This window comes from Pinus tabuliformis, chromosome 6, assembly GCF_031772625.1.
Source record: "Pinus tabuliformis cultivar Carrire ecotype Pingquan chromosome 6, CPIR1, whole genome shotgun sequence".
Classification (NCBI taxonomy): Eukaryota; Viridiplantae; Streptophyta; class Pinopsida; order Pinales; family Pinaceae; genus Pinus; species Pinus tabuliformis.
In genome coordinates, this window is record NC_142292.1 from 1,585,873,636 (window position 1) to 1,586,161,993 (window position 288,358).

The window sequence follows — 288,358 nt, forward strand, 5'->3', positions numbered from 1 at the left end:
TTGCAATTTTTACTTTTACCAGTTAAATCAATCCTATTTAGAACACAAAATGAATAATAGGAATAAATTCTTTTATTAATATAATCTTTACAATAAATCAGGTACAATATATATAGGGCTCCAACCTGTTTCCAAGCACCAACTTGGTCTTTTGTGAGGCTTCAACCTCTAGGGCACCAACCCTGTCTTGTCAAGGCACCAACCCCAAGGGATCCGCCACTATCTTGTCAAGGCAAAAAACTTGGATTTAGAAGCACCAACTCCAAGGACACCAATCCTTCCAATTCTCAGGCACCAACCCCAAGGGCTCCAACCCTATCTTGTCAGGGAATGTTTTGATTGTATTACACTGATCTCAAAATCTTCTTCATTGTATTCTTTCAATCTATAGCTTCACTGCTACATCAATGACAACCTGTCTTCATATGAAGGAGTCTTCACAACTCTTCATATTGCCCAAACAGAGTCTGCGAAGTTACCTCATGATGATTTTAAATAGCCATCATGATCTCCAACAATGTCTCCAAGATCTGTTGATGCTTTTCAATAGGATATCTTTGATAAGTTGCGTTAAGCCCTCAATGTCTACACAAAGACAATTCTCTATTTTCAACCCTCTATTCTTACTGTTGTGGTAACTATTTCAGGAGTGACTGCTTCTCACTGTTCTTACTGTCGCGATATCTTACTTCCAAGAAACAAACTCACAAACGCTTCAATGTTGGTGATGTCTACTGCTCCCTCCAAATGATGACAAATGAAACTTTATTTTTCCCGTCATGGAACTGTTCTTCAGGTTCCATTCTCTACTTGATTAATTCATCACAGGTTTGAGCCTTTCAAAGATTAACCCAATCAACAGAATTGCTCGTCCTTCGGCTTCCTTCTTTCTTGTTGGACCTTCGGATTTCTTCCTTCCCACTCAATCTTCGGCTTCCTCTTGTTCCTTCAAGTTCATGAGTTGTGAATTGTTATTTATTCTTACTGTAATTGATGCACGATTAACGTCCCTCAAGTGAAGCGTTTCAACTTGTATATATATGAGTTTTTCCAATAAACGAAACAACACGTTCATTGGTGGAGGGGCCGACTTGTGCATGAGGTGGTATATTAAAATATATTGGAGGGCCTTTTTAATATTCAACCAATTACAACATAGACTTGTTATTCACGGAAATTACATAGCAACATAGAAAAAACCATATTATGCTGGATAATGGGTGGTCCCACCTGCCACGTCATCACCTTACCCCCGCAATCGCAACCTTCATGAAAATTAGAGGTCTTTCAAGTTATGCACATGCTCTGTCTTCCGATATAACATAACTGATATGATATTCAATAAAATGTTTTAATCACACTGTTGGGTCCACCACCTTATCACAATCGTAATTTCATAAGACTCCCGCAATCGCAACTTTATGAAAATCCACATTAATAGAGGTCCCCACATGCCACGTCATAGTTTTAATTGCAATCGCAACTTTCGGAGGTTTACACATAACATAGTTGATTCCCCGATGGAGTGGATGTGATATAGTATTAAACAGTCGTTAATAAATCTGTCGGGTCCATAGCTCCATTGCAATCAACGGTTCGTTGGGTTTATCGCAATCGGCAGTCTGAGGTCCACGCCCTTATCGCAATCGGCAGTGTGACATCCTTTAAGACTTTGCGATATGACAATTCCGATGGGCGGATGCGATGTTTCTTTAAGGTAAATTGTAATGATCTTGCGGGTCCGCAATACTATCGCAATCGGAGGATTTGACATGACATCCCCTTAAGACTTGTAATATGAACATTCTAATACATCGGATGCGACATTTCTTTAGGGTGTGTTGTAATTGAACAGTCGGGTCCGTAACTCATATCGCGATCAGAGTTTTTAATGTGACAAGCCTTCATTGAAACTTGCGATGTGGAGGATGTGGTGTTATACTAAAATTGTTTCGATAGTCCTGTCGGGTCCGCAACATATGTCGCAATCGGAATTTCAAGCGGTGACACATAATAAAACTTTATGGTTTGTGATTATGCGATGGATGCGATATCATATTGAGTCATATTATAGTGGTGTCGTCAGGTCCTCAGTAATATCGCAATCACAGGTTTTGGATGGTGACATTTATGACTTGCGATACGTAACTTCCAATAGTGGCAGACGCGGTATTACATTAGAGCTTGTTCTATTGGAACAGTCGGGTCCGTAGCTCAAATCGCAATCACAGATTTCAATGTAATAAAGTTGTCGATATAATATATTGTTGATATGTTAACTCCGATGCGCTTGTGGACTTTTGTTAAATGGTTTCCACAGTTTGTTTCTTAGATTGGGTTCTTAGCTCCTCCAATAACATTGTTTATGTTCCTCCACCGATGTGTTCCTCTTTGCTTCTCGATGGCTTCTAATGACCTCTTCCTCTTACTCTTTGGCTTCATGATGGCTTCCGATAAAATACTTCTTGGGTCTACTGCTTTTATTATGTTTGTATATATGTATTTAATCCACTTGGGTCCTCCATCTCATCATTTCATCATATATCAAACCTTCATCACTATGAGCATTATGATCAATGGGCATCAATAGGCAACATCATGTATCAAAGAATTTGTCATCACAAACATTGCTATATTGAGATCAATGACAACCTAGATTAACAATGAAGTCCCATTCTATGATTCTATGTTAAACGCTTGTTGATTTTATGTTTTTAAAGTCAAAATTCTACATTTCCAACCATAATTAAACCACATCTTAAATTTGGAAGTCAATTAAGCACTTTGCCTAAGAGGATTCATTTCCAATACTTAGAAAAATCAATTTCCAGCTTGTTACATATTGACTTGATATGTTGTTATATGTTGGCAAGTGGGCTTTGAGGACCCATTTAACATCATCCAACCTCCCCGCCCCTAAATCTATGATACGGATGTGCTTAGGCACTCATTAGGTCATTAATTTAGGCCTAATAGGTTGTTGTACTTGTGTTTTCGCAGACTTTTATAATCTGATTTTACAATATAGTAAATTGTTTTCACCTATAAATCCTAAACAAATAGTCCAAATAGAGATTTAATTGTATATTTTATTATGATAAAATTTGTACAGTAATATTGATTAGTCACACGCTATATTTTATGTCAATTGGTGTTTCTTAATACTTTACTTATTTTCCTATTGCATAGCTATATCATAAACCACTGATTTATTTTATGAAAGTTAACACTTCTAACTCAAGTTGACCTCATATAAGCCACTAGTTTTAATTGGGATTAGTTTAGATTGTATTTGGGGCTCCTTCCTTGACCATTTAGAAGGTTGTGGGTTTACATAGTGGGACTTGGGCTGAGGTGACAGTGGGTCCATGCCTTGTGTACCCATCCAACAGGCTTGCTAGGACCTTAGTGACCCTATTAATCAAATAGGTAACAAGTGTTCTCAATAACACCCTTTTCTAGAGTTAAAATTACACCATATTTGAAACTGTAGTCTTAATAATTGATACCCTTAAAAACGAAATCTTAAAATTACCTCCCCTAATCAAAAAATGGTCTTAGCAATAACCCTTTTTTTCAGGGTTAAAATTGTAACATTTTTCAAACCATGACAGAAAAACTAATATATTTACAAATAAACTCTAAATGAAAAAGAAAAATAGAGGGAATAAACAAAAAAAGATAAATAACCATAATATAAAAACATGTTTTTTCTCAAATTTAAAATAAATCAATCAAACAAATAAATTGTAAAAGAAATAAAATTAAAAAATAGAGACAGAAAACAACTCTTACCTCACCTTCCTTTAAGAAAAATATATACATAACAGGGAGTTTTAAAATATGTTTAAAAAAAAAAAACATACCACAAAAAAAGGGAAAACATGGTTGGGGACGTAGGATGGATATGGAGGGGGAGCCACAAGTGTTAACTAATTGTTCATTTAGGTCGTGCACAAAGGGTATTGAGGTGAGGGGCAATTCTGGGAATTGCTACCCCATCCCACCCATGCTTTCAACCAACCACCCCCACCCTGCTCCCAAAATCCTGCATTTTTGAGCTACCCATCCAACGCTCAGTATGGGTGATAACAACATGTGCCAATCTTTCTTGTCTATCCAATTCAATTTTTTTCATTGTGTTTAGCACCAAATAGAAAAATTAAATGATAAAAATGCAATCTTCCATCCAAAGTTTGTGTTATTATTTTTGTCGCAGGCAGTGGATAATGCATTGGGTTTTTTGGTCAAACCCATATTAATTTGGGTTTGACCAAAAAAATTGCAAACTTTCTATAGTATTACATTGCAAATTGAAATTTATTATTTTTTAACAAAAAATTAATTTATTTATCTTCAACCTAATTGGCTATTAATTTGCACATCTTATTTCTCACTGCCTCGAAATTCGTATTATGATAAATGATAGGATGACAGGTTGAGGTGGAAAACGGGATGACTCCTCTACTGGGATGATTGCAGGGTATAGGTGACCCGTTTCTGATTTGAAATGCTTTGTGTATAATTAAAACTCCACACAAACACTGTAGAAAACCCTCTCGTTCACTAACCCTAATTTGTGGTACCCTTCATGCGAGGCAACTCGTTGTTGCTCGTAGTTCACTGCCTACCATGTGAGGCAAACCGTTTTATTCACTCATATGAACACACTTTTAAAATTAAAAAAATAAAATATTCAACTTACATTAATCAAAAGTTATAAAATAGTACACATTTCTTTACAAATCAATACTCTTTGTACCTTTCACTTCCTGTCATTCAATAGAGGACCACATTTCAAAACAAAATAATATAACATATGGTTCTGGCCTCCCTGCCTCAGGAAGAGGCCAAATAAGATGGTGAAATAGATTTCACCATGAAAATTATATCGTGAGCCTAAAAACTTTAGTTGTGAGCCTAAAATATTTTGCTATTCAGAATGGTACGCAGCTCAAACTAATACAAGTCACAAAATTCCGATTACTATAGTCCCTGCCTTCACTGTGGCAACGACTAATAATGGTTATTCATTAATATGATCGTATTCATGTGGTTTGTACATATCCCAGATTTGTCTTGTTGACTAATGCAACATTTCATAACTTATGAATTAAGTCTTTTATGCTTAATATTTATTGGTTATATAGTTGTGTTAAAAAAAAATATAAGCTAGCATTATTTAGTAGAGCAAAATAAATTTATTTTGACTTTAACTAAAAAAAAAACAATAAAAAAATCTTTTAAAAACAACAAAATTTATATATTTATTTCTATTAAATTTAAAATAAGTTAAATTATATTAAATTTAATATCAAATGACTGGTTAATGATAGCATATTCTTACATAATTTATAAATATATGTTAACATAAAGTGGAAGAAACTTTCAATGGGTTGTCTAAGCTTGTACACTTTACAACTGCAATTATAAAGCATAGTAACTATTTTTTTAATATATAGCAATAATGATCAGACAGTTTCACCATTTCTTTTGCTAAACGGCAGGGACAAGCTACTATGTAGCACTTGTTGATAGAAGTATGTCATTCTAAAAGTTTGGTAAATACTATTTGTTAAACACACAAGAATAGTGGACAACCAAATAGGATAAACGTGAATACATTTTTATTAACAAAGATGTACATTTATATTACATTCTTGTGACCCTTGGTCTTCATATACCAAGTGGTCTCTTGGACTCCGGTGACTATTCACATTTCACGCCAACCCTTAGCAAATTAGGTGTCCAACAGTCCCCCCCTTAATCCGAAGGGGTATATACGAGTCCAAGAAGAGAGCACTAATACAAAAATACAACAATGTATGGCAACAATAAGCTGAATGTGCTCTTTGAGATGATGGCATAAGGTGGGAGAACTTGAGGTCTCAACCAACGGTGGTTTAAGGACGACCACCAACACTAGAACGCTTAGTGTAGTTCCTGGAACTCTTCCAAATCTGGCGAGAAGATAAAATATTATGCTAGAGGAAGTGTCCCTAATGCTATGGAGAGGAAGACCTTCAACCTGAAAAAAAGGAGGTCTACAACCTGCGGTGGTTTAAGGAATACCACCAGCCAAAGGAACACTTAGTGCGATTCTCAGACTTTTCCAAATCTAACAAGACGTTGAAGTCTTCTGCTAGAGGAAGTGTCCCTAATGCTTTGGAGAGGGATACCCTCAACCTGGAAAAGGGAGGTTTGCAACCTGTGGTGGTTTAAAGAAGGTCGCCAACCATAGGAACGCTTAGTGTGATTCTCGAAACTCTTCCAAATATGGCAAGAAGCTGAAGTCTTCTGCTAGAGGAAGTACTCCTTAATGTTTTGGAGAGGGAGACCTTCAACTTGGAAAAGGGAGCTCTGCAACTTGTGGTGGTTTAAGTAAGGCCACCAACCAAAGGAATTCTTAGGGGCTTCTATTCTATGGCTACAACTCTGAATCAGGGTATGGTTGTCTCTAGATGTAGGCTCAGGTAGCAGGTCCAGGTTGTGTCTTAGGCTCGCTTGATTTATCTTTGAAACTTGTAGATGACCATCAATTCCCCCCCTATCAGATACAAGGTGAGAAGATGAAGAGATATCAACTGCAATACTTTTCAATATTCAAGAAAAAATCATGTTGTATGAGAGAAATATCTTCTTGGTTGTTGAAGCCCATTGCCAAGAAGCGATCCTTCCAAGGTGAATCTTTGTTCTCACAGGGGCCTTGTTTTTGAAGCATATGTTTCAAGAATGAGTGTGTTGACCACAATGCTTGATCCAGGTGGATGTTGGTGGCCACCCACCTATCCCACTTGGACCCCCACAACTATCTCTTTCAGTTTTTCATTTTTTGTAATTGTAGCACAATTTACTATTTTTAGCAGTTTTTTTAGTCCTGAACTTCCGGAGCCGTTTTGAGGCCCTAAATGACGTTTTTTGAGAAATCTGGGAACAACATGGGTACATGGACCGATGTTTCTCTTCCCAAAGTTTTAGTGCTCGGATATATCTTTCTAACGAGCTATTGTACGCATCAAACAAAGATTGGGTGCCAAAGTTACGACCCCGGGAAGTTGATGTACAAACTTACCCAAAACGGGGCCCACAATTTGGCATTTCATCTTCTAGGGTTAGGTTTTGGGATGTTAAGGGTTTTCCATTGTTTCTCAACAATAAATAGGCCTTCGAGCCTCATTGTAACACAATTGAGAGACATGTATCCCTTCTCAGAGATAAGCTACCATCGCCCTAGCTGGTTTATTTCCATTTCTGTTTGTAAGCATATTTCAGTGTTTTACATTAATGAAATGAAGTATTATTTCCGCTGCATCTCTGTATTTCTGGTTATCTCTGTAATTTGTTGCATTCCTGTTTAAATCTGGATCAGTGGTATTAGAGCGATCTTCTTTTTCTCTGCTTTTCTTTGCATGTCCCCAACGAGGTCAGGATAAAAGGAGTTAGGGCTTGAACTAGTCGAACCTTTGCAAGACCAACCTCGCAAATCCCGACGGCCTCCCATGGCGGATGAAAAGATAGACGAGGGGGCAGGAGATCCTATCAAAATCTTGCTCGAAGAAGCCCTCGAGCGACAAAGAAACGCGATGATGGACAGCTTTGCGCAAATCCTTCAGCGGCGACCCAGAGGTGATGCATCGACTTTCAACAACTACTCTGGAAATGCCACACCCTTTAAGGTATAAGTTAATTTTGAAATCCCCATCTTCGAGGGTCAGATAGACCCAGATGTCGTAGATAAATGGTTAAATCTGCTAGAAGGGTATTTTTCTGTTCATGAATTTTCAAGTCAGGAAAAGATTGTTTTCGCTCTTCTCAAAGCAACCCCCCATGTCAAGGACTGGTGGGAAACCTACTGTGAGTAGAAGGATGAAAGCATGGGCTCACTATTTTCAGTCGCACCCACTTGGAATTCATTCCGGGATGCCATCAAGGAGTAGTACTACCCTGTCAAAAGCTATGAGGACAAATATATAAAGTGGACCACGCTGCAGCAGGGAAGGGACCAAGATGTGTCGGAGTTCACAAACATTTTTCATACCCTTCGCACACAGTTGGGTATCAAGGATTCTGATCTGCATTTGGTACTCAAATATCGCGGCTACCTACACAGGTACATCCATGAAGAAATGGAGTTCCTGAACATCTCCTCGCTCGGCACAGTGTACCGATATGCTGTCAAAATTGAGCAGAAGTTCAAACACAAGAAGCGAGACTTTGGATCTGCAAATCGGAAGACCAAAGGACAAAGCCAAGGCGGGGTGACCCAAGACAACCCGTCGAAGCCGCAAGAAAAGAAAAACACCACGAAGTCAAAGGAGGACACAGAAAAGTGGTGTGAGTTCCATAAGAGCCCCACTCACAGCACAAGTGACTGTTGGACCAAGTAGGCATTGGTGGGCGAGTTGAAGGCTTTGGAATGAGATGCATGTTCCAACCCTGAGTCAGAACCCAACAAGGGGAATGGCAAAGGGAAGCAGATCATTGATGTGGAGCCCAACGCCATTGTTGCCACCGCCAAGATCCAGAAAAATGAGCCCGAAGATCCAAAGGAGGGGGAGCGTCTTTTCCATGCACAGATGTGGGTGAAGGGTTCGCTGCTGCAATTCATTGTTGACAATCGGAGCCAAAAGAACCTCATTTCAACAGAGGTCGTGAAGCGGTTGGGCCTGCCGACTACACCACACCTGTAGCCATACAGTATCGGGTGGCTTCACCAAGGACGAGATCTTTGAGTTCGCCAGCAGTGCCACCTTCCTTACAGCATCAAACCCTTCACAGACGAGGTATTGTGTGATGTTACACCTCTGGATGTTTGTGATGTACTATTAGGCCAGCCATACTTGTGGAGGTGACATGCTGTGTATGAGTCAAGGCCTCGTGCTGTCATTATTTCTTTGTGTAATTCATTATACAGGATACCAGAGGTAGCCCCACCTACCGCCACCTCTTTGATCACTGCCAAAAAAGGCAGCAAGCTCATCTCCCAGACTAGGAAATTCATTTTGTCTGGTTTGCTCCCAAAGTAAGGGGAAGATCGTCACCACATCCATGACCCCCGCGAAGGGTTCCTTCACGCAGCAACAACAACAAAGGGATACAGTCATGATAGAAACCAGGAACAACTTCTCCTCACCCACAGGGGTACCACACAAGCTTCAAGCGGGCAACAAAGTCTAGTTGCATCTGCAGAAAGAACGCCTTACAAGAGCCCATTAGAAGCTCTGACCACGTCGACATGGTCCCTACACCATTACTATGGTTGTGGGAAATAATGCTTTGGAGCACAACACTCCTCCATTCCTTCACCTGCACCAAGTGTTCAATGTGTACCGCCCTCGACCATGCTTCCCACCATTACTGGACACATCCGAGATTGCAAAATAGCTCACCAAGGACCAAGTTTAGCAGATGGAGGAACTCAACGCAATGGGGACCATTGCTTCCTAAGGGGGGAGGAATGATCCAGGTGGATGTTGGTGGCCACCCACCTATCCCACTTGGACCCCCACAACTGTCTCTTTTAGTTTTTTAGTTTCCGTAACTGTAGCACAATTTACTATTTTTAGCAGTTTTTGGGGTCCTTAACTTCCGAAGCCGTTTTGAGGCCCTAAACGACGTTTTTTTGAAAGTATGTCAGCAACATGGGTCAAAGGATCGATGTTGCTCTTCCCAAAGTTGCAGTTCTCGAATAGATCTTTCTAACGAGCTATTGTACGTGTCAAACGAAGATCGGGTGCCAAAGTTACAACCCCGGGGAGTTGATGTACCAACTTACCCAAAACGGGGCCCACAATTTGGCGTTTCATCTTCTAGGGTCAGGTTTTGGGATGTTAAGGGTTTTTCTTTGTTTCTAAACAATAAATAGGCCTTCGAGCCTTATTATACCACAGTTCATAGGCATGTAGCCGCCACATCTCTTCTCAGAGATAAGCTACCATCGCCCTAGCTGGTTTATTTCCATTTATGTTTGTAAGCATATTTCAGTATTTTACATTAATGAAATGAAGTATTATTTCCGTTGCATCTTTGTGTCTATGGTTATCTATGTAATTTTTTGCATTCCTGTTTAAATCTAGATCAATGCTTGCATGGGTGAAGATCAAAACAATGATCTTTCACACTACCAACTCTGTCACAATGTTGGCATTTCACAATCGAATGTTGTGGAGGAGGAGTGGGAACGGGTGAATATGAATCGTCCTGAAGAAATATAGCACTCTGAAATTTGATGGGTTTTGAGTAGTCTGGAGTATGAAGGGACGCCTCCTAATCATATCCAAGACCTGTTTTATTTCTGTTGTTGACAATCTTTTCCCAAGGTCTGATGATAGGCTTGGGAAGTGCAAACTAAACATCTGCATCATCATGCAAATCTGCTCCTGAAATGGGTACTACATCTCCAATTCCTTGTTGTTGATGGGAGTTTGTCTCAATGTTCTGAACAAAAATAGATTCAGAATGATGTCTACGTTGTTGTAGTTCATCTTGTTGAAGTTGTGATTTGAGCTGCAAGAAACCCATTTTCTCTTGTGCATTTTGCAAACAAGTTCTAATATCAGACAAAGTACCTTTGTTGATTTTAACTATGTCTTCAACAGTAGATTGTATCAATTTTTTTAGAAACTCTAATACTCCATCAATTAGATCCATTTCACAACAAATGAAGCAAAAATGGTGTTGGCAAATGTACAGATAAAATGATAAATAACTGCAACTATACGATGACTGGATGCATCTTCATCGTATATACCAAAGTTTCAACACATGAGATTATTTTCACCAAAACTAACACACATTACTTAACACAAACTTGAATGGAGACCTTCAATTGTAGAGAATCATGCAAGGGAACCACTTTCATCGTAGGTAGCATCTGCACCATATGCGCCAACATGAGACAAACGCACAAAGAATAATATAATGGTTCATACAAACCATATGAGTCATAAGAACCAATCCACTTCTCCAAACTCACAGTATAGTGTTTAAAATTTAGCATTCAATACATGTAAACAACACTTAACTCACATTCCATTTGACACTGTATATGACCCCAACGTATATAATATATAAACAACAACACAAAGCATATAGAGAGCACAAACCGGTATGAACCATCGAACAGAGACCAATCCAACACATCAACAGTCAAATTGTTTAATGATGCATTCCACTATGCAACATTGTAGTCCATGTTATTATACTAAGAATGAATACCAGCCTTGGTGCAAGTTACTAGTCAGAAGGAGGAGTGTGAGAGACGAATTCAGTGCATGGTGCAATGACCAGCCTTTGTTGGCACATTAAGGTTATGAAATTCAGTTTCTTCGCTCTCGCCCAAACTCCCAACTCCTCAATCTGGAGGCAATCAATGATTGCAAAGAAGAGGATATTTTCCAATGTATGTCGTCAGAGGATGAGAGGGGGCTTGGATAGCACGTCGAAATCGTTGGACAACACGTCAAAACGTTGGACAACATGTCTTCTTGCACAAAGATTCTTCAGAAAATATTCAAAGCATAACATGAACATGTGAGTGGCTCTACCATTAAAACCATACAACATCAACATCTACCATACATACATCTGATAACAATAAATAGGTGCTTGGAAATAGGAGTCTAGTTTCGCTTGAAGAATACCAACAGTCTTCCCCTTCGTCATCTTGTATTAGACTGTGAATACGATAATGGAGGCAGAGGGTTCACACAGTGGGAAGGCCTCTCAAGTGATATCGAAAGGTAAGAATCACAAACAAGTATGTCAAACAACACAAACGAGTATTCTCAGTTTACTGTCATGCGAACTACGAGAGTTCTAAGAGGGTCCAGGTCAAAAATTTGGTCGAAACCACTGACATAACCTTTAAGCTTGGCTGGAAAAGGCATTTCAAAGTCTAGAAGCCATCAGGTTCAAGTTTATATCCTTTCAACAACCTCTCAATGATACGCCTTTCAAAATATATATTTGTCCTTTCCAAACAAAATGCAATGACTTTACTGAGCTCTATCCTACAGAGTCATCTAAATATGCTTCTCCCAGTGTTGGTAGCAGTTATGCAAACCCAAGTTATGCTTCTGCAAACAATGATTCGACTTACAACTTGTTGTTGGAGGATATGGTGGTCCTGGCCGTGGAGGAGCAGCGTCAAATTGTGCTTGCCACAAGCAAGCAATACTTTTTTGTCGCTATGTGGTGGGGTAGAATGCACCACCAAAGCACAATCATGATTTGTAAAGCTCAATGTACAACATATCAATCACCATTTCACTGCACCATACGTTGCTCCCTTCAATCACTCGCACAAACTTTTCAATGCAGAACAATTATACCTTCAGTCTTGATTCCAATGCTAAAAAATTTGCAGAGATTCCATGCACAGGAAATTAATTCAAGGAGGAGACACCAACATTCAATCAAGAGGCGTTTAGTCTGCCAGGGATGTAGAACAAGCAACCTAACATTCACTAAGTAGAGCAATCCAATAGTTTTGGTTGGGAAAATAATGTGACAGAGCCAACATCATAAACGTTCACTTTGATAGGGTAACGAATACCACAAAACCAGCGGTTGGACAAGGCCACAAAAATAGTGGCTCAAATTGGAGCAGGGTCAACAATCACCCACTCAGATACCATGTTAAACACATAAGAATAGTGGACAACCAAATAGGATAAACATGAATACATTTTTATAAATAAAGATGTACATTTATATTACATTAATGTGACCCTTGGTCTTCATATAACAAGTGTCTCTTGGACTCCGGTGATTGTTCACATTCCACACCAACCATTAGCAGATTAGGTGTCCAACACCATTAGCAACAAAGGGCATAGTTATTTCCATTAAATACTAGAACTCTAGACTTTGTGCACTCCATGATCTCCCTTCCAATAGTTAAATTGCTTGTGAAGGGCCCTGCACTGATACCAATTATTGGAAATAAAGAGAGGGGGGCAAATCAATATTTCACTTACATAGTTATGAGCTTCAAAATGGGGGATTCAACTTTGAACAAGAATATCTCTTAAACAGTGAAAGTCTTCTCCCAAATCCAAAGACTCCAGGAGAAGGTTTAGAAAATACAGACCTCAAGTTGAATGCTTCAACTGCCACAAGTTTGGTCACTATGCCTGAGACTGTCTGAGAAAGAAAGATGCTCCAAGATCCAACTGAAGAAACAACAACAACAAGTACAATGATAGTAGAAGTGGTGTTAGAAGAAGGCAAGATTATAGAATAAGATCTCCCCGATGATCAAGAAGAAGCCTAACATCCTCAAAAGAGAGGAAGAAATTCCAAGTATGAAAATAATATAGTTGCTAGCCAATCTGAATATATTCTTATTTCCGCTCTTTCTAGTTCTTCCCCTCTTGATTCATATGATAGTTGGTTGGTTGATAATGGGGCCTTTAGACACTCATCCGGGTATAAGGAAGTCCTCTCAAATATGGTTGAGAGGGAGACAAGTTTGAAGATCATTCTTGGGGATAACTCTACATATCCAATGAAGGGCTTTGGTTTCGTCAAATTTGATTTGGACTCTAGGGAATCCATTCTTCATGAATATGTTCTAGAACTAAAGAAGAACTTGGTATCTATTTCTGCCTTGGAAGACAAACAGACAAGAGTAGCCTTCATAAGAGGAAAAGTCCTCACCTGGTCGATGGAGTTTCGTGTGAGAGATGCTTTCACCTTAGGACCTAGAGTTGAAGGACTCTATAGAGTCAATGGGAAACCTCTGTTGGAAATGGTCCACGACACCAATCATCAAACTAAGTTATGGCACCACAGGTTGGCACATCTACACTACGAAGCCCTACCAAAATTGAAGAAGTTAGTTTTTGGAATGTTTGATGTACATGTTAGATATGATGGAGTATGTATGGGATGTGCTAGTGGGAAGAAGACAAGGGGACCATTCCCCTCCAACAAGAATAAGACCGATGGAACTATTCAACACATTCATTCTGACCTTTGTGGACCCATGCCAGTGCACTCTCTTGGTGGCCATCTCTATTATATCATATTCATTGATGACTTCTCTAGGAAAATATGGATGTACTATTTGAAACATAAAGATGAAGCTTTTGATATGTTCAAGGATTTCAAGGCACTGATATAAAATCAAACAGAGAAGAATAGTAAGGCCTTCAAGTCTGACAATGGTGGAGACCACACTTTGAATGAGTTCGTTGACTTTTGCAAGGAAGGTATCAAGAATGAGACTATTGTACCTTACAATCCCGAGAAAAATGGAGTGGCTGAAAGAAACAATAGGTCCATTGTGGGAGTTGCCTGAGCCTTGCTCCATGATCAAAAGTTTCCAAAGTTCCTTTGGGGAGAAGCAACAAACACAACAACCTATGTACAAAACAACGTTCTTCATCCAGCTCTAGATAACAAGATTCCCGAAGAAATATTCACAGGCATGAAGCCCGACAATGGACATCTCAGGATATTTGGTTTCCCTGTATACTTTCATGTGCCAAAGGATAAGAGGAACATGTTGGAAGCCACTGGAAAGAAAGGTACGTTTATTGGGTATTGTAAAAATTCTAAAGCATTTAGAATATATATATCTGGTCAAAAGAAGATCTAGTTTAGTAGGGATGTAACCTTCAATGAAGATGTTGCCCTTGGAAAAGCAAGGGGTCTTCCTCCACCTCCTTCTGCTAAGAAGAAGGACGATGATATGGAATTACTATAAGGAACTTCTGTGTCAAAATCTAAGAAGGACATTATTGATGATCCCATGGAGCCTATGGATCCTTTGGACTCTCCTCCAAGTGATCCCCTTGCCAGGAAGAGACCATTGTGGCTTTGTGATACATTACAAGATGCAGAGAGACATATCCCTGCCAAAGGGACCTTTAGAGAAAGCAAGAAGCCATGCAAGTACCAAGGATACATCATAGCTATGAGCAACATCATTCAAGTTGAAACTCCCACCTTTGAAGAAGTAGTGAAAGAACAAGTTTGGAAGGAAGTTATTTCCAAAGAGTATGAATCAATTATGAAGAATGATATATGGGATGTTGTTCCAAGACCTAATGGAAATTTTGTCATAACCTCAAAATGGTGTACAAGATTAAACAGGGAGATGATGGAGAGCATTGAAAAATACAAGGCAAGGTTCATGGCTAGAGGATTCTCCCAGAAAGAGGGAGAAGATTATGATGACATCTTTGCACCTATTTCCCACTACACCACCATTAGAATGATTGTTTCCCTTGCTACTAGTTAAAGACGGACCCTTCACCAAATGGACGTAAAGACGACATTTCTTCATGGCATACTACAGGGAGACGTATATGTTGAGTAGCCTCAGGGATTTAAAGTGAAGGATAGGAAGACTCATGTTTGCAAGTTGAAGAAGGTGTTATATGGTTTGAAGCAAACCCATAGAGTCCAATATGCCTGCATTGCAAGTTATATGGAGAAGCTTGGATTCACAAGCAGTGCTAACACTAACCTCTACTTCAAGTTGGTCCAAGGTGTGCCTTTGATTTTGGTTTTATATGTTGATGATTTATTCTTAACAGGCAATGAGCCTCTGATGCTTGAGTGTAAGAGGGAGTTGACCTCTGAATTTGAAATGAAGGACCTTGGTATGATGCATTACTTCCTGGGATTAAAAGTTTGGCAAATACCCAAATAATTTTTTCTTTCTTAAGGAAAATATGTCATGAAGTTATTAGAGAGATTTGGAATGACAAAATACAAATCCCTGGCCACCCCGATGGAGATGAACTTCAAAAAATTATGCGAAGATGTTGTTGGACCTAACTTGGCTAACCCTTTTGAGTATCTTCAATTGATTCGAGCAATGGTGTTTCTTGTGAACCCCCATCCAAACATACGTTTTGCAATAAACACCTTGAGTCAATTTATGACCGAGCCGCTCCATGCACACTAGTTTTCTTCCAAGCATGCGCTAAGATATTTGCATGGGACAATCAATCTTGGTCATAGATATACTGTCAGAGATGTGAAACTGCATGGATACACTGATGTTGACTGGGATGGAAACGTTATTGACAGGAAGAGCACATCTGAATGTTGCTTTAGCTTGGGATTTGCCATGATATCTTGTGTTGAAGTTTCTAAGTTTACTTAATTCAGAAACCCTTCATGCACTTTTTCTGATTTATTCCTACCTACTTGTTAATTTTTCTTTAACAAGTTATTTACAAAGTAAATACTAAAAATAAACACCAGTGCATGCTCAACATATTACAAATCAACAACTAAAAGAAACAATAACAAACACACCACATGACACCATTAATTTTGGACCAATGTCCCTAGAAAAACCCAATGCAGGAAAACCGGTGCAGCTATCTGAGGGTTTTCTTATTAAGCAATATCAGAGTACAATCTAGGTGTTGTCGTAACTGGCCTACCCAACAAATAATTTCCTTAGCAACTATACCTCACAATTTGAGAGAAATCTCCTGGATGAAACCCCGGAAAACCCTTCCGGCAGCTCCTAAGCACAAAATTGCTCTTGCAACCCCAACATCTGCCCAATCTGGACTGTGTCAGCCCCTCTCTATCTCACGCTAGCCCTGCATCAGCCTCTCTTGGCCTGTGTCAACTTTGGGAGCCTCTGCGTCAGCTACACTGGCCCCTCTGGTGCTCTACGCAGCACTTGGCTGCCTCTGCGTGAGCCCTTGCTGGCTCTGCATCACTATCTTTGGTTGTTGCGCTGCTCTCCTGACACAATCTCTGCCTTCTCTGTTTCTCTGTACTCAATGCCCTTAAGGTGCTCTCTTGATCACTGATTCTATCTCTCTTAGCAAACCCCACTCTAGAGAATAGAATGATTGATCACTCTAGTGTACTCTCCAAGTGACCCTCAAACCTTCTCTTATACTTTTCTTGTTGACATATCAACAGCCGAGATTAAGTCCCTAATCAATGGCTAAGATTAGATATGGCTTGATCCATGTCTTTTGGACCACTCTAACATAGATTCATATCAATACACATTAATATTTTATTTTCCCTAAGTTTAGACTTAGGGACTCCATTAAAAATATGAATTATTTTAATATCTCTTGATCTGTTTAGAATCTGCCCAAACCGTTTCTAGGTATTGGAGATCTCATGTGCCTCAACCTCTCCACCAAATTTCGTGGCTAGAGCACATCTGATGCTGCCCCAAATCAACACTCCCTCTTAGCGAGGACTCTGCTCTTGCAATACTCCTCACTGAGTATTACTCTGATCATCCGGCATCGGTACTTGTGTTGATGTTAGGCCTTCCTGCCCAACATCCTCTGCACTGCTGCCTCCTATACTGTTGCCCATGGTTCTACCACAGCCACTGCTGCATCTGCACGACAGCTCCCTCTGCATCCGTACTGCTGCCAGTCCTTTCTCCCAGCACTGCACCTCTCATCATGTTGCATCGTGCCACCCACTGCTACACTATAACTCAGTTACTGAGAAGTAAGTAACTAATCTCCCAACTGACCTCCCTGTTGGGCTAGAAGCACCCATTGATGTTGAAGCTCCCTCTACTGCTGACAAGTGCTCCCTATCTGACCTCTGCACTGCTGCAACAACTCCCTACATATCGCACCGTTGCACACCTTGTTGTGCCTTCCTACACTGGTGCAACACTCCCGTGCCTCTCACACTGCTGCAGTCTGCTAGCTCTGCACTATCTCGGGACTCCTGCACTGTAGCTCCCTCTGCCGCTCCATCCGCAACTATCTCTACCCACCCAGCCAGTCCTGCTACTCCTCATCGGGGCTCCCATAGCAAGGACTAATCCAAGAGGTTGGGTACCTCTAAGACCCTACCCCTCATCGCCTGTAGTCCGCCTGACTATAGCTCGATGTCTCCCCACTTCCGCTCAAGTGGTGTGTGTGCACTCATGGCACAATCATCGTGTGTCAAAACTTCCTTCTTTGCCCTTGCTGGAGCTGCCTTAGTCTCGGAAGACTCTCCCTTACTCTTCTTCCTAGGGCACTAGGTCACATAGTGACCCATCTCCCCACAATGGAAGCACTTGATCTTGGAGAGATCTTTCTTCTTCCGCTTCTCTTGCTTTCCCTCAGATGCTAGGGCCACATCCTCCTCCTCCTGCTTGACCTTGATCCCTTTGTTGCTGCTACCTTTTTTGACTGTCGTCTAATCCCTTCCTGGCGAAGAGCTGCCCACATCTCGTCCCAAGGTAGGACAGTCCCTCTGCCCAAGATGCTCTAGACAAACACTTCCCACTCTTATGAGACAGCATTCAGGGTTGTCCTCAACATAAGCTCTTGATCGGTGTCGCTCCTATAGCAGTCAACTGATCTCAGATCTCATTCAGTCCTCCGAGGAAGGAGTCAATCGTTTGACCCTTCTTCATCTGATATGACCTCATCTGGTTCTTGAGCAACATTCTTCTCTACACAGAAGTATGCTCGTACAGGTTCTTGAGAGCCTCCCACATCTCAACTGTCGTTTCTTTCTCGATTATATGTGGTACCACATGATCCTTAACCCCATCAAGGATAATGCACTTCGCCCTCGCCATCGCCTCCTCGTACTTGTCGTTATCATTGGGGTCGACTGGGATAGCTATAACCTTCAAGGCGAAGTTCTTGACACGATTCTTGTCAAGCACTGATAAGATTCTAGCCTTCCAGATTGCAAAGTTCGACGCTCCGTCCAGTCTATCCTGGTCTCTCACCCCATGAAGTGCCATGACACTCCTCTACTTCCCTCTTGTAAGTTCTTTGTTCGAATCCTCTGAGTCTCTACTTCCCGTCTAGAAGTTCTCTTCTGGACTTCCTCTGAGTCTTGATTTCCCTCTTGGAAATCCTTCTGCCGCTTGTCGAGATGCCCCCTACTCTGATCGTCTTATGCAACTGCACTGCTGATCCAGGGTCCTCGGCTAGAAACCCTCGGTAACAACTCCTCTGGCCCTGCTATCTCAAGTATTATTCTAACTACAGTACCTCACCAACTCCACTCTGTAATATTCATGTAGCCTTCTAGACCCTAGCAACTGCCTCTTTGTGAACTGCATCAACCCTTCTCTACCTCACGTTGGCTCTGCGTCACCCTGGATGGGTCTGCGTCAGCCCTGGGATGCCCTGCGTCAGTGCTCTGGCCCTCTGCGTCAACAACGCTGGCCTCTCTGAGGCTTTGTGCAATTCCCAGCTTATTCTGCGTGGCTCTGGCTGGCTTTGCGTCACACTTCCTTGGCTTCTGCGCTGCTAGAAACAACTACTGTCACCTCGAGACAACTGTTTTCTGCTGCTATTGCTCCGCTCGGTTGATGTTTGTTAGTCCTCCTATGATATGCAATCACGCTCTGATACCATGTTGAAGTTTCTAAGTTTACTTAATTTAGAAACCCTTCATGCACTTTTTCTGATTTATTCCTACCTACTTGTTAATTTTTCTTTAACAAGTTATTTACAAAGTAAATACTGAAAATAAACACCAACGCATGCTCAACATATTATAGATCAGCAACTAAAAGAAACAAGAACAAACAAAATACATGACACCATTATTTTTTGACCAATGTCCCCGGAAAAACCCAATGCGGGAAAACCAATGCAACTATCTGAGGGTTTTCTTATTAAGCAATATCATAGTACAATCTGGGTGCCATAACTGACCTACCTAACATAGAATTTCCTTAGCAGTTATACCTCACAGTTTGAGAGAAATCTCCTGGCTAAAACCCTGGAAAACCCTTCTGGTAGCTCCTCAGCACAAAACTGCTCCTACAACCCCAACGTCTGCCCAATCTAGACTGCGTCAGCCCCTCTCTGTCTCACGTGTTGGAAATAATGCTGAGATGGGGGGTGAATCCGTATTTACAAATCAATAACTTTTTCATTTCCATAATCAGATTTATATACGCTACTTCAGTGAAGGGAACTTGCATGTGCACGCAACTGTTCTTAAGGCAACCAACGTATATCCAGTGAACTTATGATTTAGTTAATTCATCATATGTTGATCTTTAATCAGTGCATCAGTACATTATTAAACATTAAACAGTAATCATGTGCAGTAATAACAGAATAAACCATCACACATAAGCAACACACATGAACACCAAGATTTAAGGTGGAAACCCAATGTGGGTGAAAACCACCTGCTGCTGTCGTCTCTGTCTTGTTTTAATAATAAGAAAATCTATTTACAATCTTGTGCTAGTGCAAACTCATACTAGTACGCAGACACCCACCTGCAGAAGGCTACAACCTTCTCTCGTTTTCCAACTTCTACTGGAAGGGAGCTGCGACCCCCTAGCTCTTGTACTAGCCAATATGTTTATCAATACGTAGGAGCTAGCCCATAGAAGGCTACTACCTTCTCTCTTCTTCCAGGGACCACATTTCATAAATTTTCACACTGGATACTCCTGGTACACAACAACACTATATGTAGGCCACGTTTCATCCAATTTTCATACTGGACCCATCAACAACATTGAAGCTTAGAATCAATCACCATAACCATCAAATACATCTGCATCAACCAATCACTAAAACTCAATCATCAATATCTGAATCAACCACAACTGAATCAATCATTGAAAACCCATCATCACTGAAGCAAATCACAATCAATCAATCTGAACATTCAGACCACTGTCACTAGAACACAGTCACCAGAACACAAAGCAGAACCCAGAACTCTGCATCAACAACCAGAACCAACTGCAACTTCAAACATCATATCTCATAATGTATACACTACTTTGATGTGCCGAACCGATGTGTATACGCGCTTTTATCAAATCCAACCAGCGTACAGATCTGCAAATATTAACTCATAACTTTGCAGCTTTTCCAGACTTCATCAATCTCTGATATAACTGAAACAATCAATCACTGACACCTCTGAACCTCTGACACAACTGAATCAACCATTCATTCAAACTTAATCAAATTCATCCAATCAACTAGAACAGACAGATCATTGTAACCAGTACACAGATATGAACCCAGAACACTGCATCAACAACCAGAACAAACTGTAACCTCAAAATGCATGTGTCAGAATGTATACGCTCCTTTAATGAAGCAAACCTGTGTGTATACGCTACTTCCTTTTGTCCAACCTGTGTATACCTCTAAAGATACTGAATCATAAAACCTTTGAACCACAAACTGTACCAATCAGTGACATTCTAAAGATCTATTGTCATATTACAGAGTTCTAAACAGATAGCAACAAGGATCACCCTTCCTTCTCAATCAATCAATCAATCAGACTCAATTTCCTTATACATTCAGTTCTTCTTTCAGATCTAAGAAGACATCATTGACAAACAGCAGTAATATAGTAATAAAATAGCAGTATTGATCTGATAGATCAGTCATCCCTGAACATCAAGCTTTTCTTTTGCATACGCTACTTGGAAGAGCTGAACCAGCGTGTATACGCACCTTCACCAAAGCAAACCAGCATATAGATCTGCAAATACTTACTTATAACTTCGCTGCAATTCCAGACTTCAGACATACCCAGATCATCATATATAAAGGATAAAATGTGTGTTAGTAATCAGATCTAGCCTATCCATTGTCATATCACATAATGATAAGTCATTATGATCTTGATCCATCATTAGATCTCATCCATCATCAACCACATAGGTGCATCCTTAGTTCAAATCAAGCAAAGCATCAGAAACTCATAACCTGCATATTTGATCTAACACTTCATCAGATATTCAATACTTGCACCCCTTGGCCTAATGATCTTCTCCTTATATAGTTTTAGGCTTTTCTCAATATCTTGGACCAGAACCACTTAAGACTAATACCTTGGACCAAATACGTAGGGTCAATACCTTAGACCAAATACCTTGGACTAAATACCTCTGACCAAAACCTTAGTTTTCCAACATGTATGCACTTTTTCTCCTTTGAAAGTGCATGTATACGTATACACTCCTTTTGTTCTGTTAACCCACATGCATACGCTGCTTGGACAAAGTGAACCAGCATATACTTCTTAAACTACTCTCTTTCTTCAATATCTGGAGTCTAATCTGTAATCCTTTGTTGTTAACCTACTGCACTGTGAACTGTCATCTGAGTGAGTTGCCATCAAGGACAACACCTGTATCATAATGCCATTGTACATTACTTCTGAACTGATTCCTTTGAACTGCCCTGCATTTTGTCACATCTGTAAACACAACTGCCATGCATTCTGTCACATCTGATATCTCTTCTGTAGATTCATCTAGTTACCATATACAAGTGAGTTGTTCTGCTACAAGTGGGTTGCCATCAAGTACAACACATGCATCATAATGTCAACATCACACTGGCCCTGCGTCAGCCTATCTTGGCCTACATCAGCCCCAGGAGGCCCTGCGTCAACTACGCTAGCCCCTCTTATGCTCTACGCATCACTTGGTTGCCTTTGCGTGAACCCTTGCTGGCTCTGTGTCACTCTCTTTGGCTGCTGCGCAGCTCTCCCGACACAATCTCTGCATTCTCTGTTTCTTTGTACTCAATGCCCCTCAATTGCTTTTTTGATCACTGATTCTATCTCTTTTAGCAAACCCCGCTCTAGAGAATAGAATGACTGATCACTCTGGTACAATCTCCAAGTGACCCTCAAGTCTCCTCTTATACTTTCCTGTTGACATATCAACGGCCGAGATTAAATCCCTAATCAACGGCTATAATTAGATCTGGCTTAATCCATGTCTTTTGGATCACTCTAACACAGATTCATATTAATACACATTAATATTTTATTTTCCCTAAGTTTAAACTTAGAGACTCCATTAAAAATATTAATTATTTTAATATCTCTTGATCTATTTAGAACCTGCCCAAACCCTTTATGGGTATTGGAGATCTCATGTGCCCCAACCTCTCCACCAAATTTCGTGGCTAGAACACATCCAATGCTACCCCAAATCAACATCTTGGATGACCAAGAAACAAAAGTATGTAGCATTACGTATGACCAAGGCAAAATATATTGTTGTTAGCATGGCTAACTGTGAAGTAGTTTGGTTGAGGAAGTTCTTTGGAGAGTTGTTTGAGCAAATCCTGGATATAATAGTAATATATTGCGACAACAAGAGTGGGATCTAATTGGCAGAGAATCCCATGTTTCATGACAAGTCCAAGCATATTGAGATCATATATCACTACATACGTGACATGGTAGGAGTTGTGAGATGCTGTCATATTTTCACTGATGAGTAGATTGCAAACATATTCACCAAGGCTTTGTCGAAAGGGAAGTTCTTGGTCTTCAGAGAGCAGCTTGGACTGATGGATGTGACCCTCCTGGGTAAGGGTCCCGGTTGATCGAGGACACTGAGCAATGCTCTTCCCCCTGTCTGAGCTCCCAGGGTGAGGAATTGAGTCGGAGAACTCTTGGGGTTGAGGGAACTCGTGGACAATAGGTGTGTATAATCCTTACCTCACAGTAAGTGTGTATCTCTCTTATTGCCATCTCATGGTTGTGTCTGATCCTTACCTCATGCTAAGTGTGTATCTCCCCCTACCGAGTATGCCCCTGTATGCATCCTACCCACAAGTTGGGCTTGTTGGGATTGTTCCTCCCCATTTGGCCAATGGGTTGAGAGGTGACTTGGGCGTGTCTGATCCTTACCTTGCAGGGTAAGTGTGTATCTCCCCCAAGTGCCTTGGGTTGTGTCTGATCCTTACCATTCATGGTAAGTGTGTATCTCCTCCCAAGGTAGTGGATGTAGGTGTTCTACCACTTGACTCTTTAGGGTCCTGATGGGAAGATCAGTAGACAATAAGATAGTTCTGATCCTTACCTTCCATGGTAAGTCGTATCATGCCTATTGTGCTTGGATAAAGGGTGGTAGCATGAGCTCCCCTATGATGTCAAATTCTTCTTCTATTAGGTTCGAGAGTGTTCAACAGATGAACAAAGATGATGGATGACTTGATGATGATGAGACATTTGAGATGAGATTCTTGATGTAGTCATAAATTTCTCCCTAACTGAGAGGGAGTGTTAATTTGGCAGCTTAGGGATAAATTCCCTCCATTAAATAGTCTTCCCCATCTAGAGAAGCCCCAAATTTCCCTTGGAAGAATTTAATTTGGTTAAGGAAAAAATCATTTTTAATGTAAAAACCCAAAATTCACAAAAGTTCAGATCAGCCTAAAGGACAAATTATGTCTCAAAGGAAGCATATAAATACAGGTCAAGTCACCCTCATTTGACATCACATCTCACACATTGATTCTTCTTCTCTTGGAGGTTCATTCTATCAGAAATTGCATGTTTCACAGGAAGTGTGAAGTTGTCACAATAAGTTTGAAGGTTTCATAGGAAGTGTGAAGTTGTCACAGGAAGTGTGAAGGTCTTGCAAGAAGTGTGAAGGTTTCACAAGACGTGTGAAGTTGTCATAAGAAGTGTGAAGGTTTCAAATGAAGTACACATCTCACAGGGAGTGTGCGGATATCTTTGACTGTTGTTGTCTTTGACCAAAATCACAGATTTGGTAGTTTGACCAAATTTGACTTTTGGGCTCATCTATTGGACTTTGGATACTGGTTTTGTTGGATGGTCAAAGATTTGACTTTGACATTGTTGTTGATGAATGGAATCATTAAATCTCTCTGTTGAACACTTTATGGCAATCTAATAAGAAAAAGAATTTGAAAGGGTTTCCATGTTGTAGGTTTTTCCCTAGTCTTTGGCCAACTTTGGTGTCTCTTGTTATCGCTCTTGATTGTCTCTAATTGATCATTGCATTTATTGTTCTATCTACAATTTCTATTGATCATTGGAAGTTTAGATTGTTGTGGAAAGATTGAAGAAAAGATCGGGGTAAAGTGATTGTAACAACATAGAACAGTGGAAATTTAACATGTATGTGCAAGGTTTGAATTTGACAGTGGATCTATAATTACAATCTTTTGGTAATAAACTAGCTAAGTGACCTTGTACATTAAGTTTTTATGATTCTGAGCAAGAGATCCTCAAAGGTTGATCACACTGGTATATGTCATGAATAATCAAGGGTTTTTAAGTTGAAGAAGACAAAAGCAAAAGTATGTACGCTACTGCAATAATTGTCTTGTACTATCTCAAAGAAGAAGTATAATCTACAACATCTTTTGATTCCAATCTAAAGTATGTTTGAATGATCCTTGAATTTCTGGTGATGTAGCCTAACCAGATTTGTGATTTGACAATTGAGGTGTTCATTTCCTTAGGGTTTGCAAAAATATTTAAGGCTAGTTTTGAAACAGCATTTGATACAGGAAAAGGCATCAGCGTTTGCAGCAAGAAGATACAGGCATAGGCATTAGCATACTCCAGACTTGTCTACAAGGCAACATTGGTTCAGGTACAAAGTTATTCAGTTAAAGAATTCTTGTTGGGATAGCAGTAAAGAGTTCATCATTTGTTCGGTTGTAAGGGTTTTGCATCTGAAGTACATTTGCAGTGAGGGTTTCATTGAAAAAATTGTAAGTGGGTCATTATCCCTGGTACGGCAACCCACAGTTGTTTGTCTATTTTATTATCATTTTCAGGGTGGTTGGGTGGTGCAAGGCAGGTGATTGAAATCACCTTCATGTTGTAGCTTGAAAACACTTCAAGGTGGCAGGGTGGCGCTAGGGTAAGTTGAAACTTGCAAGGGTGTTGGAGCATCCTATCAGTGGTCGCTGATAAAACCAAGGCGTTGGAGCGTCCTTCCAGTTGGAGCTGGAAAATTGAACGTTTTTCTAGAGTACTAGGGAGTTGGGGTTTACCTTTTCAATTGGAGCTGAAACATATAATGTACTCATAAAATTATTAGAGAAGTATTCAGCGGTTTTTCTCCCAGAAGGGTTTCCACCTAAAATCTGGTGTCTACTGTCTTTTGATAGTGTATTGTTGATTTATGTTTTGATCTGATGTTGAAGTTAATTAATGCTCTGTAAAAGAAAAAAATAAGTAATTGTAAGCGAAATAATAATTCACCCACCTCTTAGTATTTCCAACAAAAAGGACATTTTCAATCTTTAGTATTACAAGTGCAATCAACAGTAAAAAAATTTAAAATAGGACTCTAACATGTGCTTACTACACATGGAAGCTTCTCATAGAGAAAGAAACCTTACCAAAAAAAAATCTTCTATGTTTTCCCTTTGTACAGTTTCATGTCAATCTGTTACTGGAGTGCGGGAAATGCATACAGCTTTCAGCACAGAATTCAGAAACAACATTTACAGACTTCCAAAACGGGGAAAATGATATATCTGTGGATGTATATGAGAGACGGAAGATCTGTAAATGGATGGTGCTCATGAATGTACTGACAAAAACACTACAATTTATTTTTTTGAACTGCTCTTGCATTATGGTTTTACTATTTTTATTTTTTTTTTAGTTTCTATGTCATGGGCACTTTCTTACACCTAACATAAAAAAGAGCACAAGAACTGTTTTTACACTGTGGAATATATATTGCCCAACATGAATTTGCTAGGTCTAAGACATGTTTCCAAAAACAAATCCATACAGGAAATGTTTCACAAAAGTTTTGCATGAGTTTCCATGCATTTTCTGTATTGGAAATGTTTCTGATAAGAAAACAAGTCCGAATAGGAAACTAAAAGTTTCCATTACACAGATGGCATTCAATAATCTGCAGTGCTGGTATACGGGAAAAAAAAATCACTTTCCCCACACCACCATTCGAATAGCAGTGAGTGATAATATCCCTTGAGAATTCATCAGCATATTAAACTAAACTTTAGGCCTGTACTGTAATGCATGTTAAGACTATGAGATGACATTTTAAAAATGGTGAGAAAGGATTTCAAACTTATATGGTATTCAAGCAATAGAAGAGCACAAGACATGAACAATCACTCGAAATTCCTCCATTGCTTTCTTAGAGCTTTCTAACAAAACTTTTGCTGACATGACTCATACAACCATCAATTGAGCACATCATGCTGAAAATGAGGACCCCAATACTGAAGCTTCTATGTACCAAATATAGATAATACAAAAGAACACTTCATTTGTCAACTGATGTGACTCGTGTAAGTCGCATTTTTTTGGGACCTTTCCTAAACTTTTGACTTCTCTCCCTTTTCTTGGCTTGCTTGTTAAATGATTTCCCAACCAACGAAGGCTGGTCTTTTAGCCCAAAGCTCTTTGCAACATGCCCTAAGTGAAGCTGCTTAACCTGAAATATCTTTTTAAGATCACCTCGGTGGGCTGCATATGCACGTACAAAAGAACAGAATGCATCTTTTGCAAGCTGTTTCATACTTTCCTGCATCAAAAATATTGATCAGGATTCATAGTTATAACGAAATGCATACAACCCAAATTGTGTTCAATCATTCAATGATAACGATCTTTATGGTACCAGGTTTGTAAAGTGCCACTTCTTATGAGTCATATAGATGAATCTGCATACTAAAAATTTATATTAAACATTAGCATTATTAACTCTTAATATATGATTCATGGAAATCCCATATAGATACGTGAAAGCATGTGACTAAATGTGTATGGGCAAAGATTCATCAAGATTCAAAATGCTAGTAAGCAATGGATAAAAAGGACAACGAAAAAATATTCAGACTGTTGAATAACATAGGGAAACATGAGCTGTGTTGAAGTTATAGAAACTGCACTTACACATACAACATCAAATGCTCAAAGCACATACCTTGAAGAAATAGAAGTGCCAAGTGAGAACAAGACCACATTCATAGTTTGTTTGGAGGCCACAAATTCCATGGAAATAATGACTAATTCCTCGATAAAATAATATGGTTAATTGTTTCCTATGCAAATGTTTTGGGGGGCTAAATTGACAAATACCAAAAGGGGTAACTTAAGACACAATGTTGTGAGGCAATTGTGCGGTATCAGTGTTGGAACTAGGAAGATGAGTTTTCTCATATCGGAATAAACAATGCCTTCTTCAACTAGAGAAGCAACAATCTGAATTGTCATGAGCATTGATAAACTAAAACGGTGTTTCTAGGTAGCAACTTGAAGCTAGTTTGAGATGGTACCTTTCTCTAGAAGTGATGGAGATTCTCAACAACTTCCCCTTCCCCGACTTTCACAAATTCTTGAAGAATTTTCTCTAGATCAAAAACACATAGCATCACTTATTTGCTTTCCTCAGCAGAATGTGACATTTTCTCCAAACTGGATGACTTCTAAAAAGGCATGGTGTTTCTCTCTTTGATGGAGGTTTTTCACCTTGTTTTTTTCTTACTGGCACAACATGTTGTTCTAGTTTCCTAGTAACAAACACATATTTTGACAAAATTTGACAAAAAATTTGTCAAAATTGGTCTATATAACAAGTGGAACAAAACTCATATCTTGGTTTCTCTAAATTCCCAAGGGAATTAGAGATCCAACACAGTGTTGGTTGATGTAGCTCAAACAGGGGTTGTAACCTTAGGTGGTGTCAATGAGGCTAGGAAGTTGGAACACGAGCGAAAAATATCTCCAAGCCCAAGTTATTCTTTTGAATGGAAATGCCTTAATTAAATTAATTAATCAGTTTTTAATTATTTTCCTAAGTTTTAACTTAGGGAAATAGATTAATTAATTAGTAATAATTGAGACATGGTCGATTTTCCTTTAGAGACTTCTAGAAAAGTTTCTATGTGATCTTAGCCATCAATTATATCATTTTAGATCTAGATCTTAGCCATTGATTTTTCAACGAGAGATTATAAAGGAAATTGATGGGCAACCTTGGAGATCAATGATCATTGTGATTGGGGTTGACACCAGCAAAAGTTTCAGCAGTAGTTGAAGCAGTGAATATTTTCCGAGGGTTTTCATTCATCGGTATTCTTCCAGTTTTCCGAGATCCAAAGGAGGAATTCTCCCACAATTTTTTTGCAGACAGGGAGGCCAAGTTATTGAGGTCGTGAGGATTCCAGGAGGGTTGTGTTTTCTCTGAGAGAGGTCGAGATTCTTTGTGGAGAACGTATTTGCCAGGAGAAGGGCATACAAATTCCGAAGAGGGTCGTACAAGTTGTCAAAAGAGCCAAAGGGCTGATTCCATCCAGGCCGTGAGCACCAGAAGGTCCAGGAGTTGCATGTGTGAGGTCATGTCAAGTTGCAAAGGGAGGTCGTGAGCCTTCCAAGGGTTAGATCGATTTGTGGAGGTGAAGAAATATTTTGTTAGAGCTTTGCCAAAATTTGGCAAGTAGTATTGTAATATTCATCAATTGCAGAATTTGTTGAAGATTAATAAAACCCTCAAATCTGAAGAATTGGTTTCCCTTCAGGGTTTTTCCAAGGACGTTTTGTCCAAAAATATTTGTGTCCATTTTGTGATTGGTTTTTCTATCAGAGTTTCCAAAGTTTTTCTTTTTGGGTGAATATTGCAATCGTGTTTTTATTCAGTATTTGCAGTGAAATAATTTTCCTCAAAATTAAATACATTGGATAATTACCAGTTGATTGCAATAAGGGATATTTTTTATCAATTTTTCACACACAAGTCATCGTGACATCACAAATAATGATGATGTGGCAACATAAGGCATAATTTGGTCAAACAAAGTACGACACAAATGAAATTAGGCCTGATTATAGCAAACCCAATTAGTAGAATTTGTAAATTCATAAAGATGTTAGAGAACTAGAAAAAGGTGACCAAGTCAAGTCAAGCTAGTCGTTGGTGAAGTCAACTAGTCATTGTGTGGTCTGACTAGTCATTGGAGATTTCATGGACCAAGAAGTTATACTACAAACCAAGAAAGTAGCCATCACAACGTAAATTATTCTCGCCAAGGACTAAGTCAAATTCCTCCAAGAACAAATTAGTGGGCCGTTGAGATACTATTCTTCATGGTTAACCATACCAGGGCATGAGAAAAGGGATTTGTCCACTAAATTGGGAAATTGAAGCCAAGTCGACCACCTAGTGGGCAAATAAAAATTGTAATGAAATATTTTATGAAAAAATTACCAAGTCTCGAACTTGTGGATGACTAGTAGAAATAATTATTTGAGGAGTCCAACTAGTTGTTAGCTAGCCATAAAAAATGTCTTATAAAAGGATAGCCTCCCCCCTTGTAATAGTTGTTGTTGTCATATAAGATTTGTGCCATCAAATAATAAAGAGTTCACTTTTGCAAACCATTGTCTATAATTTCTATATACATTGTGTGGAGTGGTTTTTATCTTCATTTTTTTAATTGATCTCATGTTATTGGGTTTTAATCTAATAAACTTAATAATCATTAAAACTACATAGAAGTTAACAGTTTGTGCCATTGAGGGGCTACATAGTCACTTGGGGGGGACGAACTAAGGGGCAACCCCACTTGCCCTTTTTATTCTGTAAGTGGGTCAATCTAAACGACCAAAACATTTTGCAGGGGAGCTTTGTATCGTGCAAGATTTCATATTAATCTTCACATATGTTCGAGAAACCAGTGATGCCACACTGAAGGAGTCGCTCCTAGCTCGATTCAAACTTTATTAAGGGCATTAAGTCAATAGTGGGGGTGACTTCTCTTTGAGACCAAACCCACTCCCTTGATTTATCAAACTAGATCAATCTAAGAAGGCATTGATTTCACACTCCCGCAAGGATGATGTAAGTTGGGCACATGTATAAACTCAACAACCATTTTTTAACAAAATTTTCAAAATATTTTATTTTAAGCATTAGCTTAGGATTTAATTGCTTGCTGATTTATTCTTTTATTTATCTTATTAGCAAGCATTACCTTAGGGAAATTGAACAAAATTGCTAGATCTAAACAAGGATAGCAATCAGTGGATCACCATATTGGTTGGCTAGTTAACCCATGGGGAGAAAAATTTTCTCCTAAGTATGCCCACTTTTGGTGGGTAACAATGATCTATCTCTATGGGGAGTTTATGGTAACTGTTGATTTGTGGTAGCATCGGATGTGCTCTAGCCATGAAAATTGGGGGAGAGGGTAAGGCACATAAGATCTCCAAGACCCAGAAATGGTTTGGGGACATTCCACCCGGTTTGAGAGATATTAAAATAATTAATATTTTTAATGGGGTTCCTAACTAAACTTAGGAAAATTAAAATATTAATAGGTATTAATATAAAACTGGGTGAGAATGTTCTAAATGACATGGATCAAGCCAAATCTAATCTTAGCCGATGATTAGAGACTTAATCTCGGTCGTTGAAGACTCAACAGGAAAAGTATAAGAGGAGGCTTGAGGGTCATTTGCAGATACACTAAGTTGATCAGTCTGTTCGATTTTCTGGAGCGAGACTTGCTAAGAAAATTCGAGCTAGTTTTCTATTGCAGCAAGGGGTAGTGAGTACATAACAGAGAGGCAGGGATAGCGCCAGAGGGTCAGCGTAGTGACCGCAAAGGCAGCAGGAGCTACGTAGAGGCAGTTGAGGACTGCGCAGAGGCTGAGGGGCCTACATGGGTGATGCAAAGGGCCAGAGAACTGGCGCAGAGGCCCAGGAGGTTGACACAAAGGCTTCAGGAGCTTAGTTGAAGCTAGAAGGGTTGACGCATGGCCAAGAGGAAGTGCCAGAAGGATTTTCGTGGGGTAGACTAGAGCTGAGAGGCTAAATATCTGTCTTTGAGAAGAGGTATTACTGCCATGTAACAATCTCTGTTGGGTGAGCCATTTCAGCACCCTAGTTGTACTCAAGAATCTGCATAATAATAAAACCCTCCAAACCGCTGCACCAATTTTCCCGCATTGGGTTTTTCTGGGGACGATTGTCCAAAAATAACGGTGTCCCTTGTGTGTTTGTCTCAGTATTTTAGTTGTTGATCTGTATATGAGTTAAGGTTGCATTTGTGTTTATTTCAGTATTTATATTTATAAATAACTTGTTATGGAATGAACAAGCAGTAGAAATTAAACCAGATAATGCATTAGGGATTTTTGATGTGTTGGATTCAAAAAATTCAACATGGTATTAGAGCATTGCAGATCACAGGAGGACTGAAGGCACCAGCGATATCGGAAATTTGCAGCAGTAGCAATTGTCCCGAGAGATAGAGTTGCTCCTAAGCAGAAGGCAACAGAGAAGAAGTGACACAGAGGGCCTACGTCATCATTTCAAGCCAAGGAGAGGGCTAGTGCAAAGGCAGAGAGAGGCAGAAGAGGCTCACGAAGAGCCACGTCATCCTACTCAACCATGTAGGATTGACGCAGTTGGCTAGAGGAGCAATTCAGCCTTTGCTAGGATTGCGCAGAGCTGGAAGGCTCAGTTTCTTCAGTTGCCGGGGCCTAGGGAGCTGTGGCCAGATTGTGGTTGGGAAGTTGGTGGGGTGTTGTTTGTGTCGAAGCAGAACAATACCTAATGGGACAAAACCAAGGTAGAGGGAGTTTCTACCTTGATGGATTTCTAGCCAAGAAATCCAAATCTGAGTTACATTTGCAAGGAGGATTGGAGAGGAGCCGTTCGACGTTTGGCCAGAGGATTTCCAGGAGGGAAATCAGGACTTAGAGGGAGATTTCGAGGAGGGAAGTCGAAACTCAGAGGGAGTCCAGAAGAGGAGTGGAAATGGAAGTGAACGGGCTGAGGGATCAAGATAGGTTGGACGAGGCTTCCAACTTTGTCATCTAGAAGGCCAGGATCCTAACAGTCCTAGATCGACATCGCAACAATGACTTTGCCTTGAGACCCATGGCTATCCCAGTCGACCCAGCTGAGAATGAGAAGTATGAGGATGCAATGGCGAGGGCGAAGTGCATGATCCTTGATGGGGTCAAAGATCATGTCGTACCACATATTGTTGAAAAGAACACAACAAAGGAGATGTGGGATACTTTGAAGACATTGTATCAAGGCTCTTCCGTGCAGCGGAAGATGCTATTGGAAAATCAGTTGCAGTCGTATCAGATGCAGAAGGGAGAGCAGATAGATCCGTTCCTCCTCAGATTGCAAGAGATTCGTGACCAACTTACTTTTGTAGGGTCTACACCGGATCCAGAATTCATGGTGAGGATAGCCCTGAATGCAGTCTCCGAGGAGTGGGAGACATTTGTCCAAAGTATTTTGGGCAAGGCTACTCTTCCAGGTTGGGAGGAGATGTGGGCAAATCTTCGCCAAGAAGAGATCAAACGGTTGACCAAGGTGGGGAGTAGTGGCAAGGGAGGTCGAATGAAGAAAGAAGAGGGGATGCAGCTCTAGCATCTGCGGGACAACAGGGGAAGAGGAAGAAGAAGGATATATCCAAGGTGAAGTGCTTCCATTGTGGGGCGTTGGGACATTATACATCCCAGTATCCTAGGAAGAAAAACAAGGGAGTGGTTTTCGACTCCAAGGCAGCGCCAGCTAAGCCAAAGAAAGAAGTCGAGACTGATGACAACTGTGCCATGAGTGCTCATGAACCTCTAGAGAAGAGGCGGGGAGACATCGAGTTGTAGTCAGGAGGACTGCAAACTAGGGGTAGGATCCTTGAGGTGCCCAAACTCTTGGATCATATCCGGCTACAAGAGCCCTTAATTACAGTAGCAAGATGTCAAAGGTTGGGTGGAGCAAAGTGTAGTGGAGCAGCAAGGCGATGCTTGGGTGCAGAAATCTAAGGCAGCGCAGTGGAGGCTGCAGCAGTGCGAGAGGCATAGAGATGTATGCAGCAGCGCAGTGGCAGCAGAGGGAGCACAGGATAGTAGCAGAGGTAGCTTCAATTTCATGAGGCTTCCAAACTGATCGAGATGTCAATGTTTGGGTAGATCAATTACTTACTTCTTGGTAACTGAGTTGCAGTGCAGTAGTTAGCAGTGGCAGTGTTAGGGGCAGCATGGGAAACATATTGAGAGGGAGTTGCAGTACAGATGTAGCAGTGGCAGTGGCAGTGTCATGGGCAGCAATACAGGAAGCAGCAGTGCAGATGATGTGAGGCAACAGGCCAAGCATCAGCACAGGTACTGATGCAGAAGGATCAGTGTGATGTTTCAGTGGTGGAGCATTACTAGAGCACATTCCTCGCTAAGAGGGAGTGTTGATTTGTGGTAGCATCGGATGTGCTCTAGCCATGAAAATTGGTGGAGAGGCTAAGGCACATAAGATCTCCAAGACCCAGAAATGGTTTGGTGAAATTCCACCCAATTGGAGAGATATTAAAATAATTAATATTTTTAATAGGGTTCATAAGTCTAAACTTAGGAAAATTAAAATATTAATGGGTATTAATATAAAACTGGGTGAGAATGTTCTAAATGACATGGATCAAACCAAATCTAATCTTAGCCGTTGATTAGAGACTTAATCTCGTCCGTTGAAGTCTCAACAGGAAAAGTATAAGAGGAGGCTTGAGGGTCAGTTGGAGATATACCAAGTTGATCAGTGAGTTCGATTTTCTGGAGCGGGGCTTGCTAAGAAAATTCGAGCTAGTGGTTTGTTGCAACGAGGGGCAGTGAGTACATAGCAGAGAGGCAGGGATAGTGCCAGAGGGTCAACGCAATGACCGAAGAGGCTGACGCAGAGGCAGCAGGAGCTACGCAGAGGCAGCTAGGGACTGCGCAGAGGTTGAGGGGCCTGCGTGGGTGACGCAGAGTGCCAGAGAGCTGACACAAAGAGCCAGGAGGCTGACGCAGAGGCTTCAAGAGCTTAGCTGAAGCTAGCTAACGCAGGGCTAAGAGGAAGCTCCAGAAGGATTTTCGTGGGGCAGAATAGAGCTGAGAGGCTGAATATATGTCTCTGAGAAGAGGTATTACTGCCGTGTAACAATCTCTATTGGATGAGCCATTTCGGCACCCTAGTTTTACTCAAGAATCTGCATAATAATAAAACCCTCTGAACTGCTGCAACGATCTTCCCGCATTGGGTTTTTCTGGGGACGATTGTCCAAAAATAACAGTGTCCCTTGTGTGTTTGTCTCAGTATTTCAGTTGTTGATCTGTATATGAGTTAAGGTTGCATTTGTGTTTATTTCAATATTTATATTTATAAATAACTTGTTAATGGAGTGAACAAGTAGGAGAAATTAAACCAGATAATGCAGTAGGGATTTCTGATGTGTCAGATTCAGAAATTTCAACACTAACCAACACGAAGTTGTCCCAAAGGAATCCTACGCAAGTGCCTCTAATGTTTACGGCGTACGCATATAAGGGGGACGGATAATCATGCCATCACATAGCTCCATAAAGTGCTTTAGGTAGAAAGGCATTCTGTAGCATAGACGCGTCAAAGGTGAATCCAAGTAACCTAATGTAAAATCTGTGGACATCCTCTCATAGAGCCTGGTTGAGTACCCATCTAGTCGGCAAGGTGGCATGAAGCATCAAAGGAGAATTTGAATGGGGGAAAGTGCTTTGGGGAGATAGTAATCGTATGAAGAAGTTGTTGGTGTTGAGAAATCTAGGGCATTATTATTAGGTGATTTCTCTTCAATTAGTGACTGCTTGTGAATGCTTTTACTTCTTTAGATTACGATCTTCTTTACTTAGATTATTATTGTTCTTCTTCATCAAATAGTTACCAATGCATGAACATAAATAGACAAGAGACACGGATGTAGGCTATCAGCCAGGGCCAAAACCTCTCACTTTTTGAGAGGAAAACCCGCACAAATTCTTCTTATAGAGATTCCAATTGACGAATACCAAGACCAAGACCCTTGACCTAGTAGCTTCTCCAAGATCAAGATACAAGTCCTCTTGATAGTCACTCTTCTTTTGTTTTGACCTTACAATCAACGAGATCTTCATCACTGCGTTTTATACTGAGATCTTCATTGCTCTCTTGACTTCATTGGTTCCTTCACCGAGCCCTTCTCTCTGAGATGGAAACCCAACATAATAGTATCATCAACGATATGTGTTTGCAACGAACTGTTGTATCATTAATATTGTCTTTCTGCACTTGATGTGCCACTGAGACAGGGAGACACCAAGCTTATCTTCTGTCAACTTGTACACTTGACCGAATCCTTTTTACTGAGACAATCTTCTGCATTTCATCTGAACTGTTGATCAAGTAGATCTGAACTAGTCATTGTGCTCATCTTCCCGAAATCAAGAAGGATCTGAATTCCCTTAACTGTGATTTGCCCAAACTGTTCATTGTACCTTCTTGTTGTATTTATCCACCCAAAAACAGAGATTCAAACTTACTTGATGATTGTAATAGAGTTCTGAACTTATCTTCACTGCCACTACCCTTACGAAACCACAGAGAGACTTCTGAATTTCTCACTGTAATTGCCATCCGAAAATCTCAGAGATATTCTCAGATTTCTGTGTCTAAAATGCGAAGAACCTGCACTTATATATATAGTAGTTCGTCCTATAAATAAGCCCACATGTCCATCTGAAGGGGTGTGTCTTTTCATGGAGATCCGACATGAATTCTTCACTGTTTTGAGGCTGACTTCAAGAGCAGAACTAGTGCTTGTCGTTGGAGGGCTTTCTAGACATATTATAGACTCAAATACATTGTTATATCCCCAAGAAGGGTTATTCATATATGACATAGACTCTTTGACTTTTAATGACCAATCCTAACGTGCTCAACAGGAGCCATCTAAAATAAAATCACTTGCTCATGAAACCCATGAAAGAAGGCTTACAAAAATAATTTTATTTTCTTTATTACATCATTTACAAAAGTCACAATTACATGTCATTATGAAGACCGAACCTAGTTACACTTTTCAACAGTGGGACATTGTATTCAGTGCTCCTCGTGTGTTTCGCGACATGGACTAACTAGCTCTCATGGATCCTAACTCTGGCGATTGTAGCGAAGACTAATGCCTGCCAGTTTTGGTGTAAAGACAATTGTGATTCCAACAAGTGGTATCAAAGTGATAGGCCTCGAGTTCGAAACTCACTCATCTCATGCTAGGGGAGAGATTGTTGGACATTGGGTTCAGCGCTCCTTGTGTGTTTCGCCACATGGACTAACCGCCTTCTGTGGATCCTAACTCTGGCGATTGTAGCGGAGACTAATGCCTATGGATTTTGATCTAATGGAAATTGTGATTCCAACAGAAGTTAAGACACCTCTCCGGACCAACCTCGCGCTTGGCATGGGGAAGGATATGAGGCGAGAGCCTCTAAGGACCAAAGTCCAATAGCATACCTCTCTCATCGAATGGCAGTCTCCAAGAGGTTGGACTCTATGAAAGGAAAAAAAAACATAAAGTGACCTCGAGGTGGAAAGGGTGGATGCCAAACTCTGCCTAAAGGATGGGTTGTGAGACCATCCACATACAATGAATGATGCACCTTAGAAGCAAGGCTTGTACTATCTCCAATCTAGTCTGATCTAAGTGCAGCAAACTTAGTCCCTAGATCTCATAGCCAAAAAGAATCATGGGTCTGATAATGAACTTCATGAGATAGAGTTTAGTTGAGATGTTTTGAAACTACCCCTAGAAGTACGTAACAAACAAAGTTCATTTACTCACGGATATTTAGAATATATATATTTATATATACAAAAGTGATATGATATGATCGGTTACAAATGAGAGCCCTGTTTATATATTAGGCAAGTGCCCATTCATGGACAGTGATGTCCTTTTAAGACATGCCCTTTCATAATTAACTACTTATTAATCATTATTTATTATTTATTATTTATATTATTTATACATGGTTACATTCATAACATTGCCTTCCTCTTTAGAAAAGTTGTCTTTGGCTAATTGGTGAAAAGGCTTGATATCATTTTTTGTCTCGTAATGTATTTTCGTCTTTCGCAATTCGAACAGTCATCTTCGATGATACAAGACGGTATGAACTTCTGAGTGTGGTACAGAATTGTCGCATTGTACAATGATCTAACCATCCTAAATCAATCTTCTGTGGAACCTTGCGATTATTAGATACTTGGGATGAACTATTATCATAAGTTTGAATTGTGATGACATTGGCATTCTTTGGAACATAAGTCAGTTGTTTCGGCCCTAAGTGACATGGGTACACTAACTGGTTAATGTACCTACTATTGTGATTAGAATGTCGATAAGGTGTCTGCGTAGTGTTTCATTAATTTTCTTTCAAAGTTTATTTTTTCATGCATTGATTGCATTCTTAATTGCCGAACTTTTGTTAATAAGTACACTTGACATTTCTATCTGTTGACCACTGCCGATCAACTACCCATGCAATCCCCCCCCTTTTTTGCAAAAACGGGTAGCACCTGATCGACGTGACCGTGCCATCCTGCAGTCATCAACAGCTTGATCGATTTATGTTGTAAACCCAGTCTGCATGTATGAATTGTAAATAATCTTAGCAGATATGAGTCGTGTATGTAAATTGCCTAGGTGGACCTAACTTTCTAATGGTAATCTACGTCCCGGAAGGTTTTTCGTCTCACCGATCCATGATCGGCAGAGTTTTCCTTCAGCCTGACCCCAAAGCCGGAATGGATTTTGTCATTCGAATTTTAGGAGAATCCTAGTGTGTTAATCTGCTAGATTATAGTTGTGTCGCAGAACTGGATGATTTATGAGGGTCTATGTCAGATGGGTTTTCCCCTTTGAGATGTAAAATTGTTAAAGTCATGATGTAAAGTGTCTTGAGGGTTAGGAAATGTTCTAATCCCTCTTAAGTCCTAAGTCCTAGGTCCTAGGGAATTTTTTCCAAAGGCTAAGTTCGAGGATCCATTTAAAATGAATTAAAAATTAAAAAATTAAAAATAATAATAAATTAAAATTAAAAAAATAAAATATAAAATTTTTAATAAATCGACAGATGAGATTAAGAGATGTCTTGATTCTCATCAACGGTCGAGATCATTTCATCATGGATCACTCGAACTAGCCGTTGGGATCATTTCCTTTAAATAGGGTGCTAGGGGTCATTTCAGATCATTGGATCTGTGAGTCTTGTGCTGAAGAAGCTCTTGTGTAATCTGTTTCTGGTTAATAAAAGAAGACTTTGGGGTTCAAATCTGGCTGGTGTTACTCTCTGGAAGTGCTGTGAGATGTTTTATTTTCTGCATATTTTATTTTTCAGCCATTAATAATAGCTTATTTTAGAGTATTGTGAGCACAGGTATCTTGTTCACTTGCTAGGGTTTGAGTGGTGTTAGGGTTTCTGAAGTAATGGCAGGTATCTCCATTGCTTTTTGAGATCTAGCATCATTTTTGCTCTCTTTACTGATGGTTGATTTAAGCTGTGCAGAAAACCCTTACTGAAGAAGATTGGTGGGCATTTGGGGAAGTTCTAGGCTGAACCAGCCAACTCCCACAAGCTCTTCCATGCAGAGCCCAGCGAATTTTTACCCTGGGTTAATCATTTAAATTTACTTTTCTGGTTTGCATGAGATATTTTTTCTGAGCTTTTTCACAGCAAATTCGAAGCTTAGAAAATTCTGAAAATATTAATGTTGTTATTGCCAAATCTGGCTTTTTCTAGAGCTGCAAAATATTTTGTGATTTTAAGCTGATTTTGAAGGGTTTTATCTTAAAACTTTGCATATATCTGTCGGGCTTTCGTTTTCTTTTTGGCAGGTTACAGGCCTAAGATAAGATCTGGAGGAAAAATCAAGTTCTGCAGGGTTTTCATTCTGCCGTCCAGGGTTTTGCAAATCTAAAATTTTTTTTTTTTTACATCAATTCCAATCGTTGCAAAATTTTTCTCAGCTCCATCTGAGCTATATTCACCCCACGCACTTCAACGCACCTCTGCAACCTGCACAGCAAAGCCGTTTAAAATTTATTAACCTGCCCATCAGCCTTTTGTTGGTCCCAAATTACACATTCGTTATGGCTCCAAGCTGCAGAGAATAATGCGTTTCTTTTTGGGAAATTCACGTTGTCCAGGTGGAATTTTTCATATTGAAAAATTACATGCTCATTCAGCCATCACCCTTCAGCCTGCAAACCCCACGCCGATCCCTACGTCTCTCTGCACTTGCATTCTTATCGGTTCACCATTAAATTTCTCCCCAGACGCCTCAGACGAAGAAAAGCGCGATTATTCTACTGACCTTCACTGCGTCCAGCGTGCGTTGGGCATTTTTACGTGGGAGTTTTGGGCGTGAAAGAGACAGCGGAACCCTTTTCAGCGCATTTGACATTCGGTCTAGGTAATAACCCGCAGAGGTATGCTGTCTTCGTTCACGGGCCAGGTAACGTCTTTCATAAGCCTGCGTTTTCTTCGATTTTAGCTGCAGTCTCCTCCTGAGACATAGCCGGTGTTCTCAATTCTCTTTTAAAAAAAAAACATGTTAGTCTTCTTTTATTGGCCCAGGCAGTCAAACGTATTTTGATTGGTCTGATTTCTTTTTTTAGGTTTTATCATATATATACATTGTATGCGTTGGTCCATTTGGGATTTAAGTTTTTTTTTTCGTATGTTTTCATTTCTTTAGACTTTAGATCTTGGTTTAGATTCAGATTTAATTTTATATATATTCATAGCTTTAGATTTTTTTTTAGTTTTGATTTCCTTTAGTTATAATTCAAAATCTTATAAAAAAGGGAAATGATAAAAGTTTTGGTCTAGGATAAAAATTTTAATTCTATTAAATTTTATTTTCTTTTAGATTTTAATTTAGCTTTACTTTAGTTTTAAATTTATTTTTAGATTTAGATTTTAGATTTAGATTTTATTTAGTTTTAAGCTTAAAATCTTTTTGTCATATTTAAAAAGGTATAAAAAGTATTGTGGGAAATTTTGCCAGTCTCAGTTTTCCTCGGGAAATCGTCACGTCATATTTTTCACGCTGAGATTTAAATTTATGTGGAATGAATGTTTATCATCCTAGACAAGTTTGCACATGAATGATTATCTTAAGGATTAGTTGCATATGATATCCGGTTAATGTTTCATCACTGCATGGTTGTTTAAAGCATTGATCCTTTTGGAATTTTTTTTGTTGCTAGATATCGTTATTGAGATTTGGTCATTATAAGAACTTGGTGCTTTTAAACTGATATCTTGCGTCGTTCTAGTCGTTTAATGATAAATGATTGCTTTTCATTGCTTGTATTTCTATATCATCTAGCGAGTAATCATTTAAACATAAATCTTGTAAAGCACTGGTCCGCTAAATTAATAAAATCATTTTAGTGCTTCGTGTCTCCCAAACCAACTGACCAACAGTTGGTCTCCTTCACCTCATAGGGTCTACCCCCCTTAGCCGCGGGAGACAGGCTTAAACGGAGAGATCGGGGATCAGAGTGACAGCCCCCGGTCTGAGCGTTGTCGTGTCAATCTGCGCGACAACATTTTTTGGCGCCGTTGCCGGGGATAGAGTTTTTTTTGTCCTTGGTTCTTTCATCTCAAGCTCTTCCTTGCTTTACTTCTTGTTCAGGTGGCGACTCCACTTCATATATTATCTTCAAGAGTGTACACTAGAAGACATCCAAGCAGTCTGTGCAACCCTACTCCTGATCCTGAAAAGGTCCTCAGGGTACGATTACACAAACTCGCTTCTCGTACACTTCTTGTAAACCTTGGACAAGAAGCCCTCTCTGATATTCATTTGTTATTTAAAGGTCAAGCTAGACACAGCATTATGGATATGTATGCCCCTTGTGATTTTTCTAATATTCTAGGATATCCCAACGATATTCCATCTGTTGGGATCGATAAATTGCCTAATTTTCAAGGGAATAATGCGATTAGTGCTAACTCTCATTTGCGAGATTTTAGCATATGGATGGCTAAATACGCAAGATCTGCTGATTTTGATCATGAGGATGTCAGAATGACTCTTTTCATATTAACTCTAGGAGGCGATGCTTATGATTGGTTTGCAGAAAAGCCTCAGAATTCATTTAACTCTTTACAGTCAATCATTAATGCATTTAAAGAAAAATATGGAGATAAGAGAGAAGGAAGACACCTAGTAAAAGCTCTTAGCCTAATAAAAAAGAGAGAGGATGAAAATGTTGAAGAATTTAATAAAAGGTTTAACGGAATTGTTAGAGAATTACCTCAAGACTATAAACATACAGATAAAACTCTCCAAGATTTTTACATCGATGCCTTTAGTCCTGAACCATCTAATGAATTAAGGCGTGCTAAACTTAATGATTATAGAGATTTCCAATCCTTAGCTATAGAACTTGAAAAGGACAAGGCCGCATCTGGAAAGTCTGAGATCCCAGGTTTCGATAGGGCTGCTACGAAACTAAAAGAACCTAAGGGAAAAGCAGCCCAAGAACCTGAAAGTGAGCTTGTTCTAAAATTGCTTCAAAAAATTGAAACTATGGAAATTAATCATAATAAAGAGATAACCACTTTGCAAAATAGGTTGATTCAAATGGAAAGATCGCAAACGCAAAATTTTCAACCTCGAAACAATAATAATAGAAATAACAATTGGCAAAGAAAGGGTCAAACTAGTGAGCAGAGACCTCCTAATCCGCTGACTAATTTGGTTGATAATGCTCCTCCTTATTGTCGGGTTTGTGATGCTCTTCATGAAGAGGCCACTTGTCCCATTGTTAGAAGAATTTTAGATAATGGAATGTTTGGAACAGGCGATCAAATAAATGTAGTAGGCAGCAAGTTTCCTTTGTCTTTGGATGATTGGATAGAGGTTAACGATAGGAGTCGTGATGTTAAGAATCTTTCATCAGCTTTTAGTATAAATAACCTTGAAAACGAAGATGATATTTTGGCTAGGTTATATGGTGAAAAACCCTCTCCTGAGCAAATCTTGGAAATTGCTAGAGATAAGGGTTTGACCTATGAGAGAAAGTATAAAGATCAAAGCGGGAATCAAATACCCCTTCGAACTTTTAACCCTGGTGTAAACTCTGGAATAGATGTCGATTTGGGAAGTTGGTATAACAATGCTAAAATCTGGGTTCCTGTCTCCGAGATTGCTAAAATCCCTTCCCAAAGAGACAAATTACTAAAAGCGATTCAAGGTCCTCAAGTCAATACTTCTCAACAGAAGACTCGGGAAGTTGGCTATCATGATGCTCCCATATATCTGCAAAGCTTAGATGCTGATAACAAAGATCACCAGCCTTTTTTCATCACCTTATTAGTTAATGGGTATAAATTGAATAATTGCATGTTGGATTTTGGTGCATCCGCTTGTGTAATGACTAAAAGGGTCATGGAACAGCTTAACTTAAGAGTTTCTAGACCCTATTATAACATATGCGCCATGGATTCTAAGAAAATCGAAGTACATGGTTTAATCAAAGATTTGCAAGTTCATCTTTCAGTTTACCCAGACATCATGGTTGTCATGGATATTGTTGTTGTGGATGTGCCTGATGCCTGGGGTATGCTGTTATCTAGAAAGTGGGCCTCTGATCTAGGAGGAAGTATTCAAATGAATTGGTCATATGCCATGATTCCTTCTCCTAGTGGTGATGGTTTTGTAAGACTAAATAGAGAGCTCGAAAGAAAATTTCATGTTGAAGATCCTAGGAGACCTCATAACGAAATAATTAAAGAGCAATCTGACATTGGGAACTACGCCATCATGTCTAATTTTATAATTCCTCCCGATGATAAGATTAAGGGTCTCAAGGATAAAGTTTGGTATATGTACTTTGATGGTGCATCATCTAGGGCTGGTAAAGGTGCGGGAATAGTGCTTAAATCTCCCCTTGGTCACATTTTCAAGTTTGCCTATCGATTAGAATTTGAGGCAACCAACAATGTCGCTGAATATGAGGCTATATTGTTGGGTCTTGAATTGGCCAAGTCCTTGAGGGTTAGATTGCTTAGCATTAAAGGAGATTCTGATTTAGTTATCATGCAGCTTAAGAATAAATTCACATGCAGAAATCAAAGATTAAGAAACTACAGAAATGTTGTGTGGGATACTATGGGGAATTTTGATGCCCTTGACCTCGAAGCAATTTCGAGAGAGCAAAATAGTCTGGCAGAGGAACTTGCTATAGCTACTACTACTTTCCACTTGTTGGATGAACTAATTAACGAAAAGATTAAAATGGAGGTAATATTCAGACCATCTGTTCCAGACAACTCAGAGCATTGGCAAGTTTTTAATGACGAAAAACAAGTCATTCGTTTCCTTAATAGTTTAGATGAGTTTGAGGATTTCCGGATAGTTTCTGAGGAGGAGGGAGTTTTAAATCATGAGCATATCATAAATCCTACTCCTAGGAATGTGGTTGCTCTAGAGCAACATTTTGATCGGGATGATGCTACGAAGCTGAAAGAAGAAAACAAGATGGACCCAAGCGAATATCTCGAGATTAATATTGGTACTTCTGAAAACCCGAAAATGGTTAAAATTGGTAAAGGTACTAGTTTGGAGGAAAGAAAGAAGTTAACTAATTTACTTCGCGAATATCGAGATGTTTTAGCTTTTTCTTATGATGAATTAAAGGGCTATAGGGAAGATGTCATGGAGCATACTATCCCCTTAAAGGATGAAAATGCTAAACCCTTTCGTCAGAAACTTAGGCAAATTAATCCTAAGCTAGCCCCCTTGGTCCAGAAAGAACTTGCAAAAATGCTTGCAGCAGGGATCATCGCTCAAACTAGGCATTCGACATGGTGTTCGAATTTGGTGATTGTTAGGAAAAAGAATGGTACAATAAGACTTTGTGTCGATTTTAGAAACCTTAATCTAGCATGCAAAAAAGATAATTACCCTTTGCCAAACATGGAAACTTTGTTGCAAAGAGTAACCGGCTCTGGAATGATGTCGCTGCTAGATGGTTTTTCTGGGTATAATCAAGTTTGGGTTAAGAAGGAAGATCGACATAAAACCACTTTCACAACGCCATGGGGTACTTTTGAATACATTAGAATGCCGTTTGGATTAACAAACGCTGGGGCTACTTTCCAAAGGGCTATGGATTATGCCTTCAAAGGGTTAATCGGGAAAATTATTGAAATTTACCAAGATGATCTTACTGTTTTCTCTAAAGATGGTATCAGTCATATAGATCATCTTAGGCAAGTCTTCAATAGATGTAGAGAATATGGGATTTCTTTGAACCCGGCTAAGTCTGTTTTTGGGGTAACGGAAGGGAAATTATTGGGCCATATTATTTCGAAGGAAGGAATCAAGATTGATCCTGAAAGAATCGAAGCAATCCAAAAGATTCCTCTCCCACATAATCTTAAATCCCTTCAGTCTTTCCTTGGAAAGATAAATTTTATTAGAAGATTCATCCCAAATTACGCAGAAATAGCCAAGCCTATTCAAAATCTTCTGAAAAAAGATGCAAAATTTGTTTGGCAAGAAGACGGCAAAAAGGCTTTCCAAGAAATCAAATCTGCTATCGCAAAAGCTCCTGTCTTAGTGAGTCCTGATTATTCCAAGGATTTCATGATTTTTTCTTTCGCTTCCGAGGATACCATTGCCGGTGTCTTACTTCAAAAGAATAAAGATGGTCACGAGCAGCCTATTGCTTTCATGAGTAGAGCACTTCAAAATTCCGAATTGAAGTACAATACCATGGAAAAGCAGGCCTATGCCCTGGTTAAGTCTCTTAAGCACTTTAAAACTTATGTGGGTTATTCTAAAATCATTGCTTTCGTCCCACATTCTGCTGTTAAGGATATATTAACTCAAACCGATTGCTTAGGGACTCGTGCTAGGTGGGTTACTAAAATACAAGAGTATGATTTGGAAATCAGACCCACCAAGTTGATCAAAGGCCAAGGCTTAGCTCAGATGTTAACTGAAGGTAATGAAAAGACTCTTGGTTTGTTATGTCTTAGCGATCTATCTTCGCCAGAGTTGCAAAGATTAGCGGAGCATGAGTGGTATAAGGACATAGTTTATTACTTGATGAATCTTGCATGTCCTAACCATTTAGTTGCTCATAAGAGAAGGGCTCTTAGACTAAAAGCCACTAAGTATTGCCTTATGAAGGATGGCCTTGGATGGAGAAATCCTGAAGGCTTAGTGCTTAGGTGTGTTGATGACGTTGAGTCCAAGAAATTAATTTCTGAGTTTCATTCAGGATTTTGTGGTGGTCATTATGCTGCTAGAACTACCGCCCACAAAATCCTGAGAGCTGGCTATTATTGGCCTTCGATTTTTTCTGATGTGCACAAGTTTGTTAGAGCGTGTCAAGCCTGTCAACTATTCACTGGGAAACAGAAGCTTGCTGCCCTTCCTCTACAACCTGTCATTGTAGAGGCACCTTTTCAGCATTGGGGTCTGGACTTCATAGGGAAGTTCCATGAAAATTCTAGCAATGGCTACTCATGGATTTTGACTGCTACGGATTATTTTACTAAATGGGTTGAAGCCATTCCTGCTAAGAATGCCACTGAAAAGGTTATTATGGATTTCATTGAAAATAACATCATTACTAGATTTGGTGTCCCTGCTAAGATCACTACCGACAATGCCAAGGCTTTTAGTTCCTTAGAGTTTTCATCTTTTTGTTTCAAGTATGGCATTGTCTTATCTCATTCCTCAAATTACTATCCTCAAGGTAATGGTTTGGCTGAATCAAGTAACAAAAATCTCATAACCATTATCAAGAAGATAGTAGGAGATAACAAGAAATCATGGGACAGCAAAATCAAATATGCTTTATGGGCAGATAGAATCACTAAGAAGAAGGCTACTGGTAAATCTCCCTTTGAGTTAGTTTATGGCTTGGATGTTACTTTACCTGTGCACCTGAAGTTGCCAGCTTATCAGCTTCTCCAGAATTTTTCTACTAATAAAGATGTTGTTCAGAATAGAATAGATCAGATTGTCGAGTTAGATGAAGCTCGTAGGACAGCTTTTGACGCTATATGTAAAAATCAATCTAATATTAAGAAAAGCTTTGATAAATGTTCTCGATCTAGATCTTTGCAGGTTGGAGATATGGTATTGCTTTGGGATCGCAAGAATGAGAAACCAGGAAAACATAAGAAGTTTGACAGTTTGTGGCTGGGACCTTACATTATTCGAGATATAGTTGGACCAAACTCATTCCACTTGAGCAGATTGGATGGCGAACCACTTGATTTACCAGCGAATGGCCAAATGCTCAAGCTGTTCTTCAGAGATGATATCTGATGCCATGGGGCATCCTTTGTATTGTATTTCTATCCCTACTCCTTGTCTTTTCAGCATTTCATTTTTGTCTTAGAATTAGATTTACTTTTCATGTTACTAGATAGTTAATAAATGAAGAGCTTTTATCTTTCCTGTGCTTAATGTATATGATGATTTTTTGATGGACGCTACTTATTTTTATCTGTGTGTTGCGTGGATGCAGATTCTGGATTCTCACATTCCTGCAGTGCAGTAACGTGTCCCCAAGTAGAGCCAGATGTTGACCACTGTCGGTCAACTACCCATGCAGTCCCCCCCCTTTTTTGCAAAAAGGGGTAGCACCTGATCGACGTGACCGTGCCATCCTGCAGTCATCAACAGCTTGATCGATTTATGTTGTAAACCCAGTCTGCATGTATGAATTGTAAATAATCTTAGCAGATATGAGTCGTGTATGTAAATTGCCTAGGTGGACCTAACTTTCTAATGGTAATCTACGTCCCGGAAGGTTTTTCGTTTCACCGATCCATGATCGGCAGAGTTTTCCTTCAGCCTGACCCCAAAGCCGGGATGGATTTTGTCATTCGAATTTTAGGAGAATCCTAGTGTGTTAATCTGCTAGATTATAGTTGTGTCGCAGAACTGGATGATTTATGAGGGTCTATGTCAGATGGGTTTTCCCCTTTGAGATGTAAAATTGTTAAAGTCATGATGTAAAGTGTCTTGAGGGTTAGGAAATGTTTTAATCCCTCTTAAGTCCTAAGTCCTAGGTCCTAGGGAATTTTTTCCAAAGGCTAAGTTCGAGGATCCATTTAAAATGAATTAAAAATTAAAAATAATAATAAATAAAAATTAAAAAAATAAAATATAAAATTTTTAATAAATCGACGGATGAGATTAAGAGATGTCTTGATTCTCATCAACGGTCGAGATCATTTCGTCATGGATCACTCGAACTAGCCGTTGGGATCATTTCCTTTAAATAGAGTGCTAGGGGTCATTTCAGATCATAAAGAAGGGATCTGTGAGTCTTGTGCTGAAGAAGCTCTTGCGTAATCTGTTTCTGGTTAATAAAAGAAGACTTTGGGGTTCAAATCTGGCTGGTGTTACTCTCTGGAAGTGCTGTGAGATGTTTTATTTTCTGCATATTTTATTTTTCAGCCATTAATAATAGCTTATTTTAGAGTATTGTGAACACAGATATCTTGTTCACTTGCTAGGGTTTGAGTGGTGTTAGGGTTTCTGAAGTAATGGCAGGTATCTCCATTGCTTTTTGAGATCTAGCATCATTTTTGCTCTCTTTACTGATGGTTGATTTAAGCTGTGCAGAAAACCCTTACTGAAGAAGATTGGTGGGTGTTTGGGGAAGTTCTAGGCTGAACCAGCCAACTCCCACAGGCTCTTCCTTGCAGAGCCCAGCGAATTTTTACCCTGGGTTAATCATTTAAATTTACTTTTCTGGTTTGCATGAGAGATTTTTCTAAGCCTTTTCACAGCAAATTCGAAGTTTCTAAAATTCTGAAAATATTAACGCTGTTATTGCCAAATCTGGCTTTTTCTAGAGCTGCAAAATTTTTGTGATTTTAAGCTGATTTTGAAGGGTTTTATCTTAAAACTTTGCATATATCTGTCGGGCTTTTGTTTTCTTTTTGGCAGGTTACAGGCCTGAGATAAGATCTGGAGGAAAAATCAAGTTCTGCAGGGTTATCATTTTGCCGTCCAGGGTTTTGCAGATCTAAATTTTTTTACATCAATTCCAATCGTTGCAAAATTTTTCTACAGTCATTTCAGCTCCATCTGGGCTCTATTCACCCCACGCACTTCAACGCACCTCTGCAACCTGCACAGCAAAGCCGTTTAAAATTTGTTAACCTGCCCATCAGCCTTTTGTTGGTCCCAAATTGCACATTCGTTATAGCTCCAAGCTGCAGAGAATAAAGCGTTTCTTTTTGGGTGATACACGTTGTCCAGGTGGTATTTTTCATATTGAAAAATTGCATGCTCACTCAGCCGTCATCCTAAACAGCCTGCAAACCCCACGCTGATCCCTACGTCTCTCTGCACTTGCGTTCTTCTCGGATCACCATTAAATTTCTCCCCAGACTCCTCAGACAAAGAAGAACGTGATTATTCTACTGACCTTCACTGCGTCCAGCGTGCGTTGGGCATTTTTACGTGGGAGTTTTGGGCGTGAAAGAGACAGCGGAACCCTTTTCAGCGCATTCGGTCTAGGTAATAACCCGCAGAGGTATGCTGTTGTCGTTCACGGGCCAGGTAACGTCTTTCATAAGCCTGCGTTTTTCGATTTTAGCTGCAGTCTCCTCCTGAGACATAGCCGGTGCTCTCAATTTTTTTTTAAAAAAAAACGCGTTAGTCTTCTTTTATTGGCCCAGGCAGTCAAACGTATTTTGATTGTTCTGATTTTTTTTTGTTTTATCATATATATATTGTATGCGTTGGTCCGTTTGGGATTTAGGTTTTTTTCGTATGTTTTCATTTCGTTAGACTTTAGATCTTGGTTTAGATTCAGATTTAATTTTATATATATTCATAGCTTTAGATTTTTTTTTAGTTTTGATTTCCTTTAGTTATAATTCAAAATCTTATAAAAAAGGGAAATGATAAAAGTTTTGGTCTAGGATAAAAATTTTAATTCTATTAAATTTTATTTTCTTTTAGATATTAATTTAGCTTTACTTTAGTTGACAAAGTATCCTAGCCTTTGTATAATAGGAGTTGAGATGGGTAGAGAGGCTCTGAAATATGAAGGCGCGCGCGCGCAAAGGTCAGGGTTGACCAACCACAGGAGACGCAGGGAGTTTTAAGGTGTTAGGGTTGCTGTCTGGCGCAACCGCGAGGAGGTAAACGGCTACGGTTCCGGCACAGGACCTCGGAACGGAATAAGGCAACCGACAGCGATGGAGGATTTAGGTTACACCGACCTCGTGGATTATTCCGCTGATCCCTGGGAGGACCAGCACATTTTCGGAAACCCTAACTCTTCGGGATTCGGTCAGACAGCTGTCGCCGGCGAGTCCTCACAGATTGACAACCCGGAATCAACTGCACCGGTTCATTTGTCTCCGTCACACGACCTGGAAGTTCCGCCGCTATCTCCAGGCACAGCATCCCTCTTGCTCGCATCGATCTCGCCGGACTTACCGTCCCTGGACCCGCCCCCACCCTCGAGATCTAGCCCTCCTCCGGTTCCATATCCGCCTCAATGTATATCTGAGATCCCTCAGACTGGGGAGGGAACCCGTCCTTCAGGTAATTTCGGTACGCCGACTATTCCGGCCCCGAATCCTAAACCCTCGCACCCGGTTAGGGTTTCGAATCCGCTCTCCGACCACCCAAAGGCGCCGCGATCGAAGAAGCAGAAGATCAAATGCATCAAGGAAACGGTGATCGACATCTCGGTGGCCTTCGGTGATCCCACAAATTACGAAGAATCAATGGCGATGGCTCGAACGGTTCTGGTAGGGCATGTGCGGGGGCGTACCTTCACAACGGATCGACTGATGCTATGGGTAAAAGAAATCTGGGGTTCTTACCTCACCACTTTGCCGGAGGTACAAGAGCTCCCACGGGGATGGTTTTCACTTCATTTCGCAACAGAGGAATGCACGGAAAAGGTATTGGCACAATATTGGCACATCGAGCGGTTACCAGTATTACTGAAACGCTGGAGCCCGTTATTCGACCCAGAGCGCGAACAGATTGGGGCTGGCCCTCTATGGGTTCGATTACCGGGGCTTCCTCTACAATACTGGACAGAAGAGGCCTTCATCAAAATTGGGAACGCTCTCGGTACTTACTTGGATCACGACCGTTCGTACAAGGATAACAGGAAAAGAACCCTAGCCAGGATACTGGTGTATCTAGACACCAGGGAGGGATTAGTAGGAAAAATCACACTGAAATGGGGACAATTCAGCAGACTACAAATTCTGGACTACGAAGGGGTTCCTTTCCGTTGCAACCGGTGCCATCAAATTGGTCATCTATTCAAGGAGTGTCCGCTGAATCTCAGCCCGGTAGATTCGCCTGTCGCTTCGACCACGGTGTCCAGAGGGGTTTCGCCGACTATTCCGCGCCCTCCACGAAGCTACGAGATCCTCAGCGATGTACCTGTGAATGTTGCGGTGAACATGCCTGCGCCTCCCTCGCCACCACTGACTCGAGCAAGGGCAGCAGCAGCAGCAGCGCACAATCCGGGAATATCTCCCTCTCCCCCTCCTTGCACTCTTGGTATCACATCTACTTGTATGAATTCTGATGTTTGCACCATGGCACAGTGCACTATCCCCCAGCCCCCCTGATCCCCCCATCCGCCCCTCCGTCTCTGACCCTCTCATCATCCCCAACATCTTCCTCATCATCCAAATTGGCCCCCTCTCACTCATATTCCTTGCGGTCTCGCACCCCCCAACCAGATGCCTCCCAAATCGGATTGGGTCTGGTACCTATCAGTCCTAGTTTCCTTACCACTCGGGGTCGGATATCTCATCTCAATAAGGCTATCAGACATGCGGGAGCAGAAGTAGCAGCTGGCCGCCAAGCTACCATTGATGGGGTCCTTAGAGCATCAAAGCCCCCTAAACGGGGTCCCCCATGAAGTGTCTCTCATTCAATTGCAGGGGCCTAGCTAGTGCCCCCAAAAAACTAGCCCTAAAACGACTTTTTGAGGTCGAACTGCCTGACATTATCCTTCTACAAGAAACCCTCGGATCTGCTGAATCCACCACTCAAGCTCTCTCCCTTCTATCGACTAGATGGAACTACTTCGCATCTGATGCTATTGGAAGATCGGGGGGGATGGCGATTGGATATAACCCCAGGAACATCAGACTGGAGTCATCTTGGGGGGGGCAAGGCATCCTCGGAGCAGACATTTTCTCTACGGAACTGGGGATGTCCTTTCGAATCATCAATATCTACGGACCATGTCATCAGCGAGAAAACTACTGGAGGCAATTACTTGGAGGCAACCTGATGTCGGAAGACCACATCATTCTGGGGGGCGACATGAATTTCTCGCTGGGATTTAGTGAATCCTGGGGCTCTATGGCTCAAGTGGATCCGATCACTACCTTCATCAGGAACCTACTTGATCAGCATGACCTCATTGACATACCCATGCAGAAGCCCCTACCGACTTGGCGAAATAGAAGGGTAGGCCCTGCTGCACTGGCTAGACGACTCGACCGTTTCCTGATGAAAAGCCAGTTGATACAACAACTAAATCATTACAGACAATGGGTAGGCAAGGGAGGTATATCGGACCACTCCCCCATCGTTCTGGAGATCCTGGGCACACACCAGAAGCCCAAGGCGCCCTACAAATTCAATCATACATGGATTCAGGACCAGAGCTTCATAAATTTGGTTTCGGACTACTGGCGATCACACCCCATTGACCAGGCAGACTCGATGGCCAGAGGATTTGTGAAGAATCTTACGGAGCTAAAGCACTTGGTTATAAACTGGGCAAAAGAGAAGAAGAAGAGGGATGATGCACAGATAGCGTCGGTAGAAGATGAATTACAAAACTTACTTGATGATAGAAACCTGGGCTTCATAACTCAAGATGACAAAACCAGATTGGTGAACCTGGAAAACCAGAAGAACAAGATTCTCAAGGAAAGAGCTGAATCGATCAGACTAAGAAGCAGAGCCATCTGGCTCAAAGCTGGGGATGAAAACACCCGCTATTTCCACAATTTCGCCAAAGGCAGGAAAGTCACAAATACCATCTGGAACCTCCCACGACCAGATGGCAGCCTGGCGGACTCCTTCAGTAAATTATCCCATCTTGGTATGGCTCATTTCAGGGGACTATATAAATGCCCTGCAGGCACAAACCTGGCTGAGATTATCAATGTGGCCACTCACTTACCCAGGTTTGTCATGGAAGAAGACACTGAAGATCTAACAGCCCCTGTTACTATGGCAGAGCTGGAGAGCACTCTAAAATGGTTCCAAAAGGAGAAAAGCCCGGGCCCAGACGGATGGACCATTGAATTCTACACAGCTTTTTTCGAGCTTCTGGGAGGAGACATCTTGAAAGTGGTCGAGGAAAGCAGAGCCACAGGCACCCTATACAACGCCATCAATACCACTTTCATAGCACTCATTCCCAAATCGGACTCTCCAGCCTCATTTGATGAATTTCGTCCCATATCTCTGTGCAATGTGCTCTACAAAATCATTTCAAAGATCATTGCAAACAGGATCAAGCCCATTCTATCCCGTCATATTGGTCCCCAACAATTCGCTTTCCTGGAAGATAGACAGATCCATGAAGCTATTGGATCTGCACAAGAAGCTATACACTCAATCTGGACGAAACACCTCAAAGGCATCCTTCTGAAGATCGACCTCTCCAAGGCTTTTGACAGGGTAAGTTGGCTCTATATCAAAATGATCCTCATCCACACTGGATTTCCTATGGACCTCATAAATTGGATCATGGCCTGCATCACTACCCCTACATTCAGCATCCTAATCAATGGGTCTGCCACCCCTTTCTTCCATTCTGAAAGAGGTCTCCGCCAGGGATGCCCACTCTCCCCTCTACTCTTCATTATGGTTATGGAGGCTCTCAGCAGACTCATAATCTCTGCGAAAAGAGCTGGAAGCCTCAGGGGTCTTAAAATATCTGATGAATGCTATCTTACCCACCTATTATTTGTAGACGATATTCTAATACTATTGGATGGCAGCATTCAGGACACTACCACGTTCAAAAGATTGCTAGACCTCTTCTCCCGGGCAACTGGCATGGAAGTAAATCAGAGGAAATCCACCATCACTCTGGTTGGCATTACTGTGAATGAAACACAAAGGGCACTACAATGCTATCCATTCACCCCGCAACCACTGTCCGAAGGCCTTAAATATCTGGGGTATTGGTTAAAGCCAACTAACCAAAAGATTGCAGACTGGGTATGGCTGATCACAAAAGTGGAAAAAAGATTATCATGCTGGTGCAACAGATACTTATCCAGGGCCGGAAGACTCACCCTTATTAAATCTGTACTTGAAGCAACGCCGGTTTATTGGATGGCCCTGGCATGGATACCTAGGCACATTCTGGCCAAACTACAACAAATCTGCAACAGATACTTATGGGCTGGCAATCAGGATAAGAGAATATTTGCATGGATAAGCTGGGACAAAATTGCAATACCTAAGAAATGGGGAGGCTGGGGACTAAAGGAACTTCCCATTTTTGCCAAAGCACTTGCGGGTAAAATGGGCTGGGCACTTTTAACCTCTCAAAGCTTATGGACTAAAATCTCTTACTACAAATATATATGGCCGTTGAGCATCGAGGACTGGGCCAGACTACCGGCATGGAACAGAGCTGGTATCTCATCAATTTGGAAGGCCCTCCTACTCTCAATGCCGCTCATCAGAGACAACATAGCTTGGCGAATAAGAGATGGGAGTAGAGCCAGAATTGGCCTTGATCCCTGGATAGGCAGTGGAGGGAGACACATACTGCCTCGGGACCTGATTAATCTTCTAACTGGACGTGGCATCAAAGTAATAGCTCATATTGCAGACCCAGAGCAATCCGATATTTTTCATCAAGCATGGAAATCAGAACTGCATCTTAACATTCCCAGGAGATGGCATCGGGATTGGAGAGCCTACACAGAGGCTCTAATTGAATCACACATTCGCATCACAGAAGGACCAGATGAACTCTCCTGGAGTCCGGCTGAAACAGGACATTATACACCAAAAGAAGGATACTTACAGTTGATCTCTCACAAGCATCCCGACGCCATTGCTAGTTGGTGGAAGCAAATTTGGAAAGTGGAGGCATCCCCTCGATCTAAAATGTTCACATGGTGCATCCTACGGGACTGCATACCCACAGGGGAACATCTCAAACGCCGGGCACTGCATGGTCCTACCTGGTGTGTCTTATGCAGAATGGAATCGGAATCCACTTCCCACCTATTCCTGAGTTGCAGTGCTATATCGGAACTATGGCAACATCTCAAACCGGCTACAAATTTCGTGGGTGAATGGGGTGGCACTGATCTCATCACAGCTTGGACAAATTGGACAAATCGGCACAAAGGAACAAAACTCATAAACCTTCCCATCATTGTCAATTGGTCGATTTGGAAAGCTAGGAACCGGATTATATTTGAGGACAAGCCGATACACTGGCCTGCACTGGAAGCAGCCATCATAACGGCCCTAAGTGAGCTACCCGAGCCTATCCCCCACGCTGTCCGTCAGCATACCCCTCCTCCATGTATCGATCACAGCACCCCGTGGGCATTCTTTGATGGTGCTGCATCTGAGCAGCGATGTGGAGGAGGCTTCATTATTTACCTATCTGAGAATCACCTGTACAAAATCAAGGCCGGGCTGGGGCCTGGCACCAACAATTTTGCAGAGCTAATCACCCTCCGCCACCTCCTTCATTTTGCCTTGAGCCACCGCTGTAATCACATCAATATTATGGGGGATTCTAAGATCATTATTGACTGGATCAACGGCACTTCTACATGTCACAAGCACTCTCTTAGCATCATTCTGCACGAAGCACTTGAACTCAAAGCAGCATTTAACATTATCACTGTTTCTCATATTTACAGGGAGCACAACAAGGAAGCAGATAAGCTTTCCAAGGAGGCTGCGAGGATGGATAGGGGCCTGTGGGAAATCATGGAAATAAAAGATGCACAGGAACGAAAATTCTACCACCGCCCCTACATAGACCAGGCTTACCCAACAGCGGGACAACACAATACACAATAGACAGCACAGGCATGAAGCAGCAGAGACACAGGATATTTTTGAAAGTTTTCAGTACATATACAGCTTATTAGATAGAATAACACTGTAATACCCTGCGTGGTATCAAATACAGACTATATAGAAATTTTTGAATGTTATAAACAGCATATATATGACATCTGCTACCGACAGATACAAATGTAATTACAAAGCTAATATAATGAAATTTTTGTGATTTTCCCAGTGGGAAAAAGAAAAAATTTAGCTTTACTTTAGTTTTATATTTATTTTTAGATTTAGATTTTAGATTTAGATTTTATTTAGTTTTAAGCTTAAAATCTTTTTGTCATATTTAAAAAGGTATAAAAAGTATTGTGGGAAATTTTGCCAGTCTCAGTTTTCCTCGGGAAATCGTCACGTCATATTTTTCACGCTGAGATTTAAATTTATGTGGAATGAATGTTTATCATCCTAGACAAGTTTGCGCATGAATGATTATCTTAAGGATTAGTTGCATATGATATCTGGTTAATGTTTCATAATTGCATGGTTGTTTAAAGCATTGATCCTTTTAGAATTTTTTTTTTGCTGGATATCGTTATTGAGATTTGGTCATTATAAGAACTTGGTGCTTTTTAACTGATATCTTGCGTCGTTCTAGTCGTTTAATGATAAATGATTGCTTTTCATTGTTTGTATTTCTATATCATCTAGCGAGTAATCATTTAAACATAAATCTTGTAAAGCACTGGTCCGCTAAATTAATAAAATCATTTTAGTGCTTCGTGTCTCCCAAACCAACTGACCAACAGTTGGTCTCCTCCACCTCATAGGGTCTACCCCCCTTAGCTGCTGGAGACAGGCTTAAACGGAGAGATCGGGGATCAGAGTGACAGCCCCCGGTCTGAGCGTTGTCGTGTCAATCTGCGCGACAACACTATCGTTTGTACTCAAACATCTGAATATGTTTTTAATTCAATTGGTTTGACATCTTCTTGAGTTGTGATATTGATTGGACCTGTATTAGTTCATTTTTCCTCAACTTGCATTTTTACATCTAAGGATTTCGATGCTTCCCTCTTGATATGTTGCGATACTTTGGTGTCCAACGATTACTTAAGCTTCTTAATCTGTCAAGTAGTTTTCACTATGGTCCTTACGCTGAGAAATTTCTTCAGTTTTAATAGCAACAATTTTTTCAACTTCCTTTTTCATATTTTGCATCGACTTTTGACTTTTTTGAAGAATAACTTTTGAGATATATGTTGAGTATGTTGTCATTGATGTCAAAGCGGGTGCAACTGCTGCAGGGTGTCGAGCAGGTACAAGATGTCGAGTAGGTGCAGGATGTTGAGCAAGTTTGAGCAAATGCAAGATGTTGAGCAAGTGCAGTGTGTCCACAAGAAGATGCAGCTTGATGATGCAGTGGTGAAACCCTAGCACTAGATTTTTTGGATTCCCTAGACAATGGACACACCCCAACACTCGTTGAGGATGTTGATAATGAAGTTCACCGAATCTATCTTGGAAACCCTAGCCATTAGATTCTACTTGTCATGTTGTTTCGGTTGACATGTGGAGCATCTCATGGGCCTTCACAGTTTGAGTGATAGACTCAGTCAAAGTTGGTGCACCCAGCCAGTGGTCCAAAACCCCAGAGGTTTGTTGATGTGACAGCGTTCAATTGGCTTAGGCAAATTAGGTGTGATGATGTGGCAGTGTTAATTGTGCAATGATGTGGCATCATATTTTTTGTTGAATGATGTGGTAGTTAATGAAAACCCCATCAATGTGATGATGTGGCAATCTAGTTAATTTCATGTGGAGGATATTTTATTATTGTTAAGGATAAATTAAAATTTTCAAACATGGGAGGTTTCAAATTTATTAAAAAGCGAGTAAGGGGAGTCAAAAGTCAAAAGGAAAATTAAAATTAAATAAATTAGTGGAGGTCGGCCTAATTCAACTTAGGGTTTTGGAACATTTTCAAATTTAAATTCAAATGAATTTTTCCTCCTATTGAGGGTGGGCTAGTCATTCTAGAAGTCTCATCCATTAATATAAAAGAGGCCCATTCCACTTCAAATGAAGCAACTTGAATGCTCAATATGTCTGTGGCCAGGTTTTCTTTTATGTTTGGGTTTAAGGTTGTTTTGTGGGTTTCGCTTGGCCTTTTGAATTGCTCTTTCCAGGATCTGAAGCATGTCAAGGTTTCCCTACGGCCTTGAGTACTGTAAAAAGGAATTCGCTCAGAATGATGGAGACAGTCTGGAAGGCTTTATTTTGATTTTGTTTTGGGGATTCATTAGTTCTGTTGCAGGCAGAAGGGTTTTGACTAAGGGCATCAAGTTCTGTGCAAAAAGCTTTGCCCTTCATTCTTCAAATCTAAACCATGCAAGTTGTTGGGCTTCAAAATCCTTGCAGAGAACATATCTGTTGTCTTATCTTGATAAGTTCAGTGGCAACTCTGTTGTGATATCTCTGTGTATGAAGATTCGAGCTCCGGTTCCAGTAGTTCCTCAGACCAGTGAAGGGATCTACTTGGTGTAGTCCTGTGAAACATTCAAGTGTGAACATTTATGATTTATGTCGGCAGTTCAGACTCCTTTTACTGAGCACATACGATGGTTATTTATGCCTTACTGCGTATCTCAATGACTGAAGGCATAGATCTATGCACATCGAGCTCCAATGTTCAACAAAATTTGGTAAAGGTTGTTAACTGACCAGTGGCCAAAGCAAGCATTTGGAGCTCACTTCCTGAAGCTAATCCGTGAACCCTAACCAGTGATACCTAACTGTCATATATGCATCTGAAGTATTTTTGTGTACAGTTCTAAGACAAAAACTGGATTATGTGTGATGTGAACTTGAGAATGATTGGATGTATGGGAGTCTGCAACATAGTTATATCACCAAACAATGCAGCAAGAGACATAATGCACAATGGTGATCTAAGCATCTTTTGAAGAGGAAAAGAAAATATGCCTGTGCATGAGAGCCTGAGATTGAATGAAGTTCACCTGTACCTCAATTTGCAGTTTGACAATAACCTGGAAATTGGCAATGACATTGACATGCCAGCTCACATACTTCTGTAGATTGTATCTAATTTTCTGTGGACTAATTCTCTACAGCTCTGTCTGCTCTTCTCTCTATAACATATGACAGTGACCTGCTGTATAACAACGCCTTTGTTATGGTAGTTATATTTGTGGAAGTCTTCATGACAATTTAATGATCCTGGTGTAACAATAGAATCTAATATGTCAATGTTTACAGTATTCCTAACAACAGTGTGATTGTGGTATGGGTGTGACAATAACCCTGATGGTTAAACAATAACATGGATTTGATAAGCCTGTGAGAGCTTGACCTGTGTGACAGTATCTTGCTGGAATGATTATCCTTTATACCTGAGTAACCTTGTTATACTATGATGTATGGCAAAGTTTCAATAACAATGACCCTTTTGTTTGGACAATATTCTCAATAACAACAACTTCAACTTCTGAGTGTAGTGTACAGACTCCAGAGTTCATGTTGCAGGTATATGTACAATAGGAATTTGGCCATTGAGAGACCTGTGTTCGGGAATTCAGTTACAAAACCATAAGTTGTTGGATGTTTAGATCTAGTGGAGCAAGAAGTGATTTAAACATACAATTGTAATGTGGATGACAGTGTGTATGGACTTGACCATGACCTAGCAGTATGGATAAAACACAGTGACCTCAGTAAACATGAGAAGTGACAGTGATCTTTACAGTAATATTCTTAAGGTGATGTTGTATGTTGTACCAGAAGTTTGAAGCAAACCTCAACTTCATTAATGTAACCAGTAAACAACATTGATATCTTGGAGCAGGCTGATAACAAAAGTGACCTGGTTGATGTTGGAAAAACTGAGAGGGGGGTGAATCAGTGTTTCTTAGAAATTAGCACTTTATTAATTTTTTTCAGAGCATTAGTTAATCTTCAGCAATATTATTATTATTCAGAAAAACCAGTGAACATTACCATACAACAATGCAGAAATATAAAGACAGTAAACACAATATTTTTAGGTGGAAAACCCCATCCAGGTCAAAAACCACTAAATGCTTCTTCATAATTGTTTTCTTCTCCTCTTTTAAAAGAAAAAGTAATTACATCAAGTTTTCAGCTACAACTGAAGGAAGCTCCAACCCCCTGATTTACAGGCTACAACCTGTAGGACGCTACTACACCCTAATAACTTGCTGCAACTAGAAGGACGCCCCAATGCCCTGTAAGTCGGGCCACAACTTGACAAGTGCCCCAACACACTATTTACTTGTTGTTGTCGGAAGAATGTTTCGTCGCCCTGTAATTTATCAGCCCCAATTGAAAGGATGCCCTGTGCAGACTATGACTTGCCCTAGCACCACTCTGCCACCCTAAAGTGTTCTCAAGCCACAACCTAAAAGTGACTCCAATCACCCTGAAGAGCTAGCGAACCACTTTTCACAATTTTCAGACTGGATCCCCCTGTGCTTTGAATCAATATAAGAAAGTTGTAATGAAGATAATGTTGCTCTATATACACTACACGAAACTACTCAAACTGACCATTGCATATCACTGCTCAAACTGACCACTGAACACGCTGCACATCAAATGTTGTCACATCAATTGTCAACTGCTCAAACATGTCATATCACTGCATATCAAACTCAGACTATCAATGTTGTCAAATCAACTGACAATTGCATGGCTCATTACCATGCAAATTGCTACCACTGACCACTGCATACTCTGTCATTGTACTGCACTACTCATGAACTAAGAAACCGGATTCACTCAAAACCCCAGCCGTGTCCCGAATCCCACGAATAGGACACGATTTGATGGGACACATGTCCTCCGATTGTGTCCCAGCGTGTCCGACTTGTAGGATTCAATGGGATACATGTCCCTCAGTCATGTCCCAATGTGTCCCATCTTCAGGACACGAATCCCTTGGAAAAGCATGTCGTGTGGCCCATAAAGCACACTTTTGGCTCATGTCTCCCTCATTGTTTTGTGTCTCTCTTGTTGTGGGTGTGTGGGAGCGACTAGCAAAGGGTTTGGAAGCCTTTTGGAGGCGATTCAAGCAACAGGTAAGTGCATTTTGCTTCTATTTTTTTTCCATTTTTATTACAGCAATTTGCATGTGCATTTTGTTTTACAAGTTTGTGCATTTTTTCTTTATTTTTTTACAGCCTTCATAGCTCAATCAAGGGCAGCAGAGAAGGGGCAAAGGAAGAGGAAGAATATCCCCATTGGTGATGCCCCTCCTGTTCCAATTTCATCAGGGTCTGTAAGTGTTTCCTCTATTGGAAGTGGGGCTGCAACAACAGTTTCAAATGTTGGGGGAAGAATTAATTTAGAAAGATAGCAGGCTCAAGAAAACAAATATCCCTTGTGGAAGTATGTCACAAGAGAGCAAGGGCTAGGCAACAAGTTGAAGGGAGGAGGCAATGTTGCTTGGAAATGCAACTATTGCAACAATCATTTCATGAACACTTATTACCATGTGAAAGCTCATTTGTTGGCCTTACCAAGTTGTGGAATTGTAGCATGTACACAGGTGTCTTTAGCTAGGAGGAAAGAAATGGAAAAAGAGTCCAATGTTGGTGTGGCAAGGGTGGTTGCATCATCTAAAAAAAACAAGAATGATGATCCCCTTCCATTCTTGAGGAAAAGCAACAACAAATTTCCATTTGAGAGTTTTGGTGGGGGTGTGGGTCAAGCAACAAAAAGAAAGGGAGTGGCACTTGGTCCAATGGACAAGAATTTTTAGAAGGAGAAACGGGAAGAGATTGATCTCACCATTGCTTTCTTTTTCTATCAGAACTTCATATCCTTTAATGTCACATGCTCACCTTTATTTATTGAGATGTGCCGAGCTCTAAGTCAAGGGGCGCCATCAGAGTATGTGCCTCCTAGGTCAGAGAAGCTTAGAACCACATTGTTGACTAAGACAAAGAAAGAGGTGGACAAAATGCTTGAGCCTATTAAATCAGCATGGCCAACATTTGGGGTTAGTATTGTTTCTGATGGATGGACAGATCCAGCACACCACCCACTCATCAACTTCATGGTGTCTTCCTTGAATGGATCAGTTTTCTTGAAATCAGTGGATGCACTTGGACAATACAAGGATGAACAATATATGGGTGACTTGTTCATTAAAGTTATTGAAGATGTAGGTGTTGATTCTTGTGTGCAAATGATTACAGATAATGCACCTGTTTGCAACGTTGTTGGCATGATTGTGGAAGCTAAATATCCACCAGTATTTTCGACACCTTGCATTGTCCATTCCTTGAATTTAACACTTAAATCTATTGCTTCTTATGTGCTTTGGATTGGAAGTATTATTGAGGATGCACAGCATATCTGCAACTTTGTACAAAATCATACAAATGCCCTCACAATCTATAAGGAGTATACCAATCTATCATTGTTGAAGATTGCAGATACACGGTTTGCCTCTTCATTCATCATGTTGAAGAGAGTGAGGGAGGTCAAGACCGCTCTTGGGGGCCATGGTTATTTCAGAGTTATGGTCTTTTTGGAGAAAGACAAATCAAGCAACCTCAAAAAGAGTGAAGGACACAATGTTAGATGATGGTTGGTGGGAGAGGGTAGATCTACTTATTAAGATCACAGACCCTATCATTGCTTTGCTACAATTTGCGTATACAGACCAACCCATCCTAGGAGAGGTTTATGAGGGATGGGATTCCATGATTGAGTCTATGAGGACCATTATTTTACAAAGTGAGTGCCCCGAGTATTAGACATCATCAGAGGCCTTCTTCACGACCATACAGGATATTCTTGTCAGTAGATGGGACAAGAATTACACACCTTTGCATTATTTGGCTCACTCATTAAACCCAAAACACTACAGCCATGAGTGGCTGAATGGTGGACCTTCCCGCAGATTCCCTCCTCACATGGATGGTGAAATTTCACAAGGGAGGAAGGATGCATTGAGGCGGATTTTTTAGCATAGAGCATCCCTTGATGAGGTGGAGGATGCCTTTGCGGAGTTTTCCACTGGCACTGGTCAATTTGCAAGATATGATGTGATTAGAGACAAGGGGGCTAAGAAGCCCTATTCTTGGTGGGCAACTCATGGGGCAACAAGCCTTCCTCTACAGGTGTTAGCCATGAGGCTCCTCTCTCAGGTGACTTCATCCTCTTGTTGCAAGAGAAATTGGAGCACATGGGAATTTGTAGTGTCGAAAAGAGCAAGATTGAGCAGTCCAGGGCAAAGATAATGGTGTTTTGATAGATTGAGAGTGGTTGAAGGGAAAGACAAAGATGTGGGATGTCTTTCCTGATGATATGGGTTTGGACAATAGTGTTGAGTTGGCATTGGCCAACATGAATCTTAATGAGTTAGTGCTAGAGTCTATCACTTTTGATGATGGTGATATTGTTGAGGGGTCATCGTCCACACTAGCAAATGTAGAGATGACATCAGATACAGAGAAGGAGGATGCAGCAGAAGAGAGCAGTGGTGACCATGATGATGACAATGATGTTGACTTTGATGATGATGATTGATAACTCATGAGCTACCTACTGCCTTGAGGCTTGTAGTTGTTTTGTATTTGCTATTTCTATTTGCCATTGGCATTGCTACTACCTATGTAATACATTTTGATTTTGATGACTTAATGAGAAAACTGGAATTTGAAGCTTCTCATCTTTCTTCTATTGGATCATTGATGAATCTGTCACAATCCTCTTGCTTTAGCATTAGAAGTAAGATCTATTATGCATGATATCAAAGTCACTAATGTTGAACTAGACATTCCTCTGATAGCTTTTGTCAATGCACTTTATCCCACTTATTCAAATTATCTTGAGTCATTGCAAGCAAATGGAAACCTCAAAGAGATTACCTTTAACTCCCTTGTGAAGAAATTTGTTGAGAGAGAGAAAAGCTTTTGGGAAGAAGACAACTCCTCAGTCTTCTGAAAAAGTTGTGTGTCTTGCACATAGAGAGAAGAATCATGCTCAAGATTCTTCCAGAGGAAGAGGTGGTCGAAGAGGAAGAGGAAGAAGAAATTTCAGAGGCAGGGGGGGCAGACACTCTCAAAGAGAAAAATCTAATTATCATTGCAGACGTTGCAATAGAGATGGATCACATGATGCATCCCCATGCAAGCTACCTTGGGACAAAATTGAGCAGGAAAGAAATCAAGCCAAAGGTAAAACCAACAACAAAGAGAAAGGTAAAGCACCTGAATCACTCACTATGTTGTGGCACATTGTAATATTGGAGTAACTGAAGACTTGTTTAATGCTTCACTTGCTTCTTGGAAAAATGATTGGTTGCTTGATTCAGGAGCAACTTGCCACGTGACTTTTAGAAGAGATTTTTTTGAAGAATTTACTGACAATGTTGATGGAGTAGTATACTCTATAAACAAATCAAAACTCAAGCCATCAGAGCTTGGCACAATCAGGCTTAAATTGCTTAGTCTTCCAGACTTTCTTCTACATGATGTTTTATATCTCCCACAGCTGAGGAGAAACTTGTTGTCCTTGGTCCACATCCGCCAGCAAGGACACTCCATTCATATGTTTGATGGCAAGGTTGAGGTGAGAAAAGCATCAAATCACTCACTTGTCATGACGGGGATAGAAGAAAAAAGACTTCTGAAGTTGCAAGGTACCTTTGCTCGTGCACAAAATTTCTCATACAATTCTCATTATGATGAAGGTACATTTCCATCAAGTCTTTATTGGCATGCTAGATTTGGACACTTGAACTATGACAACCTTCGTTTGTTAAAGAAAAATGGTGTTACTAGTTTGCCTACAATTCCTAGGAAACTTAAGCAATGTGATGCTTGTATTCTAAGAAAGCACAGCAAACAGTCTTTTCATGATTCACATTCTAGAGCACATAGAAAACTTGAACTCATTCATTCAAATTAAAGCGGTCCAATCCCTGTTCCTTCTGCAAATGGAAATAAATATATGATGACATTTGTTGATGACTACCACAGAATGTGTTGGGTTTGTTTATTGAAAAACAAATCTGATGCTTTTCAAAAATTCAAGAACTTTCATACATGGATTGAAAATGATGCACAATCTCATATTGGCTCTATTCGCACTGATAATGGAAAAGAATACACTTCAAATGAATTTGAAAACTATCTTTGCCAGCATGGGATCAAACATCAAACAACTGTGCCTTATAATCCCCAACAGAACGGAGTAGCTGAAAGAATGAATAGGACAATCTTAAATATGGTACGTTCCATGATGTTTTTCAAGAATGTAAAATTGATGTTTTGGGCTGATGCAATTCTATGTGTTGTATATGTAAAGAATAGATGTCCATCTAATGCTATTAGAAACAAGACTCCTTATGAAATGTGGTATGGCCACATTCCTTCGGTAAAGGATCTTAGAGTCTTTCATTCCACCTGTTATGCCTTGATACCAAAGGTACAAAGAGACAAACTTGGTGCAAGGAGACATAAGTGTATCTTCTTGGGGTATTCAAGGAGTCGTAAGTGTATCTTCTTCGGGTATTCAAATACCTCCAAAGCATACCATCTCCATTAGGGGAATTTTGAGGTTTAAAATGGGCCTCTTAAGGAAATTATAAAATAATAGTGGAAATAATAAAATAAGATTAGATTACATCATCAAATTTTAGAGCGAAAAAAGGAAAAACTATCTTTTTAACTCGTATTTTCAACTTATCTCCCTATGGTTTACTCAAATTTTGAGCAGAAACACTCGTTGGATGCAAAATTTGATTCCTCATCCAAGGAGTACCCATGTTGCATACTTTCGATGGACCCTGCTACATAAAAAATGAGAAATACATGAGAAAACGTGATTATTGCAATCACGTTTTCTCATGTATTTCTCATTTTTTGCGTAGCAGGGTCCATCGAAAGTATGCAACATGGGTACTCCTTGGATGAGGAATAAAATTTTGCATCCAACAAGTACTCCAATCACGTTTTCTCATGTATTTTTCATTTTTTTTGTAGCAGGGTCCATCGAAAGTATGCAACATGGGTACTCCTTGGATGAGGAATCAAATTTTGCATCCAACAAGTACTCCAGCTCGAAATTTGAGTAAAACCTTATGGAGATAAGTTAAAAATACAAGTTGAATATGTAGTTTTATTATTTTATTATTTTTTAATAATTTTATTTTTTTACTCCGAAAATGGTGAATCATCCCCCATGATTGTTGTCATCATCTTGAATCCTATTGGTTCTCATAAAGCTTATTTTGGTTGTACATTTTTCTTAGGAGGGCCATTTTAGACCTCAAAAGTCCCCTAATGTATGATGAAGTTAATAAGAAGTTTGTTGTATCTAGAGATGTAATCTTTCTTGAATCTTCCAAAGCTGACAATGTTGTTGAGCGGCAACTTGATCGCTTGGATAGATTCGGACATGCAAAATCATTTCAAGAATTTGATAATCAAATTCCACATCTTGAAGGGGGGATTCCTATACTGGATCAATCTGTGGAATCTTCTTCTGAAGCACTCTCTCCCCCACATGAAGCTCCAACCACTGATGATACTTTGAGTGATGTGATTGACAGAATTGGGAGACTCAATCTTGATTCAGTCCCAACTCAGTCAACTGAGCAGCCTAGACCATCTCAGAAAGGTCCCCCAAAATGGATGACAAAGACACTTGAAAGTGTTCATCCTGATGAGGTTGGAAAGACAGGAACAAGAAATTCAACCAGGCAAAATGGAGGTGATGTAGATGATTCTGATTCACCTGTTGATATGGATGTTTCTTATGATTGTGAACTGAATTTGTCTACAGATTTTGAACCAACTTCCTTCAAAGAAGTTGCTTCTCATGATGAATGGAAAGAAGCGATGCAAAAGGAGTATGATGCCTTGATAAAGAATGGCACTTGGAAGCTGGTTGATCCTCCATTAGGAACCAAACCAATTGGCTGCAAGTGGATCTACAAGAACAAGTATAAAGTTGATGGCTCACTTGACAAGCACAAAGCCAAGCTTGTGGAAAAAGGTTTTGCACAAAAGGAAGGGGTCGATTATGAGGAGACTTTTGCCCCCACAGCAAAATGGGCTACCATCCGGACACTCTTTGCCTTGGCAGCTCAGAACGATTGGAAAGTCCATCAAATGGATGTAAAAATTGCTTTCTTGAATGGAGATCTAAAAGAAAATGTTTTTATGTCCCAACTAGAAGGATTTGTTGTGAAGGGACATGAACATAAAGTATGCAAACTTGTGAAATCCTTGTATGGCCTCAAGCAAGCACCGCGAGCCTGGTATGAAAAGTTAATTGAGCATCTTCTGAAACTCAACTTCAAACATTATGATCTTGATGATGCAACTTTGTTTGTCAAGAAAGTTGGCAAAACAGTTGTATATCTTGTGGTATATGTAGATGATCTTTTGATGACAGGGAACAATGAGAGCTACATTGCATCCATAAAGAAGGAATTGAGGAAAGGTTTTGAAATGACTGACTTGGGCTATGTTCACTATTATCTTGGTATTGAAGTAACTCAACATCCGAAGTATATATTCCTCTCTCAAAAGAAGTACATTGGAGATCTATTAAACAAGTTTGGCATGGTTGAGTGCAATCCTTTGACTACTCCAATGGAACATAACTTAAAGCTCACATCCATTGAAGGAAAAGAATTTGAGGATGCAACAAGGTATAGACAGCTTGTAGGAAGTCTCAACTACCTGACTACTACCAGACCAGATATTTCATTTGTTGTTGGAATCCTCTCCATGTTTATGCAAAAGCCTTGTGAGGGACATGGTCTGTTGCAAAAAGAGCTCTACGATACTCGAAGGGAACCCAAGAATTTGGACTCAAGTATACATAGGTGGGCGACTTCAGCTTGATTGGATACTTTGATTCAGACTTCGATGGAGACAAAGAAACTGGGGTATCTACTTCAGGTTATGCTATGAGTCTTGGATCAAGAGTTGTCTCCTGGAGATCACACAAACAATCAGTTCCAGCAGATTCCATAACAGAGGCAGAATATGTGGCAAAGCTGAGGCAACAAAAGAAATTGTGTGGCTTAGGAAAATTATGGAAGATTTGCAGGTAAAACAAGTACATTCAACTCCACTCATGATTGACAACACCTCTGCAATAAAGTTGGCCAAGAACCCAAAGTTCCATGATCGAATGAAGCACATCAATACAAAATACCATCTGATTCGACATCATGTTGAGGCCAAGACAATCCATCTACGCCATTGTTCCACTAATGAGCAGATTGCAGACATCTTCACCAAAGCGCTTGGAAGAGAAAAATTCGAAAGATTTAGAACGATGCTTGGACTCACCAACATCCCTTCAAATTAAGGGGGGGAATGTTGACACCTAATCATTGGGATTGGGTGAACATTTGTAAATAATGTAAATAGTAAATAATGGAGAATAAGAAAATGAAGAGACACTGGGAGGTGAAGCCCAAGAGTCTCTCCCTGCTTGTATATAACCATGAGCAGCCTTAATGAAGAAAAGCAATTCGTTTTGAGCAGTTACCTCTTGGCTTGACAAGACCACATTGTGGTCACTGTGTTTGTCAAAGATACTGAATCTCTTCTTCAGTAGTAACACTGAATCCTGAAGTCATACCACTAAACTATAGGTTCTACCCTTTAAGATGCCACGAAGATCTTCTTCCTTGTAACAACACTAAAAACATGTCACATACTTGTGACCTTCTTTCTATGTGAAACCAAATTCCTTTGACTGTAACTATCCCCCCAAATACAGAGAGATCCGAACTGTGCTTGACTGTGATTAGTCCTAACAAAACTCGTTGTCCTTTCCTCCTCTATCTGAGCTCCTTCCTCTCTTCTCATCTGAATCTTGAGATGTCTGAATTCTGCTCTCTCATCAAATCACAGAGATGTATGAATTCTCTGTCCTACCCATCCGAAAAACTCAGAGATGTATGCGAAATTCTCTATCCTGTGGAATAGGTCGAGGTTGCTATATATAGTTGTTTGTCCATCATATTTAGCCAACCTATAAAATCAAATAGGTGTGTCTTCATAGGGTAAGCCGACATGAGTTCTTTCATTCATTTTGGAGGTTGACTTGAAGAAGAGGATTGTGCTTGTCTTTGGAGGGCTTCTAGACACTTCAATAGACTCATATACATTTGACACATGCTCAAGAAGAGCTCTTCATACATGACATTAATTCTTTTGACTTCAATGACAAATCCTAAGGCTTTCAATGGGAGCCATCTCAATAAAATCTCTTGCTCATGAAATCCATAAAGCAAGGCATTACAAAAATAATTTTATTATCACTTACAAAGATCATAATTACATTTCATTATGAAGACTGAACCTAGTTACACTTCTCAACACTCCCTCTTAACTAGGGAGGTATTCACAATGGTACTTGGTCATTCTCAATCTGAAGAATTTCTCATAAGAGTCAGATTGGTAACCCATTTGTATAGCATCATATCAACCAACGTTATCACATAGCAAGGCCTTGACTAACAACTCTATCCGCATGATCAGAGCACAATGTTGGCGAGACCAATGGTTCATAGACACCATAATCATTGTCTCTCAAGGTACATACTTCGCCTGGGTGTTCACCGAGTACGACCCTCTTTGGACTATTCTTACCTTGGATAGCTAGTTCTCAAAGAATATCAGTCCATGAGTACTTCTTATCTTGGATGCCCTATCTCATCCTCAAAGAGTATCAAATGCCAGAAGATTACCCAATCCTCCATTCTGTCTTCCTAGGTGAAAACTAGAATGATGTGTCTATCTCTCCCTCTTAATTAGGGAAGGCATATCAATTCCAATAAAGGAATGTACTCATTCCTACAAAAGGAATCTACCTAAGCTCCCTCTTGGCTTAGGAATTTCCAAGTTTCTTCTAAGTAAGAAACTTGTTTTCAAGCTCCCTCTTAATTAGGGACCTACAGCAACTCGTCAACCAGTTGCTTGAAGAGCTCCTTCCTTCGATGTCATGAATTTCTTTATTAAGGAGTCTTTGTCTTTTGGGGCTTCTTCATAGGGCACAAACCATTCATCACTTTCATCCATGAGTCAGTCATGTCATTATACCATTCATCAAAAGGTGATCAATTAGTCTTCATTTGGTCTTTCTTTATGTCAAGCTACCTTCTTCATGCCATATATTTTCTGGAAGGATCTTACATCCTTCTATATGGTCCTCTTAGAAGACATTCACAGTTCTTCCCTTAGTAGTCCTGCATAAGCCCATCCAAATATTTGTTCAAAAATAAGAAATGAACACTTAAATCAAAATTACCTTTGTGATGGTCTTTCATCATGACATCTTCCAGTGTGCATCAGCATCCTGCATACATGTTGACATATCTCCCAAAGATATACATTGTCAAGGGTCTCCATCTTTTCCATACTTTCATCAGAGTCTTCATATCTTTCCAAGAGATTTCTTAGTCAATTCTACTTGGTCTTTTGGATGTTGATTGCCTTTACCATGGTTGCATATCTCACGATCTCTTCCTTCCTTCCTTCACACATTTTATTCCATTCCCAGGAGCTTCTAATCAGAGTTCCTCAATTGTAGTCAACCACCTCATACTTTATATGAGGACATATTATGTTGATTTCATCTAGTGTGATTCATGCCTTCCGGCAATATTTAATAGGAGGAGATTACTTTCCTTTGATCATGCTTCTCAAGATAGAGTAGTGATCCATGTTACCTACAACCATACAACATGACATTATAGTAATGAATACAAGCATACATACCTCATTTACCTTTAGGCCATCTAGGCTTCTTTCAGCAACTTTCTTGATTGAAAAGAGCTTCAATCCCTTGATCTGCTTCATATGTCATCAAACCATCAACCCATGAATTCCACATGTTGGAGTTCCTAATGAAACACTTGCTTCCACTCTAGATTGGTTAATCCTCCAATGAGGATTCCATCAAAGAATCTTGAGGATCTTGCATATCCCTATCCAACAGATGTTTCCCTTTTACTTGATGTATGATGAGACTTGCCCTAGATGACTTCTTCCCTTTCTTAAGTTTCCAATGAGGTTCCCAAGAGCTATATCCTTCATATTTGACTGCAATTGATTTTGCTCCATCTGTCCTTCATGTTTCCCTACGAACTCTTGCTTCTAATGCTTTTCCTCTTTCAGCTTCCTCCACTTCTTTGGTGAAATTGACTTCTTCTCTATCTTCCTTGTTATTGCCCTACTTGAGCTTAGGACAACCTTTCCTGTAATGCTCATAGCATTGAATCTTAGCTATGTTCTTCTTTTCCTTTCGACAAATCTCTGAATACTTTCATTTGATCCTTCAAGACTTTTTCCCTCAACCTGTCATCTCCTATCTTGCATAGAAACCACAAGTTGTTGAATGGGATAGCTTCCTTATCCTCATCGACATTTGTTACCTTGTTCATCAATTCGTGCATTTAGAACAATGAGGATTATCTCTCCCAGATCTTGCAATTGAGATCTTATGAAGATAACCCTTTATCCTTTGATACCTTCAATTTGTGTAGATTAGATCCAAGTGATGTCATCGCATCTTCAAAGAATAGTTTTACCAGCTTATCATATATATCTCTTTGATGTCTCCAATACTGCTATATGAGGGGACCTTTAATAAGAATCCCTTTCCATGTATTCAGAGGAGACCTTTCTTGTTTCTGCTCTTTCTGGTTCCTCTCCTCCAAATTCTTTTAATAGTTGGTCGGCAGATAGTCGGGCTTCTAGACAATTCACTAGCTATAGGGAAGTCCTCTCAAACCTAGCTGAGAGGGAGTATGATTTGAAGATAATACTTGGGGACAATTCAACCTATCCTGTGAAGGGATTGGATCTGTTTTTTTTCATTTGAACTAAATCATACATCTACATGATGTCTTATATGTGTCAAGATTGAAGAAGAACCTTGTCTCAATTTCTTCCATGGTAGATAAGGGTTTCAAGCTATGTTGTACGAGGACCCATCCCCGCCATATTTCATGACGTTTCCTCCATTCCGGTGATCCGGGGACTTTGGAACTCGTTGAAAACGTTCCAAATTTGTCAGAGACTCCATCGAGGACTTGGAGACTTTAAGGTCATCCCCTATCCGTCCCTCGAAAAATTGGGGACTTTTTGGGGACTTCCAAAACGTCCCTCGATAAATCGGGGACTTCTAGACATCCACAATATAATTTAAATTTACAACTTAAAATAAATATTATATTTTTTCATTTTTTATAAAAAAATTAAAAAACAAAACTTAATTCATAATTGTAAATAAAAATAAATACAAAAGTGAAATCGTAACCTACCCTAGCGCATACCTAAAAATTAAAACATAAAACGTTGCTTTCATTTACCATTGCTTTCGTTTACCATTCACTGTTCAGCCAACAAGCTTCACGCAGGCAGTTTTCTTCACGCACGCAGGAGGGTTTTCAGTGTTTCACGCAGGTTTTGGGGCAGGCTTCACGACAGGGGTCCACCTGGACGCAAGCTTCACACCCAGAAAATGAGCAGCGAGCAGCCTTCACGCCTAGCAGTTCACAATGAAAATTCCTAGATCTAACAATCTCAGGAATCCTTCTGCAACCAGTTGAATCTACTTCACCTAGATTTTAAATTACATTACAAACTTATTTCAGATTTCTTCTTGAAACATTGAAGTAAATTACTGAAGCAGCGTACACCAAATTAAATATGATTCTGAAACATTGAAACTAAGCAAGGAAATAGAAACAAATAGGACACCGTTATTTTTGGACAAATGTCCCCGAAAAAACCTAATGTGGGAAAACCGGTGCAAGAGCTCTAAGGGTTTTATTATTATGCAGAAGAAAATCTAAGTACAATTCCAGGATGCTCAATTAGCAATCCGATACAAAGAGAATACTGAACAAAAGAATGGTGAAATGATCTCACCCTATCACTGGAGAATCAGTGACTGGTCCTGCTGAACTAGAGGCTCTGCGTCACCCTCTGCGTGGTCTCTGCGCAGAACTACGTCACTCTCGACAATTTCAGCGTTACCCCTCCTGGGTATTACATTTCCCCTCATCCGAATCCTCTGTTGGCTGAGAAAATCAAACTTCTACGTCCCGAACTCACACCCCGGCTTCTGGCAACTGAAACTCAACTTCTCTTAGCAGGAAACTCGACTTCCCCTTAAGGACTGTGCTACCTCTGCGTCAGCACTACGTGGGTCAGGGTCAGCCTTACTCTGGACGTATTTTTGTTCTCCCTCTGCCTTGTACTCTCCGGAAATTCCTTCTTCCAGATTCTCACTGCCCCTCTGTTGTAAGAAATCTCCTCAATCGATTTTCCTCCTGAGAACTTCTCACTTTAGAAAAATTGATTTCCTTGATCTCTCAGTGTGTCTTCCAACTGACCCTCAAGCCCCTTCTTATATCTTCTTGTTGGACAACCAACGGCCTAGATTAAATCATAATCAAAGGCTCAGATTGTTTTGGCTTGATCTGTGTCTCTTTCTATTAGTTTCACCCATGATTAGATTAATACCCTTTAATATTTTAATCTTCCTAATTTTAGACTTAGGAACCCCATTAAATATATTAATTATTTTAATAAAATCACTTGTGGGTGGAATTTCCCAAAATGCTTTTTGGGTTCTTTGGAATACATATGCCCAAGCCTCCCTGCAAAATTTGAGGCTTAGAGCACATCCGATGCTACCACAAATCAACATTCACGCCCTTCACGCTCAGCAGTTCATGCCCTTCACACCTAGCCTTTCACGCCCAGCAGTGAGCAGCTAAACACAATTTTGTGTTTTTGGAGCCAAAAGTCAGAAGTCGAGCCAGAAAAACGCAGGTTAAAAGGCTACAAAAAATTTAACTTTAGTTTATGATTTATCTATCATCACTAGAACCCATAAATGATAAAAAAAAAAAAAAAAAAAAAAAATTACTTTTTTGGGTGTTTTTTTTTTATCAGAGTTTTCAGTTTCTTGCTTGGAGCTATCAAAAAACTTGGAGCAACAGTGCGTTTTTGGTTGCCAAGTAAGTTTAAATGTTTTTTTTTTTAAACCAGTTGTATGGTCTGATATTTTTAATTTTTTTCCTTAAAATTAAAATTTTAAAACAAATCTATTGTATTTTTAAATTTCAGACCTCACCTCTAAAAACAAATCAAATGGACAGCAATACTTCAGCAATTGCAATTGCTCAACCTAACAATGAAACATTAGCAAGGGCAACTGAAAATTTTGTTTTCTTCAACACAAAGAAACTCTTGCTTCAGTTTGTCAAAAAAATCACCAAGAATAAAAAGAAAAACAATGGTGGTTCAGAGGAGTGGGCATGCAACCTTTGTGGTCATAATTTCAAGGGAAACTACACTAGGGTTTACCATCATCTTTTGTCTATTCCTGGAGATGGAGTAAAGGCATGCACTTGTCCATTGGAAAAGAGAATTGAACTTACTAAACTTCACATGGCTGCCACAGGTGGCATTGTAGAGATGGAGGAGGACAACTCTATTGTCTTCAAAAAACCAAAAATTTTAAGCATAGAAGAAGAGTACTCTCAAAGAGAAATCAATGAAAAAGATTCAATTGATTTAGGTTCCAGTAAATCTAGTTCAAGTAAGAAAGGCAAAGCTGTTGTGGCAGAGTGGTTCAATGTGCAACGCAAGAATGAGGCAGAGGATGCAGTGGCTGAATTCTTCTTTGCCAATGGAATATCATTTAATGCCACCCGTTCCCCTCAGTACAAAGAGATGATAAAGAAATTCATTGTTGTTGGTCCATCATTTCAACCCCCTGGTTACAATAAATTGAGGACAACATTGCTAGATAGAGGGGTCACAAAGATGCCTTAAAAAATCATGGGTTGAATATGGGTGTTCAATCGTCATGGATGGTTGGACAAATATTCAACAAAGGCCTTTGTTGAACATCATTGTCACCTCTCCAACTAGACCATATTTCTTAAGGGAAATTGATTGTACCGAAAAGATGAAGGATGCAGCCTTTCAGTATGAGGTATTAAAAGATGCAATTGAGGAGATTGGTCCTACAAACATAGTTCAAGTTATCACAGATGTTGCACCAGTTTGTAGGTCTACAGGGTTGATGATTCAAAGCAGGTATAAGCATCTATTTTGGACTCCTTGTTGTGTGCATGCTTTAAATAATGCACTCAAAAACATTGGGAAAATTTCTTGGATCACCTGCATTATTTTGGATGTAAGAAAGGTGCAAACGTTCAATTGCAACCACCGTGCCTCTTTAGCTATTTATAGAATTTATGCAAAAAAGGAGTTCTTGAAACCAACAGATACAAGGTATGCCGCCTACTATCTCCTTCTTCACCACATGCTAGAGGTTCAACCTGCCTTAAAGGCCACTGTTATAAGTTTTGAGTGGTCTGTGTGGGGGAATGTCAAAACAGATCAGGGAAAGAAAGTAAGTCGGTGTTGAATGATGATTGTTGGGTTGATGTGAAATACATTGTCTCATTCACCGCTCCAATAGTGGAGCTAATCAAGTATGCAATTTTATATTCCCTTTACCTTGGGGAAATACATGAGTAAATTTATACCCTGATTGGAAAGATCAATTCCACCATTCGTCAAAGGGAGCCCTCTTTGGGGTTATTTAATGAACTCCAAAGATTGATTGAAAAGAGATGGAACAGGTTAAACACGCCTCTTCATATGGCCTCTTATGCACTTAATCCAAAGTGGTATGTGGAGAGGGAAGGCAGAGTTCCACCAATAGATGACCCTGAAGTGAAACAAGGCTTTATTGATGCCATAGAAAAGATGTATACATCAAAACAAGCAACCATATTTCGAGAACAATTTCTTGATTTTTCTTTGCTCAGTAGCCCCACTTTCTCTAGAGCTGGAAAGAAAGATTTGTTGGGTATGGCACAAAAAAGTCCCAGTGGATGGTGGAGGATGTATGGGGACAAAGCACCAGAAATACACACTCTTGCTATGCGTTTACTATCTCAGGTTGCTAGTTCTTCAATTGCAGAAAGGAATTGGTCTACATTTAGTTTTATCCACTCTATTAAGAGGAATAGGCTTACCTCTAAAAGAGCGGAGAAACTAGTTTATGTGCACAGCAGTCTTCGCCTTCTTACAAGGAAAACTCCAGAGTATTTACAAGGACCTGCAGCACAGTGGGATGTAGATCTTGAGGATGCTTCACAGATTGATGATGATGATGATGGGCCATCTATCCATACAGGATTGGTTAATGTACCATTAGATGACATTGAGTTGCAGTTGCAAGAATTGATGATGATGCGAGAGAAGATAGCGAGGATCAAGCATTTTCAGATAGAATTGATGCATAAGATATGAATCTCTGAGTAGCGCCATACATCATGCTACTATGGATATTGACTCGTACTTCCTTTTTTGTTGTCTTGAGACATTTTGATTTTTCCATTTGGCAACTACACTAGTGACTATATTATTTTAATTTTTGCCATTTTGGTTCTTGGACTATAGTCTATAATTTATAAATTTATAATCCATGGTTTTCTAGACTCTTAATTTGAGATTTATATTTAAATTTTAATGACTTGTTCATGTTTACAACTTTATTAAATTTTAGTACTATTTACTTTTACGCTTTAACTGCTATTTAAATTTTGAAATGATTCATCATGCATCATAGAATGATTATGTTAATATGTAGATAGTAGATACTAGACAGTAGTCGATTGTAACTTATAACTTGTAAGTTTGTAACAAACTAATAGTACTTCTTAAGTTATGCAATGATGACGAAATTTGTTTTTGTGATGCACAATTCTCAATGACGATTAGATACTATTAGTATTAGACTTTAGTCTTTAGATTTATCATTTTAGTATTTTATTTTGTAATTTGAATTTCAAAATAGTAATAGTTCTAATTTTTATATTTTAATTTATCATTTTGATTCATGTTTATGTTGAATTACTAAATTTTATTTTAATTTTAATTTTTTAATAAATATAAAAATTAGTTGCTACACTTGTCGTCCCCAACCTGCCATCCCCTGAAAATTTGGGGGTGCGCTCTAGCCATCCTGAAAACTTGTCCCCCACATCCCCACAGCCAGTGCAACATAGGTTTCAAGGTTGCATTCATTAATGGGAACGTCCTTACTTGGCCAAGGAGAACTAGCATGAGAGATGCCTTCACACTTGGGACTAGAAATGAAGGCCTATATAAAGTTTGTGGGAGCCCTATCCGAGCCTTGGTTCATGATACTTCTCATCAATGTGAGCTATGGCACCGAAGATTCGCTCACCTTCACTATGAAGCCTTGCCTAAGGTGAGAAAGATGGTTTCTGGAATGCCCGAGATTCGAGTAAATCATGATGGAGTTTGTCAGGGATGTGCAAGTGGAAAGAAGGTGAAGGGACCATTCCCTTCAAGTAGAAGCAGGACAAATGGAATACTTCAACTTATACATTCTGATCTATGTGGACCTATGCCAGTGACTTCTCTTGGTGGCTACTTATACTATATAATCTTTGTGGATGACTTCTCCTACAAGACATGGATTTTCTTCTTCAAGAACAAGCACCAAGCATTTTACATATTCAAGGACTTCAAAGCACTAGTGGAAAATTAAACAAGGAAGAAGAGAAAAATCTTCAAGTTTGACAATGGAGGAAAATTTAATTCAAATGAATTCATTGACTTTTGCAAGAAAGCGGGAATCAAGAAGGAGACCATTGTACCTTATAACCCCGAGCAAAATGGTGTAGCTGAAAGGAAGAATAGGACTATCATGAAGTTGTCAGAGCCATGTTGCATGATCAAACGTTGCCAAAGTTTTTATGGGGAGAAGCTCCTAAAATTGTTGTCTATGTTCAAAATAGGACTCCTCATCAAGCCTTGGGTGAAAATACTCTCGAAGAAGCTTTCACTGATGTAAAGCTAGAAGTTGGACACTTGAGGATCTTTGGCTGCCTTGTCTACTTTCATGTGTCGAAGGAGAAGAGGACCAAGTTGGAAGCTTCAGGAAAGAAAGGTACTTTTGTTGGTTATTGTGAAAATTCTAAAGCTTATAAAAATATATGTACATGATCAAAGGAATATAGAGATTAGCAAGGATGTAACATTCAATGAAGATGTTGCCCCTGGGATAGCACGAGACACTCCTCCCCCTGCCAATGTTGGAAGAAGGGATGATGCCATGGATGAACAAGAAGAGCCTCCTATGCTAAGCCAAAGCTTGATTTTGTTGATGATCCCATGGAACCCATGAACCCCTTGGATCCCCCGATCCACCTCTGTGTGATCCTCCTACTAGGAACATAGTTTTAAAAACAAGAACCAAGGACCGAACCGGTCCACCTAATAAATCGGGTTTCAAACCGAGACTGGTCAGATCTCAATGAACCGGTTTTTAAAAAAATACATTAAATAATTAATTTTTAATTAAAAAAACCCTTTTTAAGATTTAAAACCATGATTCCAAGCCAATAGAGACAAAATATGCAAATTTTGCTCATCTATATACCATGTATAGCTGAATATATCAAAATGGCAACGAGTGCAATACATATCATCGACAAAAGACATAAGCAATGACACTCTAAATGGCCTATAAAGTCCAAAAACAATGCTACAAGCTATGAGGCCAATGGCCTACTACAAGACTACAAGTCTACACATGATCAATCATCAAATTCATCACCACTACTAGACACAGGGTCATCAACAGGAGCTACATAGACATCATCTAGTTCAAAGTCTGAGGATGCCTCGGCCTCATCTGCAACCTCAGTCGTAACATTACCAACAATAACAATAGAAGTGGACCCAATGGAAGCACAAGTTGGTCGAGTTGCACGACTAGTGCCTTCCATTGATTGTTAGCCTTTGCTTGATGCGGTGTTATATAAAAATTAAACAAGTTTGTAATTAGCAGTTAATTAGGCAAAGGGCATAATCAAAGATCAGGCCCATTCACCAAGAGACACCTAAGGTTGTATTTAAGTCAGGGCCTCCCTCAATTGTAAACATCACTCAGTTCTTTAGTAATAAATATATGTATTTTTTCAGTGAAATCATAGTTATCCATTCCATTTGGCTAATGCGTGCATAATAGCAAGCATTTCCTTGTTGTATGTAGACTTGAAACGTTCTTGCTTATTGAGCTTCCTGCTCTCAAACGTGATTCGGTGTACATCCTGCATTAATACTGCTCCTATGCCAAAACCTGAAGCATCACACCTAATTACAAATGGTTTTGAGAAGTTTGGAGTTTCCAATAGAGGGGCATTACACATAACTTCCTCCAAGTCTTCAAAACACTTTTCTGCTTCATCATTCCATCGAAATGAGTTCTTCTTTAGAAGCTTCGTTAGGGGTGCGGTTATATGCGCATAGTTTTTAATAAATCTTCAAGAATATCTGGTCAATCCTAAGAATCCTCTTAGCTTGGAGATATTAACTGGTTTGGGCCATTCCCTTAAAGCCTCGAGCTTATTAGGATCTACTTTTACTCCCTCCTTGGATATTAAGAATCCGAGATACTCTACTTCTTTCCCAAAAGTGCATTTGGACTTCTTGGGATAGAATTGATGCTCTTCTAATATAGTAAGAACTTGCTCCAAATGTTGTAGGTGCTCCTTCCATGTTTTACAATAAATTACAACGTCATCAAAGAACACTAACATAAACTTCCTTAGATATGGATAGAATAGCTTGTTCATAGTAGCTTGGAATGTTGTCAGTGCATTGGTTAAACCAAAAGGCATTACTTTAAACTCGTAATGACCTTCATGTGTTCGGAACGTAGTTTTTGCTACGTATTCCAACCTTATTCTGATTTGGTAATACCTTGACCTTAAGTCTAATTTTGAGAAGTATTTAGCTCCATGTAGTTCATCCAACATTTCATCGATAAAAGGGATTGGAAACTTGTTTTTAATTGTTATTTTGTTTAGTCCTCGATAATCAACGCATAATTTGAACGATCCATCTTTCTTTCGAACTAATACAACTAGAGCAGCATACAGACTTCTACTTTTTGTGATAATGCCACATTTTAAAAGATCCTGGACTAATCTTTCAATTTTGGTTTTTTTATTATGTGGATATCGATATAGTTTGATGTTGATGGGATTTGATCCTGATTTGACTTCAATTGTATGCTTGAATTCTCTTTTAGGAGGTAACTTCATTGAAATATCTTGGAATACTTTTTCATGCTTTTGAATTAGCTCTTGGACTTTCGATGCTTCTTCATTGACCAAATTTGAAGTAACATTTCTAAGTGATGACACTATACTAAATAAGTTGGTGCTCCCTTCCGAATCATTTTCATCATCTAGGATGATGATACAATTTTATTCTCAGGGGGTTGGAACCCATATAACTTGTATTTCTGCCCTCCGATGGTTGGCAGAGTAAGTGCCTAGGGTTTGAAGCCATTGGATACTTAGGACCACATCCACTCCTAATGGTACAATGTAGAAAGGAAATTCTAGATTATAATCTTGAATTTGTAATTTGACTTTATGGCATTTCCCTACTTTTTCAATTTTCTTACCGTCAACTACCATAACCTTCATGTTGGGCATGGGAAATGTAGAAATGTTGTGTCTTTTCGCCATAGTTGAGTCCAAAAAGTTGTGGGTGCTACCAATATCAATCAAAACCATTACATTTCTCTTCTTGATATGTCCTTTTAATTTTAACGTCTGGGGTTGAGCTATACCCATCATGGCCAATAATGGCACTCGCGGAATATTCTCGTTATATGAATTTGGAGAAAATTCTGGAGAATTTTCGATTTCTCTACGTCTAATTCTTCACTATCTAAATCATTAGTTGCTTCACACTTATATAGGTTCTTGGTTTCTTTTCCTTTAACACATCTATGTTTAGGGTCCCATTTTTCGCCACAACGTTTGCACTTGCCCTCTTTCATTCTTTGCATTTCCAAGTTAGTCTTTTCTCCTTCACGAAGATGTGGTGGAACATATTTTGTGTTATCCGTGTTTGCAGCTTGGGGAAATCTTTGTCTCAAATATACTCTTTCAACTTTTGGCCACTGCATCTTTTCATGCTTCTTTTCAGTAGCTTTTGGCTTCTGTCTTGCTACTTCTATAGAAGTGATGTCATGAAGCTCAAACTCAGCCTGGATATGGGGTTTAAGTCCCGTGATGTATGACTGAATGAGACGAGTTTCTGATAATCCAGGTACTTGAGTAGCTAAAGTTTCCCATTCTCGAGTGTATTCATCCACATTTCCTTTTTGTTGCAGTCTAGTGAGTGTCGAAATGGAAGGACTTTGCTATCATTGAGACGAAACTTCCAGTTGTTAAAGACCAGTTAGAAGAAACCCAAAAATTGGTCTAAAATCTAAATAATGCAAGAAATCGTATGAAGCAGCAAGTTGACTGAAACAGAATAGAGAGAGAATTTGAAGTTAGAGAATGGGTATTTGTTAAACTTCAGCCTTACAAGCAGTTGTCCTTAAAACAGAAGGGAAAAAACAAATTGGCACCAAGGTTTTATGGACCGTACCAAATCAACAAAAAGATCAACCAAGTAGCATATAGTTTAAGCCTTCTTGATAAAAGTCGTGTTCACAACGTTTTCCATGTATCTTGCCTTAAAAAGGCACTTGGCGAACATCAATCAGCACAAACAACACTTTCGACTTTAGATGACGAAGGAAGGGTCATTCTAGAACCAGAAGGTATTATCTCCATCAAAGAAAGAAAGTTGCAATCACGAGTAATCAAAGAATACCTAATCAAGTGGAAGGACTTACCAGAAGAAGAAGCTTCTTGGGAGACAAAAGTGTTTCATCAACAACACCCGTCGTTACGTATGCTTTGAGGACAAAACATCTTTTCAAGAGGAAGGCAATGTTATATAAAAATTAAACAAGTTTGTAATTAGTAGTCAATTAGGCAAAGGGCATGATCGTGTATTTAAGCCAGGAACTCCCTCAATTGTAAACATCATTCAGTTCTTTAATAATAAATATATGTATTTTTTCAGTGAAATCATAGTTATCCACTCCATGCTGCCACTAATCCTTGTTCTAATGGCGCTACCAAATCTGCTTCATCCCCCTCTAATGCCATGTCAATATCAAAATCAACATCAAACACAGGATCTTCAGTCTCCTCCACCCATTCTAATGTTGGATCAATATCGTCCAACACAATGGGATCTAGATCAAGTCTTTTGTTCATCATTTGGTTGCGCCTTAGTCGAAGGTTGTATTGCACGAAGACAAGATCATTTAACCATTTTTGTTCCAAACGGTTTCTCTTCTTCATGTGTATGTGCTCAAAAACAGACCAATTGCGCTCACAACTTGAAGCACTACAAGTTTGGCTGAGGACTCTAATTGCAAACTTTTGCAATTGAGGACATTGGTCGCCAAATGACTCCCACCAATGTGCTGCAAAGAAAATACATTAATTAGTAACTTAGTTCATTTCATTACTTATGTAGTATTTATAGATAATTTGAATTGCTTACCTGGTCGATCCACATCTCTTGCCATCTTTGCCAAGTTTTTTCCAAAGGTACCAGCTGCCATACTGAAAAGAGTAAGTTGTTTATGTATTTCCAACTGGTCTGCATGGATAGGGACCATGCGCACTAATCAATCAATCAATCCACCTCTGACCTCCCCAACCTACAGATCTCCTAGCTCAGCTTTATAATGATACTTTGGTTCAAAAAATACCCAGCTGCATGTATAGAATGATGGAGTTGATTGTTCCATCTGTTATCAATGATCTCCCATATACAACCATATTTAGCTAACCTATCCTTGTAAGTTGCCTGTATTTGCTCCTTTGCCTGATCCATAGCCTCATAAATGTAGCCCATGGCCAAATTTTCCCCATCCACCATCCTTAGCACCTTAACAAGGTGCTTGGTGATTTTCACAAGCTCTGCACACCTTTTCCAAAAATAATTGTCAAAAACTTTCTTTTTGGTGTCATTGCCATCTTGTCTATGAGCCCACCGATATTCAGTCCAATCATCAAAAGAAAACATTTTCAGCATGTTTTTTTGTTGAGAATTGAGACATTGCCACATGAGGAAGTGAGTTCCAAATCTCGTAATTGCAGGCCTAACAAGCTCTTTGCCCCCAGTTTTTTTCTCATTAGGCTCAATACCCATGAGTGGTTGTAGATGTATTTTGTAATGCACTTGGCATGCTCCACAGTGTTTTTTACCTACTCCACTTTGCCTATGTCCTCAACCATGAGGTCTATGCAATGTGCAACACATGGAGTCGAAAATATGGTCTTATATTTGGACTCAAGCATCTTTCCAGCAAAAACATAGTTTGAGGCATTATCTATGATGACCTGCACAACAATTTGCTCCCTCACTTCCTGAATAATCTGATCCAAAAGCTAAAATAGAAGGGTTGCATCCTTCACCTTATCAGAACCATTAACTGATCTCAAAAACATGGTTCCTTGAGGGCAAGAAACAAGGAAATTAATGATAGTGCAGTTCTTTCCATCAGTCCATCCATCTAACGTGATGGAACAACTTGTTTTGAGCCATGACTCTCTATACTCAGCCAAATACTCATCACTGGAAGAAATCTCTTTTTGCAAAAGAGCTCCCCTCAAGTCATGCATAGTAGGGCCATTGAAGCCCTTTCCCGCAGCTATAACAAAGTCCCACATAGCTTGGTAATAAGGTGAGCGAGCAGCATTAAATGGGATATCTACATCATACCACCATCTAGCAATGTAATGATAAGAAGTTTCTTTGCATTGTTTTTTCCAATGTTCATCCAAAGTGGGTTGACGACTTGGCTGGGAGGAAGTAGGATTAGCAGAGGCAGTGGTGGCAAAGGATGAGAAATAACTGTGGATGTTTGTTCTCTTTGTTCCTCTAGATTGTTGGCCAAGATCAAAAGGAACATAGTGAAAGGGGTCATTGGTGAAAGGGATGGAAGAGGAGTCTAAGAATACCCCCACCTCCAATAGATTTGTTGCGAAATTTGGCTATCAATTTTCCATAATCACATCACAATGAGCCCATGCAGCATCCTTGGCTTTTGGAGCCATGTTGGCTTGAAATCATTAAAATTTACAAAGAAATCTGCCATTTAAAAATAAAATTGCAGCTAAGAAAAATGGAGAATCTAAGATAAATTTAGGAAAAAGATGCATCAGTAACCTACAAAATTTGATAACATAGAACTAGAGATTTGATAGCATAGAACACATAAAAAAAAGTAATACATGGACAGCAGTGAAATGAGGAATCTTTCAAGTGAAAATCCTTACCTAGAAATGCATACTAACTTCCTTAGCCTCCTCTTGAACATGCCAACTCTATTAACAACTCCAAACTATCTCCAAAATAGCTCCAACTCCAACTCCAAGCCTCCAAAATGACTACTCCAGCAAAAACTCAACACTCTCCAAGCTCCCAATCAAACTCACAAAAACTCCAAATGAGATGTGTGAGGCAAATGAGGGGGCTGAGCTCCTTTTAAAGGCTTGGAGAGGGTGTTTTTGGAGGGCAAAAACCCTTACTTTTCCCCCAAAACACCCAAGAAGCTTTCAAAAAGACGTCATGTGGGTCCAAAACCGGTTGGTTTAGGACGGAACCGACTGGTTTGACCACAAACTGGCCGATTCCATCCTAATCCGACCAGTTTGGTTCGGTTTATGTGGTTTTTTGGAGAAGTCGGCCCTTAAACCAAGTTTTTTGACTGGTTTGACCCGATTGCCTCATGAACCTGCCAGTTTGACCACTTTCTGGTTCATGCCAACTGATTTTCAAACTATGACTAGGAAGAGACCATTATAGCTTCCTAACACTCTACAACATGTTGAGAGACATGTTGCTGCAAGAGGACCCTTCAGTAAAAGGAAGAAGCCATGCCAATATCATGGATATGTTGTAGCTATGAGCAAGAACATACAGGTTGAACCATGCACTTTTGAGGAAGCAGTGAAGAAACGAGTGTGGAAGGATGTTATGGCCGAAGAATATGAGTCCATCACGAAGAATGATGAATGGGAAGTGGTTCCAATACCCAAAGGAAACTTTGTTGTAACTTAAAAATGGATATACAAAATTAAGCATGGTGTGGATGGAAGTATCGAGAAGTATAAGGCGAGATTTGTGGCTAGAGGTTTCTCCCAGAAAGAGGGAGAGGATTATGATGAGATTTTTGCACCTGTTGCCCGATATACTACCATCCAATCTATCGTTGCTCTTGCTACTAGTCAAGAATAGACACTTCATCAAATGCATGTGAAGACTGCATTTCTACATGGCATTCTCAAGTAAGAGGTAAACTTGGAGCAACCACAGGGCCTTGAGGAGCATGACAGGAAGACTCACGTGTGTTGGTTGAAGAAATCCCTTTATGGATTGAAGCAAGAGCCAAGAGCTTGGTATGCCCGCATTGATAGCTATATGATGAAGCTTGGATTTATGAGAAGCAATGTTGATCCAAATCTCTACTTCAAAGTCGTCCAAGGTATGCCCCTGATTTTGGTATTATATATTGATGATTTATTCTTGACAGGTGGAAGGCCTCTTATTCTCCAATGTAAGAGGGAGTTTGCCTTTGAGTTTGAAATGAAATACTTTGGTTTGATGCACGACTTGGGTTGAGAGATGTGGCAGAGACCTGGTGAGATTTTCCTTTCTCAAGGAAAATATGTTGTCAAGCTATTGGAGAGATTTGGAATGGTGGAATGCAAGTCCATGGCCACACCGATGGAGATGAATTTTAAGAAGTTATGTGGTGAAGTTGTGGGACCTGATCTAGCAAATCCTTCTGAAACTGGCAACTGATTGGGGCACTAATGTTCCTGGTGAACACTAGACCAGATATATGTTTTCATTTCAACACTCTGAGTCAATTTATGGTGGAGCCACTTCATGCACATTGTGTTGTTGCTGAGCATGTGCTGAGATATCTGCATGGGACTATTAATCGTGGACTAAGATATATTGTTGGAGATGTGAGACTTCATGGTTACACTGATGTTGATTGGGTCGGAAATGTTGTTGAGAGGAAGAGCACATCAGGGTGTTGTTTTAGCCTGTGGTCTGTAGTGATATCTTGGATGAGCATAAAGCAAAAGTTTGTTTCCCTTAGTACAGCCGAAGTAGAGTACGTTACTACTAGCATGGCTAGCTGTGAGGCAGTATGGTTGAGGAAACTCTTTAGAGACTTGTTTGAACAGGTATTGGATACGACTGTGATATACTGCAACAACACGAGTGGGATCTGACTTTCAAAGAATCTTGTGTTCCACGACAGGTCCAAGCACATTGAGATCAGATATCACAATATCTAGGATATAGTGCAAAGAGGAGTTGTAAGACTCCACATTTCAACTAATGAGCAAATAGCCAACATTCTTATCAAGCCTTTGTCAAAAGGGAAGTTCTTGGTCTTCAAAGAGCAACTTGCACTGGTGGAGGTGACCCTTCCACGAAGGGGCCACCACGGTCACAAACACTGAGCTCTAGGAGCTCCTAGGGGCATGGGGTAGTCCTTTGGAGCTATAGGGTTGGAAGAACCTTATCATTTTGATAAGTTTGATCTCTCCTAGTCATATCTGGGACTTGACAGATTACATACCCCAGCATGCATCCTACCCACAAGTCGGGCTTGTTTGGATTGCCACTCATCTAGCGAGTGAGTGAGGAGACCTAGGTTGTAAGATCTTTACCTATGACAAACGCGTTCGGTAAATTCATCACCCTAAGTCCGGGACACCTGGTGTTCAAAAGACTTGATCACAAAGATCAAGCTAGGTGACATAGGGTTGGAAGATCCTTATCTTTTGATAAGTCTAGTCTCCCCTATTGTCGAAGATATACAGTTGGCAGATCTTTACCCTAGTGGTAAATTGGATCTCCCCTATTATCTGGATGGAGTTTCGATCATCCAATTGGACATAGGGTTGGAAGATCTTTCTCATTCAAGACAAGTTGTATCTCCCCTGTGGTCCTTGATATAGGGTTGGAAGATCTTTACCCTAATGGTAAATTGATCTCCCCTATGGTCCTTGATATAGGGTTGGAAGATCTTTACCCTAGTGGTAAATTCATCTCCCCTATGATAATTCTTCTTCTTTAGATCAAGACATCATTGTTTCGAGATGAGCAAAGACAAGATATGATATGATGTAGCAATAATGATGACACATATACATCCGAGATGAGACTTATGATGTAGATGGAAATTCCTCCCTCGTTGAGAGGGAGTGTTGAAAATTGGCAGCTGAGGGAGCAATTTCCCCATTCGGGAAGCCCAGCAAACCCTAAGGAGACCCCACTTGCCCTTAGAAAATAAAATTTGCACATGGGAAAATATTATTTTTAATGTTGATCCAAGTCATCTTCAAAAGTACAAGTTGACCTACAAGAGGAAATTTGACCTCCTAAACCACATATAAATAGACCAAGCTTGACATCACTAGGAGGCATCGCATCACACATCAATCTTCTTCATTTGGTTCGATCTAATTTGAAATTGCAGGGTCTGAATTCACACGTGTGAAGGAGAGAGAGAGTTTTGATTCGACAGCATTGACTTTTCTATTTTGGCATCTTTAACCAACGTTGACTTTGGGAGATTTGTATTGGTTTGTATAATTTTTTGGACCTATTCTGAAAGGCCGAATTCAAGGAGAAGAAGACTAAAATTTTCTAGGCACTACCACCTTTGACCACAAATCTGAGGCAAGGGTTTCCGCAGGTCAAACTGTTGTTTTTGACCAATTTGTGGGCAGAATTCTTGGATTGTTTTGTTTGTGTTTGATTGAGCAGAAGAGGTCGAATTCTTTCCTGCGTTGATCGAACTTTTCTGGGCACTTTGACCATTGATTGTTGACTGCTTAGGGTTGTGTTGACTGTTGTTGACTTTGACTTTGACTTTGACTAGTTGAAAAGTTGCAAAATTGATATTTGACCTGATTTGACTTTTCTCTCATCTTTGATTGGATATTGGATTGGTTGACTTGAAAAGTCAAGGCTTTGACCTTTGACTAGTTGTTGGATGTACTTGGACTATGTATCTCTGCTGAACATTTGATGAACATCTAATAGAAGAAGAATTTGATTGGGTTTTCCCCTTGTGGGGTTTTTCCCTAGTCTTTGACCTAAATCTATGTGTCTCATTGATCTTGGTTGTCTTATATCATGCATATTGTTTATTGTTTTATCCACAATTGCTTACTTCCATTTGGTGATTGAAATCTAATTAGAAAAGTGATTGCTATTGAAAAAAGAGATTGTTAAAAGTGATTGCCACAGCATAGAACATTGAAAATTTAACAAAATCGATCTCCCCTATTGTCATGTGGATGATTCTTCTTCTTCTATAGATTGAGTCATCATTGATCACCTGAGATGAGATGAGATGAGCTTCTCTTATGTTGAGACATGTACATGCGAGAAGAGTTTTATAGTGAAACTAGAAATTCCTCCCTAACTAAGAGTAAGTGTTGAAATTTGGGTTGCTTCGAGATGAATTTCCCCAAGAGAAAGCCAATTACCCCAAGGAGAAACCATCTTGCCCCAAAGAGAATTTAAATTTAATAAAAAGGAATTTACTATTGGACTTGGCACTCCTCTCACTATTATTTAATGTGGCATAATTTAATTGGGCAAGTAATTATGTCGGCTACCATATCAAGGCATTTACGAGCAAATATCAAGCTAATTGTCCACCATAGATTAGTAGGCACCCAACCCTCTTTAAGGGGGGATGCCTACAAGCACCATTTTGCGGGAAACACATCTACCACATTAGGGAAACGTTTCCCCATTCATCTCCCTTAATTTCCCTAAAAGTGGGATGTGGGGAATGTTTACCTAGGCATCCCCCGATCCTGGGCACACAGGGAATGTGGGGAGCACGTAGCCCACCTAGGGGTGCACATCCCCATGGAAAACTGCAAAGCTATCTAAACTTTATAATAGACCTTCATATAAGATTCTCTTAATTTTCTTTTGCTAGAAGACATGGTGAATGTTACCCTAGTTGGAAATGTAACTAGGTTCGGTCTTCATAATTATCATTTTACTTGTATCAATATGCATTTCATGTAAAAGCGAAAAGAAGAAAAAGAAATTCTATTATTATTATTTTCATTAGTCAAAGCGTGTTCTTTATGCTTGTTAGGTTATTTTAGTCAAAAGAAAAATTATTGAGTCAATTTCCCATTTGGACTATTTGTATCAAAAAGAAAAATTATTTATTTTGAGTCAAAAAGAGTCGATTCGTTATCCACATACCAAGTCCACCCTCCTAGACAAGTCGGCCTAGAACAGCACCTATTCGACCTCCTAGATGCGTATATATAGAAAGCAGTTTGACCTCATTGAACCACTCTCACCACTTCGATTTTTGTGCCAAGAAAAGAAGAATTTCAGTGAGAAAGTCAAAGGAAAGAGAGCAAAGTCTAATGAGAAAGAAATTTTTGTTTCTACCCTAATCTTTGTTCACATGTGTGAGTTTTCTGAGGGATTTTCAATGGAATTGCAAGCCCGAATTTTCAAGGGCTGAAATTTCAGGAGATGACCAGATTTTTGAGGTTTGACCAGCAATGAATTTTGTTGACCAAGATTTGTTAGAGATGTATTGAAGGGGGATGACTTGGGGCTTTGTGGCAGTTTTCGTTTTGGTCTTGGGTCTTGAATATCTCACTTTGATCTAATTCTATAAGAAGAGGATTTTCTTGGGTTTTCCCCTGTGTGGGGTTTTGCCTTGGCTTGGAGCCTAATTTCTTGTGTTCTTTGTCTCCTATGATCTTCATGTTTTGTACAAGTAAATTATCAAGTTAAGAGGAATCAACCCTAATCTACTAGCATATTGATTTCTCAACAAAATCTAGCAAGCCTTGGAAAGGGAAACCCTTCAAGTCAAGAGCTAGACAAAGTGCTAACAATGGGGTAGAGGCCCAATGTCACCTCAGCCAAAACCCCCTGCTCTTTACGGATTTTCACCAATGGGACGTGTCCTAGTAGAAGGTAGATCACTTGAAATAGATATGTTAGGTATAAAGCACAAAGTGATCAAGCTAGAGCTCATTCAAGAGAGAGGCTCATTCAAGCCCTAAAAATCAAGGTTCAAGACCTAGGGTTTTGAGGTTTTTCTATGGTGATAGGTATTCACAAGGTCAAGAACAAAGAGAAAAGGTTTCTTACAAAGATAATCAGCTATTCCAAGGTTCATGAAACCCTCAAGAAAGTCCTCAAATTGAGAGATAAGAAACTAGGGTTTCCCTCTTAGGGCAAGAGATTTTATGGATGAAATTTGAGAGGATACCCACCAAAATGACAGGTCCTATAGCCAAGACCTACCTCTTGATGTTTAGGCTCTCAAACCACCAAAAAGCCTCCTCCCTAAAATTTCACTCCAAGCCCTAGCTTTTCTCTCTAGCCTTAAAAGAACTGAATTTTAAGGAGAGAAATTTCTAGAGAAAATTTTGACATGATCACGAAAAACATGGAATATTGTCTTGTCCTTTAAGCATATGGAGTCAAGGATGTGATAGATAAGCCAAATTTGTTGCTAAGGAGGCCGAAATTTCATGCCCTAGGTATCAAAATTCCAACATTTACCCACTCAATGATAAATGGAGTTTGATGGAGAGTTATAAGAATTCCTCCACTAGCAACATTCATTACATGTTATACAATGAGTAATATATACAATTCTCAACTAGATAGCCATTAAAATTTATTTTCAACAAATTAGAGCACAATCAAGCATAATCTAAAAGCGACAATTACATACATTAGACAAATTCAAAATGACAATCTTCAAAAATAGGCACTTACAAGATAACATGTAGTATATTCATCCATTCATCAAAGAAATAGCTCCAAAGACAATCCAAAATAGCTTCCAAACATCAAAATGCATTCCAATAATCTCCAATATCCAAGAAGGAACAATTGTGAATTCTCTTATGAAGTCCGAATTCTCCAAGTGATGATGATGAGAGAGTGAAATGACCTCTCTCTTATTTATACATGTCTAATGATCTCTAATTTAGCCTAAAAGCCCCTTCAAGTTGTAAAATGATGGGCAAAACTAAGTGAGGTTACAAGCCAACCTCATAGCCAATGTAAAACATAAGAATTAACCCCCAAAAGAGGCTGAAATGTTGATGTCATGCATGCGTAGGCCCTTCTAGGGCATGCGTTGGGCTCCTCCAATGCCAAGTCAAGTGTAGAGGGCTCCAAAAATCCGGATCTAGGGGTTGGCCCCTCAATCTCCATGCAAATCATCATGTGCACCCAGTTTTGTGTTTGGGGCACAAAATGGGTCTCATGGGTCTCCTGGTGATAGAATAGGTTGGTTTTGCTCCAACATTGAGGGCTCAGAGGATGGTGCTAGCCCTCCCATGTCTCAAGGGGTGAGACAAACCTCATCTGGGCCTCAAATCAGTTGCCAAACCATGTATACACTACCAAGCCGGTCGGGGGCATGTTGATCCAAGTGCATCATCTCATGAATAATATGGGGCAAAGCATAGATTGTTGGGGTGTTGCAAGTGCCATGGAATGGAATGATGCTCTGAAAGAGATAGGAATCCCATGGTTGTCAACACTTCACTTGTAGGGTGTTATAATGCTCCTCTAGTGGATTTGGACCCTAGTTAAGTTACCCCAGCCCACGATGAAAATCACCTCCCCATCACACACAATGTCTAGTGCTGCATCCTCACCATTAGGTACAATTAATCATTGGTGCATCTAAGTGAACCAAGCTTTTTAATTAAGGGCAAATTGAGACTTCATATGAGGCTTCTCTTCCAAATTTGGGCCTTTCACGTAATAGCGCTACCTCCCTATGTAGGAGTGGCTAATAGATGACCCTATTAAGTGTTCCCAGCCCCTAAGGGGAAAGACATGTCACCGGTACATCCTTAAATCAATAGGTGGCATATGAATAATGATGGTACAAAATGGCGATGAAGGGGTCTCAAGGCCAAATGTCATGGCCAAAGGGGTGGCAATAATGAGGAAGTCCACATATTGGGTGTACAGATGTGAGGAGGGAGCAATTGCGGTTGCATTAGTTACCCCAGCCTTTGTTTATCCACTCCTCTTTATTTGTCTTTTTCTTTTTCTTGATTTTTTTTGTATTATTGCTCGAAGCTCTAGGGAATGAGAGCATGTTGTGAATGAAGTATACCAGTTATTACCCCCTTAAAGGTGGGGAAGTTCATCACTCAGCAAGGGTTGGGACGTGCATGGGTTCCTTTAATAATGTGATGGGGCAACTATAGGCCTGAGGAACCAAGGTGATGGCCATAATGATAAGGGGTAGAACTCATGCTTGGCTTTTGCCCATGTGCTATTATTAATGTCACGACCATCTTTTGCATTTTATGATTTTTTTTTTCATTTTTTTCTTGCTTGTGTCCATGATATGCTTAACTTTCTTTTAGCAACATCGACCTCCAGAGCAATGTTTCCAGGCCTGACCCAACTATGTGGACATGGGGATGGGGCGTGCTAGACCCTATGGACCCAATGGTCATGTGCACCGAAAGAAGGGAAATAGTGAATAGGGCTTGTATTGTGCAAGGGAAAGTGATAAATATGGAATGGGAAAACGAGACCACACTACTAAAATCAGGGTTTCCCAAGTAGTTTCTTTCCTAAAGCCATAAGCCAATAGGGGAGATCCCATGGGACTAGGGTTAAAGATTAACCCCCCATTTAAGATGACGGAACAAAACCACGGTCAAAACCCTTCCTTCTTCCAAGTCACCCAATAATCCATGCCAAAATGCCCAAATGAAAAATAAGCATAAGCACTTGATTGCACAATGAATAACATACCTTTTGGGTTGGATTTCCCACCTTCTAACATGTGCTCTTGACAAATGGGTGAGGAAACATACAACTAATGCAGGTGGTGGAGATAAAGTGGCACATCACATCGGCTACAAGATGGTTGTCAAGGGCTGCTAACTGCTACCTGGAAGAAGATGAATAGGAGGAAATCTCTCCTAGGGGTACCCACTTTTGGTGGGTTACAGTGCCTATATGCCAAACAAAAATTTGCAGTCAATTTAACATTGATTTACTTTGACCTGTTGGTCAATAATTGTCATTGATGAAATATATATATTGTTGAGCTCTCCTAGTAAATGTCACCATGAAGCCTTACATTTTCAAGTGGCCTTATTCTCCATGAAGCCATTATGTCCTACCTCCAATTCCGCATTAATTGATGACCAGTCACATTAAAAAATGTTTTTCACTATCTTAGAGACATTCCCTAACAATGATACTTATACCATCTGAAAGAGGATTGTTTCCTCTTTCAAATGCCCCCTTACATGCCTTGAAGCTCCTAGTGGTTAGAGAGATCTTGAATTTTTAAATCATGAATATACATTTTATGGCTGAGCCGACCTAATTCTAGCCGACCTGATTCTAGCCTATGCGTAGAGACGTGTCTCTTCATTCAGCATTAAAACACTATTTATTAGGCCTCGACGTCATTCTTAAATAAAAAAGGTTCAATCATCATCAAAAAAGATAAGAAATTACGGGTTCACATCTCGTGAACTCTCAAGGAGAAAACGAGGCAATATATCTCGATTGCTGAGACTATTTTCCGCATTGGTGACTGGTCCAGAATCATGGATTAACCCTCGGATTGCAGGACGGTCTACAGGATTGTTCTTTTCGGCCTCAACACAACACTGGTTCCTGTCCTCATCGCAGATTAACTCTCACTACAGTTTGGTTCTCAGGTTTTTTTTTCTCGGGCTTGTTACAAAATTGATTCTCGACTTTAATACATAACAGTGATCCTTCTTATATATTGAAATAGTAGTGACTATACACTAAGCTATGTTCTGGACAACTCGTGATACATGAACTAGGGCTTATATAAAGAACTCGGATTTTCTATAGTAAGACGAAAAACAGTGATTCAACCTCAGACTATGGTTTGGGTATATCATTCAGATCTCATAGTTATCAAGTTGTAAGGGTGTCTCTCAGTGTTTTGAAAAGAGACAGCAAGGACTAGACTAGTGGTTAAACAGTGAAACAGTGTTTTCCATAATCCTCCTTTGAACAGTGAAGAACTCTCTCTTCAACAAAGACAATTAAGTGAAGCCCGAAATTGAGGACGACACAGTGAACCAGAATGATTGAACAATGAAGTATGTGGAAAATGTTTAAACAGTGAAGTTTTTAATTGACCAGTAAAGTCTTTTGGAAGTAATTAAATAGTGAAGTCTTTGGAAAATTGATTCAATGGTGAAAAATTATGTCATGGACAGACAAGTAAGAACTTCTCATATTTTCTATTAAAGAAAGACAACAGGATTGGTGTCCTTGGAGTTGGTGCTCCTAAACGCAAGGTTGGAAACTTGGATAAGATAGGGTCGAAGCCTTAGAGGTCGGAGCCTCATCGAAACCAAGTTGGTGCTTGGGAACAATTATCATACATTGTATTTATTCTTTTTTTTCTCAATAAAATTATTCTTACATGTTTCTCTGATTAAATTGTGAAGAATCTAACTGGTAATAATAACAATTGAAAGAAAATACTGATTCACCCCCCTCTCAGTATTTCCAACAATTGGTATCAGAGCCAGCTTCTTCATAATCAGCCTAACAGCTGGAAGAAGGATTCTTAGTCACAATGAAAAATCAAGAAGTGTCAGGAAGGCTTCCTTTGTTCGATGGCACAAATTTTGGTTTTTGGAAGAAAAGAATGTCCTACTACTTAATGTCCCTTGGACCTGAAGTTTGGCATTCGGTTTTGAATGGGTACACTGCTCCTTCCACTCTTCCAACTGATCAAGACGAAAGGAAAGCTTACATTGCAAATGCAAAAGCCTTAAATTCCATCACTAGTGGAATCACTGATTCTGAATTTACAAAAGTCATGAATTGTGACTTGGCCAAAGAAGTATGGGATAAGCTAGTTAGCTTATACAATGGGGACTCCAAAGTTAAGAAGGAAAAACTTCAAACTCATAGAAGGCAATTTGAAAGTATGAAAATGGATGATGAAGAAGATATTGCATCATACTTTCTCCGAGTAGCTGAAGTGGTCAACTCTCTTAAAGGATTGGGAGAAAAGATTGAAGAAAGCACTGTTGTTCAAAAGGTCTTAAGATCTCTCCCTGATAGATTTGACTCCAAAGTAAGTGCTATAGAAGAAATGAAGGACCTAGATACTCTCAAGATGGATGAACTTCATGGAATCCTCATTGCCTATGAGATGAGAAAAGGAATCCCAAGTTCCAAAGATGCAGCATTCAAGGCCTCAAAATCAAAAAAGGGGAAAGGATGGAATACCAGTAGTGATGACTCCGATGTTGAATCCGAATTGGCGCAATTTGTACGAAGACTAAAGAAAGGATCCAAGCTAAAAGGTAAGTACCCTCTTATTTGTTTCAAATGTGGAAGAATAGGTCATTATGCTGCAAAATGTCCTCATAAGCATGATAGTGATGATGAGGAGGATTCTAAAAGGATGGTATACAAAAAGAAAGGGTTTAATAAGAAGAATTTCTTCTCTAAGCAAGATGAGTCTGATGAAGATGAATTTGTAGTCATCAAAAGGAAATCAACTAATCATTTCCCTCATCACAAAGGAGGCAATGATGAATCAAATGAAGAAAATGACTATGCTAGAAGCCAAGAAGTATTATTCATGGCATTCACAAATGATGATGATTCAGGACTAGAAGGAAATGTAGATGAATTGTTAATGAGTGCCATTGAAGAAAATGAGAAATTACGAAATAAAATCATTTCTCTCAAGGTAGAAAAGGAGGAAGCAAAAGGAAGGGAAGATCTCTTGGAAAATAAGCTAAAAGAAAAGGAAGAAATTTGTGAAGATCATGAAGCTGAAATAGCATCTCTGAGGAAGGAATTGGAGCAAGTCAAAAAGAGTTGGGAAAGCTTCAAACACTTGACATTATCCTAAGTGCTCAAAAAACCTCAACATGACAAATCTGGGATAGGTTTTAAAGGAGAATCATCAAGTACTAAGGAGAATGCAAAAAGCTATGCCGACATACTTTCCAACAACCCAAAAGAAGAAGGATCATTTCATCAAAGGCCCACCTGAAAGAAGAATGTTGATTCAAACCATGGCTATTACAACAAGTAGAAAACTATCTTTTTTGGGCATTGTTATTATTGTAAAAAATTTGGTCATCAAGCTAAACATTGCATGGCTCGTAAGAATGAAACACCAAAATTGAAGGATCAAACAAACAAACCATATGGTCTCAAAGGGCAAGGACAAATCAAGACCTACAACTCTTTTGATCCATTGGTCAATTTTGATCCAATTTGTTTATTATGTAATGATAATGGACATAATGAACAATATTGCCCCCTCAAAAGAAGAGAAGCAAAAAATGAGAATCCCAATACGGATAAATGTGGCCTAGCTCTATGTGCTCACAGTGATGAAAATCATTGGTTTGTTGATAGTGGGTGCTCCAGACATATTACAGGTGACAAAAGGAAGTTTGTCTCATTAAACAAAAAGGAAGGAAATGTATCCTTTGGAAGTGGATCTGCCAAAATTGTTGGAAAAGGAGTTGTTACCCTTATTAATGGAAAAGGAAAGGCTCAAAATTATTTGCTGGTAGACGGGCTCAAACACAATCTCTTGAGTGTTAGCCAAATCTGTGATCAAGAACATAATGTTGTCTTTAGCACTAAAAATTGTGAAATAAGGAATTCTTCCTCAGGAGAACTTGTGGCGAATGGAGTTAGAACATCAAATAACATATACATTCTGAACAAAATTCAAGAAGATAAATGTTACCTAAGTCAAACAGATGAAAGTTGGTTGTGGCACAAGCGACTAGGACGTACAAGTTTCAATAACTTGATCAATATCAGCAAGAACAATGCAGTACGAGACATCCCAAAGTTATTCAAGCCAAATCAAGGTGTATGTGGTCCATGTCAACATGGAAAGAAAACTAGAACCAGCCACAAGACTAAGGAGTTCTTTACATCAAAACCTTTGGAGATCATTCATGCTGATTTAAGTGGACCAACTAGAACTTCGGCGCTCCAAGGAGAAAGGTACTTTGCTTTATTTGTTGATGACTATACTAGAATGATGTGGGTATATTTCATAAGATATAAATCTGAAGCATTTGAATGTTTTAAGAATCTTAAAGCTCTTGTAGAAAATGAAAAGGATTCTAAGATTAAATGTCTTAGTACGGATAGAGGGAGAGAATTCACATCAAAAAAATTTGATGAATTCTGTAAAGTACATGGAATCGAAAGAGAACTCCCTGCTGCCAGAACACCCAAGCAAAATGGGGTAGTTGAAAGAAGAAATTGAACTTTTCAAGAAATGGCAAGAACAATGTTACTAGCAGCTGACTTGCAGCCAAAATTTTGGAGAGAAACAGTCGGGACAGCAGTTTATACCTTGAATCAAACACAACTAAGACCAAATAATGAGAAGACTCCTTATGAATCATGGGAAGGAAGACCTGCTTCAGTGAAATACTTCAAGATTTTTGGAAGCAAATGCCTCATAAAAATCAATGATGACTCACCTAGAAAATTTGATTCTCGGGTTGACGAAGGAATACTCCTTGGATATTCCACAAGGAGCAAAGCCTACAAGTGCTATAATAATCAACTACAGAAAATAGTGGAAAGCATTGATGTGAAGATTGATGAAAACCTTCCAGAAAAGGAAATTGAAGACCATGAAGTTGACCCTCTCTTTGAAGAAAATAAAGAAGAACCTGAAAAAGAAGAAAAAGATCAAGAAAAACAATAGGAAAAAGAACCATCTCAAACCCCTTCAAAGGTGAAATTCCTCCAAAAACATCACCCAGAAGAGCAAATTATTGGCAATGTAGATGAGGGGATACAAACCCGAAGAAGGATGACAAGTACACCAAGGAAAAATGATGTTGCTCTCCTATCTATGATAGAACCAGAAACTTTTACTCAAGCAAGGATCCTCATTGGGTGGAAGCCATGGAAGAAGAAATGTCTCAAATCGAGAAGAATGAGACATGGGAGCTGGTACCTCATCCAAAGGATAAAAATATAATTGGAACCAAGTGGGTGTTCAAAAACAAAATGAATGAAGATGGACAAATCATCAGAAATAAAGCAAGGCTTGTTTGTAAAGGTTATTCACAAATTGAAGGAATCGACTTTGAAGAAACCTTTGCACCGGTAGCTTGTATGGAAGCTATAAGGATGTTCTTGGCATTTTCTTGCTCAAAAGGATTCAAAGTCTATCAGATGGACGTAAAATCAGCATTTATGAATGGGGAACTCAAGGAAGAAGTCTACATGGAGCAACCAGAAGGGTTTAATCTAGTAGAAGGAAAAGACTTTGTTTGTAAGCTGAAAAAGGCATTATATGGGTTGAAACAAGCTCCTAGAGCTTGGTACGAAAGATTGGATCACTATCTACAACAACAAGACTTCAAGAAGGGGGTGGCAGAAAGTAATCTTTACATGAAGATAGATGAGGATAAGTTACTAGTCACTCTTGTCTATGTTGATGACCTGATTTTTGCTAGCAATAATGACGAGATGAGCCGTGAGTTTGCTCAAAATATGTCAAAAGAGTTCGAAATGTCGATGATAGGAGAGTTATTTTACTTCCTTGGACTACAAGTATTTCAAACCACAGCAGGCATGTTCATATCTCAAGCAAAATATCTTAAAGACGTGCTTAAAAGATATGGAATGGAAGACTGTGCACCCATGAGCACACCTATAACCACAAATTGCAAATTAAGCAAAGATGATGACTCTCCTCTGGTAGATGCAACTCATTATTGGTCAATAATTGGAGCCCTCCTATACTTGACTGCTACGAGACCTGACATTATGCAAGTAGTAGGAATGGTGGGAAGATTGTAATCAACTCCTAAACAATCCCATTTGTTGGCTGTAAAAAGAATTCTCAGATACTTGAAAGGAACTCCTGATTTTGGTCTTTGGTACCCTAAGAGCTCAACTCTTACTGTGACTGCATACACCGATGCTAACTGGGCCAGAAGTGTCGATGATTGAAAAAGTACTAGTGGGAATGCATTCTTCCTGGGAGATTGTCTAGTATCTTGGCTTAGCAAAAAACAAACATCCATATCACTATCCACAGCTGAAGCCGAGTATATAGTTGTTGCAGACTGTTGTACTCAAATATTATGGATGAAGGAAGCTCTGAAGGATGTCAACATAGATACCAACCAACCAATCACCATCTATTGTGATAACACAAGTGCTATCAATCTTAGCAAGAATCCAGTGATGCACTCAAAGACCAAACATATACCAATCAAGTATCACTTCCTCTGTGAACAAGTTGCTGAACAAAACATCAAGTTGGAATACATCAATACAAAAGAACAAATTGCAGATATCTTCACAAAGCCTCTTCCACGAGAAGCATTTGAACATCTTTGCCAAAAGATGGGGGTTATTGCTCTTGCATCACATTAAATAATCATCTTCACAAGAGTAGGAGTAGCATGTCAGGGGGAGCAGCATGACAAAGGAAACAGTTTGATAGGGGGAGTACTTGGGCACCCCATTTGCCATTGATGTCAAAGGGGGAGAGAATGAAGAAATATTTCCATCAATGACAAAGGGGGAGATTGTTGGTCAATAATTGTCATTGATGAAATATATATATTGTTGATCTCTCCTAGTAAATGTCACCATGAAGCCTTACATTTTCAAATGGCCTTATTCTCCATGAAGCCATTCTGTCCTACCTCCAATTCTGCATTAATTGATGACCAGTCACATTAAAAAATGTTTTTCACTATCTTAGAGACATTCCTTCACAATGATACTTATACCATCTAAAAGAGGATTGTTTCCTCTTTCAAACTCCCCCATACATGCCCTGAAACTCCTAGTGGTTAGAGAGATCTTGAATTCTTAAATCATGAATATACATTTTATGGCTGAGACGACCTAATTCTAGCCGACCTGATTCTAGCCAATGTGTAGAGACGTGTCTATTCATTCAGCATTAAAACACTATATATTAGGCCTCAACGTCATTGTTAAATTAAAAAAGTTCAATCATCAACGAAAAAGATAAGAAATTACGGGTTCACATCTCGTGAACTCTCAGGGAGAAAAAAGAGGCAATATATCTCGATTGCTGAGACTATTTTCATCGGTGACTGGTCCAGAATCGTGGATTAACCCTCGGATTGCAGGACGGTCTACAGGATTTTTCTTTTCGGCCTCAACACAGGACTGGTTCCTGTCCTCATCGCAGATTAACTCAAAACTACAGTTTGGTTCTCAGATTGTTTTCTTTTCTCGGGCTTGTTACAAAATTGATTCTCGACTTTAATACATAACAGTGATCCTTTTTATATACTGAAATAGCGGTGACTATACACTAAGCTCTGTTCTGGACAACTCGTGATACACGGACCAGGGCTTATATAAAGAACTCGGATTTTCTATAGTAAGACAAAAAACAGTGATTCAACCTCAGATTGTGGCTTAGGTATATCATTCAGATCTCATAGTTATCAAGCTGTAAGGTTGTCTCTCAGCGTTCTGAAAAGGGACAGCAAGGACTGGACTGTTGGTTAAACAGTGACACAGTGTTTTCCATAATCCTCCTTTGAACAGTGAAGAACTCTCCCTTCAACAAAGACAATTAAGTGAATCCCAGAATTGAGGACAACACAGTGACCCAGAATGATTGAATAATGAAGTATGTGGAAAATGTTTAAACAGTGAAGTTTTTAATTGACCAGTAAAGTCTTTTGGAAGTGATTAAACAGTGAAGTCTTTGGAAATTGATTCAACAGTGAAAAATTATGTCATGGACAGACAAGTAAGAACTTCTCATATTTTCTATTAAAGAAAGACAACAAGATTGGTGTCCTTGGAGTTGGTGCTCCTAAACGCAATGTTGGAGCCTTGGATAAGATAGGGTCGAAGCCCTAGAGGTCGGAGCCTCATCGAAACCAAGTTGGTGCTTGGGAACAATTATCATACATTGTATTTATTCTTTTTTTTCTCAATAAAATTATTCTTACACGTTTCTCTGATTAAATTGTGAAGAATCTAACTGGTAATAATAACAATTGAAAGAAAATACTGATTCACCCCCCTCTCAGTATTTCCAACATGGCCACTATAATATCTTCAATTTCCACTAGTGATCACGTTGCTTTACAACTGAAGGGTGTTTTTTATGAGTCAATAGTTTCTCCTTAATTGATCTTTTGGCATTTTAGGCCTTGTTATGCATTTATTGGACCCAACATCAAAAGATGTGATAGTAAAATGGCACTTAGAATGTGCATGTTTGGTACTCTTTTTTAGCCCACACAAACAGGAACGTAGCGGCTCCCAATCTTTTGAAAGCATTTAGGGGTTCCCAACTATTGGAACTACTCAGGAAGCCCTCGAGGGCACCTCAACACTCACCTTGAAGCTCCCAAATAACTCTCGTTCATTCTAGAATGTTTCTTTCTGACTCCCAAGTTCCAAGGAACTGGGAAACACTAGGAATGAATTCCCCAACCCTCAAGAATGGTTTTTGTTCAACGATGGTGAAGATTGTTGACTCCTAAAAAGTCAAATAAATATAAAACTAGAATAATCAATCAATTAAGAATCTCAGAACTACAAAAACACAATAAGAAGTAGAAAATTAATAATTAATAATAAATAAAACTCTAACCCATCAAAACAACCTATACATGTGTTAGAATTTCCAATTAAAAGCTTACCTCCATCATAATGAATGATTCCAAAGCCTTCTGCATAGCCAATGCCCCAGGATGCATATCTAGTGCAGACCATTTTGCTTGCTTATTATATGTCCTTCCACGCACTTGAATATGATCCAAAACATTTTGAACTGAAAGCTCATTCAAGGGCACGCCATGTTTCTGCAATTCTTTCAAATAATCCAACTCAATAGGCTGCAAAAATAACACAGCTTCACCTTTCTGGTCTAGACGAGCTGTTCTACCAACCCTGCAAAATAAAAGCAAATTGGAAAATCACAGATAGCATTGTCTGATATTTAGGCATAAACAAGATTATGTGCAAACTTTATTTAGGTTACTTCAGAACAAGAGTTATTTGTCTAGGAAACAATGCTAACTGAACATAATGCAAAATCCCAGTACAAATATCCAGGGAGAGATAAAATATTAAAGAAATAATTTGCTAGTCCGGATTAGGTTCTTAGGTATAACATATTGTTCAGGGTCTATTGATCATGATTCAAGATCCCATGCTAACCACTACATAACATAAATAAATTATAACAGCACGAATTATATGGAATAGAATGATTTAAGGTTGGTGGACCTCTACGCAATGATAGGAATTAATAACCAAAGTTAAGATTATAAATAAACCTAGTGTGTAGACCAGTTATAATGTTCAGGACTTTTAGACTAGAAAAATAAAGCACATGTGGTTTAATGGGTGGTTAAGATATGCCCCCATGCTTTGGGAGTCATGCCATTACATCTAAGTAAATTCACAACAAGTCATCTTCCTTAATAAAAATATCATCTCACATCATGCACAAGATTCTCATTTTTTTTAATATATTTGCTCAACATGATAGCACAGCAAAAGAGAGTCCAAAACTTGTGATGGAGATCATAATCAATCGAAACCAAGGACAACGAAGGAGATTGAGACCCAAATTTTGGACAAGATATTGTGCAACATCAGGATAAGGAAATTTTCTCTTGTAAGAAAGAAGACGAGACTGTATTAAAAGCGAGGTAACAGTTTTCAGAACTGAATCTAATTTCCTAGAACTTAGACTTGCGAAAAAAATATATCGATGTCACAGGAAAAAAGTAAAAAGGATAGAAGAAAGAAAAAGGGAAAATGTGTGGACAAGGAAGACAATGTCACGAGGCCTCAAAGCATTTTGGATGTTGTCTAGTTGATGATAAGAGAATGCATAACAATCTCGTCATTTGTAATGTCAGAAGTGAGGGTGTCATGGGATACTGAGAAGAGAAGACTTGAAAAATATACCTGATTGAGCCACAGGGATTGCACGATGCTCCACTAATCAATTGTGTTTGCAGAAACAAGGAAAAAATACATATAATATAATAATAATAATATATCAAAACTGACAAGTGGAAAATACCAATGTTTAGCACAGATTTGCTCAAGTGTGAGAGTATAATGCTATCAAGAAGGAAGACATTGTAGGATCTTATAGGCAGACGACAAGAAAGCACGTACTAGACTCACATAAAGACCACCATGATTTGTAAGCAAGGGTTGTGAGAGGAAGTCCTAGACCATTTTAGAAACAATTAGATTCATTGCTAAAAGAGGTCGTGGGTGCGGCAGAGGAAAATTATTTTTAGACCGATTTCAAAACAATCACAGAAACAGTAGATCGCAAGCAAATGACTGTAGACCTTGTCAACACCAGATTTGTCTACATAAATCTGGGTATCAAGATACAGCATATGTTTGTAGATATTGTGCAGGGTGAGCTCTACATAGCAGAGTTCACCAATTTCGTATCGAGAGTTCATGGGTACCTTCACCAAATGGGTACCTTGTCGCAAAGCACTATTCGAGCATGACCTTGTTTCAGAGATGCAATATATGAGTTTCATGGATTATCCAGAAATTAGTATTCCAGGAGGACAACACATGGTGTGTCATTCCTAGTAGGTTTCCAATTCAGGGTACCAGAGATCTAGTTTTATTAGTATTTCCTTGCGCATTGGACTTGCATATACATTTTGAAAGATGCATAGGGGGCTGAGGAGAGTCAAAGTACTTTCAGATACTTGATTCAGTCATTTTTAGCCATTTCTATTTTTGAACCTTGCTCTTCTTCAACAGCAAATTGAAACATATTTGGATACACATTGGGGAGATGGACATGTGGTTCAAATTTAGTCAAGCAGGAGAGGTTTTAATTTCTAGAAATTTCTTTTTAGGAAAAATTATATTTTCAGAAAATCGGTCCAAATAGCAGACCTAGCATAGAGATTAGTTCACTGTTCAAACTGTCAGAAATAGCAGAATCAACTTTATTAAACAACCTGAGCAGCTCACAGGTGTGGAACACCACCTGTAAGACTGCCTCTGCAGAACACGCTCTGTCCCTTACAATTCATTACATGAGAAATATATACATGAAACACACATTTAGGGAAGTTGAAACAACACCCTAGAAAACAGGAACAAACTCCTAATCTAAGGTTCAGTTTGAACCGTCACTCCATTAAGACATTTCTTCATTAATCTCAACACTCCCCCTTAATGGAGAAATGGATTCACAGATATGCCTAACACTTCCCTAAACAATTCAAACTTGATTCTACCAAGAGGTTTGGTAAAAATATCAGCAGCATTGTCACAACTACTACAATACTCAATATGGATTTCTTTTGACTGAATTTTCTCCCTGACAAAATGAAACTGTGTATCGATATGCTTTGTGCCCTTATGAAATACTGGATTATTTGCAAGTTTGATGAAGCTCTGGTTGTCGCATTTGATCACTGTTGCAACCTTCTGTTCTTCTCCAACATCAAGGAGAAGTCTCCTCAACCAAACTGCTTCACATGTTGCTGCACACATAGCTTGATATTCAACTTCTGCAGAAGACAAGGATACTGTGTTCTGTTTTTTGCTGCTCCATGTAATGACCCCGGATCCAATGCTAAATGCATAGCCTATTATGGATCGTCTGTCATCTACATTTCCAGCCCAATCGAAGTCTGAAAAACCTGTCAATCTAACATCACACGAATCAATGTAAACAATACCAAAATCTAAGGTTCCCTGGAGATACCTTAAAACACCTTTTGTTGCAACCCAATGGCTCTCAAGGGGCTTTGACATAAATTGGCTCAATGCACTGACTACATAAGCCAAATCTGGCCTAGTTGTAGTCAAGTAGATTAGACTCCCAACTAGCTGTCTATACAAAGTCGCATCTACCTCCTTAGATCCATCATCATTCTGAAGTTTTAAATTCTGTTGTAAAGGTACTGCTACAACTTTGCACTAATCCATTCTGAACTTTTCTAATAAGCTCCTAACATACTTACTCTGTGACAGAAAAGTTTGTCGAAAGTCCCTCCAAACTTCCAAACCCAAACTGGCAAACAGTAATGTAGCTCTCCAAGGTCTTTCATCTCAAAGACTTGTGACATCTGCTCCTTGATTTCTTTAATGAGATTATCAGCATTCCCTGTAATGATTAGATCATCTACATATAAAGAAATCAAAACAATCTTTCCCTCTTTATCAAACACGGTATAAAGATTAGGGTCATTTTTGCTCCTTTTATAACCATGTTGCAGGAAAAATGAATCAATTTTGTCATACCATGACCTGGGTGCCTATTTTAGTCCATACAGCGCTTTCTTCAACCTACAACTAAATGTTCTTCACCCTCAGTGTTGCGGGGGAGCGCCCCCCACCCCCTCGATCCCGCTCCCAATCCGTGCTCCGGGTGGGAGTGACTCGGGAGCGCGCTCCCTGCCTTTTCGGGAGCGTTTAGCCTTTTTGCATTTTTTTTGTAGTAATGTTCCAAATGCAATTTTTTTTTTCAAAGAAACAAATAAGTTTTGAGTGGGGCAACTTAATGATCAAGCCTATGGCCCTAGTATTGATATGCAATTCATGGTAATGTTAAATTCTTAAAGTAAAAGTGACATTCTCCTTAATCTTCATTTTCGTCCTTTTACTTAAATTTTTAACATTGCCATGAAATGACTCAGGATGTTTGATAGTGGTTCCGACCTCATTGGATTTCATATGGAGAAAGTAGAATTTTAGATTTCATTCAAAATCTAGCAGACTTATCAATTTTTCAGGATTTCAGGGTTGCAATGTTTCCATTGAATTTTGTCATGTATTAGGATATGGAACTCGTATTAATCAAGAGCACCAATCCCTCTATGTACCTTGATGTTAGTGACATTGGTTGTCAAACTCCTCTATCATGACCCTCCTAAAAATGTACGCATCACTCAAACAAAATCTTGACTTTACATGCTATGCTTTTTCTATCTTATGTTAATGCTTAGAGGGTGATATTAATGACAAAGATCCCTATACAGATACAGAGGTAATGACAAAGATACCTCTGGATATTAATGCTTAGAGGGTGATATTGATGAAAAAGATCCTGATTTTCCAACAAGACTAAAAAACTAGACATTTCTCGTGGTGGCAAGAGGCCCAAGCATAAGCAATAGATAATAGATTTACTTGTCTTTTCTAGTTTCTAGTAGTTTTTATAACTATTGACCTTTTCATATTTATTATGATATTTTTTTAAACAATATATGACAATTTAAGTTTGAAGTTGGCAATTATAACTCATTAGTAATGAATTATGAATATGATGCTTCATGAAAGTTGAAAGTTGTTTCATTTCATTTTATAACCTTTCATTTCATGTTAGATATTAATTGTTGTAATGGTTACACTTAGCTTACAAGTGCAACTTTGGTGATCAATGATGATAAATGTTATATATTGAATTTTGAAAGCTTGAAACTTTAAGATTGATGAATCACGAGACTCAATATGTTGTATGTTACTATGTTACTAACTTGTGGACATGGTTGACGAAGATTATAACTTCTAGATGATTGTTGTTATATGGTTCAATCTATGTTTTTTTATGTTTTTTATATCTAATTCATAATTCTAGATGTTTTTGTTGACATATATGTATCAAAATATAAAAATAAAAATAAAAATAAAAATAAAATAAAATAAAATAAAAAAATAAAAAAAAATAAAAAAAACTATATATATATATATAGATAAAACACTCCGAGATTCGCTCCCAAACCGGGAGCTTTTGAAAATGTCGCTCCCGCACGCGTTTTCGCTCCCGCTCCTAAGTAACAATGTTCACCCTATTTGACAAACCCCTCAAGTTGCACTAAGTAGACTTCTTCTTTTAAGTCCCCATTTAAAAATGCAGATTTAACATCTAGCTGGTGAATCATCCAATGGTGTTTGGTAGCTAAAGCAATTATCATTCTGATTGTGTTTAGTTTAGCTACAGGGGAAAATGTTTCATCATAATCTATACCTTCTTGCTGCGAATACCCCTTTGCAACCAGCCTAGCTTTATATTTATCTATGCTCCCATCTGCTTTAAATTTAGGCTTATATAGCCATTTGCATCCTATGGGTTATTTGCCTTTAGGTAGTTTAACTAAATCCCAAGTTTTGTTTTTGAGGATTGATTCATATTCCTCTTCCATAGCAACCCTCCATTCACTATATTGACTAGCTTCTTTATAACTAGAGGGTTCAACAACATTCATCATACTAGTTATAAAAGCATTTTCCCTATATCTTGCTGGCAACTGAACCTTCCTACCTGATCTCCTGAGTGGTGGGGTAGCTTCAAACCTTGTCTGATCATCATTTTCTGGACTTGGCTTGACAGCTACATCATCTTCTTTCCCTTCCTGCTGTTGTTGTTGCTCCTGCTCATTGTTGTCACCTGATTCATCACTTCCTTCTTCCACCAACAAGGGCACGTGCCATTCTTCATTAGCACTCTCATGGCTTCCATCATTAACCTGCTCATGAAACACTACATCTCTGCTCGCAAAAACTTTATGAGTAGAGGGATTAAACAGTTTGTAAGCCTTAAATTTTGTACAATACCCAACAAAAATACATTTGATGGCCTTTGAATCCAATTTCTTTCTATCTTCCTTTGGGACATGAGCAAAGGCTTTACTACCAAAAACTCTCAAATGCTTAACTGCAGGCTTATAACCAAATAAAGCTTCAAAAGGAGTTTTGAAATCTAAACTTCTTGTTGGACTCCTATTCTTTAGATATACTACAATATTAATCGCTTCAGCCCAAAACCCATTAGAAAGATTCTTACCTTTTAACATATTGCGAGCACACTCCACAAGGGTTATGTTCTTCCTCTCTGCAACCCCGTTCTGTTGAGGAGTGTGAGGTGTTGTTGTATCCCATGATCTTTGCAGTATTTGAGGACACAAGCTTTCTTGTACTCTCCCCCTTGATCCGAGCAGAGAATCCTGATGCTTTTACCTATCTGCTTTTCAACCATACTTCTGAACTCCTTGAAGTATTCAAAAGTGTGGCTCTTCTTCCTGAGGAAATACACCCAAGTAAATCTAGTACATTCATCAATAAACAGTAAAAAATAGTATGCACCACCTAACGACCTTGTCTGCATAGGCCCGCATAAATCTATGTACCAGCTTGAGTATATCTCTCCTCCTATCAGCATTCGCAAGAAATCCATCTATGTGCAACTTTCCCAGTGCACATGCATCACAATCAATATGAACAGGTTTTAAAGGAAGACCTTCGACCATACCTCTTTTCTGTAATAGCAGCAGATCATTGAAGTTAATATGGTTGAACCTCTGATGCCATAAGTCCACTGTAGTCATGGCAGATGATGTCAATGCTTGATGTGGTGCACTTTTGACATTTAGCTTGTACAATCCTCCCACACAAATACCTGATGCAATAGGCTTCATACAATCCAACAAGTCTTTAATGACACAATATGATTTATAAAACTCTACCTTGAGATTTTGATCAATTATCGTAGAGACAGAGATCAGATTCTTTTTTATCTTGGGTACATACATCACATTATGAATATGTCTAATATTTCCATCAGGCAAAACAATAAGAATATTACCATAACCTTTGATTTGGTACCCTCTATCATCGCCAAGATAGATGTTTGCTCCATTGCTGGTCTCTTTGAAGTCTTCAAACCATTGTCTGTTCCCTGTCATGTGGATGGATGCACCTGAGTCCACAAACCAGGTATCTGCTTCATCATCCTTAGCCGAAAGCGCAGAGTCAGATATGAACAGTCTGAGGTTCTGACTCTGTTCCTCATTAGCAAAATGACCTGCATGTTGTTTATGTCTCTTTCGGCCTTCATCAAACTTCTTCTTCATACAATATTTGGCTATATGGCCAGTTCTACCACAATAAAAACATTTGGTCGCAAAGTCATTTCTATTGAAAAACGTACCTTGAGGTGGGGGCATCTTTCTCTGTGGGGCTACATTGCTCTTTTGTGCTGCATTTGGCTTTCCTCTGAAGGGCTTCTTCTTCGCCATTAAGGCCAGATCTGAACTCTGAGGTTTATGAGTCAGTCGCCTTTCCTCCTCTTGCATGAGGATCCCTGTCAATTCTTCAAACACGGGGGCTTTTTCTCTTGCATTCAAGCCAATGATAAACATCTGATACTCGTCAGTCATACCATTCATGGTAATCATGACCAAATCTGTATCTGACACAGCTTCACCGATGTCACCCAACTTATTCTTAAGCTCCTTGATCCGTGAAATAAATGCTACAATTGTCTCATTCTCCTCCATCTTGATGGAGAGAATCTTGCTCTTTAAGAAAAGCAATCGATTGGTGTTCTTGACCTCATAGAGATCCTTGAGCATCTTCCAGATTTCTGGTGCAGTCTTGCAATCACGAATATGGGGAATAACGCAATCTTTGACCAACAATTTCAGGAGCATTCTCACCTTAGTCTCCCGCTTGTCCCAGTCTTGGATTGTTGTTGTTGTTCCTCCTGCAGTCAGGTTCAGCTTCACCTCATCATTATTCACAATTGTCCATGCATTATGTCCCTCAAGCAGGGTCTGCAACTTAAATTTCCAACCAAAATAATTGGATCCATCCAGCTTGTTATTCTCATTGAGGTATGCTTCTGCTAACTGATTATTCATCTTAAATGAATAAAAAAAAACTTCAACCCCAGGAATTTAAAAAACAAACCTAAATCTTCAAAAACCACTGCCACTACCAGATCCAAAATAAAACCTGAGCCCAAATCCTCCCTTTTTTTTAAGATCACTTCAATTCTTTCTTAAAAAAATAATCGCCCCCTTTATCAAATAAAGAGCCCCTCCCTTTTTTTAATTAAAGAATTAAAAAAAAACTTTAATTAAAAATCTTAATTTTAAAGGGAATTCAAATATCCCTCATGTCCCATGAGGTTCCTGCAACAAGTAGCCAGTAGTGCAAATGCCGATGACTTTGACATTTCATTAATCATGAATGTATGTGGCACAATTTTTTCAAATTAAAATCTGAATCCGTTCTCTTGCAAATTGCTTATACCAAGGCTGCTTGTACTTCTCTCCACGATCTCGCAAAATTCAGAAGCCCATCACTTGTCTATGCAGTCAACAGCTCCATCAATGGAGAGTAATCACAGCAAGTATGATATCAACAAAGTAGCAGATCTCATGTTACACAATGGCCCCGATGCTCCCTCCGAGCCTTCTCCAAATCGCAACCTCTCTCCCAAAGCCGAATCAACTCAGATGTCTTGCAGGGTTGCCACCACCACGACTCCACTCTGGCTCGATCCTGCAATAGCGAAGAAAAAAAATGTTGCGGGCAGACAGCAGCAACTATTACACCTAGAAGCATCAACTTACCATGCAGGCGTGAGCCACTTCCTCTGATGTCCCGACCTCCTGCGTCCTCCACGGCAGTCTCAACGCTTTGAGTTGGGAGCTTTCTCCAAAAAAAGATCCCACAGGAGCTGATGCCAAATCCCAGAAGCAATGAGAAACTCTGATACCCTTTGATGCGTGGCCTCCAGACTATCACCGCCACTTCATTGTCGACTTGATATGGCCGGCCTTCCAAAGCGCATCAATGGATCTCCAAAAACGCAGATCAAACGACCGTTCACCATCCTTCCAGAGGCAAAAAAAATTGCGGCCTCCTCCACGGCCACTGATGCCAAGATCACCTCACGCAAATGACACACCAAGGCTTCCTCCTCTTCACTCAGTCGGCGCAATTCAAGAACGGTCCACTTGCGCCGTTCTTGAGAATAAAAAATGCATAAGGCCAGAAGTGAATCGGCACATCCATTGCCCTTAAAAACACGTTGATCGACCTCCAACCCCGCCGATCAAATTTTTGCCTCCACTCATGGTTATAGGTCATCCTCAGCCCTGAAGCTCTAATACCATGTCAAAAATAGCAAAATCAACTTTATTAAACAACCTGAGCAGCTCACAAGTGTGGAACACCACCTGTAAGGCTTCCTCTACACAACACACTCTGTCCCTTACAATTCATTACATGAGAAATATATACATGAAAAACACATTTAGAGAAGTTGAAACAACACCCTAGAACACAGGAACAAACTCCTAATCTAAGGTTCGGTTTGAACCGTCACTCCATTAAGACATTTCTTCATTAATCTCAACACAAACTACATTTGATTCTGAGACCACGTGATTTTGGGTCTGTTGTCACTCAAATTGTACAGGCACTACGACAATGACTAAGGTCGAGGGTTTGTCACCCTAATCCCCAACCTCTATGTTCTAGTTATTTCCCAACAACAGGCTATGGGGGATAGACCCTATGGAAATGAAATAAAGAAGGACAAGTTGGGAGCCAACTAGTCCGAGAGACACAGTTGAGTGGCCTAGCACTTTGTTAAATCTAGCAAGATTTTAAGGATTAGATTGAATTTATATATATTTGAGACCAGTGCCCTATGGAGTCAACACTCTTGCTTTATAAAATCAAGACCAAGTATCAGATGGACAACTGCTGCTTTAATGCATTACTATCCTACATGAAATGCAATTCTTAGGACCTATGTGAAATGCAAAGATCTTAGTTAATTTTAATTAAATGCCTAATCTAAGTATGACTTTTGATCTTTATCTATATTGAGTCTAAACTTTGTAGTAAATCGCAAAGAGGGGTCAAGGTGAAGCACACGAAGGTGTGATTAATGACCCCTCTCCTTGAAATCTAACGTACCTAGCACCTCCGGTGCTGCAGAGATTGGCTCTGACCACTGCAAGATCATCGTTTTAAATACCAGAAAGGCTGGACTTCTCAAGCAAAGACGAAAAACTGTTCCTATCTCTCTATCAACCAAGCTTATGCTTGGAGGTAAGTTTTAAGATACAAGACTAGCTTAAAATGATATGCAAGGTGATATTAGTGAACGATTCTTAAGATGAGATTGCTAATGTTTAAGTACTTCAATTATGGTTGTTCTTGAGTTATATCGACAAGTACTTATTAATGATATTCAAGAGACAATCTCAATTATAAGAATAGGAGAATAACCACAAGATAAAATTGCTATGAGATGAATGCTCTGCACTAACTTAGAATTCAGAAAATAGATATCCACTTAATACATGAACCATAAGTCAAATGACAACTAGGGCACTTATCCTTTCAAACAATTAGCCAATGATTTTCTATGCAATGTAACAAGATTACTTAATGCCCTTAACTTTCCAAGACATGCCAAACAAGACAAATGCTTTGCTAAGGTGCTCAGGATAACATTGATATTAGACAATGCAACCAATGCTTCTTAGTCAAGTAAGTAAATGCCAATGAACATTCAACTTAGAAGATATCTAATATAATCCATATGAAGTTATCCTTCAGCAAGATGTATTAGCAATGAAACCAAAATGAGAATTATGCCAAGACAAATCTTATGAGTTAATTAAAGCACTTGAAACCACTTCAGATCACAGCAATGCCTCTTAATTACTTATGTGCACTTACTAGAAGTTCCCTTTCAATTTTTAGATTAGCAAATTAAAGCAATAGAAAATTGCAACTACAAGCAATAAGATGAGCTTGCTAACAGTGAGATTAATTAACTAAATGCAGCGGAAGAAATTCAAATTTTGCTATGAATCTTGAAATTAACAATGCAAACTAATGAACTCACTGTAGCTTAGGAGCAGTCTTTAATATGATGATATCAATGCCCAGTATAGTTCACAATTAACCACCAGATGCAAGACAAAAAAAAATATAATGCTTCAAATCCCAATTCCAGTACCAAATGCAATGTGAAAACAATACTGGAAGTCACTGAAAAAAATGAGATCACACCCCTGCAATGTTAATATCAGACCTCTGTAATCTAATATCAGACCAAATCAATCATCCAACTAGCAAGAAAACAAGTCCAAATAGATGCAGCTTCTTTTGCAACTATTGTATGTTAATTAGGGTGTTTTTCAGGTGTTGATATTATGATTAGGGTCTGCAACTTAATTTATTTTAGATCTGATTATGAACAGTCAACAAAGGATCACGATTTTGAGTGCTAGCACCCCAAATTAGTATCAAAACCTTTTCCAGACTCCATGCTCCACCTGGAAACACAAGTAGTCATCCCGGAAATTATATTTATAACAAGAGACAAACCTGAAATTGCTTGCTGCCAAGGGAAATGTCTCTTGTGCTTTTTATGACCAACTGAAGGCTCCCTTCTTGGTGAGGTTTGTAAGAGGAGTTGTCAACTGCGAGAAACCCTTAACAAACTTCCTGTAGTAACTATAAAGACCAAGGAAACCCTTCAGTTATGTAACATTCTTTGGGGTGGGCCACTCAATGATTGCTCGTATTTTCTCTTGGTACACCTAAACCCCATCATGACCAATCACATGCCCTAGGTAAAGCATCTTCGTCATGCCAAATTCCCACTTGGACTCCTTCGCATATAACTCCTCCTCTAGGATCCCTAACACCTCATCCAGGCGCCTGAAGTGGTCTTCCCATGTCATGTTGTAGACCCATGTGTCATTGAACAAGACCAACAAGTACTTCCGCAACTACTTATTGAACAAATGGTTTATACATGATTGGAAAGTCGCAGGAGCATTGGTTAGCTCAAATGGCATAACCAAAAACTCATAGTGCCCATAGTGGCACCTGAAAGTTGTCTTCGAGATATCTTGCTCCCGAACCCAAATCTGATGATAGCCAGAACGAAGATGAATCTTCGAAAAATATTTGGCCCCTTTCAACTCATCCATCAACTCATCGATCCCGAGAATAGGATATCGGTTCTTAATTGTCCTCTTATTGAGGGCTTGGTAGTCTGTGCACATCTACAAGGTGTCGTCCTTCTTCTTAGCCATCACTACCGAAGAAGCGAATGGATTGGAGCTATGTCGAATATGAACCAACCTCAACAACTCCTTTATAGCCTTCTCTATCTCATCTTTGTAGACCTTGGGATGTCAATAGGGATTGGTTATCACTGCTTGCACACCCTCCTCCAATTCTATGATATGCTCAAAACCCCTATCTGGTGGTCTACTTTGAGGAATGTTAGCAAAAAAAAAATTGGTGTTTACAAAGCAATATCTGAATGTCATCTGAGTGTTATCGTGACTGCTCTGGCTGCCTATTGTCTGTGATAAGGCACTCTACTGCCCACTGAACATCACCTCGCCTCAACATCGAATCCATGTGGTTGGATGATACTAGCTTTGGCGGGCACTGATGCATGGCCCTCAAAACTACCCTTCTGCCATCTACTGGGTCTTTGAATTCCATTTCCATGTTCCGCTGGTTCGTGGTGTACTTCCTGATGTAGTAAAGCCACTGACAACCTAGCACTACATTAGTGTCTGGTACATCCACCACAAGAAGTCCTCTATCACAATATAATTCCCCATAATTAGTTGGAGCTTGGGGATGTATCTATTGCAATACATTTGATTTTTTCCGGGTATGACAACTGTAAAGCCATTGAACTCCTCAGTAGGAATTCCCCTCTGTTCCACTATGTCCGCATGTATGAAATTGTGGGAAGCCCCACTATCAACCAATATTGTCACCTTATGCCCGACTAGAATCCCTCTGACTCTGAAAGTGTGATATATAGGGAACCTTGACATAGAGGCAATAGTAGGAGCTTTGCCCTCCGCATGTGAGGACTCACCTCCAACTGTTTGGTGCATCTGTCCCTATACTAGTTCCTCATCCCCATCATCATTATCACTCTCCGAGTACACCTGACTATAGTGAGCCTTGCCCACTTTTCCCTTGCCAGCACACTTGTGCCCTGGTGCCCATGGCTCTTGACAGCTAAAACAAAGTTTCTTCTTCCTTATCTCTTTTCGAGTCTCCTCATCCATCTTCTGTTTCCCGGTCCACTCCTTCTAATGCTCTGTACTCCTCCATGTAATCAGCATAAGGGATCTTCTGACTAGGCTGATTTATCGGATCTTATGTCATCTCATGCAAAAATTGAGGCATATTGGGTCTTTGAGATTTACTAATTGAGCGTGAATAGCTTTGTGTAGCAACATGTGATTGGCTACCCTCCGCACTATTGGATCCTTCTCCATTCATAGGCTCCTTTCCAGTGGAAGTCCCTCTTATTGTCATCCCTTTCATTAGATCTACCATATTCGTTTGGCCTTTGGCCAAATCATTTATTGCCCTGAGCAAACTGTTAAAGGTTTGTTCCTCCTTATCACCCATATTTGGATTTCTATTTCAGGTGTCTCTTTGACTTCTTTGTCTTTTTCTAGTGTCTCTTCACTCTCACTATTTGGAATATCTTCGTTTGTAGGTGGAGTGGGTTCTCTGTAGTTACGTCTCCTATAAGTTATCCTTGTAAAAGGACCTTCCTCTGTCATGTAACCACTGTCAAGAACATAAAATCAACCGATAACACTTTTCTACCTCAATATCTTCGGAAAATCTTCTTCTTCTTGAACCAATTAGAGTGTCTAGTTCTAACACTAAAACCAACTATGGTGGCTAGGGTTTCCAAACCCTAAGCTTTTCCTCAAGAAAACTCTCCAATAGCTCTTTTCTCCAAAAACTCAAATGCACGAATGAGGAGAGTCTCCTCATTTTCCTTCTTTTATAAACTTATGACCATTTTACCATTTTAACTTCTATAAAGTCACTTTATAGAGATAAAGTGACTTTTCACTTGCATACGAAATGTCCCATTTTCACCCCTTAGACTTATATAATGTTTCCTTAGGCAAATTAAGTCCCCCTTATTAAATATTTCCCTGCTTTAGCCTATGGGAACCACATTAGGCTAGCGAACTTCGTCATAAGCTTCTTAAGTGGTCTGGAACATTACAAAATCTTGGATTATGCATGTAAAGTAAGTTATGTAAAGTAAGTTAGTTTATTTATTTGACTTGGATAATTATCACAAGATTTTTTGTTATTATTGGTAAAAAGGTTAATTTGGCAATTTTGTGCATGTCCCTTGTTGATATTGTCCTTGTTCTCTAAAGATTTAATGAGTGTAGGTTAACTATTCTCCCTTAAAATTCTCGAAAATTGACAACCCTAATTTAAACCTTAGGGCCAGTAGGTTAATTTGCCCTAGTGTGTTGGAATTAGATTTTCCCCTTAAAAGACCCTAGGTTTGATTTGTATCCTAAATTCTATTGCCCTAGGTGGAGAAGGCACTAGTCTTCATCCATCTTGTAGCTAGAATTTAGTTTTTATTTTAAACTGTAAAACCATAGTTTAATTGATTAATCTTTTCAATTTCATTACATTGATATTGGGAATAAATTTCAGCCTTAACATGTTTAATTAGTTTAATATTGTTAATTGGTGAATGTACCAACTATTGGAATTGGTTTAAAGTACGTTTGAGAGGCATTAAATTGGATTTTCATGCATTTTTCTGCAATCAGGCTTGACCTCATTGTTTAAATTGCAATTAGTAGCTAATTTAAACATTGAAAAGTCTTGATTTTTATTTCCTAAGTTGCTAATTTTCTAACCTTTAATTGGGTATTATTTTTATGCGATTTGAATCATTGGTTTTGCTGTTATAATAAAGTCTTGTTTTCTATCCAAAAGTGCAGATTTGACCTAGTTTGTAGCATCCTAGTGTTTTTGTGAGCAATGGGTGTGTTCCAGGAATCTATTTGAGCCTCCCAATGTCCTCATAGCCTTAGGAATCATCTGTAGAACCCAAGAACCCTTTTGTTTGATTTACACTCCACCTACACCTAACCCTAGCCCCTACAAGCTTAAGCTAGTGGTTTAGTTTGTAAGGTCCTGGGGGACACTTGGCGTTAAATTCTCTAGGGTTATTTGATCCCCAAGTCCTACTGGGAAGCCTCCCTTGTGGTGGTTGCTTGCCAGCATTAAAATAGAAGAGGTTTCATTGTTAAGGTGACAATGGTGATTCGGTGACACCTCTATCTTGTTACGCATTTTCCTTGCTTGGTGAGGCTTTGCACCAAGGTGCAAGATTTTGCAACACCATGGCCACCCATGGATCTAGTTCCCACTTAAAGGAACAAAAGCATTGGTTCTGAAGGCATAGCAAAGCATTTGGCTTTTGGATAAATTCCTAGTCTCTAAAGTACTAACAAACGATGTGGCCCGAATGAGATCCTAGGCACGTATGGAGAGAAGTTTAGATCAAGTCCCAATTTATTTGCACTTCAAAGACTAGGTTGAATACTCTACAATGTTTCATTTCCATAATAATTTTGAAAGGTTGAAAAAAGTTACAATTAATTGGTCCAAATAGGAGCACAAGGAAAGCCCTATCTCTTTTATTGCCCTACAAAAACAGTGGATGGTTACAAAGCACTAAAATATATAGGCTTTGAGCTTAACTCCAATAAAGTAGCATAGTCTAACTATTCTACATTTTGCTCTTTTGTAGTCATATTTTCTGGTCAATTTTATTTGAAATCTGGCAGGGATTTATCGAAATTGCAAGTTTGTGTTGTGTAGTGTCCACAATCCGAATGCCCCAAGAGATTTTCAGGATGTTGAATCCATTTATGCATTCAAAAATGCAATTTAAACAACAACAAATATCCAATATCTCTAAGAATTATATCATCAAATTACGAGAAAAAAGGTAAAACATAGAACAATTAGACTGGTTGTGGCTCTACCAGAAATTACAAAGGAGAATCACATCTAGGTGCACACATTGGCTTTCCTTTGTAAAACTAAACACACTAGTCAAATCAGTGTTGGAAGAGTTAGATTTTCCTAACCCCAACAACCTAGCCAATTACTACCTAGCAAATTTCTTGCAGTAATACTTATATATTACGCAAATTTACTGAGCAAAAGACACAACTAGGATTTTAACATAAACAACAAAAGCAAATTAAACACCAATTTCACACATGCACACAAATATTTTCTGATTTTTGCCCTTCAAACTTTCGTTGTTTCATTAGAGATCGTCTACATAATACAAGGGCTCCCTCCCTAGATAATGGCCCTCTAAGGAAAATTACATACAACAATAAACTTGGAATTTGATCCAAATGATCTAACCCTTGATCTTTCCTTCGATCTATTGGTTGATTACAACCCTTCCTTTGTTGCCCCTTGCACTTTTCCTTGAACCCTACACACTTGAATGGAAGTCCCTCTCCACCCAATCATTGAGTTCTCACTCTAACTAGTCTCGTCATTTGTGCTCAAGCTGTGTCTTCTCCCTTAGCCCATCCTTCCTTTTATAACTTTGAGTTATTGACCAAATCCACAAACCTAATATTCAAAGTGATTGACGGTTGGGATTTGTGAAAATTTCCTTGAAATGCTGCAACTAGAATTTATTCTTCTAACTGATTAATTATGCAGTTTAACTTTATTTTGTTACGGCAAAATCGTGAACAAATCACAATGCAATTTCTTCCCAATAATCACGCTGCGGAAAATAACTGGAAACTGAGAAAAAATAGAGCACATGCACAAAATAAAATTGACACCATTATTTTTGGACAAATGTCCTTGCAAAATACCACTGTGGGAAAACCAATGCAGCAGATGAGGGTTTTATTATTATTATGCAACAGTGAAATCTGAGTACAAAAATCTGGATGCCAAACTGGCAATCCTCGGCAAAATAATCTGGCCAAAAATTAGTGAGACAATTTTTGTCTCACCCGACACTGATCTCAGCTCTAAAACTAGCTCAAACTGGTTGCTCGAACACCCTTGCGTCAGCCTCTATGCTGCCTCTGCACAAGCCAATTCGTACTGCCTATGGAACTGATTTGATGTTGTTGCTCTCCTCGACTTAGCTTCTGAAAATGACTCGCTTGGCCTTTTGGAACTTTTCTCGTCCTCCAGCAACTGAATCACCCTCTCCTTCAGCTAAATCGAACCCTCCTCTAAAGCTGCCTGTGCAATCCCTGTGCAACCTCATTGAGGAAAACTCATCCCTCTTGCTGCCGACTCTCTGACACTGGAAAGCTCCGCTAGAATCACTGTCTCTAGTCCCTCTAGCCTCTGCATCCCTTTTGGCTCGAGCTCTTCTTCCCTGCTTGACCTCTGTAGCCGGATAGCTCGATTTGCCAAGGAAATGCGCACTCTTGATGTGTGTATCTCCATCCCATCTTCCTGCTCTTATGATCTCGCGTTGGTGAACCAACGGCCATGATTAGATCCCCATCAACATCTAAGATCATCTCAAACTCAATTTGTGTGAGTTTCTAGAGCATTCTTACCTTTCTCAACTAGTTCCTCATCCATCTCACCTTTAGGGACCACCCCCCTTAGCCTGCTTTCGAGATAGCTTAAACCTAAGTTGCACGATACGGGGAAACGAGTACAAGTTTCCAAAATGAGTACGGGTACGAAATGTGACCCCCCCAAATTTTGGAAACGGGGAAACACAATATATATATATATATATTAGGACATTTAAGAAATATGTGCAATCATAAAGCATACATGATACATTCTAATTTATTACATTATGATTAAATTGTCCAATGTCAATGCATAAACTATAAGTCTCTAAATTTACATCACATTTACTCATGAATGATCACATAATGAAAATAGCAATATCCAAAATCAGCCACGAGAAATTTCTAATTTCTTGTCTCGTGCTTGATTGGGAGTCTCCTCCTGCATAGTCGAACGACCTTAGTGCTCTTGATTAAATACAAGTTCCATACCCTAGTACCCTAGGTGCTCTTGATTATTGGGAGTCTCCCTCTGCATAGAGGGCTTGGTTCTCTTGATTAAATACAAGTTCCATACCCTAGTACATGACAAAATCTAATGGAAACATTGCAATCCCCCCAATCCTGAAATCCTGTAAAACAGATAAGGCTGTTGGATTTTGAGTAAGATCTAAAATTCTACTTTCTCAATATGAAATCCAATGAGGGCGAAAACACTCTCAAACATCTTGAGCCATTTCATGGTAATGTTAAAAATTTAAGTAAAATGATAAAAATGAAAAGTGACATTCTTTCATTTTCATCCTTTTACTTTAAGAATTTAACATTACCATGAACTGCATATCAACACAAGGGCCATAGGCTTGAACATTAGGCTGCCCCACTCAAAAAATTGTGTTTCCAATCTTCAATAGCTCCCTCTATCACTCCTAAATTGGCAGGGAGCAAAAATAAAAAGATAAAAACGAAAAATCTAAAAAAAAAACTCAAAAAAAAGTCACTTTATCGCTGAAACGTGGTTGTATGACCTGGAAACGCGTTTCAGGCCATACTGGGCCACGTTTCCCCCACATGAAACGTGGCAGTACGGCCTGAAACGTGTTTCCAGGTCGTACCAACCGCGTTTCCGTTTCGTTTCTACCCAGAAATGCCCATAGGACTAGCGTTTCCTGCAACATAGGCTTAAAATGGAGTGAGCTCAGGCGACAACAGGCCCAAGCAGCAAAACATTTTGTGGCAGTAAATCACAGGTGAAAGTTTCTGGCAGTAGGTTATGCAGAAAAAGTACATGCATCCTCTCACCATGGAAGAATGGATAAGAAGTCCTATAAAAAACTTAATAAGGCATTGACCATCTGGAAGGCACTGGTACTGTCCTGAACTATCACTTGGAATTGAATTGCATGGAATATTGGAGATGGCAGAAAGGTGTGAATATGAGTCAACCCCTGGATACAGTGTAATGCCTCATGTCCAGCACTCGGTACACTCCGGCATTAAGGATGAAGGTTGGCGGAGGTATTAATCCAGAACAGGACACTCTAGTTTGGCACAGGAATCCAACAAACTGTTTACAAACAGAGAGTCTTGGTTATACGTCTATGTTATTTGAGGGAGATTTTGAAGAAGAATGTTAGTGGTGGATTAAAATTTGAAAAATCAAAGCACCTTTGTAGGCAAGGCTATTTCTCTGGTTATCTTTGTCTAATAAAAAGTTGACTTGAGATGAATTACAAAAGAGAACTTGGGAGGGGCCAAGCTCATATGCTTGGTAGGAACAACGGGGAGGATATTGAAAACCTTTTGATGGATTGTCACTATTCAATAGAATTTTGGAAAGTGGAAAACACTTTAGTAGGGTGTAAAGATTAATAGAAGAGAGATTCTCTGGAAGAAGCCTTGAAATCTTGCATGGAAGGTCTGGAGGTTGCTGCACAACAATCCCTACCCACTATTCTATGTTGGGTCATCTGGGTCACAAGGAATGCTATACTTTTTCATGAGAAATCAATCAGTCTATTACAAGTTTCCCTTAAGATCAAATACATCTATGAAGGCATCAAAGTTCTCTCCAAGCCGCAAATAGAGATCAGATCATTGGAAATGAACAAGTCAAAACCCTGGGGCTTCTTTGATGGGACTTCACAGGGAAACCTGGGTCCATGTGCTGCAGGAGGGTATTATTTTTCCTTCTTATACACAATGGTTCTTTTTCATGTTAAGCTTGGAAGAGGTACTAATAATTGGGTAGAACTGATGACTTTGGCATTTCTGCTAAGGATCACCATAGAAAAGAATATTGTTGAGCTGCAAGTTTTTGGTTATTCGGGATTAGTAATTGATTGAGTGCACAATGTATCAAGAGTCTTGAACACTGGACTTCAGGCAATCATGGAACAGCTCCTGTGAGAATGAAAAATAGTCATGAACTTTATGTTTCTGTTCATATACAGTACTTACTAGATATAATATTTTTCCCTTGGAAAAAAAATGTTGCAGTTCTCTTCTCTGGAAAAGAAATTTAAATAAATATATATATATATAGATGAAGTTAAGGTTACAAGGTGAAAGGGGATCCAACCCAAACAAACTGGTGCTTGAAACTTGAGACTCGAGAGATGTCGAGAGAAAATCTTCAGCCTTTGGGTTTTACAGATACAACTAAATCATATTTAATAGTAAAGTTTAGAAATGATAAGTATTATGCATGCAACACTGCAGCTCAAATGAAAAATCATAAGCAACAACATCTTCATAACCTGTGTAAAGCAAAGGTGAGTACGAGGAGATACCTGTGCACATATTCATTTGCATCTCCTGGAGAGTCATACTGAATAATGCATCCAACTTTCGGAAAGTCCAAGCCTCTTGCTGCTACATCAGTGCATAAGAGAAGAGCACATTTTTCTTCATTATATCCATGAAAAGTTTCCTTTCGTTCTGCTTGTGCCATATTTCCATGTAGACGAAATGTTTTGCATTTTATGAATTTTCCCTTTTCTTCATCCACCTCTTGAAAATGTGAAACCCAGTGAAACTCACATATGGAAGCATAGTGGAAATCCACTGCATCACATGTTGAGAAGAAAACAACAACCTGTGCAAATAAATTGACCGTGAGATTTCAAATACTCATTAAACTATTCAAAGAAGACATGCATAATATTCAGTAATTGAAAATGAAGGAATTTCTTTGTGCTCTTCCATTCAAATAAAAATTAAAGCAAGGGTTGGTAAAGAATTTCCATTCTTATGATAGTCAAACTTGCTTTGTCAGCACCATCTGAATTTTTCCATCTGCTTCATGTTCGTGCCAATAGGTGCATTCTTATAAGTATTCCCAAAGTAAAGCCTAAGGGATATAGTCCTCGGTTGCCCTGTAATAGGCTAGGGCAATTTTATGCTAGGGTTTCATAGAATTTCAACAATTTTCTTTCAATACATAATTAATTCAACACAAGTAACATCTTCTGCCATAAATAGTGCCAATTGTTGCAATCAACTGAAACAGAGCAATAAATTCCTTCCTTCAATCAACACAACAATTAATCTTACAGTGCAATATATTGTTCAAACTTCATAGATCCATACCAATAAGACACTGAGTCACAATCTAAGATACCGGACTCGTCCAAAAGCCCTGTCGAATCGCGAATCCAGCGAATCCGACACGATTCTCTGCGGATTCGTGTCCAAACTTCAGGACACGTCGTGTCCTTTTATGACACGTCGTGTCCTATAACGTGTCCCGAATTTGCAGTGCGTGTCGCGATTTTTGGGACGTGTCAAGCCAGAGTTTTCAGCATTCTTTTGTACTGTTCATAAGATTGGCGATTAATGAATCGATTATAAGTTGCCAGAAAAGAAAGGCCTATTCTAGTATCTTCCATATCCTAACTGTGTGAAATGGTGGTTTTATTCTTTGAATGATTGGATGATTCTCTAATGAAATATGGCCTCTGTCTTGAATGTAGTTGCATATTCAAGAGCCAAATTTGAACAACCCTTGCTTCACTGAGATGCTAAATGCTGCTAAAGGAATGCTGCTGTAATAAATGGGATTTGGTTCACTGAGATTCCTTGCTTGAGATTGGCATGGAGTTCAATATTTTAATATCAAAGCAAGCATTTGACGAAGTGGTTGCTTTCAGTTTTTCCTGAGTATAGATGTGAGATATATAACCCTAAGGTTTGGAGTCTGGACAACATTATATCTTTTCATCTTGAATCTGGTTTGCTTGGAGGGAACAGCGTTATTTACAGAGAAAAAAGTGGTCAAATATTATTGTTGATATTTAGAGGTCAAACAAGCATGATGTGCCACCTTGATTGATTCAGTTTTTATCTGGTTCTTTTGAAAGGGTTGCACCATTTAAAAAAAATGGTGAAATCTAGTTGTAAGTTGTCTTTCAGTTATGAATTATGAATCATGATTTAAATTTTTAATAAATTTATCATTTATGTGACCAGTACCACTGACATTTATTTGAATTTTGTATGTACTATGCATGCTAATTAGTAATTACTAATAGGCATAGCTATAGATGAAGAATCAAGATCTATGTTTGAAATCAATAAATTTGTATCATTAATTAAAATTTGTGTAAGAAATATGATAATATCTAATTTTTAATATATATATATATATTTTGAAATATATTATATATATATATATATATATATATATATATATATATTTTAATAAAATAATATATAACGTGTCCTGTTCCGGGGGGTCAGCGTGTCCCGAATCCGACACCATGAATCCCGAATCCTACGTGTCCCGAATCCCCGTGTCAGGTGACTTAGGTCACAATATGTTCCACATTGAACAACCTGAGACAATTTGTCTAATACTTAACCAAATTATTTATCCCTTCTAACTGCTAAACGAAACCTGGACTGAAATGCTTGAGTCTATCTTAGGTCCGACTTAGTTTTCGGCCTCAGTTCTTAGCAATTCTCCCTTACTCGGCTACAGGATCCGTTCTGCCACGGAATCCCTATTCCAGGTGTTGGAAAACTGATTAGAGCAGCATTATTAATTTAGCGTTTTCCTTACATGACATTTACTTGTGATATTATGTTTTCCTTCTTAATTATGATTATGTTTTTCATCATCAAATAAATGCTAAAAACAATAAAGATCACATGAACACAAGATATAGGCTCCATGCCAGGGAAAAACCCCTCCAAGGGGAAAACCCATCAGAACTTCTCTTCTTATTAACTTCAAAGGAGACTTCCAAGACCCAACACAAGACCTCTAGCTCTGACCAAGATACAAGTCAACCAACCAGCCAAATGTGTTTTCTTCACTTCTGCAACTTCTACTTCTCCACTTCTGCAACTTTGACCCTGTGGAAACCCTAGCAGAATTTAGGGACTTTGCATATTTCAGAGGATTTCACATCAGATCTTTAATGACTTCAAAACATCTTCCTTTCAAGGCTCGTCTAGCCTTCTAATGACCTTCGCATGCCTCTCCAAATCGCAGATCATCTCTTTCAAGTAAAGCACAAATAGGTCGCCCTAAGGAGGATGAAATCTTTCTTTATATAGCCTTTCAAGTGGCTTTTCAAGCCCACTCTAGGCTGACTTCTACTGGCTGGCCGACTTGTTCTTGGGAGCTCACCTAGACACTTCAATATTTTTTTTCTTTATATAAATGCCCAAATGGGTCTTTTACATAATTATAAAGATCATGACTCAAGATAAAGACCTAGAAGCATACCGTGGATTAAGGTTGCAGGGGAACGCCCCCCACCCTCTCGCTCCCTCTCCCAATTCGCGTTCCGGAGCCACTCCCTAAAAAAAACGCTCCCTGCCTTTTTGGGAGCATTTAGCCTTTTTTGCACAAAAAAAATTGCAGTAATGTTCCAAATGCAATTTTTTTCAAAGAAACAAATAAGTTTTGAGGGGGCAACTTAATGATCAAGCCTATGGCCCTAGTATTGATATGCGATTCATGGTAATGTTAAATTCTTAAAAGAGTGACATTCTCCTTAATCTTCATTTTCATCCTTTTACTTAAATTTTTAACATTACCATGAAATGACTCAGGATGTTTGAGAGTGGTTCTGACCTCATTGGATTTCATATGGAGAAGGTAAAATTTTAGATTTCATTCAAAATCCATCCGACTTATCAGTTTTTCAGGATTTCAGGATTGGGGGATTGCAATGTTTCCATTGAATTTTGTCATGTATTAGGGTATGGAACTCGTATTTAATCAAGAGCACCAATCTCTCTATGTACCTTGATGTTAGTGACAATGGTTGTCGAACTCCTTTATCATAACCCTCCTAAAAATGTACGCATCACTCAAACAAAATCTTGACTTGATATGCTATGCTTTTTCTATCTTATGTTAATGCTTAGAGGGTGATATTAATGACAAAGATCTTGATTTTCCAACAAGACTAAAAAATTAGACATTTTTCGTGGTGGCAAAAGGCCCAAGCATAAGCAATAGATAATAGATTTACTTGTCTTTTCTAGTTTCTAATAGTTTTTATAACTATTGACTCTTTCATATTTATTATGATATTTTTTTAAACAATATATGACAATTTAAGTTTGAAGTTTGAAGTTGGCAATTATAACTCATTAGTAATGAATTATGAATATGATGCTTCATGAAAGTTGAAAGTTGTTTCATTTCATTTCATTTTATAACATTTCATTTCATGTTAGATATTATTTGTTGTAATGGTTACACTTAGTTTACAAGTACAACTTTGGTGATCAATGATGATAAATGTTATATATTGAATTTTGAAAGCTTGAAATTTTAAGATTGACGAATCATGAGACTCAATATGTTGATGAAGATTATAACTTCTAGATGATTGTTGTTATATGGTTCAATCTATGTCTTTAATGTTTTTTATATCTAATTCATCATTCTACATGTTTTTGTTGACATATATGCATCAAAATATAAAAAAATATATATTATATAAAAAATGCTCCGGGATTCGCTCCCAAACAGGAAGCTTCTGAAAATGTCGCTCCTACTCCTGTTTTCGCTCCCACTCCCCGTTTTCGCTCCCGCTCCCAAGTAACCCTGCAGTGGATGCTTGACATATTGACCAAATGACATAAGCATGAAACCCATGCTTCAAAAATCATTTTTCTTTTACATTTTCTTTCTTCTTTTACATAAAATATAAATCGATACAAGTACATAAATAATTATGAAGATTGATACTAGTTACATTTTTCAACACTAGGTACCGTAGAAAGTCTATGGCTACCACAGCGAGGGGTCCGCTCCACCTAGAACTCCATGCATTGACCACTGGAGAGCTCGCTTAATCATAGGGAGTCTCGCCTCATCCCAGGCTGCTCAGATGGTTGCGCAGCCACTTACAAGAGTTTGTCACAACTTCATTCTTCCACAGGGTTCTCACTCAATCCTCAATACCTCAATCTGCTCATAAATGGTTATGCGTGCTTCAAGAGTAAACCACCCCACGCTAGAAACATACACAAACCGCCCTTACTTGAATTCGACTTGTTTCAGAAATTATGTACATAATCTGGTTATGTGATTTTCGGCCCTACTACAGGAGCTGAATTTTGGGACTACAGGAACTTCAGGAGGATTCGGGTTTGTGCCTTACAACCTTATTACAGGAGTCGAACTTCAAGGAATTGTGGACTACAAAAACTTCAGAACACTTTGTTTCCTTTTTTCCTACAGAGATGTCGAAAGCGCATGGATTGCTCTATGGTAACGTCCAAACTCATACAAATTTTGACTTGTCTACTAGAATTTCGCTTTAACCAAAAACGCTTCCCTGAGGAACTTATCCAGCCCAGGAGGTAAATCGAGCTGCTATAGAATTCTTCCACAGACTTCACTAGTACGGTCGGAGGAATCCTATGACCAGAAAGAATTTTGTTGTCTCTCAAAGAGGTCTTCCAGTGCCAAAACAAGAAGTTCAAATAAACAAAAAACCCTTCTACTCTTCAGATGATACTCCTGTGCTAGAACAGAGTGAAAAATGATAGAATTGTGTCAACTGCAGTGGAATCTTTCACCACAAAAATTGACAAAGAGAAAGGGGTTTTAAAACCCTTAGAGCTAATGCTCAAGAAACAAATGAATTGATCCACACTTGATGCTCCAAAATGAATTCATCCCTCTTTAATTTATCGATTTCCTAGAGCGGTCTCTTCTTCTTAAATGATTGAATGAACTTTACTCCAATCCCCAATTTTGGGTTTCTTTGCCCAATTGCCCCAAAACTCGCCCATAATTGGATATTTTGGAGTTTTCCTCTTTATTAAGGACTGTAGCCTGCAGGGATCGATAGGTTTTTTCGTCCCTTAAGCGATTAATTACTCGAAACATTACAGTCCCCCCTTCCCGACATTGCTTGTCCTCAAGCAATGAAAAGTTATGTTGTTGCCCACTTTGCCCTCCTTCCTTGCTATTCAAAGCTAGATAAGGTAGATATTTAGTCATTTTGATGACTTCTTGTAATTCACATTCCTTTGCTATCGCGGTCCTCCTTTTAGCTTGTCTTTCATATCTAGAATGGGCTTCATGCACATGAATAGCAACTACTAGTCCCTCCTCCAGATATTGTTGCTAAACTCTCTCATTACTTTGAATAAATATTTTGTCATTTGCACTCCCATCACAAGTTGAAGTTTTTTGGGTTTCCAATAGCTCCTTCAACATCCTAGCAGCCATTGTAGCCTTTTCAGTTTCCCATTGAAGAACCATCTTTTGACGTTGATTCAAAGCTGAAGTTTATGCATCTCATATTGATTTTTCCTTCCCTCATTCTTAAGTTGTTAAAGTTCCCTCTCACGAGAAGCCTTCCAATGACAAAATTGTTTTGTCTCTTGCCTCAGTTGTGTTTTATGAGCCTCAATCTGTTTGATTTCTTATTGAAGTCATTTGGTTGCTTCAATTCGGAAGAATCTATGCTTTAGAACCTACACATCTACAACACAAAAATAAGGAAACTCAACTTGCAAATAAAGTTGATTTCTTATACTTTGCATCCCGAAAACTATTGTATCATGACTTATAATGGCCTTGTTCAGAATTTGGGAACTTGATTTGCATGCTTTAGAGTATTGTGTATTCCTTCATCAATATCCTTTGTCTTTTCTTCACTAACAAGTTGATTTGGAAAAACTCTTCAACACAAAAGGGAAAACTTCTTGATGTTGGATTTCTTGGTATATTTTTAATTACTTGTTGAGTTGCTTCCCATATGAAAAGAAGTTTAGCTTAGAAGGATCAGTTGTATTGTTAACAAGTGAAAAGTATTAATCTATACTCCCTTTGCCACCTCTAGTACCAGCAGATGTCAACCCAGCCATGGTAGTTGCCGCAAAATACAATGAAGCCTTTGAACCAAAAGGGCTTCCAACAAATTCACTAGAAGATGTAGCATTATCATCAGCCACATCTCCAAGCTTAACGCCATGCACTCTTTCTGGCACACCAACAGGAAGCGATTTGTCTCCATTTATCTCATGTTCTTCACCTTCATCATTGGAAATGTCATCATCTTCTATCATTAAGGCCTCATCAATTTCAATAAGGGCAATATCAAAGGCATTGTCCCTAGAACCTAAATTCCTCTGTGTTTGCTTCTGTTGTGAATCCCCGTCAGTTGTTGCTTTTTTTAGGTCACATTTCTTATTAGTGGAACCCTCGACTCATCCGCAAGGCATTTCAAAACAACTTTTCCCCCACAAAATGAACTTGCATGTACATCCTCCAACCCTTTACTAGAAGAATTCTCAGTTCCCATTGAAGACCTAGATCTTGTAGAAGGGCGGCGATTAGATGCAGTTGTAGTTGTTGAGGGAAAAGATGCACCCGCCATACTGGCTTGTCCTACACCACTATCAGACACACCTACAACTGAGGGAAACTTCTGCTTATTATTGCCTCGTTGAATTTTGGGCCACAGAAATTCTTCAACAGCTAGTGGATCAATAAGTATAACATTCGATGAGTAGTCACAAAGAGACATTTTACAAAGCCACCCTTTGATAGGCTAAATTAAGGCACTCAGTTCTGCTAAAATATCTGCATTTCCACTGGACGGTCTTGGACCGTGGCTCGAGATAACTGGGAAGCGCTCTAATGAAGGTAATGCATTTTGTAATTTTTTGACCCAAACTTTCATGGGTTCTTTCAAGTTTCACTACTACATTCTTGTTCTTCTTATTTACAACGTTCATCACATGGCTTCTTATCTGGTTTGCTACTAAATCCACGTGAGAACCATCTTTAATGGTAGCTATTACATTAACAAAGTTGACCTGTTGAAACTGTCCAACACTTAAGCTCACAAAAACCTCCCATCTGTCACTGACCTTTTCATAGATTCTTGGAAGAGGTTTTGGCTTCAATTTGGGAGTTGCTTGCAAATATTGGGCCTCAAGTAATGCAGTTACTACTTCCCAAGGAAAATCACTGAGATATTGCATGTACTCCATCAATTGATTAGGAAGCTTTCCCCTTTTGGAAAATTTATTAAAATCAACAAGAAATTTATTGTGAATGCTCAACCCTTTAGCTGTCTTCAAGTCTTCAAGTCTTTCTCATTGTATTTTTTCTTGTTCGCATTGTATCCTTTGTACATCAACATTTGTTTCTTTAGCACCTTCAAAAGATCAAAGATAACAATACTAGCCCATGGGTTTAAACCCTTGTTACTAGAAGATTTTTTAGACTCGTTCTCATTCAAAACCTTGTCTGATGATTCAAAACCATTGCCTGCAACTTTTGAGCATGGATGCAATACGATTAGATGACAATCTTCCTTTTCATGATCAATATCCTGATTGGTGTTCACAAGATGAACAAGATTTGTACTTTCTTGACTATAAAGCTTAACTTCAGGGTTCTCTGAGGAGCGAATCCTAAACTCTTCCATGTGGACATTTGCATCAAGCACTTCAATTCCTTCCATGGTTGGTGGGTGCACATTATTGTTGTGATCATCACTAGCAATCTTAGATAAACCAATCAGGCTAGAAGATACGGTCGGCCTCATTGTATGGTTTGGTTGTGCATTACCTCCATCACTCAAAACTCCTTCAGATGTGACCCCTAAGGAATGTAACCCCTAAGGAATCTAAATTTCTACACTCTATATTTGATGATCTTCTCCTTTTCTTCTGCGGGTTCTCCACAATTATGGCCTCTGCTAGAATTTGTGCTTTGTTCTTTGACAACCTTATTGACATTGTTTCTTTAGATCGATTCCTTTTGCCATCTAATTCAACCAAAGATGCGCAACTACAAGTAGGTTGATTCAACTTATCACTCAGTTCATGCTCACATCTTTTACCACCAATGTTCTTTGTTGAATATGCAGGTTGCATATCATGAGGGGAAGTCCTTTTTTCCCAATAATTTGTCTGTCCAAGTTCACCATCTTTCAAGGAGTTGACATCATTTGATCTGGGTAAAGACATCTGAACCATTTTATTGCAGATATCAAAATCCTTGTATGGACTACGGGAACCTTTGTCAACCAAAGTTTGACATTTCTGGTCCTCGTCATAGTTTTAAAACTCTGACTCCGACTCCGACCCCGAAATGGTAATGACTCGGCCGGCTCGATTTCAATGACTCGGTCGTTGTAAAAAATACATTATATATTTATTTTTTTTATAAAAAAACATAATTTTAAAGATTTTCATTCATGTTTCCAAACACACAGCATTATAATATAGATGGAAGACAACATATGATCAAAGTAGGCTCATGAACCAATCCATTATATCAAAATGATACCCAATGGCAATACATAGTCAATTGTCATACATGATCAAAGACTCAAAACAAAAAACACATAACCAAGGAGGCTAGAAATGGCCTCTACAACAAAAGTACACTGTGACCAGACTCCAATACTAATACTATAGCTACTGGCTAGTAGCTACTGCCAGAGGAGCCAAGATCATGTCGATCAATCTCTGGATCATCATCAGAGTCAGACAGGGGGCCCCATGGCTCCTCCTCATCATCATCATCTCCAACTGCAGCTGTAGAAGTGGTACCACTAGCAGGCTGTGCAACTGCAGCAGATGCAAGCTGAGATAGAGTAGATATGCGGCTGCGCTTTTGTCGTGGCTAAGCAGAGGAAGCACCTACAATTAGAGTCCTTGCTGGCTGTGAGACTGAGGCTAGTGGATTGGGGTCTGCATTCAACTGAACAACATGTTCAAGTTCAACTGATGTCTAGATATCTAAATCTAAATCAAGATCCTCATCAGGATCAAACTCTGTTGGACGACTCTCCACTACCCAATCTGATGTTGGATCAATGTCTTCCAACACAATGGGATCTGAATCAGGTCTTTTGTTCAGCAAATGGTTTCGTCTGAGCCGGAGGTTGTATTGGACATAAACTAGATCATTTAACCGTTTTTTATCCAAACGGTTTCTCTTCTTTGTGTTACTTGGGAGCAGGAGCGAAAACGGGAGCTGGAACGACATTTTCAGAAGCTCCTGGTTTGGGAGCGAATCCCAGAGGAGTTCGACAACCAATGTCACTAACATCAAGGTACATAGAGGGATTAGTGCTCTTGATTAAATACGAGTTCCATACCCTAATACATGACAAAATTCAATGGAAACATTGCAACCCTCCAATCTTGAAATCCTGAAAAACTGATAAGTCTGCTGGATTTTGAATGAAATCTAAAATTCTACTTTCTCCATATGAAATCCAATGAGGCTGAAACCACTCTCAAACATCCTGAGTCATTTCATGGTAATGTTAAAAATTTAAGTAAAAGGATGAAAATGAAGATTAAGGAGAATGTCACTTTTACTTTAAGAATTTAACATTACCATGAAATTTGAATAGCATATCAATAGTAGAGAGCATTTGAGTGTGTTAAATAGGGTTTGGGAGGGGGAAATGGACCCCAAATAACATTTAGCTAATTCATAAAACACCTTGAAGTCCAAACCAATCAGCAAACCCCTTAAAATTTCATTAAAATAATGTTAAATCGTTGTTTTAGTGGGTTACGGGCCATTGTTTGTGACTCAGCCGAGTCAGTACGGGAAACGGCCGAGTTGGCCTAGTCAGCAACCGAGCCGTTTTTTGTACCGAGTCACTCCGGAGGGCAATGGAACGGACCAACTCGGCCGTTTCCGTTTTGAAACGGCCGTTTTTTAAAACTATGGTCCTCGTGGCCACTTGTCTGCTTCTTGTATAGCCAAGACCATGCCCTTGCCTTTGCTTCAGCTGTGGCATTTTTGTTAAATTTTTCTAATCTTGTAAGGGTCATTCTATTACATTCTTGCAACCTATTAATATTTTTTGCTTGTTGCTCTTCCATCTTCCTCAAAATATCTACTTGCTGCTCTTCCATCTTCCTCAGAATATCTACTTGTTGCTCTTCCAGCTTTGTCCAAGACTCTGCATACCTTTGCCAAAAATTTGTTTCCAGTCTTTCCATTTTTAATTACCATCTAGGCTGGCAAGTTTTCTACTTTGATAACACTATAATAGGCTAGGGCAATTCTATGTTAGAGTTTTGTAGGTTTTCAACAGTTTTCTTTCAATACATAATTAATTCAACACCAGTAACATCTTTTGCAATAAATAGTGCCAATTGTTGCAATAAACTGAAATAGAGAAATAAATTTTTTCCTTCAATCAACACAACAATTAATCTTACAGTGCAATATATTGTTCATAGATCCATACCAATAAGACACAGAATCACAATATGTTCCACATTCAACAACTAAGACAATTCATCTAATCCTTAACCAAAGTATTTATCCCTTCTAACTGATAAACGAAACCTGGACTGAAATGCTTGATTCTATCTTAGGTCCAACTTAGTTTTTAGCCTCAGTTCTTAGAAATTCTCCCTTACTTGGCTATAGGATCTGTTCTGCCACAAAATCCTTATTACAAGAACCATAGAAGTCTATCACTGCCACAGCGAGGGGTCTTCTCCACCTAGAACTCCACGAATTGACCGTAAGGGAGCTCGCTTTAATCATAAGGAGTCTCGCCTCATCTCAGGCTGCTCGGATGATTGCATGACCACTTACAAGAGTTTATCACAACTTCATTCTGCCACTGTGTCCTCACTCGAGCCTCAGTGCCTTGATCTACTCAAAAATGGTTATGCGTGCTTCAAGAGTAAACTATCTCGCACTAGAAACATACACAAACTACCCTTACTTTGATTTTGACTTGTTTCAGAAATTATGTATAGAATTCAGTTCTGTGATTTCCGGCCCTACTACAGGAGCCGAATTTCGGGACTATGGGGACTTCAGGAGGACTCGGGTCTATGTCTTTAGGCCTTATTACAGGAGCTGAACTTCAGGAAATTGCAAACTACAGAAACTTTAGGACACTTTGTTTCCTTTTTTCCTACAAAATGCCAAAAGCATATTCGTTCTTATTCTACTGCTCCAGAGTGACGTCCAAACTGATACGACTTTTGTCTTACCTTCCCCGAGGAACTTATCCAGCCCAGGATGTGTTAACCACTCAAGTTGCACTTGAAGATTTGTCAAAGACTCTATGGTAAAAGTACAATTGAAGCATTCCAGTATCATCAGAGCATGTCAAAATTTCAAAATTCCAAAATTTCATCTGCTTCTTCTCTTCAGTTTGTTGCATAGATTCCGCAGCCCTACAGGGATATTGTAAAAATGATTCTAGTATGATGAAAAAGTGTCATGTAAAAAGGCCTAGATAGCTTTAGGACTTTACTAGCAAGTGAGTTAACTCTAGAGAGTTATTTTCCTCAGCGCATTATTTGTGTTTTTCAACACTTATAAGCAGTGGAGTTTTTCTCCCAAATACACTCCAAAGCTAGAGTGCGGCTTGATGGTAAAATCCTCGGTGAGTCCTAGTGTCTAGAATTTATGTATATTACCATACTAGATCATCTCTAAAATTTCGTGGAACTTAGTTAACTCTAGGAGTTGATTTTTAATTGAAAAAATTCCCCTCTAGACATGACTTTTAATGTAAAATTTGATATAAGATGTAATAAGTGCTGTCTGTAGAAGTTGTAGAGGGCATGAGTAATCAAAATTAGACCTCTACACCTCAACTTTCTATCTAGATGCACTTTGAGGGCGGAAAAATATGTATTTACCCCTCAAATCCCATTTTTTCCAATTTTTGGCAAAAGCTAGCAAATAATTAGCTAGAAATTAGCCAGAAAATAAAATGGGAAAAAAAAAACACAAATTCTCTCCAAGTGGAAAATAATTAAAAAATGAAGTGGATTTTCCCAAGAAGAGACTCCAGTCAAAAAGTGATGGAATTTTCACAAATCAAGCAAGAGAAATACCAAGAAAAATTTGTTGGTCCTCCAACACAACTAATGGTCCAGAAAAATCGAATTTTTAAACGAGATGGTCAAAGATGGTTAAGTTGAATGAGAATATCTCAAGGAAAAAGGATGAAAATTATTTTTTTAAGTGGTCCAAACCACTCGAGGATTAAATTTTGATCCACTAGGCCATTCCTTCAAGGCAAATGAATTCTCCTCCTCAAGATCTGCACAGGCTCATCAAGGGTCATGATTTTGTGGTCATGGATCTAGATGTTTTCCCTCTTGGATCTAGACGATTTCCACTTGGAGGGGATCTCCTCTCATATTTTCTAAAAATTTAGCTCTAAGCTCCTCATTGTATAATCAATTGTATATTGAGCTCTTGGATAAGCAAACTACTACACTTTTGTACTAAAAAAATTTTGAATAATAAAGAAATACTTTGGGGGTACATGCTTTGTGGTGTTATTCTTCTACATCTATGGTAAAAAAATTCTGATTTATTTGCTCTTAATGCTCTAACACAATTGGATCTATAATTTGTTAGTATTCATATGTCATTTCTTGGATTAATTTATGCAAGTTACCTTGTGTAATTTTTTGGATTAGAGAAACACTCTAGATCTAGAAGCGCTAGTGGGTTTTCGGTTGAACCCTAGTCTTCTTTTTCATTGTGCTATCTAATCCCTTGTGGATCTAACAATATCTTTTGGAAGTGTGTAGAGATCTATTTTCTTAATCAGATCTTGAGCACTTGGGGAAGTTCTTGGTTTAACCAACCAACTCTCAAGGAATAGAAGTGGAAGAACCCACAATGATTTCTCTCAAAGGCCTATCAAACAATTAAATCAAACAATTATTTCTCCTTGCCATAGCTTGTACATCTCATTAAATCTTCATATCTGCACTTTATTTGACAAATCTAGCTAATTTAGAGCTTATTTCCTGCTTGCCCAAGAGCGGAGATGTCCTCACATTCTTGAGGCTTGCAATTTGTATTATTACCTGTATATTCCTCTTATCTATATTTTTACGCTTTAGATATAAGTCTCTCTCTCTCTCTCTTGATTTGCGCAGATCTGCTTGTGAGGGCTCGAGAAGGGGTTCTGGAGAGACATCTTCAAGGGATCAAGGAAGAGGCTTGAAAAAACAAGCAAATCCAAATTTTTTGAAGCCTCTATTTCCTTTTGTTCATGGATCAAAACCCTCATATAATCTCTTGCTCGTATCTCCTTTGAAACAGGCTAGACGGCTAGGGTTTTAAAGCAAATCTGAAGAGATCTTTGTTTGAAACTTTGAAGGCTTCGAAAATCCATAGATCGAAATTTTTTTAGGAAACCATCCATGTTTCTTGAGCCCTTTTTCTCTTGGCCGCAACCATAGAAGAGGGTCTCTCTCCCTCTTGTGCGAGATTTTTCCTTGGACGTCAAAGGCTTGAGCAAAAGTCCTGATGTCGCTCAAATTGTACACATGAATGCAACAACATTCAAGGCAGAGGCTATCACTTTAACCCTGACCCTCTCTATTTAAGTTGTCTTCCTATAGCAGGCTAAGGGAGGTAGTCCCTATGGATGAAACAATGAATTTGGGAGACACAATTGAATGGCCTAGCAACTTGGTTGAAGATGATTGGCAAGTTTAATTATTTTAGCACAACTTGATTAGATTTATTGAAATTATCAGTTAGAAACCAGTGCCTTAGGAGTCAAATTACTTGCACAATATAGATTAGTTTCCAAGTTACCGAATGAATTGTGGTTGCTGGGATGAAAGTTATCTTATATGAGATGCGACACCTAGAACTAAGTGAAATGCAAACTCTTGGTTAATTTTAGATTAAATGCCTATTCTAAGTGAATCCTTCAACTGTTTTGAAGTTAGTCTTCAAATGTAGGTTGTGGAGAGAAACCCAGGTGACAAAAGTTATGGCTTTATTAACAATAACTCCCCTGGAGTTCTAGCCACTCGAATGCCTCTGGCGTTGTAGGAATTATGGCCCTGACGACTGCAAGGTCACCGTGTTAACCACAAGTGAGGGTCTAAACTTCGCAAGTTGGGTGAGAAAGGTGGTCCTATCTTCTTTCAACCAAGCTTATGCTTGGAGGTAAATTAATTAATGCACAACTAATCCTAGGATGAAGTGCAAGTTATGAGTGATTGCCTTAAATGAGATTATCAAATGGCCTCTTAAGTACTTTAAGTTAAATTACTTAGGATTAGATGCTTATGATGTTCAATACAAGAGCTTAAACAAAGTACTTAGAGAGCAATATCAGGAACAATCTCAATCAAAACAATGTGCTAATGAAACAAGATCACTAGAGTGCCCAAATAAATCACTTGATTAGCAATCTCAATGATAACAAGTGCTCTAAATAAATAATCAATGAGAAGCAAGGAGCACCAAATTAATGAATCCTTTGCAACTTGATATGCAAATTAGAAACCAAAGGAAACAATACCAATGAAACAAGATTAGCAATAGGATTATACAATTGAGATCACAATATTAATCAAAGAAGATATCACAGGATTATTACAAGATCACAACGTTGTTAAACAATATAACGCTCTTATCCAATTAGCAATCAATCCCTTATGTCACTTATCAATTAGAAGCAATAGGTTACAAAAGTAACCTAATTACTTTACAAGAGCATTAGCAAACAAGTGATATCAATATCATTAGCTTTCACAATGAACCAATACAATGCCAATGTCAAGTTAATTAGAGCACAATCTTCTTTGAGATGAGATTACTAACAGTGACTTCTAGAAGTGAAATGCACTAATGCAAATGCCACAAATGCAAGAGGATGTAACAATGCAACAAATGCAACATGAATAATGATTAATCAGCCCAATATAAAACACCAAAAACTATAAGAACAGTCCACTTATCATTTGCAAATGAAAAGAAAATGAAAGATAGGAACACCTCAAACTATGAAAATGAATTCTTATGAGTTTGTGGCACTTTTTAAGGTATTTCCTTACTGCTGTAGCATGTATATCAGACTCATAAAATTATATATCAGTCCTCCAAAATTAATTAGAACACCATAGAAGCAATGACACAAGAGCACAAAGATTGATTTATCAATTGAGATTAAATGTGCAATGATTATAGGCTTATGTGAGAGTTTTTTTAGGGTTTCTTTAGGATGTTTAGATCAGATTTATGCCACTGTAAGTATGATTCCTCAGATCTGATTGCAAAACAGTGAGGAGAAAGAGGGTAGAAGAGCCAAACCCTTAGCCCTATAGGCCTAGCTTCATGACCAGTTGACCTTTCAATGGACTAGAACTTCTTCAAACTCCTGCAACACAACTTGTTAGCTTGTAATTAAATGGATCAGCCTTATTATGACTGAAACTAGGGCCTTTATGGCTGGTTGATGGCTTGTTGAGCTACTTTAGGCATTGAAACCCTCATCATGTAGGCTTGCAAGTCTGCAAAACAAATAATTAGCAAGGAAAACCCAAGATTTATGGCTCAAAATGATAGAAATCAATTACAAACAATTGCCAAACTTACCCCAGGCCTGCAACCACAAAGATTAGTGTCAAATTTAAGTGTCAAACTCAGAAAATAGCTCAAAAAATGACTGAAATGAAGGGATGAAGACCCAAAGAGGCCAGCGGCTAGGGTGAGAAGGCCCCCTAGGCCTGCGGCCAAGAGGGAAAGGCCCCAAAGGGACTGAGGCTACCACCAAAAGGCCTTCTAGGCCTGCGACAAGGAGGAGGATGCCCTCAAAGGGCTGCAACTTGGCAAGATAAGGCCTCTAAGGCCTGCTGCAAGCCCAATTAGGGCTGCAACTTGATGGGGAAAGGCCCTAAGGCCTTCTACTACCACAAATAAGCCCTTAAAGGGTTGCGGCTAGGCCTTGGAGGGTTGTCACTAGGGAAAAGCCCCCAACAAGGATGGCGGCTAGCCTCCAAGAGGCTCAAAATGCACTCGGACCCTTGCAATCAAGAGGAAAATACCCCAAAAATGATGAAACCCTCCTAAGGGTTGGATGACTTCCTTCTGGTTGAACGTTGAGTTTCCAGAATGTTGGGAAGGCTAGCTCTTACCCTCAAGGGCCTAGATCAACCTTTCCTTCTTCAAGAGCTTGATTTATCACCTGCAAAAAGAAAAAATGGAGAACCCAAATACCCAATATATACAAAAATTTCAAATTTAAAAAACACCAAACCCCAAATGTTATACAATATAAAAAATGGGTTACATTTAAAATACAAGGGTTAGAAAAATTATTTACAATATTTACAAAATAAATTTTGCCCTTATTAGCATGTAAATTTCGTTATAGCACAAGAGAAAGAGATTAAATTTTTGAGAAATTTTAAAATGAATGATGTATGTAAATGGATCACCGGCCCAAACCCTTTGGCAAAGTACCCTGCAAGATGAAAGCTCAAAATCCAAACACGATCGATTCTTCTCCACAGTTTGTGAACTTGGAGACCAAGGGCTAGCGTACCTGTAGATCTTTATTCAAACTTAAAAGTTCAATTGTTAGATCATGAGAGATCTAGATCTATGGATGTAGATCTAAACCCAAAAACCTAAGGCAAGATCCCTGTACCAATAGATGTTCCATCTTGCAGAGAATGAAATAACAATTTATGAAGTGCATATAACATAGAGCATGAAAAATTACTAGCACATACCATAGATCAGCAGATAGAAGAACACCATGAATTGAAACCCCAAAATCTTTCTATTATGAGAAATACAATTCCAGCAGAGCAAAGCTCAGTACATGCATTACAGATTTCATCATCCCCTGTTAAAATTGGCAACTAGGGCCAAACTCCATGTGGGTCATCTTATTTATGGCAACTAAAATTTATCTTGGATCCCTCTCATTGAGAGGTGTAGGACTGATCGAAAGATCATCCGATTCCGATAAGCATTCATGGAGTTATGAATTTATCTGTGTTATAAGACAATTCGTTAACGTCAGCCAACAACCAAATAAACCCCACATGTGCTCAATGTTTTAGTATAAAAGGAGATGACTTGAGAGTCATTTCTCACACACACTTCTATCTTGATTTCTCTCTCCACTTGTCTTGGGTTTTAGTGGAAGAGAAATCTAGGAGTGGAAACCCTAAACGTTGGAGGAAAAGAGGTTGCCCTAGACGTGCTGCCCTAAAGGCTGGTCTAATCCAGCCCTAAACGCTGATCTAATTCAGCCCTAACGCAGTCAAGTTTATGGGATGCAGTGAAGGTTCGTTGTAGGTGACAGCGTGGTAAGTAAGGGATGTTCCAAGTGCATAATGTTGGGCAAATTAGGCCAAGGAACAGCTATGTGGACAGTGGAGTCATAGAAGCAATATAAGGGGTCAAAGAAACAGCGTGGAGGCTGCCCTAGACAATGTAAAGGGGCTGAAGGGACAGCGTGCCCTTAGCCGTAATATGAAGGAGCTAAAGGGACAGCGTGGCCTTAACCGCAGTCAAACAAGGCCTAAAGAAATTGTGTAGGTATGGAGGGTTATCCCCTTGGAGAACCGCAGTGTTTAGAAGACTGCCTTGCTGATTTGTATGGAAGATAAGGGCTGTAGGGTGATGCCCTATCCAGTGATGCAGTGTAGTAGTGCAGCATGGTGAAACAACACATGGAAGCAAGGTTACATGGTGCTGCAAACTAGTGCAGCAAAGTAAATATACAGCTGGGCTACATGGTGTTGGGAAGATGCATGGACAGCAGGCTACATAGTGCTGCAAAGTCACATAGGACAGCAGCAAGGTATAGCAACTATGTTGGGACAGCAGTACTAATAGGACAACAAATGACATAGTGCTGCTAACATGCATGGGACAGCAAGGTGACATAGTGTTGCTAACATGCTTGGGACAGCAAGGACATAGTGCTGCTAACATGCATGGGGCAGCAAGGTGACATAGTGCTACTAACATGCATGGGACAGCAAGATGACATGGTGCTGCTAAGACACATGGATAGCAGCCAGACATATGGGACAATTGCAAGGTATGGCAAGGCAAAGTGAGACAACGGCTGTGACATGGCAGAAGGCACATGGTACAGCAACAAGCATGGACAGCATGGCTATCATGGACAGCATGGATAGCAGTGGCAAGCATGGTGTTGCAAGCACATGAGACATGTTGTATGACAACATGGTTCAACCATGGCACATGGGACAGTAGTGCAGCATAAGGTGCAGCAGTCATGAGGTCCAGCATTGTGATGATGGGTGCAGCATGGTGCAGCACAGTGAGGTGCAGCATGATGACAAGATGCAGCACAATGAGAGGTGAAGGAGTCACCTTGGAGAATCAGTTGAAGCAGCATGTCTTCAACTGATCTCATGTATCATCTTCCTAGAGATGATCTCTGCTCTTATCTAGAAAAGTCAAAGTGTTGACTTCTGTTGTAAATGTATTATCTCTCTCTCTCTCTCTCTCTGTTGAACTATTGAAGAACATAAAAGAAGAATTGATCAAGGGGTTCCCCACAATGGGGTTTGTCCCTAGCTAGCGCCACATCTTGTGTCCTCTTGTCTTGGCTTGTCTTTTGCGATTTATGTTTATGTTCTATCTGCAGTTTACTTTAATGCTGATGTGATTGCTAATATGGAAAAGATATTGAGCTAACTATGAAAATTGAAATAAATTGCTCTAAGCATAGAACATACCTAAAATTAACATGGTATCAAAGCTGAGGTGAAGACAAAGCCCAAGAAAGAGTGAAAAAGCAATCACCGAAGATAGTTGGGAAAGGACAAAAGGATCAATGGATTCCTCATCCCTCTTCAAATTCACCAAGGATGAAGTCGAAGCAGAGAATATTATCAAAATGGCGCAACGGAAGCTTCTGATGGCCTACCTAAAGATCACTTCAATGGGAAGTCCGGATCTAAGGGTGGAAGGAAAGGCAGATGCCTTGTTTGTAATAAGTTCGGCCATTATGCGAAGGAGTGTCTGAATAGTAGGGACACATCACTTGATGATGATAACAATCATTCCAAGACATCTTCAATGATCGGAGGAATGACAGGTAATGCAGGTCATCAAGGAAATAGCCGACTCTTCAAAGAAAGCAAGGAACCCTAGGTATGAAGAATCAAATGTTGTTTCTGATAAGATAAAGAAGCATTATCTTATATTGGCCCTCTCCTCCAGACTCTTTGGGAATCTGGCTTATTGATTGTAGTGCTTCAAGGCACTTCATTGAATAGAAGGGTGCTCTCTCTAAATTGGTAGAGATGGAAACAATCGTGGAATTATACTTGGAGTCAATGCCACCTATCTCGAAAAGGGTGTAGGGAATGTTAACCCTCAATTGAATGAGGGTAACTCGATTCATATACAAGAATCTTTTTTATGTACCCGATCGCAAGAAGAACCCGGTGTCCATTTCTGCAATGGAAGTCAAAGGTTTTAGGGTGGCATTCATTGATGGAAAGGTACATGTTTGAAAATAGAATTTTCAAAGATGCTTTTTTTCATGGGTTTAGGGTTGGCAATTTGTATCAAGTTGCAGGATGGTCCATTGGAGATCATGTCAATTGACATATCTCATCTATAACACTGGAGGTCTACTTATGGGGCCCTACCCAATGTGAGTCAGATGGTGACAGGGATGCCTGAATTCAAGAAGAGAATGAAAGTACATGTCTGAGATGTACCGAAGGAAAATCTTACAAGGGGACCATTCCCTTTATGTAGCAGGTCCACAAGTTTGGAACAACTCGAGGAGTTTGAGATTCATGATCCAGAATCTCATGTATACAAGTGGAAGAAAGCCCTCTATGTCTTGAAGCAAAACACCCCGGGCATAATATGAGAGGATTGATAGCTGTCTGATAAAGTTGAGATTCACTAGGAGTGAAACCGATCCAAACCATTGCTCAAAGGTTGTGGATGATAGACCTCTCATACCGGCACCTTCTAAGGACGACCTATTTTTGACAGGTGCAGACCCTCTCATTTGCATAAGTAAGAGGGAGTTGGATTCTAAATGTGTAACAGTAAACTGCAAGCCCGTGACTACCTCGAGGATCTTAACTTTCAGAAGTTATATGGTAGTGATGCCGGACCAGATTTGGGAAATGCCTCTGAGTTTCATAAACTCATTCGCGTTGATGTTCTTGGTGAACTTCCGTCCGGACATATGTTTTGCAGTTAGCATGATGAGCTCATATATGGTTGAGCCTCACTAGATTGGTGCCAAGAATCTTCTGAGATATCTTTGGGGCACAATCTCTCATGAATTGAGATACACTGCCGAAAATGTGAAACTGCATGATTATTCAAATGCTAACTAGGCAGGCAGTGTGGAGGATCGCAAGAGCACTTCTGAGTGCTAGTTCTCTTTGGATTCTGCTTCAATATCATGGATGAGCAAGAAGCAGAAGTCGATTGCTATAAGCACCACTGAGACCGAATACATAGCTACGAGTATGATCTCGTATGAAGCTGCCTAGTTGTGGAAGCTCTTCAGTGAGTTGTTTGTACACATGATGGATACCACCGTGATCTTCTGTGTCAATTAGAGGGGGATTTGATTGTTGAGGAATCCCATATTCTATGATTACTCTAGCAGATAGACATCAGACACTACCTTATCAAGGATATGGTACGTCGATGAGCGAGGAGGCTCCATCGCATTGAGACTAATGTACAGGTCGCAGACATTTTGTCAAAGCCCCAGGGAAAGGTCAAATTTGTGACTTTCCCAAATGACTTGGAGTCGTTGAGAGACCCCCTTATGAGGGTCCTGCATGTTGCACGCATTAAGCTCTAGGAGCTCTGGGGGGCTTGGGGTACTCACTGAAGCAACACGCGACTATAAGGCGACTCACCCTCTCCTAATGGTGCACTGTGTACAAGGTGAATGGCTTAGCCTTCCCCTGTGATACCCCGAGGTGACTTAGTGACAGGATGAATGGTTCTCCTGTCAAGGCATCCTACCCATGCAGTTTGGGACTCATGGGAAGTACCTCTCATCTGGCCAATGAGCAGGGAAATGGGGTTAGGGACCATAGTAGTACTATCGATGGACGCATCGTTATATCTACCGTACTCCCTATGCTAGGATTATCTCCATTGATCTGGGATCAATGAAACTGATCTGGAATCAACATGAGTGGTTTGAGACACTCTCTTGTGATATTGATCTGGGATCAATAAAACTAACTTCGGTTCGGTAGAGAATGGTATGAGACATTCTCAATCAATTCTTCTTCTTCATGGTTCAACAGAGCAGAGCAGTGCAGGGCACTGATGGCAGAGATAGTATAGTCAGACATATGGATCAGCGGATGGAGTTCTCCCTAGTTGAGAGGGAGTGTTAAAATTGGCAACTAGGGCCAAACTCCATGTGGGTCATCTTATTTATGGCAGCTGATATTTTCTTGGATCCCTCTCATTGAGAGGTGTAGGATTGATCTAAAGATCATCCGATTTTGATAGGTATTCATGGAGTTATGGATTTATTTGAGTTATAAGACAATTCGTCAAGGTCGGCCAGCAACCAAATAAACCCCACATGTGCTCAATGTTTTAGTATAAAAGGAGATGACTTGAGAGTCATTTCTCACACACTTCTATCTTGATTTCTCTCCCCACTTGTCTTGGGTTTTAGTGGAAGAGAAATCTAGGACTGGAAGCCCTAGACGTTGGAAGAAAAGAGGCTTCCCTAGACGCAAATGGAAGGCAGCCCTAGACGCAGACTAAAGGCTGCCCTAGACGCAGACCTAAAGGCTGCCCTAAAGGCTGGTCTAATCCAGCCCTAAAAGCTGATCTAATTCGGCCCTAAAAGCTGATCTAATTCAGCCCTAACGCAGTCAAGTTTATGGGCCGCAATGAGGGTTTGTTGTAGGTGACAGCATGGTAAGTAAGGGTTGTTCCAAGTGCATAATGTTGGGCAGATTAGGCCGAGGAACAACTATGTGGACAGCGGAGTCATAGCCGTAATATAAGGGGTCAAAGGAATAGCGTGGAGGCTGCCCTAGACAATGTAAAGGGGCTGAAGGGACAGCGTGACCTTAGTTACAATATGAAGGAGTTGAAGGGACAGTGTGGCCTTAACCGCAGTCAAACAAGGCCTAAAGAAATAGCGTAGGTATGGAGGGTTATCCCCTTGGAGAACCGCAGTCTTTAGAAGGTTGCCTTGCTGATTTGTATGGAAGATAAGGGTTGTAGGGTGATGCCCTATCCAGTGATGCAGTGTAGTAGTGCAGCGTGGTGAAACAACACATGGCAACAAGGTTACATGGTGCTGCAAACTAGTGCAGCAAAGTAAATATACAGTTGGGCTACATGGTGCTGGCAAGATGCATGGACAGCAGGCTACATAGTGTTGCAAAGTCACATAGGACAACAGCAAGGTATAGCAACTATGTTGGGACAGTACTACTAATAGGACAGCAAAGGACATAGTGTTGCTAACATGCATGGGACAGCAAGGTGACATAGTGCTGCTAACATGCTTGGGACAGCAAGGACATAGTGCTGCTAACATGCATGGGACATCAAGGTGACATAGTGCTGCTAACATGCATGGGACAGCAAGGTGACATGGTGCTGCTAAGACACATGGACAGCAGCCAGGTATGCCAAGACATATGGGACAGCTGCAAGGTATGGCAAGGCAAAGTGAGACAGCAGTTGTGACATGGCAGAAGGCACATGGTACAGCAGCAAGCATGGACAACATGGCTATCATGGACAACATGGATAGGAGTGGCAAGCATGTTGTTGTAAGAACATGAGACATGTTGTATGACAACATGGTTCAACCATGGCACATGGGACAGTAGTGCAGCATAAGGTGTAGCAGTCATGAGGTCCAGCATTGTGATGGGTGCAGCATGATGCAGCACGGTGAGGTGCAGCATGATGACGAGATGCAGCACAATGAGAGGTGAAGGAGTCACCTTGGAGAATCAGTTGAAGCAACACGTCTTCAACTGATCTCATGTATCATCTTCCTAGAGATGATCTCTGCTCTTATCTAGAAAAGTCAAAGTGTTGACTTCTGTTGTAAATGTACTATCTCTCTCTCTCTTTGTTGAACTATTGAAGAACATAAAAGAAGAATTGATCAAGGGTTTCTCCACATTGGGGTTTGTCCCTAGCTAGCGCCACATCTTGTGTCCTCTTGTCTTGGCTTGTCTTCTGCGATTTATGTTTATGTTCTATCTGCAGTTTACTTTAATGCTGATGTGATTGCCAATCTAGAAAAGATATTGAGCTAACTATGAAACTGGAAATAAATTGCTCTAAGCATAGAACATACTTAAAATTTACATCCCCAGATAAGATGCGGAGCTTCGTAGCTTCCTTATATAGAAAATGAGAGAAGAAAACCCCTCCAAGTGGAAATAACGGCTAGTTGGCTTGATCCTCATCAAAATAATCTCATCCATTGATCTTCCTTTGAAAATAACTTGATCTCCGCCATTGATTTTTTATTTTTGAGGAAAAAATCGAATTTCTCTTAAAACCCCTTTTTTATTAATCCAAAAAATAATATTTTGGACTAATATCCTCAAAAAATTCACTTTGACTTAACCACCAAGGTCCAAGGGATCAAATTTTCTTAAAAAAATCATTTTTCCCTTGGTGGAGGACCTCCAAAAATTATTTATTTTTTGACCCACGATTTTTTTATTATTTTCCACTTGGAGAGAATTTAATTTCTCTCAAATTATTTTTTGACTCAAAATTAATTAATTTTCCAGCTAATTATTTTCTTTTTTATTTTTGCTAGAAAAATTAATTAAATGACTAAAGGGAATTAATCATTTTTTCCACTCTCAAATATTTTAGCCATGGTGTCTAACTATGAGTAACCATGCACTAAAATATTTTTTACATCAAGATAGTACAAATTAATTCAACCCTTAGTAGGGAAAATACACACTTAGACATAGACCCTCAAAACACTACCCAATTTTGCAACACAATATGATCTACTATGAAAAATACATAGACTCGATAAACACTAGGGCTCACATAAGACCTTGTCAACGAATTCCACCCTATCTTTGGGGCACTTTGGTGTATATCTAGGAGAAAAACTTTGTCGATTATCCGTGTTTACAAACACACAATTCGGGAGGTTAAAAAACTCCCTAAGATGAAATCCTTTAACAAAAATTATAGGCTTACCTAGGTGTTGTTACATGGCTTCATAGTCATATTAGAATCATTTACAATTTTTGCAGAAATTGGGTTTACAATGATAAAACTGGAAGTTGAATGATGAAATTGATTTGAAAAATTTTGACCCACTGCTTTGTACTCTGCTTCTTGGACTATTGACAAAGTGTGGTCAACAAATCCCTTTTGGAGGAATGCGAGTTGTCTATTGGGAAAATCTCCATTTATAAATTTCATCATAAATTTGTAAGTATTTTTTCCTAGTTTTCTTAGTTCTTGTGAGGAAGGGGTATTTTCTCTTGAAGCTCTAATTTTTGTAAACCCTACTCTAGATCTAAACCCTCATTTCTCTCTAAGAGGGTTTCAACTGTTACAGTAATAAAAGAGAATTTTTATTTGAGGGAACTTGGAGTTTTTTCCCTTTGATATCCCACCTCCTCATTTGGAAGGAGGATCTCTTGGGTAGTTAGTCTCTAACTTGTTTCATTTCTTTTGCTATCTTAGTCATTAGTTCTAATCACTAACTTTTTCATTTTTTGTTAGCTTATTTCATTGCATCACTTAATAGCTAGATCTAGTATCTTGTTTTCATTTGCAAATAGTTTTAATCACTCATTAATCACTTGATCTAACTCTCTTGTGTTCATTGAGTAGTTGCATTGGCTACTTGATTTAATTTGCATTGAAGTAACTTGATCTACATTTGCTTCATTGAGTAATTTACACTTGCTTCATTGGTCATAAACACAACTCTAATACATTAATTTGATCATTTAAAGTGGAATGGTATTTTTCTATTGGTGTACCTAAAACATTTCACTCTTGAAACATTTTTTGAATCTACATCTCACTTGAAGCACTTGTATTAATTTAGCATCTAATTTACACTTTGCATTTCTCTAAAATTTACCTCCAAGCATAAGCTTGCTTGATAGATATTTAAGACAACCTTCCTCAACTATCATTCAATCTCCCTAAATTTGAGTTTGGAACAAAGGTTAAAACGTGTGACCTCGCAGTTCTCTTGTGGTCGAGTTCCTTGTAGGAACAAAGGCACGGGGGTTGTACTAAAGTCCTAAAGGGGGTATTGTTAATGAGGACTTAGCCTTCTCACTTAGCGTTCTTGCAACCACCTCACTCCTTACCAAGTTGAAGGAATTGAAGAGAAGTCACACCTTAGAATAGGCATTTAATAAAATTTACCAAGACCACATGATTTCACACACACATTAATAACTTTGGTTCACTTCTGCATATAATTGGTTATTGTACAAGTTGGGTTGTGAGCATCTCATTCACTTGCAAACATTTCATTTAATAGTCTTGTACTTGTCTATTTCGTTTTCATATGCTCATGTTAATGATCTATTGATGTTATATCATATTTGAGTAATATCTTTGAGTACAAGTTTCACTCTCTTGCAAGCCTCATTTCCATATTATTGCTCATATCTCTAAGTTGTATATAGTCTTTTGTGGTTTTGATTCACTAACACTTGTCTTGCAGCTTTCCATTCTTATATCTTGAAAATCATATTCCATTTGCAAGTATTGTGATTTTGCTTTGAGCGTATATTTCTTGCCAGTTATATTTAAAGGCATTGGTCTCTTGTCATTTGTCTTGCAAGATATCTTGTTAAATTAATTAAATCTACATTGTGTTGGAAAATGTAACTATGTTCGGTCTTCAATAATGTACTTGAGTCATCATGTAATGTACTTGTCAAAAGAAGAAAGAAAAGAATTATTATTATTATTATTGTGACTTATTAGCATGGGTTTCATGCTTGGGTCACCATGTTTTAGGTCAAAGTTCCCATTGAGGACTTCTACGATTTATTCTGAGTCTATAGAGTCATTGTACATTTAAAGAGACCCTTCTTGGGCTTTTGAATCAAGTAAAAAGGTTAAGTATTGAGTCAAATATGAATCATGTAACCTCCACACCATGTCAACCTAGAAGAAGATCAAGTCGGACTAAGGACCCTATTCGGCCCCACATAAAGCCTATAAAAGGAAGCTCAACGAATTCATTTGAAGCATTATCTCACACACAAATTCAATCTCTTTTGTAGCTCAGAAGAAGTGCAAAGTTCTCTTGTAGCTGGGAAGAAATGCGAAGTTTTCTTGTAGCTAGGAAGAAGTACGAAGTCTGTTGCCGGGAAGCCGAAGTGAATGTGAGTTTGGGGAAGTCTAAAATCGAAATTTGGGTGCCTCTCTCTCTCTCTCTCTCTCTCTCTCTCTCTGTTTCGTGGTCTGGATTGGGAGATAGAAGTCTCCTAAGTTTCGTTGTTGCTGAAAGTCGTCTATTGCCGGAAGTTGCTACCTAGTCAAAGTTGCTGGAAGGGGTCGAAGATCTGGAAGGCTAACTTGGTGTGGAGGGAAGGTTTGGTCTTAGTCTAGGATGAAAAGTCTCAAAGAATACTATTAGAAGGAAGAATTATCTTAACTGGGTTTTCCCCTCCAGGGAGGTTTTTCCCTGGCATGTGCCTATACCTTGTGTCTCTTGTTTTGTGATCTTCATACTCACATAATATGGTAATTGCTTGATGAAAGATAAGATAATAAAGAAGTAAAAGAAGCCAACACACTCAAGTAATTATAAAGAAAGGAGAATCAAACCCTAATATAATTACTTTGATTTTCCAACATGGTATTAGAGCTAAGGTCAGGAAGAATCGAAGATCGCTTCGTTGGCATGGATTCTCCCTCTATGATGAACTACATAAGAATAGGTTTCAACACTACTAGAAGTTGGATCAAGAAGGTCATCTACTACTTGTTCAACAAGGTCAAGAGTCAAGGATTCTTAGTTGCTCTTACAGGTTCTCTAACTGATAACTATGTTGTTAGAGGCCTAGGATCAACATCGTTGAAGCTGGATAATGGATCAAAGTTTCATTCTATATGTTCCAGGTTTGAAAAAGAATTTTTTTTTTATTGTTCGGAAGATAAAAGGGAAAGAATTATTTTTGTTGATAGAAAAGTATTGGTCTGGGAAAAAAACTCTAGTATTGTGTTACGAATAAAATATATATAAATAATGTAAACGATAATAATCATAAATAATGATTAGTTAAACTAGTAATTAGGTTGAAGAGGCATGTCTAAATGAGACATGACTCTCCATGAAGAGACACTTGCTTGATATATAAGCAAGCCTCTCGTTCTCATTGTAAATCATTCTTATTCACACATTTAATAGAAAATATTTGTATACTCATGGACATCTTTATATTCCAAGTCTTCTGGAGTAATTAATTTGTAGAAGGAATTTTGTTCGCTTCATTTGGTATCAGAGCAATTTGATCCTTTGGCCGCTTCACTATTGTACAGAGCTCGTTATCTGATCTAGGTCCTTGGCCGTAAAAATCATCAACTTTGTTGTCGTAGTGACTTAAGCATTCGCTACACAAAAAATGGAGCATCTCCATTTTGCTATTTAGGCCTTTGGCCATTATTAAAAGCTAAAAAAAGACTATAGAACCAAATAAAAAATAAAAAATAAAAAATAAAAAAAAAATAAAAAAAATAAAAAAATTATATACCTAAAAAAACATATATTAGAAATTTTTTTATAAAATAAATAAATAAATAACAAAAAAAAAATTGAAAGTAGAAAAAAAAATTATAAACAAAAAAAGCGGAATTTAAAAAAAAAAATATATATATATATATATATACCAAAGTCGCACCACTTGTGTCCACAACCAGCCGACTGTTTCATGAGGGTTCTATTCAACCTCCAGCTTGGCGAGTTGCCCGTCACCCTGCCACAACCACTTATTACCACTGTTGTTGTGCACCTCCGCCATTGCACAACCGTTGCCACCCTTCTTTGCCACCTGTGCAAGACAACCGCGACCTATTATCTAACTGTGCGGTCATCATCATTGGGCTACTACACACTGTTCATGCACCTGACCGTCGAAGCGACTACAGTTGCATTTTCCGCAATTTTACCCGTCCCTGTAACCTATCTGCCACCACCATTCATCTGACATCACAGTGGTTGTCTACTGTCGCTGACCAACCACACTGCTTCCTCCAACCCTATTACCACCAACATTCCAGCCTACCCGTCAGCCCTGCGCCACTCTCGACCATCTCACCACCGCCACTGTCATAACCATATAGAAACTGTATATTTAAAAAATAAATCGCTGCAAAATTTAGCCACACTATGTTGATCCCCACTGCCACTCCACCGTCGTATAGCTACCATATCCGCTGCCACTCTGCTGTCGTGCTGTTGCACAACTCGCAATCCCTATTCCACAGAAATCCATCCCTGTCCAACCGTCAACCATTTGCCTTAGCCTCCGTCACATTTGCATTATCCGTCGACTGTCCTACTTGTTTGTCCTCTGACTGCCGTTTTTTTGTCAACAATCCACCACGCCACAATTTTCTTGTCCCCGCGTTGTTATTTCTCCCACATTCACTCACCCATTTGGACCATCGCGTCCCATTCTTCATATTCGCCCCATTCCTAACATTATATTATATGAGTTAATACTATATAGTTTGTTATATTACAATTTATCATATAATTAATTAATTAATTATATATATATATATATATATCAAGTTACCAAGAGAAAAAGAAGAAATTAAAAATTAAAAAATATATATATATATTATTAAATAAAAAAAGGGTTATTTAAAAAAAAAAAGGACAAAATAACCCTCGTTCAAGTCAAGGGAAAGTTTCTTTAAATTGAGGAAAAGTAATATTTTATTATAAAAATTAGAAGGGTTATTTAAAAAAAAATTAAATAAATAAATCCAAGTTCATATTGACAAGCAAAAATGGAGTCTAATACAAAAATGAAGGCCATAAGATTCCCAGAAACCTTACCCAGAGACGGTAAAGCGTTATTTAACATTAAAGGAAATCTCGCAGGAAAAGATGTTATTATTTCTATTTCTCTGGCAGAAGATGCAAATTATATAACACCTAAAATCGCAAACCAATTAGTGATCCCGGAGTCAAATATAACTGAAAAATTAGACTTTTTTCGCAATAAAATATATGACATAGCCAATTTACAGTTAAACATTGAAGATTATACATTTGTATCGCAATTCTCAGTTCAAACCCTATGGAACAATCAAGGTGACATTATTTTGGGATCACCCTAGATGGAAACGGTAGGATCTGTCATCTTAAATACGAAGAAAAAGTTTCTAACATTTTCTTACAAGAAGAAGAAAATAACACTCCAAGATGTTACGCTGAAACCAAATTCAGTAACGCCAGAAGATATATTAGATATTTCAAAAGTAATTTCTCAAGAAGGTAAAAAAGTATTACAAAATATGCAAAATGAAATTGACAAAATCATTGTTGACAAAAATGAAGAAGTTTCTCGACTTAAAAACCATAGTGTAAAATTACTGATCCAAATTAAGAAACTTAAGAAGGATAAGAAGTCATTAGAAAACAAGGTACAACAACTTATCGAGAAGGAAGCATCAAATGTAGGAATTCAAGTTGATGACAAAACAACAAATACCGATCCAGTGAATGTCACAACTCAGGAAGAAGACAAGCAAGTTGAAGAAAAGACGTGCTTGGATGTTGCAGTTCAGATGATAAACACCCCAAGTGAAGGTTTGGTAACGAACTCAACAACATCATCCCCTGAAGTAAATCAAAAAATTTCCACACACCTAATAAGGGAAAGTAAAGTCCCATATCGACATCCGAATCACGAGATTAGACAAATCAACCATGCTACGTATCAGGACTATTCAGACCAAAAACAACAAATTGATGTTCCAGAGAATAATGACGTAACATCAATTCCGTCTTATACTGACAAGTCGTTACAAAATTCCAGTGATCAGAATACTACACAGAAGATTAATCTAGGATGGTCTGATCCCTTCTCAGTGCGACAATTTTGTTTGTCACTTAGAAGATCATATCAGCTTGTATCGATGAAGATGATTGTTTCGAGAAAGAAAGTCATTTGAAGCCGAAAAAGAGATCAAGCCTTCATCGACAAGCTTTGAATACAAAGCTTTTTGAGGAAGGAGGCAATGTTATGAATAAAATATATATAAATAATGTAAACGATAATAATAATAAATAATGATTAGTTAAACTAGTAATTAGGTTGAAGAAGCATGTCTAAATGAGACATGACTCTCCATGAAGAGACACTTGCTTGATATATAAGCAAGTCTCTCGTTGTCACTGTAAATCATTCTTATTCACACATTTAATAGATAATATTTGTATCCTCATGGATATCTTTATATTCCAAGTCTTCTGCAGTAATTAATTTGTAGAAGGAACTTTGTTCGCTTCATATTGATAATGTTAGGGTTATTGGAGTTCGTGAAACTAGTTAAACTAGGTCTAGAAAGATATTAGACCTCATCCATTCCAATGTGTGTGGACCCATGTCTGACAAATCACTTGGAGGTCATCTCTATTATTTAACATTCATTAATGACCATTCTAGAAAGACATGGTTCTACCTCCTCAAGACAAAGATGAAGTATTTGATAAGTTCAAGGAGTTTAGGGCTGAAGTGGAAACCCTAACCGAAAGAAAGATAAAAACTCTGAGATCTAACAATGGTGGGAAATACACTTCTAAGGAATTGATTGCATATTGTAAGGAAGTTGGTATTAAGAGGGAACTCATTGTTCCCTATTATCCCGAACAAAATAAATTGGCCAAAAGGAAGAATAGGTCAATTGAAGAAGGCATTCGAACTATGTTCCTTGATCAAGATCTACCAAAATCCTTATTAGACAAAGCAGCACTGACAACCATATACATTCAAAATAGGAATCCTCATAAGAATCTTGATAATACAACACCCAAAGAAGTATTCACAGGAAAGAAGCCGAGTGTGGATCACCTCCGAATCTTTGGAAGTCCAGCATATATTCATGTTCCATAAGACATCTGCTATATTCTCAAGAAGTATGAAGGAGAACCTCTCAGGACAAGGTAGGTCAAGGAACAAAGGTATGCTTTAAATACATTGATTTCTTTATATTGAAAGGATTATTCATTTGACAGTCTATTACTAACATTGTTATGTCTAGCTATATTGAATCATAATGATTCTTGTTTTTGGGTGATTCATCTCTTGATAAATCTACCCACCCCTCTCTCATATTCTGAACTGATTTTGTAGAACCCTAGACAGGTTCTGGAAAACCCTAACCGAAGGGTATGCTAATGTGAATGTCTGAAACCCTAAACTGCTTAGGGATATTGTGAAATGCTATTTGAAGTCTGATGATGTCATGTTTGGGATTTTGGTATGATCATGAAAGCCTAACTTGTTAGGGTTGAATGATAAGGTCTACAATCCCGAACCTTTGAAGTTTTGGTAATGTTGGGTTTGATATGTTTCTACATTGAAACCCTGGCTCGTTAGGGTTTGTGGAATGTGTGAGCAAGACCCTTATATGGTCTTAGAAATGTTTTCCTTGGTATGGGTGTGTTTGCCTGATCAAACCCTAGTGTAATCAAGATTGTTGTGTCTAACTCTTATTAATCATTGTGAAGTTGGGTTTGACTAACACATGATATGAAATGTATTTGCATGATGATGAAATCTAGGCATATACAGATATGTCCTTACGGATGAAATCCTAGGTTGGTCTAGAATCTAGATCAAATGTATTAATGTTGTCAGACATATGATATGGTTATGCATGGTAATGAATTCCTAGAGACATGGGTTGACCTAGTTATTGATGGTCACAAGTCTTAGAAAATAATATAAGTCCTTGTCTGAGATTCCAGGATGGTGATATTTGGAAATCTAGGGTTTTGCAGTTAAACCCTAGTAGGAATTAAATTATCTAGTATGTGTGATATAACAATCTGAGATCTATTTAATGATTGTTGAGATTGTGAAAATGGAATTCTAGGGTTTTGGAGTTAAACATTAGTAGAAGTAAAAATCTCTAGTGTATGATGACGATGTGATGATTTGAGATTTGTGTAAGATCGTTAAAATCTGAGTTTTAGTTGTGTTTGGAGGTTGATTGAAAATCTAGGGCCTACAACTAACCCTAGTTGGAGCTGGTCATGATAATGACTAAGCTGTGATTAGTTTTGATTAATTCTGTTGTATGAAATCTAGGATTTATATGAAACCCTAGTGAAAATCTAACATATGAATTCTAAAAGTTGTTAGATACCTTGTAGATCTATATTTGTTTGAATTGTTTCTAGGGTTTGTTATATGTTGTAGTAGGGTATGCTACACCTTTTAAAAGAAACATTGAAACCCTAGCTGGAATGAAAATTGTCATGATGTAGTCTAGGGTTATGAAAAAGTCCCTAGCAAGATGTTGAAGAGTATGTGTCTCTTGCTTGTAATACGTTTGGGTATCTGATATGTATAAAGTTGAAATGCTTATGTGATTCTGATATGGCTAACTTCATGCTTTATAGATTTGGTTGCACTTGCTATCTAAGTTGTGCAGGTACACAATCTTCAATATGGTGAAGATGCTCGTTGATGTGATAAGCATGATGAGAAGGATGATAGTAACTATGATGAAATGGTTGGAAGCCACGAAAGATTCTCCTACGACGAAAAGAAGAAGCATAACTCCCTAAGTTAAGGAGTCTGGATGAAATCTCCCTAGGTTAAGAGGGAGCTTGAATGGAAGGAATCTCCCTAGGATAAGAGGATGATTGAAAATATTCCTTGTATAGGAATGATTAGATCCTCTCCGTTTAAGAGGGAGTGACAGATATGATTCTCTACTTCATGTTTCATGCACTAGACCAAGACTAACAATCGTAAGTTTTAGTGAAGGCCATGAGTAGGAGAAGGAAATGGGAGAATGCATTTTGAGGTGCTGCTAAAAGAAGGAAAGCGGGATCCGATTGAAGAATATGTTGTTGCATGTGAAGTAGGAAGAATAATGTATGATTGAGGAATCTTTTGTCAAAGATTCAATTGATAGTCCTACTATGGAAAGTTGAGAAGCAACATTTGTTGTCTGGAAAACCCCGAAGGTTTGTATTTGATTATGTACATGTGAAAATATTATTGATTGGGGTTGTGTTTGTACGAGTGAATCTCTCGAAGGTGTTGATAGCATGTTGATTACCAATCAGTTTGATTGGGAGAGATTGGTTATCCTTGATATGTTGGATCAAGGGGTGTTAAGGCTTTGTGAGTGAAGCAATGCCTGTGAAGACATCTAGCCGACACTCTGTGTTGATATCTGGGTCCCGAAGTTGGAAAGGTGGTGTTGGTTATTAAGCTCTGTTTTGGATACATACCTAGATTTTTGGGTTGATGGTTAGCAAGCCTAATGGTACCTAGAGGGGCTGAAAGCTTAAGTCCATCTTAGTCCCACCTAGATAGATTGCCTTGGTCAAGAATCTAGTCCATGGCATTGTGGTGCCTAATATTGAGAGACCACTTGGATAAATTTCCCTGGTCAGGAATATAATCCATGGCATTCCGGTGCCTAAAGTTCTTCATGGTTCATATAGTTTGAGATCTTCCATTGTATTTTTACATTATGAATGCCTCCCTAGTTAAGAGGGAGTGTTGGAAAATGTAACTATGTTCGGTCTTCAATAATGTACTTTAGTCATCATATAGTATACTTATCAAAAGAATAAAGAAAAGAATTTTTATTATTATTATTGTGACTTATTAAAGCATGGGTTTCATGCTTGGGTCAATATGTTTTAGGTCAAAGTCTCCATTGAGGACTTCTAGGATTTATTCCGAGTCTATAGAGTCATTGTACATTTAATGAGACCCTTCTTGGGCTTTTGAATCATGTAAAAAGGTTAAGTATTGAATCAAATATGAATTATATAACCTCCACACCATGTCAACCTAGAAGAAGATCAAGTTGGCCTAAGGACCCTATTCGACCCCACATAAAGCCTATAAAAGGAAGCTCATTGAATTCATTTGAAGCATCATTCTCACACACAAATTCGATCTCTCTTGTAGCTAGGAAGAAATGCGAAGTTCTCTTGTAGCTGGGAAGAAGTGCGAAGTCTTTTGTCGGGAAGCCGAAGTGAATGCGAGTTTGGGGAAGTCTAAGGAGAAAGGAAAAATCGAAATTTGGGTGCCTCTCTTTCTTTGTTTCGTGGTCTAGATTGGGAGATCGAAGTCTCCTAAGTTTCGTTGTTGTCGGAAGCTGCTGCCTAGTCGAAGTTGCTGGAAGGGGTTGAAGATCTAGAAGGCTAACTTGGTGTGGAGGGAAGGTCTAGTCTTGGTCTAGGGTGAAGAATCTCAAAGAATACTATTGAAAGGAAGAATTATCTTGACTGGGTTTTCCCCTTGAGGGGGGTTTTGCCCTGACATGTGCCTATATCTCATGTCTCTTGTTTTGTGATCTTCATACTCACATAATATGGTAATTACTTGATGAAAGATAAGATAATAAAGAAGTAAAAGAAGCCAACACACTCACAAGTAATTATCAAGAAAGGAGATCAAACCCTAATATAATTACTTTAATTTCCAACATATTGTTGAAATTTATATGCTCATAAACATTTGCACTTGCTAAATTGATCTCAAATTTCATTTCAAGTTATATCGAATAGTGATAGCCTTACTAACCGTCTCCTAAAACTTGTTATCTCTAACAAGTCTTCCTTAGAAATCATCCTTAGGGACCCCCCCCCCCACCCCCCTTAGCTTAACTAGGAGAGAGCTTAAACGTAGAGAGTTGGGATCGAGTGACAGCCCCTTCTCTGAGCATTGCCACAAAGCACACACCTTGTGGGGTTGAGGATTTTTCCCACATTTCTAGGTGTGCAATTTCATGGACAACAAGATGTAAATCGAACTACTACAAAATTCTTCCACATACTTCGCTGGTACGGTTGGAGGATTCCTGTGACCAAAAAGAATTTTGTTGTCACTCAAAGAGGTCTTCCTATGTCAGAACAAGAAGATTAAATAAATAGAAAACCTAGCTACTCTTCAGATGATACTCCTGTGCCAGAACAGTGTGAAAAATGATAGAATTGTGTCAACTAGGGTGGAATCTTTCACCACCGAAATTGACAAAGCGAAAGGGGTCTTAAAACCCTCAGAGCTAATGCTCAAGAAACAAATGAATTGATCCACACTTGATGCTCCAAAATGAATTCATCCCTCTTTAATTTATAAATTTCCTAGAGGGGTCTCTTCTTCTTAAATGATTGAGTAAACTTTACTCCAAGCCCCAATTTTGGGTTTCTTTGCCCAACGGCCCCAAAACTCGCTCAAAATTGGATATTTTGGGGTTTTCCCCTTTTTATTAAGGATTGTAGCCTACGAGGATCGATAGGCTATTTCATCCCTTAAGTGATTAATTACTCGGAACATTACATGACCTCTTAACTCCAATGGATAAATCCCTTCCAAACATTTGCCTCCCTAACTTTTCATGGTGAAAAATTCAAACATAGATAATAATTTAAATATCAAAATAAATGTGTTTATCACAGAGTTCAATGGATAGGAGTTATCTAAGAATAACATTCACCATTTAAACCTTTTGTTATGAACACAAATATGTATAAAATAAACAAAATAATGATAATAATAATTAATAATTATGAAAGGACAGTCTCAAAAGACATGACTCTTCATGAAAGGGCATCCTGCCTAGTATTTATACAGGGCCCTCATTTAAAAACAAAATAAATAAGTGAAACAGATAAGATGTACAAAAGGTTGAAATAAATGTAAGCTTGTGAATAGAAAAGGAACAAAGAATTCAAAATGGTATAAATTAGTTAAGTTTGAAGGTGTTCAGCTATATACTTCTTCAAACAAGATCCTAGGTAGACTCTTTTCAAAACTGTGCTGTAGAAGAAAACATTTAAAGGAAGTAGAGCTTTAAGAGAGAAATTTAAAGAAAGAATGAAGTGATGAATTAAAACATTGTGTTATTCATACTCAAGACAATGTCCCTCAAAACAACTAGAAACCAATATACAGTCTTAATAAAAGTCATATTGTACAAATATGATACTTACCTTGCGAGAAGGTTCTGCTTCAAATTGAGATCGCAAAAGAGCCAACAACACTACAAACCTTAAACGACATGGCACTGCAAAAGACATTTCAATGTTAGAAGTAAGGAAACTTGCAGAAAAATGTCCTAATGGTTTCAGGTAAATTTGTAAGGAGACTATAATTTGAGAATAATGGACTCACCCTTGATGTAACTCTGAACTAACTTAGCTGGAAATCTGTATTCTGATGCTGAACTACAAGTTCCAGGCAGAGCCCATTCATTTGTTAGTGCTTCTGCAGAAAGACCAGAATATAATTTGGTCTTACCTTGAGAAAAAATTCTCTCTTTCAGCCCAACGGTGACAGGATTGTTCAAGCTTATTTTTGCAAGATCATTAACTTCCTCATTCAGTGTTGCTGACAAGAGCAAGTTCTGCCTCTGGTACTCATCATCAAAAGACCGGTTATTTGCTGTATTCTCATTGACGAATCCAAGTTTCCCAGCCTCCAACAGGGTCAATATCTCCTTTATGTCTCTACCGAATCCTAGGTCCAAAAGTCTGGTTCAAACATACATCTTCTAAATAAAAGGAATCCCAACATCAACTTGAAAAGAAAAATTTGTTTAAAGGGAACATGATTGAAAAGAATACAGTAAACTACAAAAAACAATTATCAACAAAATAAAGAATTAAGTTTGCTACCATACATACAACAACACTTATCAAATAGTGAATGAGAAATATATGCATGGGCAACATCATAGATTTAAACAAAAGTCTATATTCCAAGCCAAGATGTAAGTTTGTAACTGTACATGCCTGTCTGCTTCATCAAAAACCAACCAGCGAAGGCGATTATGAACGAAGGAGGATGTATGTTTTAAGTGATCCAAAAGCCGGCCAGGAGTAGCAACTAGAATGGTTATTCCTGAGATAGTAGAGTATGTTAGTAACTTAGTATACAAAACTTTCCAAATTCATAAGCTACTAAACAGTAATATGCAAAAGGAACAAACCTATGGAAAGATGCCCAAGGGGAAAAGCTTGGGCTTTCATAGCCATGCAAACTTTATGAACTTGAAGAATGTAGCATAAAAACTATGGCTGAAGCAAGAAAACTGAGAGCTTGTACGCTTGAATGTAAAAATACACACAGGGATTTAATAAAAATAATTTATTAATATATAAAATTGTATAAGATGATATAAGATGATTTGAATGTTACAATGAGGCCATGCTTTTATACCTCAGCAAGTGACCTTTCGTGAATGGGCATGTCTTTTAAACATGCATTTTCACCTAACTTAATGACTATTTAACCTAATTAATATTTAATTATTTAATCTTTATATTTATTTTATTTTATTTATTTGTTATGAATTATATTCATAACATAGCCCTTCCCTTCAGAAGCTTTGTCCTCAAAGCTTTAACGCTTGGATTTTCTTCACTTAGTGTCTGTCGCCTCGATGTATATAATCTGGATAATCTGGCCATCCTCTCGTCATGTAGCTCATCAGTAATATTCCCTAAAATTATTTATTTATTTTTTATTTTTTATTTTTTTTCATTTTTATATATATAAAAAAAAAAATTTAATAACTCTATATATATATATATATATATATATATATATATATATTAACTCTAATTTTCTTTTTTTTTTGTTATAAATTATATATATATATATATATATATATATATATATATATATATATAATGTAATTATAATTATATCATTTTTTATTTGAATTCGTTCTATTATACCGCTGCAACCGTCGTTTCTTATAGATACGCGGTCACGCCTCTTGACAACTCCGTTCGCAATGATAACCGGCTACGACGACTGCTTGACGGCTTGACTATTGACAGTATACCGTAAACCAACGGACACCACGTTGACAAATGCAGGGATAGAGGGGTACGAGGGTTTGTTTTTGTCACGCTCCAAGTATTCCCTTGTGATCAAATCTTCAATCCGCGTTTTGATTGCTTTAAAATCAGGCTTGAACATTCGTCCAAGTTGCTCAACGCACTCTGTTACTAACTGTGCATGGGCCAAAACTTTCCTACTCTTCATGATTCGAACAATACAAGCATCAATTGCATAACATCTATCTTTGTCCACGTCCTCAATTATCTTCTTCTTCTCATCCACAGGAGGAAGAGGAATCTTAATCTTTCTTGATTTGTCAGTAAAATTTGCATTAAAGTCGAAGTAATCAGACTGTGTGACAGACTTTGTATTTGGCTCCTTAATCAGGATTTTGTGTTTTAAACACGCAAGTGAATGTAGCAATCTAATAATATCTTCATCGGACAAATTCAGCTGCGATTTGATTTCTGAATAGCTCAATCTCTCTGCATTATTGAAAAGCAATAATGCAGCTCCCTGATACGTTGTCACAATAAGCTCCACCGATCTGGCATTAAAATTGCCAGAAAGATGGCACGTCCCTAAGGAGTATATCCATGTAAGCTTTCGATGTTTAGTTTGTGTCTGGTAGAATTCTTTAAATACCTCTACACATTTTACCATCTCAGCAGGCAAATTGAGATCAAATGACTTGTAGCTGGGCCAAAATCCAGTAGTCAAGACAGTTACAGTCAAATCTATTCCAGGATGTGCATGCGCATTATCATCAAGATATTTTTGAAACTTTGGTTGGTTCTCCCGTGCCAAAGTCAAATCAGTAAGCATTCCCTCCATCTTTGATGTAAATTGGCCTCCACATTGTTGCTTCAATTTTGTTAAGATACTCCGTTCATGTTCATCATTTGCACTTTTATCAAAAATAAGCCGTCGTGCTAGTTTTTTCCTATAAAATTCTGAATATAGATCTTTATCACCAATGTATGCAAGAAGCTTTACAACCTTCTCAAGTGTCTCTTCAATATCTTCATCGCTTAATTTTTCACTGCTACCCTTTTTCAATATGTTGTCACAAAAGGTAGCCAATAATTCTGCACTTGTGCTTCCTGCTACTCCTTTGTTGCAAAATACCTCAAATGCTTCTTTTAATGCCTTGTGGAAAAGAGAATGGTTCACAAAGCACATGCTGACATACTGCAAGTACTTGTCATGCAATTCAATAACCTCCCACACAAATGTTTGCTCTAGTGGACCAACAATATCCCTTTTCCCTGACTTCTTATTGCTTGTTGCATCTTCTGCTTGTTTAACAAGTGTTGTTCCCTCATCAGTAACATGTTGTTTAAAAAAATGGGCTATCGGTTCCAGACCTTTGGGTATCCTATAGAACAACCTATACATCCTTGAAAGATCATCTTCATTCTTATCATAATCTGAAATTGACATAACCTCTTTCTGATCTTCTGTAGAACGTAGTGATTCTTCATCATCATTAATGTCTTCTTTAGCATCTTCCTTGTTGTTATGATATTGTTCATCTTCTTGTTTTTCGAGATAGTCCTCATCCACATCATCTTCATCCGGATCATTTTCATTGCCATTAAGATCAACATTTTGATCGAATTCTTCTTCTTTTTCTTCTTCCACATTTTCCTCTCGACATGCTTTAACTTCTGCAATTGATTTTTTTAAATGCTGAAATGCTTCTTGAATTTCACTAAAATGTTCAACGTATTCAGGACGTGAATGTAATGGCACATTGTGTGACGAACAACGTTCAAAGGCCCGCATGATTATATCGTGTGCCATGGCTCTGATACCACTGTAGCATAAAAACTATGGCTGAAGCAAGAAAACTGATAGCTTGTAGGCTTGATTGTAAAAATACACACAGGTATTTAATAATAATAATTTATTAATATAAAAATTGTATAAGATGATATAAGATGATTTGAATGTTACAATGAGGCCCTGCTTTTATACCTCAGCAGGTGACTTTTCATGAATGGGCATGTCTTTTAGACATGCCTTTTCACCTAACTTAATGACTATTTAACCTAATTAATATTTAATTCTTTAATCTTTATATTTATTTTATTTTATTTATTTGTTATGAATTATATTCATAACAAAGAATTTTGTTAAAGGCCCTCTATGTAATTTGGCAGGAAAGTTCTTTGGCATATTTGGGAAGACCTGCATATTGGACAAGGATGGGAGAGTCATTCTGCCCTACCTCTAAAAGGTAACCCCTCTACCTGACACCCTAGGAACGCAGGGGAGCCCTACAAGTGGTTCATCCCATCAACAGAATGAATGGAAGTACACAAGGAGGAGGTGTTTTCCACCAGGGATTAGGGTTTCTATGGGGATTAGACAACAGACACATATGGGAGACTGTCACCTCTGGATCACAGCATGGAGTATTTCATCCTTTCTGTACTCCTTTTTTGCATTCAGCTCTTCTTTTGGGTTTTTGATGCTCTTTGTGAAATGTTTTTATAAAAAAGGCCTTGCAGGGAGACAGGGTTGATCCAGTTCATTTCTCAGAGTGGTGCAAGTATTGCACTAGGCCCTCTTTATTTTGCATGGCCACATTTTTGTTCAGGCTGAAGTTGGATTTTCGCTCCTTTTTTTGGTTTTTTCTTTCTTCTTGTTAACCCATAACAGGGTTTCTGCAATAGAAGAGAGGCTGTGTATTCTTCCTGACCAGTTGGCCATGGTGGTGACACATTGATGTCAACCAATCTATGTTCTGAAGGACACAATTACATTATATACCACCTCTATGCCATTTCTGTAGATCGAAGTGCCAGACATCATGCACAGATTGAAGTCAAGGACCATGTAGGCTGGTGCCACTTGTTCGAGATTCAACTCTTGGGAAGAACACCATTTCCAAGGTCCTCCAAACTTGTATGCAGCGGCCTACGGTTCAACTATTCATATAGTTGAACAACACTGTTGGTGGACCATCCTTAGCATTAATCATTTTCTTACAGTGAGCTACTTGGTTCTTGATATTCTTGACAAATAGAGCTACCCTTACTAGCACTCAACTGTGTAAAGAGCCTTTTCCATTTTTTTCTGAATCACTGCCATGTTACCTCTGTCCATTGAAGGAATGCATGCAGCAGGTTTTGTATCATTTGGATCAAACAGTAAACATGCAGGCATCCTCCTTTTTTTGTTAAGGGTTTTGTAGTCCCTCGTACCCTAGCCTACCCAGATTGTGGAACATGTAGTTTAAGGGGTTAATTACTCTGCCTAGTGAGGCATTTTGTTGGCAACAAAGCTTGAGGTTTGGCAGTCTCAGACTTCAGTCATACATTTTAATAGAAAAATAGAGAGGTAGCATAATGTTTCAACATTAATAGAAGTCTAGTTTCCAATGAAAAGTGTTGAATAAAGAAAGCATTAAACATTCCTAGCACAATTTGCCGAATATGAACTTGCCAACTTAACAAAGATTCAAATAGGTGAGATGAGATGATGAAGAGATATTCTAAAAATGTACATACACTGGCCTCACAAAGAAAGTAGGAGAGAGAATAGGAGAATTATATTAAGATTTTCAGAATGAATGTACAGAAGATTGGATGCCTATATCTATGTGCCATCCTCTTACATAATTGAAGAATCAATCATGATTGAACTACATAGATAGTAATAGGTTAACAATAATATATGTATGACCAATAACATAAGAGATTATATAAGAATGACTAGAATAAAACGCTGAAATAAACTAAATACGAACTGTCAATATCCAATTAACATAAAATGAATATCATATGAGTGATATTTTTTTTATACGGATAGAGAGAAATGCTATCCTCTTCAAGTAACAAGTAGCCGCTATTTTATCCTAATATAACAGCTAGAATTCAAATCATGTTTTGCTGGATTCAATACCCTAGATTTAGAAATAAATGACTAAATACTACAAGGAAATAGCATTACCCCAGAAGCTTTTCAGATGCAACAATATGCTCCTTTTGTGGTTCATTGTTGGCTCCTTCATCCACTATATCATGTTACATACAGGCACTCTTGCTAGCTCTTTAGAATGAAACCCTCAAAAAATCAAGGTCAAAGAACGTTAAAAAAATGCATATAACTTTATAAGGGAGAAGATCCTAGTTGGTTAGGACATAATCAACCACAGTAGCTTGCCCCCCCACCCACTATGAAGAAAACAAGTGAACCTGATGAAATCTTGATATCTAGGAAGTTTGTTCAGGGTTGACAACTCATGAGACTCACCAAGGTATAAGATATGCTTGTTGTAAGTTGAATGGGGTCACTCTCACTTCATGATTTGACGATGCTCATGAAGACACAGAGCATCATCAAATCTATCATGAAGTCAGAGTGTCATGAAACTCTTATTCAACTAACAATCAAGTGTTTGTGTGTCCGTGTGTATAATCAACAAAGATGGAGGCATGACATGCAAAACACAATGAGATTGTGCTATTCTTGATCATAAATTAATCCAAAAAGGAGGGCTTCGTGGATGGTGGTACGGGGGATTTCTTTTTCATCCCTGGCTGGTGATTGAGGTCTTCTACGCTTATTTGGAGGCAATGTTGTTTTAGCTCATTATTTTTAGTACTATCCCAATTCAGATCTAGGTCTCCCTGTACCAAGTGCACCCCCTCATTTGCCGGTCTGTCAGTGAGCTTGTTTGCTTTCCTGTGGATGTGGGAGGGGTGGACTGTTTGTAGTTTAGGTAGAAGAGAGCCCGTTGACTCTATGGCAGCTGCAAGGCATCAGTTTTTTATGACTATGGTGGTTGGGGTCTCATTGAGGAGGTGGTTGAGCACAGTTATGATGAGGTTGGAACCCCCTTCCACTGTGAGATTGAGGTAGCGTTGCTCAACAGCTATCTGGAGTAATTTTTAGAGAGCCTGCAATTAAAATGAGTTATTAGTGTCTATCCCTCTATATTCTGCGAAAACTCTGAGAATGTTTCCTGGGTTGTGGCCACTAGATTCCCTTTGGGTACCCCATAAAAGTTTAGCTTGATGTGATACACACAAAGGTCCACATACATAATAGTTGGGAACACAACCATTCACTCAACTAATCAATACTTCCTAGTGACAATTTTCTAATGATGTCTTCATAATAATGACCTTGTGATTTAAAACTAACAAGTCACTTATAAAGTAATAAAGTTTACATCATGCTCACATAATAATTATTTTATCAGTTATATCAATATGTATAAGTCCTTGATGGAAGCTTGGTGGGCTAGGTCAAGTGGTCGAGTGCTTTGAGCATCATGCAGGTGATCTCAGGGTCGATCCCATGGGCCGATTGTCTTTAATCTAAGTCACCTGACACGGGGATTCGGGACACGTAGGATTCGAGATTCGTGGTGTCGGATTCGGACACGCTGACCCCCCGGAACAGGACACGTTAGGACACGTTATATATTATTTTATTAAAAAATATATATATATATATATATTTAAAAAATATACATATATATTAAAAATTAGATATTATCATATTTCTTACACAAATTTTAATTAATGATACAAATTTATTGATTTCAAACATAGATCTTCATCTATAGCTATTAGCATGCATAGTACATACAAAATTCAAATAAATGTCAGTGGTATTGGTCACATAAATGATAAATCTATTAAAAATTTAAATCATGATTCATAATTCATAACTGAAAGACAACTTACAACTACAAGATAGTAAGATAAACACACTGACAACTGTAGTTTTCTCATTAAGTCATCAAATCAAAATGTGTTACATAGGTAGTGTTGGTGCAATGCCAATGGCAAATAGAAATAGAAAATATAAAACAACTACAGGTATACAAGCCTCAAGGCATCAATCAGCATCAGAATCAGCATCACTATCCCCATCATCATGGTCCCCACTGCTCTCCTCTACATCCTCCTACTCCGTTGTATCCATAGTCGCCTCTGCATCTGCTGGTATGGAGGTTGACCCCTCTAAGGCATCAAATCTAACAGGCTCTAGCACTGCATCATTGAGATCCATGTTGGCCAATGCCAACTCAATAGTGGTGTCCAGACCCATATCATCAGGAACAATGTTACTTGGGAGCGGGAGCGAAAGCGGGGAGCGGGAGCGAAAACGGGAGCGGGAGCGACATATTCAGAAGCTCTTGGTTTGGTGCTCTTGATTAAATATGAGTTCCATACCCTAATACATGACAAAATGCAATGGAAACATTGCAATCCATCGAATCCTGAATTCCTGAAAAACTGTTAAGTCTGCTGGATTTTGAATGAAATCTAAAATTCTACTTTCTCCATATGAAATCCAATGAGGCCGGAACCACTCTCAAACATCCTGAGTCATTTCATGGTAATGTTAAAAATTTAAGTAAAAGGATGAAAATGAAGATTAAGGATGCCACTTTTACTTTAAGAATTTAACATTACCATGAATAGCATATCAATACTAGGGCCTAGACTTGATCATGAAGCTGCCAAAATGCTTTACTCCTTGCTCCAACAGCACAAATCACTTGCCAAATGACAATTTTAATGAGCAAACACGCCCTTTTCATTCCCGCACTGAGCTTAGCGAGTTTTGGAAACCGGACACGTGTCCTAAAATCGTGACACGCTTTTGAAAATCGGGACACGCCCTCGGACACGACGTGTCCTATGATTTGGACACAAATCTGGACCGAATCGTGTCGGATTCGCCGGATTCGGGATTCGCAGGGGGTTTAGGACGAATCCGGTGACTTAGTCTTTAATGTGTGCCTCATTCAACATCCCTACTAGGTCAATCACCATAATCAGTACCGACAGGTTTACATCTGGTACCATCCGTGAAATGCAAGGAAGTTCCCCCACAAGGTTTTCCTTAAATAACATATTGGAAAAAATCAATTGATCAATTATGGGTAAGTTGATGAAACAAAAATGCCATAAGTGTCCATCGTGGACAGCAAAAGTCAAGCAGCCACCACAATGTTCGAAAAAGAGAATATTTACTGCAACTTATTAATCTAATTGTAACTAGTAGTCAACATGCAATAACATTTTAAATGAGCATCATATCATCTAGAATCCAATGACACATGTAGAATTGTGCCCCAAACTTGTGGGGTTAAATCAAACTTTATTGTAAATTCTAAGTATACCATTTCATACACTTGTATAGCCTTGGAGTAGCAAAACAGTTTTCTATTTATCATGCCTCCTCCTAGCCATGACTGAAGAAATATGACATCCAGACATAGTTTATGTACAAAAGGTCATTTTCTATTGTATGGTCAATATGTGTCCACGTAAATTGAATATAACATGTTCAGAATTATATATAACTTAACAATGCAATGCCATTAACTATTGAGTTTCACGTATATCCTTGAAACAATAATTGCTAGATGTGAAAAAAGGAATAGGGAACTAGACCTTTCTTGATCACTGCTGTATAAAATTGTAAACAGTCACTACCAATCAACACTTAGAAAAGTTCGATACACAAGTACATATATATTCAATGAAGTGTATTAAAGAAAGTTCAGAAGTGCACATTTTGCTTCTGAAACTTGCATTAAAGAACAAAGGAACATCCAAAATGCAAAGATGAAAATGACTAACCTTTACGCAACCTCGCTTTTTCCTTTGACCGATTCTCACCACCTGTTATATAGCCAGGAACAAGCCAATGGAAGCGGTGCAATAGTTTTTGCAATACTTCATAAACCTGCATACACAATTCCCGTGTTGGGACAAGCAGCAACGCTGAAATTTGATATGTCAGATCACACCATATCAGCAACAAGTAATTATAACTGAAATGATAATAAATGAAATTAAATGTCCAAGAATAACCATAAAGGGTTAAAAGAAATCAAAATAATGACAGCAATTGTGTTAGACTGTGAGTCCCTAGACAATCATAAAGTCCAAGACCATGAGTTGTAATCCTTATCTTCATGAGGTGTCATCATGATCCATTGATGAGTTGTGAGTGAGATCTAGAAGATCTGGAAGGTCATACTGATGTAATATAAATTCACATGTTAAGATCAGTACTATACAAATATAATAGAAGGGCTTGAGGCCTTTTCCGCCATCTTGCTTCTCTTGTCTCACTCTTGCCAATTCTTAACAGTTTGTTCCTAAAATAGCCACTATGTTATATTCTGTCCTAGAATCTATTTTGTCTCTGGTGATGTGGTTGATGGATAATTATTGGACGATGATGTAGTCAATTACTTCATAACTGAATCAAGAGTTAAATCATGAGGTCATCATTATGAAGACATCATCAGGAATTCCTTGTTAGGAAGCACTAATTAGTTGGATGAATGGCTGTGATCTCCAACACCGTCATGTGTGTAAAGCCTCTGTGCATATGGAAAGGCCCTCCTTTAAATCAAGTATCATCAAGAGTGCAGGTAACATCATTGAATAGTGTATATCATAACTCCATCTCTGTTGATCACATTTTTGTATCCATATAAATAAAGCATAAGTTGAATAAGAGCTTTAGTGTTAATTCCTGTATTTATATGAATGTTGTTATTATTCGTTCTTTCTCTTATTTATTTAAGCCATACATCCATACCATTATTTATTAACTATGCTTCATTATCACTTCCACATTCATAACTTACAGTGGATTCACATTCAATAGTCGGCATCATTGTTTTGTTAGGAATTTGGCAAGGGGAAATCCCACTAATGATTATAAGCAATGGTGAGGAATGATCCATGTTACCTCTTCTTCCAACAGCGGTGTTGTTTTTCCACGGCACTAGAGAATCTAGGTTAGGGTCTTAGAATCTCTGACACAACCAACTCAAATGCCACAACAACTACTTTGCATAGCGGAATAAATTGGAAAATTAACAGTAATTACCAAAACATGCACTAGCTATTGTTGAATTTCCACGACTCTGGTGCCTAGGATAGAATCTTAAAATCTCTGACGCTACCAAACCAAGAATCTCAACAAAGCTACTTTGCACAATGGAATATAAATAGCAGTAAATCACGCATGCACAAATATAGACAACTTTTTACAAAATATGAACAAAAACTCAATCTTCCTTATATTACATCAACTGAATAATAAAATTGTCTAGGGCTCCCGTAGCAGGGATAGTGGCCCTCAAATATCCAATGCTACAAGAATACAAGATACAATGACAACCTCACTGCTCTAGTGCACAATCACAACCTCTATATCGTATCTTGTCCTGTCGGTCCTTTGCTCCCGATCTGCAGCAACACAACTCTGCCTCTATCAATGAAACAAGTCCATTTGCTCACTGAACACAGCTCCACCTGCTCTCACGTTTATCGTAAGTCCATCTACACATCAACACATCGAGACTCCGTTTGTGAACAACTCCCTCTGCCCACTATTACTCCTCAGCTACTCAAGGTCTTCTTCCCACTATAGCCTTCCAATACTGCTATATGAAGGCTAACATAGGGCAGGAGGGCTTCCACCTATCATTGTTGTATGTCTCTTCTCCAAAAATGAACATGGGTTGATCCAATCTGCTCCTCTAGGTTGGCCAATCCTTGAGCTCTCAAACTGCCTCCTTCTAGTAGCTTCTTTCGTCCATCAAAGAGCTACACATAGGCTCAACTCTTCACCCAACACACAGTTGTCCAAGTCTGCTGCTTCTAGGGCTACTCTTGGGTCACCTACACACTGCCCTCCAACAGTCCACAAGGTACCCAATCCAGACTACATCCACATAGCAATAATTTCAACATAAAATCAACATTACCATACCTCAAATCTAGTGTCACTCTATTGTAGGATAGGCTGACTGGTTAGGGTATGATAACAATCCACATCAGCCCTTTCTAATTTCTTTAAATAACCCCCTAACAGTTGTGACTGCCTCTTTCTTAAGTGTTGTCCCACTATCCTTGAATTATGGGTTGTTCTAGTCCTCCACATAGGGTTGTGACTCCTTCAATACAATGATCTAGGGTTGCGGCTACCTATGTTCTTAAGAACAGACCTGCGGCATCATTATTTGGAGACAACCTGCCCAAGACATATTCAAAATTGACCTAGACTTACGCATTGAGACTTCGGCCTTCTTTGCGGTCAATGAAATTGACAAGTGGTTGTCAGACTGAAAGTCTCGACAACATCAGCGAAGTAGCCAGTGGGCATCTTCATCAGCCAGTGGGCATTTGTCATCAGCAGTGAGCATCAGCAAATTCGCCAGTGGGCGATCGACAGCCAAAGCAGCAGTGAGCAGCTTTCATCATAGCAAAAGCAACATTGAGTTGTTTTTCGACATCTTCAGCCAGTGGGCGATCATCATCAGCAAATACGCCAGTGGGCGTTCATCAAATTGTGTCAGTGGACACCGAATGCTGTTTTCAAACAAAGGACAGTTGGATCCTTTTGCGGCTTGGCACGTGATGGAGTTGTCAAGCAACATTCAGAGATGAATCAGGCATGCAGCTGATTCATGTTCTCTTCAGATTTGACTTTTTTCCAGCATCCAGATTTGGTGGTTTTTTCAGGCAATGTTTTTGAGGATCAACATGAGAACTTGGAAGATGGTTCCTCATTCTTATTGAAGGGCGGAATGTTAGCCTCTCTCATAAAACAATAACAAATCCAAAAATAAATTAATTAATTAAATATTCCAAGTTAGGAATTTGTGCCTAACTCTTGGGTTGTTCCTCTAAGATAGGAGTTAGTTTAGCTAACTCCTATATTGGTGTGTGTCTGGTGAGAAATTATCTCAACCAAAGGAGAAATTATCTCAACCAAAAGTGTCTAAGATAGCACGCACTATCTTGAGAACACTATCTCTCATCTATTTATTTGTAACACTATATTCAATTATTTTAAAAAAAAAATGAATGAAAGTGAGAGAGAAGCATGAGGCTTCAGCCTTTTTCCGCCAATATTGTGTGTCTGGTTTTTATGTGTGTTTTTCTGTAATTTGTCTGAGTTAATCTCATTTTCAATATGTGGTATCAGAGCCAGCAAGGTTCCGATCTGTTTATTTAATTATCGCTTGAGAACAATTGCATGAGAACTGCGTGTTGTTCTCCCTGTTGTACTCTATCAGCGTCTGCTGGAGATCGCAATTCACAGTTCGAGCGTTGTATGGAGCACAGCATCACCAGTTTTCCCAACCCATGTTGGGCATGAAGAAAATTCATAGATGCATCAAGCGTTGAATTTTGCTGAACTCTGAATTAAATTGAGAGAACGTATTAAATTATTCGGCCGTGAGATTTGCGTAGTACAGTGCTCCATGCATGGCAAAAACGTAATTTGGAGATTTTATGTAGAGCCACAAAGAAAGAGGACAATCAGTAACCCTCTCACCTCTATTTGGCGCCAGCTTGAGCAAAGAATTTGTTGCTGATGTGGAATTGGGGGCCTTTTGTTGTATGGCTATGACACAGTGGAATTGGCAAACATGAATAGTCTCTTCTTCGTGCCAGAACAGATTGGTATGACTAACGCAGATGCTGTTTCTCAAACACGTGTTGAAAATTAATCCAGATGTCTTGATTAAGAGTTACACGTTAAATATTACGACAGTAAAAAGGAGCTTAAGAAATCAACGTGGAGACCTTCTGCCAGAATATTGAAGAGAAACGTTGAGTCCAACATCCCCGATTGCATAGTTAGCTGCTGAAGAGTTTTCCATTGCCCGAAAAAAAATAAAAATAAAAGACCAACGGTGAGAAAGATTTAAAAGTTAAGTAATATTCTATTGGTTAATATTCAGTCTCCATATATATAGCTGGTGTTTTGTGGAGTTTTTTGTATTAATGAGGACTGATCATGTGGATTGTGTGTAAAGGTGAATTTTAATGATCCGTTGGATTGTGTGAAAAAGGTGAATTTCTGAAGTAGATAAAGTTTTACTTTTTTTCACACGTGAATGGGATAGTTTATCACACATGAATTGGAAAAAAACATCTAATAATAAATTTTACAGTGATGGTTGTTTATAAGAAAGTGGAGAAACATATAAGTGGAGATTATTGGATATAAGTGAAGTTTGAAGAGATTGAGTCAGTGTACATTTATTTTTGAAGACAAGTTGCTTCAAGGGGCTGTGAGATTGGCATTCTCATTGCTTGAGAAATTTCATTCACGATGTTGTGAAGGTGAAGATTGATGTACTTCAATGTTTAATAAAGAAATCATTTTTTGTGTTGATTGTGTCCTAGATCCGCCCGATATTGAATAAGGGGATCTTAGGTACACAAAGAGTGTGTTGATAATTGTGCATGCTTCATGTTTTTTTTGCTTATGATTTGTGTCTAGTTTTGACACATAAATGATCTCATTTAACACACATAAAGTTCAATGCAAGCAAGCACAACACTTGTAACAGAATAGCACCAAGGAAGGATAATTAAGCTCAACACATGCATTTGCATCACTACAACAAATAATCAAAGTTTTCAACATCGGCATTCTACCTCAACAAACAAATTCATTCAATACAATCAAGCTCATGAATCTGCAGACTCCAACATTTCAAAGTAAAGTCTACATCAAATACAATCAAGTTCATGAATCTGCAAACTCCAACATTTCAAAGCAAAGTCTACATCAACATTATTGAACTTGTAATCAAACTCAAATTACATTGAATTGTAAGGGTGCATTCTCGGTTGAAACCGACACCCAAGTCTTGAATTGAGTCAAATTGAATTCATTGTAGTGAGTCATTGAAATCATTGTAAGCTTTTTGGGTGCATTTTCGACAGTGTTCGACACTCAAGTGAGTCCATGAATTTTAACTCTAAAGCAACCAAGCAACAAGTTCACATCTCTTGCAAGCGAGCGTGAGTATTCATTCAAGCAATTTGCCTCAAAACAATACAAAGTTCAAATCTTCAAGTGAGCTAGAGTGAAGTTCATTGCAGCAACCACCAAAGCAACCAAGCAAGTTCCACTCTAACACAAATCAAGCAAGTTGAGATCGACATCAAGCGAGCGTGGCTATTCCTCAAGTGAGCATGAAGTCATTAAGTAAGGCAAGTGAGCATTCATGCAAATACGATCATCATCAAGCGAGCGTGAATTCCAGAGTTTAAGCAAGAAAGTTCTACAACTCTAGCAAGTGTTCCCAGCAAGTGCAATAAGCAACAAATCAAGCGAGCATGCCATTCAAGTCCCATAGCAAGCGAGCCTGTCATCCAACTAACAAAATCAAGTGCAACAGTTCAAAGCACGACATCTACGACAAGAGAGCCTGATTTCAAGTGACCAAGTTCAGATGGTGCAACATAGTCAGTTGTTAAATATTCTTCACAGTTTGATCATCTCCAGTGATGAAGACATGGTGCACATCAGCAAAGAAACTCTTGTTGATCTTTCACAGCATCTACAACAAACACATGAAACCATTGAGTTTCTTCAACTAGAGTCGCAACTACAAAGAGATGAGCTGGAACAAAAGAGTGCTTCTTCCAGGTCATTCAACCAAACAAATGAAGATAATAATGTTGATTCCAAATCACTCATCCAAACAACTTCAAGTGTCGAAGTTGTTCATGATCAAATTCAAATTTCTTCCAAACCCATCATCAAGCCCTGGGAAGAGATTCAAAATAACAAGAATCGACGAGGCTTAGGATATGTCACTGATGACACCAACTTACATATCCCAGATTATTCCAAGCCAATTAAGTTTGTGAGTGCAGGATTTCTTGAACAACTCACCTCAGTAGACTCTGAGAAAATTGCAGACAAACAGAATTGCACGCAACCTGAAGTTGAAGTCCAATCGAAATGTTCTCATTGTCAAAGAACCAGACACATTAAAAACCAGACACACAATATTGGCGGAAAAAGGCTGAAGCCTCATGCTTCTCTCTCACTTTCATTCATTTTTTTTTTAAATAATTGAATATAGTGTTACAAATAAATAGATGAGAGATAGTGTTCTCAAGATAGTGTGTGCTATCTTAGACACTTTTGGTTGAGATAATTTCTCCTTTGGTTGAGATAATTTCTCACCAGACACACACCAATATAGGAGTTAGCTAAACTAACTCCTATCTTAGAGGAACAACCCAAGAGTTAGGCACAAATTCCTAACTTGGAATATTTAATTTATTTATTTATTTTTGGATTTATTATTGTTTTATGAGAGAGGCTAACATTTGCTCCTACTCAGCCTCAGGAAAACACAAGAACAAACCCAAACTTTCTTCTCTTTTCCAACTTCCGCCTCCCTGCTTGAGTTGTCGCTATCTCAAATTGGTTTACTATGAAATGTTGCTCTTGGATGATGAAAATAACATCACATACACCTAATTATATCCAAAAGAAGGGCTCCACGAATTTTTGAAGAGACATGTCTTTTGGACAAGTTTACCTCAAGCCTACATGACTTGATTGTCCAAAAACCCAATGTTATCTTCAAAAACTCATATCTCATCAAGGACATCTCGGATTTTGATGATTCTCGAAGCATTGGATTCTCTTCGCCATCCTCTATCATCTCCATCCATCACATGTCCAAAATGATCAATGGTTTTGACCCAAACATTGATGGGTGCAAAACCCCAACCTTGGGTTCCAAGCCCACAAATGACTTTTGTGGTGCTCCACCCTCCAAACCCTGAACCCTAGGGCTTGGAGTACCTCCCAAGCTACTCAAAAAATCAACAATTAAAATTTCACCATGCAAACACAAACTAGTACACCAAAGAAATGAGGCAAAGTGCTGAGCCATTTTATTAAATTTCAAGCTAGAACTAAGTACAATGGAGTGAAATGATAGAACCTGGGCTTTCTATTGCAAGCATGCAATACCCAGGTGAGAATCTAAGTAAAATCTCCAACTGAAATGGCTCAATCTGACCAAATGCACTACACAGAAATTAAAAACAAAAAAACAAAAAAAAATGTTGATGTTGGAGACAAACTATGAAATGAACCCTCAAAACTGCTCCAAAAATTATGAAAAATTAGAGGAAGGCTCCTCACAAGCCAACTAACAAAACCTAGAAAAATCTCACAGACCCAAGTGGTAGAATGGCTTCCCCAAATAACTGTGCCCTGCTCTGAAAATATTGTTGATGTTGGTTGGCTTCAACCCTTTGTTTTGGCCCTCAAAAGTGCTTAGAAAATTCTACCAAAGTAATCAGGGCCTCTCCTCACAAAAACCCAGAAATATTTTGGGCTAATTCCAACTGACCCAGAAATACCCAAATTTGGACGAAATTCCCAGCAAATGGGTTCTGCGTCCCACCAAGAATATCTACTGCAAATTAGCTCCAATTTCCTCACTCGGCTACTAGAATTTCCTCTAGAAAAAATCTCTGGAAAAGAACAAGAAATCTCAGCTCAACTCCTGCACAAAATCTCCACTTCAATCTATGCGTTGTAGATGGCCCAGAAAAACCCCTATGTAGGCCCTAATGATAAAAATTTGGCCCTCTTGATAGCAGTGTTCTTCGCCTCTGAAAATCTCCAAGAAAACTCATCCTCCACTGAGGAAACTTTCTGCAAATTCTCAGCCTCGGGATCCACCAAATGCTAGCTCTCCAAAATGCCACAAATTCCACAACTCGTCCTCCTGAACCTGCACAAGCTGAAAGATCTATGCAAATCGGCCCTCCAAATACCAAATTTTGCTCACAAATTCTCTTCTAGAGTGACACTTGAAGTTCACTGAAAAAGAGTTGGAATTCCCGCTTGGAAATTCCTTGTGCTAAACAACACTGGTTGACTTGGCTAAGCAGGGCAATTAAACCCTCCAAAATCAAAAAGGAAATGCCAAAATAGAATGATCAAAACGAGACTCTAGCCTTCCTTTTATGGTTGCTTTCCCTTCCTCATACCATGGTTCGATTTCTCTCATACCATGCTCTAATACCATGGTTTGATTTTTCCCTTGGTTTGATTTCCCTTTGGTAATCTCCACAATTTATCTTCATTTTAATTTTTTTCTTTTCCCAAGTCCCGACCTTTGCCTTTTCTACAAAAATTTATTTAACACCCCCACAACTTATTTCTCCTAAGTTTTATTTATCTAATATTATATTAATAGCCAAAATTACCAAAATTGAGAATTTCATTGACAAAAATTTTAATTGGGGACATGACATAAATACAATAGTAAATCAACTAGTGCACAAATAAACAACTTTTTACAATTTTTCAACAACCCAACTTCATTATATTATCAATCTATAACACAATAGTCTAGGGCTCCTGTACTAGGGATCATGGCCCTCATACAATCACTGATACAAGAATACAAACTAGGGTTTGGTGTCAACAACTATGACAACCAATCTACCCTGAACAAAATACCAACTGACCTACTAGCTAATGTAGTGCACTTCACAGCTCAACTTGGTCGTACCCTGAACACATCTACTATTCCTTTTGCTCCCAATCTGCAGCAACACCAATCTACCTCTAGCAATGAATCCTACTCCTTTAGATCACTGAACACGGCTCACCAATTTGCCCTCTAGTTGATCATTAGTCTATCAACAAATCAACACATAGAGTATTCTTGTAAGTTGTTCATAACTCCGTTTGTGAACAACTCCTAGACTGCCCACTACTGCTCCTTAGTCCTTCAAGAATGTAACCCTTTGGGACTTCTTCCCACTATTGCCTTCCTGTGTTGCTCCAAAAGAAGGCAAACTTAGGGCATGGAGGGTTGCCCACTATCATTGTCAAATGTCCTCCAACAATCAACTTAGGGCCGATTCATAAACCCACTTGGCAGGTCATTCCTTCAAGAACTAGCCCTTAGGGCTTCTTTGATTTTTCCCTTCTAACATTCCTCAAATTCCTTTATAAGTGACTGTTCTTAGGGCTCTGGAACAAGTCACTACAACCCTCCAAATCTGTTCTTTTGACTATTCCAACCACTGTCCAAAACTCGGGCCCCAATCCTACACTTGTACTCCTAGAAGACATCCTTTCAACTCTCCCAAAGCACCTTAGATCTGAGCAAGACTTCTCTGAGGAACTTGGCCCTATCTAGGGCAACCTAAAGCAGCCTTAAACCATCTGCAAACCCACTCCAACAGCCACTAAGTTTTGTGCCCTTTCTCTAGGTGAATGCGTCCTAGTCTTGGCTACCAAGTAGGCTACTCAACACTCCAAAAATCACAAATTCATCCACCTGTTACACCACAAAATTCTTAGCCTATTAGAGAGAGATAACCTTTGTTTATTGCTCAGACTCTGTCCTCAAGAGTCTCAGCCTAACCTCCTTGTCTTCACTGCCTATGTCTGCCCAACCATAGCCCAAACAAAAACACAAAGAATCAACCCAAAAACAGAGTTCATCTCCTCCTTCGCTAGGCTTCTAGGGCTACGGCTATCTCAAGAGTATTCGGCCCTCTTTTCTTGTCTTCACATGAGAAACAAATGCCTTGATTGGATGTGGAATGAGACTCCTCATTCTATTTATATCTTTCTCTTGTGGCAACGCCTAGCCCTCTTCTAGGGTTGTCTCAAGTTAGGCTGACTTGTCTTTTGTGCCACAAGCCCACAAAAAAACACAAATAAATTAATTTCTCAACAATGACAAGGGTTCTCTTGGTGCTTGAAGCAACCCCTTACTCCTCTAAGGGTGCTTTATCATCTCCAAGTGTCAAGTCATCAAAACTCACCTTGGTTTCACACCCACAAGCTTGGGTGCAAAGCCCACATCTTGGGTTCGTAGCCCACAAGACCCTTTTGTGGTGCCAATTCCTCCACAACCCTGTACCCTAGGGTTTGGAGTACCTCCCAAGCTACCAATCTCATCAAGGGGTACCTATAGAATTTTTTCAACAAGGCACATGTAGTGATGTTATAAAACATGAGCTGGAGGAGCCTTAAAGAAATTTGCAGAACATTCAAAAAGCATTTGAAACAGGATATGCAACACAATCACTTTTGGCAACACTAGAGTCTATACAGTTTATATCTAATGTGGCATTTGCTTATTTTGCTCTGGAAGAGAATGGCACAGGAAGGGTTCTTCTTGCCACTGTGCTTACTGTTTCTGGCAACATCTTCCTTGTTGGATTTGGTGACCATCAATCCCCTGTTTTTACACCTGGGCAGTGGATGGACAAATATACAAATCACATAATTTTTCTTTGAACCGAAAGGCTCATTCTATAGCGCGATGTGAAGTCGATGTGTAAGTATGTTCGTGCTCAACTTGTAGTTGACACGTATCCCTCTTAAAATAAAAATAAAATAAAAATATATATTTTTTAAATAGAAAAGCAATGTCGGCTATAATAAAAAAGAACAAAGAATATGTTATGCATGTTTAATTAGTTATCCATGTGACCTAATATAATTTCATGTAAAGTAATTAGAAGTTAAAAAACATGTGAGTAAGATGTTTAAACCTTATACTTTTCAAAAATATTTTAACATGTGATTTAAATAAACTATTTGAAAATCTATGTTAACTAATTTATGTCGATATCAACTTCATATATATCTATATATAGAAAAAAAATGTTAAAAGAAAATATTTTAATGTTGTATATAATAAAATATCCAATGTGGGTTATGAATAAAATATTTTAATATGAATTAATATTGACGTATACTTAAAAATATATTAATAACAAAAAAACTAAATCGCTCAATGCACATGTTATATAAAATATTTTATATATTGTTTTAAAAAATGTATATATCATATAAAGCTATTGAAAAAAATAAGCTTTTATGGTTAAAATGTTTGAAGTGGTCTTAGTATTTTACAGTTTAATCTTTTTCTTAGGTATATGTTTTTTTGTCGAAATCCAACAAAGATTTTTTGGACTTACAAGTTTAAGCTATGTAATCTATATAGCATTCAAAAATACAATTTAAACAATAAAAAATTACACATTGTTTTTTGCACTCTAAAATAAGTTTGCCCCTGAAAAAAATCTGATCTCTCTCGGCTCATTTTAGATCTGTGTTTAAGATGGATCTATGTTGGTTCTACAAACCAGTGTGAAGGCGATGTGTAAGTATGTTCGTGCTCAACTTGGAGTTGACACGTGTCCCTCTTAAAATAAAAATAAAATATTCTATAAATAGAAAAGCAATGTCGGCTATAATAAAAAAGAAAAAAGAATATGTTATGCATGTTTAATTAGTTGTCCATATGACCTAATATAATTTCATGTAAAGTAATTAGAAGTAAAAAATATATGTGAGTAAGATGTTTAAACCTTATACTTTTCAAAAATATTTTAACACGTGATTTAAATAAACTATTTGAAAATCTATGTTAACTAATTTATGTCGATATCAATTTCATATATATCTATATATAGAAAAACAACGTTAAAAGAAAATATTTTAATGTTGTATATAATAAAATATCCAATGTGGATTATGAATAAAATATTTTAATATGAATTAATATTGACGTATACTTAAAAATATATTAATAACAAAAAACCAAATCGCTCAATGCACATGTTATGTCAAATATTTTATATATTGTTTTAAAAAATGATGTATATATAAAGCTATTGAAAAAAATAAATTTGAAGTGGGTAAAATGTTTGAAGTGGTCTCAGTATTTTACAGTTTAATCCCTTTTTTTAGGTATATGTTTTTTTGTCAAAATCCAACAAAGACTTTTTGGACTTACAAGTTTGAGTTATATAATCTTTATAGCATTCAAAAATACAATTTAAACAATGAAAAATTACACATTGTTTTTTGCACTCTAAAATAAATTTGCACATGAAGAAATTCGATCCCTCTCGGCTCATGTTAGATCCGTGTTTAAGATGGATCTATGTTGGTATATTGCCTCTGTCTTTTGCTGATAGTTGCAGTCGATCATTCTCTTGCAGAAGAGGGGAAATACTGATTTCAATATTTGGGAGACACTGTCAGATCCTATTGGCATCAACTGCTTCCTCTTTCTTATGCGATTGTTCTAGTGCTGTCGAATCTCATTCTGCTCTGTTTGCCAAATCTTTATCCAGTTTACTTCGCTTGACCATGAGTGGCAATAGTCAGCTATATGGGTGGTTTACATATTCCATGCTCTTTTTATTTTTATGCACTGCAGCGTATTCAGGCAAGCTGGAAAATCTGTTGGAGAATAACTGCACTGTTTCTAAAGCTGAGGATTGGCTGAAGCCTTCAGTTGTGTTGGAGGCATTTGAGGCAAGCCAAAACATATTGTCGTTGGCCATATCCAATCAGCCATTGCTTCTTGGGTGGATCAGGCCATGAATTTGGCTAGGGCCACAAGGGTTGAAGAGAGCATAGTCAGCGTATTATTTCACTGGCCAGATCTCGTCAAAGGAGCGGACCAAGTAACGTTTATTCACAGACTCTACATTATCTGCTTTGTATGTTGTACTCAGATTGCTGTTGGAATCCGGTTATCAGCTTCAAGCAACATCAAACATTACAATCAGAGACAAACAGGAAGGAAGCAGTATTTGAAACAGGTTACTGATAGGTATAGTCATATTGATCTACATTTGGCAGCCAAGAAAGAAGATTTAGAAGTTGTGAAGAAACTTTTAGATGGGTTACATTTTGAAAGCAATATACAGAACAATCAGGCTGACATTGAGATGGGGGAGATTCGATCATGTTTGGTAGATGAAGAAAATGAGGTTGTTGAGACACGGTTGTATATCGTTGCAAAACATTGCCTCCACATATACAGAGTTCCATTTAGGGGAGACCTGCAATCTTGACCAAGCCTGTGATATTTGCTACAACTTTTGCATGCTTCTTCTCAGTTATTGCTTTTCCTAATGATATACCAGATGTAGATGAAGACAGTATCTTTGGCAGTCAATCTTTCAGCATTCGTTTGGGTCAAAAGTGGGTGCTTTGGCTGTTGCTATGATAATCGGAGTTGTTCCAGAAGAATATCGGAACCCTGGTGGTGTGCAAACATCATGGATTGCCTCTGAATCGAGCTGGGAGTTTGTCTGACTCATAATTTGCAATGGAATCTGTATTTAATTAAAGAATTTGAGGAGCAGGCCTTGAAAAATGTAGAAAATAATGGGCAAGCAAAGCACGATGGTGGAGCTTTTATCACTGAGGGTTTGCTCATGAATGCCACTGCAGTTGCTAACAGAGAGGCTGTGACTGTTGGGCATCCATGGTCAAAAGTTTTAAAAGGTTTTCACGCAGACAAGAGAACCACTGCGTCAAGCCCCTTTAGTTTGGGGAAGAGAAAGTAGGCGGCCATGTTGAAGGTAAATGGCGAATGCTAAGAGGTTTGCAACTTTGCAAGCCCTCACAGTGTCCCTGATGTTTATGTTGTTGGTCCTTGTTCAGCCTTAGGAGCTTCTTGCTCCCGATCCTCTACCCTTGTTGGCTCTTTCTCATGAGACCTCCCAAGAGTCCTGCCCTCATCAAATCTGACATCCCTACTTAAAACAACTTTCCTCTATCTTAGAATGTAGACTTAGTAGGCCTTTGAGACCTCACTATAGCCCACAACTACGCCCCTTTTTGACAAGGGCTCTTGCTTAGTCCTCTTCTCTGTGGGAATGTGGACCTACACTGGACTACTAAAGATGCGCAAATGGCTCACATCCAGTTTCACTCCTATAAACATCTCCTCAGTAGTCATGTCCTCCAATATCCTATGAGGACTCTTGTTTTGCACATATACAGTTGTATTGCGAGCATCTGCCCACAAAAACATAGAGAATCCCTGATCATAGATAACTGCCATCGTTGCCTCCATTACGGTCTTATTCTTCCTTTCAGAAACCCCATTTTGTTGAGGGTTGTAAGGTACTGTGAGCTCCTCCTTAATCCCTACTGCCCTGCAAAAATCCCAGAACTTGTTGGAGGTATACTCGCCCCCATTATCTGATCTCGGCACCTTAATCTTCTTCCCGGTTTGGTTCTCCAAACGAGCTTTGAACTCCTAAAACTGATCGAATCATCGTTGGTCTTCAGGAAGTAGATCCAAGTTTTTCTGGAAGAGTCATCTATGAATGCCACAAAGTACAAAGACCCTATGATCAACGTCATGTACAAAGGACCACAAATGTTTGAGTGCACCAAGTCTAGCACTCCCTTAAACCTGGTCTTGTTGTGAGGATATGTAGCCTTGGCCTACTTGCCAAGTGCACACATCTATGAATGTCACAAAGTATAAAGACCCTATGATCGACATCATGTACAAAGGACCACAAATGTTTGAGTGCACCAAGTCTGGCACTCCCTTAGACCTGGTCTTGTTGTGAGGATATGTATCATTGGCCTACTTGCCAAGTGCACACCCTATACTCACCTCATCCTGCTCCACCTTGATCTTTGGAAGGTCTGTAACCATTCTCTGCAACATAGGGAGAGCTCTATAGTGTAGGTGTCTCATCCTCCTATGGCATATCTCACTCTAGCTATCATACTCATGTATGAGAGCCTACATCGATTATCCTCTCAACACATAGAGATCCTTCTCCCTTCTCCCAATTACTCGCTTTTTGCTAGGACCAATTCCTTTTAGCCCAACAACCACTTCACCTCCAGTAAAGCTAACTTCTAGTCCTCTGTCTTCTATGGTTGAAACTGAAAGAAGGTTCTTCTCCAGACCCAGTACATACAATACTTTGTTCACCTCCATGGTACCCCCTAAATCCATTTGAAACTCAATATTTCCAATGCCTTCTACTGCATACTTGGCCTTATCACCAACCTCTACATGTATATCCCTAGGCTCCCTAGTCATGTTGGTGAAGACATCTCGAGATCCCGTCACGTGACAAGATTGTGAAAATTCCCAAACCGGAATCCTATTGCAGCAACTGGTATTATTTCTTCTAACTGATAAATTAATTATTCAATTTATTACTACAGCAACATCAAAATAAACACACTACAACCTTCACAAACAAAAAATTGCGGAAATAAATAGCACTGCGAACTGAGAAAATTCTAGCACACAAAATACAAATGACATCGTTATTTTTGGACAAAAGTCCCCAGAAAAACCCAAAAGTGGGAAAACCGACGCAGTAGTAAGGGTTCTTATTATTATACAGGAGTGAAATTCTGAGTACAATCTATGGATGCCCAACTGGCAATCCAAACAACAAGTAAATATGGCCATAATTATTTAAGGGAATTACCCTTCTTCCACAAGCAATCCTGGCACAACTCTTTAGAAAACTCATCCTCCTGGACCCTCTACGTCAACCTCTGCGCTGCTCTATGACGTCTAGCCTCTGAACTACCTCTGATGAAGTCGTTCTGCCTGTCTCTACTGAGGAAATCGCTTCTCCGACACTCTAGACCCTCTGCCCAGCCTCTAGAACTGAAAACGAATTTCTCTCCAGCAAAATCAAATTGCTTTTGAAGGAACTGTGCAGTCCTCTGCGCTACTTCACTGGGAATAACTCGGCCCCTTGTTGTTGCCTCTCTGGATCATTGTCTCTGCCCCTCATTGACCCTGCTTCGATCTCTAGCTCTCCGGCAACTATTGTTGCGCTCTGGAAATCGATCTGCCAAGAAAATCGAACTGCAGAAGTGTCTTCTCCAAGTGCCCATTGACGACTTCTTATAATCCTCTGTTGGGACTCCAATGGCCAAGATTAAATCTTAATCAATGGCTAGGATCATCTTGAAGTCAATCTGTGTGAGTTTCTAGATGATTCTCACCTTATCTCAATTAATACTAATTAATTAACCATATTCCCTAAGTTTAGACTTAGGAAATATTTAAAAAACAGTTAATAATCTAATTGAGACACTTCTAGGTGGAATTTCCAGAAACTATTTCTAGGTTTTGGAGATCTCATGTATTATAGCCTCTCCACCAAATTTCGTGGCTAGAACACATCCAATGCTACAGAAACTAACACTCCTTCTTAGCAAGGATTGTGTTCTCTCCAACTACTACTCCAACAACTCATGTTGCAACCTACTGCAACCTGCAGCTACAACACCTTGCCTTTGTATCACCTTTGTCACGTTGTTGATGTTTGGCTACTGCTACCCACCAACTACTACCCAACTCTGATGTTGTTGACATTGCCACATTGTTGCCAACTCTGCGTCTGCACTACAACTCCTTCTCATCTGTTGTTGTTGCAACCACAACTATTGCAACTAAAAAGCATCCAAAATATTGAATCAACTGTGTTCAGTATGATGCATCTGTCTTTGAGTCTCTGACTACTACTAGCATCTGCACTGTCATTGGAGAATCTGCATTGCTGCCAACTCTGCACTGAGCCATCTGCTTTGTTGTCAACACTACATTGCGCTCCTCGGCATTTGACCGCTACTAGTCTGCAACTGTCACTCTGGTACTAACTACATCATCTGCCACTAATCCATCCTCCTATTGAATATTGTGGGCCCCCTAGCAAGGTAGTGATCCATGAGGTGGACTCCTCAAGGACCATACCCAATCTCTGTAGGTCCCTAGGGCTATAACTCCAATTCACCCCACCTCACTCCTGGAGATATGACTGCCAACATCGCGAAGTCTTCTTCCAATCTGGAGGACAACTGGTCGATCTCAGCTGACGCTGCCTGCTAGTCCTACTTCTCCGACTTGTCCTTCTTCCTAAGAGGACAATACGTGTTGTAGTGATCGAGCACCTCACCACATCTGAAGCACTTGACCTTTGACATGTTCTTCTTCTTCTTTCTTTGCTCCCCTTGCCCCTAAATGGGACCCTTTGATGTGAGGGCCACATTATCCTCCTCCTTCACCACCTTCGATCCGCTACTACTGCTGCCACTAATGGAGCTCTTCAACAGAGTTCGTCTCAACTCCTGCTGCTGCAGATTGGCCCACATTCTGTCCCATCCTGGTAATTTTGTCCCACCCTGGTAGCGTGTCTCTGCCCAATATACTTCTGGACGAAGACCTAGCAATCCTTTGAGACATTGTTGAGTGCCAATCATTCTAGCTCTGAAGGTTGAGGCGTTGCCCCAACAACTGAAAGTTGGTCTCAAAACTCTTGAATCCTGGTGAGAAAGGGATCTATGCCTTCTCCCTTCTGCATCCTGATGCATCTCAGCTTCTCCTCCAGGAACATCTTTCGCTGCTTGAAAGTACCTCGGTATAGTGTGGAGAGAGCATCCCACATTTCTTTAGTCATTCCCTTGGCCACTATATGTGAGACTATATGGTCCCGAACTCCACCCAGGATCAAATGCTTTGCCCACACCATCTCCTTCCTATATTCCTTGAGCTGGTCTACATCCTGAGGAACTGCCACTACATTATCAATGTAGGCTTTCAAGCCATATTCATCTAGAAGGAAGGACATCCTAGCCTTCCAGATGACATAGTTGGATGATCCATCCAACCTATCCTAATCTCTAAGCCCTGCAGTGGCCATCTTGAAAAATGTCAAAAATCCCCTCTTTCCTTCTGCTTGGCTGCTACTCGCACTCCCTTCTGGAGTGAGAAGATTTGCTCACAACTACTGCCAACCTGCAAGGAAAAATCGAACTTCTGAGACTCGAAGTTCCGTGAGATAAATTTTCCCTTTGTTGTGTGTGCTCTCCTCTTCTACCCGACGCTAGTTCTACTACTGCAGAAACCTCTACATCCAGCCAAAAATATACTCAGCTGAAATTTGAGCTGCAACTGCTCCCTTTGACTGCTGGAATCACTCTCCTAGGCAAATCGAATTTTTTGCACCCCTGTAACTGAAAATCGAACTGTTGGCCCAACAATTCGACCTACTTGCTGACTACTGCATTGCCTCAAGAATTTCGGCATGTTACTCCCTCTGAGCAGCGAAATTATTTCTCTGCTTCTAAGCTTACCGGCTGATCACTCATGCTCTGATACCATGTGAAAGTTCCCAAACCGAAATCCTATTGCAGCAACTAGTATTATTTCTTCAAACTGATAAATTAATTATTCAGTTTATTGCTACAGTAGCATCGAAATAAACACATTGCAACCTTCACAAATAAAAAACTGCGGAAATAAATAGCACTAGAAACTGAGAAAATTCTAGAGCACACAAAATAAAATTGACACCGTTATTTTTGGACAAAAGTCCTCGGAAAAACCCAATGTGAGAAAATCGGTGCAACAGTGAGGGTTTTTATTATTATGCAACAGTGAAATTCTGAGTACAATCTATGGATGCCCAACTAGCAATCCAAATAGCAAGTAAATCTGGCCAAAATTATTTAAGGGAATTACCCTTCTTCCACAAGCAATCCCGGCACAACTCCTCTTCAAAAAACTCGTCCTCCTGGACCCTCTACGTCAACCTCTACACTGCTCTGCACAGACTCTATGATGTCTAGCCTCTGATGAAGTCGTTTTGCCTATCTCTGCTAACGAAATCGCTTCTCCAACACTATGGACCCTTTGCCCAACCTCTGGAACTGAAAACAAATTTCTCTCCAGCAAAATCGAATTGCTTTTGTAGCAACTATGCAGTCCTCTGCATTGCCTCACTGGGAATAACTCGACCCCTTGTTGTTACCTCTCCAAATCTGGAAAAATTCCTCTGGATCATTGTCTCTGCTCCTCACTGACCCTGCTTCGATCTCTGGCTCTCCGACAATTGCTGCTACTCTCTGGAAATCTATCTGCCAAGAAAATCGAACTGCAGAAGTGTCTTCTCCAAGTGCCCATCGACTTCTTCTTATAATCCTCTATTGGGACTCCAACGGCCAAGATTAAATCTTAATCAATGGCTAGGATCATCTTGAAGTCAATATGTGTGAGTTTCTAGATGATTCTCACCTTATCTCAATTAACACTGATTAATTAACCATATTCCCTGAGTTTAGACTTAAGAAATATTTTAAAAACGGTTAATAATCTAATTGAGACACTTCTAGGTGGAATTTCCATAAACGATTTATAGGTTTTGGAGATCTCGTGTATTCTAGCCTCTCCACCAAATTTCGTGGCTAGAACACATTTGATGCTACAGAAACTAACACTCCCTCTCAGCGAGGACTGTGTTCTCTCCAACTAGTGCTCCAACAACTCATGTTGCAACCTACAGCATCCTGCTGCTACAACACCCTCTATTTGTATCACCTTTGTCATGTTGTTGATGTTTGGATGTTGCATCCCACCAACTACTACGCAACTTTGATGTTGCATCTGTGTTGTTGTTGACACGACCATACTGTTACAATTGAAAAGCATCCAAAATATTGAATCAACTGTGTTCAGTATGATGCATCTGTCTTCCAAGTTTGTGACTGCTACTATCATTTGCACTGTCACTGAAAAATCTACACTATTGCCAACTTTGCGCTGAGCCATCTACTCTATTGTCAATATTGCATTGCGCTCCTTAGCATCTGACTGCTACAAGTTTGCAACTATAACTCTGGTACTCAGTGCATCATCTGCCACTAATCCATCTTGCTACTGAATATTGTGAACCCTCGTAGCAAGGTAATGATCCATGAGGTGGACTCCTCAAGGACCCTACCTAATCTTTGTAGCTTTGTGGGGCTACAACTCCAAGTCACCCCACCTCACTCATGGAGGTATGGTTGCCAACATTGCGAAGTCTTCCTCCAATCTTGAGGACAACTGGTCAATCTCAGTTGACGTTGTCTGCTAGTCCTATTTCTCCGAATTGTCCTTCTTCCTAAGAGGACACTGCACGGTGTAGTGACCGAACTCACCACATCTAAAGCACTTGACCTTTGACAGGTCCTTCTTCTTTCTCTACTCCCCTTGCCCCTGACTGGGACCCTTTGATGCGAGGGCCACATTCTCCTCCTTCACCACCTTCAATCTGTTGCTACTACTGCCACTGATGGAGCTCTTCAACAGAGCTCGTCTCAACTCCTGCTGCAAATCGGCCCACATTTTGTCCCATCCTGGTAGCGTGTCTCTGCATAATATACTTTGGATGAAGACTTGTCAATCCTCTAAGACACTATTGAGTGCCAATCGTACTAGCTCTGAAGGTTGAGGCACTTCCCCAACAGCGTAAAGCTAGTCTCAGACCTCCTGAATCCTAGTGAGGAAGGGATCTATGCCTTCCCCCTTCTAAATCCTGATGCATCTCAGCTTCTCCTCTAGGAACATCTTCCGCTGCTCAGAAGTACCCCGGTATAATGTGGAGGGAGCATCCCACATTTCTTTGGTCGTTCCCTTAGCCACTATATGTGAGACTATATTGTCCGGGACTCCATCCAGGATCAAACACTTTGCCCACGCCATCTCCTTCCTATATTCCTTGAGCTGGTCTGCATCCTGAGGAACTGCTACTAAATTAACAATGTAGGCTTTCAGGCCATATTCGTCTAGAAGAAAGGACATCCTAGCCTTCCAAATGACATAGTTGCATGATCCATCCAACCTATCTGGTCTCTAAACCCTACAGTGGCCATCTCGAAAAATGTTGAAAATCCCTTCTTTCCTTCTGCTTGGTTGTTGCTCTACAACCCGCACTCCCTTCTAGAGTGAGAAGATTTGCTCACAACTACTGCCAATCTGCAAGGAAAAATCGAACTTCTGAGACTCGAAGTTCCCTGAGAGAAATTTTCCCTCTGTTGTGTGTGCTCTTCTCTTCCACCCGACGCTGAATTTGTTGCTGCGTAAACCTCTGCGTCTAAACAAAAATCTGAGCTGCAGCTGTTCCCTTTGATTGTTGGAATCACTCTCCTAGGCAAATCGAATTTTCTGCACCCCTACAATTGAAAAATCGAACTGAAGGTGGTGAAGGAGGAGAATGTGGCCCTCACATCAAAGTGTCCCAGTTAGGGACAAGGGGAGCAGAGAAAGAAGAAGGACCTGTCAAAGGTCAAGTGCTTCAGGTGTGGTGAGCTCGGTCACTATAGTACCCAGTGTCCTCTCAGGAAGAAGGACAAGGACGAGAAGCAGGACCAGCAGGCAGCTTCAGTTCAGACCAATAAGCTTTCCTCCAGCTTGGAGGAAGACTTCGCTATGTTCGCCAATATACCTCCAAGAGTGAGGTGGGGAGATTTGGTGTTGTAGCCCTAGTGAGCTACAGAGATTGGGCAGGGTCCTTAAGGAGTCCACCTCATGGATCATTACCTTGCTACAGGGGCCCACAGTATTCAGTAGAAGGATGGATCAGTGGCAGTTGATGCAGTCAGAGACCGAGTGACAATTGCAGAGACTAGTAGCAGTCAGATGGTGGGGAGCGCAGTGCAGAGTTGGCAACAGTGCAGATGCCACACTGCAGAGTCAACAACAGCGCAGATCCTTCAGTGACAGTGCAGATTCTAGTAGCAGCCAGAGACTTGAGAGACAGATGCATCATACTGAACACAGTTGATTCAGTATTTTAGATGCTTTTCAGTTGTAGATGTTGCAGTCGCATCAGCAACAAATGAGAGAGAGTTGCAGTGCAGATGCAGTGTTGGCAACAGTATGGCAGCATCAGCAGCAACACAGATGCAGCATATATCAAAGTTGCGCAATGGTTGGTGGCCAGTATGGGCAGACATCAGCAGCGTGACAAGAGATGACACAGAGACAGTGTGTTGTGGCAGGAAGTGCGGCACTAGAACACATTCCTCACTAAGAGGGAGTGCTAGTTTTTGTAGCGTCAGATGTGTTCTAGCCACGAAATTTGGTGGAGAGGCTAGAATACATGAGATCTCCAAAACCCAAAAATTGTTTCCGGAAATTCCGCCTAGAAATGACTTAATTATATTATTAACCAGTTTTTAAATATTTCCTAAGTCTAAACTTATGGAATATGGTTAATTAATCAATATTATTTAAGTCAATGTGAGAATCATCTAGAAACTCACACAGATCGATCTAGAGATGATCCTAGCCATCCATGACGTTTTAATCTTGGTCGTTGGTGCTCCAACAAAGGATTATAAGAGGAGGTTGATGTGGCGATGGAGAGGACACTTTAGCAGCTCGATTTCTTAACAGATCGATTTCCAAAGTAGCAGCAGTCAATCGCCAGAGAGAGCTAGAGATCGAAGCCGTGTGTGGGGTAGAGACAGTGCTGGAGGAAGTATTCTAGATCCAGTGAGTGCATTTGCAGAGAGGCAAAAGAGCCAAAGAGAAGCTGACACAGGGGCTGTGTAGTAGCTTCTAGAGGCAAGTTCAATTTGCTGAGAGGGAAAGACATCTTCAGTTCCAAAGGCTGGGAAGGAGTCCCAGAGTGCCAGAGAAGCATCTTTCCAGCCAGCAGAGGGCAGAACGACTTCATCAAAGACCAGTCATAGGCTTGACGTCAAGCAGACTGCGTAGAGCAGTGCAGAGGCTGACGCAAAGGGTTAGAGGGCCGAGTTTATGAAGGCAAGTTGTGTCGGGGTTTGCCTGTGAGGGTGAGGAAATTCTTCACTAGATTTTGCCAGTATTTTTCTCTGTAGGATTTCCAGATTTCAACATCCAGTTGTACTCGGAATTTCTCACTGTTGCATAATAATAAAACCCTTAGTTGTTGCATCGGTTTTCCCGCATTGAGTTTTTCCGGGGACTTTTGTCCAAAAATAATTGTGTTAATTTTATGTGTGTTTGCTAGCATTTCTCAGTTTCCAACGCATTATTTTTTCCACAATATTTTATTTTTGAAAGTTGCAATGTGTTTATTTCGATATTTGTCGTAGCAGATAAATTGTTAAATTAACTAACAATTAGGAGAAATAATACCAATTGCTACAATAGGTTTCCAGTTTGGAATTTTCACAAATACTAAGGCAAATCTTTTCTCAAACTTTTCAACCATCTCATCCATATGTGCAGTGGTTGTCGTAGTCATCTTTCCCTTGCCCTTCTTGTTTGGACGTTGACTGGAAAAATGCCCAAACTTGTGACATGCAAAGCACTTGACATTGCTCATGTCCTTCTCCTTCTTATTTTGTGAAGGTCTTCCTCCACTTTGGTTCTGTTTGGCCTTCCCTTTGCCCTTTTTCACTTGTGCAGCAAGAGCAAGCTCATATTTCTCCTCAGTACCCTTTCATTGTCCTCCGGTCAATGAGTTCTCCCAGATCTCCTTCTAGATGAAGTCATCCCACAACTGGCTCCAATCAGGAAGTTGTTGCCTAGCAAGGATCCCATCCACAAAGGTGGTCCAATGCTTAACGTGACCCTTTAAAGCAACATTCACCAACTCCAAATCAATCGTAGTTTCCCCAACAGCTACAAGCTCATCATGAGTCTCTTAGATCCTCGTGAGGTAAGATGCTACAATCTAAGATCTATTCTCTTGATGTTTTTTAATTTCTCCCAGAGCACCATTTTCTTGTTTTCATTTAGGCTCTGATAAAGGCCGGTCATAGCTACCCACCTCTAACATTTTGGTGTCCTTCCCTGATATGTGAGGAATTATATGATCCCTCACGCTATCCAAAACTATACACCTTGCTTTCATATCTTTAAGATTATGCTCCACTGCAAGGTTTGGATCTGAAGGAACTTGAATATCTATGTTTACAAGACCCCACAAACCATTTATTTTCAAAATCATGGTAATTTGCTCTGTTGACCACTACGTGTCAACTACCCATAGCAGTACAAACCCTTTTTTCGCAAAAGGGATAGCGCCTGATCGATGTATTCCTGCCATCTAGCTATCATCATCAGCCTAAGGATCATCTCATAATGTAAACCCAGTCTGTATGTGTATAATGTAAATAATCTTAGCAGATCTGTGTCGTGTATATAATCACCTAGGTAAACCTAGTTTTCTGGTAACGATCTACATTCCAAGAGGGCTTTTGTCTCACTGATCCATTCTCGGATGGTCGACAGAGTTTTCCTTCAGCCTTACCCCAAAGCCGGAATGGATTTTGTCACTAGAATCTTAGGAGAGTCCTAGTGTTCTAAATCGAGTCTATGTAAAAGTGATTTGGGAATATTCCTAACTATTCGGTTAGATTATTTTATTACAAATTGCTTGATCTGCTAGATTATATTTGTGTCGCAGAACTGGGTAGTGTGTGAGGGTCTTTTGCAAATGGGTTTTCCCCCTTGAGATGTAAAAATGTAAAAAAACATGATGTAAAGTGTCTTGAGGGTTAGAAAAATAATTTATCCCCTCATAGGTCGTACGTCCTAGGTCCTAGGTAAATTTAAATTTTCCAGAGGTAAAATTCATGGATCCTTTAAAAAAATTAAATCTTAACAAGTCCAGGGATTAAGATTAATTGATTATTTTGCTAAATTTTATGCCTTGGGTCCCTGGGGTTAAGTCAAAGTTAAAATTTTGAGGAAATAAATGCAAAATTTTAATTTTAATTTTTGAATTTATTAAAATGCATTTAATTAAAAAATTCGAAATTTCCTCAATATTTAAAATTTCAGCCCCACGGGGGTAGGCGAGTTGGTAATCACAATGCGGTGAAGTTCGTTAGAAAGGCGGGCTTCATACTGAAGGTCACGAGTTCAAATCCCCCCGACTTACCCTGGAGCTATATAGAGGGGTGGGCGCAGCTCCCAGTGGTTATAGAGGTAGCGTTCAAAATCAACCCCATGTAACGCGAGTCGTGAGGCTGCCCCTGTTACCGATTCCACTGTAATCAAAAAAAAAAAAAATATCGACAGATGAGATTAAAAGAAATTTTGATCCTCATCAACGGTCGAGATCACTTTGACAAAGATCACTCGAACTAGCTATTGGAAGATTTATCTTTAAATAGGAGGTCATTTGTCAGTCAGTATCATCCGATCTTTTGATCGTGTACTAAGTGAAAAGCTCTCTTGTAATCTTTTTTATGAGCAATAAAGAAAGACTTTGGGGTTAATTTCTGCTGGTGTTACTCTTCATGGAAATGTTATAAGATGTATTATTTTCGTGGATAATTTCTTTTTTGCCATTAATAATAGCTCCTGAAGAGCGATTTGAGTACAAGTCTAGGGTTTGAATGATAATTTAAGTTTTGAATATAATAGCAGGTATCTCTATTAGATCTGAATTTTATTATTGTTTTCTCGCTCTATGTTGACAGCTGAATTGAGTTTTGCAGGAAAATCCTTGATTATTAGATCATCGGGCGTTCGGGGAAGTTCTCGGCTGAACCAGCCAACTCCCGATCCGTGTTTTCTGAAGAGCCCAGTTTGAATTTGAGCCTGGGCTTATCATAAGATATTTTTATGAGTGATGCATGAGGGTTTTGAGCTCAGTACCTCCTTTAAAAATTCAAAAAACTTAATTTTTTTGTGCCAAATCGTTAGATCTGGCTGTTGAGAGCCTCAGATCATCAAATCTGGGAGCGGAGTCGGACTCACACTCCCTAGATCTGATAGATCTGCCATTTGTGTACATAGATCTGTAATTAATTTTAGTTTTCTGACTTTGGTTTTCAAGGTTTTAGTGTTTTTTTTGGGTCATTGTGTATATCGTTTGGGTGTTTTTTTGTTGTATTGCAACTACAAATCTGAAGTTGAAAGTTGTGCAAAGTCCAGTGCTAGGCCTCGAAGGGTAAGATCTGGATTTCTGGCTTTTCATCAACATCCTTTTGGTAGGGATCATGTCCAGATTTCGCAGTCCAAAGGTTTAAATTTAAATTTAGATCTGGAAATTTCGTGAGGGTTTCATGGTCAAATCTGAGGCAAGTGGATTTAATATTTTAATTACATCTGGAAAATTTCAATAAGGGTTTCATTGATAAATTTTAAGCTTAGTATAAGATCTTGGTCTGGAAATTTTCCTCGGTTCTTGGGCTGCAGTTTCTCTGCTACCTGGAGTCTCCTAAGAACAAGATTTCGAAATTGTTTTCTCTGTTGTTTCCTGGAAAAATTCGAAATTATTTTTGGGCTTTAAATTTATTTTTTTTAAAGATCTGGGGAAATCTGAGTTTCTGCCTAAGTTATGTCTGCTACCTAACCTTCATGCGTCTCTCATCCTCACCCATTGTTGCGGCTCACCATACGCTGCCATAGAAGCCTGCCATACCCCTCGTTCTTCACTGCTACCCGTCCATCTATCGAATCCATCCCCACTGCCCAGACCTGCGTAGTTTCCTCCCCACACTGCCAGAAAATCGTTGCCATCTCCTTACTGCATCTTCTGCTCCTTTCCCTTGCAGTCTTCCTCTGCTCCTCACGCAACCTGCACCTAACCCTCTCTTCGTTGCTGCTCCTCCCTATTCAGACCCGCAGTCTTCCAGACTTCCACTCCATCATACTCCCAACTCCACGCGTCCTGCAAAACAATCCTGCTCACCCTTCGCTGCAGCTCCCAATCACGTTGCTCCGTCCTCCCCATCAACACGCAATTTCCTGCAAACCCTCACGCAGTCTCACCTCCATCTCGCTGCCCCTGCGTGCCTCTTCTACTCCATCCCTTCTTTCCGCTGCCCATCGCTCAAACGTTGAGCTCCCTCGGACTTCATTCCCGTGGCTCCATACACTGCTCGCTCCAGCTCCCTCGGTCTCCCCTCTGTCCAACCTACAATCACCAAAAACATTTCGAAATTTTCTTTTGTGCGTAGATTTTTTATTTTTCATTAGAGTTAGAGGTTAACAACGTTTCGATTTATTTTTTATTAGGCATATGATTTAAGTTAGGTTTGTATATTGTTAGACTTAGGGTTAGAAAGTTAGCGTTTAAAGAAAGAAAAAAAATTATGAATGTGTTTTTTTTAATTAGTTAAAAAATAAAAATTCAATTTTGGTTTCATTTAGATTTTATTTTTGTTTTATTTTGACTTTGATAAATAAAAAAAAAACATTTAAAAAAATAGAAAATTCTAAAAAAAAAAATCCTAAACATTAAAAAATTTTAAATCTAAAAAATATAAAATTTCAAAAGTCTAAAAACATCTAAATATTTAAAATCCAAAAACATTTAAAAAATTTAAAATTTAAAAACTTCAAATCATAAATCTAAATTTGGTGACTAAAGATTTAAAATAAATTTTTAGTGTGGCCTATGGCCCATTAAAAATTTTGATTTTTTAACCCTTCGATTAAATTAAATTCCTAAGGAATAATTAAAAAATTTTAACCTAAAGTTCCTTAGTGTCATTTGGTCATTAAATGCAATTTTTATGATTTTCCTATGGTCAAGGTGCGATAAACATTTTTAATCATATTTGGCTGTTGAAGAAAATTTATTAAATCTAGATTTGGGCAGTCAGCGAAAATAATTTTAAATCTAGAATTTCTTGCATATGGATTATTTATGATTGTCGCTTTTCATCGTTCTGGATAACTTGTTAATTCAAATATCGAAGGCACTGGTCTATAATTGTTTCTATCTTGTGGTCGTGTCTTGTTTACGTTGGCGTTTAATCTATCAATCTGATTTAATCATTTAGATTCATCAAGTTATCCATCATTAAAATCTCCTAGAGCCCATGATCCACAGGCTTTCTCATCCACTTACCCCCCTTGACTTGCCTAGGAGAGAGTCTAAACGGAGTGAGTAAGGATCGAGAGTGACAGCCCTTACTCTGAGCGTTGCCGCAGTGTGTAGACACTCTGTGCGACAACACGCTTCTTTCAAGGACTGAAATTAGCAGCCCCATACAACCTGTCTTCATATCACAAACTACTCAGTGATGCCATTTTCACAAATCGACCACAGCCACAAAACCCAACTGCTAAATTTAAAAATAATTATGTTGTTGTAAAAAAGAGAAACCCGTTGCTGCAAACCCTAGTGATTTCAAATCTCTCTCTCAAAATTATCCAAAAAGCTTTGATACCATGTTATATCTCCTAATACCAGCCCAGATTTATTTTCTCACAGTAATTATTTATTCCTAGCGATTTATTTAAATAACAAAATAAATCTTGAATTATCAAAAAACAAAATCATTGGTATTTTAAGATCTAGAAATATATGCAAAGGAAATAAATCGAGGAAATCAATCACAAATTGCAATATAAATAATTCACCCATAACAATTCTCCATCATTTATTAATCTGGAAAATCTGGGTTTCAAACCACAGAGAATTTACAAAGAAAAATACAGTGACTGGAACCTGCAACTCAACCCCACTAGAATAATTCGGCCCAAGGAAAATCGTCCAATTGGAAATCAACCTCTAAAGAATTCCATCCTAAAGAAAATCAGCCCGCCTCTCACCAAAAAATCGGCCTTTGTGCCTAGTTCTCACTCAGCCTCTGCACACTCACAACTCAACCCTGACAAATCGCCCTCCCTAGCAACTACGCCTCCTTCTCACTTCAGCAATTCAGCCTCTCCAATTCCCAACAAATTGGAATCTTGGAAGCACCCCAAAATTATCCATGTATTCTTCTTCCTTCTCCTCAGTCGAACTGAGCCTCACACTCCAAAGAATTCGCTCTCTCCTACTTGAGAAAATCACTTTCCCAAAAATGTGTAGTTGCCTCTCTCTTGTGTTCTTGTGGTCTTCACCTCTTTGGAGATCAATGGTTGAGATTATTTTTAAATCACTTAAATAATTAAATTATTTATCCTTAGAAAGTGACTTGATAGTTCACAATAATTAATTGACTTTAATTATTGTATTTTTCCTAAGTCAGAATTAGGAAAGAAAACATAAATCACTTACTCCACCAAGCAAACACCTAAAGAGGCAATAAATTATCTTCCACATGCTAAGACACCAAGCCTATGCAAAAGACCTTCCGAAGCTACCACAAGCTTCAACAAAATAGTGGATAGATTAGCCAATGTTGCAGTTGAGATTCCAAAAGAAAGCGAGGGTAAGAAAGAAAATATTAACAAGGATATTAGGGAAACAAGGGGGTGAAGAAATAGAGTAGGTCCCTATGTCAACCCCTAAGTTAAATATCATACTGCGTGCAGTTCATGCACACAATCTTTTCTCTCTGCACTACTCCAGCCCTCTTTGCATTTCCTACTCATATCACCATTAATCTTTTGGAGATTGTAATCATTCCCCCAAAGGACATTGCATGCCTTCCAAAACCCCAATATAGATTGAAATTTATGAGGATAGTTGGCAGGGTGGCAGGGCAGAGAATATCAGCTCAACAGATCATCTTCCAGGATCATTCTCTCGCTTTCAGTCAGGATATACACAGAAGGCTTAGAAAGAAGATGGAATTAATTGAATCAAGCGGTAGGAGCTGAAAACAACAAACCTTGCCCCCCATCACCCTTGACCAATTGAGGGAAGAAAATAGAATAATGTATGGCAATATTGGTTCAAGGCTGAAGGTGGTAGAGAGTCTTACCAGGGAAAGGATGCAATTGAAGATAGATTGGAGGCAACGAAGGACAAGATGCACCAAGTATTATTGGCCCTGAAGAACACTGACCTAAAGCTGGAAATTTTAGCAAGAACTTTCAAGGAATATGGAGATCCAGCCTAGCAAATCAAGCAGGTAATTCAAGAGTGAGATGAAACATTGCTACTCAGAACGTCCATCATCAATAATGAAGAAGGTACCTCAGCCCGCACCTTCACACAAAAGCATGCAGATCGACCATTGGTGTTAAATCCTTCACCCCCAAGTGAGACAGACTCTCATATAAGCCTCTGAAGAGGTACTTCCACTCTCTCTTGAACTTTTGGATATGTTTACATGTATAGTTTGAAGAACCAAGTAGTGTAGGTTGTCAAAACAGAAATATGTAAGGTCTGGTGTGATAGTCATGGACACTCTGTGTTTTGAGAAATGGTCAGTATGTTTTTTTCCTGGGAAATTGTAAGCATTGGTGTCAGTGGAGTTTTGCTTTTCAAAAGCATCCAAGTAAGCTGTAGCCTGTAAGTATTGGTGACTATGGACTCTTCTAGTTTTCAGAGGTACAAGAAACCTCGGACCTTATGTAAGTGTCTTTGAACAGCAATATGAATATCATTTTTCAAGCGGAAAAAAAAGGGAGAGAATTTTCTAACATTGGCACCCCTTTGGTACAAGTTAAGGCATATGCTTGCAGGTTGAGAATTGCATTTTGCAAGCATCGTGTTGCATTTTTTTGTAGTAATCATAAAGAATTAAAGGTTGAAATATATGATCTGCATGTGTTACATTGCAGATCTTTTAAAGTCGTCATACAGAACTGTGAGAAAGCCAAGAAAATGGCACTGTACTTCATGATCTAGAAAGAAACAATCATTCAATGAGAGAAGATGCCTAAGAGACAGAAAGATGGACACAAGTTGGATTAGCTTGGAAAAAGATAAAGAACTCAGATCTGTAGCATAGCAGTTTGGGTCCTCTTAGCACCAGAAATTGCACCGTGTGATTTCAGTGCCAACTTCAAAAATCACGTCTACATTTTTCCATTTACAGTATAACAAGCTGCAATAATGATGTGGGAGTGCCCAAGGCAGCTCCTAAATGCCAAAAGAAATACAAATGAAAATAAAATAACAGTACACAGTATAATGGGGTAAACCGTAAACCCTGATAAGAACTGAACAACAGTACATGTTCTCAAAATGTATATCATCATCCATAATCAGCATATCTGGTCAAACCCTCAAGCAATTCAACCACTTCATTAACACTATTGAATATACCCTACAAGCATGCAATTGATCCCATTAAGAAATGAAAGGACAACAAATTCATTTTCATTTTACTAGTTCTCCTTATCGATTTATGCCATAACTTGTGAAAGATGGTTGCCACAGCCACTGGCGCATTTAAATTCTGAAACAGTTATAAATTATATATTAATGATTATAAATGATTGATGGTTTTGTTACAAGCAGGGCCCTGGCTTAAATAAGCCCTTGGCACCTTTTCGAGAAGGGGCATGATCTTTGATCGTGCCCCAATTAATTAATTACATAACATTGCCTCCCTCTTGAAAAGATGTTTTGTCCTCAAAGCATACGTAACGACGGGTGTTTTTTGCAAAAAGCTTCTGTCTCCCAAGAGGCTTCTTCTTCTGGTAGATTCTTCCACTTGATAAGGTACTCACTAATTACTCAAGATTGCAACTTCCTTTCCCTGGTGGTGACAATTCCTTTTGGTTCTAAGATGAACTTGTCTTCATCATCTAATATCGAAAGCATTGTCTGTGCTGATTGTTATCTGCCCAATGCCTTTTTAAGACAAGATACATGGAAAACGTCGTGAACTCGACTATTGTCCGGAAGGCTTAAGTTGTATGCTACTTGGCTGATCTTTTTGTTAATCTGATATGGTCCATAAAACTTTGGCACCAATTTGTTTTTCTTTTTTTGTTTTAGGGATAATTGCTTGTAAGGCTGAAGTTTAACAAATACCCATTCTCCAACTTCAAATTCTCTCTCCATTCTGTGTCGATCGGCCTGCTACTTCATGCGATTTCTTGCAATACTTAGATTTTCTTTTAATGTTTGAAAAAAATTTTGGGTTTCTTCTAATTGCTCCTTTACTACTAGAACTTTTGTCTCGGAAATGGCCAAATCCTTCCATTTGGGAGGTTCATATCCGTACAGAGCTTGAAATGGGGTCATCTTTGTGGAAGTGTGATAAGTTGAATTGTACCACCATTTAGCGAGATGTAACCACTAAGCCCACTTATTTTGTTTGTCTGCTGCATAACAACGAAGGTAAGCTTCTAAGCACTTATTGACAATTTCTGTCTGACCGTCTGTTTGAGGATGATATGCAAAACTCATGTTGAGGTATGTTCCAATATGTTTGAAAAGCTCCTTCCAAAAATTCCCTTTAAACTTGGGATCTCTATCACTAACAATGAATTTAGGAAATCCATGTAATTTGTAGACATTCTTGCAAAATATCTCGGCAATCTCTTTTGCTGAATTTGATTTCTTCATTCCTATGAAGTGTGCATACTTTGTGAGTTTGTCTACTACTACAAGAATTTTATCTTTCTCATCTGACATGGGTAATCCTTCAATAAAATCCATTGATATTTCTTCCCATTTTTGGTTTGGGATATTTAAGGGGTGGAGCAACCCTGGGGTCATAATGTTCTCACTTTTATTTCGCTGACATTGATCACATTCTGCTACATATTTTTGAATATCACTATTCATTCCCTTCCAAAAGAATGACTGGTGTGCATTATAGTAGGTTTTAAAGAATCCTACATGTCCGGCTGATAGTGAATCATGCGACTCTTTGAGAATCTTGGCTTTAAATTTGGAATTTGAACTCAGATAAATTCTTCCCTTGTACCATAGAATATCATTTTTCCATTCAAATTTTGAATTCTGAGGAAGGTTATTAATTATAGCACTTGTTTCGAGATCTTTTGCATATTCACTTTGAATCTCATTAAGCCATTCGAGAACAACAACAGAGATTGCAAGTAATGATGGTTCTTCGTCTTTCCTAGACAAAGCATCAGCTACTACGTTATCTTTCCCCTTCTTATGTAATATATCCATGTCGAAGGTGGCGATTTTTTCAATCCATTTTTGTTGTTCTGTAGATAGTGTTTTCTGTTGGAGGAGATGTTGAAGACTATTATGATCTGTTCGTATTAGGAACTTACTTCCCAAGAGATATTGTCTCCATTTGGCTAATGCGTGCATAATAGCAAGCATTTCCTTGTTGTATGTAGACTTGAGACGTTCTTGCTTATTGAGCTTCCTGCTCTCAAACGTGATTGGGTGTCCATCCTGCATTAGTACTGCTCCTATGCCAAAACCTGAAGCATCACACTCAATTACAAATGGTTTTGAGAAGTTTGGAGTTGCCAATACAAGGGCATTAGACATAACTTCCTTCAAGTCTTCAAAACACTTTTTTGCTTCATCATTCCATCGAAATGAGTTCTTCTTTAGAAGGTTCGTTAGGGGTGCGGTTATATGGGCATAGTTTTTAATAAATCTTCAATAATACCCAGTCAATCCTAAGAATCCTCTTAGCTTGGAGATATTAACTGGTTTGGGTTATTCCCTTATAGCCTTGATCTTACGAGGATCTACTTTTACTCTTTACTTGGATATTATATCTCCGAGATTCTCTACTTCTTCCTTCCCAAAAGCGCATTTGGACTTCATGGCATAGAACTAATATTTTTCTAATACAGTGAAAACTTGCTCCAAATGTTATAGGTGCTCCTTCCATGTTTTACTCTAAATTAGAATGTCATCAAAGAATACTAACACAAACTTCCTTAGATATGGACGAAAAAGCTCGTTCATAGTAACTTGGAATGTTATCAGTGCATTGGTTAAACCAAAAGGCATTACTTTAAACTTGTAATGACCTTCATGTGTTTGGAACGCAGTTTTTGCTACGTCTTCCAACCTTATTCTGATTTGGTAATACCCTGACCTTAAGTCCAATTTTGATAAGTATTTAGCGCCATGTAGTTCATCCAACATTTCATCAATAAAAGGAATTGGAAAAACTTGTTTTTAATTGTTATTTTGTTTAGTCCTCGATAATCAATGCATAATCTGAATGATCCATCTTTCTTTCGAACTAATACAACTGGAGCAGCATATGGACTTCTACTTTTTGTGATGATGCCACACTTTAAAAGATCTTGGACTAATCTCTCAATTTTAGTTTTTTGATGATGTGGATATCGATACGATTTGATGTTGATGGGATTTGATCCTGCTTTGACTTCTATTGTATGCTCGATTTCTCTTTTAGGAGGCATCTTCATTGGAAGGTCTTGGAAGACTTTTTCATGCTTTTGAATTAGCTCTTGGACTTCTGGTGCTTCTTCGTTGACCAGATTCGAAGTTAACATTTCTAATTGATGACATTGTACTACATAAGTTGGTGCTCCCTTCCAAATCATTTTCATCATCTGAGATGATGATACAATTTGGTTCTGAGGGGGTTGGAACCCATATAACTTGTATTTATGCCCTTCCCATTTAAATTTTATAAATTGCTTCTGATGGTTGGCAGAGTAAGTGCCTAGGGTTTGAAGCCATTGGATACCTAGGACCACATCCACTCCCCCTAATGGTACAATGTAGAACGGAGATTCTAGATTATAGTCTTGAATCTGTAATTTGACTTTATGGCATTTCCCTACTTTTTCAATTTTCTTACCATCAACTACCATCACCTTCATGTTGGGCATGGGAAATGTGAAAATGTTGAGTCTTTTCACCATAGTTGAGTCCAAAAAGTTGTGGGTGCTACCGGTATCGATCAGAACCATTACGTTGCTCTTCTTGATATGTCCTTTTAACTTTAATGTTTGGGGCTGCGATATACCTGTCATGGCCGATAATGATACCTGTAGAATATTCTCATTATCTAGTTCTGGAGAGAATTTTGGAGAATCTTCGATTTCTTCTATGTCTAATTCATCACTGTCTGAATCATTAGTTGCTTCACATTTATACAGGTTCTTGGTCTCTTTTCCTTTAGCACACCTATGTTTAGGATCCCATTTTTCGCCACAACGTTTGCACTTTCCCTCTTTCATTCTTTGCATTTCCAAGTTAGTTTTTTCTCCTTCACGAAGATGTGGTGGAACATATTTTGTGTTATTCGTGTTCACAGCTTGGGAAAATCTTCGTCTCGAATATACTCTTTCAACCTTTGGCCACTACATCTTTTCGTGCTTCTTTTCAACAGCTTTTGCCTTCTGTCTGGCTACCTCTATAGAAGTGATGTCATGAAGCTCGAGCTCAACCTGGAGATGGGATTTAAGCCATATGGTGTACGATTGAATGAGACGAGTTTTTTGATAATTAAATAATATATATATAATAAAATTTAAATTAATTATAAAACTTATATAATTATGAATTTATATAATTTAGTTATATGATTATAAATTATATAATGTTGTAACTATAATATATAACTTATAGTGAATGGTATGGACAAAGGTGAAAGTGACGAGGCGGGGAATGACAGACAGTCGTTGGGGAACAGTTGACAGCGATGGTTCCAGTGGGAAGGGACAAGCAGAGTTAACGACGACAGCGGGAGAACTGGAAGGGTCGGTGGGCGGAAGACGTGGAATGGTGGACGAGAATGATACAACGGACAGCGAAATGGATAGGGCAGCAGTCAGCGAAATTGGAACGCAGCGGATGAACAGAGAGGTAAACAGCAGCAGACGAGGCAGGCAGAGAATACAGGGGCAGCAGCAGCTGAAGGTAACCACTGGCAGCGGGTTGAATAGCCACAGAGTCTAAGGAGCGAACTCGCTCTAATACCACCTGACGCATTTAAATTTTGAAACGGTTATAAATTATATATTAGTGATTAAAATGATTGATGGTTTTGTTACAAGCATGGACCTGGCTTAAATAAGCCCTTGGCACCTTTTTGAGAAGGGGCATGATCTTTGATCGGCCCCAATTACCAATAAGAAAAAAAATGGCAATCTGAAAAGTACAGAACCATCAACATTGAAGAACAATCATACAGTTATATCTACACGCAAAACATGTCAAGTATTATACCAATAAACCAGAAACAAATGGCAATATTATTTTAGACTTCTAAGGTAAAACGACTACACTATTAAAGGAAAAGTTTTAGGTTTTTCCCATGGTGGATACAATATCATGCCAAACTAGAGTAAAATAGCTTGAATTCATCTAAATTTGCAGTGTCGAACCGTGTTAAAAACATATAGATCAACTACATAATAATTCCTTAAGATATTATAATACAAACATGTAATTTTACCTTAAAGTATCAAAGTTGTTCATACCATAGAAAGTCCTTGTGGTGTTGAAGTCCCCTAGAAGATGATAGTGTTCCCTTAGAACTATTTTCCAAGTAATACGATAACTTTTGCAATGACTGGGGAGAAGAAAAGAAGATAGAAAGTCCCCATGATGTTTTTTATCATTAGCTGACCTTCTCTAGAATATGGCAAGATGCCACACAAACGAAACAAGTTACAACTATATCCAATAGAAATACACGCGAGTTGATCAAAGTTTCATAACTTTCAAATAAATTCAGTATGTCATCCAATCTAGAAAAATGTCAGTATGTCGTCCACAAAGAATTGCTTCAAATAGAACAAAGATCCACAAAATAATGGATATGAACAACAAATGTATAAGTGTTGTATAACAACTCAGATAGCTCTCCTCCAATTGCAAACAATCCAAAAGTGAATGAACTACCATAAAAGTATAGTATTGTGCCCATGGTTGTTGATTTAGGGTAGCATCGGATGTGCTCTAGCCACGAAATTTGGTGGACAAGGCTGGGGCACATGAGATCTAAAATACCCAGAAAGGGTTTGGGCAGATTCTAAACAGATCAGGAGATATTAGAATAATTAATATTTTTAATGGAGTCCCTAAGTCTAAACTTAGGGTAAATAAAATGTTAATGTGCATTAATATGAATCTGTGTTAGAATGGTCCAAAAGACATGGATCAACCTAGATCTAATCTTAGCCGTTGATTAGGGACTTAATCTCGGCTGTTGATATGTCAACAAGAAAAGTATAAGAGGAGACTTGAGGGTCACTTGGAGAATACACCAGAGTGATCAATCATTCTATTCTCTAGAGCGAGGTTTGCTAAGAGAGATAGAATTAGTGATCGGGAGATGCAGCTAAGGGGCATTTGAGTACAAAGAGACAGAGAGGCAGAGATAGTGCCGGGAGAGCAGCGCAGTAGCCAAGGAGAGTGACGCAGAGCCAGCCAGGGCTCACGCAAAGCCACGTAGAGGCAGTCGGGAGCTGCGCAGAGCCTCAAAGAGGCCAACATTGCTGACGCAAAGGGCCAAAGCGCTGACGCAAACGCATCCGGGGTGACGCAAGGCCAGCGTGGGACACAGAGGGGCTGATGCAGTCCAGAGAGAGGCTGACGCTGGGGTTTTTGGGGCAAATTTGTGCTGAGTAGCTGCCAGAAGGATTATCCGAGGTTTTAGCTAGGAGATTTGTAAGAAACTGAGAGTTATTACTGCCAAGGAAATTCTTTGTTGGGTAGGCCAGTTTCGGCACCCAGATTGTACTCTGATATTGCTTAATAAGAAAACCCTCAGATAGCTGCACCGATTTTCCCACATTGGGTTTTTCCGGGGACATTAGTCCAAAAATAATGGTGTCATATGGTGTGTTTGTTTCTGTTTCTTTTAGTTGTTGATCTGTAATATGTTGAGCATGCACTAGTGTTTATTTTCAGTATTTACATTGTAAATAACTTGTTAAGGAAAATAACAAGTAGGTAGGAATAAATCAGATAAAGTGCATGGAGGGTTTCTAACTAAGTAAACTTAGAAACTTCAACATGGTATCAGAGCGTGATTGCAGATCACAGGAGGACTAAAGGACATCAGCCGAGCAGAGCAATAGCAGCAGAAAACAACTGTCCCGAGGTGACAGAAGTTGTTTCTAGCATAGCAGCAACAAGGAAAGGGTGCGCTGGGAAGAGGCAACGCAGAGGCTAAGGAAGGCAAAAGAAGCCTCACGCAGAGCCACGCAGTAGCTGGGAGGGCTGACACAATTGGATGAGGAGGCCAAGTTGCTGGTGCCAGGATTGCGCAGAGCCTAAGAGCTCTCACCTTCAGGTTGCTGGGGTTTAAAAGGCTGCAGGAATATTGCAGAGTGGAGCTGGTGAGGTACTGTAGTCAGAACAATACTTGACAGAGCAAGGCCAAAGGAGTTGCTACCGAGCGTTTCTAGATGAGGAACCCGGATGAGTGGTGCAATTGCACAAGTCGATCAGAGTAGGGGGCATCTCAACAGCGGCAAAAGGATTTCCAGGAGGGAAATCAGGACTCAGAGGGAGTCCAGAAGAGAACTTCCAAACGGGAAGTAGAGACTTAGAGGAGTCGAATAGAGAAATTCCAAGGGGGAAGTAGAGGAGCATCATGGCACTACACGGAGTAAGAGACCGTGATAGACTGGACAGAGCATCAAACTTCGCAGTCTGGAAGGCCAGAATCTTATCCGTACTTGAAAGGAATCGTGTCAAGAACTTCGCCTTGAAGGTAATAACTATTCTAGTCGACCCCAATGATAATGACAAGTACGAGGAGGCAATGGCGAGGGCTAAGAGCATTATCCTTGACAGGGTCAAGGATCATGTAGTACTACATATAGCCGAGAAGGAAACGAAATTTGAGATGTGGGAGGCTCTCAAGAAGATGTACCAGCATACTTCTGTGCAGAGAAGAATGTTGCTTGAGAATCAATTGAGATCGTATCAGATGAAGAATGGAGAACCGATTGACACCTTCCTCGGAGGACTAAATGAGATCCGAGATCAATTGATTGCCATAGAGGCGACACCGGATCAAGAGTTGGTGGTGAGGACAGCCCTGAATGTTGTCTCAGAAGACTAGGAAGTATTTTTCCAGAGTATCCTAGGCAGAGGGACTCTCCCACCTTGGGACGAGATGTGGGCAACTCTTCGCCAGCAAGGGATCAAAGTCAAGCAGGAGAAGGAAGATGTGGCCCTAGCATCTTAAGGGAAAGCAGGAAAAGCGAAAGAAGAAAGATCTCTCCAAGATCAAGTGCTTCCACTGTGGGGAGTTGGGTCATTATGCAACCCAGTGTCCAAGGAAGAAGAGTAAGGGAGAGTCTTCCTAGACTAAGGCAACGCCAACATGGGTAGAGAAAGAAGTTTTGACAGACGATGACTGTGCCATGAGTGCACACGCGCCACTTGAGCGGAAGTAGGGAGACATCGAGTTGTAGTCAGGCGGACTACAGGCGACGAGGGGCAAGATCCTCAAGGTACCTAGCCTCTTGGATTAGACCTTGCTACAGGAGCTCCGAAGAGGAGTAGCAGGACTGGCTAAGTCGAGTAGAGATGGATGCGGATGGAGCGACAAAGAGAGCTACAATGCAGGATTCTCGAGACAGGGCAAGGCTAGCAAGCTACAGCAGTGCGAGAGGCACAAGAGTGTTGCACCAATGCAGGATGGCACAGAGAGGTGTGCAACGGTGTGAGATGCAGGGAGTTGTTGCAGCAGCGCAGAGGTCAGAGAGGGAGCACTTGTCAGCAGCAGAGGGAGCTTCAGCATCAGTGGGTGTCTCTAGCCCAACAGGGAGGTCAGATTGGGAGATCAGTTACTTACTTCTCAGTAACTGAGTTGCAGTGCAGCAATGGGCAGCACGATGCAACATGATGAGAGGAGGTGCAGTGTGGATGCAGCGCTGGGAGAAAGGACCAGCAGCAGCACGGATACAGAGGGAGTTGTTGTACAGATGTAGCAGTGGCAGTGACAGTGGCAAAACCATGGGCAGCAATACAGGATGCAGCAGTGCAGAGGATGTTGGGCAGGAAGGCCTAGCATCAGCACAGGGACCGAAGTCGAATGATCAAAGTAATACTCAGTGAGAAGTATTGCTAGAGCATAGTCCTCGCTATGAGGGAGTGTTGATTTGGGGTAGCATCGGATGTGCTCTAGCCATGAAATTTGTTAGAGAGGTTGGGGCACATGAGATCTCCAATACCCAGAAAGGGTTTGGGCAGATTCTAAACAGATCAGGAGATATTAAAATAATTAATATTTTTTATGGAGTCCCTAAGTCTAAACTTAGTGAAAATAAAATATTAATGTGTATTAATATGAATCTGTGTTAGAATGGTCCAAAAGACATGGATCAACCCAGATCTAATCTTAGTTGTTGATTAGGGACTTAATCTCGGGCGTTGATATGTCAACAGGAAAAGTATAAGAGGAGGCTTGAGGGTCACTTGAAAAATACACCAAAGTGATCAGTGATTCTATTCTCTAGAGCGAGGTTTGCTAAGAGAGATAGAATTAGTGATCGGAAGATGCAGCTGAGGGGCATTTGAGTACAGAGAGGCAGAGATAGTGTCAGAAGAGCAGCGCAATAGCCAAAGAGAGTGATGTAAAGCCAGCCAAGTCTCACGCAAGGCCACGCAGAGGCAGTTGGAAGTTGCACAGAGCCTTAGAGAGGCCAGCGTTGCTAACGCAGAGGGCTGACGCAAACTCATTCGGGGTGATGCAGGGCCAGCGTGGGACAGAGGGGCTAACGCAGTCCAGAGAGAGGCTGACGCTGGGGTTTCTGAGGCATATTTGTGCTGCGTAGCTGCCGGAAGGATTATCCGGGGTTTCAGCCAGGAGATTTGTCAGAAATTTAGAGGTATTGCTGCCAAGGAAATTCTCTGTTGGGTAGGCTAGTTTCGGCACCAGATTGTAATCTGATATTGCTTAATAAGAAAACCCTCAAATAGCTGCACCGGTTTTCCCACATTGGGTTTTTCTGGGGACATTAGTCCAAAAATAATGATGTCATATGGTGTGTTTGTTTCTGTTTCTTTTAGTTGCTGATCTATAATATGTTGAGCATGCACTAGTGTTTATTTTCAGTATTTACATTGTAAATAACTTGTCAAGGAAAATAACAAGTAGGTAGGAATATATCAGATAAAGTGCATGGAGGGTTTCTAACTAAGTTAACTTAGAAACTTCAAGGTATGTAGGTAATCCACTTTGGTTATTTATTTCCCCATTTCAATTCCTTGATCTCTCCTCAATAGAAAAAAGTGCAGATGGGACCTTGTTCTAAGTTGAATTTATTTGTTCTAGCTCAGTATCTTAATACCATTTGTACCTTGGTTGATTTTCCACTAATTTCTTTTTGAGAAATAGTATGGAACAATGATATAGTAATGCATAATTTTGGAAAATGGTAAGCCATGAATGAAGGACCTTTGAGAATTGAATGCCAACTATAAAGACCACGTATTTTGGCATACATAGCATGTCTGTTCAACCGATTTATTCTAGGTTAGCAACGTATGTTGAGTTATTGTTAGAAGTCTAAGCAAAGCAATGAGGTAATCCCCTGAGCATCACAGCATATAATGGGACTTTTTTGCCTGCTACTGGAACCTAGTAATCTGTAACGAATTCTCTATCTTAAGTTAAAATTTTCTTACAAAAACGACATGAACTACAATACCCATCATCCATTATTTAATTTTTCCTGTCATAGAATAGAATATGATAGTAATAAACGTGGGTTTTATAGATAATCTGGACATCAAAGAGATATAATTTAGTAAACAAATACCTATAACGATATATAAATCGTATTGTTGATGATTTGGTTCTTACCAAATGTCCCATCAGACCGATTAATACGAGGAATATATGCTTGCAAGTGGTGAACAATAGGTGCAAGGTATACAATTGTTTTGCCAGTTCCAGTTCCTGCATTCACAAGTCTGCCTTCTTGGCATCAAAGAAAACACTCTGCTTCAAATGATCCATACATCAATTCCATCTTAAAGTATTTAAACTTCATACTTGAAACAACATAGAAAAGAAAGGGAACAAAAGGATACACATGGCGTCCTGATAGGATGAGAGGAATTGTCTGCTCCTGGATGAGAGTTGGGGCTATGAAGCCCAATCTTTCTGTACCCAAAGAATGACAAACTAATTTAGTGAAGCAAATTTTTGAACAGAAATCAACTTCAATAAAAATCAACAAGCAGCTAATGGGTTTTCCCAAATACATCGATGCTCATACACCTAAATCATTTCGTTGTGCCAAAAAACTCCCTTGAGCATATTTTAGTAGCTATTATGATGAATTATCATCGAATTAAAAGACCTTTTGTGGTATGTGCCAAAGAAAAGATCAAATCAAAAGGAAATTCATCGTCACTTCTTATCAAATGTGGATTCACGCAAAGTTGCTAGTTTAAATTAAAGACAAGGTAACAGAGTAACTGAAAAACAAGTCTCTGCAAATAATTTAAATAAATATGACAGCAAAATCAACAATAGTATTCATGGAAAAAATGGAATTATCCTCTCATTCAACACAATAGTCTATTTACATATACAGACATGGTCAATAGACATAGAGATATGAACCATAAACACAATGATGACTCCACTCTTAAGAAAATTAAGTTGAAAATAGGGATCTCTTCTACGCATTGAGCTCCTACATACACAACAATTGGGGAAGCAACCATTCAGCCAACTAGTTAGGTCTTCCTAATGAAGACTCCTTAATGAGAACATCACGACTTGCAACTTAACTTAAGGCCCATAAAGTGATGACATCTCAAATAAATAATAATCTATGTTGCACAAGTTTGTGAGATAGGGACACAGGGGGATGGCTGTCAGGAACTGCTAGAAAGTACACCCAAATTTCTAGGTGATGGCAAACAGAGGGCAACAAAACTATGCTTAAAAAAAAGGAAAATTCTTGTTAAAAAATCCAAAAAATTAATCCTAGGAATTTTTAACATTATACATGTGATGATAAAATAGAAACATAAACTTAATTCATAAACCAAATACCATTTTCATTCTTGATTCGCAAGTTGCTTGAATCACCAACCCCCAAAGATGCAATCAAACAGCAGTGTCCAAAGCAGCAAAGCAGCTCTGAACAGCATGATTTTTTGCCACCAAAAAACACTCTCTCTTGCTGCAAAAGATGCAAAACAGAACAGCGCACTTCCTACGCCGGACAGCGCTTCTCTGTAATGCCCATTCAACAGCCATACCAATATAATTATCAGTTTATCTTTATTTTAATTTCTAATAAAATAGCAATATTGAGCTTAGTTGGCATTTGACATGTTAACGTGCCACTCTGTTTAGGATTTGGAATTATGAATTGATGTGGCACGGATGCAGAGGTACACCCATGTTGACTACCAAGGCCAGAAATGTAGAGGCATGTGGGGATCCTTCTCTCCAAGAACAACATGCCAATCACAGGCTAGTTATTGAGAATGATTTGCACCTTTGGAGTCTTGTTGTGAATGATTTCCATCAATTTTTTGAGAAGGTTTAGATCTTATATTTTGGTGCACCATTCTTCTAGAACCTTTTAGCTCATCCTTTTCCCTAAACATAAGGCTCTACAACAACAAACAAAATTACATAATCATAGGTGTACAATTAGGTTAACCTCGGTAAAGAACCACCGGTGGGATGCTTAGATTTTCCATCGCATTGTGGTTTGGAAGAGGTGGTTCCCCACCTAGTCTTGGGGGATCTCATTCATCTCTTGGGAAGAGATCCGGTCTGGCGATGTCGTTGAAGTATTGTGGGGTGGGAGAAGGTCCCATAGGCTTGCACTGATTTGGAGTTTGGAGAATAGTTTTAAAAATTGGAACCAGGTTTTGAACCTAACACCTATCTAATTGAGTTTGAATCGAAACCGGATCAAACTAGCTCGAATGAGATTCAATGAGCTGCATTTGAAAATACATAAAATAATTATTTTTTAATGAAAAAGTTTATTTTTAAGATTTCAAACCATGATTCCAAACCATTAGAAATAGAGACAACATATGCAAAGTTTGCTCATCTATATACCATGTAAGGGTGAATATATCAAAATGGCACATAGTGCAATACATATCAACAACAAAATACATAATCGACGAGGCTCTAAGTGGCGAGTGTCAAAAAACAATGCTACAAGTTATTGGGCCACTGGCCTTCTACAAATTGCTGATCAACATGATTATTTCTCGAACTCATCACTGATTCACCACTACTAGAAATGAGATCATCAACAAGAGCTAAAGAAACGTCATCTACCTCAAAGTGTTTAGACTTGGATTCCTCAACCTTATAATATGATAGAAATTGAAAAAGCTTAACATGCCTAACCAATGAGTTTGGTTTGAGTGAAGGGTTCATCTCCTCAACCTTATAATATGGTAGAACAAGCTTAGAATGCCTAACCAATTATCTTTCTTTGAGTGAAGGCTACATTTTTGTTAAGGCCATAGTAGAGGAGTTTAACAATTAATACTACCTGTTGACCACTACGTGTCAACGACCCATAGCAGTACACCCCCTTTTTTCGCAAAAGGGATAGCACTTGATCGATGTGTCTGTGTTGTCCAGCTATCATCATCAGCTTGACTTCCAAGATGTTATGTAAACCCTTTTTGCATGTGTATAATGTAAATAATCTCAGCAGATCCGTGTCATGTATGTAACGACCTAGGTAAACCTACTTTTCTAGTGATGATCTCCATTCTAAGAGGTTTTTTGTCTCACCGATCCATTTTCGGATGGTCGACAGAGTTTTCCTCCAATCTTACCCCAAAGCTGGAATGGATTTTGTCGCTAGGATCTTAGGCAAGTCCTAGTGTTCTAGATCGAGTCTATGTAAAAATAATTTGAGAATAATCTTATTATTTGGTTAGGTTATTTTATTACAAATTGCTTGGTCTGCTGGATTATATTTGTGTCACAAAAATGGGTAAAATGGGTAGTCTGTGAGGGTCTATTACAAATGGGTTTTCCCACTTATGATGTAAAAGATATGAAAATCATAATGTAAAGTGTCTTGAGGGTTGGAAAAATCATTTATCCCCTCATAGATTAATTAATTAAATTTTCAAGCCAAAAATTAATTTAAATCCTAAGCCAGAAATTTAATTAATTCTAGGTCCTAGGGAAATTTAAATTCTCCAAAGACAAAATTTGTCGGTTCTAAACAATTAAATTTTAAAAGGTCCCGAGACTAAGGTAAATTAATTATTTTGTTAAATTTTAAACCATTGATCCCTGGGGGTTAAGTCAAAGTCAAAATTTTGGGGAAATTAACTCAAAATTTTAATTTTTTGAGTTAATTAAAAAGCATTTAATTGAAAATTTCGAATTTTCCCAAATATTTAAATATTTCAACAGATGAGATTAAAAGGAATTTTAATCTTCATCAACAGTCGAGATTGATTTGACGAGAATCACTCGAACTAGCTATTGGAGGATTTATTTTTAAATAGGAGGTCATTTGTCAGTCAATCATCCGACCTTTGAGTCGTGTGCTTAGCAAGAAGCTCTTGTGTAATCTTTTTCTGGATAATAAAGAAAGACTTTGGAGTTAAGTTCTATCGGTGTTACTCTTCATGGGAATACTGTAAGATGTGTTGTTTTCATGCATAAATTTTTCTAAAGCCATTGATGATAGCTTCTAAAGAGTGATTTGAGTACAGGTATCTTGCTCAGTCGTTGGGGTTTGAATAATAATCTAAATTTTGAACGTAATAGCAGGTATCTCTATTTGTTTGAGTTTTATTATTATTTTCTTGCTCTAATTTTAATGGCTAGATCTAGTTTTGCAGGGAAATCTTGATTTTAGATCCTCGGACATTAGGGGAAGTTTTCAATTGGACCAGCCAACTCCCGATCTGTGTTCCCGGAAGAGCCTAGCTAAATTAGCTCCAGGCTTATCATAAGATTTTATTGGTGATACACGAAGGGTTTCGAGTTAGCACCTCCTTTAAATTTATTTATTTTTTTATTACGGCATAATGATAGATCTAGTTGATTAGAGTCTACAACTTGTAAATTTTGTAATTATTTTTCTAACGTGGGTTTTTCTGGGTTTTAGTTTTTATCATTGTAGATATTGTTTGGGTGTTTTCTTGTTGTCGTGCAGCTACAGATCTGAGGAAGAAATTTGTGTAGAGTCCAATCTAGACTCTAGAGGGTAAGATTTGGATCTCTGGGGGTTTATCAACATAATTTTGCAGGGATATTATTCAAAAAAAATTGCAGTCCAAGGGTTTGAAAATTTTAAATCTGGAAATATTTATAAGGGTTTCAAGGAAATCTGAAGCAAAAGGATTCAACATTTTAATAAGAATTCTGGAAATTTTCTTAGGTTTTTGGCTCCCATTTTTCTCATGTTTGTTGCCGTATTGAGCCTCTTTCTTCTGTTGTTGCGTTTTTCTCTTCTCTGGAAAATTTCAAGATTTTTTACTACCTGTGTTTTTGTTTTCCTTCTTTTCATCCCTGCATCCTCATCTCCTTGTTGCCCGAATTCTTCTTTCCCACTGCCATACGTTGTTGTAGCCTCCCTTTTCGCAGCTCCCTCAACCTACAAAAAACTCTCTTCCGTCCTCCCTTCTAGCGTCTATCCCTTTGCCTTTCTCTACTCTCAAGTTGCTCCCTCCCTCACTGCCATCTCTCTCAGCCCGTCTCCTCTCCTTCTCTGTGGATCCCAGTGTCCGACTTCCCTTTCCTTGTTGTTGCCTAAGTCCATCTCTCCCTACACTGCCCTTTCTTCGCCTTCTGCTCATCTCGCAACTCCATCTCCTTCGCTCGAGCCTCCTCATCCTCGCTCTCCAAACGCTGTCTACGCCGCCGTCAAAGTTTGCCTGCACACAAGAATTCGATACACCAAACATTTTGACTTTTTCATTTTTTATTTCATTTGTAATATGCGTAGGGTTTGGTTAAGTTTCATTTTGATTTTGTTTTAATTTGATTTTTTTTTACTTTGGTTAACTTCTAGATTCAATTTTATTTTATGCTTCTCCTTTTCCTTTTATTTGTTTTTTATGACTTCATTTTTTTTATGTTTTGATTTTTTTTTATTTTTCATTATTTTGATTTTGTTTTAAAAAATTTAAAAATCTAAAAAAAAAAAATTAAAAACATTTAAAAATCTAAAAAGTTTAAAAAAAAATCATTTTTGTGACTATGAGATTACTAAGGAATTAAATCATAAGAGGACCTACACTTTTGCATTTAAAAAATTAAATTTTTATGTGGCCTATGGCCCATTAAAAATTTTAATTTATTAAAGTCCTTTTGATTTTATTTTTTTGGTCACATTAAAATTTTTTAAATTTGCTTCATAAGCTTAACACATTAAGTTTGCCTAAGGGATAATTAAACTATTAATCTAAAGTTCCTTGGTGTCTTTTGTGTTAAGTGTAAGATTTTAAATTCTGTGGTAGTGATTTCTCTATTGTCAAGAGCGATTAATGTTTTAAAATCATTGGCTATAGGAGAAAGATAATTAATTCTAGATCTGGGTTATTAATGAAAATCATTTTAAATCTGGAATCATTGCTTAGTATTTAAATTTCATAATTTTTCACAGGATTTAATTGCTAGAAACTCTTGCATGATAAAGCTTTGAGCATTCGCATTTAATCGTTCATGATCGTCACTATTCATCACATTTGTAAATTGCTCTGGATAACTTGTTTTTATTTAATCTATGGTTAATTAAATATAAAGGCACTAGTCTATAATCATTTCTATCTTGTGGTTGTGTCTTGGTTGTAGTAGTGTTTAATCTATTCATCTCAGTTAACCATGACTCATTTACATTCGTCAAGTTGTCCATCTTTAAGTCTCCTAGAGCCTGTGTTCCACGAGCTATTCTCATTCATTCACCTTAGGGACTACCCCCCTTGACTTGTCTAGGAGAGAGTCTAAATGGAGTAAGGATTAGAGTGACAGCCCTTACTCTGAGCGTTGTCACGATGCCTAGACACTTTGTGCGACAACACTACCAACATCAACGGAGTTCAAAAATCAATACCACCAACATCAAGGTACATAAAGGACCTCATGCTCTTGATCAAATGCCAATCCCATACCCTCACACATGACAAAATCAAATGGAAACATTGCAATCCCCCAAATCATGAAATCCTGAAAAATGTTAAGTCTGCTAGATTTTGTGCGAGATCTAAAATTCTAGTTTCTCCATGTGAAATTCATTAAGGTTGGAACCACTCTGAAACATCCTGAAACAATGCTTTTACTTTAAGAATTTAATATTACCATTGATTTCCAGCATTGCTAGGGTTGAGTTAGGTTTGTTGTTTAGGTTGATGGTTTAGGAGGGGGAGGGTTTGTTTTATGTCCAAGGGGGACTATTTTGGGAGGAAAACAACCCCTAATTTGCTCCCAAACCACCACATGGGGACTTGGACTCCCCCACACATATGAGATCTAATCGGGCCGATTAGGGTTGGAATCGGCTGGTTAGGGCTTGTTTGTACTGGTTTGGATCTCGAACTTGTTTCACATACACTGCTCCACTGCACCATGGCCAATCAATGATTATTTCTCCTCATTTTACTAAAATAGAATGCTGTGTCAATTAGTTTTCTGAAAAAGGGAAACTATGTGTAATATATTTATATAATCCATAGATGCATTCAAAGACTTACTCCAAAACTAAAACCTAGAGAGAATTCACCATGGGAGACGAACCAACTGTTCAGGGCCCACCTAAAACGCAAGGAGATGGACATGGCAATGGTGTTTTCGCAAGCTGCTCATTCATAGACCTGTGTCTTATTCCAATCCTCTTCAATTAGTTAAAACATAGACCTAATGTTTCGTATTATTTTTTATAATTGACAGGCTTCTTATACATGAATGAATAACCAAAAAACATAGAGATGATCATATTCAAGCTTGAATAATGAGTGTAATGCAATGCTGGGATGAAGCACACAAATACATAGCTTTTTCATAGTATTGTTAATGTTCTCCAAACTGCCCGCACTGTAGTGTTTGCTTGTTGTAAAGATTCTGAACTTTCTAACTGTGTATGATATGCTCAATTCCGTTGAGATTTGAAAAGCCATGGTTTTCTAGACTTAGGGCATTGGACATTGCCCAATTATGACAACTAGAAAATGACCTTTCCATTTTCTTTTGATTGTTCTATTGAAACAACTTCAAATTTGGATCTCGAACTTGTTTCATCAATAAGTATAATTTCTGTTGATTTTTTGTAATGTATCAAATGCCCTAATTTCATTAACAAAAGTTGCTTTTGATTGAAGTTGACTTTTTGTTGTCCGATGAATATTGACCTCATTCATCTCAAGTATCTCTCTACCCTTCATGTAAGGTGGGTATACCGTATAACATACCCTTTGTTAGAAGGGTTGTATATTCCAACCCTTCATTTTGGAGGAAGTTTGCAGAACTCACAAAATAGTTGCAGGGATGAAAGCATTAAAATAGTTTCAAATTCGAAAGGACACATGCACACGTGCCCCTTCGAGTGATCACATTAAAAGTTGCAATTGTGAGTTGCTTGTTATAAAAGTATTGTAAGAGGTTTCCATATGGAGTTAAATCTCTCAAGGGATCATTAGAAAGTTGTGATTTGGAAGTTTCCCATTGGGATAAGGCTTGCAAGAGGTTCCCTTAGGGAATTGACCACCCTGAGGTAAAACCAATATAACTTTTTCGTGAGCTATCAAATTCTTGTGCCATTTTATTAACTTAAAATTTATCCAAATACACATTTTGATATTTGCAACCAATTGACAAAAAAAATTGAAATTGAATATCAACGTCCATTTAAGATCATAGCAGGTGTAAGGGACTGATGACTACAACCAACGATAATAGCCAACCCAAAAGGAGGGACACAAAATGCCCACCCTAAAATGAGATGAAATGAAATGAAAAATGTGTACAAGAGCAACAACAGACAAAATGACATAATCATAGGTGTACAATTACGTTATGCTTATTAAAGAACTGGTGGGATGCTTTTATTGTCCATTGCACTGTTGCCTAGAAGAGTTGGCTCCCCACCGAGTCTTGGGGGATCTCATTCATCTCTCCGGAAGGGATCTGGTTTGGCCATGTCGTTGAAGTCTCGTGGGATGGTGGAAGGTCCCATAGGTTTGCACTAATTTGGAGTTTGGGGCATAGTTTTAATAATCGAAACTAGGTTTTGAACGTAGCACCTATCTAACCGAGTTCGAATTGGAATCAAATCAAATCAAATCGAATGAGATTCAATGAACCAGATTTGAAAAAATACATAAAATAATTATTTTTTAATGAAAAAGTTTATTTTTAAGATTTCAAACCATGATTCCAAACCATTAGAGACAAAATATGCAAAGTTTGCTCATCTTAACACCATGTAAAGGTGATAATATCAAAATGGTACAGAGTGCAATACATATCAATAACAAAATACATAATCAACAGGCTCTAAGTGGCTAGTGTCCAAAAACAATGTTACAAGTTATTGGGCCATTGGCCTACTACAAATCATTGATCAACATGATCACTAATCAAACTCATCATTGATTCACCACTACTAGAAATGGGATCATCAACAAGAGCTACAAAAACGTCATCTACCTCAAGGTGTTTAGACTTGGATTCCTCAACCTTATAATATGGTAGAAATTGAAAAAGCTTAACATGCCTAATCAATGATTTTGGTTTGAGTAAAGTTTTCGTCTCCTCAAACTTATAATATGGTAGAAAAAGCTTAGCATGCTTAACAAATTATTTTGCTTTTATTGAAGGGTACAACGCCATGGTAGAGGAGTTCAACATTTAATACTACCAACATCAACGAAGTTCAAAAATCAATACCACCAACATCAAGGTACATAAAGGGCTTCATGCTCTTGATCAAATGCCAATCCCATACCCTCACACATGACAGAATCAAATGGAAACATTACAATCCCCCAAATCGTGAAATCCTAAAAATTGTTAAGTTTGTTGGATTTTGAGTGAGATCTAAAATTCTAGTTTCTCCATATGAAATCCACTGAGGTTGGAACCACTCTCAAACATCTTGAAACAATTTATGGTAATGTTAAAAATTTAAGAAAAAGGATGAAAATGAAAAAATCATTTTACTTTAAGAATTTAATATTACCATTGATTGCTAACATTGCTAGGGTTGAGTTAGGCTTTTTGTTTGGGGGGGGGGTTGGTTTTATGCCCAAGGGGGACTGTTTTGGGAGGAAAACAGCCCTTAATTTTCTACAAAACCACCTGAAAAACCACCACAAGGGGTCTTGGACTCCCCCACACATATGAGATCTAACCGGGCCAATTAGGGTTGGAATCGGCTGGCTAGGGCCAATTTGTACTGGTTAGGTACCAAACCGATCAGTTTGTTACCTAACCTATACAAACTCGCCCTCCAATTGGAATTTTCAACTGGTTTGTTACTTGGGCCTATTTGATTGGTCGGTTTGATTGGTTTATAGTCTAGACCGACCGATTTTTAAAACTATTGGAGCTATGTTGATATCGACTTGTCCCTTAGTGCCCCTTCCTAAGGGTAGCACTATCTATCTATATATATATATATTTTCTTTTTTCTTTTTTCTTTTTTCTTTTTTCTTTTTTCTTTTTTCTTTTTTCTTTTTTCTTTTTTCTTTTTTCTTTTTTCTTTTTTTTTCTTTTTTTTTTTTACTAAATTTGAATATTTTATGTACTTTTTGGTCAACTGGTGTTGTGGTCAAGTTTTGTTTCCAATTTTTGTCTGGTTCTAGTCTAATTCTGGTTTCTGGGGTTGACCGATTTGATGACTAGTCCCAATTTTGACAACATTGACAATAACATGCAATCTTTTCTTCATTAACAAAATTTGGCTGCATGAAAAGATTAAAGAGGGCTGAATGTCTATCCTAAAATTCCCTCTCCAAATGCAAAACAATATACAAATGCTCTGTAGACAGTCTCGAAAAGAAAGATATACCAACAAACTTAATGTGGCGGCCCCAAACATCAATGTGAATGATGATCTATAGAAGAAGAAGAAGATGTCATAATCAATGTGGAAAAAGTCGAAGTCGGGATTAAATCGGCAAGGGTCCAAAAGTTGAAAAAGTTGTTAAAGTCAGGAATTTTTTGAAAAAGTCTGCAGAATTAAAAAAAATATAAAAATATTCATTTTTTAAAAAATCCTGACTTTTTCAATAAAATCCTGACTTTTTCAATAAAATCCCGATTTTTTCAAAAATAAAAATAAAAAATCGTTAAAGAAATTACCTCATTCACGATTTTTTGGAAAAAGTTCCGATTTAATCCCGACTTTTTCAACTGGGAAAAAATTGGCAAAAAATTGGTCAATTTAATCGGCCAGCCAAAAAAATCACATTTTGGGGATTTAATCCCGATTTTTTCCCGACTTTTTCCACACTGGCGACTCATAATAGAACTTCACCAAGATGCCTTTCTTCCATTTAACCTACAAAATAACAATGTAATTGGCCTCATAAGGGGTAGTTCTTCCTCTTGAACTTTTTATTTGCAAATGAGGAATACTCCTCTTTTTATAGTTTAATGCTCCACTTTTTATAGTTTCTCTCCCCAGCGACTTTCTAATAGAATATTATAGAAAGCACTCTAGAAAGTTATGGATCCATATTTTCCTGCAATAAATAATCATAACATATGTTTTATGACTCATCTTCAAGTGGGAGCTCCCTCAAATCATATGTATCGACTTTGCCTTTAGGGTTTGTATATCTTGGCCTACTCTTACTTGCAACACTCTTTGAGAGGGATCTTCTAGTAACTTCCTATCCAAGAATAACAATAAAAACCCCAAAGAATGTGGAGGACTTTTCTCCAAAGTAACAAATTCCTTGATATATGTGCACTAAAATACTTAACAAGCTCCATTATTGAAGGGCATTCCACTCCATGCATGTTTGACCATCAAGTGTGCCTCAAAGGTGGAGTAGTTCTTTGGATGAGTGAAATATTGTATCAATAAAGGGTTTGAATGAGTCCCTGTTGCCACATGTCACTTCTCCATTCAAGATGCTCCCTTTTAAATTTCTTTCTTAATGGCCCCTTTTTCTCAAAATATACGATGACCTTCTCTCAAGTTGGAGCATGTTAGGAATATATACCGTTTTTACCTTAGAAAATTCCATGGATGCTTTCTTTTGTGGAGAGCTCCCATTATGTGTGTGATGATTGATCTTGCTAGTGAAGCATGTCAAGGGGATTGCATTGCCTTCAAATATGTAGATATCTCATTGGCCAATGTGTGATGACACCCAAAGAACTTCAATGGTATGAAATGCCTCCAAGTATGTCACTTTTGCCTCAAACACCAAGAAGACACGCCAAAGGCACCTTCCAATAGGGAAATATGGATAAAAATGTGTAGAAAAGTGCCCCACAAAATAAGGCGTTGCCACATGTGCAAAAGTGATGCCAAATATGTGAACTCAACTGTGATGTATACCTCAAAAGATGTAGACAATGTGTGAAAGAAGATATAATTTGTTCACCTCTCCTAATGTTGTGTTGTTGAAAAGAATGCCTCTGAAAATGCAAACTAGACTCACATTTTTAGTCGGTAACACCACCCGACCATAGAACTTGAATTCTCGATCTCACTCTCGTGACGAGATCCTTCTTTATGGAGGCCAATCTATCATACTCAATGCATTGAAGAAAGTGGGAGCTATGATATTGGATACAACAAAAACATTCAAACATGTTTACATGCCTTAACAATCTGCTCATGCAATTCTTCCAAATAAACAAGGTATGGGGAATCCAATCAATCCAAGTTAAGATAATAGAGGTACCCCTCTTGAGTCTAACTAGAGTCCAGACCAATTCACATCCATAAGAGTCTAGGAAGGTTCCAAGAGATCTAAGAGAAAATCTAGTCAATCAAGAATATTTCAGCAATTGGAGGTCATTCCCAATTCTAGTTACAAGTACTAAGAGACAAAGTTACTTTTCAGACTGCGTGACTATGTTTGGTTTAGGAGGGGGAGTCCTAGACAAAATACCAAACAACTAACATTATTTCTCAAGATGTTTGTACCCCAAGACCATGTAGGGATTATCTTAGAAGCCAAACAGCAATGTGGCAATAACTACAATAAAGTATAGCGGATAGCCTGGGATCTTCCCAGGTTCTATCTAATAAGAATATCACTACAACTGGGGACATAGAGGAAAATTGGCACCCAAGGCTTGCTTGATAGAAAGATAATAACAATTGAGGTGTAGAGCAATTTGGGATCTTATGCCCAAGCCTTACTAATTAAAAATAAATCACCGCTGAGGTGCAAAGTAGTTTGGGATCCACCGAAGGCTTGCTTGATAAAAATATAATAACAATTGAGGTGCAAAATAGTTTGGGATCTACCCCATGCCTGCTTGATAAAATTATAATAACAATTGAGGAGCAAGCAGTTTGGGATATGCCCAAGGTCTGCCTACTAAAACTATAATTACAGTTCAGGTGCAGAGTAGTTTGGGATCTACCGAAGGCATGCTTGATTGAATTCTAATAATAGCCGAGGGCACAAAATTTGAGAAACAAAACAAAACAAACAAGCAACACATTCAAGCAATAATTATCCGCATAATAATCAAATTGTAGACTGTGATATCTTCCTTTCATGCCACCCTAGTCTTACAAGAATTCTCTTTGGTTCCAATCTCATGCATAGTGTTGGGGTATTAGCCATCAATAGTTCAAGACCTGTCTTGAATACAATAGTCCCTAAAGTCAACAGAAATGCTATGAATTCCAGGGTAAAGGTAAAACTAAAAAAAACCAACTTTTCAACCAAAGGCCACTACCGTTGCCCATAATACAATGCAAAACATTCAAAATGACAATTCGCATGGATGACACAAAATTTATAAAAAGCCCAAATTCACTGTGTTGATGTGGATTGCTATCTTCCTAGACTTGCTGCTGTAGATGATTAGAACCAAAAATCCTTCCAGTATGGTTTTAACTCTTCCTCAAAGCAGAGGATTCTGCAACCAAAATTCCCCAATGCTTTTTTACAAGCATTGTGAAATGAAGCAATGAAATAACGACTGCAAAATTCTCATTGAAAGCTTGAGCGATTGCTTCTCATCTCATGATTTGAGTCTAAGAATAATAATCAAAGCATGGGGGTGTGAGTAGAGAAGATCTGACTATAAAAAGTTAGATGGAACGTGCATAAGAGTGTGTGAGAGAACCCAATTGGTGTACCATAAAGTACCTTTATCTAGGAGTGTACATTGGTTCCTACTAAGGTTTTTCAAATGGCCTACATGAAAGAGACAAGTAAAGATATGATTAGTCATCTAGTACTCGAGGTGGAGACCTACTTATCCTCTAGTGCTGAGGTGCCTTTTCTCAAACTCATCAGAGAGTCTTAAATGACCCACCTGAAATAGACAAGTGAAGATATGATTAGTAGTCTGGTACTGCAGGTGGAAACCTGCCTGTCCTCTAGCATTGAGGTGCCTCCTCTCAGGCTCGTTGGAGATTCGAAAATGATATACTGTAGCTTAGAGCTTGGAGAGGGTGTGTTGAATCTATCATAATGGTGCCCTAATTATTTGGATCTGCTCTGCCCCCCTATTTGAAAATCAGGTGGATGATATGTTGTGAGCAAGTTTGAGAGAAACCAGAACAAACGACATGATTAAACAAAAGATCAATATGGTAGTTGAGAGAGTGAATACTGTGGTTGAGGAACTCAGCTTGGAAGCCTTCCTCATTATCTCTGATGCTGGTGCTCATAATCCTGACTGCTATCCTTACGTCATCATAGGAGAAGAGATGACAAGGGGTTGGGAGGAGGTGATATAGATAAGGGCTTGTGCAGCTTCATAAAGTATGAAGGTATGAGAGAACAATGATTCATCTCATTTTAAAGTGGGTCTTTTGTGTTCCTCCTTTTGGGTTTGGCTATATCGTTCGTTGTAGTCACCGGTCACTTGCACCTACTATGATCTTCAATCGACGTTAATATTCAATTTCAATTCTTTTTTGTCGATTGGTTGCAAATATCAACCCACAAACCGTTCCTCTAAATGTGTATTTGGATAAATTTTAAGTTAATAAAATGGCACAAGAATTTGATAGCTCGTGAAAAAGTTATATTGGTTTTACCTCAGGGTGGTCAATTCCCTAAGGGAACCTCTTGCAAGCCTTATCCCAATGGGAAACTTCCAAATCACAACTTTCTAGTGATCCCTCGAGAGAATTAACTCCATATGGGAACCTCTTCCGATAATCTTTTAACAAGCAACTCACAATTGCAACTTTTAATGTGATCACTCGAACGGGCACGTGTGTCCTCTCGACTTTGAAACTATCTTTAATGCTTTCAGCCCCGCAACTATTTTGTGAGTTCTGCAACCTTCCTCCAAAATGAAGGGTTGGAATATACAACCCTTCTAACAAAGGGTACATTATACCCACCTTACATGTCAACATTCACCAGACAACAGAAAGTCAACTTCAATAAAACGCAACTTTTGTCAATGAAATTAGGGCATTCGATACATCAAACAAAAAAATCAACAGAAAAAAAAAAAAAATTATGAAACAAGTTCGAGATCCAAATATCATACCCAGTTAGAAAGTTCAGAATCTCTGCAGCAAGCAAGCACCACAGTGCGGGCAGTTTGGAGAACATTAACAATACTATGAACAAGCTATATTATTTGTGTGCTTCATACCAGCATTGCATTACATTCGTTATTCAACCTCGGCTCTGTGTTTTTCTGTGTTTTCCAGTTATTCATTCATGTATAAGAAGCCTGACAATTATAAAAATTAATACAAAGCATTACGTGTACCTTTTAACTGATCGGAGAGGGTTGGATTAAGACCCAGGTCTGTGAATGAGCAGCCTGCGAAAACACCGTCGCCATGTCCATCTCCTTGCGTTTTAGGTGGGCCCTGAACAGTTGGGTCGTCTCCCATGGCGAATTCTCTCTAGGTCTTGGTTTGGGAGTGTGTCTTTGAACGGCGTCTGTGGATCATATAAATATCTTACACACAGTTTTCCTTTTTAGCAGCGTTCGATTTTAGCAAAATGAGAAGAAACGATCAGCGACTGGCGGTGCCAAGGAGCATTGTATATGAGATCCGGGTTTATTAGAACCACCAGGTTAATAATTATCGGATTTAGCACTCATTTGCTCGGCATTTCATGCTTCATGGGGGAACGGGTTACATTTATATATCTTGTCTATTTACTTCAAAACCTGCGAGAGAGTGAGCTCTTCCCGCCCGGTCTGTCTCTTTCTTTAGGCACTCGTTAGAATACTACTACTTTGCAAGAAGTGATCTCCGGTTACTATTGGTTCCAAGTGACTTCTCTTACGAAACTTAGTGAGTTATTGGACGTGCTTGGGTAGGCACTTAGAACATTTCTATTAACTATGCCTGCGGGAACACCAATACTTTCTGAATATTGGCTTGAATCTACTCTCACTGGCTACCCGAACGAAGCTTATCACGTGAACCATGGCTTGTTATCGTACTCATGGGGAATAAATAGATAGGGTTCAGACCGCAGTTGTCTATAACGCGACTTTTTGAAAGCTTTTCTGGCGGGTTTTTCCGGTCGAAATCCAGCAGGAATTTATTGGAATCGCAAGTTTGATAGCTAGTTTCTGCACAATGAAAGCGTCCTAGGGGTTTTTCAGGGTGTTGAATCCAAATATGCAGTTAAAATAATCCAGCAGGAATTTATTGGAATCGCAAGTTTGATAGCTAGTTTCTGCACAATGAAAGCGTCCTAGGGGTTTTTCAGGGTGTTGAATCCAAATATGCAGTTAAAAAACCATTTTAACTGCAACAAATCAAGATTCAACCTCAATTTCTTCCGCCGGATTCCGTCACCGGAATCTCCAAAAAGTCGCATTATAGACAACTCCGTTCAGACCTAGTGCTGTTGATGGGCTGGTCATCATCCTGACCTCGCTAGCTGGTTCTTGGTTAAATGACAATTGAATTTGAGAGTTCTAACCTTTAAATAAAATTAGGTTTTTAAATTAAGTTTAAAAAAGTAATAAAAAAAATATTTATTAGGTAAACATTGAATTGTATTTAAATAAGTTTAGATTCATCTTTGAACGGTATTTAAATAAGTTTAGATTCATCTTATTTTGGATTTATTCAGTATTGAAAGGGATGAAATCACTTTTCGCTCTAAAAGAGCTTTGCATATTAATGAATGAATGATTTTAATGACGTCCACGAGGCTAAACATCCTAAGGGACGAAGAGAATAACAACCTTAACTCATCTGCATATACTTTTTGATGTCGGATCCTCTGCTATGGCTCTTGACTATAAAGCTAGCAATTTGATTGATCTTATCTTTGTCAAATAGATGGTGCATGTTGTCAACCTTTAGATTGTTTTCATACTGACTGTGGTGTTGTAAAATGTAACTAAGTTCGGTCTTCATAATGACATGTAATTATGATCTTTGTAAATGATGAAAAGAAGAGAATAAAAATATTTTTGTAATGTCTTGTTTCATGGGTTTCATGAGCAAGAGATTTTATTTGTTAATGGCTCCCATTGAGAGCCTTAGGATTTATGATTGAATCAAAGAATCAATGTCATGTACAAAGAGCTCTTCTTGAGCATGTGTCAATTGCCTATGAGTCTATATAGCCCTCCAACGACAAGCACATAGTCCTCTCTTCATGTTGGCTTCAAATAGGAGTAAACAAACTCATGTCGGCTCACAGTTTGAAGACACACCCATTCGTTGCACATGTCAACTTATTATATAGTCGAACTACTATATATACAAGGCTAGGGTCATCGCAGAAGACACAGTTCAAAGTTCGGATTCCTCTGATATTTTCAGAGGGTAACTACAGTCAACAGTTCGGATGATGGCAGAGTGAAGTTCGAATGGGTTTCTTTATGATTTCGGGTAAACAGTAGCAAAAATAAATTTGGATCACCTTTGTTTCGGATATCCTACTCGGTGAAGGCAACAGTTCGAAGGCTACAATTATGTGATAAAGGGAATTTGGATCCCTCTTGGGTACAGATCACAGTGATAGCGAGGAAGAGATTGGTCTCTGTATAAGACCACAGTTTGGTGTCTTGGAAGGAGTCACAGTTCTGTATCATGAAGATCATTAAGAACCTACAGTTCAGTATTATGCCACAGTGATTCGGTATATCTCACAGTGAAGAAGCATTCAAGAAGAGGATCACTAGTATGTGACTAGCCCTTCGTGATATTGTGTTGAAGAAGGTCTCGGTACTATAAGGATTTGGTTCTACTACTGGAGGAAGAGGAGTATTATAGTGACCTCAGTTTGATATAACTACATGACGACAATGATCTCATATGATGAAAGATCTGAAGTAGAAGGAACCAAGAAAGGATGAATGAGAAGATGGAAGAGGACTTGTGTCTTGGTCTTGGAGAGGCTACTAGGTCAAGGGTCTTGGTCTTGGTATTTGTCAATTGGAATATTTATAAGAAAAATTTGTGCAGGTTTTCCTCTCAAAGAGTGAGAGGTTTTGGCCCTCGCTCATAACCTACATTATGTGTCTCTTGTCTATTTATGTTTATGCATTGGTAGTTGTTTGATGAAGAATACTAATAACTTAAGCAAAGAGAAGATCCTAATGTAATGAAGTAAAAGATACTCACAAGCAATTACTAATCGAGAGAAATCACCTAAGTCTAATGCCCTAGATTTCTAAACATGGTATCAGATCTAAGGTGTCAAAGTCAAGAAAATGGCATGCAATCAAAGAGACACTCAAGGATCGAGTTTCAAGAAAGGCATCAAAGCAAAGTGAAGGATCTACATTGAAGAATCAAACCCTATATCAAAGAAGGAAGTCTACTTAAGAAGTATTGGGATCATCAAGGTGAATAGATCTACAAATCAAGGCAACTAAAAATCTACACCAGCAAAAAGTGTTGGATCCTATGATCTTTAGGAAAATACCATAAAAACCCTCATCAAGATGAATAGATCTACAAAGCAAGGCAACCCAAAGTATAGAGAAGCATTTCTAGGACTAAGATCACATCATATTGGAGATCCTAGAAGCATTCTTGATCTGCATTCATTCACTACCAAAGAAGTCAAAGTATCTTGAAAGCGAGAAGCCATTATCATCATCAAAATCTATAAGGCAAGCTCCCTATCATTGCAACAAGAATCCCCTCCTTATCCTTGAAGAAGATCATCCGAGGAAGCATCAAAAACATCCTCATCAATCACCATCAACAAGGAAGCTAGATCTAAAGGCGTTGACATCATAAAAGGAGCAATCTTATTTATTGAAGGGGGGCTTTTCATTTGAAAGAAGATCATCCCAAAGGAGCACTATTACATCTTCTTCAACCTCCATCAAAGTGATCAAGTTGAAGATTTCATCTTCACTTGTCAAGTAAGTATCTTTCATTCTATAATCAAATTTGGTAAAATGACTTCGTTTTGCAAGGAGATCTATAAGTTGGTTGGGTCATCGAAATTCCTTGCATGAAAAAGGAGGACAGACATAGTCCTCGAAGAAAGTAAAGTCAATGAACATATCAATGAAAAGGTATCCTATGAATACATGGAAAGGGATTTTTATGAAAGGTTCCCTCATATAGCAATATTGGAGACATCAAAGAGATATATATGATAAGTTGGTAGAACTATTCTCTGAAGATGCGATAAAGAAGGTCACATCACTTAGATTTGATCTACACAAATTGAAGGTACCAAAGGATAAAAGGTTATCATCATAAGATCTACATTGCAAGATCTGGGATGAGATAATCTTCATGCACTGACTGATGAACAAGGCAACAAATGCCTATTAGGATAAGAAGGCTATCCCATTCAACAACTTATGGTTTCTATGCAATATAGAAGAAGACAGGTTGAGGGCAAAAAGTATTCAGAAATTTGTCGAAAGGAAAGAAGAACATAGCTAAGAATCAATGCTATGCAGGAAAGATTGTCCTAAGCTTAAGAAGGGCAATAACAAGGAAGATAGAGAAGAAATCCATTTCACAAAGAAGTGGAGGAAGCTAAAAGAAGGATGTCCAAGAAAGAGGAAAAGCATTAGAAGTAAGAGCTCGTGACATCACTATAGGAAACATGAAAGATGTCTGATAATCAACTATGAAGGTTATAGCTCTCGAGAACCTCATTGGAAGCTTAGGAAAGGGAAGAAGTCATCCAGGACAAGTCTCATCATACATTAAGTCAAAACATCTGATGGATAAGGATATGCAAGATCCTCAAGATTCTTTGATGGAATCCTCATCGGAGGATTCAACAATGTAGAATGGAAGCAAGTGTTTCATTAGGACCTCCAACTTATGGAATTCATGGGATGATGGTATGATGCCATAAGAGATGAAGCAGATCAAGGGGTTGAAGATCTTTTTAATCAAGGAAGCTATTGAAAGAAGCCTAGATGATCGAAAGGTAAATAAGGTATGTATGCTTGTATTAAATATTATAAAGTTATGTTGTATGGTTGTAGGTAACATGGAAGACTGCTCTATCTTGAGAAGCATGATCAAAGGAAAAGGATCTCCTCCTTTGAAAGGATGCAGGAAGGCATAGGTCGCACCAGATGAAATCAACATAATATGTCCTCATATGAAAATGAGGTGGTTGACAACAACAAGAGGAACTATGATTGGAAGTTCCTAGGAATATCATGTGTGAAGAAAGGAAGGAAGAGATCGTGGACTATGCAACCATGGAAAAGGCAATCAACATCCGAGGACTAGAAGATTTGACTAGGAAATCTCCTAGAATGATATGAAGACTTTGATGGAAGTCTAAAAAAGATGAAGACCTTGACAATGGATATCTTTGGGAGATATGTCAACATGTATGCAAATGTTGATGCACATTGGAAGATGTCATGATGAAAGACCATCACAAAGGTAATTTTGATTTTAGTGTTCATTTCGTATTTTTGAACAAATACCTTGATGGGTTTATGCAGGTCTACCAAGGGAAGCAGCATGACATGAATCAAGGTCAGATGAAGACTAATGGATCACTTTCTGATGAAAGGAATAATGACATAATTGACCCATGATGAAAGTGATGGATGGTTTGTGCCCTATGAAGAAGCCACAAAAGATGAAGACTCCTTGACAAAGAAATTCATGACATTGAAGGAAGGAGCTCTTCAAGCAGCTGATTAAGGAGTTGTTGTAGGTCCCTAATTAAGAGGGAGCTTGAAAACAAGTTTCTTAATTGGAAGAAACTTGGAAATTCCTTAGCCAAGGAGGAGCTTAGGAATTGATATGTTCTCCCTAATTGGGAGGGAGAGATAGACACATCATTTTTGTCTTCACCTGGGAAGACATAATGGAGGATTGGGTAAAAATCTGGCATCTGATGCTCTTTGAGGATGATATAGGGCATCCAGGATAAGAGTAGTCGTAGTGGACCAATATTCTTTGAGGACTGGCTACCCAAGATAATAATAGTCCAAAGAAGGTCATACTCTGTGAACATTTGGGTGGAGTACATACCTTAAGAGACAGTGATTATGGTGTCTATAAATCACTGGTCTCTCCAGCATTGTGCTTTGATCATGTGGATAGAGTTGTTAGTTAAGGCCTTGCTATGTGACAATGCTGGTTCAATATGATGCTAGATAGATGGGTTACCAATCTGATTCTTCTTATGAGAAATTCTTTAGATTGAGAATGACCAAGTACCATTATGAATACCTCCCTAGTTAAGAGGGAGTGTTGTAAAATGTAACTAGGTTTGGTCTTCATAATGACATGTAATTATGATCTTTGTAAATGATGAAAAGAAGAGAATAAAATTATTTTTGTAATGCCTTGCTTCATGGGTTTCATGAGCAAGAGATTTTATTTATTAGTGGCTCCCATTGAGAGCCTTAGGATTTATCATTGAGTCAAAGAGTCAATGTCATGTATGAAGAGCTCTTCTTGAGCATGTGTCAATTGCATATGAGTCTATATAGACCTCCAACAACAATCACACAGTCCTCTATTCATGTCGGCTTTAAAGAGGAGTAAACAAAATCATGTCAGCTGACAGTTTGAAGACACACCCATTCGTTGCACATGTCGACTTATTATATAGTTGAACTACTATATATACAAGGCCAGGGTTATCACATAAGATATAGTTCAGAGTTCAGATTCCCCTGATATTTTCGGAGGGTAACTACAATTAACAGTTTGGATGATAACAGAGTGAAGTTCAGATGGATCTCTTTATGATTCCAGGTAAACAATAGCAGAAAGAAATTTGGATCACCTCTGTTTCGGATATCCTACTTGGCGAAGGCAATAGTTCAAAGGCTAAAATTCTATGGTAAAGGGAATTCGGGTCCCTCTTGGGTACAAATCATAGTGATAGCGAGGAAGATATTTTTTTGTATAAGACCACAATTCAGTACCTTGGAAGGAGTCACAGTTTCATATCATGAAGATCATTAAGAACCTACAGTTCAGTATTATGCCATAGTAATTTGGTATATCTCATAGCGAAGAAGCATTTAGGAAGAGGGTCACTAGTATGTGACTAGCCCTTTGTGATATTGTGTTGAAGAAGGCCTCAGTACTACAAGGATTCAGTTCTACTACTAGAGGAAGAGGCATAGTATAGTGACCTCAGTTTGATATAACTACATGACAACAATGATCTCATGTGATGAAAGATCTGAATTAGAAGGAATCAAGAAAGGATGAATGAGAAGATGGAAGAGGACTTGTGTCTTGGTCTTGGAGAGGCTACTAGGTCGAGGGTCTTGATCTTGGTATTCGTCAATTGGAATCTCTATAAGAAGAATTTGTGCAGGTTTTCCTCTCAAACAGTGAGAGGTTTTGTCTCTTTTCTATATATGTTTATGCATTAGTAGTTGTTTGATGAAGAACACTAATAACTTAAGCAAAGAGAATATCCTAATGTAATGAAGTAAAAGATACTTACAAGCAGTTACTAATCGAGAGAAATCACCTAAGTCTAATGCCCTATATTTCTCAACATGTGGATATCCTCATAGGCTGCACACTCCATGACAAAGTGTCATCCCGTCTCCACCACACCCTTATCGCAAAAAATGCAAGTTCTCTTCCTAAACTTCCTTCAGAATCTTCCACCTCCCAATTTCACATCCAAGGTGATGTGACGTTGTCCTCCATTATGCCACTAGCACCCTTGCTTTTCCTTTAATAATTGCCCCTAAATATGTTTTATACCCATGGTCACAAGTTGGATTGAACTCTTTGATGTAGTATGTTTTTTTACGTCCATTTTGATTAGTCCACATAACATTCCTAAATTTTTCTATCACGTTTGTTTGTTTGTTTGTTTGTTTGTTTGTTTTTTTTTTTTTGTTTTTTGTTTTTTCCCGTTAGTGCTAGGACATTCATGTGGCTTGATATCCCACTTATTCAACCACTTTTTCTTTTGCTTCATCCAAGTTTTCTTCCTACGATCTAATTCTTCTTCCATAACTATCTTGATCCAACGTTGGTTATCCATGCTTTTAGCCTTCTTTAAATAGCTTATTAACTTGGTTATCGTTGTTACCTCCAATGGGAAAGTACCTACTTCAGCCAAAAGGATTTCGTATGGGACTGTGGCTTTAACTTTGAGATTGCTAGTAATTAGTTGTTTATGTATTTTTTCTAACTGTTTCTAGCTAGAACTTGAACGCTACTTCCCCATACCTCACAACCATAGAGAACAACCGGTGTAACCAACAAACTGACATAATCAACAACCGACGCAATCAAGAGATTTGATCCCTATCGGGGCTTGGTAGATTCAGAGTTAAGATGGATCTAGGCTGGTTTAATTCCCCCCTTTAAATAGGCCACATTCCACATGAATAGCATGGATTCCCAATACCATGGGTCATTTTTTATTTTTTATTATTTTATTTTTTAAGGTTATTTTTATTTTTATTTTGTTCGAGTTAAAATGTTTACATTATGTTACATTAATCTTTTTATTTTATTTTTATGTAATTTGGCTTAATCATAATTTTAAACATTACATTACAACATCTCTACCACACTAGGTTGGAGAGCGGCGCAATTAATCACTGAGAGGCATCAAATCTCTCAAATTAAAATTGAAATTGAAAATTTTAATATTTAAATAATAAAGAAATTTTTTAATTTAAATTTAAAAGAATAATAATAAAAATATTTCCAAATTCAAGCTTGTGTGATCCATAATGAATTGAGAAAAGTCTTTCGGTAGAAATCACATAGTAGAATTTTTATCGACACTCAGTGTGGTTCATCATCAGGACCAGATGAAGAAGAAGATCATGGCAAAGGCTTAAATAAAGAGCAATGTAGAGACCCTAATATGATGTAACCATTATATTAAAGGGCTAGTTATTGAAAAATAATATTTAATTTAAGATATTAATTTATTAAAATCAACTATTCTTAAATAAATTATATTAATAGGTAATAATAAAAAATATATATAACTACCAAGAATCAAACGAGGAGCAAAGTCAAAAATTGTAAAAAGGAGTCAAGGACCTAATTAGTAAATAATTAAGTCAAGATCATTTAATGAATAAAAATAACTAGCAATTGCACCACATGTTGCAAAGGAAACGTCGTAAGGCATAGCATATCGAAGAATAGTATAAATGAAGAAGATGTGATGTGTTATGTGATCTAAATGTTGACTACTCAGGAACCCTTTACCTTGCAACATAAATTACTTCCTCTAACAAAAAGTAATAAATAATTTAGCTTTACCATTTATTTATATTATTATTGTGAACTAAAACTTATTCAAATTTCTAGAGTTGTTCTACCAAATACTATTCCAAGACTAACATAATTTGTGAATCAATTTGGAAGTAATATATGTTGAATGAAACACTTCTTAGAGGTCAATAACAAAAATAAAAGTGAAATTAGGCATAATGCTACATATCCTACTTATAATAGAAAATGCACTTGCTTGATTGGCTTAAATTCTTCCCTTGTAAAAGGAATTTAATGCAAAATGAATGGACAAAACCTTGCAAAAAGGATTTGTAAATCCATTGCTCAGAGCCAATGTCTTATTATATTGGTCACTATTCTCAACCCAAAGGTCACTAAATTCATCCAGAAAGTGAAGCTTGTAGGTACTTGTGAGGGGTTCAAAGAACCTAGTGTCCATCTTATTTGTGGCAATATACACATGTCTGCTTTTTATGTATGCATAAAATCTAAATCTTAAATCTAACTTTCATTTTTTTTTCAAGGGAGCTAAATGAGCTTAACATTGAATAGCTATAAAATTCAAAATATATAATTTACAAAGCTACTCTGCCACAATTTAACTTGAAACAAATTATTGGCAAGCACCATATTTCACCCCTGCAATAATAAGCCAAATATCCCCAACCAAAATGAAGACTAGGGTAGACCGCATCAAACTTGTGCATAAAACACATGCCAAAGTAAATTGAGTTTCATGTTGTTGGTTTTACCCCCCTTAGCATTAAGACGTGATTTATGCAAATGAGTTGTCTGGGAGGTTGTGATCTCAAGGAAACCTAGAATGTTTCAAGGATAATGACATTGGTTCAAAACCTGGTGGCCTCGGGTATGATAAACAACCACTCTTTCAATGACATCCTGTCTGTCCAATCCACATCAAGAGATTTATTTGTTCTAGGATTTTCCACCCATGTTGAATTGACTGAACCACTTCAAAATAATATTGAAAAAGAAGAGAAATTTACAAAAAGCATCCTATTGGAAATGAATAAATGCATAGGTCTAGAAGACAACAATACATGGAAAATAGGTTTAGATTATTTCCTTACTCTAAAGAAATAGTCTGTGCTTTAAGTATGTGCCTTGCTATGACACAGGTTTGGCTCTATGACACAGGTGTTGTCCTTTATGGCAACTCACTCAAATGACAAATCACAATTTAGGATCACAGAATGAAGGAAAAAGAGGTATATGCAGGTTCCCCTTGACCAAACCACGTATACATGCGGGTTCGCAGACCAAAAGACGCGTATGCGTATACACACACTTTCACGCAAGGAAAAGCACGTACATGTTGGAAAACTTGGTTTTAGTCCATGGTATTTTGAGCCATGGTATTGGTCCAAGGTATCTTGTCCGAAGTGTTGACCCCAGGTATTTGGTCCAAGGTATTGATTCTAAGTGGTTTTGGACCATGGTATTGAGTAAGGCCTAAGACTATAAAAGGAGGAGGAGATCATTAGGCAAAGGCACTCAAGCATTGAATATCTAATGAAGAGAAAGATCTAGAATACTGGTCATTGGGTTATGGTGCATAGTTGGATCTAAATCAAGGAGGAACTTGAGCGCTTGAAGAAGGATAAGTTCTATTGATGGGTCAAGATCTTTAAGCTTGAAGAGAAGTATCTTTGTGTGGTTTTGATCTTTTATAATTGGCGCATGTCGTAATTTGTAAATCTGATGATCTGGGTATAACTGATGTCTGAATAGTTGTAAAGGTTAAATCATCTTTTACGGATCTGTACGCAGGTTCATTATAGAAAAGGCACGTATACACTCTGGTTCGGCATTTCAAAATAGCATATATGTAGGTTTGCCTTCATATAACAGCGTATGTGTTGAGATTGCAACAAGATGATGGAGCTTAGTGAAAAGAGTCGCCTTCACTAAGTGGGCCCGCAGGCAAATTATGGCACAAGTTCTATTTTTGAGTGATCACAGTGTGGGTGACCACAGTATGAGTGACCACAGTGTGGGTGACCACAGTGTGAGTGATCACAGTGTGAGTGATCAAAGTCTATTTTTAGACTGGCTGTCAAAAATAGAAAAGTCAAATATTATTGTCTCATAATAATATTTGGACTATAAACTTGATCTTATTCTCTTGGAGCACTTCAGGATGAGCTACGGATGTGGTACATGCAGATCCCAAAGGGAAATACGTGGTTACCTATGGGATGACTAATATTTGCATGCAGGACTTCAGTTATAACTCAAGTGAGTTGAGTTTAGTGGACTGGAGGTGTAGTTGATGGAGTTGTGTTCAGTTTAGCTTTGTTAAACTGATTGTATTTAGTCTAACTGGCAAATAGACTAGAGATGAGTTGGGTGAATTAGTTATTAATTAATTCACAAGTTATTAACTCATAATGGAACTATAGAATACATCAGTTAACTCAGTTGTATGTCAGTACATGTTCAGTTCAGCAGGGACAGGTGTTAGAGGATCAGATTGCTATCAGTTGTGACTATAGTTGTGCATGATGATTTGCACAATCAGAGGGATTGAGTATGCTAATGAATTGGCCAATATCAAGAATTGTAGCCTGTGCTCACGTCCAACACAGTGTGAGTGATTATTTGCAGGTCAAATACGAGTTTGGTAAACCATTCTCATCAGTTCTTGAGCAGGTATTGAGCTGGAGAGGCAGGCAAGCAATGGAATAGATTTGGAGATCAGATCTGAGTTGTATTGTGTGTAACAGGTGGAGCTGGTACTGGATTGCTTGTGATAAGCATTGTACTTTGTAATGTTACATGTTCTCAATCATTAATATACAGATAGTGTGGGGTTTTTAGCGAGATGCTTTCCCCGGGTTACATACTGTGTTAATGTGTGAAGGCTCTTGATGTTTTATTGTTATTGATGCTGCTATATTGATGATCAACATAGAGGAGCTTATGTATTGTGTATGTATTCCGCAATAGTACATGATCAGGATAATCTCTGTTGAATATGTGTTAAATTATTCAAAATTTCTACATGGTATCGGAGCGAGCTAGATAATTGTAGAAAAAATTTCTACATGGTATCGGAGTTGTTGATCATCAGATCTACTATTCAGGAAGTGTTTACATTCTATTTCTTCAGGCAGAGTCTGTAATCGGGCCAGGTAGCCTCTGGATTCATCCTTCCTTTGGAAGGTGAGATATCCGGTGAATGCCCATACAGTCAATCTCTGTACGAGAAATATTGTGTTCTCACGAATCTTAGATCGGAAGCGGTTGAGTTTGAGCTGGTGGAAATCGAATTTGCAGCAGTGTTGTTGAAATGTCTTTCAACGGATTGCAAATGTTATTCCAAAGCAAGAGCGACCTGGCGCTCAAGGATAAACTCAGAAACAATAAAGGTGAGAATGGATCTTTGTCAAAGGGAGCTGATGAAGAGAATTTCGCTTTGGCTGCCAAAGCAAAGAAAGGGAAGAGCAAGAAAGATTCTCAGTCTGGTGCGAAAGGTAAGAAGCAGGATATGTCCAAGGTGAAGTGTTTTCACTGTCACCAGCACGGACACTATGCCACTAATTGTCCGCAGAAGAAGAAGAACAAGCAGGGTGCTGGATCTTTAGCAGGAGAGGCTCTAGCCTCACAGTTTGAGCTTGATTTTTCATTGATCACATGCTTGGTTTCAAGCGTGATGGGATAAGTGTGGTTCTTGGACAGTGGTGCATCTTTTCACATGACGGGAGATAGAGATTTGTTCTCTGATCTGGAGGACAAATATCTTGGAGTGCACATCGAGATGGGCGATGATGGTAGATACAGTCCGACCGGTATCGGTACCATTTCCTTTGAGAGGGAGTCTGGTAAACCCTTTGTATTGAAGGAAGTCATGCATGTTCTAGGATTGAGGAAGAATCTTATCTCAGTGGCGATGTTAGAAGACAAGGGGTATGATGTTGTTTTCAGCGAGGGAAAGGCTTTCCTACGCAGCAAGACAACTGGTGAGACCCGGAAGATAGGGGTTCGAGTGAGGAACCTTTATCAGTTGCATGTAGATGGATGCGTAGCAATGGCGGGCAAGGCAGAAGGATTGGTGAGCCGGGATGATGGCGAGTTGTGGCACAGGAGATTGGGTCACCTTCACCATGGAGCCTTGAAGATATTGCAGCAGATCACTACAGGGATTCCTAAAGGCACACTTGCGCAGTCAGATCAGTGCAAGGGGTGTACTTTGGGGAAGTTCGTGAAAGCCACCTTTCACGAGAAGGATAGTCACGCCACGACGATCCTTGAGAGAATTCACATAGACGTGTGTGGACCTTTCTTAGTTGCTTCGACAGGAAAACACAGGTATTATGTGATTTTTGTTGATGATTTCTCTCGTAAGTGCTGGATCTTCTTCATGCAAAAGAAGAGCGAGACATATTCAAAGTTCTGTGAATTCAAAGCACTGGTCGAGAAGGAGTCGGGGAAGAAGGTGAAGGCTCCTAGGAGCAATAATGGTGGTGAATACATCTCGGACGAGTTCAAGGATTTCTGAAAGGCAGAAGGGATTCGAAGAGAGCTCATAGCTCCCCATAACCCACAACAGAACGGGGTAGTTGAGCGGAAGAATAGAACGATTGTGGGTGCTACACGGGCAATGTTGCATGATCAGGGCCTACCCCTTCACTTGTGGGCGGAAGCATGCAATACAACAGTTTATGTGCAGAACCGTTGTCCTCATAGGATACTTGGCATGAGTACACCCGAGGAGGCTTATTCTGGTAAGAAGCCTGATCTTTCTCATTTGAGGATTTTTGGTGCTAACGTTTACATGCATGTGACGAAGGATGCCAGGAAGAAGTTGGAGCCGACCGCAGAGGTTGGGATATTTGTGGGGTACACTGATACGCCCCACAACTATCGTGTGTATTTGCCAGACAGTGGTAAAACTGTCGTGCGACGGGATATAAAATTTCAGGAGGAGAAAGCCATGAAGTGTTCGCTTGAGAGGGAGCTACACTTGCATGCAGATGAGGAGCTATTAGTTCCTAAGGATGAGCTTCAGGACGTGGATCAGCCACAGGACGAGGTTCATGGAGTGGAAGTGACCACTCATGCAGCGCTAACCATCAGAGGGCGAAAGCGCTTGACAGAAGCTGAGTGACTGGCTCAAGATGCAGAGAAAGTTGTAGGACCACCTACAGCCCAACGCAGGCAGAGACAGTCACCTGATCGGTACACTGGATACATGGCTCTTATGAGCAAGTGTGTTGTGACTGAGCCATCCTCTTTCGAGGAAGCTGTGGAGGATCCTGCATGGGTAGACGGCATGGTGGAAGAGTATGATTCTATTGTCAAAAACATTGCATGGGAGATTGTTCCTAGACCGGAAGGGAAATCAGTGGTGGGTTCGATATGGATCTACAAGGTCAAGCAGGCAGCTGACGGGAGTGTGGAGAAGTACAAGGCAAGATTTGTTGCCCGAGGCTTTTCACAGATAGAGGGGATCGATTATGAGGAGACCTTTGCACCTGTCGCAAGGTATTCTTCCATATGGACGATTCTTGCTCTCTCAACGCATATGGGATGGCACATTCATCAGATGGATGTGAAGACTGCGTTCCTCAACGGAGTCATTGAGGAGGAGGTGTACATTGAGCAACCCGAAGGCTTTGAGGTCTTCAACAGCAAGTCGCATGTGTGCAGGCTCAAGAGAGCGTTGTATGGGTTGAAGCAAGCACCACGTGCTTGGTACACACGGATAGACAGCTATTTCACAGGACTTGGATTCTCCAAGAGCGAGGCGGATCTTAACCTATACCAGATTGTGGTGGAGGGTAAGTTGCTTATCATTGTACTGTATGTTGATGATTTGATTCTAACGGGTGATGAGCTGTTGATACTGTCATGCAAGAAGGATCTTGCTACAGAGTTTGAGATGGAGGATTTGGGCCTCCTTCACTATTTCCTAGGATTGGAAATATGGCAGCGCAGTGGTGGATTGTTTGTTTCTCATGGCAAGTATGCTCGGGAGATACTGGAGAAGTTTAACATGCATGGCTGCAAGCCTGTTGATACTCCTCTTCCTGGAGGTTGGAGGAAGGAGGATGCCACTTCGGGAGAAGAAGTGGATGCCACTGTTTATCGATAGTTGGTGGGGTCTCTGATGTATTTGGTTAATACATGACCTGATATATGCTATGCAGTTAACTAGCTTTCACAAGCTATGGTTAAGCCTACCAAGCTCTTCTGGAAGGCGGGCAAGCATGTATTGCGCTACTTGAGAGGCACATCGGGATATGGTTTATGGTACAGACAGGAGGATGAGGTGAAGCTATGTGGCTTCACGGATGCAGATTGGGCAGGGAGCCCAACGGACAGAAAGAGCACATCGGGAGGGGTCTTCAGTATTGGATCGACAGCAGTTTCTTGGTACAACAGGAAGCAGAGATCCGTGGCACTCAGTTCAGCGGAGGCCGAGTATATGGCAACAAGTTTGGCTGCATGCGAGGCTATATGGATGAGGAAGATCCTGGTTGGTTTGTTCGGTTCTCATTTGGATCCTACTGGGAAAATTCGAAATTTTTGCCAGAATCTAGCTCGAAAAAGGTAGGCTCAGAAAACCCATGCTGCATGTTAATTATCTACAAAGGGTGGTGGGATTTGAAGCAAAGTACTGGGTTGAAAAAGGAAGGGAAAGTGAAAACAAAAGTCTACCTCTGTTTTTTTGAAATACATACAGTCTCTCCATTTTACTCTCTGCACTAAAACTCTGTCTTTTTCCTTCCCGTATTCTCCTGTAAAGAAGGGATGCAACCATAGAAAATCAAGTCTGTAAAAAAAAAGTGATTTTTCATTTGGGAAGTCTGTTTATTTTGTGAGAAAAAAACATTGTTTTATATACTCTTTGTTTTGTCAAGATATTGTCCCCTCGAAAAAACCCGATAAGTAGATTAAGGTTGAGAGCAGGGTTTGAAGGGAAGGAAAATTACAATTTGTTTTTGAGAAAAAAAAAAAACACAAAAAACTCTCTCTGGTTCCAGAAAAAACCTCAACTGTTCCTCTATTTTCGGGTTTGAAATTTATTGCCTCCCTCCTCACCTGAGAATTTCCAGCATTCTCTAAAACATCATGACAGGTGGTTTTATGAGAAAGGAGCCTTTGAACTCCACCAAATTGCATGAACACCCAAAAGTGGTAGCCCTCTTTACCAGGGCAAATTGGATGCCTTTCTTTGAGAAATTTCATGGGTTTGATGATGAAGTTACAAAGAAATTTTTGTTGTCATTAAGACCTCATTCAAAAACCCGTGCCACAGTCAGTTTCAAGGGTCTAACCATAAAACATACACCAGAGTTCATCAGCGGAATTACAAGCCTCCCACTTGGACTCCCCTGGAGCAAAGAAGAAAAACCACTGGGTGAAGTGGCCAAGAAGACATTTTTCTAGCCTCATGAACATCCCGTGGAGGATAAGAATGGCATCAGGAGGACAAGTATACCCTACCCATGGGGTGAAGTCAGTTATCAGATCATAAAATATATCGCCTGTGAAGGAAGATACAACATAGTCTATGGATATCATTTCAGACTGTTACATGAACTAAGATATGGCATGGACTTGCCTGCATCTAGAAAACTCAGTCTTCCATATTTTCCCCTCCAATCCTTGATAGAGTCTAGCATCAAATTGAAGGCAGGGGTTCCAGACCAATTGGGCCACCATGGGCTAATTAAATTAATGGTGGAGGATGCCCTCCACACTTACATAATCCCCATAGCTTGGGAGATTTTTAGAAATATGGCAAGGGAAGATGAGGAGGAAACAGAAAAAGAGGAAAAGACCAAAATAGAGAAAGAAGAACTTGAAACAGAGGAGGAAATCAAAACAGAAGATGAGAAGGAAGAACCTGAAACAGAGAAGAAAAAGACCAGAGCAGAAAGGAGGAAACCCAGAACAGAAAAGAAAAAAGACTAAACCAGAGAAGAAAAAGACTAAAGTAGAGAAGGCAGAAACTAAACAAGATGAGAAGAAAACCAAAACAGAGCTTGAGGAAGCAAAGCTAACAGAGGCAGAGAAGACAAAAGAAGAGGAAAAAGAGGAAGAAGAAAGACAACAGTGGGAGGAGGTGGATAGAAAGGCAGGATTCCATGATAAAGAGGAGGATATCACATCAGAAGCATGGGATGTTAGGGAATCCATCAGAGCCATCAAGGATGAAGAGATAGATTAGTTGCTCAGAGGATGAGCAACACCTTCAGTAGGGGGTGATGATGAGCCCCAGAAATGGGTAATTATATGGGCTCATTTTGCCTCTTAATTCGACTTAATCCACCATTCTCATTAGTTTATTGCATGTTTTTTATTATATTTATGCTAATAGAGTGAATTGGGTTAGTCATTATGCCAAAAAGTCTAATGTGTGCTTTATGCATATTTTTGGTCAATTTTGAGACAAAATCAAAGGTTTAATGAGCATTTGGCGGCCAAATTCGAGGAAGAACAAGGGAGAGGATTTGTAGGAGGGTGTCCCCTTCATTTATGAACCGTTACCTCAAATTCTTCATCAGAAACTCGGAGCACAAAGGTCCACTTTCCAAGGGGCAGCCGAGCAAGTAAAAAAGGATTGTTGTTTATCTCCAGTTTTGGGAAGCCAAGCACCTTGATTTTAGGAGAGCTGTTGGAGGCTCGAGTTGTATAAATAGAAGAGCTTAGGTGCTTAGTTTTTTTAGTTGGATGTTAGGCACTTCTTAGTATATTTTCGCACTTTTGTGCAGCATTGTACTCAGCTCATTTCCGAGTTCTTTTTGAAGACAGTTTTGTGATGTAACTACTATTTTTTGATAAATGAAGATGAACCAAGTTTTGAACCAGCACTGATCTTTTCTAGAGGGCTGAAGCTCTTGGGTTAGGGCCCAAACCAAGTTTCCCAACACCTCCTTTGTGTATTTATATGCTTTTTCTTTCATTCATGAGATAATTTCTGTTGTTTAGGTTCATTTTGCTTCATTAGATTAGGTTGCTTTTGATGGTTAGAATGGTTGTTTTTGCTTCAAGTTGCTTAAGTAGTTTGCTGCAGTGACAGAAAAAGATCCAAAAAGGTCAACAACAGGTCTTGATCTCCTTTCTCCCTCCTTGGGACCATGATTTGAGGTCAAGGCACTACTGCTGCCACCAAAAACACAATTTTTGCTCTTCCAATGCAACTGCTAGTGTGATATTTCGAGTTGGAGAAGTTGACATTAGTTTAGATTCACATGCCTAGATCGTTTCCTATTTATTTACCATGGTTTTCTCGCATTCTTTCCTGCTCATAAGATACTGTTCAACATTTCTCTGGTTTTAGGTTAGAAATTAGGTTAAGTTAGACAACACTCTGTTTTTCTGTTCTTGCTATGGTCAGTTTTGCTAAGTGAATGTGCAGATCTATTGTAGGACATCTCAGCTCACTATCCCTCCATCAAACAGCCAGCACCAACTCACTTCTCCTAGATTTCCCCACTCCTTCGCCACATTTCGCCAATCTGCCCTAATTTCTACGTTTTTTTCACAAAGTTGCTTTCTTGACCTTTGAACAAATCCAACCATCTCATTCATCCCTGATCTTCCTTGACAAGTTCTAGACCCCTCAACACCTTCATCCAGCCTTCATTTCCCTTTTTCCATCAATTTTCCACGTGAAAACCTCCAAAAACCACTTTCGGCCTCCTCCTGTAGATCCTCCTGTAGAACCTCCTATAGATCCCCTGCAGCCTCCTGTAGAATTCCCTGTGAGTGATTTTTCGAAGTCTGATTGCAATGGAAGTATTCAGAAGGGTACTAGGGGCTTCTTAGGACCTCTCCATACCTTCCTCACCTTCTGAAAAAGCCAAAATCCATCTTCCTTTGCCACCAACCCTCTGCACAGTCACAACCAGTCAAATCACAAGCATAATAATTCCACATAAAAATACTCAAAAGTACAAAAAGATGATTTCTTTCCATTTATTTTCAGAAGTAGCTTGAATAAATGCAATTTACCTTTTCAGTAGTCAATGGCACCCATTTCAGTAGTTTCCATCTCTTTTCTTGCAAAAGTAGGGTTTGTTAGCGTTCGCCAAGGTTTACGTTTCACTTCAGTTTTCCTTCTCTTTCTGCAAGTAGAATAGCCCCTATAGAGTTAGATTTCTTCCGTCACAGTAAAAGCTTCTTCTGAGAATTCAAAGAAGTTGGCTTAAGCTCCTAGCGAACTTGCGCCAACTGATCAAGTGACAGCTTGCAGTAAGAGCTAGTACTTGTGCATACAACACTGTCGCTTCCAAGTTTTTTACGAACTACCGGGTTGATAAAGTAAAGTAGGGAGCCCTAGGAGTTGCAACATTATTGCTGCAATACTGGAGCTCACCAGTCATAATCTATAAATCTGATGATCTGGGTATAACTGATGTCTGAATAGTTGTAAAGGTTAAATCATCTTTTACAGATCTGTACGTAGGTTCAGTATAGCAAAGGCGCGTATACACACTGGTTCAGCATTTCAAAACAGCGTATACGCAGGTTTGCCTTCATATAATAGCATATGAATGCAGGTTCGACACATTGAAGTAGCGTACGTCTCATAAAATATGTTTTAGCTACTTCTATTTGCTGTTGCAATGTTCTGGGTTCTGGATTGGGTTCTGGTTACTGTTACTGTATTCTGGTTACAGCATTCAGAAAAGTGATTGTTTGATTCAATTTTGGTTGGTACAAAGGAGATTGGTTGATGCAGATATATTTGATGTTTGATTGATGTTATTGATGGATCCAGTTTGAAAATTTATGAAACATGGTCCCTGGAAGAAAAGAGAAGGTTGTAGCCTTCTGTAGGTCAGCACCTACGTACTAGTAAACACATCAGCTAGTACAAGAGCTAAGGGGGTTGTAGCTCCCTTCCAGGAAAAGCTGGAGAACAAGAGAAGGTTGTAGCCTTCTGCAGGTAGAAGCCTGCGTACTAGTATAAGGCTGCACCAGTACAAAATTTGTAAAAAGAAGTTTCTTATTAAAGAAAGATAGAGACGATTGCAACAGGTGGTTTTCACCCACATTGGGTTTCCACCTTATATCTTGTGTTCATGTGTGTGATTTCCTGTTCTGTTTACTGCACCTGATTACTAGTTATATGGTTCTGATACACAAATTTAAGATCAACTAAATAAATTATAAGTTTGCAAGGTATAAGCTAGTTGCTCTAAACATAGTTGTGTATACACACAAGTTTCATTAACAGAAGTAGCGTATATAAATCTGTTTATGGAAATGAAATATTGTTAAATTGCTAATACTAATTCACCCCCCCTCTTAGTATTATTTCCAACATTATGCAAATGAGTCGTTTGGCAGGTTGCGATCTCAAGGAAACCTAGGATGTTTCAATGATAATGACATTGGTTCAAAACCTGGTGGCCTCGGGTATGATAAACAACCACAATTTCAATGACATCCTGTCTGTCCAATCCACATCAAGAGATTTATTTTTTCTAGGGTTTTCCACCCATGTTGAATTGACTGAACCACTTCGAAAGAATATTGAAAAAGAAGAGAAATTTACAAAAAGTATCCCATTGGACATGAATAAATGCATAGGTCTAGAAGACAACAATACATGGAGAATAGGTTTAGATTATTTCTTTACTCTAAAGAAATAGTTTGTGTTTTGAGTATGTGCCTTGCTCCCATATTTAAGCATCTTTCGATTTTGTCTAGATTCTTTAGTTTGATTTTGTCTATAATTATCACCATCTTCTGTATGCAGATATTGAGAGTTAGCACTTATTTTGAGATGATTCAATTTGTAGAGTCATGGTAATGTAAGATTCATTGCCTTGTATTATCTTCTTAAAACAATATATTCTCTGTTTCTAAATAAGTTTATTTATTCCATGTTACCGACGATATGGGTCCTAAAATATGTCATTGGCTCAATAGGGTTGTAGTGCAAACAAATAGTATTTTTGAAAAAAAACTCTCCAATTTTACTGGGCCCCGGGTTACTAGAGAAAATGTAACTTAGTTTCGATCATGATGTTGAATTCCATGATGCTAAGATCCTTATGAGACCTGAAATTCATGGTTACAATAGAGGCATAGTGACAAGCTACTTAATCCCTATAAGATAGGCATGTTTCTTCCTTCTTCTTTTTTGGTTACATGAACCCTTCATGGCAGAGAATGAAACTTTGTCAAGTTCTTGTATTTAAACCGTCAACCCTACTCCTAGATACCCCATGTTGCAACCACTCTTAAAGCCATAAAAATGCTTAGAACTTTTGCTTTGTTTCAACTATCAGTCCTTATTATAAGGTTTAGAGAGTTTCAATCCTAAAAATTCTACACGTATGACATGAGAAAAAACCCACAAAAATCAAATTTGTGAATAAATGGAAATCATAGTAACATATTCATTGAATGAATTTGACTTGCATTTGACTTGTAAGTTAAAACTACAGGTATGGTTTGAGTCTAAATCAAACTCTAAGGAGCTGCTTTGACTTGATTTCCACAAAACATAGATTCAAACTTAAGAGTTGACTTGCTATGGAGCCTCTAGTGGTATTGGTTGTCCCTTCAAAAAGTACATGCCATCTCATCGTCATATCCAAATAAACTTTCCCTATGTAACTATTAATATATGCATAAAATATAAATATTAAATCTAACTTTCAGAAGAAAAAAATTCAATGGAATTGGATGAGACTAACATTGAATAGGTATAAAATTCAAAATAGAGAATTTACAAAGCTACTCTACACAAATTAAACTTGAAACAAATTCTTGACAAGCACCATATTTCACCCCTACAATAATAAGCCAAATCTACCCAAAAAAATGTAGACCAAGGTAGACCACATCCAACTTGTGCATAAAACACATGCCAAAGTAAACTGAGTTCTGTGTTGTGGATTTTAACCACCTTAGCATTAAGACATGATTTATGCACACGAGTTTTCTGGCAGGTTGTGATCTCGAGGCAACCTAAAATGTTTCAATGATAATGACATTGGTTCAAAACTTGGTGGCCTCACTCCTTAAGATGATATCATTAACCAAAGTCTTTCAAGGTGACAATCACATTTACATGAAAACACCAATTCCATGATAATGCAAAGATATATTAAAGGAAACCCCTATACTAATGCAATTTTCTATGCAGTTTCAAGGTGACAATCACATATATATGAAAACACCAATTCCATGACAATGCAGAGACACATTAAAGACATACCTTGTACTAATACAGTTTCCTGTGTATATGAAGATATAATTATCACCATCTTCCATTTGCATATATTGAGATCGATGATCTGAATCTTCTTTTCTTCGATCTCTTATATAAGAGCAATCTGAGTTGGAGACATTGTCTATTTATGAGTATAGGATGAAGGTAAAAGACCCCCCTCATTTGGTAGGCGACAACCTATATTTCTAGGATCTTTATCAAATTTGTCCACTATAAAATTTAAATCATTAGCTTCACTTTTCAAATTTTCAGACATATTTTCAATCACACGATCCGCTTTCTCAACATTTCCCTTTTTCCCATTGCCTCCATCTACTTTAGATCCCTCAATGTAGGTTTCACAATCCTCTCACCTTGAAAAGAAGTTTCGGGTATGACAGGAAAGCACTTTTTCAATGACATCCTGCCTATCCAATCCTAATCAAGAGATTTATTTGTTCTATGGTTTTGCAACCATTTTGAATTGACTGAACCACTTCGAAAGAATCCTGAAAAAGAAGAGAAATTAAACAAAAACCTCCTATTCGAAATGAATAAATACATAAGTTTAGAAGACAACAATACTTGGAGAAGCATGGTGATTTTATTGTCCCTGTAGAGAATGTAATCATCCCCATTTGTTTTATCCTCTACAACCATTTTCAATGCACCATTCCCTTGATTTATTTTACCTGTCTGATCAACAAGATGGAACTACACATTAGTTTTTCTAGCCATATAGTTATTACATGAGATGCATGAATGTGTTTATGTGTGTTTAGAATTGAGAGAGAAAGAGTGAGCACTAAGAACCTACATATTTGCCTCTACCCCTATCCCAACCCGTTTGATGTTTTTTGAGCCAACCATTTTCACCAACACCAACCTCCCTCCAACTGATGGCACATATGATAAAATATGGAATTTAAAATACATTATCATGGATGTTGGCCTTTGTCGCTAAAAAACACCCGAGAATATCCAAAAAAACACCATGGATGAACATATATGATTATGCAATCAGAACAAAACTTAAGATACGTTGCTTACAAAAATGTAAAATATCAATTACAAATATGAAAAATTTGTAGCACAACTAAGGCAAGGATCTCAATGCACAAGCAAAACTCATTACAAATATTATGTTTTATAGACCTGCAATTCTAAAATCTCTCTAGGATCGTTTTTATAGTACAATATTACAAAGATTTACATATATTTAGAATATTTAAGCAGTCAAAAATTAGACAGTTTCAACAATTAGACAGTTTAAAAAAAAAGGCAGAAAGATAAAGTGAGATACGATGCAATGGTTGCGGGAACTCCTCTTGTTGCAATTGGTACTCTTCACAACGAAAAAGGAAGTAAGACAAAGTGATCTACCATGCAATGGCTGCAAGAGCTCCTCTTCACAACACACTTTTTTCTTTTCCATTTGCATTTCCTGAATAGTGTCATTCGCTTTCTTTCCACTTAACATGCATTTTTAACCTTTCAACCCCGCACCTCCAATCTCATCTGCAATGCAGCAACAAGCAATCTCACCCCAAATCTCTGAAGACAAATTATAGAAAAATAACATCAATGACAATCCACTAATAAGCCTAGGGATTGAATGAATATGAAGACCACACTATGGTAGTTTCTCTGAAGACAAAAACATTACATTGCAACAATTTTTATGGCAACATATAATTTCATTGATTTATAAAAACCTAACCTACATAAGGACTAAAGGGGTATTTAAGGAACAATTTAGAACTATGCATTTTTTCTTTGATATTAAGCTCATCTGCACATGTTTTGAGAAAGATACACTTCGCAGCCTTGCACATAATTTTTTTGCTTGCTCAAATTATAGTAACATCCATAAACAACAACCTCACACTTCAAAAACTATTTACAATATGCAATTTACTGAACCAGAAACTTAAGAATAGAGCATACACCAACAAAATTGACCAAGGCTATCGATTTTCTTCATGACCTTCCTGATCCAAATATTTATAAGGTAAAGCAGGTTAAATATTTCACTACATGCACCATTTTGTGAAATAATACAAATCACATCGTTTCAACCCTAAAAAAAATGGCACCTAGAGCTCTTGGTAACAATCCTTATAACCGCATCCACCATTTCCATGTATTTCACCATATGGAAAAATAAGTTGAGTGTGTTTCTCCTATAACAAGATGGGCCTAAGAAATCACCAGAGGGATCTCAACACAAGAAATGTGGAATAGTAGATTAAGGCTTCCACCTCCACCAAGAGGAGGAGGAGGATGACGACTTCATGGGCATGCGAATAGAAACCAAGTTACAAAATGAGTTGTGGAGAGATGTTTTCACTCACTTGTGAACCTAGATGGTGTCGTCAGGCATGAGCGATAGGTCATGGAGATCCCCTCCTCACCACCAAAGACCCCATTCCCAAAAACAACAAACCCTTCTCAAGAACCTGCCTTTCCCACTACTCCAGGGTTTCATCCACGTGAATTTTTGTGTGATTGTAGACAAAGGTCGAGAAACCTTCCCCTACGACGTTGAGGGCTAGATTATGGCCCATTATGTCCAAACCCACTAGCCCGATTTTTGACAATACTCCCTGTTATCACCAAAAATTGATCATCTAACCTAATTTACTAGATGGATCGAAGTACACCATGTAAAGCCAATTTTACCATAGTAAAATTGCTTTCACTGTGAGAAATTACTTAATAAACCACCTTTGTTAAGTAATTTATAGTTAAACCCATGAAGAATAATTAAATAAATCACTATTTATTTGATTTTCTTCTAGGAATAATTAATTAAACCATTGTTCAATTATCATTCCTTGTCATATTTAACCCAATCATGAAAAATAAACAGATAAATCATTAATTATCTTGTTTTTCTCTAAAAACAATTAATTAATTATTATTCTTTGTTAAATTTGACAAAATCCCTTAAGAATAATTAAATAAATCCTTATTTATTTATTATTCCTTAACTAATTCCTTGAGATGATAAACACATCATTTATTTATTTATTGTTTCTAAATAAAAGTTTAAATACTTTTTCCCTCCTAAACAAATATAATAAAATATTCAAGGTGGTTATTCTAAGAATGGGATCAATTATATTTTATTATTGCTCATTATTCAAGGATAACTCAATATCTTGTTATAAATAGAAGGGTTTTTCATTCATTATTCACTTTTGATTATTTTCATTGTTGCACTCACTGTTGTAACTCTCATTATTTTCATTGTCGCACACCATATTTTTGTTGGGTTTATATTATAGGGGAGAGAGACTCTACACAAGCTGAAGAAGTTTGAGGATAACCAAGAACCCATCCCATAGAGGGGGACTGGTAACATTTATTTGTTCCATTCATAGGTGTTATAATAAAACTATTCTTTGTATATCTGGTTTCCATTGGATGATTGGAGTCATTACTCTTTCTTTTTGTTGTTTAACTATGATTGTGGTATAGATCCTGACTTCAGTAGGTTTTGTTTCTATCAGTTGCTGCAGATCTACAATGTTTAGCAGCCATTTATATTGTTGAGATTGTTTGTTATCCACAATCTTAAGTGGGTTCTTTTCGTATATCTTTGAGAAGAAAACGCTACAACAAAATTGGCGACTCCGCTGGGTTTTATACTTCAAATCCAAAAACCTGGGTGACCTTCGGTTTTCAGCTTAGGGTTTTTTTTTTTTTTTTTTTTTTTTCTCTTAATATTTCTTAGTTTTTTAACACTAGATCTGTTAAATTTCTGACTTCCGCAAGCTTTTTGGTCTTTTCCGCAAGTCACATGAACTAGCCACGACAAAGGCAACACTTTTTTCCGATATTTGCCGAACGGTATCCACGGAGTAGAAATCACACTTTTTGGCCTAAAAAGTGCAATCTAGAAGCCAGAGCGCACTTATGTGCCCAAAAAGTGCAATCCCTACTGGAACACAAGTCAGTGCTTGCGATTTTTGGGTTTTAGGGTTTCTCTTAGGTTTGTTTATGGGTTTTGTAGAGAGCTGTCTGATGGGTTGTTTGACCTCTGTCTCATCCTACTTGGGCCTTGATCCACTATGATTTACTTGTCGAAGTTGAATTTAGCCTCCCTTAGGGCTTCTAGTACGCTTCCACATTTCTAGGAGGAGTTTAGCTGAGTGAGTAGTGTGAGTTTCTGCAGCGCTTTTAGCCACATTTTCCATATTTTTACCCTTATGTTTTAGATCTATTAAGATTGTTTGTCACCATCCATAATTTCACATTTAAACTTGTTTGGTCATTGGCCTTAGGGTCCCATCGGTTTCCCTAGGTGTTTCACCCATCTCCCTATTTTTTTGCAGCGATCTTCCTTTCTGGTTTTTTGCTATTGCTTCACCACTTTCCAGCAGCTTAGTGTCACTTGATTCCAGTCACACCGACATTTAGATGTCTTAATTGTTTTAGTGTGTTTTCCATCGATCTAGCCACCAAGCAGCACATTGTTTGCAAACCCAGTTTGGGTGGGGTTTAGTTAATTGTTTCGCTGTTCATTTTCTGTTATTAAATTCAGTTTATTTTCAGCAAGCTATTTTATTTTTTACAAACACGATATGGGCTTAATCAATAAATACACTTGCACACCTTAAGCAAAGGCACTTGGTTTACACCGCCAAGCCAAGATTTAACATAATAAGTTTATCTCCCCTCATCGAGACAAAGGCATATTGTTGATTTCCATTTACCATTTTTGTGTCACGTGTATCGTACCACCATTACGCCACCAAGGCATTTGTCGTGGAGACTATTAGGCCTTCATCCTCAGTTCCCGCTTGGGCATATTACCCCTCCTCTTCGGGTTCGAGTACATAGCCCTCCGAGTCCCCATACCGACTCTTTCACTGGTTCACCTTATTCCTCATCTGATTCCGAGCCTTCTTCATTGCATATCGTCACCATGTTTGGAGCCACAACTGGTGTAGGAACCCAACCTGGTGTTGGCTCTAGGTCTATCCCAATCGTCACATCAAGTAGAATAGTCTCAGGAACTGTTCTGGCAGCTCCCATACTCCCCTTTATGGCTGGGATAAGTCTACCGGATTTTAACCAATTGAGAAACGACCCCATACACCATGATGCTGGTTAGCCTTCTATGCCAACTAAGCTTCCCTCAGACATCCCGAAGTTTGAGGATAATGCTGGAGAGGATCCTACCAACCATGTTCGATCCTTCCCCATGTGGTGTTCGTTCAACTCCATTATCGATGACTCCATTCGTCTTCGGCTATTCTAATGCACGCTCACTGGAGATGCTGCAAAATGGTATGTAGACTAGCCCTACGCATCTCATTTTGTTTTCACAATGCTTGCTAAAGCGTTCCTTTCATATTTCCAGTTACCTCTCCAGTATGACACTGGTACAGAGCTATTGACCTCATTCTGTCAGTCCTTCGCCACTCGCCTTTCTGACCATGTTAAAGAGTGGTGTAGAAGGAGGATCACATGTCATGCCCCACCCTTTAAAGACCATGTCTATCTAGATTGGTTTCTTAGAAGCCTTTTAGCACCCAATGGAAAAGATGCCGCATCCCATTTTGCTCAGACCGAGGAAGAAGCTCTCTAAACTGCTCTGAGATATGACCTGTTTTATGCGAGGTTATGTCTATACCATCATTCCAAACCTCCCTCATCTTGGAAGTGCCAATGCACCGAGGGCATCTCACGCTGACGATGGTATCGTTGGATTCCTTTCACACCCTTCGCCATATACTCAGCAAAGTTATGGTTATTTGCAAGGAGGCACCAGTTCCTCCAACACTTATGCCTCTCCTGCTAGCAACATGTTTTCGAGGTCCCAACCTATCTACCTAACTGTTGCTCCTCCTTATGCACAGTCAAGCGCTCCAGCCCCTCAAGCGTTAACGTTGCAGCCTCCCATGCATCCTCAGCCCCAACAGCCACCGCCTCCTCAGGTTCAGGTGTTTGCGCAGTAGAGTGCGACCAATGCCCAAAATTCGAAGAAAAAGATAAGGGGAAGGGTAACAAGGGTAAGCAAGGTAATCAAGGTAATCAACCTAGTGAATCCCAGGGGGACCAGCCTAACACTAACAACCAACAACATGACAGCTAGGCCAAGCAGAACAAGGCTATTCGTATGAACAAGCCTTGTGTATGTTGTGGTGTACATGGCCATTATACACATGTTTGTCCTCTGTTACCCCATATGTGCCAAATGTGTGAAGCTCAAGTAGCTTCTAGAGGTCAACAATCGCCTCAGAATCCTACGCCATCTCATCCGGCAATTCTCACAAATCATTTCCCTCAGCAAGGATTTGTTGCTGCTCAACCTCAGTCAGGTTAAGCAGCCCATCCCCCCAACCTTCTGGTTCTGGTGACTACCAGATCCTTATGATGAACTCTGATGAGTTTAATCCCTCCGATATCACCCTGCAAACTCGGTTGCATCAATATGACAGGCCATTGACTTTGTCTGCGACTGATTCCAAAACCAAGGCATCTGTTGCGCCTCTTATGACACCAAATGGTCCGTTCAAGATCCCTCAACCCAAAGTTGAGGCCATTCCCAAGATCCCAAAAGGACCATTACACCGTAATGCGGCTTCTAACCGAGCTTCCCATACATACAATATAGTAGACGACTTAGCACAATCACCTGTTGCCATGTCGACACTAGAAGTCCTCCAGTCGTGCACATCTTGAAAGAAAGCTCTACTAACTGCCTTGGGTGCAGTAGATCCTTTTGACGATCGTTTAATTGTCTTCCCAGTTGATACATCAGAACATCCCCCATTGCCTTCATCTGTTGCCTTCCAGATACCAGTCTGAGTTCGTAATGCCATCATCTCTTGATACATTATTGACGAAGGTGCATCCACCTATGTGATGTCCACTACTGTCTCGAAACAACTTAAGTCACCTGAGTTGTCCCCCTCCACCATTACTTTGCATGCTTGGGACAGACGCTCCTCCCAACCCCTTGGCATGTACCACACCTGTCCAGTGACTCTTGCGGGTAAGACTGTCCATGTCGACATCAAAATCATTGATGCCTCTTTGGATTACAACATTCTCTTAGGTCGTAGTTACACATATGCCATGCCAGCCATCGCGTCTGCAATGTTCCACAAGATGTGCTTCCCCCATGAAGGGAAGATCGTTACCATTGATCAGTTGACTTACTACGAGCCGACATCTGTGACCTCCCCCAAGTCCATTATCTCGTCGGTGTCCGATAAACAGTCTTCAACTCCTCTCACCAGTGTTTCACCTAGAGTCTATAAAGATTCCTCATTGTTAGGTGCTTTCCCTAGTCCTCTCCCTCCCATCTCAGAGCCTAACTCTATGAGTGTTTGCATGTTACAAGTATCGCAAGCTACCCTTAAGTAGCCTGGTACACTTTATCAATAACTAGCTCCTCAACACCTTGTTGTTGCCATCCCAGATGAGTCCTCTGGATCCACCCCCCCCCAAGACCTCCTTCGTTTATGGGTGCCTCTCCTATGTTTCCACCAAGAACTGTTCCTCCAGGTCTCAACCATCCAGGAGCTATTCCGCCGGGACATTACCTTGCAGGCCAGATACCTTTCTTATTCCCCCCTCTGGGAGTATTTTATGTCCCTGTCATGGCTTCACTAGTCCTTCCTAACATGACTCTAGGGATCCCAGTATGGTACATCGATCCCCCTGCAAACATTCCACCTGGTCAGCTAAGACCTTATCATGCTTTGACCCCGGTTCAACCGGTCCCTATGGCCCCTGCCGCTGCTTCAGTTCCATCACAACCTCAACAGGAACCCACTCCTATTGCGAAAGCATCCGGACAAGGGGGCAAAGCTAAGAGGAAAGAACCTAAGGACAAGGATCCCCAAGCTCCTCCAACCTCTAAGGCTAATTAGCAATAATAAAATATTATTGATCCCATTCTTGGAATAACCATCTGGAATATTTTATTATATTTGTTTAGGAGGGAAAAAGTATTTAAACTTTTATTTAGAAATAATAAATAAATAAATGATTTATTTATCATCTCAAGGAATTAGTTAAGGAATAATAAATAAATAAGGATTTATTTAATTATTCCTAAGGGATTTAGTCAAATTTAACAAAGAATAATAATTAATTAATTATTCTTAGAGAAAAATAAGATAATTAATGATTTATCTGTTTATTTTTCATGATTGGGTTAAATATGACAAGGAATAATAATTGAACAATGGTTTAATTAATTATTCCTAGAAGAAAATCAAATAAATAGTGATTTATTTAATTATTCTTCATGGGTTTAACTATAAATTACTTAACAAAGGTGGTTTATTAAGTAATTTCTCACAGTGAAAGCAATTTTACTATGGTAAAATTAGCTTTACATGGTGTACTTCGATCCATCTAGTAAATTAGGCTAGATGATCAATTTTTTGGTGATAACACACCTGCCTCCATTGATGGAGAAAAGAAACCACATAAATCAAATTGAAAACCATAGAACCCGAAAACCTCTTCCACTGAAAGAAAAAAGATCTGCACTCTTTTAGTTCAATGGAAGGAAGGTAGGCAATGGAAATAAAGGAATCCACTCACAGTTCAGGCGGTTGAAGACAATTGACAGGTGGTGGGATCCAATGACCGAAAAGATTTTAACTGTCTAACAATTGATCGAACAGGCGGTTGAAGATAATTGACAGGTGGTGGGATCTAACAACCGAAAAGATTTTAATTGTCTAACAATTGATCAAACAGTACCTGACGATGCAAAGTGGCAGCCCAAGGGAGTTCTTCCCATAGGAACACCTTACGATGTAATTAATACTTAATTATTATAAATTATTAATAGTTAAATTTCTTAATTATTATTATTTTAAGCATTAATAATTATTACTTAATTTATTAATTATTTTCTTAATTAATTTTATTAGTGTTTAGTTAATATTAATTATTTTAAATTATAGGGATAATGTTATTAATCAATAATAACATGATGAGCTTGTTTTTAATTAGTATATATCCATCTTACCATGTGTTGAGAGGGATCTAATTTGTCAAGATGCAAACCTCTTTTTGAGTACAAACTTGAGGAAAGGTTGGTTATCTACAAAGAGGGAGCTAATGAAGAAAGGTTTGCACACCTCTTTTTGAGTACAAACTTGAGGAAAGCTTAGAGGTTAGCTACAAAGAGGGAGCCAATGAAGAAAAGTTTGCACATGAGAATCACCTGAGAGATTTGATTCGTCTTGGTTCTTGCTAGATCTAAAGTTAAGATTAATCTATGTTAGTTTTGAACAACACACTAATAATATATATATATATATATATATATATATATATATATATTTTATTTTTTTTTTCACTTGTTTTATATAATATATAGAATTATTTTTGTTATTAATTCTCTCTCTCTAGTTTTTAAAATTTTACATGTAAACTTTATATTGCACATTCAAGGAAATACAAATCTTTATAATACTTTGAATTAGAAATAATATATGATATCCAAATATTTTTGTGAAGATGCATATTGAAATATTTGATTTATAATTCACATTAAACTTTATATGAACTCCATGTTGAGAAAGTGAAATATAAAACATTTTTTAATTTAAATTATTTTATTTTTCTTTATATCAAGTTGACATAAAATTATGTTATTTATAGCCCATCGTAAAATATTCTTTTTTAATTAATATATTTTTGTTTTAAATGTTACATATCAATTGAACAAGGAATAGATTAAAATATTCATTTTTAATTAATATACTTTTGTTTTAAATGTTACATGCCAATTGAACGTGGAATAGATTACACATTATTGATAATATTCCTTTTTTTGACATGGACACTGTAAATTAGATATCTCCTTCATGCTAACAAAAGTAAATTAATCTTTTTTTAATTTCAATTATTTTACTTCTCCCTATAGAGTTTGATGTAAACTTAACATGAAAATTGATTTATTTTATTTATGTGGGACATTGATATTTTTGTTAATAGTATATTTTAATTTGTTGATATAAATATTATTTTAGTATTTTTAAATGTAACGATAGGTGATAGTATCTCCCTCACATACACTCAAAGAATTAAAATCAAGTATCTCCCTCACATACACCCAAAAAAATAAAATCATGTAAATTTCAAATAGTTAATTATGGAAAAAAAATTATTAAAAAAATTATAATATAAAATAATTTAATTTAATTTCAAATGCTAAATTATTTATTTGATTATTAAGCTATAAAAGATCCATATTTGAACCCAATGAAAATAGATTATATTATTTTCATGTTAAAAAATTTCAATCTATATATCTAATTTTTTAAATGATGTAGTCGTTTTGGGGGGCTATAATTGAATTTCAAATTTTTATTTAATAATAAAAAATTTATATTGTCTATGAGAGAGTTTTTTCGGGGTAAATCACATGATATTTCATTTGATTTATCAAATGAAATATCATGTGATTTACGCCGAAAAAACTCTCTCATAAACTTGATATGGATCACAGAAGCCTCAATAAACTTGATATGGATCACAGGCGTAAAAATATCATGTGATTTATGCCCAAAAAACTCTCTCATAAACTTGATATGGATCACAAAAGCCTTAATTCAACAATTTATAGTGTCTTCCATCCAAGGATGCACAACAAAATTTTGTTAATGATCTCTTACTTTCAAATCAATGGAATATATCTTTTAATTTAATTTTTGTCTTATTTCTCATTTATTTATTTATTTATCCTAGTGTCTATTTATTTGACCATTAATCTCTCTCATTTCCTTTGAAGGTTGTTGACCCTTCATGCACTTGACCGTTCATAATTTTTAGTGTTTTCGTTATTCCTGTCTTCACACTATTATTATTTAAAAAGTTAATCAACTCTCAAACTTAAAATGTTCTAGTCCTTGAAGATGGGTAGAGTGTTCTCTATATAAATTTCTTCAAACCATAATTTTTTTGAATAAACAATTAATTTATTGTATAAAATAATTTTAACTTTACACTTTTGATTTAAAAAAAATGAAATATCATTTTTGTTTTTAAAACTAAAATCGAAATAATACAAATATCTTACAATATCATTATAAACAACATGCTAAGTAAAAATGAAATAATAAATTTATAACTTTATTTTAACATTTCTTGAAATACCAATACTTCACCCTTTATTTGTAATTTAAATTTTTTAATCCACATTTATAACTTTATTTTAATATTTCTTGAAATACCAATACTTCACACTTCAAAAAAGTAGTTATCTGTTATTTAAATTTTTTAATCCACATTTATAACTTTATTTTAAGCTTTCTTAAAATACCAATACTTCACCCTTCAAAAAAAGTAGTTGTTTGTAATTTAAAATTTTTAATCCACATTTATAACTTTATTTTAAGATTTCTTGAAGTACCAATACTTCACCCTTCAAAAAAGTAATTGTCTGTTATTTAAATTTTTTAATCCACATTTATAACTTTATTTTAACATTTTTTTGAAATTCCAATACTTCATCCTTCAAAAAGTAGTTCTCCGTTATTTAAATTTTTAATCCACATTTATAAATTTATTTTAAGCTTTTTGAAATGTCATAGTCTAATTAGCCGGAGGAATTGCCCGGAAAGTTATGGAAATTTTGGTCATATTTAGAGAAAATTTGGCAAGGATTTTTGTAAATCCAAGTTATACTTGTTAAACTTCAAATTTTAGGTGTCCAAGACGTTTTTGTTGGTGTTGAATCCATTTCCACCATAAAAAATACGACTCTACAAGATTTTTTGAAATTCTTTTGTGTGAATTCCAATTATTTTTGGCCATCCAAGCAATTCCTCCACCTCTATAGATGACTCTTTTTGAAATACCAATGCTTCACCTTAAAAAATATAGTTTTTGTTATTTATCTATTTTAATCCACATACCCAAACCGTCGTAAGTCTATCATTCTCTATCCTCCTTTGCACGACATCGTCGGTATTGGTGCTCCATTGAGGCGATTTCATAAATAGTTACGCGAATTTTTTCAATGAGTTGAATTTTCTTTTTCGATTTTGTTAAAATTTATGAAATTCTAGAAAACAACTTTTTAAGTTATTTAATATTTATAGAGTAAAGTTTTAGTAATGGGAAATTTATTTTTATATTAAAATATTGATTAAATTTATTTTTATATTAAAAAATATAAAATAAATGGATTATTGCAAATTAAGATGTTAAATTATTAATGATGAAAATTATTCATGGTGATTATTTTTTTTAAAGGAATTAAGATTTGAGGAAGGTTTACTCGTAACAATCTTCTTCCACCCCATAAAAAAATTAGTCATAGAATAAGAATTAAAATAACAACAAAAATATGATGTTGGATTATTGAAAAAGCATCCCAAAAAATTTCTCTGTTTTGTTTGTTGCAATATGCCATAAAATAACAAGGGTACAAATCAGTGAAAGGATGCAATTAATAAAATCTAATACTCATTTAGCTAGTAGAAGAATCCAAAAATTTATTTGTTGAAGCAAAGTGGAGACAAAGTCATGCTAGTATTCACAGAGAAAAAACGGAAACGAGAATACATATCCTATCAAATACAAACCAACTTTTTTGCTTAAACATGGTTGCGGTCAAGTGGAATCCCGTCACACCCACCTCACACGGAAAAAATTTATATATAAAAAAAGTTTGTATTAGACTTGAATCTTGAATTGACTTTCATAATGAACTCATGGTTTTCTTTTCCGTGGTCAACAATATTGAAATAGTTATTTGGCTAAAACTTCAAATTTGGTTTGTTCTGTGACTACCAGAATCCTAACGAAGATCTACTTCCAGCGAAGGGATTCTGCATGCTCTCTCAACCATGGGGAAAATTATTTAGCTATTCTACATCGTCTTACTTCTTTTCATCCTCACTACCTTTCTTGCTAATGCATTCGAGGTTCTCGGCACTGTGTGCTTCCACGACGTTAACTATACGCAAGGCAGTACGTTAGAGAGCAATCTGAATACAACCTTTAATGGTCTTCCTCAACACACCTCCCAAACTGATTTTAACACTTCTGTGTATGGCCAAATACATGGCCTCCAACAATGTACAGGGGACACAATAATCCAACAATGCCGCAACTACTCACAATGAGCAGTGACTATAACGAGCAGTGAATATCTAAAACATTAATTATATTTTTTCCATTGTGTATTGCTAATCGAATTGAATACTAGATGATGCAAAGAGCTTATCAATTTACCACATTAATGTCGACTTCCTCATTTGTTTGGTCAATCATTTCTGTAATTCACCCCAAAAATCAGTTAATCGTTGTCAATTTTGGGTCTACTCTTGAATCCTTGAATGTCACATAATCGAATTCGCTGCAACTATTCTTATCACTGAAAATGAACATTAAAACCTTAGAGAATGCCTCTCCCAAGATGCGAACATTAAAAACCTCAAAAAAAGCTTGCCCCAAGATGCCAACATCCTCTTGGACATATAGGTTTCAAAAGGGAGGTAGTTATTATTAACTATTAACTTACTATTAACATGAAACTATTATTAACTAATAACTGATTATTAATTTGACGACCGACTATTGTTCAATTGTCTAACATTAAATCTGAAGGTGCAGAGTGGTGCAAGGTGGCACCTAGGGTATTCTTTCTCAAAGGGAACGCCTTACGTCATAAAAATAATTAATGGAAAATAAATAAAGTAAAATAAAAATAATAATTAATGGAAATAAAATAAAAATATTGATAAGTCGAATAAGTATAATTAAATTCAAAGAAAAGTAATCAAAATAAGAGGGATAAATGAATTAGGGTCAACCATAAAATACGAGGTTTAGGACCATTAAACAAAGAATAAGCAAAAGTACTAATAGGAGCAAAGAATGAAGATGATGATAAAATACTTAAGAAGACAAGAAAGATCAAGAAAATAAACTCTAATGAGAAAGGACACCAATACCTGCAAAGATAAATAAACAAACAAAATAATTCAGAAAGAAACTTACAAAACTAGGAAAATAGGACAAAGACCCAACTTCTGCTAATATTCCAGCCATCGTCTCTATTCAATTTTTTTTATTTTTTTTGTCCGATTTCTAGGGCCTCCCTCGATTTACGGTAATGGAAATGACTAACCCTAGCAATGACTTAGGCCTCCTCAATGCCGATGTGATGCTTACATTTATCTGCATGCTCTGCCATGCTTGATGTTAGCGGCATGCTCACGAATCCTTTGATTAATAGAGCGACTAGTCTCACCAATGTAGGGACTCCCACATGAGCAAGGGATAACGTACACACCCTTCTTATTCTTAGGGTCCACTGGGTCTTTGACAAATCTAAGGGAGCTCCGAATGGTATTTATAGGCCTAAAGGAGGAAGGCACCTTATGCTTCCTTAGGATCCTCGCAATCTTGTCAGTGGTCCCTTGGATAAAATGGAGATGAACACCCGAAAATCGATCCTTGGTTTCTTTCTTAGCCCTAGGACCTTTTTCAGCTTTGAGGAAAGCCTTAGTACATTAGCATCTATTATACACATTATTAAAAAAACACCTAGGAGATGTGCTTTCTCTTCATTGAGAAGGATGTCATCAGAAACTCTTAAAGCTCTAAACGCTAAGGTTTTGAGAACACCAAGCTTTTGAGCTAGGAAATGATGAGAATTTGCATGAAGATATTGGTCCATGTGAGTTTTCTTACGAAAAACTCGATGAGAAAGAGAGCCATCGTCATTCCTTGAGAGGAGGACGTCAAGGAAGCGTAGACTACCATTACTTTTTGTTGGACATTGGATAAACCAATGCTCCCCGTGTGTTTCGTGACATGGACTAACTGCCTCTCGTGGATCCTTATCTCTAGTGATGCGATCATTGACTAACACCTATGGGTTTTGGTCTAACGACAATTGTGATTCCCAACAAGTGGTATCAGAGCATAGGTCACGAGTTCGATACACACCTGGCTTGCGTTGGGGGGGAGATTGTTGGACATTGGATAAACCAATGCTCCTTGTGTGTTTCGTGACATGGACTAACTGCTTCTCATGGATCTTTATCTCTACCAATGCAATAGTTGACTAACACCTGCGGGTTTTGGTCTAATGGAAATCGTGATTCCCAACACTTTCAAATTCCATGGTAAACTTTATGGAACTAGATTGATCGTTAAGATGAAGGAAAAAAAGTTCCGACTCTTCCTTACCATGGGACCATATGTCACAAGTGTCATCCACAAAACTCTTCCACATCTTAGGCAGAAGACGAGAAGAAGCTAAGGTGATCCCGGTTGACTATATCATTTGTGACATTGAATATGGTATTAGAAACTTACCGAAAGTCATTAAAGATATCATCTGTCAGGACTGTGCGGTTGTCCTTAGAAAGGCAAATCTACCCAAGAATAACATCAACAAACCTATGTTTGATGCGCTCAAATCCTTAAACAATAATAAGGATATTGTTGTTCTCAAATCTGACAATGGTGATGTTATGGTTATTCTTGATAAAGATGATTATCGCAGGAAGATGATGTACCACCTCCAAAATAGTGGGAGCTACAGGAAACTCAACAAGGATCCCTTGAAGAATATTTCCAAAAGTGTGGCTCTTGCTATAAAGGCTAGTAGCTTGGTCATCTCGTTTAGACATAAGCTTATAGAAAGTTTCCTTCTTACACCTAGAATATATGGCTTGCCAAAGATTCATAAGGAAGGGAACCCTCTGAGACCCAATGTCAACACAACAGGAGGGCTGACTTATCTTCTTGCTAAATATTTAGCCCTAAAGCTTAAGCCCCTTGTTGGCCATATAGAATCCTTCATCAAGGACTCTGCATCATTTGTCAATGAGTTAAAGGGTTTCAAGCTTGATCCAGATGACAAGCTTGAGAGCTTCGATGTGGTCTCCCTCTACACTAATATCCCAATCAACAAGGCCATTGAAGTCATCACGCATATTATGGATCCTGATACGACTAATTTAACTAGTATCTGTCTCACCTCCACTTTCTTTTCTTTAGATGGGGAATTCTATGATCAAACTTGCAGTGTCGCCATGGGTTCTCCCCTCTCCCCTGTGGTAGCTAATCTTTTCATGGAGGATTTTGAATCTAAGGCCTTAGCTTCTTCTCATCTTCTGCCTAAGATGTGGAAGAGGTTTGTGGATGACACTTGTGTCATCTGGTCCCATGGTAAGGAAGAGTTGGAACTTTTTTTCCTTCATCTTAACGATCAATATAGTTCCATAAAGTTTACCATGGAATTTGAAAGTAATGGTAGTCTGCCCTTCCTTGATGTCCTCCTCTCAAGGAATGATGATGGCTCTTTTTCTCATCGATTTTTCGTAAGAAAACTCACACGGATCAATATCTTCATGCGAATTCTCATCATTTCCCAGCTCAAAAGCTTGGTGTTCTCAACACCTTAGTGACTAGAGCTTTAAGAGTTTCTGATGACATCCATCTCAATGAAGAGAAAGCACATCTCCTAAGTGTTTTCTTTAATAATGGGTATAATAGGCGCCAATGTACTTAGGCTTTCCTCAGAGCTGAAAAAGGTCCTAGGGCTAAGAAAGAAACCAAGGATCAATTTTCAGGTGTTCATCTCCATTTTATCCAAGGGACCATTGAGAATATTACAAGGATCCTAAGGAAGCATAAGGTGCCTTCCACCTTTCGGCCTTTAAATACCATCCGAAGCTCCCTTGAATCTGTCAAAGACCCATTGGACCCCAAGAATATAGAGGGTGTGTACGTTATCCCGTGCTCATGTGGGACTCCCTACATTGGTGAGATTGGTCGCTCGATTAATCAAAGGATTCGTGAGCATGCTGCTGACGTCAAGCATGGCAGGACCAACTCCTCTTCTTGACCAGCTCCTCTGCTTTGGCAGAGCATGCAGATAAATCTAAGCATCACATCTGCATTGAGGAGGCCCAAGTCATTGCTAGGGTTAGTCATTTCCATTATTGTAAATTGAGGGAGGCCCTAAAAATCGAAAAAAGACCCAATAATTTGAATAGAGACAATGGGTGGAATATTAGCAAAAGTTGGGTCCCTGTCGTGTCCTCCTAGTTTTCTAAATTTCTTTCTGAATTATTTTGTTTGTTTGTTTATCTTTGTAGGTATGGTGTCCTTTCTCATTAGAGCTTATTTTCTTGATCTTTCTTGTCTTCTTAAGTATTTTATCATCCTATTCGTTCTTTACTCCTTTTAGTACTTTTGCTTATTCTTTGTTTAATGGGCCTCAACCTCGTATTTTATGGTTGACCCTGAATCATTTATCCTTCTTATTTTGATTACCATTTTTTTTTTTAAATTTAATTATATTTATTTGACTTATCAATATTTTTTATTTTATTTTATTTTATTTCCATTAATTATTATTATTATTTTACTTTATTTGTTTTCCATTAATTATTTTTATTTTTATTTATTAAAGGATCTTGACTTAATTATTTACTAATTAGGTCCTTGACTCCTTTTTACAATTTTTGACTTCCTTCCTTGTTTGATTCTTGGTAGTTATATACATTTTTTATTATTACCTATTAATAGATTTTATTTAATAATAGTTGATTTTAATAAATTAAATATTATTTTTCAATAACTAGCCATTTAATATAGTCGTTACATGATATTAGGGTCTCTACATTGCTTTCTCTTTAAGCCTTGGCCACACTCTGCCTCTTCATCTGGTCCTGATGATGAACCACATTGGTTGTTTTGAAACGCGTCAGCAAAAATTCTACTATGTGATTTCTACCCAAAGACTTTTCTTAATAAAAATATTTATTATGTAAAAATTAAATTGCATTTAAATCACCCTAGATCCATCTTAACTCAAGTCAAGTTTACCTTAACTACCCAACAAAAATGAATAAAATTAAAAATAATAAGTTAGAATTTTTATTTTAATAGAGTTATTTTTATCATTATTTTATTTTGACCAAGTTAAATGTTTACACACAGTGCCTCTAAGAGCAATTAGTATTGGGTTTTATGCATGGAGTTAAAATTAAGTGTTTTTTTTTTTTGAATTTGTCTACTCCTATATTGATACAAAATATTTTTACATAGAGGCAGCGGCCTCGAGAAGTCTAGCCCAGAGAGGCGGCATACTCACATTACATAGCTGAACACTGACCAAAAAGACTTGCTGTTGACTGACCAGAAGAGCTTCTAGGACCAGGACCATGACTAGTGCATAGAAACAGAATACACCATTGTCAAAACTGTAGACTGACCAGAGGTAATTCAAGGACCAAAACGGATTGGCTGGGCTCATACATATAAACAGGGAAGCGCTGCCCAGTTCAAAACTGTAATCTGATCCATTAAGCAACTGTAACCGTAACTTTGAGCAACAGGGAAACAAAAACCAAAGAACGCAGACCTGTTTAAGCTTCATGAGTGGTGGAAGGCGACTCTTCAATGATATGACACCCATAATTGTAGGGGTCATCATCCTCAAAGGGATGGCCCGCTTTGCCTGAAGAACCGCCGCTAGTAGGGACACTCGAACCTGCTTGAGTTTGCAAGTCCTGGGTAGCAGTACCACTAGGATCCAAATTCTGCTTGTTGTATAACTGAGAAGTGCCAGGCGAATCTTCTGCCCTCGTTTCCATAGTCACTCCTGGAGTTGCGGCCACCAGACGAGCAGTAACCTCGCGAAGCTCAATGGTGACTGAAGCAATGAAGGAGTAATTATTGAGAGTACAGGGGAATTGAAAATGAGCAGTGTGAGAGTGAGAATTGTGAGAGCTCGTCGCAGAGTTATGCTGCCCTCGACCTCATCCACGACCGCTTTTGGTAACGCGATAGCGATCAGAGCAGAAGCCCGAGGAGTAAGACGAGGAGTCCGAGGTGGAGGAGGAGGGCTGGCGGATAACTCGCCCACGAGAGCTTCCCCTCTTGCAGCCCATTCTTTGGCGCAATTTAGGCATGATGAGAGGAGCAGGAGGAGCTGAACAGGCAGCAGAGCTGTGAAGGTAGGGGGAGACTGAAAGGGGCCTAGCTTTAGCACGCAAAGGAGCACTGAGAATGACAGAGGACGAGCGACACTTGAAATTGCAGGAAGGACTTTGTAAAACATGAAATCCCGGCTGTGAATCAACACTGCAATCCTGAGCACAACGATTCCCTGGTCTGGTCCGAGAGCAGGGCTCTGCGGCAACGAGGGAGCAATACACTCACAGGGGAGGAGCAATGAGGAATTGGAGGGGCGCCATAATAGAAGAACAAGAAGGCTGGTATGGAGATACAAGCTGCATTAAGGCAGCATTGAAGGTGTTTGCACAGAACATAAAGGCTGGCAACATGCGAGGCCAGATGGCGGTGGTGATAAGCCAAGCACCAACCCACCAAGCCGCCCTTGTACAGAGCTCAATACTGCACACCCGCATCTGGGAGAGATAGATCTTGTTGCACCAGAAGAGTGCAGTCTTGTTTGAGTTGCGCATCATTAGAACTGCTCAGTGGACCAAAGAGGAATGAGAACTACTGATCGACGCCTTGATTGGCCAGTCTGTCCGCTACCTTGTTGGCTGATCGCCGAATGTGCTTGAAGGTAATGCTGCGGGTAGCCCTAAGCCATTCTTCAATTTGCTCCAATCTGCTTAGAAGCCGCCAGCTCGAAGCGATCTTTCCTGCTGAGGTGCCTGAGTGAATCCGAATAGCTGCCTCTATTAAGATTTGAGAATCCCCTTCTACCTCTAGAGGGAAAAAATTTCAATTTCTGCTATACAGATGCCCTTCCATAAGCCTTCAAGTTCGGCAACATTGTTGGTGTCTCTTCCAAGCGAACCATGATATATATGCAGAGCAGAGCCTGCAGCATTTCTGAAAATACCACCGTAACCAGCCGGCCCAGGATTGCCCTTAGCAGCACCATCGAAGTTCAGTTTATAAGAGTGGGTGGCAGGAGGAGACCAGAATTGGGGAGAATCAGTATGGATGGAGGAGCTGGGCTTGACTTGAGCTGAAAAAGTGAGGTCCAGGTCCCAATTTTCCAGAATGAGGCGTTCCTGGGGTGAAGCTGGCAAATCCGAGAGTTAAAATTAAGTGTTATTAATTGCTAGAGAGTGTTATTTTTATTTTTATTTTTACCACATGGTGAATCTGTAATTGTTTTAATTACTAGAGATTTGATATCTCTGAGGCTCTTGGTAGATTCAGAGTTAAAATAGATCTAGGTTGGTTTTATTATATATATATATATATATATATATATATATATATACACCTTATTTTTACGTAATTAAAAAAAAAAACTAATAATTAATAATGGCATAGTCTAACTTATAGACGAAATAACCTTTTTCACCGGAATTCACCAAAATCCGGCAATACAATTTCAATATTTTTTTTTGTTTAAAATACATTTTTGAATGCATAAATTGATTCAACACCCTAAAAAACCCCTGGGGCACTCAAATTATGCAGATTAAACAATTTAAACTCAAGTTTTTAAAAATCTCTGTCAAATTTTGATTAAAATTAACCAGAAAAATGGTCGTGAAAAAGGCCATTTCATCTATAAATTAGACTACGCCATTAATTATAATTATAGATATAATTATACCTTTTATTTTGATGTAATTTTACAGACTTAAATTGTTTTAATTAATAATTATAACTATTAATTTTATTTTATTATTAATTTTTTATTTTATTTTTACTTTTATGTAATTTTGAGGTTGGTCAAGGATCTTGTTGACCCTTCTAACATGAAAGGCGTCTACTTAATTATGTGCTCATGTGGTGCTCCCTATGTTGGCGAAACAGGTTGATCTATTAAGCAAAGGATTCAAGAGCATATAGTTGACATTAAACATCGCAAATAACATTCCTCTACTCTTGTGGAGCATGCTGAGAAAACAAAACACCATATTTGCATTGAAGACTTCAAGATCCTAGCTAAGATAAATCACTATCATCACAGGAAGTTCAAAGAAGCCATTGAAATTGAAAAAACACTATCAATTTGAACAAAGATGATGATTGGAAGATCAACAAAAACTGGTTTCTTGCCTTTTCTTCGGTTCTGCTTCCTCTTGTATCTTGTCTCCCCCTTAGTGTGATTCTAGTGTTGGTTATATATATATATATATATATATATATATATATATATATATATATATATATGACAATTTATATCATTGCATATACTAATATATTATTATTATTATTAGGGTATATTATTAACATTTAATTATTATATGTCCCGATGTGGGTGGAAGGGCAAGGTTATAATGGCATAGTTGGTGGAGGATTAGACCCCCACACACGACCATCTGGTGACACATGGGAAGCACAGGGGACAGTTGTTGCATGACGTTCGAAATGTTCGAGATGTTGTGCAGAAAGGTTATAAGTTTGATTGTGGGTTTAGTGGTGTTGTTATTTGCTTTGGTTATGGAAGGCTGTGAAGATGACAAAGGGATAGACGAGTCTGCACAGGCTGTCAACCTGTGCATGCTCTTCTAGTTTTTGTTCTTTGCATCGAAAAACCTTAAACGTGGGTGGGGTTTTCTCTAAGGCTCTGCTGGTGTTCAATTTCGTAGTGTGTGGGATCCTAGAGAGGTGGTTTGTTGGTTCTCGCATAGCCGTTGGTTGGGTTTGGTGACGAAGGGTCGTTCGCTGACCTAGCTCACTGGAAATACTCTCTTGCATAGGGTTTCTTTAGTAATTATCATGGTAAGTCTTCCACTTTGTTTCTTTGGTTTCCAAAACGAGGAGCTTTCACCTAGAGTGGGGGTGGTGGACTCAATTTCACCAGCGTCTTTCTACGTCTTTGTTTTGTGCAATTTAGCTTGGGCCCTCTAGTGCCTAGTTTCAATTACAATCTTTATCTTGACCATAACAACTTTGGGGTCTTTGGGAGACAATTAGAGTCTTGGAAGTTTGTTTTATGGTGTAGGGTGCATGGGCTTTTCGTAGCCTGGAGGGATGTTGATGGGGGCATCAAGTAAAATCCAGCAGGGATGATTATTAGGGTTTGGTTAGGGATTGTGTTGAGTCAGGTGGAAATATGTTTGTTATACTTTGCAGTTTGATAGGGTTTTTGTCATCTAGTATGCGACAAAAGTCCGAAAATTGGGCTCTACGGCCTGGGCTAAGTGTGGTGATGTTCCGTCGACATGGTTGAGCAAGGTGGGGGCCAGGGCCATAAGGTTAGAGAGTGGCGCATGGAGAACCGACAGGGGAAATGGGCGACGATGGTGCGGAGGAAACATTTTAGGGTGAGGTGGTCCATGACCACATTCCCTCGCCAAGGCTGTGAATGCTCCTTCCTTTTTGGACTCTTTAGAGGCCCATCTTCGAAATGTTACTACGCTTTTGGAGGATCTTGGGCAGCAATGACACGATGATCGGAATGAGGTAATTAATTTTATTAACGATCTATGGCACAACCAGTGGAACATGCAAGATCGCCTAACTTCTCTTAGACAAGGCCAAAGGAGAATTAATGAGAGGCTAGAGCATATTGAGGGACACCTCGCTCACTTCAAAATTCACGTCCATGGAGAGCTTAGACCCCTTGAACTACTAGGTGAAAACCTCGCTCTGGCATTTTCTCTTGATCATTGATGGTTGTGGGTTACATTCTCATCCTTGGAGTCTTCTAAGCTTTTTGGGTTCTTACTAAATTTTGGCTTTTTATACTCAGTTTTTGTGTCTCTCTTCTGACCAACAAATCCAGTAGGAGTGAGGCTCAAAGAACAGTAATCTTCAAGCAAATCCGTTGTAATTTTTTGATGAATTAATAGAAGTCTCTTGACTGACAAAAATATATATATTTAATTATTATATAATATTCTAACTATTGATTAAGATTTAATACAAATATTTTTATTTACTGTTAATATAATTTAATAATTAATATTTAAGTTTTTAACTCTTAATATTTTAATTTCCCTAATTTTAATTTTCTTTTGCTTACAATATCACTTACATTAAATATTGATTTATTAATCTATTAATAATAATTTATTTATAATAAATTGATATTATGAATATTTAATTATTACATAATAACTTAAAAAAGTGTATTCCTTTCACTTAAGTTATTATTAACCTTAATTATTTATTTATTTTTATCAATATTTTATTATAGTGATTTAGTTATTATTATTGACCATATTTTTACCCTATATTAATGATTTTTTAAATATTTCTTCTTAATTTTAACAACGTTGTTGCTTAGTACGTGCCTCTTATGCAAAAATTGATTTATAGCAAAGTGTAAATTAATCTTGAATTAAAAAAATAAAAATATAGAAATCTAAATATGCATTATAACAATTAAATATTCACACTTTTCTAATTGAAAATTTCAACTTGAAATTAAAATTGACATGCATGTAAACATAAAATAATATGGATATAACAAGATTTTTAACCGAGAATGAAAGGATGAGAATTATGAGAGGACCTCAGAAAGATATGGAAGCGTTGAGGCGTAGGTCGCGACCCAACCCTGACATGGGCTAGGGTTTCATTTTCTGCAGGTTCCTAGTGCTACCCTCCACCCGACCTAGTCTAGCACCCTATCCACCTGGCGCCGTTACTTGCTCCCTTGTTCCTCGTTCTCTGCATAGGGCATATTCTCCATGACCGTGTCATGCCCACACCTATCTCCTTTGCAGCAGTCAGTCTCCTACATCGACGATTAGCTCGGTTTTTGGCGACAGCTGGCGTTATCTCGGAGAAGTCATGGACCCAAATTTCGTGGATTATTCGAAGGACCCTCTCGAAGGTGCCTCCATTTGGACTACCCCTCATGCAAGCTCAGAGGGTTTTTTCCACTAAGTCGTGACCAGACAAAGGCCATCGCTCCTCTTCCTATGATTACAGGGCCCTCTTGCTCAGTTATCACCATCCCCGTTGTTCCTCCTTCCTGGCCGCCATTCGCTATGCCCCCTCTGTCGCCAACATCCCTGCAATTCATGGCTTGTTGCATTGGCCCTGATCTCGCCGCCTGCTCTTCTGGTGGCCCTCCTCTTCAGCCATCCACTGGATCCCACTACCCTTCCACTGCATCCCTCGACGACCCACTGCCTTCCTCTCATGGTCTAACCCCCTCTGCTCCAGTATCATTTCCCTTATCGGGCAGTTTCACAAATGTCCCCCCCCTATCGGACTCCTTCCCCTCTGGACCTGATCTAAATCCCTCTAACCCTAACCCTACTTACCCTACCCACAGTGGACCTCAGGAGGGTGGCACTGACGCAGGACATAGGCCCGGGAAATGGCAGAAGTGTGTAAAAACAAGGTCACAAGACGTCATCATCAGCTTGGAGGAAGATATTCAGTGGGGAGAAGCCATGGACAATGCCGAATGAGTCTTGGTGGGCAGAGTCCGGGGCAGAAATTACACGGCGGCTAGGTTAAAACAATGGGTGGCAGAAATTTGGGGACAACACCTGGCCGAGTTACCTTTTGTACAAACCTTCATCCGCGGCTGGTTTGCTTTGCGATTTGCTCGGGCCGAGCATACGAACTGGGTCTTGTCATCATTTTGGCATTTAGAGCAGGCCCCTATGCTGCTAAGGAGATGGAGCCCCCTTTTTGATCCAGAGAAGGAACAGTTTGGGGCTGGGCCTCTATGGGTTCGCCTCCCAGGCTTGCCGCTACAATTCTGGTCTGAGGAAATATTTAGACGCATTGGGAACTCACTCGGCACCTACCTGGAATTCGACAAGTCATACCTCTCCACAGGAATCATGGCCTATGCAAGGATCTTAGTTCATATAGACATCCGAGAAGGACTACAGGAGCAAGTGACTCTATGTTGGAGGAATTTCACTCGAATTCAGATCTTGGATTATGAAGGGGTACCATTTAGGTGCAGGCGCTGCCACAAAGTGGGTCATCTCTTCAAGGACTGCCCTCTAAATGGGAAAGCGAGGAATGGGAGCAAGGGGCAGACAATTCCTACAAAAAATCCACAGGCAACTGCAAGGCACAACCCTTCACATGAAGCAGCGGAGCACACCGACCCTGAAGTAGCAGAGCATTCCCCAGCCTTGGAGACCCCGAAGAAGCGCAGAAAAGCATCATTTCGGCCACCCTCTCCTCCTCTGACTAGGTCAAGGGCGGCTGTTGAAGCTGCGCTATCTTCGGGTATGTCCTCCTCTGAACCCTGCTCTGTAAAATTCTCTCATTTATCTGATTGCATGGATGTCTCTATGGGGTCGCATCAGAGCTCTGGTTTTTTATCATCCCCCCCCCATTACCCTTGCTTGCCCTCTGCAACCCCCTCCTCCTACGTTCTCCGATACCCCCCCATCCTTCCCGGAGGCTATTCCACCTGCATCCTCAGACTCTGATCATGGAACTCTTCCCCACAAATACCAGCTTCATTCTCTTTCCAGATCATGGGCCCTGGAATCCATAGGCATTGGCCTGGTATCTACCCCCATCCCTCCGAAGCCTCCCAGAGGTCGACCATCCTCCCTCTCCAAAGCCAAGGTACAGGCAGGGGAGGAGATTGTAACAGGGCATCAACTCACTATAGATCGAGTACTTAGAGCACAAAATACCCTAGACTCGCCCCCCCCATGAAGATCCTCTCCTTCAACTACCGAGGGATGGCTAGCCCTGAGAAAAAACTAGCCCTACGAAGACTACTTAAGTCTGAACTCATCGATGTTGTTTTCCTTCAAGAAACCCTGGGACTTGCTGATGCCATAACTCACATCCTCGAATCCATGCTTCCTAGGTGGTCCTTTCAAGCCCTTGATGTTAATGGTCATTCTGGAGGCATAGCCTTGGGCTTCAACCCTCGTTCTATCAAGCTGTGTAACATTTGGGGCGGCATTGGATACCTGGGGGTTGACATCTTCTCATCTGACCTGGGCACAGACTTCAGGCTATTAAATGTATATGGGCCTTGTCATCACCGAGAAATATTTTGGGAGCGTCTCTTGACCTCCAACATCCTGCAACATGACAACATTATCCTAGGTGGAGACCTTAACTTTTCTATGGGTTTCTCGGAGTCTTGGGGTCATCATGCCCAGGTCGACCCCCTCTCTGCCTTCTTTGAACATATCCTGGAGAACCATAGCTTTATTGATATCCCCTCTACTAAGATCCTTCCTACATGGAGAAACAAAAGGATAGGAGAGGATAGTCTTGCGAGAAGGCTTGATTGTTTCCTCATCAAGGAACGATTACAGGAGTTGGGCCTCATCTTCAGACAGTGGGTTGGATCAGGTGGGATATCTGACCACCTGCCGATTTTTCTTGACATCAGGGGAGGAACAAGCAAACCCAGAGCCCCTTTTAAATTCAACACCACCTGGTTGAAGGATGTCTCCTATACTCAGATGGTATCAGACTTCTGGAAAACCCACCCCCCGATGCCAGTTGGAACATAACAGAAGGTTTTGTCAGCAACTTGAGAGAGCTGAAAAGACTATCAAAAATTTGGGCACACAACAAGAGAGAATTGGAAGCACAGACCCTTAGTGAAATCGAATCAGAAATTGCTGCTCTAGAGGACGAGCAAGGAGGGGTTTTCATATCCAGAGAGCAAAAGGATAAGCTCTCAGAGTTAATATCAAAAAGGGGGAAAATTCTTAAAGATAGAGAAGAAACTTGGAGACTAAGAAGCAGAGAAATTTGGTTGATGGAGGGAGATGACAACACCAATTTTTTTCACAAATTTGCCAATGGGTGCAAGGCAATCAATACTATTTGGAAACTGAAAAATGAGCAGGGGGAGGAAGTGCATACCTTCCAACAACTGGCCTCATTGGCAACATCTCACTTCAAGCAGATCTATCAAGCTCCCCCCAATGCCACCCTTGCTGAGGTCATCAGAGTGGCACAACTCTTCCCTCGGTTTGTAGATCAGGAGAATGTTATGGAGCTGAACAGGGAAGTCACTTTAGGGGAACTTGAGGCCACTCTAAAATGGTTTAAGTGAGATAAGATCCTTGGACCTGATGGCTAGTCGGTGGAGTTTTACATAACTTTTTTTGAAATTCTTGGAGACGACCTACTCAAGGTCATAGAAGACTGCAGGACATCGGGTCATATGCATGGGGCCATCAATACCACCTTCATCACCCTCATTCCCAAATCAGACAATTTGACCTCTTTTGATCACTTTCGCCCCATCTCCCTTTGCAATTGCATTTATAAAATCATTGCAAAAATCATTGCAAACCGACTCTGCCCCATCCTCTCCACCCACATCTCCCCAGAACAATTTGCTTTCCTTCAAGACCGTCAGATTCATGAAGCAATTGGTACTGCAAAGGAAGTGATGCACTCTATCCAATCAAAGAAGATCAAAGGTATGATCATCAAGGCTGACCTCTCAAAGGCTTTTGATCAGGTAAGCTGGCTATATCTCTGAATGCTCCTAACTCATCTTGGCTTCCCATATGAGTTTATTAAATGGATCATGTGTTGCATCACAAACATATCCTTTAGTGTTTTGGTAAATGGAGTGGCTTCACCTTTCTTTCACTCTGAAAGAGGCCTCAGGCAAGGGTTCCCCTTTGTCCCCTTTGCTTTTTTTGCTGGTCATGGAGGGACTCAGTAGACTTATTAAAGATATGCATCTCAGAGGCAGACTCATGGGTATCAGGATCACTGACGGTTGCATTATCACTCATTTACTCTTTGTGGATGATGTGTTTATATTCCTAAATGGTGGCATAGGGGACCTGAATACCCTACAAAACACCATCTCCCTCTTTCAATCTGCAATTGGTATGGTCATAAACAACTCTAAATCCACCATCATTGTTTCTGCTTGCACCCCTCATGAGGTCCAGTTGGCGCTCCACCAGTTCCCTTTTGCCCTACTTCAGTTGGAGGATGTGTTGTGGGGAAAAGTATCCGACTCGGATGACCCTATCCCTACTCTAAAGGTGACAGTCTTTAGCAACAACTGAAAGTAAAGCTTTGATATTTTCCTTTATGAAAGTACAGAGAGAAGGAAGAAAAGATTAACCAACCTGGTGTCTTTCGCTTAGTCGATCCTTATCCTCTCTCTTTGTCTCTTGTTCCCAGCTCCTTGCTCTCTTTGCCGGTCCAGCTACACACCGATCCTGCACAAAACAAGAGAGGAAACTACAAGATACATGTACTCATAACTGATGCATGGATTAGAGTGAATCAAATATACAAGTAAATACAATACATCAATGCAATACAAGTATATAGGAGAACATGCAAAACTTTATTGATAGAAGTAACAGGGTTCTGAGAAGGTTACAACCATTGATGGCTCCAATCCAGCAGCACCTCCCCAGCAGCAAGAACTCTCCTCTTCACCTCTAGTAAAACAATCACCTAATAGCTCTAACTGTAAACCAACAGCACCTCCTTGCTTTACACAAAATTCCAGCCTCCTTAGACCTCATAGAAGAGCTCTTTATATAGGAGAGAAGAAGAGAGGATGAGTCAGCTTGAGACTGACATGAAGCTGCCTTGTGTCCTCTCCCTCTTCAGTTAATCTTCAGTTCTTGAGTCCACTTGGAGACCCTTGCTTACACATGGTGATCAAGTACCTCTTACTCATCACAGGGCGAATCTCATGAACCAAGTGTCAGTTTGGAAGCTTCCTGAGCAGTTGACACTTTGCAGAATGACTGTGCCACTTGGCCAATCTCGCCCAGCGCAGGTAGCCTTCATTAGATTTGACTTCCATCGCAGGTACAAGGAGGAGCAGTTGCATTCCAGCGCATATGCTCAGTGGAGCAGCTGACATGATCCAAAAATAGCCTGTTTTGAAGTGTTTTCAGGTGGAGAACTGATTGGAAGTGCTGTGGTTGATGACCTTGTTCTTTTAGGGGTAAGAACAACATGTTTAGGGACTGAGGATCCCTGTAATTATTGACATTTCATGCTCCATGTCGCGAGGCACAAAAATGTCTATAACAGTTGCCCCCTAAAGTATGAGGCCGTTTATCGGGTGAAATGCTTTATCTAGAGGGTCCGAAGTTCATTCCAGTGCTGAGGAGGCGCCCTGTAATACAATACAATACAATACATTATTTTTCATTCTGTTTTCATGATCTAGCTGAGGCGGGCATTCCCATGCTCAGCTTTATAAATACATTTTGGTACATAGAACAGACGATCGTCTGATGGTAGACTGATAATTTTCTGCTGAAATTATCATCCTTTGAGTAGGATGATCATCTGCTGCAATGATGTACATGACAAATGCTTTTATATTTCCTGAATATGTATCGCAGCCCGGATGGATGAAACTAGATCCGGGGTCTTCAAACTCGTTCGATCTTCACTCTAAGTACAAGTCGATCCATGTGAGAATTTCGCTGAAGTCGAACATGGAAAGACATCGCTTGATTACCGGTCAATGATGAAAACCGTTAACAAGTGCGAGAGGAATCACCGATAATGATAATGACCCTCAAGGTACTGCAGTACAATTCACGTGGCGTGAATAAAGGACTTGGCGTCGAACGCCACGCAAAATCTTCTGGTCGAAGGTCATTGATGTATACCTATCGCCGGAAGTGAGAAACTTGCCATTGAGGCATGCAAGCTTCAAAGTACTGATGGGGGTGTTCCTAGATCAACTTCTTGGATAATGAGCTGAAGTCGACAAGAAGCGATCCGTCAAAGGAGGGCCTTAATGAATCCCACATCAATGACACGGAACGGAGCTGATGATTTTAGTGGAGGTGAAAACAAACTGTGACATATGATTCAGGGTGGCGATCATGAATGGATGAAGGATAATGTATGGCAGTGGATGGGACACGGTTGACACTTTCAGAATGACCCCTCTTGAACATATAACGACACTGATGCGATGGATCGGTAGCATTACCCCAAATGTGGATGGTTTGGCGAGGACCATGGCGATGAGACCGGTGAATGAAACAACCCAACCCGATGTGGTACGGAGGAAAAGTGTCATGTTCAAGAGTGACTTGCTACCATTAAACTTTGATGTTCTCCCAATTTTTCCCCAGTCATTTCTGACCAGTACCTCTTTATTTTTGTCAAGCTTGAAGAGGATAACATATGCTTGTTCTATAACCTGCCCTTCGGGCAAGCCCATCGCTATGATTTAACGAGCTTAGCGATAGGGAAACTCGTTCTCGTCTAAAGACAAGTTTGTCGCTATTTAATCATTTTAACGAGTCTAACGACAAGGAAAACTCGGTCCTTTTCATCTTTAGAGAGTCTGAAAAGGTACAGAAAGTTAACTCCATAATTCCTTTTTCGTCAGCTAATCACTTAAGTCCGAAAAAGTATAAAACAATACAGAAGGGATGGCTGTTCGGTACTTTTAACGAGCCGAACAAGACAAGCGCTCGATCCTTTTGTGCAATAATCCCTCAGGTCCAAAAAGATTAAAATTTAGAGGAGGGATAGCGTTCCGGTCATTTAACGAGCTGGAAGGCCAAGACTCAGCAAACTTTTCATTTTTTACGAGTCAGTGAAAAGAGCTCAAAGAAGACTCGTCTTTTGAGGAACGAGTGATAAACAGGGATAGCAGCAGATTCCAGGTACAGGTTGGAATTTTCCAATCACGGCAGTGTCACAAGGATGGCTAGGTGAAATCACTCTTCGCAGCTGTTTCTCAAAAGAGGTAAACACACAAATGGAAGTGAATGATCGGCCAAATGAACAGTGGAGGTGATGGATGAAAACACGATCAAGGTTCTTATGGCTGATGAATTTACAATCTCAAAAGGTTATTTACCGAGATAGGTTCATTTTTTCCATGAGCTTGAACTCTGGGGGAAACTTTTGCTCACACTTTTCTATTTTTTAACGAGCATAAATTCAGTCATAAAACTGCTCGAATTTTGCATTTATTTTTTAACGAGCATGAACTATATGCTAAAACTGCTCGATATACCAGTCATAATAAGAACACCTCCTATGAGATAACTACTTTTTAAGGAGCTTTATCTCACAAAGCTATGCTCCAATTTCGGCAAATTTTACCTTTGCCCCACAGGCTTCCTTCATGCAAGGTCGGAAACGGCTAATCCTACGAGTTTAAAGGGTTAGACCTACAGGTTTAAAGGGAGGACCTAAAAATTTAAAAAATAAATAGTCGTCCCTTGCTTGCATTCCAAAAGTTTGCATGCCCCCAGGTATAGGATAGAATTTCGAGGCTGCCCCTCCTCTCCCCTACCTCTGCTTTTCTTTGGGTGTTCACAGTTATTTGTCATCTTGCTAATCTAATGTTAACGATACTTGTCTTCTCGTTATTTTAAGGGGTCTTACGCAGTACTCAGGCTTCCCGTCGGCCCACTTTTAATAAACAGCTATCTGTGACAATAGAAGAACACTACTCAAAGACAAAACATTGGTATTATTGAGGGAGGCTTGCCTCTTTCTTATTATCCGAAGAGGGTTCTATTCGCTGCCGCAAATCAATCTCTTTCTTCGGCGGTGTCTATCATTGGGTTGTCCAAAGATGGTTACCCTCTGTCACAACAATACAGTCCCCTACTTTGTAGGCTGCCCCTGCTTATCCTTCAAAACATATGTTTTAATGGGCGAGGCTTGAATTCAAAGATGGTTACTATTCGTCGCGATAAGGGAATTCCTACTTGGGCATTGCCCACTTTTTTAGACAAAGGTGAATGACTCTTTTGCCAAACACATAACTTTAACAAAAGAACACTATTCCAGAACAACCCCACTTCCTTCCACGGACGGGGTACGGACTAGTCATATTCTTCTGCGGAAATTCTTCCTTATACCCAGGGTTTCTTCTGCCCGAAGCAGACCAGGGTGCATGCCCCCTGGGTCCTAGTCTTTCTTTCCGAATCACTCGCATTCATCGGGAAGGAGGACTGGGGGTGGAGGTGTATCTTGAGTGAACAGACCATTTAGGAATGGTATTTGACTATTTGCGATGCGAGATCCCGGAAACGAAAGTTGGTCTACGAGCTTGACCACCCTTCCTTCGTGTGGAAAACACATTACTCTAAAGAGTGAGGAGACTATCGCTCCCATGCAATAAATATAGTCACGTCCAAGGAGTAGGTTATAATCCAAGGGTCCCTGGACGACCAACACGTTCATATTAACGGTCTTCCCTTTCAATGTAACAGGTACATTGGGGAGGATTCCTAATGGTCGACTGGTTCCTTTATCAAAACCTGAGAGATTTCTCAACTCAGGTAAAAGCGCTGGGGAACCCAGTGCTTTCCAAGCAACAGAGGAAAGGATACTCACAGACGCCCCTTCATCAATGATAGTACCAGCCATGATCATTCTATAGATCTGGACAATGATTCTGAATGGTACATTGGCTGGTAACCGGGGTCTGCCTAGTTGATTCCAATCAAAGGATACAACCAGGTTGCTTGGTGGTGGGACTGAATATACGGCCGGATATGACCCTGATGATGTTCCTTCCTGTGATAAAGGAATGGGCACATTGCCCTGACGCTCATCGGAGTCGGTGCTGATGAAAAGAACCTGGATGGTGTCATCCTTATTCTCTTCAGTGAGGGTGTCGCATGAAGACGACTCTTCGGCGACGGTGTCATTTGAAGACGGGTCTTCAATGACGGAGTCATTGGACGATAGAACCTCTGAAGGAAGAACCGGGTCAACTGCCGTTTCGACCTTTAGACTTTCGTCTGGTCTGGATTCAGTAGGTTCATTCTCAATGACCGACACTTCAGCTGACCACTTGAGCGGGCCAGCTGGATTTTCAACTATCGAGGGATTAGGCACGAGTTTTTGGTATCCAGGAGGAAGTCACAACGGTGAAACCGGACGATCTTCCAAAACTCTCTTTGCCTCATCTAAGAATGGACATTTGTGGATAGCATGATTGCCTTCACACAATAGACAGGGTGATCTTGGTCCCCTTCTTCGTCCTTCACTCTCGCTAGTTGACGGAATGCAATCAACATGACAATCAGAGGTTGATGCTACCGGATTGTGCAACCTTGGGGACCTGTCCTTTAGTATCCGGGGAATACAAGGACAATCACGATGGAAGTGGATCCCTTTGCAAATGACACATGGCGATTTAGGCCCGGTCGGTGCAGTGTGTGGGTTTTTGTCAGCTTTCTTCTGCTTGCCCCCAGTCGCCTTCGCCATAGGCTCCTTCTGCTTCTTTTCTCTCTTCTTCTTTTCCTTCTTCTCCTTGGGAGGCTGACTTTTGCCAGCTCTACCTTGCGAAGATGAAGGATCAGAGGAAGTATCATAAGAAGTGGAAGGCTGGTGGGTAGTTCTAGATTGTTCTGACTGTTGATTCGACTGCTCAGGATTAGTGGCGATCTGGACTACATTAGTTGAAAAGAGCCATACAGGGAGGCCGATTGTCAATCCTGGAAGTGACAATGTAGCCATATGAGGCGCACCAACATCTCCCCAAGAGGAGAAGGGATTTGGACTTCCGCCAAGGTTACCTCCTTGGTTGGTGGGCTCCATACTTTTCAACTGAAAGACCAACGTGGGAATAACAGGTGATTATGTTCCGCTTAAAATAAATTTTATTAACGACGCTTTTAGACACAAACTTGCTTTTTCATGTTTTAAGAGTCGAGAAAAAGCTAAAGATGACTCTAGTCGCCTTCGATGTTTTAACGAGCCCGAAGTGACAAATGCTCGGTTGGACTTTTTCAGTTATAGAGTTTGAAAAAGGCCAAAAGAAACTGCTCTGGAGATCTAGGCAGAGGGTGTGCCAAACCTTTCGCGAAACCACAGAATACGTTTTACGGTACGGGTGGTCGATCTTCGTGAATGCTGTGTTCACTGCATCGCGATCAGTAGGGCGGCCGACACGGTTTCCTAAGGATAAAGGATAAAAGCCTATAGGGGTCTCCCAATATACGCGACGGTACGCGGGAGCACAAGTCCGCGTTAGTGCCACCGACTCTCAGGAGGAATCACCCACCTTCGTAGAGATCGACAGTCACTATGTTTAACGACGCCGGAACACGTCTCTACCTAGACCTCTAGATGTTTGCGTTATGTTACAAAGCGTTGTTATGTAAATTGGGTTTATTTTAATGTTGATCTTGCTTAACAGTTTGCCTTTCAGGGTCGCCACGAGATGTATATATACAACTTCCTATATGCAATCTAAGATGAGAAGCAAATCTTTTCAATCTTTCAACTTTGAAAACCTTAATCTACTGAGGGAAAAGAAAGACACAACTTTTTCCACAGATCATAGAACACACACTAAAATGCACATTTTCCTAAATCGTCAAGCACACAGTCAAATGCAAAATGCACAATGCATGTATTTCTTTTCGTTATCCTTAATGTTGATGTAAGACAGAAAGGAAACTGTTGTATAATTTTGAATCTAATTTCAAGTAGAAATAAACAAGCTTGTCCAATAATAAAAAAGACACCTTATGATCGACTTGTTTAAACACAGGAAATGTATAGATTCAAACCATAAAATAAAAAACAAACAAACTCAAACAGCCATGAACAGTAATAAAACTAGCTCATAAGATCATAAAGACACTTTTACAGTTCAGGATCTAAGAGGCCACAGCTATACTGGTTCGCTTTTCACAATGGGAAACTGTAACTGAAACAAGAAATACTGAAAGAACAATCACAGTTTCATCACACAACTGAGGCGGAATAATGTCAAGGAAAGTAGGTTTACAGCAAGTACAATGACCAGCAATCAGCAGCAAAAATCAGTGAAAACAGGGCTAAGACACTAAGGGAAACCTCAGCAAGACACTGGTTAACTGGACCAGCGCAGGCTCTGGTCTGTCAGTTTGATTCTCAGCGCAGTTCCCGAAGGGAGTACCTGCGCTGGAATGCAGACTGCCTGTGGACAGCCTGCACTGAGACACGAGAGTTGCGTTTACAAGGAATTCCGGGTCATAAAAAGCTCAAAAAATGCACTGTTTTTGCTGAAATAAAAAGCTATAGGTCAAGTACAGGCTAAGGGATGATCAAGAGGATGAAAAGCTATCACAAAGAGTAAAGAGTCTTTTGTAGATAAGCTCTTCAAATCTTGAATTTGCTCAGCAAATGAGCAAGAGTAGCAGTCCCTCTACTTCGCTTTTGATATAGTCAAAAGCTTTTCGATTTGGTACTCTTTTCTTCAAGAAATGAATAGCAAAATACTACAAACACCAACAAGATACTAGGCTCCCCAGTGGAGTCGCCAGTTTGTTGTGGGGAAAAGTATCCGACTCGGATGACCCTATCCCTACTCTAAAGGTGACAGTCTTTAGCAACAACTGAAAGTAAAGCTTTGATATTTTCCTTTATGAAAGTACAGAGAGAAGGAAGAAAAGATTAACCAACCTGGTGTCTTTCGCTTAGTCGATCCTTATCCTCTCTCTTTGTCTCTTGTTCCCAGCTCCTTGCTCTCTTTGCCGGTCCAGCTACACACCGATCCTGCACAAAACAAGAGAGGAAACTACAAGATACATGTACTCATAACTGATGCATGGATTAGAGTGAATCAAATATACAAGTAAATACAATACATCAATGCAATACAAGTATATAGGAGAACATGCAAAACTTTATTGATAGAAGTAACAGGGTTCTGAGAAGGTTACAACCATTGATGGCTCCAATCCAGCAGCACCTCCCCAGCAGCAAGAACTCTCCTCTTCACCTCTAGTAAAACAATCACCCAATAGCTCTAACTGTAAACCAACAGCACCTCCTTGCTTTACACAAAATTCCAGCCTCCTTAGACCTCATAGAAGAGCTCTTTATATAGGAGAGAAGAAGAGAGGATGAGTCAGCTTGAGACTGACATGAAGCTGCCTTGTGTCCTCTCCCTCTTCAGTTAATCTTCAGTTCTTGAGTCCACTTGGAGACCCTTGCTTACACATGGTGATCAAGTACCTCTTACTCATCACAGGGCGAATCTCATGAACCAAGTGTCAGTTTGGAAGCTTCCTGGGCAGTTGACACTTTGCAGAATGACTGTGCCACTTGGCCAATCTCGCCCAGCGCAGGTAGCCTTCATTAGATTTGACTTCCAGCGCAGGTACAAGGAGGAGCAGTTGCATTCCAGCGCAGATGCTCAGTGGAGCAGCTGACATGATCCAAAAATAGCCTGTTTTGAAGTGTTTTCAGGTGGAGAACTGATTGGAAGTGCTGTGGTTGATGACCTTGTTCTTTTAGGGGTAAGAACAACATGTTTAGGGACTGAGGATCCCTGTAATTATTGACATTTCATGCTCCATGTCGCGAGGCACAAAAATGTCTATAACAGGATGGACTAAGGTATCTAGGCTACAGGCTAAAGCCCCATGGATACAAAATAGCTGACTGGACATGGCTTATATCTAAGCTAGAAAGAAGACTCAATATCTGGTACCATAAGTATCTATCCAGGGCTGGAAGACTAGTCCTTATCAAAGCAGTTCTTGAAGCCACCCCGGTGTATTGGATGTCCCTAGCCTGGATACCCAGAGGAATCCTCACTAGAATACAAAATCTCTGTTGTAGGTTCCTCTGGAAAGGTAAACAATCTGGGAGGATCTTTGCATGGGCAAAATGGGACCTGCTTACTCTCCCTAAGAAATGGGGAGGCTAGGGTATACAAAAATTGGATGCTAGGATGGCAGCTGATCTCGACCAATAGCCTTTGGACTAAGGTGGCTACTTCCAAGTACATTGCACCCCTTAACCTGATGAACTGGCTTAGACAAACAAGCTAGAATAAAACTAGAATTTCAATCATCTGGAAAGTAGTGCTAAATTCACTGCCTCTCATTCGAGATGGACTTACTTGGAGAATTCAAGATGGTGCATCTGTCTGCATCGGACTGGACCCATGGATTGGGTGTGGTAATGCCCACGTCCTCCCTGATGAACTGAAGCTCCACCTTGCCAACTCGGGCATTACTCACATCCACCACATTGCTGACATGGAGCGATCCACTTTCCTTCACCAGGCCTGGAAATCAGCTGACATATTGCATATCCCACATTAGTGGCATCAACAGTGGACAAACTACACAGCAGCCTTATCAGAATCTCACATCAGAATAATTGAGGGGGAGGACGAAATCATATGGGCGCATGCAAAAAATGGACGATACTCTCCCAAAGAGGGTTACCTCTGTTTAGCCAGCAACCATAGACCACAACCTATAGATTCATGGTGGAAAGGCATGTGGAAGCTCAAAGCTCCCCCAAGAACCAGAGTTTTTATGCGGTCAATATTAAAAAACAAGACCCCCATAGGTGACAATCTGAACAAGAGAGGAATGCAAGGACCATATTGGTGCAGCTTATGTAACGACAACACATAATCAGTGGACCACCTTTTCCTCTGCTTACCTATCACTATTGATCTTTGGGTATCTGTTCTCCCGAACATCCCTACTCAGTGTACATGGCAGGGTCAGACTGCCATAGATGCTTGGACTACATGGTGGTCAGCTGCAGCCTCGGCTAAGGCCATAGACCTTCCCCTCCTCATCTGCTGGGAAATCTGGATCACTCGAAATAGTCTCATATTTAAGGATACTACTCCCCATTGGCCCTTCATCTCTGCTCGTCTCCTGGCAAACTATAAAAACATTCTTGATGACGATGAAAACCCTCCTCCCAGGCATATAGTCATTAAAACCATTGACCACACCCAGCCGTGGGATTTCTTTGATGGATTTGCCCAAGATGCAAGATGTGGGGGGTGCCATTCTTCATCTATCAGACTCCCATCACTTTCAAATTCAAATGGGGCTTGGAGGGGGCACAAAAAATTATGTAGAGCTCATCACTGCCAAACATCTCATTTAGTTTGCATTAGAAAAACACTGCAACAAGCTTCAACTATTTGGGGACTCAAAAATAGTGTGCAATTGGATTAATAGATCATCAATCTGTCATGCATACACACTGAGGCCTATCCTGGATGAGGCCCATAGACTTATCTCTTTATTTGACAACTTTGTTTGCCGTCATATATACAGGGAACGCAACACAACTGCCGATTTCCTATCCAAGGAGGCAGCGGTCAGGCCACGTGATACATGGATGATCCAAGAGCTGAGGGAGGAAGCTCACTACCAGTACTATCACTGACCGTTTATGGACCATATAGTATAGGCTCAGCAGGAGCTTGCACTTTTTTGTTATATGTTAATATTATCATGTTTATATTTTTATTAGTTGTACCTACATACAAACATACTCTCTGAGCATAGTATTTTTTTGATAACATTATATGAACTCTACAAAAGACACAGCCTCCCTGCGTGGAGAGTTGATTATATTTTTTTGTTTTACTTCTAAATTGATAGGCACTCAACCTCATATACAACATATGCGAACAACATCTACAATATGTAATTTTCCTTAATATAATGAAAATTACGATTTTTTCCAAGGGGAAAAAAATAATATGTTTCCAAAACACCAATTACTGAAATTCTATAATAGTTTAAATATTATTATTAAATATTTATTTTAAGGCTAGGCAAGTCTTGTACCACTAAAAAAAAAACATTAATATAAAAGATTAAAATTAAAAAATAAATATATGTAAATAGTCTTGAGATAACTGAAGAAATGTATATGAAGGTAGAATAACAATGAATGGAAAAATAAACTATATTGTTGTGTCATTAAATGATGTGTTTAAGGAGTGGTTTATTAAATTTTAATTTAATAGTTTTTTAACATCTTTTGGAAAAAAGTATATATATATATATATATATATATAAAATGCTAATTGGTATTATTATAAGTGGAAAATGATGTTCATTCACACATATCGACTACTTTATTAATTTAGTTGTGCTAGTTTCATTAAGGAGTTGTCTTTACTACGACTTTTTGGACTTTCAAGTGCTGGAATTCGGCGAAAAAATTTGAGGTGAAATCTTGATTTGTGTTATTTAAACTAGTTTTTTTACTGTATACATGGATTCAACACCCTGAAAAATCCCTAGGGCACTTCGATTGTGCATGGATTACCCATCAAGCTTGTGATTTCAATAAATTCCCGCCAGATTTTAGAGAAATTAGACCGGAAAAGCTTCCAAAAAGTCTCACTAAAGACAACTCGGTTTCATTAATTTGGTGAAAATTGTTAAATCATGTGTTTGGTAAAAATTGTCTAATTTAATTGATTAATATTAAAATAATTTACTTTTAATAAATATTGAAATATTCTTTTATTATTAATTTCTTTTAATATTATATGTAAATCCTATGTGAACATAAGAGTTACACATCTCTTTCATTAATTCATTTTAACTATAAAATAGTTTAATGATAACATGTCAAATCAATAAAAGTTGTTAATAACATTTTAATTATAAAATATTTTAATGATAACTTGTCAAAGAAGAAAGAAAGAAAGAAATTATTTTAACGTCCACGAGGCTAAAGATAGCCTATGGGACAGATTGCTTCTTCATCTGCTTGATGTATTCAACGCTTTTTTTGTGAAGCTTCAAAATAAATGCTCCCAGCTTCTCGACAAACCCCTCGCTAAATAGATTATCCCAAGAGCTAGCTGCGAGCATATCTGCATAACTTTCCCTGTTGTCTTTGAAGGCCTCACATTCTAAAATGAAATGTTTTTCTGTTTCCACTTTTCCAAAAGAACAAAAAATGCATACTCTTTCCTCCCACACTTCCTTTGGCCTTTTCCAACGCCTTGTTTCACAACTCATGAGATTTGATTGAAAATTGGTCATAAATATTGACATTGATACGTGTACAATGATGACACTTTGTGGTGTGTGTGTATATATATATATATATATATATATATATATATATATATAACCCCATAAAATTAGTCATTTCATCTATATGAACCAATGAAAAATTAGAAATTTAAATTTAAAAAATTTCAAAATCTATTTTTAATTTTCAAAATATTAAGTTTAATATTTATTTTTTTCAAAACTTTAAGACTTTATAAAATCTATTTAAAATTTTTAGAACTAATTGAAAATCAATTGTTTTTTACTAAAAGCAAAAATAATATAACCCATCAACAAGTATAATAACATGAATTTATATTCCTTGGTGGTCTTAGGATTATTTTCATACAGGTGGGAAAACTTATCATAACTCAATTGTCAAACCAACAGGTGGTCTTAGGATTCTTATGTATGAAATATTATTATTATTTAAATTATTACGTATTTAACCTTTAATATTATTAACCTTAAAATTTATTTGACTTAGGATATATTTATTTATCTTTAATATTTTGTAGTAATTTAATTATCTGAGTTATTTATTATAAATTTTTTATTTTATTTATCTCCTAATGTCTATTTTTTCAAACCTTTGACTTAATCTTTTATTTTCTGTTTTCAGGGTTCTATGATTCATAATGAAATAAGCAAAGTCTTTCGATAGAAATCACATAAGAGAAATTTTTGGCAGACACGTTTCAAACCAACAAGTGTGATGAACCATGAGGACGAGATGAAAATGCGGACCATGGAAAAGGCTTAAATAGAGAGTCTACATGACTCTCTATTTAAGCCTTTGCCATGGTCTGCCTCTTCATCTGGTCGTGATGATGAACCAAACTTGTTGGTTCGAAGCACGTCGGCCAAAAATTTCTCTTATATGATTTTTATCAAAAGACTTTGCTTAATTAATCTTTTATTTTATTTTTTTCCTAACGGTTTTTTTTAATGACCTTTGAACTAATCTTTGAGCTTGTAGGAATTCTCCCCTTTTTATTGCCCTTTTCGATCAGATTCTCTTCATCTAATCATCCTAAAGATGAACCACATTAACTGATTCAAAAAGAACGTTGATAATTTAAAAGATTTATGTGATGGATTTAGAAGACGAATCTTTGAACAAAATGTTTTAATTGTTAATTATTACTATTAATTTTATTATTTTATTTTGTGTTATTTTTATTTTTTTTGTAATTTTACCTAGCCAAAAATTTACAAGACATGACATTGCAACATCTCTACCATACTGAGCTAGAGAGCCTCTTGATGCAATACATTTATTTTAAATTTAAATATTGAGAAAAAATAAAAAATTTAATGTGATTTTTAATTTTATATTATATATTAATTTTTTAAGTCCTTATTTATTAAATATTAAATCAAATGTCTTAATACATATTTTTTTTTAATTATTTAATTTAATGCTATAGATTAATTCCTTAAATCGCGGTAGACATGGAGTTAAAATTAAGGGTTATTAATTACAATAAATTCATTTTAAATTTAGATAAATTAAATATTGAGAAGAAATAATTTTTTAATGTGGTTTTTTAATTATTTCATTATATGTTATATATTGTTTTTTTTAAATCCCTATATATTAAGTACTAAATCAAGTATCTTACTGTGTAATTTTTAATTATTTAATTTAATGTTATAGCTTAATTTCTTAAATCATCGTAGACATGGAGCATGGGTTAAATTTGACGAGTATTTTCCTTATTTAACCGTCAAACACCGATCTTCTTAAAATTTGTACGTTATTAATGATGGTTACTTAATTATACAAACCATCAATTTGATGGGTGACTTAAAATTTACACATATCCATATCTACATCTATATACCAGCCTAGATCCATCTTAACCTGGATCTATCAAGCGTCGAGAGAGATCTAATCTCTCGAGGTGCAAACCTCTTTTTTGAGTGCAAAACTTGAGGAAAGGTTTGCACCTCGAGAGATTTTATCCCTGGCAACACTCAATAGATCCGGATTAAGATGGATCTAGGTTGGTTATATAATACTATATAATATCTATATTTTTAAACATGTGTCTCTTTCTTATTCCCTCTCTCTATCTCACCCCCCAAACATACACACTCTCTCTCCCTCCCTCCCTCTTCCTCTCTACCTCTCTCTCTTCCCTCCCGCTCTCATCTCTCCCACATTCTCTCTCCATTGCTCCCTTGTCACTCCCTCTTTCTCTCTACCTTTCTCCCTCAATGTCTTTCTTCTTCTTTCCCTCTCTCCAACTCCATCTCTCTCTTGTGTCCTCTCCCTCTCTTTCTCTCCCACCTCCTTCTTTCTCTCACCCCCCCTCTCTCCAACTCTATCACTATCTCCCTCCCTCTCCCCTTCTCTTTCTCCCTTCCATCTTTGTGCCCCCCTCTCTCTCTTACCCATCTCTCCCTATCTCTCTCCCCTCCTCTTCTCTCTCTTCCCACCTCTCCTCTCTCCTTCTCCACCTCTATCTCTATGTATTTTTTCTTTCCTCCCTCTCTCTCCCCCCTCCAACTCCATCTCTCTCTCTCTCCCTCGCTCCTTCTCTCTCTCTCTCTCTCTCTC

At 38.8% G+C, this 288,358-nt stretch overlaps 1 protein-coding gene and 1 pseudogene across 5 annotated transcripts; both read right to left on the reverse strand.

The window, feature by feature from the left end:
• Window positions 1–26,834: 26,834 nt before the first annotated feature.
• LOC149264869 (DEAD-box ATP-dependent RNA helicase 17-like) lies at window positions 26,835–224,722 on the reverse strand. Of its 5 annotated transcripts, none has more exons than XM_089428980.1 (10): window positions 224,052–224,722; window positions 209,243–209,315; window positions 209,013–209,122; window positions 167,858–168,001; window positions 159,176–159,293; window positions 158,565–158,923; window positions 158,384–158,457; window positions 121,718–122,022; window positions 101,397–101,646; window positions 26,835–27,259 (listed from the first exon to the last, which is right to left on the reverse strand). In XM_089428980.1, the coding sequence occupies exons 1-10, from the start codon at window positions 224,176–224,178 to the stop codon at window positions 26,999–27,001; spliced, it is 1,821 nt and encodes a 606-aa protein (XP_089285106.1). In that variant the 5' UTR covers window positions 224,179–224,722; the 3' UTR covers window positions 26,835–26,998. The 5 variants fall into 5 exon arrangements, with proteins under 5 accessions (XP_089285106.1, XP_089285113.1, XP_089285125.1 ...); XM_089428987.1 differs by having other exon boundaries at window positions 159,185–159,293; window positions 224,052–224,718; XM_089428999.1 differs by having other exon boundaries at window positions 209,013–209,126; window positions 224,052–224,068.
• Window positions 160,203–161,684, reverse strand: LOC149264870 (cullin-1 pseudogene; annotated as a pseudogene).
• Window positions 224,723–288,358: the final 63,636 nt, after the last annotated feature.

What these genes read in the sequence shown, in the direction of transcription:
- LOC149264869 (XM_089428980.1), bottom strand. Translation starts at nt 224,178, where the DNA reads ATGGGAGACGACCCAACTGTTCAGGGCCCACCTAAAACGCAAGGAGAT. An exon ending in ATCCTATCAGGACGCCATGT is followed by an intron (nt 209,123 to 209,242) that starts GTATCCTTTTGT and finishes CCAAGAAGGCAG; the next exon opens with ACTTGTGAATGCAGGAACTG. An exon ending in AAAAGCGAGGTTGCGTAAAG is followed by an intron (nt 159,294 to 167,857) that starts GTTAGTCATTTT and finishes CTACTATCTCAG; the next exon opens with GAATAACCATTCTAGTTGCT.